Raw genomic sequence first — 212,471 nt, forward strand, 5'->3', positions numbered from 1 at the left:
TTGGTAGGTCGGACTGTCCTTCCTTGACGTACGTTGAGCTCAGCTTGAGAAAAGGCTTTTCTCCCATTCTCGCACGCTCTTCTTCGCTCCGCTGCGGCACGATCATCGAGGCGTGCTTCTTTTTCATTTGACTCAGCAACCTGCACGAGAGTTGTGCAGTTGCATCGGCTCCCAGGGTCCAGCTCGCGTCGACGTACCCGAATGCGAACACAGAGTTGGGAAGACCTTCGAGCATCGCCCCGTTCCACAGGAAATGATCCTGGATCCGGAACTCTTCGCCGTCCACCACAAGCTGAACACCGCCACCAACGCGCAGCTTGAGCCCAGTAGCAGTCACGATTATGTCTGGGACCAACTCCTGTCCAGATTGCAGTCGAATCGTGTTCGGCGTAACCGTGTCGATTAACCCCGTCTGTACACTGGCCTTGCCGTTTCTGATGCATTCGTAAAAGTCTCCATCCGGACATATACACATCCTCTGCGCCCATGGGTCATACCTTGGGGTGAAGTCCGGATCCAAGGCCATGTCGGGAGGGAGTTGGCTCTTGGTTGCCCACCTGAACAACCATCGGGCCATCTTGGGAAACGATTGGCAGAATGATACCAGCAAGAAGGATGTCATCATCCATTTATATCGGATCAATTTCACGGCCAGTGTTTTCGGACAGACGAATCTAATTGCTTTCTCGGTGACATCCTCGCTTGGCACCGTCATAATGTAGCTGGGCGAGCGCTGTAGCATTATCACATGGGATGCTGTGCTGGCGATCGATGGGAGTAACGTGATGGCCGTCGCCCCGGAGCCAATGATGACCACTTCCTTGTCCGCGTAAGCTAGATCTGCAGGCCAGAATTGAGGGTGAACGACCAAGCCCTGGAAATTTTGCATGCCGGGAATCTCGGCCTTCAGACCTTGTTGGTAGTCGTAGTATCCTGTCCCGAACAGAAGGAATCGCGTCCGCAGGACCTTCGTACTGTCTCCGTTTCCGTCCGCGGTGACATTGAGGGTCCATGTCTTGTCTGTGGTCGACCACTGAGCTCGATTCACGTGGTGGTTGAATTTCATCTTTCGGTCGATGCCCTCGTGGGCCGCGCATTCTTTCAGGTATTCAACAATCTTTGACCCGCGAGCGATGGCTGTCTTCTCCTGCCATGGACGCCATGGGAAACCAAAGGTGAAAAGGTCCGAGTCGGATCGAATACCTTTGCCACATGAACATTCACACTTTGACTGTCTGGAAACGCAGTCTCACCTGGATACTGGAAGAGGCTCCAAGTTCCTCCAATTTCATGCCGCGCTTCGAGAATGCAATAAGTCAGGTCAGGGTTCTTCTCCTGCAATCTGTACGCAAAAGCGATGCCAGAGATGCCAGCACCGACGATGACTACGTCGTAGTCAACCTGCTGGAATTCGAGGCTGGTTACCATGATTAGAGATTGAAAATCAGAAAAGTTGAACGGTGTACCACAGTACCACTCGTCCAGCCTGGTTCAAGAAATATAGAGTCAACTTTCTGCCAACGCGTGCCATCACAAAACTGCTCCTGCTCAGCCGGACTCGATTTAGATGTCGGTCGTTGTGACGGACTATCCAACACACCAAAACTTTGGCAAGGGGCGGTTTTTGTGGGACCATTTGTGCGGTGCCGCGGATCGGGTCTCTTAACACATCAGTTCCGCCAAACACTTTCTTTGTATTTTCAACAGCACGCGGCACCGCTGCGAGGTCCCGCGGGCATGGTGTTTACAATCCACTTTAGGCCTCGGTCATTTCAGAGTGTTACGACGATGATCATGAGTTAAGTCAATAGATATATGCTGGTAAATGCCATGCAGATGTAGAGCGACTTACGACCAAGACTCAAGTCTGCTTTTCTTGACATATATCTTTTCCTGCCCAATTAATCGTCTTTGAAGAGCCCAAAATCCTACCAAGATGGCTATATTCACTCAAGGGCTTAAGGACGTGGTGTTCATCGGCGCTGCTGGAGAAATGTGCCGAGTCGCCATAGAGTTGTTTGCCAAAGCCAGCACCGCGCGCCTTATCCTCGCCGACATTAACGAGGATCTTCTGCAGAAGGTAGTGGCTAAACTACCGGCTGGCCGTGCTACCACGCGCAAGCTTGACCTCTTTGACTCTGCAGCTCTGCGCAAAACAATCCAAGGTGCGGGATTGGTGGTACTAGGGGCAGGACCTTATTCTCGAACGTCGGCGCCTGTCCTTGAGGCCTGCCTTGAGGCAAAAGTCCCGTATCTAGATTACGACGACGACGTGGAGAGTACGCAAGCGGCCCTTGGATTGAACGAGAGGGCCCAGAAATTGGGCGTGCCATGCTTTATAGGCTGTGGTGCGTCGCCAGGCATGTCCAATGTTATGGTAATGGACGCAGTGAAGGACCTTGATACTGTCGACACCATCGAGATATGTTGGTGGGTGGGTGACGAACGAGGCGGCGGGACCGGCAAGGCGGTTCTCGAGCATTTTCTACACATTGCGTCCGGACCCTGCTTAACATGGGTGGACGGAAAACCGAAGCTCAACGAAAGTTTTGTGGAAACTGCGTACGCCCCAGCCATTCCTGGCCATGGCGAAATCCTGCTTCACGAGACCGCGCACCCGGAGCCAGTTACTCTTCCGAGGCTCTTTCCAAACGCTACTCGAATTCGCTGCCTGGGCGGTGTCGACCCAATCCCGGTGAACGGCATTGCACGCGGCATTGGGAATGCCGTTCGCACAGGGGCCTTGCCAATGGCGGCTGCCGTTGATTTTCTGTTTGATCTCATGAACAAACCTCCTTCGACGGAAGGCTGGGGAGATGCAATTGCTGCCCTCAAGCAAGAATTCAGAGGAGGGGATATTTCGGTGAACGAATTGCTCCAGCTGGCGTCTCACACCGCCAGCTCTCTCGGTCCTTTGCGTTACGGGATCTCGGGCATGATTGATCAAGTCCGAAAAGGCGAAATCACGACATTCCAGTTGCTCAAATTCCTCATTGATTCAGCCCGCGGCAAGACCGAGCCACTGCGCTCCGGTCTATTGGTACGTGCCGTCGGAACTCGCCATGGAGGGCCAGCTGTGGCTACTAGACGCATTCCCACGACGGGCAAAGACTCCTTCCTGGGAAAGAGCATGGGTGCGGTGACTGGCGCATCAACGGCAGCTTTCATGTGCATGGCATTGGAAGAGGCGGGACAGAGACAGGCCGGCGGCGTCCTCAGTCCGGAAGACTGGGCCGACCCACAGACCTTCTACAAGACGCTGGAGCACCTCGGCTGTCCAAAGCACGATATTGTCGAGTCCCTCTAGAGCGAGGCCGGGCATCTGAAGATGTAAGCAAAAGAAGCGGGGATGTAAATACTGCATGGCAACTGGTACGGTCATAAGGCAAAACGCCAAAAGTATCCTCGATAGTTTCGCTGAGAAGCTGCTTTAAGCTTAAAAGCTTCAGAGTTTTCGAGAAGCTTAAAAGGACCCGCTGCCGCAGGTGCAGAACAGGCCTTTCAGATATCTATTCTCGGTCGGTAGGGCTCGGCGTCAGTGTTGTCAGAATTCTACACTCTGCGTAACCCATTTGTCTTAGAGAATGTTAGCCCGGTACGCCCACTGGCGATGCCTTTTCAAGGATAAGATGGCCGACACCAGTGCCGCCATGGGTCAGGACTTGACTTTGACCTTCTCCAGCAGTTTCCAGGACCACCACGAGCTGGCTCGATGAGGCCAGAGAACTTCGACGTGATCTTCACCAACAGTCCCAATTTCCGCATTGACCCCTCCTGAGCTTCTGTCCTTCCACACTGCGTCCCAAGACAACGACTGACGGCCAGATTCCACGCTCTGCAAGGATCAGCTGCTAACAACTTCCTTGGAAAATATGCATACACTGCGGACATGCAGTGTCTAAGGACCCATGAAATGGCCATTGCTTTGTAGGTGTAATGGGTAGTGCGGTTCCCGGATGTGCGCATAGGGAGGATAGGCCTGCACCTGTTCATTATTCTTTTTCTTCTTCATGGATATCGTGTATAGCCCAATCAAGATCGGTGGAATCCCCACAGCTAACGCAATGATGATGCCGATGCGCGTGCCCAGATCAAGGCTGCTCCACCCGCTCTTTTGTGAACTTGTAGTTGATGAGTCTGTGTTTCCGCCTGTGCTCGTCGACCCGCTGCTCGCAGAGGGCGGTGCAGAGGATGTCGTTGCTCCACTGGTAGCCACCGCGCCTACCGCAACCGACGTTGTCGATGTTGGCGAGCTCGGCTCTACCTCCGACGTATCGGTGTCGCAGGTGAGCATTATTGCGGCTATGGCGCCTTGGAACGCGGCATAGCAGTAATTGTTGTTGTTTGCGCCGCGGTAGACCCCGGCAGATACATCTCTGCACCCCAAGTCGGTAAATGCCCAAATCCTAACGTTGCCGCTGGTGCACGGAACCGGATTGAGGATAACCGATTCCAAACCCGTGGTATCTGCGCAGACGTTAAGCCCGAGGGTGATATTTGGATTGGAGGCGCTAGGCGTTGAACAGGCGTGGTCGGTGTAGAGGAGAAGGTCAATATCGGCGCCGGCGCCAGTATCGCGTGCCACTGGGTTGTAAGTGTGCCCGAACGCCACCCTTGCACTGTAGAATACAGTCCACAAGATGAAGCATACGGACATGACGAGCATGGAACAGAATGATCAGAGGGTGTGGACTGTATCGGGCAGAACTCGAGGACGGTTTGAGGGTATAAATGAGCAGGGGATATAGGGGTTCGTGGCTTGCACTTCCTTCCTACCTTGGGCGGCTAAAATGGACAGCAACATGCATAAGGCAGCATCCTAGTCTGCCTTGCTGTTCATGTCATCCCCCACGCTGCTTGCAAACCACAGAAAGGTCCCAGGGTGATCCGGCCGAGTGGAATGAGCTTTAAGATCTGAGATGAAGACAGGGGGAATGTTGACATGTTCTCACCGAGAAGCTTGTCTCAGTACGCGAGAAAGGGGACAGCGAGGACAACTCAGCTTGCTAACCTCAATATAGCGCCGACTTTGGGCTCTCGCAAGGACCTAATGCAACAACCATCGGCTCCTGCGACGCCGGTCTAAGTAAGATAGTGCGGTGAGGCTTTGCAAGTTGAACTCCCTGGCCCAATTGTAAGCCAACTGGGTTGTCCAAATGGGAAAAGGCTGTCCAAGTAGCCTCAAGTATTGAAATGACGTCTTTGGAAAAGGGGGGAAGCAAATGACGCTCGACTGTTGTCAGACAAGCAGCTAAGACACTGTGTTTGACATTGTCGGAGAGAAATGGCATTGTCCGACGACACGGCATTAACTTGCTCGTTCGTCATGGATGTTTCCACGCGCCAGCCACACAGGGGCAGAGATAGGTGACCAAGAGGCGAATCAACGTTTCGGCTGATAGCATGGATGAAATCAAGCTGAGGGGTACATGAATATGGTTGCAAACGTAGGCAAGCACTGACTCGAAATGCCAGCTTTATTTGGTCTCTTCGATCGTGCAAAAAGCACAGGCACGGTAGGTGCAGGAGCAGCGACGGACAGAGAAACATTGGCCCACGAGTTGATTCAAGACGATCGAATGTCTCCAGGTGCGGCCAAGCTGGGGCATGGTTATTAGCAGTGTCAAGCTGGGAGATAAGCACCTCTTATCGGACGGTTCCCAGGCAGGCTGGAGAATGCTAGTGACGCCACCAGGGCTCACTACCAGATCTTAGCAACAAATGATCCTTACGCGGCGGCCGCCACACGGGGTGGACTAGGAGATGCTCACGTTTGAAATGCAAACGGACTTTAGACGCGTCAAAGGCTTCCAGAACATTCAGGAGTGAGCTCCAGCGCGAGCAGAGCTTAGTCGGAATGGGATAGCTTCTTCGCTTAATATCAGCCTAAGAGAAATTTGGATAGCCCGCGACGAAGACATAGGTGACGACGGATCATCTTTCGTTGAATCTATATGCCCGCCTGGAATTTTACATTTCCATTCCCGAGACCATGTAGTGTTCCTGGAGGAGACTTAAGGTTCACGAAGCAAGATAGATGAATATCCGCATTTAGGTATTCACTGTTCTTTGCGATTCGTCTTAGTGCCCCTGTTACTTTCCGTTCTTGTTGCTGAATACGTACCAAGTATAGCTTTATGGATAGCCAGATAGATAGATGAGGGGGAACTTGGACTGTGAGGAATTTTTTCTTCACCAGAAAGTTCCGGTGAGCTCTTCCGGACTCAGCTCGAACGGAGCATTGCTGAGCCAGGAGAAATCAATCGAGTCGTCGAACATAAGTTCTGGAAGCGTGGCAGACTCTGCTTCTTCTGCTCGCACTTGCACTCCACCTAAGGAGACGTCGAGCTGGAAGTCAGATACATCACAACTGTCACCACTACAATTCCTGCCGCCGTTGCCAGGAGCCCTGCTCGGGACTTGTTGTTGCTGCAACGACCGCAGATCCACTATCGAAGGTAGCGTAGAGCAAGAAAGTCGAAGGAGGTGCGACTCCTCCTGAGTGTTCCCCTGTGCCGCATCATCATCATCATCAGCAGCAGCAGCAGCAGCCGTTGGTATAGTGCTTTGCTGTGTCGGCATCCAATGCTTCGGTGCGAAGTTTCTAGCAGCCAGCTCCAGGAGCTTGACGCATTTCAGGGCCGTGCGTCTTATAGTCTGGTAGTGCCTCAGGACTTTGAGACATTTGGTCCAGGACGGCTTGAGTTCCAGGTTTGGCCGCAAGTGACGGTGGATGAGCAGGGTCATGCCACAGTTGTACAGATCTGTACATGATATATCCCGGTTAGCATCTTGGGCTTGGTAGTGGGTCGGGTTTGGTCAGAAATGACCATCTTGGATGACAAAGGGGACGAGTAATCACTCACAAAATATGGTATACCACGACTCAGGCATCGTGTCGTTGTGGGCTTGATACGCCAGGTCGAGAAGGTCGATCAGTTCCACGGTCGCATTGATGCACATCTCCGAGGTCTTGTCCAGAAATGTGCGACGTAGGGCCAGGTCGACAGTTCTCCCCGGTCTTTGCTCTGTTGCGCCTGTTGCGTTGCTGGTGTGCGCCTCTGACTTCTGGAGCAAGGATGGTCTGCTTGCCAAAATATACGCATACAGGTTTCTGTATTCGTTAGCACAGCTAGACACACGAGAAACATCAACAACCAGAATGGGGCTATATCTTACTGGCAACGGAGGACAACAGATTGTCTACTGACATCACTGAATGTTTCGGGAGTCGCCCGAAGTATAGCCAGTTCGGGCAGACGTAAAGATTCCGGAAGCTCGGTTTCCCAAGACACGAGGGCAGCCTCCACGCCGACAAAGTCATCTATCTCCTTGCAGTATCTATAACAGTGAGGATTAAATCCTTGCTTCGATGTTCGAGACCAGGGAGGGCTGCCGTCCATGGTGGCATCCGTGTCGTCGTCGTAAAACTTGGTCAATAGATCGGCGATGTGCTCTTGTAACTTGATAGAGTGGCAGAGAAAAGTAATAGCGTTCTGATCGCTATAGGTCAGGCATTCACGTCTGACCGCAGGCTCAAAATGGATCAGCCACTGCACTGTCCTTGAGGTGGTCATCGGCGGCCGGCCATACATAGTGGCAGATTTTCTGGATCGCTATCAGTCAGCGCTTGACACAGCAACAGAGCTACCAGCTGCCTCACCTATCCATCATTACACAACCGGCCCAAGTACGCCAATGGAGGCAGAATGTCTCTACATGACGCTTTTGCTGCCAAGACGGTGATTTTCGGTCGCAGTGCAGACCGAGTGCTTGTGACATCCTGACTGCTATTGATGTGATATTCCAGCAAGCCCCGGTCAGTTCACTCGAGCTCTGTATATAAACAGCAGAATAGAGAAGAGCCTGTATGAAGATCAGACGTGGGCGGTTGAAAATGTTAAAGTCGAGCTCCAGAAGCATCTTCCATCGCTTCCAAAACAGTGCTCCCCTCTGGATCTGCCTTTCGCGGGTGTCAGATTCTTCGCAGTGACTGCAAACTGCAAATATCGCATTGAGAAGGATGTGAAACCGTCTCGATTCGGGAATGTCGTCTATAGCGGGTTCCGACTCTGAATCAGATATGGTGAGATATGAGTGGGCAGGTCGCATGTTGGACGCCCAGAGATCTTCGTATGCAGCTTTGAAAGCATTTTGATCGAGAAAGGGGTAAAGAGGGTAGACTCGACTCCAAAATATTACCATAAGGCCATCCGCCTCCTTCTTGGGCGGAAGGACGTAGTCGTCAAATATCGCAATGCGGCGTCTTGTCCTGTTCTTGTGAGCCAAAAAAGTGGTCTGTGAAACACTGGTCGACATACTGGTTTGTAGTATGACTCTCGGCTAAGATATCGTTAGTCGTCAGGAAACTCCGATTTGATTCCTGCAGAATACGTTGAACTTGGTGGACAAAGTTATATGTGCTGGACTGGCCGAAATATATTTTCTCCTCGTCCTCTCGAGTCGAGTACACGGACCCGTCGTTTGCGACAGTTCCCATGCCGTCGACCTGAAAGTTCTGACGTCCCTGGCTTGGTCAATCTTGTCAACATGTATTGTTTCTTCTCGACAGAACATACCTGGTCTTCGGCAGAATCGAATAGAGCTTGCATTTGCTTCGGCCTAGAGACTTCATCTCCGGCCATTCTGAGTTCCACAGACTCTGGCGTTGCTGGTTCCAGCCCCCGACATAGTCCAGTTAGACTTGTCCCATGCGAGGTATTCTCAGGCGACGATGATGGAGTTCGCAATCGCACAGCCGAAAATTCCGTTGCAGGCAAAGGCGTTTGATTTGACAACGTCGCACAACTTCGCTCTTGTTCAAGCTCGGCAATACGTTTTTCTAAAAGCGCGATTTTTCTTTGTATGGCATAGGGTCAATTCACAGCCTCACATTGAAGGAGATATTTTCACCTCGACGCTCGACTCTTACGCGGCTCCAAGACGCAATCTGCTGAAGCACCTTTCTTTGCACACGTCCCACAGATTGGCCGTACCCCGTCGCATCTTCGTTTGCTAATGCGACAGTTCTCGCAGGACTTCTGTCCCTTTTTCCTAACAGGAGGAGGCTGTGACACCCAATGATGAGCGCCTTCAATATTTGCCATTGCCTTCGTTGTGCTTCTCCCGCTGTAGATAAGGATGACGAGGGAGATTGACATCTGATGCATTCGGGAGAAGGATCGAATTAGGCGAATGCCTATGTTCCGGTGGTGGGGGTTTCCCGTCCTTTCTTTTTTTACCCCAGAATCTCCTGGATCCGGGACCGAGCCCGCCTCCCCCAGGTGCTCAGACATTGGGGATCTCTCGACATTGCCGAATCGCAGCAGCGTCGTTGTTACAGATGAACTCCACCCCCCAAGTGCGGTGGAGACGTTGTTTGAGGAGCATTACCAATGGTCGAAACAGATTTTGCGGCAATAAAAGGCCGCAAACTGCCAACAAAAACACCGCTTCGTCTTTCTGCTCTACCTGGCATCGGATCGGGCCCTTAGACGGACGAGTGCTGAAAGGTTTCACTCAGCGAGAAATCTTAACCTTAGTAATACCTACCTGGCGATGGTTTGAGCATCACGTACACAATAACGGCTGTTTGCGAGCAAACGTAGATTTCCCAATTGCTATGTCTTTCGACGACACCAATGCAGGAAGTTTATGAGCCTCGCGAGCTCCGGAAAATAAATAGATGATATTGTGTGGCGGAACATTGTTGACGAACGCCTTTTGTGCCTTCAATACCCCTTCATACGCCTGATGTCTCGATATCAGCCGTTCGCCCTGTGCTATGTCGTGGATGACAACGTTCGCATATCGTGAATGATGCTGGCACCCTCCTTCAGGTCTGAAAAGGTACTCTGCCAGTAGCTGGAAGACTTCCAGCCACTGGTCTTACTCTATGGCCAAGTGATTTTATCTCTAGGTCTTCGTTCGAGGAGAGATAGAGACACAAGATAAATGGGATCTGGGTCAACACAGCACTCACAGATCAAGTGCTATGTATGGCATCCCATCTTCTGGGGATGGTGGGTATATTTGAGCGAAGTCGTGTTTAAGATTTACCATTTCTCCGTTGATCCACGACATAATTGAGATGAGAGACAAAGGGCAAACAGGAAATGGCTTGCGGTGTTATAGTGCCGCAGTGATGAGCAGACTAGGCCTCGTTAAGTCAATAGTAGCGCACTCAGAATACCGCATCTGCCAGTCTGGAGTACCTATATCATCTGTACAGCATGTTCAAGAACGTATCGATATATCCGCAATCGAGACTACGAAGTGTGTCGGCAATTCTAGAACAAACGGATTGTCGTGCGGACAAAACGGACAGTGATAAGATGGCGGAACTCAATTCACCGCATCCGCACCATATATTCAATAACTCTGGACAATATCTATATCAAGAATCCTTCTTCCGCAGGTGGCATGGTTCAGTAACCATTATTATATTCTCTCCATTGATGTGATGCGAGGATCGACAGTCTCAACAGTATCATCTCAGTCATGTCTGCAAACCCTACCCTTGTCTCTGAAATTACTGAGAACCAACAACCACCGGCCCACGGCATTCTAGAAACGGCTCGGATTGGTGCCGAGACCGTCAACGGTATCGGTCCTGAGACCGCCTACAGTTCCAATGGTATACAATCCCATGACCCGCAGGAGTTTCCAGACACACCGATCGAGAACTTCAGACCCTTGCGAGTCATCGTGATTGGCGCCGGCTTCAGTGGGATTTACATGGGCATCAGGATCCCAGAATGGCTACGCAACATCGACTTGACAATCTACGAGAAAAATCCTGCCGTTGGCGGGACGTGGTACGAAAACAGATATCCCGGTTGCGCTTGCGACATTCCCGCGCACTCGTACACTTATACATTCGAACCAAACCCTACCTGGAGCACCTTCTATGCAGGTGGACCCGAGATTCAAAAATACTTGGAGAGAACATGTGAGAAGTATGGTGCCAGGAGATTCATCAAATGCGAACACAAGGTTTTCGGGTGCCATTGGGACAAAGACGCCAGTAAATGGTGTGTAATGTCGATCGTTGAATGGATTGAAAATGTTCTGACGAGAGTGCTAGGAAATTGCAAATTGAAGTGACTTCCACCGGGCAGAAGTTCGAGGACAAAGCGGACGTGGTCATTAGCGCCCGAGGGGCATTCAATGAATATGTTTGGCCCGAGATTACGGGACTCGAGTCTTTCCGAGGCAAGATTGTGCATTCAGCAGCTTGGGATACAAAGTGAGTGAGGTCGCGGAGCACTTGACGCTTGCCACGTTGACGGGGCTAACTTGAAGTATAGATACGACTACACAAACAAGCATATTGGAGTGATCGGAAATGGCAGCAGTGCTATTCAGATCGTGCCAGCCCTTCAGAAGCTTGACAATGTCCGCATCAGCAACTTTGCGAAGGGTAGGACATGGGTCTCACCCTCCTTTGGTGATACTGCGACGACGAAGCTAGGGCTCAAGCAACTGGACTGTAATCATCTCATCCTAGAGCCTCTTTAATCTTTTGCTGATGAAGTCAGTCAAACCGGAGGACCAAGAAGCGTTCATCAATGATCCTGAATCGTTTCAAAAATTCCGGCATGTCATCGAGACTGAAGCAAACGCTGTGCACGGAATCACACAGAAAGGGTCCCCGCTGGCTCTTGGTGCCCAACAAGCGTGTGAGAAGCTCATGCGTGATCGCCTCATACAGAGGCCCGACATAGCGGAGGCTCTCATACCAAGCTTCGCACCTGGCTGTCGTCGTCTGACACCAGGACCAGGATATCTGGAGGCTCTGACTGAGGACAATGTCGACTTTATCAAAACACCAATCGCAGAGATCAATCCACAAGGCATAAAACTTTCCAACGGTCGGCAAGTCGATCTAGAGGTCCTCGTTTGTGCTACGGGATTCCGTGCCATGGCCGCTCCTCCGTTCCCAGTTGTCGGCACACATACCGACCTCGCATCGCGATTCAAGCCATATCCAGAAGCCTACATGTCGACGGCCATCGATGGGTTCCCCAACCTCTTCCTTATGCTTGGGCCAAACTCCGGTGTCGGCAGTGGAAGTCTGACGAAGATGATTGAAGCAACTGGCGATTATATTGTCAAATGCATACGGAAACTCCAGAGAGACAACATAAGTGCAATGAGCGTTAAACCCGGGCGAATACAAGACTGGTCAGCATTCATTGAAGCATATTTCCCGAAGACGGTGTTCATGGATGACTGTAAGAGCTGGTACCGAAGCGACATGGGCACCGGAAACCGAGTTATCGGACTCTGGCCAGGGAGCACGCTACATGCCGTCGAAGCCCTTCGCAGTCCACGATGGGAAGACTACGACTACGTGTACGACGGCGACAAGGAAGGCAAGCCAGTTAATCGGTTGAATTGGCTCGGAAACGGTTGGAGCGTTATGCAAACCGATGACAATTGTGATCCAGGGTATTATGTCCGACGGGAGTATATCGATCAACCCAGTCACCCACGGCCGGAAGAGACACCAAAGTGGAAGCTGCTGCCGTTCGCATACTAAATAGAATGCAGCCTCTCGTAAGATGCCGCTATGAGAGACCCTTTCTAATGTCATTGCTGGGCGTGCGACTGTCAATCATTACTCATCAATTTGAGGAAAAGTACAGCTAAAGATGGAGAATACAACGATGTCCACGGTTTAGACAATCTGAAAAGGAAGAATCAATTGAAAAAGACTGACATTGGCACCTGTGTACAGGTCTCCCGTCCATTGAAGCCGATATTTGTTCTACCTTTCAGCAAAATCTTTTCCCCAGTCCTCTGACTAGCTTAGAGCTGTCGCTCTGTTTGTCTATCCATGGATACTCGATAACCAGTGCCTTACATTGGCTCATTCACGTCCATGATCTAAACACCGATATCTCATACTCTCTTCGCGGCCTGAAGATTGGGGCTTGACTTCAGGCCGCCCCACTTATACCATAACCCAGCCTTGTCCTTATTCACTGTTGCACGGGATGGTACAAACGTCAAGAACATATCCACCTTACCAGTACGATAGCTAAGTCTTTTGTATTGGCTCAGGAGTCAGTGATAGTTTCCGCCAAGCTGATCAGTGACCGGAGCCGCGGATCCGAGAAGTGGCGGATTCCAAGAGAGCAGGGTCCAAGTCCATGTGGTCTCTCCCGTTCCCCACGTCCAGTGTCCCCCAAGATTGATGCTCACATGCTCTCTCAATCCTGCTAGGTCTCAAATTTCCTCCTACACACTCCAAAAGTTGTCAGGTCCCTGGGGCTATGGGCAAGAATTATGTACACCTGAAATCGTGCCCCTTGCTCTTGCCAGCCGACAGAAGACAAGACCGGCTCTGCCTTTTCTCCACCTGAAGATCCATCGCCAATGATCTAGACACCCAGCACAGCAAGATAGCCATATTCACTTCCTATTGTTCACTTCATCGATCATCAGGTCAATCTGCCCTTCTATATTCTCTCCCAGCACGGCGACAATGACTTTCACCACTTCCCACGACTTCCCGTCCTTTGACGCATTTGCTGCACTCGAGAGTGGCTGGCAAGTTTTGCCCTCAGCCTCAGGCAACCAGTTTGCGATCGATCTGCCTCAGCTTTCAAGCGAAATAGAGGATAATGACCTGGGCAGTGTGGACTCCTCCACGGTCGATGCATTCTGGGACCCCAGTATCTTCATGGTTACTCCAGCAGATCAAGCGCCCTCAGACAATGATCCGTATCACTGGCGGCCCATCTCCACTACATTCCAACACCATCTGCCCGCCGACCTCGTGGGTGATCGGGACAGCAGCCAACTTCCCACGCTCGGCATCAACACGGACACCACCTCGTATCGCAACAGCTCTGGTGACGAAGTTGACCTAGTCAGTCCCACTCCTTCAGATTGGGGCAAGCATGCTCCGACTCAAGAACCTCCGACTCCGAAGATTACGAAGCAAGCTCCGCGCCGGCAGAACCATTCCTGCGACCAATGTCGCTCTTCCAAGCGAGCCTGCGACTTGTCGAAAGACATATCCGTGCAAGGGCAGAAGCCGTCAAAAGCGTGCTCGCTGTGCAGAATCCGTGGTATGAAATGCACCGCCACATGGCTTGCAAACAAACAGTCTGAGCAGCGTGGGAAAAAGCGCCCGAGACTTACACCTCCTCCTCTTAGGGAAGAAACTCCTTCAAACCTCATCCCCTATACAGAGGACGAGCATTCGTGGCTCAAAGATTTTGTGTCACCACCTACTCCAGAATCGAATCTTGCAAGGCAAATGATGGCTCAAGAAACATGCTCTCAGCACTTCAACCTATACGTTGACATTTTCGACATCCCTATCTCCCATTGCATGACACACGAGAGTATGCCTCCGGGATATTCTTTAGGTGTGGCTGCCTTGTCGCCAATGAGCGACAGCTCCGGCTTATCCAACTATTTGACCCAGGCCAATTCGTGGATCAAAAGCTGCTGGGACAGAAGCCTCGAACTATGGGGATCGAAGGTAGCTGCACCGCAAATTTTCCACACTGTGAGTGTCTTGGATGCTCTCTTTCAACGGAATCGTTCGCACCCATACCGCATTTCTATGACATCTCGAGACGCGGCGATCACAGAGACGTACAAGTGGGCTGCAATAGCTCTTGCGGCGCAGTTCGCCACTGCGAGTGTCGTGCAGAAGGACTCGAGCAAGTCTGACTTTTCCGGCAACCTTCAATATAGCCACGATGTTGCATCGGCTGCGTGGGAAGCCGCAAAGCAGAAGGTTTTTGGAAATATTGCGGCCACCACCTCGTTTCGTGTGGCATTGTCATTGCTTCTTTTCGGCCTGATACCCCGTCCTGGCTCCACAGACCATTATGAGGAGCTCGAGGAAGATGCCGAGTATGCTCTATGCGAAGGCATCCGTCGCCTACAGACTCTCTGCGCTCAAGCCCGTGCGCGTCTTTCAATAGATACACAGGTTTCTCCTACTCAGTCCGTCGCCGATGCACGCAGAGCTCCAGCAAGCATATTCAATTTCCCGCATTTTTCGCAAAAGGATAGGAAATATATCCTGGAGCTAATCGGAGCTGTGGAGTGGATGGCTAATCTAATTAATGCTGTGACAATTGGTGCATCTCGTGGAAGGACAGGGGCAATCGGGCCCGAAATGTCCCACTTGGGGACGTTGCGATCACGCGAACATACGACCGCTTCAAAACCAGGAGACGACACTTTGTGGCTCTTACCACTGCACGGGCATAGTATGTGGCCCTCCGGTCTGAAAGCGACCGAACCAGAGGTGGTCGCGTTTACAACACTCTGGCACAATGGAGCATCTGATGAGACGATTCTCCGGGAGTTAAGGCAGTCCGCATACACGGCAGTCGTCATGTGGCGGTCCGTCGCTGGATTGACCATGGCAATCGAACGTATTCCAGCGACCAAACCCAACTACGACGATATCTTTCACCATTACAGGACCACGCTGTCTCTTATTAGCGTGTGGCGGTCAACCTTTGGAATCTTGGACAGTTCCATAAGAGGACTCCTTGAACAAGCCCCTTGCGAGCTGTGGCGTACTGTAGCATTTACCTCCAACGACACCGATCTCGCCATTCTAGTGTTCTGTGATCTTGCGCAGAGACTCGAGATCCAGCTGACCCAGGAACAGGAACAGTTCACGCCAGAAATGGAGCGCCTCCACAGTGCTCTGCGGTCAACGAGTGCACTGCGTAAATGGCAGCGCCTGATTAGCGCTGAGCAAGTGTCCATGATCGCTTCGACGTGTAAAAACACGTCCCGGCCCGGCTTTCAAGGCGGCAGCGGCTTGAAGAGCCAGATCCAAGATATCGCGGCACATCCGGTGAGTCTCGTGGCTTCACCACGGCAAAACCCCACTATTGCTAATCTCATCTGTACAGAATCCGTTCATGATGGTTCAGCTCCATACGCTTGCAGCCAAGGCCTTGACCGGGGAAGTACATAGCTCAATCAGCCAGCTAGAGGGCAAGCGGGTTTCGGAGCTGACCTCCAACATTACTATATGCCGGCAGGCGTTGGAAGAGTTCCGAAAGACCTTGGTCACCTTCCCAGATGCCGCAAGCTTCGAAGAACTAGTAGCTCTGTAGAAAAGCCGGAGCTTTACTCCATTAAGATCTAAAATGCTCTTACTCCTGAAGGCCTGGGTCTTCGTAGCAGCCCATTCCACGTCACTGGACGGAGTACGTGCAGAGATTTCGTCGCTGCTCAGCAGAATGAGCACTTCCTCACGCCTTTGCATGGCATTTTCCGATATTATCATGACGGAGGCGCGGTTCCGCGGCAGTCTTTAACTTCCATTCCGCCCACAACAGGGGGTAGCAGTCGCTTTCACCTCTCCCCATCACATCGTACAAGCTTCAGACTGCAGTCCAACCCGGCAAGTGTGCATCACTGCTCTGTCAGAGGTATTGGCCAAATTCTCACCTTGGCTACCGAATATAACGAGCGGAAATGCCCGTAGACGGCAGAAAGATCTCTGCAAGCCAAACTCCATTCTATCCATCACTGCGCCGGGTTAGTTCTCGAAACCAAAATCAGTATGATTGACAAGCCGAATACAAAGGACTTCTTCGACGTGGTGGTCGTCGGGGCCGGCATGGCCGGTGTCGTGGCTACCCGGGACCTGGCCTCACAGGGATATTCTGTCGCCCTCCTTGAGGCTCGCAGTAGAGTGGGTGGACGCACCTTCGTGGAGAAGGCCTTCGGCGGCACGGTTGATCTGGAACTGGGCGGCGCCTACGTGCACTGGACACAGCCGCATGTGTGGCACGAGCTGTCGCGACACAAAATCCCGTTGCTGCCACCGTTGGAATCCAACAAATGCTACTGGCTAGCGGATGACACAGTGCATTCCGGAACGACAGCAGAGTACGAGGCCGCAGTTGGCCCGCTGCTGGAACGATTCTTTGCAGACGCCCGCTCTCGCTTTCCGTCACCGTTCGACGTGACATTGATGGACAACAACGACATTGAGAAACAGTCACTCCAAGACCGCATCGATTCACTCAAGCTCACCCCTTACGAGCGAGACTTGCTCGATGGGACACTGTCGGGTGTCGTCCATTCATACGAGGAACAGGGGCTGGCCCAGCTTCTTCAAGCAGTGGCCACATATTTTGGCAATTTCGGCGCTTTTCTCGAGACGGCCGGCACCTGGTCAATCCAGGGCGGCACTAAATGTCTCATCGACGCCATTTTGGCGCAGTCACCTGCTGACGTGCGGCTGTCGACGGTCGTGGACTCAATCACAGACGAGGGCACCCGGGTCACAGTGATGAGCACTTCTGGCGAGGTGATCCACGCACGTTCAGTCATTGTGGCATTGCCGCTCAACACCCTTGGCGATGTGAAGATCACGCCCGACGTTCCATCTCCCGTGCGAACCATGATCGACCAGAAGAACCCGGTCATGGCAACCAAGATCTGGGCCCGGGTCAAGGGCGAGATCGAGCCGTTCAGCATGTGCGCCCCGGTCGGCAAACATCCGATCAACGCGGCGAGGACCGAGAGCCGTCACGCCGGCGACACATTGATCTTTGCTATGGTATCGGACGCCGCTGCGATCCGAGCGGACGATCGCAATGCGGTCCAGGCGGCTTTGCAAAAGTTCGTGCCGGACATCCAGGTGATCGCCACCGCCGGCCATAACTGGGCAGAAGACAAGTTCTCGAAAGGAGGCTGGATGATGCATAGGCCTGGAAACCTCACTGGCGCTGCGCCGCAAATGAGACAGCTGCACGGGCGCCTTCGTTTTGCTGGCAGTGATATCGCCACCATGGAACCTGGGTCAATCGAAGGGGCCATGGAGAGTGGCGCGGCTGCGGCCCGTGATATCGTTACCCTCTTGGGGATAAATAAGTGCTAAATACTATCCGAGAGGGTCTGAGCTTGCTTCTCCTAGAGTAAAGTACTAGTTAGGACTCTAGAAGAGAGTCCGTTGTTTCTTGCTTCAGCTATATTTACCCTACTACTATAGTACTAAGTAAAGTATTGCGGGTTCGCTCGTGGAGACCTGACGTGTTGTAAAGCGGCTCGTAATACGCCATTTGTATAGAAGGTCGGACACGAATGGCTCCGACCTCGGCACCTTCTACCAGCAAGGCCTTATCAACTCCAGATTGGCGGGTATTCTTGGCACCCCAGGTCCCAGAAAGCTCCCCTCGCTTGTCAGCGTGACCATGGAGTGATCTTTCTTCCAAGCCACATCAATGGTCTTCGAGTGACAGTGCGAGGTTGCGCAACAAGCGTGGGTATCCAGCCGTGTCTCCCCACCTCGCCAGCTTTCTGCAATCTCGAGGCCGGGATGACTAGAGCAAGCTCGTCGAGGACGTTTACAGCGTGCTGGACATGCCGCCGACGAAACATTGCTTGTGACGCGGCCCTCCCGTCTTGTTCGCAGTGCAGGCGCTCGAACATCACCTGCGAAGGCTACCACTTTAATCTCGTCTGGGTCAATTCCAAGACAGGGAGCTATGCTCCACAACAACGGCGCACCTTTCCCTGCCATTTGACGTGGCGAGGCTATCCGACGTGGACGTTGGAGGAGGTTGATCATCTAATACGTGACTGCGAACACAGCCAATACAGACAATGTCGATGCAGACTGCACCAAGGCCGAAACCCTTTTACCGTCTTCCCTCGAGTTGAGGACAAAGCCAAGCCTGTCAACGCCGATGATGCGAACATGGGCGAAGAATTTCTTCCGTCGCCACGGGCTGTCCACTTGAACGATGCGGACTTCCGATTCCTCACTTTCGGGCCATTACAGGGACACAAGAGCACGCCCAGCGTCCAAAGCACTGGCACTTCTACTTCACAGGCTTCCAACCCTGAAGAATGGAGCCTGGACACTCTCGTGGGGGCCGAGAGCGATACGCTCGTCAGTGAAGAACAGGACCTCGTTCAACAGGAACCCAGGGATCCTCTGCGTCGATCTACAAAGAAGACACCAATATCACTAATCTCGCAGCCAACCCAACCTTGGAACGTGGATGCGAGTTACAACGAAAATAGATTGTTCCACCACTTCTTGTCCTATCTCGCAAAGCGCATGATTCCCCTGGATGACGATTTCAATCCATGGAAAACCGTCTACCCATCCCTCGCCATGCAGACCACACGTTCCACGGGAGCACAAGCTCTATATCATGCACTGCTAGCCCAATCTGCGTACCATCTAGCTAACCTAAAAGGCGCGGAACGCGGGTTGCAGGAGAGAGCCAGTGCGGTTCGCCACTGTGGGATCGCGCTGTACCAGCTCAGTAAGAGCCTGGTCGCGCCATCAAGGGAATACACCACCGTGTTGGCGGCTCTCTATACCGTCATTTTAGCTGAGCATGTCTTCCAAGGCGCGGCTTCGGGGTGGCAAATCCACATCCGCGGTGCCCAGGCGTTCGTCAGTCAATACTTGGACAAGCAGCCGTGGAGGCAATCTCCAGAGGCCTATATCGTCACACAGAATTTCGCCCTATCCGTACTCATCTCCAGTACTGTCAACAACAACTATTTAGGTCCGGCAACGGCTGACGGTGTCAGTGAGCTCGATGGTTTATTGCGTGATCTGATGACGAAACACGTCTTCGGGTACACGATGGGCGGCACTTCCCATATCCTGAGAGCGATACATCAAACACTACTCCTTGAAGCCCGAATAAATCGGAGAGGTGGTGCTCACGGGCGGCTAGAGCTTGATGCAGACACAATTGCTCAGGTTAGCGAGATCCTCCAACTATCGCATGTTCCCTTGGCAGACAAAGTCGAGGCATATATATGCCACCACGGACTGAGCGGCGTCACTGTCCAACCGCGATTGCGCACATTGACTAGGCTTCACCTGCGACTTTTCAACACCGCAGTGACGATCTACCTGTTTTGCACCGTCCTTCGGTGCACGCCCTCGTCGGTAGCGCACGACGTATTACAGGTCCTCAAGGACGCCACGGCTTTCATCGCCATGCACCACGGCACGGTGTCAGTCTGGCCAGTGTTCGTTGCAGCCACAGAGGCGTATACACTAGAGGCTCAAGCCCTAGCCATGCAATGCCTCGAGACTCTCAGAGCCCACGGCGCTAAAAACCGCCGCGATATGCAACGTGTCGTTCACCAGGTATGGTCGGACCGCGAAAGATTGGCATGCGAGCGACAGTGCGACCCTGGCGATGTTCTGGTCGATTGGCGTCAGGTCATGAAAGGACTGAACATGAATATCTTACTTTTGTGACCGAGATACCGTGGTGAACATGAGGGGTGTTCTGTTCCTCGTTAAGTCTCTGCTCGATTCCGGCATGCCCTGTTCATATCTTGCGTTGTAAGATAGGGGCTTATGCATTCGGTCAGAATGGTTGTGTGTTTGGTCAACGAAGTCAAAACTTCGACGGTATCCCCCCAGCCTCAATCGGGCGAGGGCAGCCCTTTTCAAAAGTACGATCCACGGTAGTGCTGCCGACCAGAAACAGTGTGGGTACAGCATCTCGGGCATTGTAGGAGCATGTTAAAGTACATGCTCCTTTCGTCTCTGTGATTCACGAGACATTGAGGCCATGCGCGTGCCCAATGCTAGACACGACGTCGACGCGCCAGCCGGTCTTCCCCAGCAATCAACAAACCTGTCCTGCGGCCGACAAACGGACTAGGGTACATGACGGGCCTCTAGTAACCCAGCAGGGGCCTCAGCAGCGGGAATCTGATGCTCGAGCCGCCTTATACTTTATGATCACAGCCACCTAGGTTATGGATACGAGCCTCGAGGGTGGCCAACTTGACCGAAGATTCCGTGTAGTGTGGGGCATCTGAGATGAGGTCCAATGCTTCCTGTTAGCGAAAAACTAGTGCCAGGCTTGCGGGTGTTTTCTTCCTGAGATGCCTTTTTGGATGTTCGGAATGAAACAATTGTGGTCATCAGACTATTTCTGACCCACTGCTTAAGGGCTTTCGCCGGCTATCAATCGGCAACCAAGCCCCTTCTTACTCACCAACCCACGGCGTGTGCAGCAAGAGATGTAGGTCCATCTGTGGCTGGACCTGTGTTCTCTTCACCATGATATAACTTCAGTCTGCGTTCCTCGCCCAGAACTTGTCATTGGTAAACTTCAATTGAGCCCTGAAACACTGTCGAAAGTTCGTTCAGCATCATGCCGTACTCATTGAAACAGAGAAAGGTTTTGGTAACGGGCGGCTCGAGGCAAGTACGAATGTGGCTATTGATACATCTGCTGCATTTCCCGCACGGAAATCTTGCCTGAAAGTATAGGGTGCATCGTACTGATCGTTGCGGACATGTAGGGGCTTAGGATCTGTGATCTGCGAGAAATTCGCCGCTCAGGGTGCCGATGTAGCGGTCAATTATGTGAACAACAAGGAGCGCGCCGACCAAGTTGCCGAAAAGTGTTCACGCCAGTTTGGAGTTCATGCCATTACTGTTCAAGCTGTGCGTGGGTCGGAACAGCGACGACCAGTTGTTGGGCCCACTCTCGTGACAGACCAGACTGATGCTCCTTTTCCAGGATATTGGAATTACGGAGGACATTGCGCGGCTGGTGGCAGAGACCGTCAGGCTCCTCGGTGGACTCGATATCATCATCAATAACGCCGGGTGGACTCGTTTCTCGACATTTGGAGACCTCTATGCTCTCAGTCATGATGAATGGAACAAGGTCCGTCCGCACCCGTGCCATTCTATGCAAGAAAGAGCCGATTGAAGCTATCAAGAAGACAACGGAAGGTGATTTAAAATTAAAGACGGAAGACCGGAGCCTGGCAGTGATGGCTGGAAGGATGTATCGATTTCGCTGACCACCCTTTTGTACAGTGTTGGGCTGTCAATGTCATGTCTCAACTGTCGCTGATGCAACATGCCGCACCAATCTTTAACAATAACCCCGATGGCGGTGTCTTCATCATTACATCCTCCATCTCAGTGAGTCTTTCCTGAACGCGTGGCTCCCTTTCTACACGGTCTTGATCTGAGACCTAGTAATACAAGGGCAGAAAAGATCCCAGACCATGCCGATCATGATTTTGACTTTCACTCTCATTCAACAGGCCACAACCGTCCACGGCAGCAGCATGGGCTACTGCGTCACCAAAGCTGCAGGCTTGCGACTGATGAAGTGTCTGGCTTCTACACAAGGCCCGAAGATCAGAGTCAACGCGGTTCTACCGGGGCTTCTGCTGACAGAATGGGTAAGCAAAAGATATTCCAATCCCAAGAGCTCTGTGCAGTACCTGCCATAATTCTGGACTCGGCTGATCAGTTCTTACAATCTCGTTACACACAGGGCATGCAATTTCCAGAGGCGGCGCGAGAAGTTGGCATTGCGAGAGCCGTACTCAAACAAGAGGTCCGTCTCTCCGTCCCGTATACAGACATACTTCCTCATCCCCATTGCTCTGCGATCTGAACCAACGACGGTCTTATCTTGACAGACAAAACTCGACGACTGTGCCGATGCTTTTGTTGCGATCGCCGCAAATACTTCCATGACTGGACAGCAAATTGTCGTTGGTAGGTCTGCAACACGATCCCGGGCTTCCCTGCGTTCGACCTCAAGGGCGGCCGCAAATTGCTTTTATTTCAGTGCTTACGTTCCTTCAAGACTCTGGTATAGCCATTTGATGGAATGGAAATGAGGCAGGTTTCGGACAGGTCTGCCTGCTGGGCACCAGGTGCTGATCGATGGAACTCTTTCTGTACTGTATACAAGGAACCAAAAAATCTTCGTATACGATAAGGCAGTAAATAACACTACTACAACAAACCCCCTTTCCCCGGCAAGCACACTCCTCGTTGTTAAGCATATGCTCCCTTCATGGCAGGGCAGAATATCTGGCATGAATGGCATTCTAATGGGTCGGAATGCGCAAAGAGCACTCAGATCGCGGTCGACGTCGGCTTCAAGTCTAGGGCAGAGACGCTGTAGGGGCAACTGTATCTTATTGAATGGATCTTGTACCTCCTTCTAGGCGAAAATTGCCTCGTACTTGTCGATGAAAGACTCGATCGCCTTCAACAGGGGCTCAAAATGCTGGTCGGTGATCTCGATCGTCAAAGCCAAGAAGCCCCGAGCGGCAATGTAAATCCCTTGCTCCAGCAAATGATGATACAAGAGTGCTTGCCACTGCTCTCTCTCCGGACCCACAATGACCACGACAAAGAGACTCCCCAGTCCTCTTGCTATCAGCCTGAGCCCCTTATGGTCTGGCTTGGTCGTTCCGGGCAATCGCCTCTCGATCAGCCGAGAGATTTCCTGTCTCAGCCGGTCACCTCTTGCGTTGAGGTTGTTTAAAGACACGGCGTCCATCATGGTACAGCCCGCCACACCCGCTGCCATGGTGATGACGTTGTTGTTGAACGTGCCTGAGTGATGAAGTTTGTTCTGTCGAGGATCGAACAACTGCATGATTTCGCGGCGGCCCCCGAAGGCTCCAAAGCTCATCCCTCCGCCGAGCCATTTCCCAATGGTAGTCATGTCAGGCTTGATACCCAGGCTAACCTGGAGCCCTCCGTAGTGCAAGCGCGAAGTCATGACTTCATCGAAGATGAGCACCGCTTTCTGTTTGTCGGCCAGGTCTCGAAGATACTGTAGGAATCGCCGCGTGCCGGGAAGACAGCCGCCCGAGACTTGCATCGGCTCCACTATGATTGCCGCCAACGAGTCCTTGGGTAGATTCGACACCATTGCCTCGGTCTCCGCGATGTCATTGTAAGGGGCAATGACAAAATCTTTGTGGGAGTTCAGGCTATACTTGGGCTCACGCTCAAAGAACATCAACGTACTGCCATGGTATCCATTGAAGAACGCGAGGATCTGGAAGGACAGAGGACGTCAGTGCAGGCCAAATACGATACGTGGTGAATCACCGTGACCATGGAGAAGCGTAACTGACTTTGTCTTTACGAGTGAAATTGACAGCCGCCCCTAGAGCCATCAGGTTGGCTTCGGTCCCCGAGTTGCAGAACCGGATGGAATCCATGCTGTATTTGAACATTTCCACCAAGATCTTTGCCAATTGGGTTTCGTATTCGTTCTTGCCTCCGAAGCTCCAGCCTTTGTCCAGGGCGTCGGTGATGGCTCGTCTGATTACTGGAGAGCTGTGTCCGTATATCCCGGCCGAAAACTCGCCCAGGAAGTCGATGTACTCGTGGTCGTCAACATCGACGAGGTTCGCACCCTTTCCTCGCGCAATGGTGATCGGGAAAGGGTGGACGTGCAGCACTGAACGGGTGTTGGCCCCCGGCATGTCGTTTACGCCGGACTGGAACAACTCGAAAGACTTCGCATTGTTCATCACATAGCGATCATAGGACTCTTCAAGAAGTGCTTTCAGTGTGGGAGACCCCACTCCATTGACAGCGGGGATGAGCTCGGACTCAACCATATTGAGCCGAGTAGCGGGAAGTTGTTAGGAGGAACGCGGGCAGAGAGGTATGAACCTCCAATACGAACGATATAGACTTGAGTTTGCCCTCAGCAGGAGACCTTTAAAGCCTCGATTTATATCCATGCGGCTTTTTGGGTAGTATAGAGACTTTGAGGATGAAAGATATCGTGTGTATCCACCGCAGGCCCTTGTAACGTTCTGTCAGTGTCCACCTTCCTATCCGAGAAGCACGACACTTTGAGAAGAAATCGCGCAGATCCATGAGCTGAGCCAACTTACAGTCTAGCCCTGCTCCCTTGTGGCGGCACCAGTCGTCTGAGTGGATAGGTCATGGCTGTGCGTTCGATGACCCTCGAGAGTAGTCGAGTTGCGCACAACCCAGCAGGGGAAGGTCTTAGGATGGCTTAGAGTTTCGCCGTGGATTGCCCACTTTGGTCTGATATCCAATCACTGGTGTAAAGGGGCCCACCAGTGGATTAATTGCTAGCCAAGGCTGGAGGAATATTCTCCGGCCCGCTTTTGTCTTCGCTACTGGCGTCTTGGCTCATTTCACACGAGGGCATGGAGATCCACAGCCGCAGCGACTGTACATAGTAGAGCAGCCTTACACTTCCAGTTGAATGTGGTTGGTGAGGCATGGCGACCGAGGATCTCGTCGTGGATTGCCTTCCCAGACACCCGACGGTCGCTCTGTTGTCATTGTTGGCAGCAGGATGAAAATCAATACGAGAAGACGTCGGCATTGGCCCCCTTCTTACAAGCAAGATAACCAATTCCCAGCCGTTGCCTCTCCATCCGGGGGTCGACTGATCTGTGGAGACCTGCCATGGAGGTGAAAGCGCGCTCTCTTGAGGTAGGTGAATATGAGGTATAAATCACCCTTCTTGCCGATGTCCAGAAGTCTCTTATCATCAGTCTTGGTTCTTTTCTTCACGGGTTCTTTGCATAAATTTGCCAAAGATGGCTTCCCAGCCGAAGACAACGGAGAAGGCGCCGGAGGAGGTGTCTTCCACCAATGTATCAAGCAGCATGCCTATAGAAATCGAGGACGCCACGCCAACATCGCCGAATGGACTTCGTCGCAGGCTTCAGGGACGTCATATGCAGATGTTAGCCATAGGTATGCTCTTTCTCGTAACAGCGAGAGGCCTCTGTTAACAAGGTTCAACCTCAAGGGGGATCAATTGGAGCCGGTTTCTTTGTTGGTTCCGGAGGTGCACTGTTTCTTGGGGGTCCCGCATCACTGCTCCTTGGCTTCGGCATCACAGGGCTCTTGGTGCTTTGTACCATTCTGGCCCTAGGCGAGCTAACGGTCATGTATCCTGTGAACGGAGCCTTTTACATCTATATGATTCGCTTCATCGACCCGGCTTGGTAAGCGTATGCTCGCAGCTCGTGGTGCGTTGTAACTGACGAAAGTCATGTTCCAGGGGTTTCACAATAGGCTGGCAATGTTAGTACCCTCTCACGCTGGCCTGGCCACGTTACGCCAGACTGACAACAACCAGATGCCATAGGATGGCTAATCACTCTCCCCTTTGAGATCATCTCCGCCGGCATAACCATCAACTACTGGCACGAGTATAATGTTGGAATATGGGTGGCAGTCTTCCTCACCGTGATTGCTATCGTGCAGTTCTTCGGCGTAAGAGGTTACGGCGAAGGTGCGTGGCCTCTTCCAACAGCATTATCGGTAAGCTGACATCCGAACAGTTGAGTTCGTCCTTGGGGTTATCAAACTTATTGCCGTGGCTGGGTTCATCATCTTGTAAGTGTCTTGAGAAAGATTGAGTGAGCCTCCTGAATCCCTAATTAGCCAATAGCGGGATCATCGTAGATTGTGGAGGAGTACCCACCGATGATCGTGGGTATATTGGCTTCCGTTACTGGAGTGGGAAGGATGGCAACTCTGCTTTTCGAAACGGTAAGCTCGAGCCCTGGTTCTCGCGCACGGCATTCGGGCACTGATCACGCCACAGGATTTGCTGGGTTTGCCTCGGTTTTTGTCCTGGCGGCATTTGCTTATGGAGGATCTGAGCTAGTCGGGCTGGCCGCTGCGGAGGCTGAAGACCCTCGCAAGTCCTTGCCCAAGGCCACCAAACAAGTGCTCTTGCGCATTGCGGGCGTCTACGTTTTGTCTTCGCTCATAATCGGCATCATTGTCCCTAATAACTCTCCAGACCTGCTGGGTGCCACAGGAGCAAACACCAAGGCTTCTCCATTTGTCCTGGCAATACAGTATGCTGGAGTCAAGGGGCTACCTTCGGTCTTCAACGCAGTCATCACAATTTCCACCTTCTCTGTGGCCAACAGTTGTACCTATGGCGCAACTCGCACTTTGCAGGCTCTTGCTCAGCATGGCATGGCGCCAAGAGTTCTCGCCTACATTGATGGTAAAGGGCGTCCAGTAGGGCCGGTGATTGTCCAGTTGTTGGTGGGACTGTTGGCTTTCATCAGCCTGTCTGCCGAGGCCGACACGGTATTCACCTGGCTCTTTTCAATCTCCGGACTGGGCTTGTTGTTCCTCTGGGCGTCAATATGTCTCTGCCACATACGTTTCCGACAAGCGTGGAAGGCTGCTAACCGGTCCATCGATGACCTTCCCTTCAAGTCGCCAATGGGGGTATATGGGTCATACTTCGCCATCATCCTCTCGGTCATAATTTTGATCATTAGTTTCTACGTGGCCCTCTGCCCGTATGGAGGACCGCCAAACGTGACCAATTTCTTTCAAAATTACCTCTCAGCTCCCATCATCCTAACTATTTTCGCGTTGAGGAAAGTGTGGACGCGAGACTGGACGTTGGGCATCAAGCTCAAGGACATCGACTTGGATGCTTGACAGAAGAGGCGATGGCGGCTTCTACCGTCAGAGACAAGGAAACGAGAAAAGGAGCTTTGGTCGGCGAGTGATCAAAGCAATCTTCTGGAAAACGCTCGAGATGGACGATGCGGAGAATATCAGAAGATGAAGTTGGATCACAGCCTTTAGGACGCTGATCGACCCTCTAGGCCGGGTTGAGCGACAGCAATAGGTTGATATCATGTCTCCACTTGTTGTTCGAGCTCTAGGAACTGCAAGGGATCGAAAATATATTTGAGATTCAGCAAAGCCGGTTCAAGGCGAGGACAAGAGGTCAACGATTCGAAATAACACGGGAACTCGACTGCACGCGACGTGGCGCTCGAGCTCATAGTCTGGTATGAAATGCCAACAGACTGGTTAGCCTACGCTTCAACTTCTTTAGCGTTTTCACAGACATATTTATACCCCTCTGGCCAAACTTTCGGCGGCCAAGTATCTTTCTTGGAGATGACGGCGCTGTCTGTGCCTGAAGCCAAACGCTGTACAACAGCGCACGTGGCCACCTACAACGGAGATGGCTTGAAAGGAAGCCAGCCGGGCATGCGATCATGCCGGAGGCCACGGAAGCGGTGGTTAATATGACCGCCAGCATGTGGAATAACCCTCTTATGTCTCATATCTTTTGTGCTTCCCGTGTCGGGACGACGGCGGTGATTGTCCCTCTGGTGGTTCTACGACTTGGTCTCATGTGGCGTGAGGTGGTCGCATTCTAGGCATCTGACTGTGAAGAACGGACGACAAGCGTGAGTCGGGTTTGCATACCTCCCGAATTAGCTTCCATAAGGACTTCGAAGGTGTCAAGACTATCAAGTTACCGGGCAAAGGCCCATGCATGAACAAGAACAGGGTCTTCTAGACGCGGCTTTTGGTGGAAGGCGACAGCCACCGCTTTGAGTCGACATGGGGCTATGCTGAAATAGGTGACTCGAGCGAGCATGACGGCTTTTCTTGTTACGGATCAAGCTGATGCATTATTCTGCCGAGGCTGTTGTCGTCGTGGACTACTTGATCTGGACCTTGCAGGAAAGTAGTCTATCCAGGCCATGCCCAACGAGATCTCGTGCCTCTTCTGACCATCCTATATTGGATACAGTGTGTTGTCGGGAAATGTGGAGAATTAGTCAAGGCAGATCTTTTCTACGCAGCCAATCTATATATATTGCGACGCTCATCAAGCAAGCCTGTGACTGTCTTGTCAAGTCTTGCCCATGATCCCTTGTCAAAATGTCGCCGTATCTGTATCTACTTACACTGCTATCCGTCTACTTCTCCATCGCCAGAGTTAACGCCAAAGCTTGTCCACCATGGGTGACCCCTTACCTCACAAACGTCATGGCGAGACATCCTGAATTTCCAGGCATCCAGTTAGCTCTGTCTTCTCAACGCTGTGGGTACGATTGCAAAACGAGCGTGAATTCCAACCTCAGCCACTTCGCTGACGAGCCGCCTTACCTGGAAGACACCCCCTGGCGCATTGCAAGCATCACGAAGACTTTCACGGCTTCGGCAACCTTGCGGCTTGTCGAGCAAAACAAACTAAACCTTCACGCTCCAGTTGTCAATTTCCTGCCGGCATGGGCCGTCAATTATCTTGAACAAGAACAAGGAGTTTCAAACGCCAGCCAGATTACCAGTTGGATGCTCTTACACCACATCAGCGGACTGGGGGACCACGCCACAGATCCAAGGTGGCTGCAAGAAGTGACGGCGAATCCAGAATATCGATGGACCCAGCAGACTATCCTGGCATGGGCCGCAGCCAATGTGACAGGTGTTGGGTACCCAGGCGAACGCTATTACTATTCCGACACGGGATTTACCTACCTTGGCCTGGTCGTCGAAAATCTGACAGATCTGGGCCTTGCAGAGGCGGTCCGCACGCTGCTCAGACTCGACACCCTCGACATGCCATCTACGTACTGGGAAATTCTCGAGCCGACACCCAAAAACGTCCTCGCGCGGGCGGGCCAGTATCTCGACGGCGCGGATGCGACCCACGCCGATGCGAGCTTTGACTTGTACGGTGCAGGTGGACTGGTAAGCAACAGCGGTGACCTCAACAATTTCACCAGGGCGCTTCATACGGGACGAGTGCTGAACAACGCATCGTTGCAGCTGATGTTTACGACAGAGAAGACCGGTTATTCTGGGTGTGGCATATTTAACGACACCTTTGCTGGGCAACAGGCATGGGGTCATCGTGGCTTCTGGGCCTCTTGGACTTATTACGTCCCTGCTCTAGATCTATATATCTCTGGGACTGATGGCGTAGGCGCTGATCAGTTGGACATGAACGCACTTGTGGAAAGTGTTATCCACCATGGCTGTCGCCCGGTCAAGATTGAAGATGCGGCAGGGATAGCTGGGGTAGTCTAATGGATATGATGCGGAAGCACGCAAACGAGGGAGAGGCATTGATGGATTACTTCACTGCAAGATTAAAAACTGATTAAAACAACCCAAGAGTCCGCCTCGTCCCTCCATCTGCCCATAGGTCGCAGAGGGAAAGGCATCCTTCCCTGGACCCATGCGTCGGTCCCATCAATTGCTTGGATACTTCCCCGATGCTTCACCCAGCTGTTTGGGCTTGTGGAATCTCGGCTGCCTACAAGCAACGAGGGTTACAGCGGTACATCCTCGCCACAATGCACGCACAAGAGCAGCTGGCTACGTGATGGCTGAACTTGATCAGTGGTTTCGGACCCACGGTTCGCGGATTGGGGCTAGGAACACGCAACAGAGCTCCCACCTACGCTAGACCCTTATTGCTTCCCATAGTATGGACAGCAAGCCACGAAAGACCGAAAACTAGAATTATGGACGGTACAGAGGCCGCCCAGTACACCCAGAACCTTGATTCGCCGGCCAAGTAGTCACCGCTCATGCTCAGTAGCGCGGCGACGAGCGACATCGGCAAGAATGTCATGCCCAGAACCGTCAGGACTCTGACGCTCCGTGCCTCATCAAGCGACTGCCGATTTCCCACGATTCCAGCCAGACTGGTGAAGGAGTTCTGCAAGCCCTCCGCATGCTGCTTGAGTCGTTCCAGCTCGGTTTCGATATGCAGGAAATCTGAGGCAGTGTCCTTCCAAGAGCTTGGTGCGCTTGGTTGACTCGTGTGACATCTGACCCGCTCTGAACCTCGAGGCAGCTGTAGCGCTGTAATCAGGAGCCCTACGTTGTGACGATGATCCATGAGTCGGCGGTGGTAGGCTTGTAAGTCACTCCATGCGCGCTCCACCCGACCCACATCGAAGGCCCCCAGACTGTGCTTGCGCGTCAACGTCCAGCTGAGATGATTAAGGACGAAACGGTAGTAGCTCAGTAGGAGCAGATACTCCGAGGCGACGATCTTCTGTGCAAACAAGGTTACTGATCCCGGGTTCGGCGTGAGTTCCAGGTGGTTGCTGTGAGTCCGGTAGTAGAAGCACAGATCGTCAAACATGGACGTCCGAGGGGGAGCAAGGGCCTTCCGAGCGTCCTCCAACGAATCGTACTGGATGAAGTCCGCGTAGCCGCCCTGGAAGGGTTCGGGACCGGATTCTTGCTTGGCGATCGCGTTATCGGCTTTGGAGCCATACATGGCGTACCGCAAAGGCTCGTCAACAAGAAGCATTGCTGCACTAGTGAGCTCAAAAAGCCCCAAACCTACAGATCGCGGCTTACCGTCCCATCCACCATGCGCCGTTCTCTTCCCCCAGAATGACATCTTGCACTGTAGTGTCCCTACTCCATCCATGCTGTCATCGACACGCGCTGTGGCGATGTGGCGCTCACTTCCCTTCGCCCTCATGGTAAATCGCTTCCAAGCCTCGTCTTCTTTCACTGGTTCAGTATTCATATGCAGCATCTGAACATAGTCCAGCGCAAAGGTCCTGTCCGCGTCGGCGAGGCTGGGCAACGGCAGCGTGTTACCGGCCCTTTTATGCGGTCTTTCCCACAGCGCCACCCTCGCGTGCCGATGGAAGACCTGAGGGTCGACCTGGAGCCGCAGGCCCACCGCGGCCCGTGTTTCATCATCGAACTCCTCCAGAATGAATAGTCTCCGCCTCGGTGTACTGCTTGTAGCTGCTATTTTGGCGGGCATGTCGTATTGCTTCCGGAATCCCTCTGCACCATATACTGTCGACAATTCCACCTGAGTGCTAGAGTGAAACTCTACACACGCAATCCTGACGCTCCGCGATGCTGGCCGCGGATACCAGCGCTTGTAGTCTTCATAGCGAAGATTGGGATACTTGTCGGTCAACTCTTTGTGCCATTCGCGGTATAGCTCGACGTCACGTTGCGCGGAAGGTGTTGTCATTGCTTGAAAGGTCCTTTATGCAAGTGCAACTGTTTTCGAAGGACATGGTCCTCATGGATAAAGTCGAGGATTGATCGAAAGGTTGAGGTTCGAGATGATAGCCGCGACAAAGATGGGATGTTCCAGGCAGTAGTAGAAGATCTGCCAATCAGATCAGGCGCTAAATTGGAATTTGGGCTACTCGGCAGACATGCTAGATTGGGACAAGCAATATTAAATAATTCTCACATCGAACTTGGTCGTCGACATTTATTTACATCATCAAAGACATGTTCCATGTATCACTCATTCCGGAGTAAAATGTCATTCGGCAGGTCTCACCTCTTGATGCAGTCAGCGACACGCCATATGGCCTGGAGGGAGCGAGTTAGACATGGATCTCGACGACAGCCAGGATGACGCCGGCGACGCCACGGTCATCACAAAGCTCAATAGCCCTCCCCTAGGAGCCAACGACGCGGATATATATGACCCTGAAAATTCACACGCTGTGCCATTCTCAACAGCCGCAGATGCTCTTGAGCCGACTGTGTTCCACCATCGAAAATGGGATCGTCTACGCAAACGCTACCGGGACCAATATCTCGAAATATTCAAGGAGACATTCGAGACCGAGGATAGAGACAACCTCGGCGACGACTTACCTCCAACTCAGCTCGGGGCCGTTCTTTGGCGATCCGAAGAAAAATCCAGGCTGTATGACGCGCTGGGTCGCAAAGGACGACATGAATTGAAAGCCCTTTCGATATTGGTTGGCACAAAGTCTGAGGTCGAGATCAAAGCGTACCTGGACAACCTGCGAGGACAGGAGGCGGACCGTCAACGGTTCGAAGCACAGCCGAAGAACATCTCCCACGCCGACATCCCTGCTGCTATTGAGATTGGCCGTGAATGTGAAGATGTCCTTGACACGGCTGCAGCCGCCTTGTCAGCGTTTCAGGAACAATACGACGCTACTGTTGGTCAAACCGGCAATAACTTATGGTTCATCGATCATGACGTGGCCGCTGAGCTGGATCAGAAGGGCGACGAATTGGAACCATCTGGAAACACTCGTGACCCAGATTCTGAAGATGCACGCGCGCCAATTTCTGAAAGAGCAGTCCAGGCTTTCCATCTCTCAACATTTCTCGTGCTGAGCGAGCGCTTCTTCATGAACAGACTTGCTGATAGCCCGGAGTTCTGGCAAAATATAGCAGAGGAGAGTCAACGCCCAGCGCTGACCTTGGACTGTATAACTCTATTCTACGACTTGATCGTCAACTTTGCACGTCGGTTGATCCAATCGTCTCTTTTCATTGCCAAGTCTCGCGTTCGTGCTGCGGCGACCAAAGACTACCAACCCGGAGGACTTGTCAGATCTGAAGACGTAGTTGCGGCTCTAGATGTGTTGGGCGTCAAAAAGGACTCGGAGTCGTTCTGGATTGGGCTGGCGAGGAGAAATGGTCTAAGAGTTGTGGACGACGCACATCGAAGAGGCGTGGATGGGAAGGCCGTTATGTCGTTCGAGAAAGTGGAAGAAACATTGTCAAGTCGTCCCAGAACCAGGTCAGGTTCGAGTACATCGGCGGCATCAACAAGAAGCCATCCACCCTCGGAGGAAACCTCGGGTATGGGCGATCTTGCGGACGACAATGAAGACAGCCCTGGTTCTGATGACGATGAGCAGTCTTCGGCAGGCACTAGCTACTCCGACGCGGAAAGCGAGGGGCCAGAAGCAAACAATCCTGGCGTGGAAAATTATGATTCATCATCTGATGAGCCTTCGGCTTCGCGGATATCAAGGGAAAAGCGGACACAGTTTCTCGAGGAAGAACAAGACCTCTACCTGACGAGAATGGACCGAGAAGCCCGAAGGAGGGAAGAATCCCGGTTGTTGGCTCTGCTCGGTCTTCAAGATACTCAAGATGAGAAGAATATAAAGGAAGAAGCAATCGAGGACCTGGGACTTCGACCACGAGTGCTGAGGAAATCTGTTGAAGATTGTATGGGATGGTCTGTCCAGTACGAGGCTGAGTGGGAGAGCAATGGGAGAATGCTGCCTTCCGAGAGCCCGTCGCTGGCGGAGCCTGCGCCAAAGAGGAGAAGACTGGAGCCGGAAGGTGATAGTGGCTGACGCAAGGCTCATGCATCTCTCCTACGCATCAAGAGTCGCACATGGGACGGAGATTTGTTGTTCGCGGGTTGAAGGCAAATGGGCAGAGGGCGCCGCGGATGATCTCAGTGGCTGGAGGATTAGGGGAAGCTAGTGAAGCTTAAGTTTTTAGCGGCCGATCGTTCGAGCTTCCGACTCGGGAAATTCACCGCCTCGGCCTGTAAACAACTTGGAGCTTCCCATTGAATACTCTACTGGTTCCTTCCATTCCACGTATTGCTCGCAAACATCTATCGCGCCTCATGCCGATGAAGGAGGGCTTTTGAGAGAATCCTATGCTCCCTTTGTCCTGACCAACACGCGTTTTTCTCGACCAAAAGAACGCGATTGACGCGTCGGTCAGGAACGCGAAGTGCACGGAGTATCGGTCTAAACGGCAGCTTCAGCATCTGGACTACATATTTCACGACAGGCGATTGAGGGCTGCTTCTTGGCCTATGCTTTGCTATACTCAAGCCAACCTCTCTCGATTTCAACCCTGACGAGAGGTATTCCAGTTCAAAACTAGGCCAGAGATATTGAAACCACGACTCCGTGCAACAAAAACAACAACAACATGGGCCTTCGAGAAGTGACCGGCGAGGACGAGCGAGCACTGCAAGAAATTGCAGACTGTCTGGCGAACTCGCACAAGGTCTTGCTTGTGACTGGCGCAGGCATCAGTACCAGCTGTGGCATTCCTGTGCGTGTCACGGCTACCATGGTTGGCTTGATATTAACTGTGCAAAGGACTTCCGCTCCAAAGATGGACTGTACAACATGATTCCCGGGCAGACCATGCTCCCGACACCGCCGCCATCAGAGCCTTCCACGCCTACGCATGCGCGGTTCAAAGACCTGGCTGTCGACGAGGAGCCTTGTTCGTCCCAATCGAGAAGCCGAAGAGTATCGTCGAGTCCTTCGTCGCGCCTGCGCGGCCAGGACTTGTTTGACTCGCGAGTGTTTCAACATGCCGAATCCACCACCATCTTTTACCAATTTATCGCTTCTCTTCGGCAGAAAATCCGCGACGAGGTGCGGTCCACGAGCTCCGTGCACAAATTCGTCAGGGTGCTTCGCGACGGCGGTCGGTTGATGAGATGCTATACTCAGAATATAGACGGTCTTGAGCTAAGAGAAGGACTTGTGACGGATCTGGCGCGCGGCAAGGGAAACAAACGCCGGTTCATGAAGAAGCACTACGAGGCTCCCCGTCCAACACATACACCGGGAACGGACTTTGATGGAGGATGCGAAGTCGTGCAACTACATGGTGATTTAGAGAAGCTCCGCTGCACCATGTGTTCTACGCAGTATCCCTGGACCGATGAGCAGACCGAGGTCTATCTTGAGGGAGCTGCGGCGGACTGCCCCAAGTGCCGCGACAAGAGTGACGAAAGACAAGCGAGTGGGAAACGCGGTCTTGCAGTAGGCGCGCTCCGCCCGAACATCGTCCTCTATGGAGAAGACCACCCTTCGAACACGTTGCTCACGCCGCTGATCCCCTTTGACGCCAGCTGTCAACCAGACGTGTTGATCATCATGGGAACGTCGCTGAAGGTTTTCGGGCTCCAGAAGATTGTACGAGAATTCGCAAAAGCCGTCCATTCACACAAGAATGGCAAAGGAAGAGTGATCTTTGTCAATCGTACTCGTCCAGCAGAGAGTGTGTGGGACGGCATCATCGACGACTTTGTGGCCATGGACTGCGATGACTGGGTAGACGACCTGAAGAGACGCCGGCACGATCTATGGCTCCGGCAAGGAGAGATTGATATGACGGTGACGAAGTCGCAGCAGCCGAAAAGAAAACGAAAGTCAATGGAAGAATGTCCGGGGAAGGAGAACAGACCCGAGAAGAAAGCTAGGGTAATCGTGGAAATCCGTCGTCCTGCGAAGCCGAGACAGGTCTCATCCAGCACCCCGAAGAAGGACAGATCCGTTACAAAGATGGCCAGGCATCCTTCCGACTATCCGGCGCGAGGAATACTGTCCCCTCTAGCACAGGCGAAAAGACCACAGATTTCGCCTTTCACGAGTCCGATTCGAATGGAGGACGAGGCTGGCCTCTTGAGTCCCATTAAGCGAGGAACACCTAGCCGCCCGCCATTTTCTCCCTTCACACCCCGGCTTCGTCCTACAAGCGCAAGACGGTCCGATGACCACATGAATGTCCCAGAACATCGGCAAGGCACGCCGATGCGACCTGCGTTCTCACCATTGACGCCAGGTGTCCGCTCTGGGAGCAAGTTGAGGTCAGAGGTGTTTATAGATGACTACTTGGACAACCAAGCCTTACCCAGCAGTCCTCCCGTCGAAGACTTTGAGATAGAGTCGCTGTTGGAAGAGGCTACGTCGATGGTGGAGGAATCACGCAAGGCTAGTGCATCTGCAGCGAAATCGAGGGAGACCACCTTTATGGCACAGATCTGGGAGCGAGTGAGAGATGGAGGCTTCTTCTCTTACGGGCGGGATCCAGACTCGATTCGAAAGCCGGCCGCAGACGACGGTGCCGAGGTTGAGACACCATCGAGAGGTCCACGAGGCCGGAAAGTCGACGTTTTTGCCGCCTGATTTGGTGTTGCTCAAGGAATAGATTCATCAACATTGGGCCATGGATGGACACCCGTGTTGATTCGATACGAGGCTACGACTGTACGACTTTGGGCAGAGCAATACAAGTAGTAAGGGAAGGGGGCTTCTCACAGCAGATGACAATATTTTGGAGTTTTGGCGTTTGGAATCTGGCGCCCAAGCACAGCGGGACTCGTGTGGGAAAATGCGGTGCCGCAGATGCCCATCGATGCACAATTTGGCGTCAACCAGCCAAACAACCTGACCATGTAGCAGCGTCATTTCTAGGCGTTGCTTTTTCTTTCTCTTTCTCACTTTTGGCTTTTTCCGCACCAAGAACCATCTCGCCCGAGTGTTTCCGGCCGAGGCAAACTTCTTGTCCCATCATGCTCTGCCCTTCAACCCATCGCTTGATCATTTCTGACCAATATTTTAAGCGCACATGACAAATGTACCGCGGTATAGCAGCCGCCTCGTCTTTCGTCTGACCCGTGCGCCCGGCGAGGGTCTCTGGGTCTCGACTCCAGCCCCCCCCCCCCCCCCACAACCCCCCCCCCCCCCCCCCCCCCCCCCCAAGTATATCATTCCGACACTTTCCACTCCCTCCCTCCCCCCCTCTTTTTTTCCTCCTCGATGCTGCCTCCGTGAACAGACCGCAATCTTCCAAGAAGGATCCCCGGTTGCTTTTTATTCTAACTATCTACAGGACGTCGGCCTGCCAATCCGACACAGTGTACGGAGTATTTTGACTGTGTCTTGAAAATCGTCGCGGAACTATTTTTTTGCGGGGTTCGGTCTACAAAGCTTTTTTTTTTCTGGTTGCTTGGAGACACAAAAAAGAAAACGTTCAGCGGTTCGGAAGTCAGCGTTTTGAGAGGTTGCGAGGAGTCTTGTTTTGGGGAGACACACGAGGAGTCCATCTCCTTCACGACTACGTCTGATTTTAATCGCTTGGGATACTGACCACAGTCCCAAGCACTAGTTGCTGGCTGTTGTTCGCTCCGGAAGAGTCGGAGGACGTGGCAAGGACAGAGTCTTTGCCGGGGTAGACACACGGGGAAGAAGGGCACAAACTGCTTACGCGGCATAAGCTCACTACCGCACCCTCTTACCAAAGTCCATCAGACATGCAGCCCCCCAGCAACATGGCCAAGGGGTTCGACACCATCGAATCCACCATCGAAGCCTTCCGCAACGGCGAGTTCATCGTGGTGCTCGACTCTCAAGACCGTGAGAATGAAGGTGACCTGATCATCGCCGCCGAGGACGTCACCACCGAGAAGATGGCCTTCATGGTTCGCTACACCAGTGGACTCATCTGTGCCCCCATCACCTCCCAACTCGCTGCTGGATTGGCCCTCCCGCAGATGGTGGTGGACAATGAAGATCCCAACCGCACGGCCTATACCATCTCGATTGACTCGAATGACGAGAGCGTCAGCACCGGCATCTCGGCCCATGATCGCGCCTTGACCTGCCGCACCCTCGCCAGCAAGAAAGCCACCGTCGACAGCTTCCGCCGACCTGGCCACGTCTTCCCACTCCGTGCTAGGGACGGAGGTGTGTTGGAGCGAACGGGCCACACCGAAGCAGCGGTCGAATTCTGTCGCCTGGCGGGCAAGGCCAAAGTCGGGGTCATCTGCGAGATGGTTGACGACGGAGAGCCGGTCCTCGGACAGACGGCCATGCGCGAACCCGGCATGATGAGGCGCGATGCTTGTCTGGAGTTTGGCCGCAAGTGGGGACTCAAGGTTTGTACGATCGAAGACCTGGTCGACTATGTGCAGAAGGAGAAGATGGTGAGGAATGGCCATGGGCACGTCACGAACGGGGTTAATGGGTACCATTGACGAGGGTCGAATGATGAGTCGAGCGGATTGCTAGACATGACTGAAGATTGCGTACAATGCAGTGAAGTTACTGAATGATGAAATGAAACTTGAATGTCCTGGTAGTGTGTTGTTCCCCCTTGCCATGATATTCCATCGCGAAGCCTTGTGCGCAGTCTGGCGCCATGAGGCCGAAGGGCGCCCACCAGGCTGCGGATGACGTCAAGCTGCCTGCGGCCTGCGGCATGCGAACTGCAAACTGCGCTGCCACGCATCCCCAGCAATTGGCGTCTCGACTGTTTCTCACCTCAGCACTTACTTTCTCGCAGCCTCCACCGACCACGAGTAATATCAGTTCAACTCGGGCTTCCCCATGTTTCTGCTCTGCTTTGGCGTTGGTACTGGTGTCCATCTGCTTCCTCGTCCAATGCTTCTCAGAATGAACGCACCTCCGCACTGTGATGGAGGCGACTGTCACAGTTTGCAAGCCACCATTTTGTGCAGTGAATCAAAACTGTCCAAGAATCAATCTCGCTCAAATCTTCCGCAACAGGGCTAGAACCACCCTGACTTACGTCTCCCATCCCCCTCGGCAAGGCGCAGGCCAAGGAGGAGGGGGTATTGTGTCGGATTTTGCCAAATTTGGTGTTGCTTCTCCCGGGGTCAATCCCGTGTTCAGCAATCCACGTCGCCCCCCCGTGCCGACAAGAAAATCAGCGAGACCCGGATCCTGGCTAACGCTCCAAGACAGCAGGGGTGGCCTCTTTTCAGAAAAGCAGAATCAACCTCTTCGGGCCACCCATTTCTCCTCCCGGTCAACTGAGTCCTCGACGGACGCACTCAACGAGGCCCTGGCGGCGTTCCTTTGAGCAGCCACTATCGCTTCGCCCCCCGTCTCAGCCTCACGCTAAACCGGACATGATGCAGGGCCCAAATAATACGCGAGCCGCGAGATCTGCTTAGGATAGGGATCCAAACGGCCTTTTCCTCGCTCTCCGTACTTCGTGCCTCTCTCCTTCATCTCTGCCTCGCTCTTGCTTTTGTTGGTTTGCTCTTTTCGTGGCTTTGACTGAAGCTCGGCTGAGTCTCACGTGGGAGAGTCGGACGCATCTTTCTGAGGCTTGTCTGGCCGTGGTACCTGTCACTTGCGACCAAATAAGGAGCCTGGTGTGCCGCACGTCTCTCCCTCTACTATTCCCCTCTCTTTCGCTATTCTCTCGTTTGACTACCTACCCATACAGACGCACATACACTGACGGAGTTTGGATTACGTTTCCTTGCCTCCTGCGGCGCTTTTGCTCTTCTACTTTGGTTACGTTGTCTTGGCTGTTTGCATTGCCTCTCCGCGCTGCCTGCATTTTACCAGACATAACGCCAACCTCGACTTTGGTTCCAGCTCTTCGATCCACACTCCATCAAGCGTTCCATATACTTTTTGATTCAGCATAGGCAAAATTCAGACCACGACACTTCTAAAATACAAAAGCTCGCGTCGGAGAACCGGAAGCAGAGGATCATTCCCTGACTAAAGTTATTACCCATCTCAATGGCTCCGGCCTCATCACGTCTCTTCCCTCGACAGGGCTTCGGTGACAATGACGGTCCAGGCGACTTTGGCGACCACAGGGGTCCTGGCGATGGCAAGGGAGTGTCGACCTGGGCAATCCTTGGTATAGTGATTGCCATTGCCGTTATTGGGCTCATTGTTGGCTTCGTGATCTTCCGACGCATTCGACGCCGCCGCAGCAGGACGGCGATTCCTGCAATTAACCTCCACCCCCCAACATCGAACAAACCTCCATCAACTACCCCATCAGCGGGCGACCCCTCGAAATACGGCGCCAGTAGCAATGGAGGGTACACGGCGACGGCCGACCAGAACCAGTCCCTGCTGAACAACGCAGAGGCACCCGCCATCGTCACGTGGGATCCCAGGGCATCCGAGCACGGCGGCGTCGGGTCCACGCAGGACGGGTTCGGATATGACAACAACCTCAACCTCCTCCAGCGGCCAGCCAGCGTGGCCAGCTTCTCCGCCCCGCCTCCCCGGTACGAGGAAGCTACCAGCGGCACCGGCACTGCTGCTGGGCCCCGACCACAAGGCGAGGCTGCGAGCTACTTCAACACCGCGGTGCCGATGGGCCAGGAGCGCGGACGTAGCCTCACCCGCGAAGGCGAGGGATCGAGGCCGCGCGCCCTGAGCGTCGACCAGAGGAGCATCAACGGGGACCGGAGGCGGAGCATGTCGCGGTTCAGAGAGGAGGGCATGTTCGACGTCAACGTCGAAGCGAAAAGCTGATCATGCCTACATTTCTTTTATTATTTGGTTATTGGGTTCGATTCCCTTTTTTAAACACCCCGTTCGTTGCAGCATGGCTGGATGAGCCATATGCACATGCATGCAGGCACGTTTTGTACGGAGTTCCGGGGAAAACATCGCGGGATATGATACCTTGATGTACATGGTTTTATGGATATACAATACTCATGTGGCTTGAATGGTACAAATTCTGATTTCGGAAGAGCTTTCTGGCTTGTGCTCTACAAGCAACAATAAAACGGCCGGTGATATATCTGGGGTATCATTTTTTCTCGATTTTTGCCCTTTTTGCACCTATTTCCACTCCCATTCCAACCAACCCCCTCGATCCCATTTCTGAGGCGCCTACCTGGACGCCGTTCCTTTTGTAATACAGAAACCTTCGGCCCGAGAGTATGAAATTTGATCAGCTCCAGATCGGCCATGGGCTTAAAGGTGCACATTGCCTGGAAAAACACCACCCGCATGCATGATGCTGCATCGGACAACAAGCGCGAGCATGCTGACGCCCTACTTCTTGATCTCTGGCTTCTTCTCGGAGTAATCCCTAAATAAACCCTGCATGTGCACGTTTGTGATTTTCTGCCCTCTGCGCACTTTCCGCTTCTCCTTCTTGGGTTTCGCCGTCAGGTCCGTCCGAGCCGGTTCACCCGTGGACTTGTGATTCATCTTCCGAAGCTCTTTGATGGTGTCCTCGACGCTCGGCAACGGGATCTGGTTCCAGAGGTCCTTGAACTCTTGGTCGAGCGGCGCGTGGAGGGTGGGGTCATCGATCCAGACCATCCGCGGGTGGTGGTCCTTCTTGTTGCGGGTCACCAGCAAGCGGTGCTCGGCCTCGAGTTTGTCGATGGCGTCCGCGACATCGGCCCAGCCGTCCTTCAACTTCGACACCTGGATCCCCATCGCAGTCTCTTGCTTCTGGAGGAACTGGAGCAGGGAGTCGGCGTCGGTGATGTTGTGCTCCGGTTTGAACAGGAAACTGTCCGTTTCCTTGTCATATGTGACTTTGGAATTGGCGTTGAGAACGGCCAGGAAATGCTGGACCGTGGTCTCGTCGCGTCTCTGGACCGGTAGGACGAAGGTGATCAGGTCGGAGGCAGAGATGCGCTCGGGGAACTTTTCCCGTAACCGTCCCACGGCGTAGACGGCGTTGGTGCGGACATCTATCCCTGCCGGATCGGTCACGGGCGGCGCGTAGAAAGATGACATATTCGGCTGGTGAGTCTGTTCAAAGCGCGAATGTTCTCTTTGTTTGCGGTTCCCCCTGGTTGCGGCGGAGCGAGAGGGTGGCGGGTGAGGATGGAAGGGGAGGCCTAGTCAAAGGTTCCGCTTCCGTTTGCGGCGGAGAGTCTATCTCATTTCGAAGTAGCGAGCAAGTGACAGCGAGCGAGTGTCTGTCGAGGGAATCTGAGCATATGAATGAGAGATGAAGTGAAGAAGACTTGACTAACAATCTGAGGTCGAGTTGTCTGTGTGGCGGCTGAGGTATGTGAGGTACTTAGGCATAGATAATCGGCGGGGGCAAGTAAAGCGAAGTCTAGTACTCCGTACATAGTAGTGAGCCTGGAGCCCCAGTCACTACCGCAACAGGCGTGAACAGCGCCAAAAAGTTAAGGTTGGACTTACATAATTAGGCTCCTACACCCTAAGCGAATGCCCCAAGGTCACGTTCTTTCAGTTGCCCGCGCTGCCCGCTTCTGTCTGTTTAGAGATCCATTCTCGAACATCTCCAATTCCATCCTGTCTTCAACATTCCACCTCTCACCCATTCACCACGTTCGCTCTCTCGCTCCTTCTTATCGTCGCTCGCGCAAGCAGCTTCTTGCGCCATGGTGAGACGGGTTGAGGTAACTTTCATTTCACCTTGACGTTGCGCTTGTGGTGGGCGCCTTCTTGACTTGAAAGCCACTATCCCTCGTCCACCCGCGAAGACTCAATCACAATTCTACAGCCCCCTTCACAATGGCCGCCGAAGTGGATGTTCGCGCCATCTCGGCCTTCTCCTCCCTGCCTGAGAGTTCCGTCACTTCCCTCATCAGTGAGCCGACGCCCGAGCTCGTCACTGCCCTTCTGCGCGCCATCGAAGCCAAAGTGAAAGAGTTTGAGCAGAACAAGTCCCAAAAGGTCAAACTCGAAATCGAGCTCGAAACGGTTGTACGGACCAGTGAATCCAAAGCAAAAGTTCTACAAAACTCGCGCGACAAGGCCCTCGCAGAGTCAAGTAAACTTCGCGTCGAGTTGCAAACATCAGGTACGAAATTACTCTCGCCGCTTCCCTTAAACCTAGCTGACTTGTATATCACAGAAAATGCACGATCAAAGTTGGAGACTGAGCTCGAGCAGTACCGCTCTGCCACGGCAAATGAGAATTCGGAACTCAATACTCTCAAGTCTCGGATTTCTTCCCTCGAAGCCTCCAATCGAGATACCTTGGCTCTCCTTGAATCAAAGAATGCCGCGTACGATAGTCTATCCCAAGATCTCTCGGCTCAGCACCAGAAAGCTGCAGAACTTCGAAAACAAGTCAACACTCTGGAGCAGTCAGTGCAGTCTGCAAATGCTACCGTTGCGAGTGCAAGATTCAAGGAGCAATCACTTCAGCAAGAAGTAGAAATGCTGAAGAAAAACAATGAGTGGCTAGAGACAGAGAGGAAGATCAAGGCTGACGAACACACCAATTTCCGAAAGGAAAAGAACGCGCGGATCTCGGAGCTTTCGAGGTTGAACGAGCAATACATCTCTGAAGCTGAGACTCTGAGACGGTCTGAAACTTCTCTCAAACAACGCTTAGAGGAGCAGACGGCCAGATTTGAAGAGACGCTGGAGGAGATGCAGAAGGTGCGGGAAGAAAAGATATCGGCTGAGGACGCATTCAGAGTGGAACTCGAGAGCGTGAACCGTCTGGCCGAGCTGCAAGCGGCGTCTGCTGAGACAGCTAAACAGCGCGTTCAGGAATTATCCGCTGCTCTGGAGGAAGCTCGTGAGGAGGCGGCAGAAGAGATTGGCACCATTCGTGCCGAGATCGAAACCGAACATAATGACCGGGTCGCCGCTGAGCAACGTGTGGCCGAACTCGAGGAGTCTCTGCAGCAGATGTCAAGTGAGCTGGAACAGGCACGGGTAAGACAGAGCACGCCTCAACGCACAACCAACGGTTCGGGCATTACGACACCGCTTCGACCTGGAACCCCTAGTGGCATTTTCTCTCCGGCATCCGTATCTAGAGGGAAGTCTCAAATGACCATGACTCAACTTTTTTCGGAATACAAGAAGCTCGAAGGAGAACTGGCCAGTGAGAAGCGTGTTAGGGAGCAATTGCAAGAGAACCTTGACGCCATGGTTGACGAACTGGAAAACAACAGGCCCGAGATTGAGGAACTGCGTGCCGACCACGCCCGACTGCAGAGCGAAGTCGTCGAGATGTCTGCGATCGTCGACAAGACGAATGCCGACCGGGACGCCACAGTGAAAGAGCTCAGAAACTGTCGAGGCCAGCTTGAGAGCAAGTCACGCGAGGTCGAGGTTCTGGCTCAACAGCTTCGAGACAAGGGCTCTGAGATCCGGTACCTTCTGGTCGAGCAATATGTTCGCGAGCGAGGCGAGACCCTCACCCGCGAAGATTTTGAGGAACTGGAGAGGCAGAGTGAAGCAGCAATGTCACAGGACATGGCAAATCTCTCCGAAAACCAACAACTAATCAATCAGCGGCTCATTGTCTTCAGAAACATCACCGAACTACAACAACAGAACGAAAATCAGCTGAAGACGATTCGAAATCTCGTTAGTGAACTAGAGAGCAACGAAGCGAACGACCGGGAGCAACAGAATCATGCGCTTAGCCGCGAACTAGAGCAAGCTCGGGCACAAATTGCCTCGTACCAGGATGAGCTGAGGACGATGGTTGCTCAGACCAAGAGCTTCGTCAAAGAAAGAGACATGTTCCGAAACATGCTCACCAGACGCGGTCATTTACCTAGCCAAGTCCAACCGAACGACTTCTCTCGGTCGTTACCAGTCCCCAGTGGAGAGTCACCTGCAGGGTCTGTAACCGGTGGCGATTCGGACTACGCCAAGCTCTTAAAAGATCTTCAGCAACATTTCGACTCGTATCGACAAGAAGCGACCACTGATCACACAGCTCTCAAGAACCAGGTTGCCGAGCTGAGCAAGAAAAATTCGCAGTTGCAGGCTGAAATTAGTCGGACTGTGGGGCAATTGACGGCTGCTAATCAACGATACGAAATGTTACAGGCCAACTATAACTCCCTGAAGCACGAAAATGGGGAGATCCAGAAGAGATCGTGGGCCGCTATGGAGAATGCGACAAAGAACGAGCTCAAGACGCAGCAAGTGGCCGAGGACCTCGTGGAAGCCCGAAATCTTTTGGACAGTCTACGCCGTGATTCCGCAAATCTCAAGGCCGAGAAAGATTTGTGGAAGAGCGTGGAACGGAGACTAATCGAGGACAACGAGTCTTTGCGCAGTGACCGAAGTCGACTAGACCAGCTCAACGCGAGCCTCCAAACAATCATCAACGAGCGGGAGCAGACAGATTCCGAAACCCGACGTCGCCTTCAATCTCAAGTGGAGTCATTGGAGTCTGAGCTCCAATCGACCAAGAGAAAGCTCAATGACGAAATCGAAGAGAGTAAGAAGGCTACGCTACGTCGAGAATATGAGCATGAGCAGGCCCAGAAGCGAATAGACGATCTCGTTACCAGCCTGGGCACGACGAAAGAGGAACTGGCTTCGGCGAAGACGGCTAAGGACCATCTGCAAGCCAGGGTTGATGAGCTCACGGTGGAACTTCGATCTGCAGAAGAACGTTTGGAAGTGCTGAGCAAACCTGCAGAACCTACAACTGAGTCAAGCGTTCCCGAGGATACTGCTTTGAGCAAAGAACAAGAGCTGGCGGTGGAAATTTCAGAACTCAAACGTGATCTCGAGCTCAAGACGGCGGAACTTGAACGCGCCAACGAACAGGTGGAAGTTTACAAGAACATTAGCCAGTCAAGCGAAGAACGCCTTCAAGAACTCACTGAGACCAACGACCAGTATCGCGAAGAAACAGAGGCAGCTCTTGCTGAGAAAGATGCAAAGATCAAGGATCTCGAGCAACGCATCGAAGATATTTCCGCTGAACTCAATACCACCAATCAAGAACTGTCACGGCTGCGAGACGATCAGGCCGAGTTTAGTCGGAAACTCGATGAACAGAAGGCAGGTTTCGAGTCCGATATTGAGCGGCTGAAGGAAGAGGCAGAGAAGAGTGCTGAGCAAGCTCAATTCAATCTAGAGGCCTCCAAAATCCAAGCTCAAATTGCCACAGAAGCTCAACAAAACTATGAGACCGAGCTATTGAAGCATGCTGAAGCAGCCAAGACATTGCACACAGTTAGAGACGAAGCCAATCAAATCAAACTAGAATTGGTTGACTTGCGAACACAAGCTGAGACGTCCAAGGCAGATCTTGAGAAGAAACAGGCCAGTTGGGACGAGATGAAGGAAAGATATGAGAGAGAGCTTGCAGACCTCAAGAAACGACGTGAGGAGCTTGCGCAACAGAACAACCTGTTGCATGGCCAACTTGAAAGTGTCACGCAGCAGATTACGGCGCTGAAACGCGATCGCGCAGCCCTAACGGAAGGCGTAAATGGGGAAGCGCCTGCTCAACCTTCTGCGGAGTTCGACAAGCTGCAAGAGGTCATTACTTACCTCCGTCGGGAAAAGGACATCGTCGATGTTCAATACCAACTTTCAATCCAAGAGGCGAAGAGGCTGCGACAGCAGCTTGAGTTTACCCAGTCGCAACTAGACGAGACGCGATTGAAGCTCGACCAGCAGCGCCGTTCCGAGGCGGACTCGGAGCGCAACGCCCTTAGCCACAACAAGCTCATGGACACTCTGAATGAGCTGAACCTATTCCGCGAAAGCAGTGTTACCCTTCGAGCTGAAGCAAAACAAGCCACTCAAGCTTTAGCCGAGAAGACCCGGCGTGTGGAGGAGTTGGAAGGCGAAGTACAATCGTTACATGCCCGTGTTGCGGAACTAGAGAACCTGTTAGAATTGAAAGAGGGCGAGTTGAAACTGAGCCAAGAAGACCGAGATCATTGGCAACAACGCACCCAAAACATTCTCTCGAAGTATGACCGAGTGGACCCTGCAGAGATGGAAGCCCTCAAAGAGAAAATGACCACTCTTGAGCAAGAGCGTGATGAAGTCCGTGTGGAGCTTGACAAGGCTGTTGCCGAGCGGGACGAGGCTCGTACAGCTCTTCAAGCACAGATCGAGAGCACACAGGCAGCAGTCGACTCTGCTAAAGGCGAGTTGAAGACGAGGCTGGAGACGCAGTTCAAGGGGGTCATCAAAGAGAAAAACAACACTCTGCGCGAGAGGAAAGTCGAGTTCGATGCACTGGCGACGGAACGAGATGCTTTACACAAAGAACTTGATTCATTGAAGGAACAGCTGGCCGCAGCCGAAGCACATCCTGCTCCGGCACCATCGATTCAAGTCAATGGCGAACACCCAGCAACTGCGGACGTTTCAACCGCTAGCGGTGCGGCTAACGCCGACATTGACGAGCTGGCAGCCAAAGTGAAGGAATTAGAAGAGACACTGGCAGAAAAGAATAAGGAGCTCGACGAACTGAACTCCACGCAGGAAGAGAGGTTCAAGTCAAGAGTGGCTGCCAATGAGGCCATCCTCAACAAGCGGCTGGCTGAGTTTAAGCAACAAGCCCAGCAAGCGAAAGTAGCTGCCCTTGAAGAGTTAACGACCAAGCTCAATGCTCAGCATCAGCAAGAAATGGAGGCTCTCAGAGCTCAGTCAGTGCCTATTGCAAGCGAGCTGCAGAAGCCTGCTGAAGAAACAGCTGGCGCCGCTGTTCCCGTCATCAATGGCGAGATTCCTGACGAGGTATTGCTGTCTCTGCCCGAAGAGAAAGCAAGGTTCCTCGTGAACAAAAACGAAATTGTGCGACGGATCGTCCGAGCCAACATCAGCAAGGGATTAGAGAAGGAGAAAGAGAATATCCGGAAAGAAATGGCGGAATCGAAAGGCTCTCAGAACGAAGATGCCTCTATGGGACTGCCTGAGCAACTGGAGGAGCGGCTTCAGTCCGAGAAAGAAGCCATCATCAAACAGAAGGAAGCGGAGTTCGAGACCGAGAAAGAAGCTTTGATCAAACAGTACGAAGAGAAGCTCGCTCGGGAAAAGCAAGACATGGCCAACAAGCACGAAGAGGAGCTCAAGACCCAGAAACTCCAATTCGACGAAGAGTCGGCTCGGAAAATCGAGGAGCAAGTCAGGAATGCCGAGCAGCTGGCGGAGAAGCGAGGCACTGTCAAACTTAACATGTCTCAGAACAGAGCAGCTCTGGCAACTGCGAAACTGGACGTGGTGAAGAAAGCAGCAGAGGAGACGCCTGACAAGGCAGTTGGAGAAGTATGGCAGATTGCCAAAGACGCAAAACCCGCTGCTGCAGGGGCTGCAGTGGCACCAAAGCCGGCAGCTCCTCCCGCTGCTACTACTCCTGCACCAGCCACGGCGAAGCCAACCGTCTCTGTCAAAGCCGACGAGGCTACTCAGCCTCAAATTGCGGCGCCCGACCAAGCGGCGGCTGCCGAACCTCCTTCGCAGCAGCCTAAACAAAATTCATTCCAGCAGCCTGCCTCTCAACCCGCTCAACCCGCTCAACCTCCTCAGACCCCCCAGCCTGCTCGGCCTGAAACTGCAAAGCAGCCTCAGCCCGGCGCGGCCTTGATGCAGCAACTCCAGTCCGGAATTCCCCGCGGTGGGTCGAATCGAGGTCGGGGAAGCGGTATCCCCAGAGGTCGCGGAGCACCCAGAGGCGGTCGCGGTGGCAACCCAAGTGTACACACTGGCGTTGGCCAACAGGCAGGCAGGGGTGGAGGTGCCAATAGTCCGAGCCGGGGTGCGTTGAATCCTCAAGCCGCACAATTTACTCCTGGTGGTGGAAACAAGAGAGCTCGGGAGGACGGTGAGGTTGCAGATGGCGGCGGGCAAGGGAAGAGAATCCGCGGCGAAGGGGCTGCGGCGCAATAGGCTGTCTGGACAGTCAACTTCTCCGCAAGGGGAATTCAAGGATATAGGGATGAAGGTCTATTGCATGTTAATGGTAACGGCAATCGCGGGATGGTTCTCTGACATCTGATTAAAACAAATGGGCGTGAGCTGAAGAGAATTTCGGCTCGTTGAATGGAAATGCATGGGGGAAAGAGTGTCTACTATGTTCTGTACAACAAAATCAATGAGGTCGCTTTCGAGCAGAGCCCTTATTCCACGCCGCCTTCTTGTGCCAGAGCCCCATGGATCAGTGTCGAATCCCCATCTCTTGCGTTCTTGTTCTGGTGATCTTGTTCATTAGTGCATGATTCGTGAATTCGTGAATTCATGGACCCGTCCTTCAAAAAGTGTTAGCATGGGGGACCACATTCCCACAGTCCACATGTCCCACCACCACCACCACTACTACTAGTTACCACCACCACCACCACCGACCTTGAATGACACTGCGCCCTAGATGACAATTGAGCGTTTCTGGCCAAGTCAATAATCTAGGGTAAAACAGGCTCAGGCCGATTCAGCCAGCTAAGATACCCTTCCCATTCTGCGCAACTATCTATCTTGGGAAGTCCCCCATCTTTCTTCCTTTTCGCTTTGTCTCTTTGTTCTTCGTCCTGAGCTCTCTCAGGCCGTGTGACCTCGAAGCGTTTCTTGTCAAGGTAACAAGCAGGATAGTATTCTCCTCTGGGATTCCACGTCGACACTATGAAAGGGAAATTGACTGGCAATTGGACGCCGGGAGTGCGTTCATGATAGACTCCTGGCATTTCGGCTTGCGCATGGAACGATCTGACTTGAATCCTGATGGGTCGAGTTACATCAGGTTCAACCGTGGGGTAGTCGTACGTCGTCACTTCCGGTCCCTTCGGTGTCGCAATCGCCATGTTTTCCAGGAAAGCAAGGCGTACCAAGTCCAGAGTCTCCTTGAATAAGTCTATGTGATTTTTATTCTCTGGCGACAGACCCTCCTCGAGGCTTCGTAGTCGATCCTCGCGAAGATTTCTTGCTTTTTTGTCCACTTCATCCATCCCGTCGAAGTGATCGCGCGTCGCCGAGACGTAGATACGTCGACTTCTTGTATTGGGAGAGCTGTTGGAAAGGGAGGTCATGATGCATGTCGGGAGACCAGGCCAAAACGATATTGCCGTCGTTTGGTGCTCGCCTTGCTCTTTCTTTGTGGGTCTGATGTTTTTCTCAAATTCCAGACCCGACAAGAAACTCTTAAACCCACTCAGTGGGCCCCATTCCTTTTCTTGATCGGAAGTCCCTACTTCTTCCCGCTCTATAGCTTGGTACAGGAGCAGCACAAGCGGATTCATGATATTCATTATGTCCCGATCGTCCTCAGTCTCTTCGTCGTTGGGGTGGTTTTCGATATTAAGCTCCTCTAAATCGGTCAATATTCCCTCGACGGTTTCCTGATCTTCACGGCATCGCGTTGGGCTTCTAAGTCCGAGGATTCCTTTGCTTGCGGCATATTGGCGCAATTCTGGGAGGTACTCATCAAATACCAAGGAAAACAGTCTTTCTCTAACTGCACTTTGGACTCCTAGCTCGGTAGCTTTGGAAAGGATTTTCTGGTAGTTAGAAATGACGATAAACACGTTCTCTGCTGCAGACACATAAGGTTGCGCTCGAGACTTTTCTTGAGCAGCCATGTTAGAGGTATAGAATTAACTGACACTAGGTCAACTCTATTCCCGATTAACTTTGAGGTTGTTCTGAGGCTGAGAGAAATTGTGGGGCAATCTTGTCTTACGCGTGCTATCAAGTATCCAATCAGCGGGTAGGAGTGATTACCTATATGTACTCCATGTGATATAGACTATCATATTATGCAACGGAGTTCTGCTTGTTGTATCAATACCTGAGGCTGTGAAGGTTCCTACAACTTGGCCCCAGGGTTCCCAGTCTTGGAAGGCCCAAGTTCCGGGCTCGCTCTCGGTTATTGTTGCTAGGAGTGGCCCTGCTGCTGCCTGGAGGAAGGTACCGTCCGACCCTAATTAGTGGGCCGCCGCTTCGCTTTCTCTGATTTGGGAACATGTCATGTGAATTGCGCCAGATGTCCCTTGCGTCCGTGATACGAGACGATTAGCTGGGGTCGATACCTCATCTCGCTTAAGATCAAGGTTCTGTTGAATGTTGACTCTGTACGGAGTACCGCGCTGGGCCTACACTGGCGAGCCTGACCACTACTGTAGGTAAGCTATTTATCATAGCGTGTTCGCACACCCACAAGCCTTCGCCAATCGAGCTTAGCGAGTTTGTTCGCGTTGTCTCCAGGATCGATTTCAGCTCCATTCCAGCTCAGCCAAACCTGGGATTTCAAAAACGCATTACGTCTAGCCAACCGCTTTGATGCCTCTCAGTGGGCCACGCTCAAGGCTACGAGTTGCTATTACGGGCGGGAAGATAACGTCTCCTGACTTGATGCAGAATGTGCTGCTCTCACTCGGTGTGTATATCGTGCACAAGCCTCCGCAGAGGCCGGCATCTTCCATACCTCTCCCTGGCCATCACTGCTCTGTATTTTCTAATCTTTGGAAATCTGCCCCTCTTTCTCGTTCAGTCACTCACCCAAGTCACTCCTTATGCAACAGCAATGCACTCGTACTCTCCACTGGTTTACTGGATCGCATTTCTTTTACTATTTGCCGACTACAGTTCGGCCAACCAGGTAGACGAAGGTCAATGCTCAATCGTCACCAAAACAATTACCGGACAATGGACTTGGGTACCGCAGGAGTCTATATCGCCTGAGAGCATGAAAGGCCAGATCTGGGAAGGTCATGCGGCGGTTAATTCAACTTCTAATGCCAACTCATTCTCGCCTCCATCTAAGGGCAGCTCGATATCTGCGCAGACAAAGGGTCAAACAAGGCAAGGTTGGCAACATCAAACAGGCCATGCGGTCGCTACCTCCGTAATAGCCCCTTCCGACACGACAGAGACCGAAACAGGTCCACACGTCGTTTGGGACGACTGGTCTACGCCGGCTCATCCTGCCTCAACCAACATTGAATCTTGGAAGCACTGGTCCTCTCCTGCTGATGAAGCATACAGTACAAGCACACAAACAAAGGACGATTGGAGCAGCGTTGTCAAGAGCACGGAATCTACAGGCAAACTTTCCACCCGTGTTCATCCCGGTCCACACAGCAGCCATGAAAATAACAGGAGCACGAGATCCGTCGCACATTCTTCGCTTACAGACTCGAAGCCCTGGACAAGCCACTCGGCTATATCTCGTTCTACAAAGACGTCTACCTCGTCTTCTCGAATTAGAAGCACAAATTCAGAATCGACAAGTAGTCCTACCCACTCAACCCACTCAGCCTACACAAGCACCAGCTTACCTCACCTGAGAAGTTCGACCAGCTTGTCTACAACTACAAGCACTACAACCAATAGTACACCAGCTACTACGTCGACTACTAGCACCACCTCAGGCTCGTCTACAAGTACAAGTACTACAACCAGTAGTACGTCAGCAGCCACCACAACCTCGACAACAACCTCTACAACGACATCGACAACGACACCGACGACAACCTCTACAACGACATCAACAACGACGAGCACCCAAAAGACAACCTCCACATCGACCACGACCAGCACGCCATCGTCAACCTCCACATCGACAACCACAACTGCAACAACTACTACCACGACCACCACGACCACAACCACAACTTCTTCATCAGCGCCTGTATGCACACCCCTACTTGCTTCTTGTTCATCATCTATCGACACATGCTGTACCGGCAGCTGTGCTTTCTCGCCCGTTTTCGGGGAAACTCTCTGCTGCGTCCCGGACGGTGGACCGTGCAGCTTGAGCGATCCAGAGAATTGTTGTAATGGAGCCTGCGAATCCATTGCTGGTAACAGCGGTGTATGTATTTCTTAGTGACTGGGAAGATGGACGGCGTGGGAAGTGTTGGGATCTATCGCTGAAGTGTTCGAGAAGGGGTGGGTTGACGGTGTACAATCTGCACCAGCTCTACTACCTCTTGTCGTGCGGGATCGGTATCAGAGCGTTTCTAGCCATCCATGACGGCCCCCAGAGCACCTCTCCGGGCTGGACGTAGAGCGTCCTCTAGATATAGGGACGATCAAGCTAACTGACCAGTACGCAGCGGCAGGAGAAGTCTCAATCGTCTGTATGCCATGTCAGGCAGAATCGCGACTCTCACGGTCTTCTGGATGGTTCTCCAGCGTATAACCTTGGCAAGAAGATACTGGATTACTACTAAGAAATTAGAATCCGTCAATGTGTTGTTGCTGTCCATGACCGTGGCGTTGGGTGGCAGACCTGGATATCGCCCACATCGACGTCTCCATATGGGATCGCCCGTGCCAATGTGCCGAGGTCGCAGACGAAGATGCTGGAGAGAACCTGACCGCTATTGACGACTGGGAAGAGCTGCTCGACTCATCAGAGAATGTTGGAGTGATGAGGGCCAGGGGCAGTTGGGAGGCTCGATTGGCAGCTGCGCTGATCCGCAGGCAGCTCGACCCGGAGCCATGCACATGGCTGATACCAGACGGGGGATCTTTCTGTCGGCGTTGCTTGGCTTTTGCTGTCAGCAGATTCACCTCTGGAATCGGCATTATCATCGACTGAGAATGCTTGGGCCGCCGATGATGTAGCTCGATGAAGTCTCATCTGCGGCAGCGCTGGGAAGAGCCAAAGCTGAAGGTCTGTCTATAAAAGAATGGCACACGTCCTAAAGAACTATCTGCAATCTCTAGCAAACATTACCCTCGTAGATAGTCCTTTGAAGTATTGATATCCTTCCTGATAGTAGGGGTCTAAAAGCGGGACTAAGTACCGGTGATCAAAAGAATAAGGAGAGCGAGTAACGCCGTTGCCTACACAGGCTGAGCTATTAGTGTTGTCGCTGGATACCAAATCGTCTAAATTCGCCATTGGGGTTTTCGGTCGCGAGTATTCTACCAGAATTTATCCATGCTCTTCGAGTAGCGATCGGGTTCAAATCATCTGCGGCGCGTTCGAAACCCCCAAGGCCTGTCAAACTTCCATCAATACGAGTCCTCTGAGGAATCTGTTGAGCGTCTCGTCCAATTAAACTCTAAAGGAGACGGACTCAAGACGATCGCGGGCGTCATGCATGTGAGAGAGGGCGGGGAAGAAACAGAAAAAAGAAAACTGGGTGCTGACAGCAGCACGTTGACGTTGGAGACGCATCCTTACAACTCATGTCTGCTTTCTCTTCAATCCATACCTCCTCTTTGATCAACATCAGTCCCCAGTGACCCCACGAACAATCATGCCCATCCCCACCGAACTGGTCGGCAGTCTCCCTCGACCGACGTACCTGCAAAAGGCCTTTGCAGACTACGACGCCGGCAAGATCTCGCGCGACGAGCTCGTCCAGGCCCAGGACCGCGCCGTCGAGGACTCGTTGAAAAACCTCGCGGGCACGGGCGAGCCGTTGATCACGGACGGCGAACAACGCGCGAGTTCGTTCGCCACGTATCCCATCACCGACACGCTGGGAGGCACGGGTCTGTCGGAGAATCTCGCCGCGGACGGCCAGTACTTTGCCATCTTCGACGATGGGCACCACAGGCAACTGCCCCGCCTCGTGAAGGGTCCGTTCAAGTACAAGACCTACGCCTACGACAACCTAAAGAGGTCGATGCCGCTGGCGGGCGGGCACCCGATGAAACAGGCCGTCATCGCCCCGTCCATGATGTACCTGCTGTACCCGCTCAACGGCTCCGTCGAGGGATACTCGAAGGAGGAATTTGAAAGGGACGTCGTGGACGAGTGCGAGAAGGACATCCGCGGCTGTTTCGCCGCCGGGGCCAAGCGCGTGTCCATTGACTTCACCGAGGGGCGGCTTGCCGCGAAGAACGACAAGCGGAATCCATGGACTGGGGCGCACTTGTTGCAGAAGTTCATTGACCTGAACAACCAGGTCCTCGGTAAGTGATCCCCAGACGCTCAGGTGACAAGACGCCCCTTTGGGAGGACGGCCCTACCCTCGCGTGAGCGCATTGTGTTATTAACAAGTATTTCCCCTCCCCTCTTGCGACGATATACAGACCGATTCACACCGGAAGAACGCAAGGACATCGGCATCCACACCTGCCCCGGCGGGGACTGCGACTCGGTGCACTCGGCCGACGTCGACTACCACGAGCTGCTGCCGTCGCTGTTCCAGATGAACGCGGGCTACTTCCTGATCCAGCTGGCGTCGGAGAAGAACCGCACCCGCGTGTACGAGGAGATCGGGCGCACGATCCGCAGGGACGCCAAGGGCGTCAAGCAGGTCGCGTTCGTCGGCGTCGTCAACCCGCTCAACCCGGCGGTCGAGACGGCCGAGCAGGTCCGCGACGCCCTCGTCGAGGCCGCCCGCTACATCCCCGCGGACCAGCTGGGCGCCACGGACGACTGCGGCTTCAGCCCCTTCAGCATCGACGTCAAGCCCAAGCACAAGAACAACCCGGACTTTGCGCGCGAGGTCGCCTTCCAGAAGATCGCCAACCGCGTCAAGGGGGCGCAGATGGCGAGCGAGCGGCTGGGGTTGTGAGGGCGTGGGTAGAAAGACGAGGGCGGTGTTGGGTTGGGAGCTGCAGACCAACACCTTACTCACTCGCTTGATTGCTTGCTTGCTCGCTCTTTTTTGACAACGAGTCTTGATGCGGCGGTATGGGCTCATTCCAGTAATAATAACAAGGACGGAAGTGTATATAGGTAGCCACGGGCAGCCAAAAGTTCATTGCACCTTTCAACAAGGTGTTCTCTTGTCAACCCTGTACATTGCTCAGGGTGGCTCAGTCAATTTTTTCCATGATCAAGCTGTTGGACGTGGAAAAAGTACTTCAACCAGCCGACTGTGTGGGTGTTGTGAAGCGATCTGATATGTTGATGTTCTCGTATGTCTATGCTTGAGACACGGAGGCACGTTGCGCCGGGCGGCGTCTGGCAGCGCAGCCTTGCACCCCCAAATTCCCCGCCGTCGCTACGTATGGGTTGCCGCCTCCTTGCCCTCCTCCGTGCGACTTTCGCCTGCTGTGTTACCTAGTTTGTACCTTTCCTCCTCGATCACTTTTACACCCACTTCGCTCACCTCTCGACAGCCTTGGATCGAAATTCCTCATTAATACACCCGCGCTTTCCTGTCCCTCTCCAATCGCCAGGCCCTCCGCAGTCTTGCGAATTACCGTCCCTCGTGTCTCGCGGATTCCTCTCCACGAAACCATGGACAAACCCCCTTCCTCATCCTCTCCCTCGTCCTCAAACAAGAAACCGTCGTCACGCGGGACGGCCAACTACGTCTCCTCCTCCGGGCACATCTTAGAGACGTAAGTACTATACTATTCTCCGCCCCTCCCTCTCCCTCCTTCTCTCTCTCCCCCTATCGCTCTAAACTAATCACTGCAACCCCATGGCCGGCTCCTAGACCACCCCTCTCGGCCCGCATCTCCCGCATCTCCGACGACGTGTACAACTTCCTGGGCCTGTACTTTGTGTCCCTGTTCTCGCTGGACCCGTACACCGCGGCGCAGAACAGCCAGTTCAACACCCGCGGCCGGCCCAACGCGTACCAAGAGCGGCCGCGCTGGGGGGGAGGGACTAATCGTCTCGGCGGCGGTGGTGCTACCGGTGGTGGTGGTAGTACTTGGGGAAGAGGCGGTGGTGGTGGTGGAGGGAGTGGGAGTGGGAGCGGGAGTGGAGGCGGGTCAAGAAGGATGGGAGGGATTGACGACGTGCGCGCCCCGGAGTGTGGAAGCTGTGGATGAAGCTGGTGTCGAGAGCGTGTATACCCCGTCTGGGAATCTCGGAAAGAGAGAGGGAGAAAGGGAAGACCGAGACGGAAAACCACCACTTACAAACGAGAGAGGTTCATAACCTCTCCGCTTTCCGGGGCTTGGGGCTGGCATTCGTGAAAGCTATGGCGGGGGGGTTAATGCGCAGATGGGGTTTGATTTCTTGGGGATGGCGTCTCGACCAGAGACGAGGCTACAAAGAGACAAAAAAGGACGAGGCATATTCATGGGTGCGTTGCAGACGCGGAGCTCCCCACGGGGCTTGATGGTTCACTACCTATGCAGCAATGCGCACAGGGCAAGCCATTTCAACAAGCTGGGAGGTGGGAATCGAGAGGCTTGTACCATTGTTCCTGCGCGGCGGCATCGCACAGCATCTTGAGAAATGGGGCTGCAGAACCACCACATACATATTTTGGGCCTTTCGCACGTCAGAGCGAATACCACATGGCCCAAAATACCAGAAACACGAGGATGTACAAAGTAGAGCCGTACCGCACAAGGCAGGTTTCAACCTCCTGGAGATGGAACGATGCTAAGGGGTAGCGACAAACAATTTCCATTTGCCTTTCCTCGTTCTGCTGCCGAGACACACTCGATCAAGAGGGTTTTGGTTGACAAAGACCTCGATATGTCGGCATCTTGATATCATGCTTATACAATCCGAGGAACCATATCCAACCAGCCGTGCAATCAAATCTTCCCAACCTGTACACCCTTCACATCTATGTCCCCAGCTAGATCCGCATTCGCCGTCTCCCCTCTGCCGGCCCTTCTCTTTTTAAGAACATTCTCGATAAACGCTTCTCCCGCTTTATAACTGCTCCTCACCAACGGCCCACTCGCCACATATAAAAATCCCATCTCCAGCGCCCTAACGCGCCACTGCTCAAAGACGTCCGGCGTAACGTACTCGTGCACAGGCATGTGTCTCTTTGTAGGGCGCATGTACTGTCCAAAGGTGACAACATCAACATCAACAGCGCGCAGCTCTTTCAACGCATCCCAAAGTTGGTCCTCCGTCTCCCCAAGGCCCAGCATTATGGATGTCTTTGTGATCAGACCAGGTTGCGCGGCTTTGGCGGCTTTCAACACGCTGAGGGATTGCCGGAAAGTGGCGCGGCGGTCGCGGACCTGCGGCGTCAATGCCTCCACAGTCTCGACGTTATGCGCATATACGTCCAGACCCGATGTTGCGACAAGTTTGACCATCTCCAAGTCCCCTGCGTAGTCGCCAGTAAGACACTCGACCAAGATAGTGGGCGCTTTGGATTTGATCTTGCGAACCGTCTCCGCGAAGTGGTGGGCTCCACCGTCCGCGAGATCGTCTCGGTCAACACTGGTCAGGACAACGTAGCCCAGACCCCATCGCGAAAGAGCTTCGGCTGTATGTTCCGGTTCGTGCGGATCCAACGGAGGAGGGGCCTTTGAGGTCTTGACACTGCAGAAGCGACAGCCTCTCGTACACGTATCGCCCATCAACATGATCGTCGCCGTGGCCGCAGACTTGCTGCTTCCTCCCCAGCAGTCTGAGATGTTGGGGCATCGAGCCTCCTCGCACACAGTGTGTAGATTCAAGCCGCGCAAGTCGTTCTTAATCTTCTTGTAGGAGGAGCTGTCGGGAATCGGCGTTTTCAGCCATGACGGTAGGCGGGTGATTTGTTTCTGCTTGCCCTTAGGCCCGACGAGGGCAGTTTTTAATGCATATGCTTCCGAAGGTTCTAGCGGTGGTTCTTTTCCTGATACGAAATCTGAGAATGAAGGGCCTGCATTGAGCTTGTCGGCAAAGGTAGTCGCACGCACTCGTGGTTTGCTGGTGGGAAGGTCATCAGTCGTGGTGGCGAACGTCCGTGACGTGGTCGATGCCGACGTCGAGGCGGAAGGAAGAAAGACTTTGAACGGAGATGACCATGGGTGGCCGTTCAGGCAACGGTAACGAGGGACTGCAGCGGCCATGGTAGGGAGCTGCGCTGATGATGAGAATGATGTTCGTTGAGATGTGGCGGGAAAAAGGGCGTTGACATATGGTCATCGATTGAATGGCTGGACAGGCACTTGCTGCTTTTACAGCCCTATTTCTTGTGGCGGCAACAAAGCCGACACGGCCAGGCTTGCGATTTTGTGTTTACATAGGGAAAATACACCATCTTGAACCATTCCATCTAACCACCACCACAACCGTCCTCAACCCATCCTCGGGTTTCCTCCTCCCACTCATACCGGACATATTGAAACTCATACTAGGACCGCCAATCCCCACGTCATACAAGGAAGAATACTGGACCTCACCCCACCCGCAGGCTGATCGCTGATTTCGAGTTGCAGGGTGCGTATCGTTACTACGCCCGAGGGGGCCAGTACCTTCCTTGGGCCTTCTCACGACTTGACGACCTCCTGTTCGCCTGTCATGAACATGATGCTCGCCTTGATCAAGACACACAACACATCGAGCTCATGCTGGTCCCTTGGAGCGTACACGATGAGGAAGGTGTCTCCAATGCCCCACATATTCTTCAGGCCACCAAACCACCACGGCTGAGTCCTAGCAGATCGATGTCGTTGAGCCCAACCTCTTTCGATGAGGATTTTAGCGTCTGCTGGCGAGAAGTAAAGGTGTAGTGAAGTGTCTCCGTGGATATGCCCCATTTCACCGTTGGCGATGGTTGCAATTTCCGGAAGGTTGTCTGGTTTGGCAAGTATGCCTGGATGCACGAAGAGAGCAGAGTGATGTTTCTCGACGACGGAGAGCCTTTGCTGCAGTAAGTTGGGGTTGTTGTGGACAAAAGACGAGAACAAGGCAAGTACGCGCTGTCCCAAGGTCAGTTTCGAAGCCACCACAGCTGAATAACGTCCTGGTGTTCCGGAGCCACGCGATGCCTGATGCTCACTCACCGAGTTCATTTCTTGCCCTGGACATTGACTAAACTGTCTTTGAGGAGCGATGCCCAGTATGACTGGCCGTTCACCCCTTCGATCTGGTAATGCCATGATGTCCTTGTGAGCCCCATGATCTGGATAGTCTCCAGTCCATATGGTATCCCGAACGGCGAGGGTGAAAGGTCTGACCAGAATGTGGACTTTGAACCAGCCGAAGATGTCATGAGAGGGTCCCCCGACTCCCAACGATTTGAAGAAGCGGTAGTCTTGTATGCACCACCAGAGGAAGCTGGTCAAAGAAAAAAAGACCGCGACGTAAGAGAGGACTGGAGTCACCCTCTGGAGGGCAAGAGCAGTGGGAGGATGCGGTTCGGTGACGTTGGGAAGGCTATAAACATCCATGGTTGGGGATTCAGGGAAGCAGGTAGGGTTGGGAGGAAAAAGAGAGAGCAGATAAAGGTACTCGACTAGCAGATTTTATATGCGAGAAGTGAGATGGAGCGGGCGGTGTGATTATGGTCGACTTGAGGGCCAGTTGAACGCCGACGGGCTCAGATTTCCAGGCTGCGTTGTTGAAATGCATGTGAGGTCTCGAAAAGAGGAGAAAGTAGCACACTGCATTCGGGAACATAGCACGTATCGGAAGACCTACCGCCAAACTAAGAAGCCAACGGACGGTCAGTCTCACACAAAGTAGCAGGAGGGAAGAAAGGGCGGTCCATTGGGAGGAGAGCAAGAGGAATGACGAGGCAACATGATCAGATGTAGCAGGACCTGAGTGTGGACCCTCATTTGTCTCGCCGGAGGATTGACTGATGCCCAGTGACGCAGGGCAGCCTCAGAATATGCGTGAGGTCACTTGGACACTCGCGATTTCTCGTATCGTCCTCATTCGAGACGTGCAGCTATCCATCAGCCCGCGTCTTAGTTCGACTTCTCCGCAACGCGTGGAGTGAGTTCCTGGCCTGGCTTCCTCGAGGAATAGCCTATAACTGACGGGCGATAGCCGACGGTATTTTGGCAGGGCATCGGGGCCTGGGAATCGTGGAGGAGGTGCTTATATTCCCCTTCAGAAAAAACCCAACAGGTTCAGGGTTTTCCCTTGTTTACTGGGACGAGCGGGCAGGGGACGTGGGGGAAACTCAGCTCGAGCGTGGTGGGAGCGTGGGTGGTGCAGAGACGCAGGCTTGGAGACGTTTAGTTTTCTGCACCATTTTCCGGAAAAACCGGGACTTGCCTCGCCAGGCACCATGCATCCACCCAGAAGAACCCAGGCACGGCGGGAGATGCTGGGCTCAGGCAAGGACTCTCCTGCAGCTAAAAAGTCACGCGGGATTTTGTCCAGAGGCACCAAACGAGGGCATGCCATGACATCAACCGGGGATGGTTGGCGGCATGGACCTCCTCTTCTCGCTGCATAATCCTCCGAGTCTGTTGTGGTTTTTCTCCGCCTATCAGCTCGACGACGGGTTGTGCTAGAGAGGGACCTGCGTGATTTCGAGTGGGCTGCGTCCCAGACGACGGGAGGGAGGTTCAAGGCACCAAAAGCCTGCTGTGAAACCTTGGTGAGGTGTTCTTGCCACCACGAGCAACCCGAGATGGATGCTCACGCGACGTGCAAAAGCCCAGTGGTGGTGTTACTACCAAGAGGTCAAAATCAGATTGCCATGAGGAAGAGTTGCCTGCCTGTGTGGCCCCACAGTGAACGCTCGCCTGGGAGGTGAGCAACCGGCCTGGGAAGGGAAACCAACGATCAGAGTCTGGGGTAAAGTGGCCGAAAGCGAAGCCAGGCACAGAAATAGGCTGTGGCGCTCGTTTACTGGGACGGACGAGTCGAAGAGTAGGGAAAAGTCCCTCATGACCGAATTAGATGGAGGCGTTTGATGCCATGGTGGTGTCGAAGCGTGGCATTGATGAGGCTGAAAGATAATTGACAGTACTCGGCGAAGCCATCCCCAGAAATATGTGGCGCAGTCTGGCGAGCAAAGGGTACCGTAGTAATAGCAAAGTAGAAGTCATCCACCATGAGCTACAACATCATGTTTATTTGTAAGGTCATTCTGTCTGCTCTTGAACGCAGCGGTATCCTGTCCTTTGAATAATATCAGCCATCTCCAGCATGGCGTGGTGGCGGCCACCTCATCGGTACTGAGTACTCTAACTATCTCAGCGAAAACGTGCATTCTATCTCAGACTGTGGAATTTATTTCTTCAGTCGACTGGTCGGCACTGTTTGTGTACAGAGCACGAGGTATTCAATCCGTGATGCGCTCTTTTCGACCGAGACATTGGATGAAAGTCTAGGCTGCTGAAAAACAGCGATCATCTCATTCACATGTCGCATCGTATCGGCAAAACCGTTTTTCCGCTCCCGCGTGGTTGTGGCAGCAGAAAATCATCCCACCTGCGCTCCCCCTCTCTCCTTTCTCTACTGCTTGAAATCCCTGTTCAGCCCGAATCTTTCCCAGGCCTGGAATAAATCGTTGGATCTCCGAAGAAAGTCCCCCCCTGAGGAGCCCCCAAGGACTCAAAAGAACTGTCCAAAGTCCCTTGGAACCCTGAAAGATATATTTCACGCACCACAACACCAACCAACACGCCCACTATCTGCGTCATCCACCTCGATTTCTTCATCTCTATTGCCCGCTGAAGCCGGGCCTAAACCAGACTAACGGGCTCGCACCGACCAAACTGCGCCTTTTCAACGAAGCCAATTCTTCCCTGCCCCAGGCGACCACCAATCCGACCACTGCGGCGACTGCCTTGTCATCTGGTGTGCTCTCCAACACCAGTGTTTTCGCCTTCATTATTCCATCCCCTGCCTTGCCGATCCACACTATTACATACACTCCGTGCTCCTCGGTGACGACGTCGAAGATCTACCCTCGCGCTTCCCACGCACAGAAACACCAGCCCTTTCCCCCCTTTCACCATCCAAATAACCAGTGAATCAATCCATCGGAAAAATTCACACTCTTCATCCACCTCTCGGTCCATCCAAGTCTTTCACCGTGGCGTCCTCAAGTCTTCAGACTTGGTCTTCTGATCTTCAGCGAAATCTCTACAGCCTTGCCCAACCAGTCCTCCGACATTTACCTGCTGACTTCCACAACAATCTCAACCTTCTTCTGACAGAGTACTCCACCGCCTCCTACACCACCCTTGCCGCCCTCCTCCTCTCCCTCATCTACCTCCTCGCCCGCTATCTCATGAGTAGCTACGGTAGCTACGTCGCCTACGGTGGTCGTAGCGGGGGTTCGCCGTACACGAGCGCCATCGGCGATCCCTATACTCGCAACCTGTCTAATCACTTCGAGTACATTGATGCCGATCATGGCATGCTTCAAGAGCCGCATCGTCACTCCGTGTCCAGATTGCATGAAAATGTCCCGATAGAAGATCCCGATGCACCAGATGTCATCCTGGTGCGATACATGGCCTCGCTGTTTCCCGTCGAGTTCCCTCCATATTCCATCAGCGAAGAGACCGCCTATGTCGGTCAACTGAGAGAAGCCGTCGCCCGATACCTGCAGACGGATCCCAGAAGAGTCAGGCTGGTGTACAAGAAGCGCGACCTCAAGCACGATGGCTATCCCCTGCGGAAATATAACATGAAGCAAAACAGCGAGGTGGCAGCGATCAAAACCGAGGCTATACTGGACTACAGTGACCGAGATAGTCATTCCTCAGGCGGCGAGGACGTTCCTGAGCAAAACCCTCGACGCCGGCCACGCGCTGTGTCCTCAGTCCGACATCGTAGCGACGAAAATCTGCCACAGCAGAGACCCTCGGCGTCCTCCAACTTCCTCCACCCCAATGGCCATCTTTCTTCTGGGACAGCATCGGAACGACAGTCACGCACTAGCTTGCGCCCGGAGCCTGATGAGCGCCCCCTACGACGAGAGCCGTCTCGCACCAGAGGAACTTCACCCCACCCGTCCACGAGTTCGACACCCATTCCAACATCACTGCCGGCAGCAGATCCGAACACCCCATTGGGGAAGTTACAAGCTCTTTCAGATAAATACCACGAGCAATGGCTTCCCCTCTGCCGCAAGTTTATCTCTAATCCTCCTTCGTCGGCTCAGGACCGTGAGAAAGAACACCGAAAGTTGAGTGAGAGTGTCATGACCCATATCATCCTTAAAGCGGACGCAATTGACGTGGATTCCACCGAAGCACGCGGTTTCCGGAAAGGCCTATTGAACGAAGTCCAGGAGACGATGAAGAAGATAGATGCTGTGGCAAAAGGATGAACATCGTTTGTTTGGTTAAGTTTGCATCGCTCAGGCGCAGGAAATGCTAGTGTGTTACCGGTTGGATGGTTGTCTTTCGCTGATACTTTCTGCATGAATGAGCATCAAGTGTTTCATTGGACGAGTGGATTGGCTGTCGAAGACGACTTTTGCATGGGATGTGCGGCCAGGAGCAACGAAGTGAATGATAGAGACTGTTTACCGGCCAACCACGGAGCATTGCATGGAGGACAGCATTACAAAGCACATAAGATGCGTGGACATCCGAGCGAGTAACATTGGCACATAATAATTGGACTCATCGATCACCTCCCGAGCTGTTCTGAACGTATGTGCAAAATCCCAGGCTGCCGGCTGCGCCGGTGTCAAGGGGGGCTAACGATGCATGTCCTGTGCGTCTTCCCGCATCCTCCTCGAGATTGATATGATGATTTCTTTTTCTCTATCGTGACGGCGGAGGAACCGCTGGTGAGTCTCGTATAGGGACCGAATATGCAGGAAACACGCGGACTAGTTCAATTGCAAACATGAGGCGATGCACATAGGCGCAGATGTCCATAGAGTGCCGATAACCTTGACCATGTTGATTGCATGTGCTTGGTTAGCGATACGTCGTGGCCACGGCCTGTCGCAAGGCTGCACCGCGCAAGGCTGCGGGCCGATCGCGTCATAACTTCCCACATTTCAATGATCCAGCTCCTCCACTCGCGTGTCCTCCTTTCCGATCCGTCCGATACAGAGCCATGCTGCCATTAAGGAGTCTCTAATAGTTACGTCTCCAAATTACTTATCGACGCCCATTCCGCCGCCGCTGGAAGGGTCGGCCCCGAGACGCGTCTCGACGCGCCAGTCTCGCATCCCACTTCGCCGATCCCAATATCAAAGGAAACCTCCACACGCGTGCTCGGTCTCCATCCAGTCGCCGGCCAAGAAACAACGCGGGCAGCCTCACTGCCGCTCAACCTTTGGTGAGGCTGAAAGTGCCGCCTTGGCCTTGGTGCGTGTCGGCAACGAACATGCAGATCCAAGGCCCGTGAGGGCAAGAAATAAATTATTGATTGCCATGATTGAAATTGGGCTTCCTTGCACAAGGCGACAAGTCACGATCCCGGGGAATAAATCAAGCTAAAATGGGCCAATATAGCTAAATCTCTCACGCTCATGGAGGATTTATCGACGAGGATGCAATTCTGAGGACCAAACAATCTATTCGCGTCGCTTCGATTCGTGTGGAAAGATGATTGCCCTCGCCTGTGTGCGCGTGTGAGAGAGTGGTATATCAAGACTGCAGGCCTCCAGGATGCTCATCTTCATTCCCTCAATCACATTGTCACAGTGTCGTGGTCAAAGAGCTTTCATTCCTTTCATTGATCTCCAGACTCTTGAATAAGTCGGCTTTGTGCTTTGTTCAGCCTCTTCAAAGGTCTGCTCCAACACACTACTACCGTCCAGGCTTCTTGTTCTACCCAAGAACAACTCAGGCATCATCAGCTCGCAGTCTCTCACTGAAAGAAGCTTAAACTTCGTCCAACATCGATCAGCATGCGCTTCACAATCCTCACACTCTTGACCATTGCGGCCTCCGCTCTTGGCCAGGAAGGCGGACCAAGATTCCCCATGAACCGCACCCACGGCGTCAACCACGGCGCCAACCACGAGGGACATGGAAACCACCCTCGCGGTGAAGGGCAGCGCACCTGGGGCTATGCTCCCTCCGGCCACCCCCACGGCCCACCAGCCTTCGTCAAAGGCATGCCCGTGGGCAAGGGCTGTTTGAACAGTACCAGCGTCGACTACCTGGTCAAGGGATACACCTACCTCCTCCAGTATCCCGGCGGAGCAGACTTCAACGAGACAGCCGACGACATCCTCTCCGACAAGTTCGCCGTGTGGAGCGACTCGATCAACACCCTTGGGAACCGCACTGTAAGTTCAACCACTCCGCTCTCTTACCTCTTTCCCGTTCTCTTAAGAGTTCATTCTCCTAACCCAAACCCGCTGAATAGCTCGGAACACCCGCGTACCCCTCCCTGCAGGCCTTCATCGCCTCCCAGGCGGTGACCCCGCCGCTGCCGACGGTCGGGACCCTCTCGACGTCGTACACATGCGACCAGATCTTCTGGCGCTGGAACGCGACCGGGATCGGCAAGGACGCCATGCGCGTCCAGGGCATGATCCTCTTCGACGTGGACGTCGCCGCCGTCCAGATCGACACCGTCTACTCCGAGTTCAACACCGCCGCTTTCTGGGTCGACCTCGGCAACCCGGAGTGTCAGGCCAGCAAGTAAACAGGCCGCGGGAGAAGTGCTTGGAGGGGAGAGAGGGACTGTGAATCGTGTGAGTGCGCGCGTGTGTCGTGGAGTGCGACAACGCTCGAAGGAGCAATGCTTTGAAACGCGGCGACCCTTGGTTCACCATCATGACGCTGAAGAAATGACGATATGGGAGATCGACTATATCATTCGGGGGATGTCCACTTGTGTCGAGACAGCGACGAACCGGTGGGATTAGCCGTTCAGGGGCAGCAACGAGATCAAAGCATGGTTTTTGCCTTGATCAGGGAATCACACGAGGGAAGGAAAGCTCTGGCCGTCACGCGTGGCCGGGACGCCGTTGGGAAGGGCCGCCCAGGGGCTTGACGCAAAATATGGGTCTTCTCTCTCTCGCAAACTCGACAAAAAAGAGGCATACGAACGGTGTTTTTGGTCCAGAGGTCGTCCTTGCCTGCAATGGACCGGTTTTGAAGTGTTGGAAGCTCCTGGTAGCACACCCCGAAGACAACTTCAAGGGTTTCCTCCAGGCCGCGTGACCGGTGATCCCCCTTTATTCGCGCGGACAAGACGGGAAAATGTGATAGACATGACACAGAGGGGGAGGTGATGAAAGATAATATCCATTCCCTCCTCAGGCCATGTTTTCGATCCATCCACCCATCTATTCAGATAGACAAGCAAAAGAAGACCGAATAAATCATTTGCATTAGCGACAGGTTTCAAGGTTGCGAACTGGGTGACGCGTTGGAGAGGGATGGGACCATAAGTACATCGTTGCGCACTGCTCGTGCTGCTTGGTATATAGACATGGGTAAGGACAAGGGTAATGTGCAGGCCGGAAGATCGCGCATAAGACGCAATTAAGATGGGAAGAATCTACTACTCCCTACACTGTACAGCAACGAGACATGCATACCTTGAACACAGACTCGACGTACGTTGTATCCCCTCACGCCGCCAGGCTACCATACTCATTCAACAGGACGACGCTTGGAAACAACCATATGCGATCCACCTGTCCCGGGTATCTCGCATTCCACACCGCATTTTCATCCAACTGCTTTCATTCGTTTCCTCGTTCTTTGCTATATCCTCATCTTGCTAAGCCGTAACTGCTAGGTCGCGGAATCACATCTCTGATAATACTCTCGCTAGGAAGTCTCGTCTGATGACGGCGCCGAACCTGCAATGATAAGACAGAAAGAGACAGATCAGCATTGAGGACGACCATGGCATGATACGAAAACGGATCCTCGTCACAGATGGAGGGAGGAGTGATTGGCTCGCTGGGCGGGTAGGTTGAATGCGTCGAGGCAATGTTGGGGATCGCGGGAAGGGAGAAAGAGACACACCACTGTCGCAAGAGAAAAGGACTGATTGGGGAAAACACAGAATTAGACTTGTCTTTCCCTTCTTTACTTACCCGTAACATTTAACGTGTGTGACCAACTTCTCAGCCATTTGGTTCAAGCCTTGCACTTTCATCGACGGATAAGCCGCCGACTGCCGGACACAATGCCATACTTGGACCGGCGTCAATTCCGAGGCCTGGTCGATGGGCAAGTCGTCGGAGATGGCCAGGAGGCGTTCAAGGGTTGCTTTTGGGGCCGGCCAGGACAGGGAGGGGGAAGAGGAACTAGGAGACGCTATTGCTGGTGATGAGAGTGGTGAGGCGTATGTGTTTGCCTTTGCGTATGAGGTCGAGGTAGGCGGTGATAGCAAGGAGGATGACGACGGGGAAGAGGATGAAGGAGACGGATAGCAGCATAGAAGTGCCGCCGAGGCCGTGTGGACGTGGCCATGGGGAGAGCTGCTCGAGCTGGAAGGGTTGTTTTCGTCTTCCTCGTTTTGGTGCAGGTGGGGGAGACACGGAGATTCGAGCCTGTTCATGTTCTCAGTGTGTCATCCGACGGCTAGGGGTTGAGATAGCACTTGGTGGGAAGCATGGGGAGGATGTGGAAGATGGGATGGACCTGACACTGCTACATACTTGAGCACAAACTCCATCGCAACAACCACGGTGTCGAGCTGGGCCACGAGAATTGTCATCGCGCTTATATCTTTGCCTAGAGAGGCTGGGGTTGGCGCATTCCTGCCGACGCTGGGTGGCAGAAAGCCATAGTCTTGCCTTTGCTGGACGTGCATCTGAACTGGCTGGCCATTCCTCGTTTCGATCCAGACAAGAGTGCTGCTATAGGAGCTGCTGCCGACGGATGCACCAGGTCCACCCTCAGTAAAACCATTGGGCGGCGAGAGGTAAGCCGGCCTCACTGCGCCAGCTATCCCAGATGCGAGATTGGGTTCATCTGAGCTATGCATATAGCCGGTCCTGTTCGAATAGGCGTAGTCCCAAGGAGTCGAAGGAGTTGACTTGCGCAGCTCGGCCTCGCACTGGGCAAGCTTGCTTTTCGTTGCAGCCAGATCTAGCTCAAGCCGGTCGACTTCGCTCTGTAGCCTTGCTTCAGTGACTTGAAGACGCCTGACGGATTTCTCCAAGACGCGAAGGTATTGGTCTCGTCTTTCGCGGAAGGTCCTGACGAGTACTCGCGCAGACCGAGTCAGTCAGTCCAATCGTGTGTACCGCGAAGATGTCAAGATCGCCGCTGTCTGATTCGCGTGGTGTAAGATTACTTACTTTTGGGCCTTGCGCAATTGCTCGCGCCTGTTCGCGACCTTGTCTAGATAGAATTCTGCGTAAGAACTAGGTTTTCCCGGAAAGTGTTCTCTGGAAGATATGCAGGTACGTACCCTCCACAGATCGAAAGAAGGGCCGGAAGATGTCCGACATTGTCGCGTCTCAGAGCGAATACAAATGTCGTGGTCGCTGATAGAGGAGGAGCTGGAGGAGCATGATAACGAGGACACAGGCAAAGACCTGCAGTCGTAGAAGTCGATGAAGCAATGCAACAGCATCCCAGACAAGGAACATGCGAGTTGGAGGCGGCTGTCTGCCGTTTCGCTTGCGTCTCGGCCCCGCAACCACAAGCCTCTCCAACGTCTCCGGCCCCTGGATTCGATGCCTCGCAAGTGGAGCGTCGTTGGAAAGGTGGCGAGGCAGCCCCTGATGGATAATCATTTTCTTCCTGTTTGAGATTAGCCAGGCGACTGCGTAGCCGAAGCCACGCACGGGCTTGATCCGATCAGGAAATAAAATATTGGGTAATCCCGACCAAGGACAAGGAAGAGTTCAAAAGCCGTTATAACAACGGACACCGCTTTCCAGCCCGTTGAGATTGCACAGGAGCACAGGTGCCGAAGTCAGTGTCTCCGAGAGGCTTCAAGGAGTGTTCCGATGGAGACCTCAGCCATATCCCGCGGTATAAAACCTGCAGTAGGTACGCATGGAAGAGAAGGATCATTCAACTTCCCGCAAGAACAACACTGCCCATCTGAACCCACTGCATCATTCCCTTGCGACAAGTTGCAGCAGCAAACATGCTGAACAAGCTCCTTCAATCCTCGCTGCTTTTGGCGGCATCCATTGGCTCCATCCAAGCCGCGCCATCACCGCACTTGGGCAAGTGGGGGAAAGGACTCGCTCAAGCCAAAGGAGCTCGAGCGATATATTTCATAACCAATGACGCCAGTAACTCTGTTGCAGCGGTTCCCGTTGCCTCGAATGGCATGTTATCTGAAGGTACCCTGACTCCAACCGGAGGCGATGGTGGGAATAGCATCAGCGGAACCACGAACGAGCCTGCAGCTCCTGACGCTTTGATCTCGCAGTCTGCTTTGACAATCGCTGGGAATGTAAGAAAGCCTTTGCAGTGTTGGAAATCGTGATATATGGAAACGTTGCTGACGTTCGACCAGAATATCTTCGCTGTCAACGCCGGGAGCAATACCTTGTCAATGCTGTCCATTGACCCTCAGGACCCAACGAAGCTCACCATGATTGGTGCTCCTGTCAGTCTCCCAGGTCAATTCCCCAACACGGTCGCCGCGTCAGCCAGCAACCGACTTGTTTGTGTCGGTACCACCGGAGTCACCAATGGCGTCTCCTGCTCGTCTTTCTCCAAGAAAGGTCTCAGCGCGATGGACAGTCTGCGCTCATTTGACCTTGTTCAGACAACTCCTCCGGTTGGCCCGACAAACACGGTCTCACAACTGTTTTTCTCCGAAGACGAGTCTCGCCTGTTCGCGACGGTCAAGGGCAATCCTGCAGTCAATAACACGGGGTTCTTCTCGGTATTCTCCGTCGAGGGAGGCAGCTGGCATTCGAAAGCAAGTCTTTCGACGATGGACACCCGCAGCTCCCCGGCAGGAACGGCCGTGCTTTTCGGCTCGCAAAACATCGCTGGAACATCCAACGTCTTTGTAACCGATGCATCCTTTGGAGGTGCTGTGGTGTCGGTGGACCCAACCAGCGGCACGGCGTCGACGGTGGCAAAGCAGGTGATCGCGGGTCAAAGTGCCACCTGCTGGGCGACCATCTCTCCCGTGACTGGGACTGCATTCGTCGCGGATGTGGGCGTGAATCGTCTTGTGGAAATGAGCTTGACAGACGCCAGCATTGTTTCAATTCTGGACCTCTCGGCGAATGGAGACCCTGGACTCATCGACTTGAAAGCCGCAGGCAACTTCATCTATGCTCTGTCTCCGGGCAATGGGACTACGCCTGCAGCTGTGACTGTGGTGGATGTCTCTGGAGGGCCGGGGTCGGCGAAGCAGGCTCAACATTTCCAGTTGGCCGCAATGGGTGTCGACAAGAACGCGCAGGGCATGGCAGTTTTTTGAGTTGGACTACCTCTAGACAGTTGAGAGAACCCCAGAGGTTCCTGATGGATCGTTGGTGATATCTTGTGGCCAGAATCTCATTTTGCTGTGGACTGCTGCAGGCATCGAATGGTTGGATTGCGCGGTCTAGTATGTAGGTTTCCCGTCATGATGCCAGGTGCATCACTGTGGATTTTTGGAAGGCTCCAAGTTAGTGTGGAGCAATTCCGTCCTCCTCTTCTTGCTGCTGTTCCTGACTTGGTCGAAGAGACCTCGGAGGATCTTGTATGATTAGGGCGAAGTTCGGATCCGAAGTGGTGGGAGCTGGTGTGAGCAGCAAGCCTGCCTGGGCCTCAGAACACCTCTCATGTAGATGGAGAATCGGATCCTAACCCACTGTAACATTCGACCCCAGACTTTCTCTTCGCTTCAGGGCCGATACATCCCCGCAACAACGTGGGCACTGATGAACCTCCAGAAGTTGCCATGAGACGGCGTCGCTGGCCTCGGGCCTTGGACAAACGGACCAGGAGCAATTTGTGGGGTTAGTGAGTGACTCGTATATCCCCGCATTCCCGGATTTGTGGGAAGAGGAGGGCGCGGGTGGATAAGGGACGACGTTCTCTCCAGTTGTGGGAAGATAAGATGCTGCACTCGAGGTCTGGGCCCAGGATGCCACGGGAAGTTTACCTGTGGCGGTCTGTTAGTGAGATGGCACAAGACTGTAACCTAGGTAGGTAGTCGGAGGGATTGCCGCCGCCCCCTCTCCTCCGGGGCCTGTAGTGCTGATATTCCGTGACTGTGTCCATTTCAGCCTCCTGTTTCGACTGGTATTGCAATATATTGCAGCTTTGACAGCCTGCCACCTGCCAACACATCACGGTGATACCTTTTGCCAGGAGGTAGCAGATAAGAAGGGCGCAGGCGAGGCATGGCCGGTGGCAGCGAGCAGGTCTGCCAAGTCGGGTGAAGCGCAGTCTCGCATCTGCCCTCGACGTCCCACAAAACACCCAAGCAACTCTGTACCACTTCCCACCACAAGTCCACTCCTCCAGTCCTGCAAATGTCCACTTTCATCCCTGCTCCCCGCACACAGAACGGATATCCCGAGCCTATCAGACGCGATCGTCATGGCCTGCATTGGGCACGCGGTAATGTCGGTCTAGTCATCGCCTTGCAACTACAAAGTCGCTACTTGTCCCTTCCTGTCGGGTGACATGATCGTTGTGACCTACACCATCTACCGGGTCCCTGGGAGAGTGCATCATCGACTTTTACACAGAAATGACTTCGCACGCGGTTGCCGAGGGCGGCGTCGGCAAGGCTGCTCAGCCTAATGGAGCCGAGCTGGTTTCGGTCGAGGAGAAGAGGGAGCTCTCGAACGAGAAGCAGATTGAGGATGTGGACTCGAATGATCAGAACCTCCACTATGATGAAGTGGACGAAGAGCCAGAGCTTCATGCACGTACTTATGTTGCCCTCTTTTCCATGTTCCTCTTGAACATGGTTCAAGTGGTGGCTCTGCAGGGGCCTCCGGCGGTGGTAAGTGTTTCGTCCATGATCGGGCATGTCGTGAAATGGTGCTAATCGCCTCGATAACAGCTCGACTTTATTGGCGATAGTCTCAACAACTCGAAAACCCAGACTTGGGTCCCCAATTCTCTTTCGCTTGTACAGGCAGTCCTGGGGCCTGTCATTTCTCTCACCTCGGACACCTTTCAAGCTCGAAAGAGCATCCTCGTGGGCTCGTCCCTAATCTCTCTCATTGGGGCTGCGATTGCTCCGGGCTCGGGCAACATCTACAGACTGATCGTGGCCCAAACATTGATCGGCTTCGGCTTTGCGGCAGTCCCGTTGGCATATTGCGTTCCTAGCGAGATCTTGCCGCGGAAATGGAGGCCGAGTAAGTGAAATGTCCACCCCTGAGAGAGTTGACTGACGAATGTTTGTAGTGGCACAAGCATGCATGAACGTTGCCGCGGCACTGGGTGCTATTCTCGGCCCCATGTCTATTGGTTCCCTGACGAAGCGCAATCCAGTGGACGGGTGGCGCAAGTTCTACGTACGTTACAAGGCTCTACTATATCCTCATCCTCTGAATGAATGCTTACCGGTCGTAGTGGATTCAAGTCGGACTCTGGGGAGCGACGGCTGCGGGCATCTTTGTCGGGTATAGACCACCAAAGAGACATACCAGGCTCGACCACCTCTCTTTCTGGCAGAAGCTAGGCCACATCGACATTCCCGGCTGCTGCCTCCTTACTGTCGGCTTGTCTCTGTTCCTGACTGGCCTCAACCTCGGAGGCAATTTGTACGCTTGGACCAACTCGCGGACACTTGCGACTCTCGTGGTGGGAATTGTCGTCCTCATCGCTTTCGGCATCTACGAGTGGAAGGGCACCAAGACCGGCATCATGAATCACACCCTGTTCCGTGGTGGTCGAGCGGCAGGTCGTACCTTTGCTATCTGCGTGGGCCTGATCTTCATCGAGGGCATCATGCTGTTCTCATACATTGTCTTCTACCCTGTTTTGTGAGTCTCACTCCCAGCAACCCGGCAACGTCAGGCACTAACAAGCTTTCAGAACATCCTCTCTCTTCGAAACGGATCCATTGCTACTCGTATCTCGAGAAATGCCCTTTTGGGTGGCCGGCGGTATCTCCACGGTGATCTGGGGTTATGCCAGTACACGGTTCCGCACCATCCGTGAACCGCTCTTCCTGGGTTACTTGATCTTCACTGGGGCAATTATCGGATGGACCACGATTCAACCCAAGGACAGCACCACCGCTGTGGTGATGAGTGGTCTCGCGGGATTCGGGTTTGGGGCACCGCTGATCCTGATTATTGCCGGCGTCCAGCTCTCGACGCCACACAGCCTGATTGCGACGGCCACTGCCGTGACGACGTCGTCTCGAGCAGTGGCAGCCACGGTCTTCACGGCCATATACGCCGCAGCGTTGAACACCCGGCTCACCACCAACATCCCCAACGGCGTCGGAGGGGCGGTCGCGAAAGCCGGCCTCCCCGCGAGCTCCATTCCGAGTTTCGTCCAGGCACTTGCGGCGGGCCAGACGGACGCTCTGAGCAGCATCCCAGGGGTGACTCCGGCCATCATCGCCGCCGGCGTTGCGGCGCTGAAGCAAGCCTTCGCGGACTCGATCCGGGTGGTGTACATCATCGCCGCGCCGTTTGGAGCGCTGGCGTGCATTGCGTGCCTGTTTCTGGGCGATTTGCGCAAGACGATGAACTACGTGGTGGATGCGCCGGTGGAGGATCTGCACGCGAAGAAGCACCATCACCACGACCAGCGTCGGGAGAGCGAGCACGCGGCCTGAGGTGGTTTGCTGTCATTGAAGCCGGAGCTGGGACTCAGAGACGGGCCAGAGACGGGCCAACAATATAGAAAGCAATGCTTGGGTAGGACAAGGATGATGTCCTCCTGGGCCTTTCACCGAGATATTCTCAGATATGCGGATCGTGCACATATACGCAGGGCTGTAGAGCGAGACAACCACTTTGATCACCGTATTTGGTCTTGCCTTCACAAGCCGGAACCGGCCTTTTTAATTTGTTTCTACTTTTCATATTCCCCTTTAAATGATGCATCCATCCATCCATAATAATCTCAAGTGAGGATGAGAACTAGAACGCGAATGAGAATCAGCATTCAGCTCTGGGAGGGCCGTCTCGCCCACATCGCCCTTCACCGCTGCGCCCAGCCCTTGAGCACCCCGTTCCTCGCAATCCGTATCCTCCCGGCCCTTTTATATATATTCTTCCAGTCCTGATGTCGATCTCGATCTCGACCCCGGTCTCGATCTTCTGCTGCTGCTGCTGCTGCTCCTCCCCCTATTCCCACCGCAGCCGTGCCAGCAGCACCCCCGGCGGCAACAACCACCACCGACGACCCGCGCCGCGAACTCCGTCTGGAGGTGCGGTGGCCCGCGCAGGTCAGGAAGCCCTTGCACTCGGCCCAGCTGGTGGTGGTGTAGATGACAAAGTTGCCGAAGCCGTGCAGCGGGATGCACGCGGCCGAGGTCAGGTACAGACCGTAGATCTGGTGGGTCGGGGAGATGAAGTTGTTGTACACCCGGTTGACGCTGATGGGGACCTGTATTTCCATCGCGCGGATGGATTTGGTTAGTAAAGATTTCATGAATCGGAATTTCTTTAGCGGTGGGAGTAATCGTTCTTGTTGGGAGAAAACGAAAAAAAAGGGAAGGGGGGGGGGGGGGGGATGGGAAGGACTCGTGGGTTCGTTCGGCCCCTTTTATTTTCTTTCCTTTTCTTCTTTGTGTTCCAACTCAAGGGCGTAAAGGGAGACAGATTTAAAAACGACATGCACCCACCCAGGTAATAAACAGCACGATCGTGCACAGGAATGCAAACTTGGCGTATTTCCAGTGGATCCGGTCGAAGCGCGACGACGCCTTGCGCGGCGGGAAAGGGTCCGCCGGGGCCCCGCGCAGCATCGTCTGGTCGGAGCCCGAGCGGTCCAGGGTGACGGTGGGCGAGCCCGGGGTCGCGAAGATGGACGACTCGTGCGAGTGCGACGACGGGCGCGCGGACTGGGACTCCAGGTCCAGCACTTCGCGCGAGTAGATGGGCGCGAGCGGCTCGAAGCCCTTGAACTCGGGCGACGACGGCTCCGGCTCTGGACCTGGCCCTGGGGAGCTGGTGTTGTTGTTGTTGCAGTACGCATTAGATCTATCTGACTCTCTCGTCGTGGTGGGGGTAGCGGCAGACATAAAGGCGCGGGCGAAGGACGAAAAGCGGCGGTCTCGTTGAGGCGGGTTGCCCTCCGGCACGGGGTCGTCGTCCCTGTGCAGAGCACATTCGGCTTTGGCGGATTTGACCTTGCGCCGGACCAGGAGGATCTGCTTGCCGCTCAGGGCGAAGAGGAATATGGCGACCAGGATGAAGCACCTGTTCGGAGTGGTCAGTCTGTCCACATCGCCGGTGGTCATCTCCAAACTCACCAAATCGGCACGTAAAAGGCCACCAGCCGCAGGATCTGCGATTCTTTGGCGATCCAGCACCACATGGTCGCCGGCCCGTAGACGGTCTTGCCATCGGGCTTCCAGCACAAAAACACCAAGGCCGGGATGAACGGGAGAACAAAGGCCGACACTATCGCATACACGTCGACCCGTTTGAGCTCCGTCGCATTTCGTTTGGTGCGGACGGTCAGAAGGACATTGAACGCCATAATCATAACCTGGATCAACGCCGTTAGATGGGGTTTGTCGGGCGACGTGGGATGAGCGTACAAGTAACGGATCCGTCATCACAAACCAATTGATGAAGAACGCCTGGGTTTGACACCACGCCGACTCCCGGCCCGCGTTGATGGGATGAATCCCCCAGCTATACGCCGAACATGCAAAGACATTGGCGACGGCGATGGAAAAGGCAAGACGGTTCACGGGCTTCCGCAGCGGCGGGTAGCTGAGGAAGCTGATGATGGTAAAGGACGAGCCAGAGATGGACAGACATGAGGAGACCCGGGCAGCAATGTCAATGGCTCGTAGCTGGTGGGCGGAGAAGGTCTGGTTGTATTCGGACATGGTCTTTTCGACATGGTCGACTCACGCGGCTTAAGCCATCGAGGTGTTCGCTCGTCGGGAGCAGTCAGCGAAGCGCGAGATCAACAGGCATTGGTCTGCCGTTCGCGCCTTGGGCGCCCCAGGGCGCTGTTTGTGGTGGACTCGGCAGCTTTGGGTGCTGGGTTGCGTGCTCTCAGGGCGTCATATAACCAGTTGAAGCCGCTGGGCGAAGAATCAGGGTTACCACGAGACTGTAAAGAGAAACAGCATGACTTTCGGTGATCGAGGTCGGTTCAGCTGATGGGGTGCCGAGGGGGAATACGAGGAGGGAGACCATTCGTACCGGGGGGGCCGGAGGAAGAGAGCCAGCTGCAGGGACTGACAATGCCGGCGGTGCTGGTGTCTGCGGCGTCTGCGGTGTCTGTACTCGGTAGTGTCTGTCGTGTCTGCTGCGTGTTGACACATGCCCCCCACAGCTCCCATTCGCAGCCAGAGGGAGGGAGAAGTCGGTAGCGATCGCTCAGAAGGATTCAACGGGCGGGGGAGTGACGGCGTTGACCGGGCGTGGCTGGGCCAGTGCAAGCCATCAGCATGATTGCGGCAGGAATCCGCGACAGCGCCATGCCCGTCTTGGGGTCTGTTCGCATGGTGAGCAGAAAGGCTTGATTAAATAATCGCATCAATCAGATGGTTCGGGTCACCGGCAAGAAAAGAAGGGCGAACGAGATTGGGACACCGACCAAGATGCCAGAGGAATGAATGAATGGCCCGGCCAGGCCCTGTCAAGTGGATGGCGGCATGGATTCAAGCCAGAAAGCTGGGGGATGTGACATGGCTGATGCTCCTAGTTGGTGGCCCCCTCCACCTCCTCCTCCCCCTCCGCCACCACCTCCTTGATCTCATCTCCCGTAGTGGGCCTATATAATTAAATGGGGTAATGAGACGCAGGGCCCGCAAGGCTGAAGCTCTCCAGCTGGAGAGTGGGTGACATGCACGAATACTCGATTATAGCAGAACTTGCCCCAGAGTCATAACAGAATCTCTCGCCCAGGTAAGCGCTTACTGAGGTATCCAGGCGGACTACTACTTTGGGCACCACGGCGTGAATAGCAACACATTTACTCGGCAGTCATCCAACAATCGCGACGTAGCACACAACAAGCTGAAAACAACGACGACTCGGTCAGCGGTGCGGGTTTGATGGATGTCTCGAGCCAAACAAGGCCCGAGCAAAATGGCCCCTTTTCTTGGAAGATGCGGTGAGTACATTCGTGGCGAGATACTCTCTCTTATAGCCTCGCGTCTGTCTCTATCAAGTTGGTCTGCCCTTTGTGAATCGAAAACTTCAAGCAATTCGGCTCCAATATCTTTCGGGACTTCACCATGACCCAGGACCATCCCCGTTCCCTCCTCCCACCCATCGACGACCGAATCGTTTCGCCCCGCGATGAAGTAACAGCACTGCTGAAGCAGGATCAATATGACCCCGAGAATGAAGACCTCCGACACATGGTCCAGCAACTGTCGAATTCGGACAGCGATCTCGCCCAGCGCGTGGAGGAGGTCATCGTAGGAACGTCCGCGAAGCGAGAGTACGACCGCGACGTTGAGCCGGATGCCGATGGCGCCGTCGAGATTCTGCCCGACGTGCTGGATTCCGCTGCGCTGGAGGACATTCTCAAGAGCGTGAAGAACCTTCTAACCTTTTCGTGAGCACATCCCGAGCAGCCCCCAGACGCTGTCAAATACCTGCAGCACTGACGCACTTGGGAGTGCAGGTGGTGTGTGAACATGCCGATTCCACCGAATATCCTCGCCCATCTCAGAGAATCACGACGCGACGTCCATCTGCGCGTCCTCAAACGGCAAATGTCTGACGACGCAGCCAATCTCCCCGAGCTCGACTGGGAGTTCTTCACCGCGTTCCCGCTCTCTCAAACCCACATCGACCGGAACGACTTTGGCAGCATCGTCTACGCGTCCAGCGCGAACACGACATCTCTCCGCCTACACCTCCTCGTGCCATATTACCCGGCCAGTGAGGGGCCCGCTGAGGAGGAGTGGATGCGCCGCAAGACGGCCGTTGCGACATCCACGATCGAGTCCCTCCCGAGCCTCGCGTCGATCTACGCCACCGACTACCAGGGACAACTCCCGCTGCTCATCCCGGCCATAGTCCAGCACCACGCATCGACATTGCAGGTACTCAAACTTCACAGTCTCCCCGTCTTCCCGTACAAGCGACCGAACGGGCTGCTGTGTCCGACCGCCGATCAGATCCACCTCCTGGCAACTCGGTTGAGAGCGCTCACGCACGTGGAAATGGACTTTTCCCCCTTCGATCCGACCGAGGGCGGCGATCAGATGATCACACCCTTCGAGTCGCCCTCCCCGACGACCGCGGCGCTGTCGACGCTGGTACACTCTCTCCCAGCGCTCCGGACCGTGAGGCTCTGGATCGAGGTCCCCACCGCCAAATCGTTCTTTCAAGACGAATATACCTCCATGGGGAGCGATCCACCGCCGCTGAAGGAGGACAGACTGTGCCAGGCAGTGGCGAACCTGTATGCACTGCTGATGGAGCGCGGGGAAGGGCAAAGGGAGTCGAGGAAGCTGGAATGCTTGGAGGTGGCCTTCACAAGGCTGGATACGTGGGACCGTCAGGGGGCTTATCCGAGATTCTTGACCGTCAGATTGATTCCCTCACACTCCCCCACGGATATTCCGGAGGGAGGCGGTGACGCGAACAAGGGTTGGCTGGGGGGGTTCACCATGGAGGTGGGCGAATGGCAGGACGATTACGCAGAGCAAGACATCGAAGGCTTCATCGGTCACGCCGTCGGATTCATCCATTAGCATGTAAGGCAGTGATCGTAGTCAATCGAGGAAAAGAGTGTGTTAGATAGGCATATACAGAATCCGTCCTGCGCTACAGCATTTGCGCTCCGGTCGCCTCGAGTCTCGTCTCTTGCAGGTCACTCTACCTTGAATGCCGGCTTTCATGGTGCCAAGTTTGCAAGCATATGGAATGGGATTGGTCCCGAGGCAACTCCCCAAAGCATTACATCCTTCTCGTACTATGTTCTTCGTAGACTCAAGGCGGAGAACTGCTGTAGTTTGTGTGCCAAAGGCAGTGGAGTTGTAGGTAGTTCACGACAGCTATGTCGCAGAGATGACAGAAGTATGGGCCGTGCAGAGTCCACCAGACGCATACCCCTGATAACGAGAGCCCATCTCCTTCCTTTGCGGGAATCTGTACCCAACCCATGGTCAAGCAACTGGTGAAAAGGAATGTCGTTTTGCCAAGGTTGTCGATCCCGGCAAAGAGATAAGAGTTGCTGTGGAACTATGGACTACCCCAGCGACTGTGGGTGGTGCCTCTCCGCATCTTCCACATGGATCGTCCCAGACACGGTAGTGGATATCTTGCAGCACCTCTTCGGACATTCTCCAAACGTCATGGAAAAGGATCATGGCGGACATCTCCAGGCACGGGGCAGATATGGGCGTTATCGGTCCTGCACCCGCTCACGTTGGAAGGCTTTCTCTAAGGCGCGAACCAGTCTTATTGTGCGTTGCTTGTGTAGACTTTGAGTGATTTGCGAGTTGTTGTCGACGACGGGAAATATCTGCGAGATCAATCGACACAATGTCCGAGGACACTTCCAAGCCCAAGAGACGGATCCTCGTGTCATATGGCGTTGACATAGACGCAATAGCAGGGTGGTTGGGCTCATACAAGGGTGAAGATTCGACCAGTGACATTTCTCGAGGTATGTTGAGATCAACCAATTTTGGCTGACATGACACGGAAGCCACTCTCAACGGATGATACGAGAGACAGTCTATAGCAGAGAGCTGACAGAAATACCTTCATGTTCTGTCTGAGTAGGTTACTTCGCCGGCACAGAAGGTGTGAGAAGGTTATTGAAGCTGTTCGACAAATACAACATCAAGGCGTCTTGGTTCATCCCGGGCCATAGTTTAGAGTAAGTGTCTGTATGGACTTAGCACCGACTGAAAACCGGGAGAGATGGTCCTTGGACTTCTTTGCGAGCTGACTTTGGCGCGTCAACAGAACCTTCCCCGAAGAATGTGCTATGATCCGGGACGCTGGGCATGAGATAGGTTTGCATGGATACAGCCATGAGAACCCCGTCGACATGACATTCGAACAACAACGCGACGTCCTGGACTATACGTACCGGATGCTCACAGACTTCTGTCATGGAAAGACGCCCCGAGGAATAGTGGCTCCGTGGTGGGAGGTCAGCAGAGAAGCAACAGAATTGTTGCTTCATTATGGCATTGAGTATGACCACAGCATGAGCCACCACGACTGTCAGGCATACTATCTCCGGACAGGAGACAACTGGACAAAGATCGATTACAGCAAAACAGCTGCAGAGTGGATGAAGCCTTTCACCAAGGGCCAGGAAACTGGGCTGGTGGAAATTCCAGCAAACTGGTATCTGGATGATCTGCCGCCGATGATGTTCATGGTAAGTGGCGGCCGACCTCAACTGCTTGATGGAGCCGATGGAAGAAGTTCCTTGCCATATTCACTTCCGGAAAGCTGACAAACGTGGGCAGAAAAAAGTGCCAAATAGTCATGGATGGGTAAATCCAAGAGACGTTGAAGATTTGTGGCGGGTAAGTAGGAACCGTCCTCCCATCGAGATCCTGATTCTGAGTGTTTCCAGGACCATTTCGACTATTTTTACAGGGAGGAGAAAGAGGGGTTTTACTTTCCCATGACAATCCATCCAGATGTATCGGGCAGGCCGCACGTCTTGCTCATGCATGAAAGGCTGATCGAGCACATTAACAAACACGAAGGCGTCGAATGGGTAACAATGGCGGAAATGGTTGACGACTTCAAAAGCAGACACCAGCCAGTCGAAGGAGCCATGATGCCAGCACCACGGGGAGAGATTCTGTCAAAGGGCCAGAACTAGGAGAGACAGCGTTATGGCCTTTTGTTCATAAACTTCAGGGCACCCCCCAGTTTGGCAACCTTGATCACGTCACGTAAGGTGAGACTAATGCGTGTCTGCCGCCGAGCTTGTCCCGTCTCATAGGGTCGTTGGTCACCGAGGAGATCCCAGTTGACGATTTGTTTGCCGTCCAGATTCTCGTCCGTCTGGATCTCTGAAATGCCGTGTAGTGTGTTCACGTACATTTCGCCCGTGGTCACCAATAGACTCCGAGGCTCTTGCAAGATTCGCCAGGTAGGCTTCGCTTCTCGTTCGCCGGCTTCGTTCTTTTTGTAGATCTCGAGGACAGTGTGACTGCCCAAGCTCACTGTCGCCGTGATTGGGTCGTACGCAGGACCATCTTCGTGAGGCATGATTCCTTCTCCGGGCTTGTATTCATTGATCAGGACGTGATTCGGAGCCTTGTGCGTGGAATTCTCAAAATATTTGCCTTGTTCGAGCCGGGCGACAATCGTATCGAGGTAGGCCGGCAGGGGGCAAGCAAGGAGAGTGTCACGAGCAGGACCGGTCAGGGTTGAGGGCAGAGACAATAGCCGCCGGTGAGTGAGAACAGTCCACCGGGACTCGGGCAGTTTGTGGATGTCGTTGAGGATCTGCTGCTCCTCGGAGGGAGTAATGAAACTGGGGACGTAGTAGCATGAAGGTGGTAACCCTTCGATTGGATCCATGGCGGGAGACGACGCACTGTACTTACAGTTAAGGACACTGTGGACCAAGAAGATGTACATGGGACGTGTAGGAAGGCATGTTGTGGTGGCATTGAAGTCCTGAAAGTGGAAGAAGCACTTCAAGTTTTTGGATTTCTCCAACATCGCAAGCCCAAACCCGATTCGGTTGATGTGAAGAATGCAGCGCCTGGATGCTGTGCCACATCATAACCCAGCAAATGGAGTAACTGTGCAGAAGATAATGAAGAGATGGAGTTCTACTGGTCCAAAGGATAGTAACTTGCGTTCCCTCCGGATGGTTGGATCAATCCCTCTTCAAGACGTCATGACTCCAAGACACCGAGTTGGCCTCGTCCGGTCTTCTCGACTCCTATCAGTTTGTCTCTCAATAACCTGCCTTTGACATGGCCAGCTATGACCTGCGAACCTGTTTCACTCTACCGCCAAACTCTAGCAAAGCGCCAACGTCAATATGACTACGCAATAGCGACAGACGAATACACCCCATTTCTCTATCCATGGGATTCGCTCCCAGCCTTATATCTTCTCCTTGCTATTGCAATCACCCCCAAAATCCCTCCAAGGCCGGCCAGAGCTGCCCGATATATCGCATTCGTTTCGGTTCTCTGCCATGGAGTCTATGTGGTACGCCATCGCCGGACACTCTGGCTCGCGGCTGGCTATGGTATCGGGTTAATGATCGCTTGGGGCGTCATCATGTCTGGAGCTCTTCTCCTGTGCAACGACGTGCGACGAGATTTCCGAAGACTTGAAAAGAGAGCAGTCAAAACAGAGAGTGCAGATTCCGACCCGGCCAAGCTCACAGCGACGTCTTCGCAGCCCGACCCAACCCAAGATGTTGGTATGACGAAGCGGAGGATGCCCAGCTCGTATCCCTTTTCCGGTACGAAGCAATCCTTCCCTCGCTCCAAGAAGCCTCAACCTCCCTCGCAGCCATACAAGCTGGTATGGGAGGGATATCCTTACAATTCGGGCTGGTACCATGTCCTTGACTGGACACTCGACCTGATGACGAGTTTTCGAGCCGTGGGTTGGGAACATCGAATCTCAACAGTAGGGCGGATTGACCCATCGGCACAGCGCGACACACCCGAAAAGGTTTCCGCCACTGGAGGTAGCAGTGATGAAAGCCAGGCATCATCGACTATTTCGCAATATTCGCGGTCTCCTCAATTGAGAGCATTACGAGGGTTTATCACCAACTATCTCCTCCTCGATTTCCTGAAGACGGTCATGGTCACAGATCCGTACTTTCTGGGCATAGCACCATTGGAATCACGCACACCCTGGCGTTGGCTTGCCCGCCTCGATGATGCTGTTCCGATTGCAACACGCTTTTTTCGGCTTGGGATTACGATGTTTGGAGTCGTATCTGCATTGTCGTTAATCTTCAGCCTTAGTCCATTGTTCTTCGCCACCATCCTTCCTGCGCTTGTCGATGTCACAAAGATTACGAAGGCGCCTCTTTTGGAACTGTGGATGTATCCGGTCTATTGGCAGCCATTATCGACCTCGGTCATGTCCTCCGGCCTGGCAGGGTTATGGGGAAAATGCTGGCACCAGATGTTTCGGTTTGGCATCTCAGAACCGTCCAGAGTCTTGATTGAGAGATTGAACCTCGATGCTCGTGTCGACGTTGCGCGAGTCGTCCGGCTTCTGGTCGCTTTCACTCTGTCGGGATCAATCCACGCGAGTGCTAGCTACACAACATTCTCGCTAAACGGCTCTCATCCGTTCTCCGGCCCCTTGTTGTTCTTCTTCCTACAAGGTATCGGTATTCTCCTACAGTCTTTCATAGTCAAGCTCTTACACAGAAACGCTCCGTGGGTCAAAGATCTCCCGTCGGCTGTAGGTCAGACCGTGAACGTGCTCTTTGTGGTCTCGTATCTTTACTTCACAGGGCCGTTATTGGCGAACGACTTTGCAAACTCTGGAGTTTGGCTGTTTGAGCCAGTTCCAATCAGTCTCTTCCGTGGAATAGGGTTGGGACCAGGCGGAAAGGATGAAGGGTGGTGGGTGTGGAATCAGGAAGGCTCGCGATCGATGGGATGGTGGATGGGTGACAGATGGTGGGAGAGAGCGTTGGCGATATATTAGTCCTTTTGGGCAGACGTGCAAGAGAATCCAAGACACTCGAGTGATTGTAATATCGACGTTTTGAAGTCCGCAAGATATTTGGTAAGGAGAGCAAGTAACCGCAGGTGAGGGGGTAGTGGTTGCGGGTGGTCCCCACGTCACTTGATATAGATGTGCCACCGCTACTAATAATAATAGCGATGCAGCTAAATATGTACCTAGCGGATGCTAGTTGGGGCGCCCGCTGCATGATGTCACATGGCTGGAGGGTGCCACGGGCGCCCGAGGCTGCGAGATTGAACCCATCGAATCGAATTTGGGGGCGCCAAACGGGGGCGCCCATCGAGCACCCATCAGCCATCACCCATGCCCAAGGCCAGCTTCGGGTTCCTGGCATTTCGCCATCTCCCATCCTCTTGCATCTACCCACGCCGCCCGCTCCCACCTCCCACCTCCCTCCTAGCCTTTCCCTTGTCACCTGCGTCGTGCCCTTGTACCCTGCTCACTATTCTGCATCTGTTTGTTGCATCAATACGCTGTGCCTTGTATGCTGAATCGAAGCATCCACGACAGAGGACAAGAGGACATCAACAGTGGCATCGACCACCGTACTCTGACTCTCGAATCAGCTTCGCTGTGGCCCAGCGCGGACCTTTTGCACTGTCTTCCCACACAGTCACGCTAGTCAACGTAAACTTCCCGGTGGGCAGCACACACTTGTCAGTCTCGGCAAGCCGTCGCTCCACCAGCTGCGTCTGTGCGGTTCAGTAGGTCCAAAGAGCCCTGCCTCTGCCTCAGAACCCCGGGCCCAGGCGCAGGCTTTGCTCCCTCACGGACTTTCCATCTCTCTCGTCACAAAATTATCGCGACAAGGCCATCCAACTCGTTGGATGCACGTCATTCCCTACGCATTCCATCTCACCTTCCTCAACATCACCTCTTCTCGGCTCACCGCAATAGACGCCGTTTATCCATCCCATCGATCCGATCTCTGAGCGCGGCCTGGAGCTTTGCGCGCTTGTCTCTTCCTATCGGCCGCAACCTTGCCTCGACCGCAGATCCACCCCGCGCCACCTGTTCTGTATCACCTGCACCCGAAACTCCCTCAACTCTGCGCATCTCGCCACCCTGCAAACAGAAACTCGGCAGTTCATAACAGGTCGCTGCCTGCTGATGTTCATTCGTTGTTCTCTCTCCTTCAGTCATGGCAATGCAGGCGCCGCTTGCCAACGACAAGAAGAGAGTAAAAGTTTATGAGCTGCGCGACAATGACTGGTTTGACAGAGGGACTGGATTTTGCACCGGCCAAGTCATCAATGTATGCCCCCCTGGAGCCTCTGTTCCCTCGTAGATTTCGGGGACGCATCGTCGGCGACCAAAACAAAGGACGCGCGCTAATATCTGGGGTCCGCAGGATGAACCGCGCATCTACGTCGAGTCCGAAGACCAGCCCGATCGCATGCTATTAGAAACTCGCATTGTCAAAGATGATGGATATCAGAAGCAGCAAGGTACATAATTCGGAAACAAGATTGAGGATTTGGGGCCAACTGACGCGCTTCTAGACACACTCATTGTGTGGACCGAAACCAATGGCACTGACATGGCCCTCAGTTTCCAGGAGGCCGAGGGTTGTGCAGTGATATGGTACGCGTACCGCTCATTTGGATTGCGCGATGGTCTAACGGTGCTCCAGGGATTTCGTTCACCAAGTCCAGCAGCAATTGTTATCCCTTCCTGGTAAGCGTCCATGCGACTGCGCAAAATCAGTATGCTGAGTTGATATGCAGATGATGGCCTCTCGGACGATGCCCTCGAAAACATCTCAAGCTCCTTCACCCTCAATCCCCCCGAGTTGAATAATCTGGACGAGATCGAACAAAGTATACGACATGCCAGCATAACCCAGGGTGGGCGCGAAGCTCTAGCCAAGTTCTTGATCCGCGAAGAATATCTACTCAAATTAATACCACTGGTTGAAATGGCAGAGGACCTCGAGAGTCTACCGGATCTACACCGGCTGTGTAATATTATGAAGGCCCTGATTCTGATGAACGATAACACCATCATTGAGCACTTGGTCACGGACGACATCATCATCGGCGTCGTTGGAGCACTCGAGTATGATCCAGATTTCCCCACACACAAAGCCAACCATAGACAATATCTTTCGGACGAGTCGAGGTATAAAGAGGTAGTGGAGATCAAAGACCAGAACATCAAGCGAAAAATCCGACAAACATGGCGGCTGCAGTACCTAAAGGACGTGGTCCTGGCGCGCATCCTGGATGATCCCACCTTTGGCGTGTTGAATTCCCTCATATTCTTCAATCAGGTCGACATCGTACAACATCTTCAAGGCAACACAGCCTTCCTGAAGGAGCTTTTCGCCATCTTCAGCAATGACAACACAGATATCAAGCGGAAGGAACAGGCGGTGCACTTCCTGCAGCAATGCGCTGCGATTGCGAAGACGCTCCAGATGCAGTCGAGAGCAAACCTCCTGAACAACTTCATCGCACACGGTCTCTTTTCGGTCATTACTTTTGCGGTAAAGCATCCAGAACCCTCAATGAGGACGACTGGCATTGACATCCTTGTGGCACTTCTCGACCATGACCCCAACATGATGCGAGGTTATATGCTCAAGGCTGTATCCGAAAGGAAGATTCCGCTGACGGATACCCTGATCGACTTGCTGCACGCCGAGACCGACTTGGGCGTGAAGAACCAGCTGGCAGACGCGATCAAAATCTTACTGGATCCGCAACCCCCTTCCAATGACCCCATGGGCAACCGGCAAAATTCCGAATTCATGACGAAACTCTCAAGACCACAGATGACGCCAACTCAGCAAGCAAACGAGCAATTTGCGCAGGACAACTTTGACCGATCGTGTCGAAAATTGTTTCAACCACTCAAGGACCTCGAATCTAGGGAATCGATGCAGAACTTCAGTTATCAAGAGGTTTCGTTGTTTTCATATTTGGTCGAGATATTGACCTTCTTTGTCCGCCAACACTCCATGAGAAGTCGGCCTTTTGTCCTATCTGAGAATCTAGCGCCACGAGTAGCTCAGCTGCTGCAGGTTCCCCAGAAACCGCTGAAACTGACTGCTTTGAAATTTTTCAGGACAGCTGTCTCGTTACAAGATCAATTCTATGCCGCGCAGGTCATCAAAAGCGGAGCCTTCGACGCCATTCTTGGAATTGTCATTGACACGATGCCACGCGATAATCTCCTCAATTCAGCATGTCTGGAATTGTTCGAATTTATCCGAAAGGAGACGATAAAGCCGATCGTTATCCACCTTGGGGAGCATTACCGGCAAAAGATCCAGGACATTACCTACGTCGACACATTCGAGAATCTTCTCATGAGGTACGAGCAGTTGACGACCGACCATCCGGAGCCAGAACACACCTTGTTCAGCCAGGATGATGCCACGCCTCCTATGAGTCGGACACATATCAATGGTCGGTGGCAGGGCCTGACCGAAATGGATGCCAGCGAAGAGGACTATTTCAACGCCTCCGATGACGAAGAGGATGAGATAGAGGATGAGTCCGAACGTGACAATATCAAGGATGTGTCTGAAAGGGTGAACCAGTGGCACCGCAGGAGGATAAAGGCTGAGATGATGAACGGGAGCGCCAGTCCAATCAGCAAACCGCTGGTAGATTATCCTGATGATGACGAGGATGAGACGATGGACACCAAAGCCGATGCAACACCCAATACCCCTCTAACTCCAGACAGCAACAAGGATGTTTCTTCCCCCGAACCAAGAGCAACACCCGAAAAGAAGTTGCAGCCATCCCCGGAGATCAAGTCACTCGCCGAAAGTGAATTGCAGCAACCGCCTGAAAGGATGACGGAAAAACGACGACGGCAAGAAGATGATGACGAGGATGAGCTTGGCAAGCTTTCTGGCGGTCCCAAACGCAGAAACTCAGCGTCTAGCACTTCGAGCCTTTCGTCCCAAGGTGCCTTACGTCGGAAAAAGGGCTTTCTGCGATCGAAGCAGGCAGGCGGTGAAAACCCACCTATGTCGACAAGCAACACCGAGACCGAGAATCACATCGAAGGCCGAAAACCTCGAAAAATCGCCATCAGTCTCTCCAATGTGACGAACAAATCTGACGACACGCCTCCGACGACAACGGAAGTCAAGCTGCAGAATAAGCAGCAGTCGGTGGCGACCAAGGAGTAGGAAATGGATAGAGTTTTGCCGTTATCTGCGAGCACCTTGCTTCTCTTTTCGCGATGGTGTTTGATGGAGTCGACGAACCACTATTGTACACTATGACCAATATCTTGGAGGTTACGAGGTAGAAGGGAAGATCCGGTTGATCCAGACCAATAGAGGGACGATGGCAGAGTCGAGATTCGACGTGGATGTCTCCGGGTCTGCACGAATGCATGACGAAGTTGCGCAGCAGGCCGCAGTTCCAGGAGCACCAAACGGCAATCAATAGCAGGACGTTGGATGCCCTGTAGTCTGCCGGCCGGGGGACTGGGGGCTTTATCGCGGTGAGCGGCAAGGAGATGGGAGGCAAGGGAGATGAAGTCGCAAGACAGGAAGATGCGACACGAGAAGCGCTTCTCAACTTGTGAAGAGTAGTGCAAAACCCGCTCGGGGGAGAAGTGCCTCGTCCACTCCGACCGGGCTCTCTACTCTCCATTGCAGTAGTCCACTATGGGCGGCCTTGTGCAAATGCAAAAGATGAATCTTATGGTACGAGTTTGTATCGCTGCTGTCGTGCTGTCGTGCTGTCGTGCTCGTCCCTCCCTCGACTTGTTGTCTGCCTTGTATCTTCCGCCTGATGGAGGATTACAGCCTTGGTTCCCAAACACACCAAACACACCCAGAGACATTTGGCGTGTTTGGCGTGATTGTCACATTTGCCCGCGCCGTATCCTCGTATTCTGTATCATCCCACTTCAATCGACAAATGGTGGACATGTACTTCGTACCAATCATGTCTCATTTTGTTCCCCTCTGTCGTTAGGGAACCTCGTCTACAACGCGTGTTTTCAAGGGATCCTTGCCTAAAGCAAGCCGCCCGGCTGAACATTGAAGTCTGGGATCTGCGACACGTGGCTGGCTTTCCCGTTTGGTTCTCAGCTGGAACGTCTGTCTATCACCCCGTGATTCGACCCAGTACGTTCGCGAAACGTCATCCATCTTTGGACACAATGATTAACGAAGGGGCAGCTGATTAGATTCTTCTTTTCCCCTTCTTTTCCCACCATCATCCCGAGACCGAGTTTCCAGACGACGGAGAACTCCCGTCCAGCCCTTGAAGGAAAGCCTTGTCGAGCTCATTTCCGTCACAATTCTCTGTTGATAGATTGCCTGTCCATTGCTTGTGTCATATCTCGCCAATTACTGTCACCGGCGGCATGGCGGGCGAAACAATATCACCATATAGCTTTGACCATGTGATTCTACTGCTTGATACGCCGGACTTCGAGAACCCGCCGTCGTGGTTGAGTGAGAATTTTACCATCATTGAGGGTGGGACACACGCCGGTATGTTATCGACCAGAAGATGGCGAGTCTGATAACTACAGACTGGTGACTCCTTCAACCTGAGTTTCGTGTCTCGTTTTCATCGCTTTGTTTTTTACGAGCTCAATCGCATCTAACACCCCTCACGTCAAGGTGGCTCCTCCCGGAACAAACTCATCATCTTCCCTGATGGCACTTACATCGAGCTAATAAACTGGATCACCGAACCCAAAGAGTTCTTCGACTGGGCGTCCAAAGCACCAGGACTGATTGATTTCGCCCTTACAACCCCCTCCTCTGCACACGACACCTTTGATGAAGTTACGCGGCGCCTAGAGTCGAAACCGCCGCCTCCTTCTCAATCTCAGTCCTCACCGACAGAGGAGCTCTCAGGATCCAGTGCGACCGCCGGTGACGGTGGGCTGGGGGTACGTTTTAGACCTCCGCTCGCCGGCGGGCGCAAGCGAAGAGACGGCCAGGACGTCCAGTGGCACGTCACGAAACCGCTCCTGGACGATTCCGCGGAGAACGTGCCCCGACCGCTGGAAAAGTACTTTCCGACAGGACGGCTCGACACGCCGTTCTTCTGCCACGACGTGACGGCTCGGACCCTGAGGGTGCCGTACACCGAGAAAGACATCTCCGAGACGCATCCCTGCGGGGCGCGGGGGATTCTGTCGGTCGAGGTCCTCGTTCCCGAGGAGAAGATTGACAGCTACATACGCCTGTACGCCTCCGTCCTGGGCATGAAGCCGAAAGTCCAGGGCGGGTACCGGTACAGTCCGACCACGAGCGTGAGCTTCTTGCTCAGCACACCCAACCCGGACGAGGAGGCCATGAGGCGCTTGAGAGGCAGGGTCGGCGTGGTGATCCGGGCGCCGAGGGACCAAGAGGACGAAGCGTGGTTGAAGGAGAGGGGCGTGGGGATCAGAGAAGTGAGGCTGTTCGCCGAGGCAAAGGGCGAGGACGAGGTCGACGAGATGGCGTTGGACAGCGAGGGGATCGGCGCGAGTCTGGTGCTGGTGAAAGAGCCCGCGGGACTTTGGGAGGGCGGTAGCTAGTCGGGCAGCTTAGCACGGGAAGGTGAAGAACCGTGTACGTGTTTTGTTTGGGCGCCGTTAGTGTCGACCCTCGTGGGTTGGATCGGGCGAGCAAGCAAGCAAGCAAGCCGCTGCACGTCCTTGCTCAGACACGCTACAGGGAGGGAGGCTGGCTGCCGCCCAGCAATAGAATCAAGAAGACAGAGGCGATACATGTCTACTTTGATGGAGCCATCCGATTCATTACACCTCTTCGCTCTCGTCTAATCTCGACTTTTTTATGGACCTTGGTCTATCCACCCTGTCATCTACAGTTTACTGGCCCCCTTGCCCCTGGCGTCCAGGCTGCCCGGGTGGGTGCCGACCCTCAGCCGGGCGCCGCCGTCGAGGGAGATGTCCTCGCCGTTGACGTAGCTGCCGGCGCGGCTGCACAGGTAGACGACCAGGCCGGCGATGTCGTCGGGGCGGCCCAGGCGGCCCATGGGGTTCTGCAGGCCCACGACGTCCTCGCCGCCCAGGTAGTCGATCTGCGGGTTGGCCAGGCGGCTGGGGAAGAAGCCCGGGGCGATGATGTTGGTGGTGATGTTCCGGGGCACCAGCTCCAGCGCCAGGTTGCGCCCCAGGTGGTGCGCCGCCGCCTTGGACACCGAGTACATGATTGCCCCGCGGTCGCCCACGTGCGGCACGATGATGCCCCCGACCGACGACGTGATCAGGATCCGCGACGGGTCCGCGGGCGTCGCGGCGCTGGCGAGCAATGGGACCATTCTGGACGGGACATCCCCCACAAGGTCAGCAATTCCCCATCCTCATCATTCATCCTCGTCAAGGTCAAGAAGGTGCCGCCGCCAAAAAGGGGCGCCAAAAATCAACAGAGTGGGTTTAGGAGGTTTCGAGTTGCGTGAGACACAGAGAAAGGGAGGGAGTAGACCATGGGATTGTGGGGGAGGAGGGAGAGAGCACATACAATCTGCACAGATTAAACACGCCCCTCACGTTCAGCTCCAGCGTCTTGATGCTCTTCCAGTCCTCGAAGCTCTCAAAGGGCCCGCCCCAGCTCGCCGCCGCATTGGCCACGAGAATGTCCAGCCCCCGGCCGGGCCTCTCGTCCTTCTCGATCTCGGCCTGCACGTCCCGCACAAACTGCTCGATCTGGTCCGTGTGGCCCACGTTGGCCGGGATGCTCACGGCCTTGCCGCGGATGTTGGGCAGCGCGTTGAGCTGGCCCACCGCCTGCGCGAGGTTGTCGGCGTTGCGCGCCGTGATGATCACCTTGGAGCAGCCGGCCTGCAGGAAGGCGGTCGCGCAGTAGAGCCCGATGCCGCGGGAGCCTGTTTTTTGTCGAGGACAACGTGTCGTGTCAGCCGTGGGGATCAAAGAGGTTTCCCTTCTAGGTACCACTTTGGTTTCCTTTTGGGGGGTCTCTGGAGTAGGCTTTGGGGGAGAGGGATGCCAGAAAAGAAGGGGGTAAGAGGAGACGGATTGATGGACATCATTTCATCTGACCGAGCAGATCAAGTGCCACGGAGACTGTAGAAAGGGGAGCATATCGCAAAGGCGAATCAAAGAAGAGTTCAATCAACGTACCACCAGTAACGACGGCGATTTTTCCATCCAGCCTGAACAGGCTTTCAAAGTCCTTGATCGCCGCCATTGCAAAGCAACGCTTTTCCCTCTTCCCTTTACCTCTGACGAACGAAATAAAAAGAAGGGTGTTATCACGAGAATCCCACGGCCTGGATCCCTTTCTTTCCCCCCTGCTCGAATCAAGCGCTCAGTCCCCTTTCCAAGGGGTGACAGAGAGAGATAAAGGATGAGAAAGCAAAGTGACCAACGAAGTGTGCGTGACTGGAAATGTATCGCGTGGGACCTTGTCGCTTTCGTGGGTGGAAAGGTCAGGGACTTGTGCTTCGTCTGGCCCCTTCTGTTAGAGCTCGTGTTCTGGGTGTCGAAATTGGCTGAGATGCCTCCCTCAGTAGTCCTTCACTGTCCGATATCGTGCCTGCTTCACAAAGAGGGTCTTTGTCGTCCTTTCTGGTTTTCTCGGGCGGTGTATTAGGATGTCGTCTCGAAAGGAACCTCTGGATTGTTATCTTGATTGACTGGATGGAGTGTGGACTGGCGTGAATAACGCTGTCCACTCAAGACTTGAAGAGTACCGAGGATATCCCCATCAACGTGAAGCTCAATGACTTACCAGCCCCGTGTCCAATGCCATCGACATGACACGAAGCACGCTGACTCGGGGCAAGATGGGGAAGTTGACGAGGCTGAGCGATGGCCCGAAACCAACCTCGGCCATTGACTGGCCAATCAGACGGACTGGAGCTGTTCCTCAAGGCTGCGAAGCCGTCATATGGCTATGATTCTATTGTACTTTATACCGGCTGTTTCCTATTCTAACAGTCTGTATACTCTGCTTCAAGCCTAATGCAACAAATCCTGCCCTCAAGCGATACTAGAATGATTATATTCCAGCAAAACAACCCATCAGTCACCTCGCGCGAACTCAGAATAATTGATCCAAGCTTGCTCTCTGGGCAAGGTCCTTGCTAAATCTGCGAGGCATAGCTGGGAATGCTGGTCCGTCAACCGATGCTCGAGCACGGTCATGCCTATCTGTGCTCGATCTGCGTCGAGGTTTGCTGATGCTGGGTCGATATCTCGGTCCCTCGGGGTTCGTCTTCGACCTCGATCTAGCGACAGCTAATCCGTTGGATGACAGCATTGGCTTTTGAAATGCCATGCCATCCCCCCTCTTCCTGACTCCGGGACTGAGATTTCCAAAATCGCCTTGCTTCGGGCCAGCATTTGGATCTGCCACAACGTTGGTGTAACAGGGCTGATTCTTCGATGTGCGTAGGTCCTCGCCTCGCTTGTTGTCCCCGCTCGGTCTCTTTTGTGCCCACTGGCTCCGTTGTTGCCGGTTCTGGAGCTCTCTTTGCCGATTGATCATGTTTCTCTCGTGCTCACTCAACATGACCTTCCGAGGTGGCGAATCAGGCGGTATCTCGAACTCGGATTCGGAGAATCCCAACCCAGATGTCGAAACCTGAAGTCGAGGCAAGCGGGGACCCACTGGCTTTGGAGGAGAACAGTTCTCGGATGTGATTTGGCAGTGGTAACAGCTCGGATGCCTCTGGAGATGGTGGTGTGATGATGACGCCATGCTTGGGCGCCCGGGAGCGACATTCTCGTCTGTCGTCGTACCGGAGAGACCTCCTCTGCAGTGGCTGTGGGTATGCGCTAATCGTCGAGGAGACTTGTCAACGTCATTGGCTAAGCTGTCCAAGTCTTCCTGTGGCACCGGTCTCTCTTGTCTCACACGCTCGGCTGACTGTCGAACTGGAGCCGTAAAGGCTTGCCCTTGATGATGAGCTGCAAGGCTAGGGCCAGGAGGCGGTGCTGGCACTGTTTTAGACCTCTTGGCTTCGATCGAAGCGGCGACCTGTGCGAGCGAATTTGGTAAGATATCCAATGAGTTGATCGGTATGATTGTTACGGGAAGCTGGACCGCCACTGTCTTGAACATCTTTACCGTTACAACGACGTTGACAAAGTAACGAACTTCAAAATACCTCCCAGTGCTGATGGTAACATGTCCTCGTGGTGCTTCCAGTTCAATTGTGCGGACATCCGATGAATGAGACGGCACTCCCTTCCAAGTATTTGATTTCTTGAGCGTAGTTCCGCTCACCACCTCGGCGTCTGTCCGTTTCGGGAGACGAAGGTAGTTTGCGCTCTTCTCTGCAGTGCCAGCTGGAGCGTGCGTATACCAGAGCGTCGTCTTCTCCAATTGAGCCTCGATTTTCTTCACCGTTTTTGAAGTATTGTTGGCAACGTGGACGTCGATAAAGATCAAGGCGCCGTTGACCCATGTCTGGCGGTGGAGACCAGCAGTCAGCTTCACAGTTTGGATATCAGGCTCTCTTGCCAGGTACAGCGTATCCGTGGCCAGGAGAGGACTCGCCAGACTGGCCAACGCCTTCTCTGGATCGTGAACAGTGAGCATCTGAACATTCTATGTCTGTCTGATCACAGTTCTTTTGTCCCCGGTCTTGACCACAATTGATGGACATAGCAGGTACCGAATCGAAGCTTGTCTGGAAGAGTAGGGAGGAGGACCGAGCTTCAGCGGGAGGTTAACGCAGAATGGGACGACCGACGTAGCAGACTTCATTTCCCACCACAGATCTGCACCAGGCTCAGGGCTCTGCGACGTGACCAGGGAAGGCGGAGGGGGATTCTCTTTATCAAACAACTCTGTCGCAAGCGACAGAAACACCCATCGTCGGCCATCGTTAATTTCTTCCACGCCAATGACATCAATGCAAGCTTTGGAAATGTAGATTGGCTTCGTCTTCGGCTTTCTTGCTACTCCGCCATCCACTTGAATGGTGAGTTGTCCTTCTACTGTACCGCCGCCCACAAAGAGTGGCGAGGGGAGGCTGACCGACAGCTCTACTCGAGGGTGACGACTGCTGCCATGGTCGAGGACTTCGTGAGGAGGCGAGGTGCGGATGAAGGTGCGTGCAAGGGTAGGGCGGAGGACCTCAGATGATTGAGCCGCACGACCAATTGATCGCCGAACGGGAGACTCGGCTCGACCTTTGTCGCGGACCAGGGAGTCCGTTCCGTCCAGTTCTGCGATTCTCCATGTGGGCAATTCGCGCATCGAGGCCTGAATAGGACCACCGAGGCTCCGAGACAGAATGCTGGCCGACGATGTGCGCTCAGGGACGGCTCTATGGGGCAGGCTGACTGCGCTTGCGGCGCGACTTCCCAGACCCGTTGCATAATTCTTGGTGCCGCCGGAACGAAAGGCTGTCGGTGTCAGATACTCGGACGAGGTGGTATGTGAGAGCGCATCGGTTTGAGGGGCAGGGGTTGTGGGTCTGTCGACGCAACCGTCATTCCACTCGTGCACAGAATAGCCATGTGTCGCCGTCTTTGAGGACCCGGAAACTTCTCGTATGTCTGAAAGCTGATGGACTCGATGTCGGGCTAGAGCAGATATGGGGCGGGTGAATGCCTCCATTGAAGCGAGCGGGAACCGGGCAAGCTTTCCATCATCCGTGGACATTCGCTTAGGCAGATGGAACCGTTTCGAGGGATCTGAGTCTTTGTGAGCGACGTCTGCCAGAGACGCTAGGCAAGAAGATTGGCCTCAACTCACCTTTGGCCGTCCAATGCTCCATCAGGGTCAGTTGATCCGGTCATTTGCTAGGCATACGACACTAGGGGGTTGTCCAGTAGCAGTCTCACGGCACAAACAAAGAAATGAGTGTTGAGCTACAAGATTCTTCTTCCCGCTGGTCAAGGTGTGACAAAGGTGCGAGACCTCACCGGAGAGGGAATTGTGAGAGAACAGGCACCCACCATTTGCGCTTGCATCCTCTAGACAACGACAACGAATTGCGCCTGCCTGCGCCTGCCTGCGCCGGAATGCAAGCAAGAGGCCATTTCTAGTTCCGGTCGCGAAGCTGCTTCCCAATTCGACCCATTGTCCATTCAGCGACACTCACCGATTACTATGCATTGGACTCTCTCATCTTCACTCACGCCCACACACAGGCATTCGAACCCCGCAGATTCAACAACAACCTCTTGCCCCTTGAGACTAACTAAGTAGGTCCTCTGGAGGAAGCAGCGGACAAAGCGGCACACTTGAGCTTGCCGGAAGCTCGGGTTGACGATCTAAATCGGCTGGAACATGGATAGTGCAGGTGATCCATTGCTGGCACTGCTTAACCTTGGTTTACTCGGCTTCTTTTCCCTCAAGTCATGTGCGCCGTTGGCGGTGAATTGGCGCAGTATACTGGGATGGACGGATGTCGGACCGACGACCCCTGGGCACAGCAGATTTGTCGAGACCCAAGAAAGGGTCCCAAAGTGATGCTGGTTGAGGTTTGAGCTGAGGCAATCATGGCTGCTTCTTCCCTCACCCTCATCTTCCGACAATACGGGCGTTCACACCAAGGGATCTGCCCCCTCGACTTGATGCAGCCTAGGTCCACGGAGAAAGACGACGCTGGAAGAGCGGGGGAGCCCAGCTAGGGCAGGTTCCCAGGCGACCCAGGGACCCAGGGACCCCCGGATGGCGTAGGGTTGGGTTCACTAGGCTAGCCTGGCCCTCCAGCAGCGCTGCTGTTGGTTGAATTAGGCTCATCTGACGCAGCCCGGCGCTCGCCTGACGTTGGATCAGCCTTGTTTCACTTTTCCTGTTTGGCCGCTAGTGACGCCCGCTAAGCCTCTTCCAGGCACAGTTTGCGGAAGCCTCTTCTGCCATTGGCTCCCGCACATGGAAACCACGGCGTGAAAATTTTTTCCCACGTGGCGCGTGGCCGGCTTCCCTCCAATCCCGCCCCTTGGTTCATCTCGTCCTTTCCAGCTTCCTCCGCGGTTTCGACAATGAAAACTTTTCATGCTCTCGTGGAAGCCCCCCTCGAGCAGAAAGTATGGCCTAATGCTCGATGTGCTGCCCTCCCCCCTTGTGTGGTCGGCCTCTGACAGGACCTATAGCGCTGGAATATTTTCCGTGCCATCCACCTGCCCAGACTGACCGCCTCATTCGAGAAGTGGATGGCGCAACGATCGTCTGGTTCTCCTCACCTTCTAGTTCCAACCAACTTGCCTGTTTGAGCAGCCTCTCTGCCATCTCGGATGTGGTCCCCCCCCCCCCCAGATTTTTTTTTCTTTTCCTCCCAAGCCCGAAGCTCATATCACATCCTGAATTAGTCGAGCTGGGGTTTCCAAGGGCGCGCGACCCACGGCAAAACAGGGTCGGAGCCACCACTCTTGGATCGTTCTTGCATCAGTTTTCATAAGCCTTGCTTTTGCCTCCCACACCATCCCGTGCTCCTCCTCTTCCCGTAAAAAATCTGTTAGCTCATTTGATTACCTCACCCCCGTTCCATCTCCGGGCTGTTCATTGCACCTTCATCCCTTATCTCTGTTTCCTGTTGTCAACTATCTCTCTGTTTTACGTGTTGGATATCAGCTCACCTCACGCGGCGCGCGCGCGTATCGTTGTTTTACCCCTGGTCGCGTATCTCGACAATCGAACCCTTATCGGCGCTTATGCCAGGAACATTGCATTAGACTCGGTTGCGTGGAGAAGGAATGGGCTCTGTCGCCAACACCGACGTCACGCTACCCGACGCTGTGGTGCCAAAACGGGAGTCGAGTGGTGAACGATATTCTTCCTCGTCAGCCTCGACCCCGGAGGCGGCAGACGACGCAGGAGGCGACGAAGGCCACAGCTCCAAGGAGCCAGCGCCTGCGCCGAAGCGTAAAGGAGGTAGAAAGCCGGTAAGTCCTCTTGAGAAGCATTATCGGAGTGGACTGGACCGTGGGACTCACCCCGGCGCACAGATTTATGCGACCTCAGAGGAACGCAAACAGCGTAACCGTCAGGCTCAGGCGGCTTTTCGCGAACGACGGACCGAGTACATCAAACAACTCGAGTCAACCATTCAGCACCATGAGGAGACGCTCCAGAATCTCCAGCAGAGTCACCGTGCTGCGGCCGACGAGTGTCTAATGCTTCGGTACAAAAACTCGCTCCTAGAACGGATTCTGCTTGAAAAAGGTACATCTCCTGCTCTGCCCTGTTGCGACGAAATCCCAATCCTGAACTCTTTCCTGCCAGGCATCGACGTCCAAGCCGAACTCGCGCTCAAAGGGAGTCCCACCCTTCGACCACATCGCGCGCCTCCCATCACTGGGCAGGCTTCGCCAATGCAAAAGGCCATGCTCAGCAGACAGCAAGCAAGGCCTCGAACCACGATGGCACCCCCAACTCAGACTGTAAATCCTCCTTCCCATGTTGGAGGCACGCGAAATTTCGCAGGCTCACCCACAGCACAGCCCACTCCTCCTTCACAGCACTCCTCACCTTCCACAGCAAGATCGCCTGGTTTTGCTTTGCAAGGTGGGATGACTTCACCCGCGATGGACATGGCAACTCAGACACCTCAACAGCAGCTGCAGGCCCGAACCTTACCTCCACCGCATCGCAGCTCGTTTCTTGCGCAGTCTAGGCACCAAGGACATCCTATGTCCGGACCGAGCACATCGCAAGCTTATCCTCCACGAACCCAACAAGAGAGCTACTATCCAGCCTCTTTCCAGAAACATTACACTCAACTCGGCAAGCTGACCCGTTCCATTGTCCCCCTTCTTCCGCTTGTGGAGCTTTGTTCGTCCTAGACTGATTCCGTGAGTACAGAGCAGGAGTACGATGCGCAAGCCAGTATCATGGACGATCTGGACGGCGACGACGTCGATACCGATAGCTTCATCCCCAACTTTCGTCTTCCTCCCACCACGACGACAGCAGGCATGTCCATGGGCATGCAGGCATCGCCTCCAACGACCACTAGTGCGGCTAGTGACGGCGGCGGGGGAGGCGGAGGCGGCGGCATTGTCATCGATCCATACGATCCCATGCTGGATGCCGACCCTTTCGGTCTGACTGCCAGCATGCATTTTCCCAACCCTTATCCCTATCCGCCTACACACGCCAGAAGGTGAAAATGTGGGCCTTTTGTCACGAAAAAAACCTTTCCTCATTGCTATCTCAGCATGAGTATCATCATTCATGAGTATTCACAAAATGGGCATTTAGCGACGGTGCATTTGCTTGCCAGCTGGGGGGCATGAGGCTGAAGGTGACGGGTTTTCTGCGTGTATGCACGCACCATTTTGTTTCCAAGCGACACGCAAGTTTTATGACCGCGGGAGATTTTACTGCTTCCCTGTAGATACCTATTGCACGAACCCCTGAAAACGTTTATAATGCCTTCTTTACCGCCTTGCTTCTCGTAATTACCCCATGGGCAGCCTGCAGCATGATTGGCACCTCCCCAAAGCAAGCACCGTGCCCTAGCCCTAAGAAATGCCAAGATCTGTCCAAATATGGTTAGCGTGATAAATGGTCCTGTTGCGAAATCTGCGCATGATGATTTCGCTTTGCGTCCGAGGTCCTGGCTTGAATTTCATCACCGCTCAATCCGACTCAACTTCATCTCGACTCGACAAGGTCCTACTACGTGGTAGTCGAGGACGTTGTCTTGGTCGGGCGTCTCACCCTCTTTCACCCCAAGTTGGAGTTTCATTAACAGGAAGCCTTCACGGAAGGCGCTCGAGAGGAAACGTCATGGCGGACGTCAAGAGCAAGGTGAGCATCAGCTGAAAATGAACCTCCAACTATCCCATTTCCCATCACTATGGCTGTTCAATCACTGACCACAATGTCTATAGAACCTCTACGAGCTGTTGGGTATGACCGTCCACCTGCGCCATTGGATTCACCGCGACTGATTTTGATGATTCAGGAAATACGTCAGACCAGGATTCTGACCGCGAGCCTGATCCACCTACAAAGGCCATTGACAAGCCAGTCGCTCGTCATGGTAAACGCGATGCGCCCAAAGAGGCACCTGCTACGACCGAACGTGCGAACGTAGCTCCTCGCGGTCGAGGTGGTCATCGTGGAGGCGGCTTCAATGACAATGAAGCAGGTATACACACCTGGACTCTTAAAAGAAAATCTGCCTGTCGCTGACTGTCTATCAAGCTTTCCGCAACAGAGCCACAGGCAGGAACTACAACCGTGACCAACCCACCGAGGGTGGTGGCGAGGATGGCTATGGCAACCGCCCTGGCCGCGATCGAGGCCCTGGCGCGCAACGTTATGGTCGCGGTCCTCGTGGACCTCGTCGAGGTGGTGATCGCCACAGCCGCACTGGGATAGCGTGAGTGAACTTGAGCTACCCCATCTTTTCTCGCGCTGACCAGACTAGCAACCACCCAAAGCAAGAGGGACATGGATGGGGTGAAAACACTGGCGACGGCGAATGGGCTGACGAAAAGGCGGGAGAAGCCTTGGCAAAAGAAGACGAAAAGGTTGCCAATTGGGATGCTGGCGGCCAGAACCCAGCGTGGAATGAAAATGCCGAACCGGCCACTATTCCTGAGGGCGGTGAGGCTGTCCAAGACGCCAATGCGGCGGAGCCCGAGGCGGAAGAGCCTCAGGATCACCACAAGTCGTACGCCGACTACTTGGCTGAGCAAGCTGCCAAGAGACTGGAAGGACTCGGTCTGAAGGAGGCTCGTGCACCTAACGAAGGCTCCAAGGAGAACAAAAAATGGACCGGCGCGAAAGAGCTCACTAAGGTCGAGGATGAGGACTACTTCAAAGGCGAAGAGAAGGGCAAGCGTGAACGTGAGCGGGCGCAGAAGAAAGAGTTCCTCGACATTGACTACAGCTTCAAGGAGCAGCCACGTGAGTCCCGTGGTCGCGGCGGCCGTGGCGCTGGGCGAGGACGAGGAGGAGACCGTGGAGAGTTCCGCGGCGGACGTGGACGTGGACGTGGCGATCGTGGAGAGCATCGTGGGGAGCATCGTGGAGAGTATCGTGGCCGTGGTCGTGGTGGCCGCGGCGATGCTCCCCCGGTGGCTGTCGACGACGAATCTGCTTTCCCCAGCTTGGGAAAGTAGAGCCGGTCGTCGCCGTCGTCCAACCTCCGGAGCAACCAGCCTGCAAGGCCACCGCCTACCATTCTCTTCGACCTGAAAAACTCACCCACCGACCTTTGTACTATGTGAAAGGCCACACTCGTTGACTCGATCGCGTCAAAACTACTGTACTGGCGACTTCGGAGGCAGAGAGCAAAGCATTTGCAAGGAGAAAGATCGGGTATTGTTTTGACCAAATGGCAATGATTCCACCCCAAAAAGAGCACTTGAGCAGCAGACGGATCAATGGAGAAGGAGGGATTTTGTTCTGCCATCTCGAGCAATTCCATCTGGCTAGCTTGGAATTCGTGTAAGATAGGAATTATCCTTCCTTGTTGCTCCAAATGCCGTTGCATTCAGAATGGGATTTCACTTGATCCTTTCTCGTGGTCGTGTCGTGATCGAAGTAAATGATCGTGCCATCACCGTCCGTCTCTTGAGCTTGTAGAGAGGGCTGTATATCTCCCGACAGTTTGCTGACCGCCCAACTGCCGGAGGGCGGCAGAGGGCAGCAGTACGTATGAATGTCTGCAATGTCTTTTGATCTCGTCTCACAAGTAACCCGGTTTACGTGGTAATCTTTTGCGATGTACGAGTCCCATGTATCTCTGGTGTCCCGATCATCCCCCTCTTCATCAACGGCGATCCGACGATCAAAAATATCCCCGGTTCCAGGTCATCTCGGCTCCATGTCGGCAGTTGACAATTTCGGCATCAGAAAGATAGATTTGAGGCAGGCCGTCTGTCAGCGTGGTCCAGAGGGAGAGTTGCGTAGCTGGAATGGCGCAACAAGAACGGAGATGCAGTCGGCAGTTGCACCTCCAAATCATCTGCCGAACGTCGCCTGCGGCAGCGCAGCCACCCAGATCCATCAACTCCCCCCCAAATTCAAGGCTCCGTGTCGACTCTCCTGCGCTGCTTACCACGGTCTGAAGATGCTAGCCACTACAAGCCCTCGAGAAAGTCCATTTTCCTCTTTCCACCCGCCGAATCTCAGACTCTGGCACCCACGCCGACACCCCACATCCATTGCCGCCCTGAGCCGGACTGTCCACTTGGACCCCAGACTTGCCTTTCTCGCTCGCCACAGCCTCCCCTTTACTGGCTTTTGATGTCCTGAAGGTCTTCCCTTGGAGCATGTGCCGGGGACCTCATGGCTGCTTCTGGGCAGGGCTGGTCGACGGAGCCTGACTAGGTCATGACCACTGGCGGGCTGTCGATTCGCTGGCCTTGCGTCTTCAAGGTGCTACCTATGCTTGATGTAGGGTCCGCTCCACGGCCCCCTCGTGCAAAAGAGAACTGCCGAAGCTCAATTAGCCACTTGACTCTTTCCAGCATCAGCCATGGCTGTTAAAGATCGGATGGATCTTGGTTCTCAGCGTGACGGAACCATGTCTCGGTCTCGGGGATGCCGCCTGACGTCCATGGTGTTGACAGAACCTACATGATTTCGCTAAATCGCCTCGACTTATCCTATTTCCCACCGATCAAGGTAGAAAACCATCATTGCGAGCCCTCCTTGCCTGTTCAGCCGCATCTTTACCCTTTACCCAGCTAGACTACGTGACCATGATCGAGTCAATCGTCCCGGCCATTGTCAACAACTGGCCCATAGCGGTGGCCGTTGTTGTTGTGGGCTATCTACTGAGCAACTATTTCAACCATGGCCTCAACAAGTATCCCGGGCCAGTGCTGGCGAGGTTTACGGATTGGTGGAGGTTCTTCGACGTGTATGGCCGACGACCAGACATCACACACCTCAAACTGCATCGCCAGCATGGAGATGTTGTCAGACTCGGACCGAACACCCTTTCGTTTGCAAATCCCAAGGCGTTGAAGACCATCTATGGTCTGAATAAGGGGTTCGTCAAGGTATGGCTCCTTCAAGATCTGGATCGGCAACATACTGAACAGTTTCCTCCAGTCTGGATTCTACCCGGTCCAAATGGGCGTCAGCAAGGGCAAGCGACTGCCTTCGCTTTTCTCCACCATAGACGAGTCTTATCATGCAAACCTTCGCAGATCTGTGAACAATGCGTTCTCCATGAGCCAGCTGGTCCAGTACGAGCCTGGCGTCACTGAATGTATCGAGGTCTTTCTGGACCAGACGGAGAGAATCTATGCACGGACAGGCAAGGTCTGCGATTTTGCAGAGTGGCTTCAATATTTTGCGTTTGACGTAAGTTCTTGTGATTGATGTCGATGGCTGGGTCTAACTGTCTTCTAGGTCATTGGGTACATCACATACAGCAAGCGCCATGGGTTCATGGAGAGAAATGAGGATGTAGACGGCATGATTGCATACCTCGGGCGGCTATTTTCCTATGTGGCACCGGTGAGTGTCCGGCGTCCAAAATGCTGCAGCGTCGAAGCTAATCCACCAGCAGATTGGACAAATGCCATGGCTAGACCTTCTCTTTCTGAAAAATCCACTGGTTCTCTTACTTGATCGACTTGGAGTCAAGCTCTTTGCATTTCCGGTTGCCACCTTTGCTGTGCAGCGAATGCAGGAGAGGCTCGCCGAAATGGAGGCGCAGGGCATCGAGAAGGGAACGGAGAAGCCAGATCTTCTGTCCATGTTCCTCAAGGCGCAAAGAGACCGCCCGGAGTTCATGACCGACCAGAGGGTTCTCACCATGGCAGTGTCGATGGCGTTCGCTGGGTCCGAGACTACGGCCATCAGTCTGGCGGCGGCGTTTTACTATCTCCTCCGCAACCCTCGGTGTTATGAGAAACTGATGCAGGAATTGAACGAGGCTGTCGAGGAAGGGAGAATTGCGGATACACCTTCAGGAACGATCACGTGGGCCGAATCCCAACAACTCCCTTACCTCGACGCATGCATCAAGGAAGCATTCAGAATGCACCCCGCGGCAGGATTGCCTCTAGAAAGAGTCACGCCGCCACAGGGGATCGAAATTGATGGCCACTTTGTCCCTGGGGGTACGATTGTCGGTTGCAATGCGTGGGTCATCCACAAGCGCGAAGATGTCTTCGGCTCCCAGATCGACAGCTATATCCCCGAGAGGTGGCTGGATGTTGGGAAGGAGCAGCTGAAGGAGATGAACGGCACTCTGTTCCAGTTTGGCGCTGGTTCACGGACCTGTATTGGAAAGAACATCAGTTTGCTGGAGATGTACAAGCTGGTCCCTGCTGTCCTGCGTCGTTTCGAGGTGAGCAGCTGACCGAGTTTGGCTCGACACAATTTCTCGCGCGCGAGGCTGACGTAATTTCGGCTCTAGGTACGTTTCGATGATCCCAACCGAGACTGGAAACTGCACAACGGTGAGTCTTCTCAAGATTGAACCTTGCCTTACTGGTGCTGACTTGAGAATAGCTTGGTTTGTGAAAGAGCACGACTTCTACTGCCGCTTCAAGCCACGAAAGATGGGATAAACAATATACTCACACAGCTTCCGGCACTCCGCTCCCTGCGAGAACGAGAGCGATTTGGCGTCATTTCCGAGATATTGTCGCAAGAACAGGTGTTCCATGCCAATAGCTCACGATCAAACGAAGTCAACATGATGTGGTTTCCAAGTGTGTCGTCGAGACTAATCAGTCAAGAGGAGTTTGTTTGATGTCTTTGGATTGGAGTTTTGTACATGCGTAGCCGTCCCACAAAATCGAGACAGTCCCATTATCACCGACCTATTCTCGAGCTCCTTTCGCCTGTCCCTGTCGCAAAGACCTTATATTCCGCATCGTCTCCACTGGCTGACCAAGACAAAACGTCCTTCTGCACCGAGAATTGGTCAGACGAATCTGTAATGCCCACTATCTGTCCATGCAGCGGTCGTCCACGTGACGCCCGAATCTCTCGCCCGATAGACTCCGAAGCGGCTTGCTTCTACCATTACTCGCTGCAATGTATCGACCAAAGTCTGATGCGATGCATACCCGCCGCCCATGGTGAGTGCGTGTGCGTGCGTGTGTGTCTGGGGATTTGTGATCCTTGCATAACCGAGACCCAGTCCGTGGCCCATGGGTCGGCGATATCTACGAGAATCGGTCGTGGTTGGGCCTGATCGACATGATTGCCAGAGGGGCAGAGAGATAGTTAGAATACCTATCGATCGAATCGAGTCGAGCCGAGGTGTGTGTGTGAGAGGATTATCAGCCGCGAGTGTCTTTTGCCCCCTCCCCCGCCGAAAGCATAGCTCGAAGGGGGGGGCTGTGAGGATCCTGGCTGAGTGGGAATGGATTGTAGGATGGATGGCTGAGCTGGCTACGGGTTCCTTTCTCGAGGGTTCTAGATACGCGCTGGACTTCCGGATGTATGCATGCATAGGGTATCTGTACTCATGCATGCATGTATGTATGTAGGTACGGAGGCATGTAGGCATGTATGTATGGTAGTTATCTCACGGAGTTAAGTTGCCCTTGCATCACTCTCCCTCCCTCCCTCGCCTACCCTAGGCATACACCGGTAGATAGGTAGATGGGTAGGTAGGATGGAGACCGGTTGACTGACTCATGGAAGAGAAATCTTCCACTCAGGCTGGGCAAAGGGCCATCTTCGCCCGCAGAAGAACGGGCGTGTGTGCAGACGATACGAGGTACCTATCTACCCAAGGTGCCTTTCCACGAGGCGTCCCTCAAGGCGGGCAGCGCCCGTATACGAGGTCTCTACGAGGCCCATTCATACCTGTCTAGATTAGGTACTGGGGTACCTAGCTATGTAGAAGGGTTCCGCGCCAGCCTGCGAAAACCCCACCATTGAGGAGCCTTTGTTCTCTGTCGGCCGAGTCTTCGGTGCCCACTACACACTGCACACTGCCCACCCTTACGTCGCGTCGTGGTATGGCCCTTGCATTAGTAACGGGCTCGGCCAGCCAAGTAGCTACAAGCACACCGCACATCGGAAAAGTATTGGACAGGGAGCTGGGGCGCCGAAACAGAGTGCACCCTTTTTTGGTGAGCTAGCTCTTGGGTACCTTCGACCAGGTTCTCTCATGCGGGACTGCTTCTGAGGACAGGTCTGTCCCAAACGCAGACGCGGGGCCCGCCCCAAAAGGCACAAGGATCATATTACGCCCTGGATGGATAGACAGGATGGCCGGGCCGAGCGTTTGTGTTGGTTTGATTGTTAATTCAATTCGTCTCTTGTTGGGGCCTCCGGCTCGTGTTGCGTGATCTTGCCATCTGCTGTTTCGTTCGCCGGTCCAGACGGGTAAGGCTCTGTAGAGATAAAAGGGCCTCGGGACCTGCCTCCCACCTGGCAAAGTTGTTCTTCTTCCAATCCCACAGCTTGTTTCGTGACTTTTGCCTCGTCGAACGTCAAGTGTCTCACCGTTTGCACTTACATAGAGCACCTACCTGTCGCTCATCAACCGTCGACACATTCCCATCAAACTCAACGCCATTCGCAACTATGGGCAAATCTGACACCTTCCTGGACCTCGTCAAGGGCCGCCGCTCCATCTACGCTCTCTCTCAAGAGTCCACCATCCCGGACTCCAAGGTCGAAGAGATTGTCAAGTTCGCCGTGACATGGGCGCCCTCGACATACAACGTGCAGTCGGCCCGCGCCGTGGTCCTGTTCAAGGAGAACCACGCCAAACTCTGGGACATTGTCAAGAAGCACATGGACCAGGTGCCGCTGGACGAGGGCATGCGGGGGTACATGGACGGCCGGATTGCTGGGTGGAAGGGCAGTTATGGGACGGTGCTGTGGTTTGAGGACCAGACGGCCTTGGACGGATTGGGGGAGAAGAACCCGATGGTCAAGCCCATGTTGACTGAATGTGAGAGCCCGCGTGGACTGTCAGGAGGAGCTGGTGCGGTTGAAGTTGTGTACTGACGAAGTGATGCCTTTCACAGGGTCCGATCATTCCACCGGTATGCATCAGTTCATCGGTAAGTCAGACCTGGATCCTCGCATCCATCGTCCATCGTGGCTACGGCAACGTCCTGACCTCTCCTCTCTTCTTGCAGTCTGGACCGCCCTCGAAGCTGAGGGCCTGGGTGCCAACCTCCAACACTTCAACTTCCACCCCGGCATCACGGCGGACATCAAGTCAACATTTGATATCCCCGAGGCGTGGAAACTCAAGGCTCAATTGGTGTTCGGCAAGCCCACCGGCGGACCGCAGGACAAGACGTTCGAGCCGATCGAGAAGAGAGTCGTGGTGAAGTCGTAAGGTGGTGCCAGGTGCCAGGTGCCAGGTGCCGGGGGAAGCTCCAATGCCCGCTGTGGCTTTGATAGATGTCTCGCATTTTACCAGCGCGTTGCTAGTCAGGTTCCTCTCGTTGCCAAGAGCTTGAAGGGGGTTTTGCAAATCGGCATCCACAGATCATACCACCGCCAGGGCTGCGTTGTATGATATAGAGTGGCAGTGATTGTCAATGGCAGCCCCCTGAATGGCGCAAGATGGCAGCGTTATTTCCCTGTGCCCGCCAAGCGCCCAAGGCGGCATAGTGGCGTCTTTTCTTAGCCAACGGGCTCACTCCACCAACGTCTGTCGTTGAACATCCAATCTTCATCTTCGTCTTCATCATCTTCAATCCTCCAACCCCTTATTCCTGATTCATCGCTCTCTTCCCACCCCATCAACACCGCTCGTTAAACCGCATCATCCCGTTTCTTGATTTCTCCCTCATCGCCCCTAGGCGTTTATTTTCTTTGCCCTCCCGACGCCTCCAGCGATACCGTACACGAAGGGAAAAGGTGGACAACTGTTGCTAATACCCAACTGTCTTGCCTGACCGGAGAACTCGGGAGGTATTCTGACAAGCGGGTCACCCGAAGAGGCCCCTATTCACACAAACTTCCACTTGGACGCGAGCAGGGGTTCTGAACTCACGTTCACCTTGGCGTTCTCACTGTATTCGATTATCTTGTATAACTTGGATCACCGAGTTTATCATCTTTTCTCTCGTGACATAGCAACTTGGAAGTCGCGTCCAAATCGTCAAGATGCGCGGCTCTTTTCTGTCGCTGCCGGCCACGCTGGCCATCTTACTCCTCAGCACGCTCACCATTGCTTACCGACCCCTCCAATTCGTCAAGCACACGGGCCAGTCAGGCCGCGCTGATCAGGCTTTCAGTATGGTCAACTACTTCAACGAGACGACGCAACAGTCCGACCTCTATGTCCATATGTGGATGTTCCGGTACAAGTCCTCCAACAAGGGTTGGGCCTCCTTGGGGCTGGGTCCGCGGATGAAAGGCGCCCTGATGTTCATCATCTACGGTGATCCCAACTCTGAGGATAAAGGCATGACCTTGACGGTGAGGACCGTGGACGGCCATCACCCTCCCCGACCTACGGATGAGATGAAGGAGTTTTACAGCGGCGATGTTCCCGAGGTGGAAGTGGTGACGGCTCATTTCGAGGACTACACCGGCGACTGGTACTCGGAGCAAATGCAAGCAAAGCCCTCGCATCTGGGCATAGCCGATTTCATCGTCCGCGGATACGACAGATGGGGCGCCGCCGAACTTGGGGTCAGTAACGAAACCACGAAACAAGCCATGATCTGGAGTTCCAATTTTCGACAAGACTTTGAAGGCGACTTCTCCGTTGATAGAGCCATCGACATGCACCAGTTTGGTCTGGGGTTCGGGTTTTTGTGGGTGGATCTTCTGAATGCGAGGAGCGACGTCGCATTTTTTGGCGCCATCAATGAATTGAACGATCATACTGGCATCAGTGAGACGGCAGAGCCCAAGCCGCCGACGGAGGACGAGTTGAAGAAAGGGGATGAGATCATCGCGGCACAGATTGGCGGTGGCAGCACAAGTGAGGTTGACAATGGAACTGGTGAGGGCGACTCGAAAGAGGCGGTACCAGAAGACTCTGGGGATAAAGCAGCAGACGAGTCGACTCCTCCTGCCACAGATGCGACTCCCGATTCCGATACTACTACACCTGGAGCGGACGACGGCAGTAAGGTCGAGGAGCCTGTCAAGTCGGTCAAGCAGTGGAACATCAGGTCAATGATGTGGTATGTATATCGCCGCCCGTACATCCCCGCTCTCCCATGGATGTTCTATACCCATATTCCACTCCCCCTTTCGAGCACCACTAATCATCTACTTTACAATCACAGGCACCTCCACGGCTTCTTCATGACCATCCCTTTCGTCGTCGGCTACCCCTTGGCGGTCTACCTCCTCCGCTCTCCGCGCACGAGCGCGGCAGGGACGGCGTTCAACTACCACTGGACGGTCAACTCTCTGTCGTCCATCTCCGTCTCCATCGGCGCGCTGATCGGCTTCGTGAACTCCCGCTCCATCTCCATCACTCACCAGTACATCGGCATTCTCATTGTCTGCGCCCTGACTGTCCAGCTCGTTCTGGGCTGGCGACACCACGTCGTGTTCGTCGCGACCGGCGGCCGCAAGACCTGGATGAGCACCGTCCATGTCATCTTGGGCCGCGTCGTCTTCCCTGTGGGCATTATCAACGTCGTCTCAGGCCTCATGCTGCGACACTACGGCTGGCCAGTCATCTCGCTCTGCATTGCACTGGCCGTGGTTGAGGTGGTTGTCTTGACCCTCGTGGTGGGCCAGGCGAGGAAGAGGAGGCCCGGCGCTATGCAAAAGGGCCCCACGGCACCGACGGCCGACGAGGCAGAGGAGTACTTCCAACTCGGCGGCGACGATGACGACGAATTCAGCGACGACGACGACGACGAGACCGGCAGGTTGAACGCCGAGGAGAGGGTCAAGAAGGAAGCGGAGCGCGATGAGCAAAGGAAGAAGTTGGCCAAGTTGGATCGTGTGTAGATGGTCCATGGACGAGGGTACACGACATACGGAGGAAAAATTCATTTTGGGATGTAATTTCTTAACAAATACAAGGGCTAGATTAGGTGGTTTACTGAGAGAGAGAGTGTGTGTGTGAGGAAAGGGACCGGACGTTGTCAAGAGGGCCTGGGGGTTCGTTCTACATTTGAGCACTATTCTGGAAAAGGACACAGTGGATAAATGAAGGTGATGTTCATCAATGAATGGTATTTCGAGACATCCTTGATTCTCCCTCCGCATGCATCTGGTCATGACCCCAGGCTCTACCATATGATCCTCATGGCCATGGCATTGTCTATACGTTATTGTTCAATGCACTACCACACCACACCACTCCACTCCAGAGTCCTTTTGTACTGGGCACTGTCGTATGTGGTATATGGCATGCGGTATTGTCCATATATGGGTGCATATATCTTGTACCTAGGTATCGACCGGAAAACGATATGGCGAGTACCTAGGTACTCCGTATACCGCGGGAAGTTGCTGCTTGGGCACTCGGAATGATCGGAAAGGCTTCAGGGCTGTCTGAGCATGTTCTCGGCGTGCATGGCTAGTTTACAAAGGTGCCCTCACATCACGGTTGATCGCCTAGCTGTGTTATTGCGAAGAGGCAGTTGTTCCCATTACGAAGACGAGGCTGCGAATGTGGGAAATGCGGCCAACGTCCAGACGAGACAAGAATGCTTCTCGAACAAAGTTGTTGAACCGTTCTGTCGTCGTCGACGCGCTACGCCCGAATCCAACCCCACAAATTGCATAGCAGAAACAGAGTGCCCGCTCATTTCTCTCGAGATAGACACCGGTCGTTTCCTTCGTTTCAGACGTGAATCTATGTGCATTCGTGGCATCTTTCGTCATAGGCCACCCACGATCTCCCTCCACTGCGGTATGAAATCGCCCACAAAGTACGTGCCCCATAAAGTCCCAGCGGCGATGAAGAGCCCGCTCAGCTTCTCCGTCCACGTATGAAACCAAATAGCCGTCATCATGAGCATCCAAAAATCAAGCACAACCACAGCATATAGAAAGTATCTCGACCATATCCGCACCATCGCCACGGATTCCGACTCCCAGCCCCCGACTGCCTTGCGCTCTTCCTCGGTCATATCGTGGGCCACCGCCGCGGCGGCTCGAGGCGAAACGGACGGATGCGCAGATTCCCGGTCGGCGATGTAGATTTCGTAGAGAAGGAAGGCCGAGGAGAGAGCGAGCATGAATACATGGCCTGAGATGTCGTGTCCGCCGCGCCATTCTCCGCCAGCAGCTTTACATGCGGGGCCCGATGCGATCGTGGTCATGTCCATCGCTTCTTTCAGCCCGGTGGTGTTTATCAATTGAGGCTCACAGTGACCGCCGGTGATGGTGAAACTTCGATCGACAAGCGCGGGACCAAAGCACCACTGTGTGGTCAGAAACCATGAAATGGTAACTAGGCCATAGCGTAAAGTCGATTGTACGTAATGTTTGAGCGCACTGGCTGGGGGTGGTCGAGTGGTGATTTGAAGAAGTACGAAGGCCAGAGTTGTCCAAAACCAGCCAAACTTCACAAAGTATACATTGATTATGTTGCGCTTTCCGGCAAAATAGTTTGTCGAATGAAAGTGCGGGACGTTTAGGTCGGAGGTGATCCCTGGAGCGAGTGATTCGGCGGGTGGAGGACTGGCGACTGGGGAGAGGAAGGCGAAAAGCGATCCCAGAGCGAGGACGACGGGGTAGACGAGGAGGAGGTAGGCCGACGGTCTGTGCCGCGTAGAAGTCATTGAGCTAGAGGTAGCTGGCTGCGTGCGTTCTTGTTGCTTTTCCTGAGTTGCAGTTATTCGGCCGTTGCGTTGCACCGCAGGCATGGTAGAAGGGAAGAGAGAGGACTGCAGGGCGGAGGACAGCAGAATGTCAGCTAGGGCTCAACATGACCTTTTTCAAACAATTCCAGGAGTGAAGAGAGGTGTCCACAAGATGAGTACGGTGGCAGTCAAGGCGAGACAAGAGGCAGAGGCAGAGGCGATGACGGGTGCAGAAGGAAAAGAATGAAGGCCCGAAGCTGTTTGGGCCAAATGACGTCAATCTCTTCGAAACGCCGCCCAGGTGTTTTGTTTGTCCAGGATAAAGTCAGCCTTGACCTTTACAGAGTACACTTTCTACACTTTAAAACGCATTGCGGCCGTGTCCTTGTTTCCTTCTCCCCTTTTTCGGACTATTGCTGCGTTTACCACGGTTTCCCTATATGTCTCTCAGCCGTTCCATGCTCGCCGGATTCTCTCCCACTTGCCACACCCTCGATGTCGGCCCCACGTAACTGAGTTGGAACTGCGATCCAGGTTGAATGGGAAGAAGAGGAGTTGTGGTCATACACTGCGGAGTTGAGATCATCTGGCGAGAGACACAGGGAGACGTGGAAGTGAATCAAAGATAGCCTGGACTGCGGCAAAAGACGCTTCTTGCATCACCATGTCCTTGGGCTTGAGGACAATGTCGGCTCCATGATGGAGATATACATTCAAAATGGCAGCAAGAAGATGTGCAGGTGTTCGGCGTCGATTGCTACCAAAGCATATCCATGGCTCTGACTTCGCACTCGGCCTTCTTTCTGCCTCATTTCCTTTGGATACATGCCGTTGAGACAACAGATCTGCGAGTTCTCGCCCTCAAGCGGTTCCCTCTAGGCGCGCCACTTGGACTGTGGCGCAAGGCATTGACGAGGCTGATTGGATTCTCCGTACTGAGTAGGCCGTTCGTGACTCTTGCATTTCGACCCGGCCGCGTCTCTCGCCACTCCTTGTTAAGATATGGCGGTAGATGCTGTTAGTATTTTGTATGCCTTGTGTGCCTTACTTCCTACTCGGCTCCACAGAGCGACATGGTCTCTCTCGCATGCCCAATCAGCGACTTCAAGATCCATGTCTGGTGCTGTGCTGCCTGCGCCCGCTCATCCATCGGGATAGCGCTCGTACCCTGGAGATTAATCTGCAGTTGACTGGTTCGGGTCTCACGCACAGCCGGTGACAGACCTGTATGCCCTTGTATGCCATGCAGGAGGTCTGCCATCTATGACAGGACCGAGCAGATTGTTTAGATCGCAGGGTCTGAATCCACCATCGAAGAAAACCATGTCCAACGGACTCGGTAGTCGCAGGTCTACAGCAGGCAGAAAGTGAATACGTCTGATTGAATTTTCAGCTTACCAGTGTTGTGTCGCCTTACAAATCTGCTGGACGGCTTCACCGCATGGTCGCCTTGGTTTCGTATTCACTTTGTGAGACACTGACTTTGCATATCAGCTGCTAGAGACCACCAGGGCCATCGACCGTATCTCTGCGACAAACGACTTCACACCTCCGGTTCGAAAATGGACCTCCAACGAGCAAGGAAGGCTGTTGTGTCGGGTAGCAGCAGCCTTGTCGACCTCCCCGAATACATCATCACTTCGTTTGTCCCTGGAGCACGGCCGTTGCTAGACAAACATCCATCCTTCTTCCGCTTCTTCGGTGTCCTCCTGGCCCTGTACTACTTTGGCCCCGTCGCTCGGTTGAAATCACTATGGTCTCAATTCTCGTCCGTCATCGTCGCCACCATCAATATCTCGTCTGAAGAAGACCTTTTCGGCTACCTGACTGCCTACCTGTCAGAGCGCAAAACCCTCCGCGCAGACCAGGTCTTGAATGCCGTGTCCAACAACTCGCAGGACAACGGCCGGCGAAGAAATCGCCGTCATGAGCCAGACGTCGAGGAGACCAGGCGGGCTAATGAAACCCCCAAAATCAAGTACGAGCAAGGCCAGGGCTTGCAATTGTTCGTCCACAAGGGCAAGCTCTTCTTCTGTAGTCGCAAATACGGCGAGGGCCACACTTACTACGGAAATCGTTACAAGAGAATGGAAATCATCTCTCTATCGTGCCTGGGTCGCTCAACGCAACCTATCAAGGACCTGATTGAACATGTCTACTACTTGAACAAGGCCAAAGAACGCTCATTGACTATTATTCGACGGCCCTACAGAGGGGGCCAGACATGGAGCCGAGTCACCTCAAAACCCCGGAGAGCACTCGACACGGTGATACTGGAAGCGGAGCAAAAGGAACAGGTTATCGAAGACGTGGCCGAGTACATGGACGAAGCAACCATGAATTTCTATGCCAATCACGGTATCCCTTACCGACGTGGGTATCTTTTCCACGGCCCGCCCGGAGTCGGCAAGACATCATTCGCACTTGCGCTGGCTTCCAACTTCAATCTCGACGTATATAACCTTTCGTTGCTCGACAACGACCTGACAGACTCGGATCTTATTTCGCTTCTCAATCAGCTCCCAGGCCGGTCGTTATTGTTGTTGGAAGACATTGACACCGCAGGTCTGAACAGAAAAGGAGGGAAGTCCACCACGTCATCGCGAAGTTGGAATAGTCGGCGTGTGAGGCTACCTCCTCGTGACCCTGACGATTATGATGTCGACAACGACGAAGAAGGCGGCTCTGCCTCGCGGGTCACGCTGAGTGGGTTGCTCAATGCCATCGATGGTGTGGCCGCGCCGGAGGGCCACGTTTTGATCATGTAAGTCTATCCCATACCACTTCTAGTATTGAAGCAGTAAGAAACAACTTTGCTAACCGTGCTGATAAAGGACGACCAACAAACCGAACGAACTCGACGACGCGCTCGTGCGGGCAGGCCGGATCAGCGTGAGGGTGGGATTCAGGAATGCCAGCAAAAGGCAGGCAGAGGAGATATTCTTGAGGATGTACTTGGATTTGCCGACCGGCTCAAGCTTGAGAGGGATCGAGGAGGCAGCAGCAGCAGCAGCAGCAGCAGCCACCAACACGGCCACTGCTCCCGCGCCTTCGTCTGACAGCGATACGGAAAAGAGGAACCTCGAACTGCCCGATGACATGGAAACTGCGCGCCTCCGTGGTTTGGCGCAGAAATTTGCCTCGCTCATCCCCGAAGGCGACTTCTCGCCCGCAGACCTCCAAGACTACCTTCTCATCCACAAGAAGGACCCGGAGGAAGCGCTGGACGAGCTGCCCCAGTGGATGGAAAAGATCTACGAGGAGAGGAAGAGGAAGGAGGAGGAGAAGGAGGAGGAAAGAGAAGGGAAGAGGGAGAAGAACCGGGAGGAAAGAAGGCGGTTTAGGGAGGAGGTCAAGAGGGCCGTGAAGGGCGTGGAGGGCGATGAAGATGAGGATGAGGATCGGGATGACGCTGACGACAAGAGCAAAAGGAAGAACGGGGAAGAGGACAGCAAGGAAAAGGAAATGGGAGAGGAAAGAGATGGATCTACGGGTGGTGATGGTGGCCATGAGAACGCCGAGGACAAGGACGTTGACACTGGCGCCGACGCTGACAGCGACAAATCTGGCCAGAAGAGCGGCACCGCCCAGGAGGAAAACCGCAACAATGCTTAGACCGCAGAGAAGAACGACATACACACATAAACCGCGCCCCAAAGCCCTACATGATTAGCTCTTTATTACTCAACCAGCATGCCTGCTAGACCTGATCCATTGGCCCCCCTCGCCCTTTCTGTCTCGCGTTATATTGAATTCGATTTGATCGCCAAGTGCATGGCAGAGCCTCGCCATTCTCAGCGCTAGAATCGAAGCGATGGAAGGAATTTGAGGAAAAGGGCGAGTGCTCAAATATACACTCAGTGGCACTCGCACCGGCACCGGCATCTTGAGTTCCAGGAATGTTGGATTTTGGTTAGAGTCTCGCCGGGAGGCCTGCATACATCACAATAGAGGAATAATCGAAGGGCGACGAAGTCGTGGAGTTTGCTTGGAACCTCGGATAGAGAGTACTGCATATTTTTGCAACGTCTGCCTGATGTCAGACGATGTAGAACTGATTCCTTGGTCTCAGGCCCATCATTCACTACAGACTGGACGAGTCGACTCATCTAGCCACCTATCTTCCAACCGCTTCTTGTCCCTGAGAATCCCCCAGAAGCTCCATTTCCGCTGTCGTCCGCACAGGTGAAACTGCATCTCGCTCAGCCTATGACATTAGTACACAAATGGGATCATTCTCCATCTCTTGATGATCTCCCACGCCCTGTCAGGGAATTTTGCCCGAAGCCATTTCTTCGTCCCGTCAGCCGTCACACCGAGGTTCACCGTAACGAAGACCAGCGCGCAGAAGAGTGTCCAGTTTACCGACAGTATTGCTGGTTTCTGATTGTCATCACGACGCTGATGGTGATCTTGTCGGGGAGGCGCGTCTAGGAAGGAGAGGCTCAGGTAAATGAGACATTCGGCCGTATAGTGTGGTGCGACCACCCATCGGAACGCATATTTTTCGGGTAAGGTGTATTTCTTCAGGTTCGACAGGTACCGGTGATAGAGATTCTGCCGGTCACTGGCCCAGAAGAAGAGGAACGTCCAGGCCAGAGTCTTGGCCGTCCATAGAATACTCCCTTGATTCCTGTCTGGGCTGGTCGTCTGAGCTTGACTGTGGTTGACGTCGAGATGCTCAACCCAGATGGCCATGTTTGTGACCATGTAAAATGCCATGCCAATGGCATAGTGGCCAATCCACATTCGCGAGTTACTCTGTTGAGCAAGCACGAGACATTCAACCAGCCGCCGACAACCTTGAAGCAGCATCAACATCGAACAAAAAAGAGGGATGTCCATGGCCTGGCCCTCGATCGTCCCTGCATAGTGATGGAAAGTGAATAGACAAGCCAATGAGCATGTAACGGACAGTACGTAGAAGTGAGTGAACCATGCATGAGGAACCGTGAGAGTGGCAACGCAGTCCAGAAAGTGGCCGCCTATCGAAGGCTCGTCCTGCTTTGTGGATTTGTTTCTCTCTTTACTGCGGGCGTGGTCTCCCGCACGCGCTCCGTACGCGAGGAATCGGCCTCCGAGGGCAGGAATTAGGCGAACGGCGAGGATTGCCAGACTGCTGAGGAGGTAGAAGGCTTTGATCGCCCGAATGGCCAGAGGGAGCATCAGGGTCTCTCGACCGTCCGTGTCTGGCTACGGACTGGCGGAATTTGTGTTGCAGAGCTCGGACTTCATGCAGGAGAATTCAAAAGTACGCCAATGTTGGCTTTGGCATCTTGCTCTTGCGCTTGCTGACTTTTTGCAGATCAGAAACGCGGTCGCACACGGCGCAGAACAGGCGATTCTGGGAGCACCGGCCCGCTCGGGGAAGTCAAAGCAAACAATACGAGAGACAGCAGATGGCGGATACAGGGGAGGGCTGGCGTGACTCGCAGTCGTAGTGGATGGTCCTCCAAGAGACGAAATCTGGTTCGAGAAGAGATGGAAATTGGGCTCCTGATCAAAGATCCGTTGGGCGCCGGAAGGTTCTGCCATGGGCCCCTCCGACTGGCTGTGATTAAGCTTGGGGGGCCTGTGATAAGTGCCTTGTTTCTAGTAGGGAGGCGAGCCGTAGGCGGCAGGTAAGAGGCCTGGAACTATGAGTGGGGGGAGCCACCAATGCCAATTTGAGCCCCCCGGGCCTCTGGGGCAACTTCGTCTCACGTGAACAAGATCTGCAAGCCAACAAGACTTGGAGTCGAAATCGAGTTTCGTCTCTCCCGTCTCTTGGGCTTGTGTTTCTGTGCTTCACAATGTGGTGAACCCATCAAAACGCCCACCCAGACAAGACCCTTCATCTCCCTGCGCCGGGTCAGAACTCCTTCCATAACGTCAACCTTCATCCACAGCTTTGAGACGCTATCGCCCGCCCGGGAGACCACATCTGTTGACCTTCACCGCCGCAGCCCGTCAACACCTGCTGCCCCAGCCTCCCACTCTATCCGCAACGCCCAATCTTCCGTCCAAAACGGCAAACGACACCTTCCATGGTAATAATGAAGAGGAGGCGACCATCGTTATGACTGATGCGGTCGGCTCCAAGGAGTCTCAAGATGCCACAGCCCGAAAGGCCACCGACCAGGCGACCACTGGCGGACCGACCAGTGCACCTGCCACAGTTTCAAAGCCCAAAGAAATGACCTCAAATCCCACGCCTGCTAGACGCAGCATTGACCAAGTCATGGCTGATGCAGTTGCTGAAGCGGATGCGGATGCCGATTCAGAGGCAGAGACACTGATTCAGTCACCAGAGAAGCAGAGGACCACCACCGATAACACATCTGTAAAAGAACCGGCAAGTGTTACCAAGGCCAAAGACGGAGGATCGGCTGCTGGAGCCACTGCGACCGAAAATGACAACAATTCCAGAAAGCGCAAGCGTAGCATCGATGATGCGCAGGACGATCCCGCCTTTTCCACCTCCAGCCGTCGTAGCTCACCTTTATCATCACCTCGAATACTGCCGCAATCCCCAGATAGCGATTCAGACATATCAGTCGATATTGCATCCCAAATGCCAAAGCCGGTGCGGCGGAAACGAGAAGACGATGTCACCGGATTGCGTGCTGCCGAAGAGAAGCAAGTCAAGAATCCAAGTCGCAAGCGTCGTCCAAGCGATATCCTGCCTCCGATAAGCAAACATCGCACAAAGAACAGTAGTGGCGGAGTGGATCCGACCTCGTCAGAGCGCCGCGAAACCAGATCAGCTACTTACCCTCGCCATTCCTCGCAAGACCGCTCTCCCTCGCCAAGGCCACAAAGACGGGAGCACAGGCGTGGAATCTCGACCCAATTCACGCTTGGCGATGTTGAGAGGAAAAAGCGCGGTCGACCTCCATCAATTCACACTAGACGAAGTGGTTCGGCAGACAACACTCGTGACCGATCGGTCTCGTCGGATGTGTCAGACTCCCCCAGACAGCCACGGCCTGCCCTGCTACACAAATTCTCGTCTGCAGAGCATGATACCATGTCACCGATCAAACCTCCTGGCCCTCGCAAGTGGCGCGACAAGAATGGTAGAACCTTCCTGTCTCGGGCCTGTAGCAACAATGACCTGGCGGCGGCGAAAGTCAAATTCTCCGAAAGACCTGAAGACCTGAACCTCCCAGACAACGCAGGAAACACTCCCCTTCAAATCGCTGCGCTCCAGGGCTACGTCGATATCGTGAAATTCTTGTTGGAGAACGGATGTGAAGTGGATACTCGGAATATCGATAAAGATACGGCTCTTATTGATGCGGTTGAGAATGGTCATGTTGAAGTCGTCAGACTCCTCCTCGAGTACGGAGCAAATCCACGAGTGGGCAACGCTAAGGGCGATGAGCCATACGAACTTGTTCCTCAAGATGACGAAAACTATGAACAGATCCGACGACTACTGGCTGACGCGAAAGACAAACCCAGCAATAGGCGAGTGTCTTCTGAACACAACGAAATGGCTCGAGACGGAAATTCATCCCGAGCGGCTTCTGCTGCTAGTCCCCGCGATTCACCACCCTTGACGGGTCCCAGGAGTCCGCCACCTGCTTACGGGAGGCGAAGAACCGGTCGTAGTGAATCAACTCGAAACGATCTTCTCTGGCAAGCTAACACTCAGGACAATCTGAAAAAGTTGGCCGGAAAAGGTGATGTCCAAGGTGTGGCAAATATCCTCAACGTTTTGCAAAAGGCGGAAACGGAGTCCTTGATTGCAGCCGCCAAAGCAGGTCATGAGGAGGTGTTGCAGCTGATTCTGGCGATGGGCGACCCCGAACCTGACCCTGACCCGATCCGCACTATCAGACCTGGCTACAATACTCCCATGCTTGCAGCTATTGGAAGGGGGCATCCGGAAGTTGTCGAACTTCTCGTCGAGCAGCTCGGTTTCAATCCTACGAGGAGGATTCTTAAGGGGAAGACTTACTTTGAGGTCGCTGCCGAGCGGAAAGGTGAACGATGGGAGCAGGAGTACGAGATTTTGAAGTCCGCCTACGACAAATTCATGGCCAAGCACCGAAGATTCAGCTCTCCGCGAATTACTAGAGATGTGGACAAGGGAAAACTTCGTGTCAGTCGCCGTTCTCAATCTCCGGCCTCCAACAAATTGCAAATTTCTTCGAATCCGATCTTGACGCAGAAACAGTTAGGAGGCAAGTCACCATATTTGACAGAGAAAGAAAAGAATCGCGACCTTGGTTCTGTGGATGGGCAAGACAGGCACAAACACCATGTTTCCAGACGAGATGTCGCAGGTTCACCTGTCGCAGTCTCTTCTGATCAGGATTCGACCACAATCGTTGGTCGCAAGGGTCACATCAAACGACGGAGTCAGAGCGACCTGCCACCACCACCCAATCTGGACTCTGAGGTCACGCATCGAAGAAGACGTCTCGTTACCGGCAAAGAGCATCGCAGCCGCAAGAGCAATTTAGATCTGTCATCAGATGAAGAGATGACAGTGGCGGTGAAGACGGAGAGCAGACCGAGTACGGTGCTCAAACGAACTCGAGAAAACGTTTCGCCAGGGCCAGCAGTGACACAGGAGGGTGACAATGGTCGCGGCACAGCTAAGAAGCGGAGGACCGTCATCGAAAGCAGTCCGGAAGAAACCCGCCCTGGCCCAAAGAACCAATACCGTGACTCGTTATCTCCAACGCTTAACCGCAAATTGGAAGAAGAAGCTGGTTCGGGGCGTGAGAAATTGAAACCTCAGCCGGCTGTACAGGAAGGATCGAAGGGATTCATGGATATTGACGAGTTCGGACTAGATGAAATGGGCGACACTATTGAAGTTGAAAGTGGGCCAAGCGTCTACGCTGATGCATGGCTTCGAGGCACGGTGACAGCCGAATCCATCAAACGCGAGCCGGTCGAAAGGGGTCTTTCCGAGACCGATCTTCAGCTTCAAAGAGAAGAAAATGCTCGTCAAGCCGAGGAAGCCAAGCGACTTGAGGAGAGTAAACAACTTGAAGAATCCAGGCGACTCGAGGAGGCCAAACGACTTGAAGAGACCCGACGTATTGAAGAGGCTAAACGTCTTGAAGAAACCCTACGGCTTGAAGAGGCAAGGCGACAGGAAGAAATGAGACGGTTGGAAGAGGCAAGACGAGCTGAGGAATCCCGACGACTTGAAGAGGCCAGACGACGTGAGGAGCTCCGACGACTCGAAGAGTACCGACGACTTGAAGAGGAACGACGACTGGAAGAGGAACGAAAACTCGAAGAAGCAAGACGACTCGAAGAGGCTAGGCGGATCGAGCAAGAAAGAATTGCAGCTGAGAAGGCAGCGGAAGAGCGAAGACTTGCGGAAGAGGCCGAACAACGTAGAAAGGCAGAAGAGGAAGCTGCTCTTAGGCGGAAGGAAGAGGAGGAGCGGAGAGAGCGCATTAGGCGTGAGCTCGAAGAAAGACAACGCAGACAGGAAGAGCAGCTCAGAGAGCAGCAACGTCGAGAACGACTCGAGGCCGAGCAGCGCCGCCGGGAGGCGTTGCCGGCATTACTCAAGCACTGCGCCCTGCTCATCGACAATGGCGATCCTAAGGCCAGAAGCGAACCCTGGTTGAAGCTTTTCTTGCCATTGTACGCCGTCAAATCCGCCCAGCTCGACCCCAATACTCCGGATGCAAATCAAAACGACCTCTGGGTTCCGAACTTTCAAGTTGCTGGACTTCTTGCGACCAAGGATTTGAACCTACGCAGTTATACTTCGTTGGAGAGACGTCCTGTCACACCACACGAACGACAACGTCTTTGGCAAGTATCGAGGAATAACCTGTCGTACGAGTTCCAAACCAATCAGTACAATACGACGATCAAGATGGCGATACAGCGCGAGCGAGAGGAGCGACCAAAGTTCTTTGCAATGGAAGAACTTTTCTGGGTCAAGGTATGTGGTCTATTCGTGCTAGGAGGTCAATGATGGTGGAAGTTAACCTGAACGCAGCTCTCTGGCTTTGAAGATCAGATCTTCCGACATCCGCACCTGGCGAACCTGAAGATCAGCAAACAACCCATCTCACTTAGGGTCCTTTCCTTGCAGCAGTATAACGCAGATGATTCGTCACCGCAAAGCCCTGCTGCGCTCCCCGACTTTGGTAGTAATATGAAATCAAGCCAACTGACGAACGGCACAGCTTCCCATGCGTCGCCAATTGTCAATGGCAACGGAACCGGGCACACTCGTTGAGAGGGTTTAATGACTGATGACCGTGAGAACAACGACCTTGCTTGGCCACTTGCAGATTTGTTTCAAGGACCGGACTCTGATGTTCATGGTCTCGATCGGCTTTTGGGTGCAGATTGAGCCATCCATTCGTTGACAGGAAGAACGATATGAAGGCATGATGAATCTACCGTGTATGGGGTCTGTACTGTAGATAGCAATCATTGAACTGTGTCCAGGAACACAATACAATGTGCATGACGGGAGAGTTTGTCCTCCAAATGAATGCCGCACATCATACCCATGGACCCCCAGGCAATTTCCTGCTAGTGCTCTCCGTTTACGAGGATCTCTGCACCCCCCCTCCCTTGGCGGTTTCATGCACCTAGTCTCCTAGTGATACCACCTGTGCCACACCTCAGAATGACAGGCACGTGACGACGTTGTAGTCTTGGCAAAGTCTTGGGAGACACGCACCGTAATTTCGCCCATTTTCGAAAAAGTTCCGATCTTTCCTTTTGCATGATACCATTCATTCCTTTCGCGAGTTGACTCTTTGAGGATCATCCGACAAATTGTTGATAGACAAGTTACTTGCACACAAGTCACGAATCGCCAATATGGTATGTCTCGCCCTCCCGCCAAACACTTTTTCTCAAATGTTATGCGAGCCGAAAGTCTTGGATGGTCCCCCCCCCCATATCCCGTTGTGCCCGAGTGACCACTGGGGTGTTTTTTGGGAGGATAGATATGTTTCTTTCATGGAGGATAGTTGGAACATGGAGAGGCACAGCACGACGACGTGACGGAGGATTTTCTTTTATTGTTGCTTTGCCCGCATGATTTTGCCTGTGAGAAGCCAAGAAAATACTGACGGATGATTTTGTCCCTGCGCAGTCGGAAGGAGAAGAGCCCACTTCCCCCGTCGAAGAAGTCGCCGCGGCCGATGAGGTCGAAGTCTCTGGCGATGCCGGCGCCTCCGGTTCCATGTCCGTCCTTGACGCTCTGAAAGGTGTGTTGCGCGTATTTCTTTTTGGGAGAGGAACATCAACATCAGACAACGCAAGAGGCGGAAACGAAAACCCCGGTGGCTCTCCAACGAGAACAAGGGTAGAAAAAGAGATGGCTGGAACAAAAGAATCTCAAAATGTCATATCGAGTGAGGGCTAACCACGGTTTTTTTGCAACAACATTCAGGCGTTCTCAAACTCGCCCTCATCCACGACGGCCTCGCCCGCGGCCTGCGCGAAGCCTCCAAGGCCCTCGACCGCCGCCAGGCACACATGTGCGTCCTCAACGAGGCCTGCGAGGAGGAAGCCTACAAGAAGCTCGTCGTCGCCCTGTGCTCGGAGCACAAGATCCCGCTGATCAAGGTCCCCGACGGCAAAATGCTCGGCGAGTGGGCGGGCCTGTGCGTCCTGGATCGCGAGGGCAACGCCCGCAAGGTGGTCAACTGCAGCTGCGTCGTGGTTAGGGACTGGGGCGAGGAGAGCCAGGAGCGCAACGTCTTGTTGAACTACTTCCAGACCGAGCAGTAGACGAGCACGGAGAGACTGCTGTCACCGCTACCGCCACCGCTGCTGCTGCTGCTGCTTGTCTACTCTTTCTATCAATTTTTACCTTGCCGCTCGCTGGGATAGGGTTGGTGGGAGGCGGACATGGACATGGACATGGCCGGGGAGACGGAGACGGAGACGGAGACGCAGGCGGAGGAGACTATGCGGTGGCTGTGTGCGCTGCGTACGGGACGAGATGGCTGGTCGGAAGAATTCAAATACCCTCACACTACCTTTGCTCTACTTTTCTCTACTGTACCTTGCTATGCTCTGCTATGCTCCGCTTTGCTTCGCATGGCAAGGCATGGCATGGCATGGCACAACGCGCAAGGAAGGGACGGAATCCTGGAAAGAGCAAACCCCAAAAGAAAAGAACAAAGTCACACGGGCAAATGGAAAAAACAACTACCCAACAAAACCAAACACACAAACCTTCAAAGGATCTTTTTCTCCCTTCTTGAGGGGAAGAAAGAAAACTCTTCCCCCCCCCCCCCAATCTTGACAACTTCACCCAACGAATCAGGTATATTTCTTCTCTTGCCCATTCCTTTACCTGTCCCTGCTTCGCCCAGCCCAATTACCACGGACTTGGATTTTCGGGGGGGTAAATCTCGCATTGTGTCTCTTCACATGGCTTGATGGTCCATGTATCATTCTGGGATTCTAACGTCATATCTGGCCGAAGGATGGCCCTCCGATGTCTGGATTTCTGACCGTCTCATCTGTGGTCGTGAAATGCATTCTGTGATCGTAGTGGCTAGCTGCAAAAAACATTGCAGAAATGAGCGTCTATTGTGGTGTTGGCCGTGATCTCGTAACTCGTCTCAGTGTCAAGGGCGGTTGAGCACCCCCCCATTGATGTAATGATAGACTAGAGTTGGTCTGACCAGAAGTCGATTCCCTAGCAGTCGCTGAGACCGGGTCTGTCCGTCGAAAAGCTGGCTGATCATCTACCTCCCTGCCACTTTTCCACCTCTTCGACCTCGCTTAGACCACACCCATACTCTCCGTACCTTCGCCGCCCCTGGTGCCAGCAGTATTCTCCTGCATCAGCCGAATCTTCCTCTTCGCACTCCCAAATCCGTCGATTCCTTTCTCTTGGTTCTCGCCCAGCCACGCCTTCGCCGCCTCTCCCATCACACCCTTTCCGAAATAATACACAAAGTGGCCAATCATAATAAGTGTGAATGCAATAGGGTACATCCAATGCACGTGTAAATGGAACACCTGCAACCCGATAATGACACCCCAAAAGTTTCCTGTCAAGAGAGAAATGTTTTGGAACGCTGCGCTGGCGAAGCGATACAGGATTGGAACGAGGGTGTAGAAAATGAACAGAATAAGGGTGTAGCCTGTCAAATAGCCACCGACTTTGCCGTTCCAAGTCGCGGTGTGGAAGGAGTGGCGGTCAAAGATACCGGCTTGTGCGCCATTGATGATGGTGGCCCAGAAGCCAAGTTGACCGATGACTTCATAGAGGGGTCGGCCGGAGACAAACCATTCCTCATAGACGTTGTCCAGGCCGTAGAAGGTCGCACCCAACAAGGCGAACAGGTCGCCTTTGAGTTGGTTGCCGGAAGAGACGTCCCCACCATTGGAGCCAGTGATGTGGTCGGAGGCTAGCAAAAGCCCCATTCCACCGATGCAGACGAAGATACCGAGGACTTGAGCCCAGTGGTAACGCACGCGGAGGAAGACGAAGGAGATGATGACCACGACGACAATGGCCCAAAAGTTGATGAGTTGGGCCGAGAGTATGGTGGTGTAACGGTAGGCGAGGACAGTGAAGTAGTTGCCCTCGACATCGAAGAAAGCAAGAATGATATCTGTAGTCGATTGTTAGTTTTGGAGCGTTCTGATGTGACAAATGGTGGCGAATCATTACATTTCCAACCATCCTTGATGACCACCCGCAACCACTTCTTAAAGCCATACTTGTAGAGAGTGTAGCCCGTGTAGACGAAATTAAGCAATACGTAATTGAACAGGGTCTGGAAGGCGGGGATGCTGTTCCCCTCGGCCGCCAACAAGCTTGTCAAAGTGTTTGTGCCGGTGATGCAGATAGCCAGTACCTGGCCCAGACATAGAATGAACCAAAAATCCTTGGTCTTGAAGAATGCCAACTTGGAGCGCCATGACTGCTTGTTAGGTCCGCCTGTTTCTTCACCGAGGGCAATGGGGCCGCGTTCGGGGCTCGCTTCGACGATCTCGGGGTGTCCATGCTCGACAGGGGAATGAGAGCTGGAGGAACCGGTGCCATAGTCACGGCCAAGGTCGACGCTCGTGGCACGGATGACTTTAATGTCCTTGGAGTCGCTCATTGTGGGTAGCTCTCGGTGGCAATCAGGAATCGTCAAAGGATCACGATTGGAGGAAATGGTCAGGTTGGAGCTTTATGTCGAGAAGCGAGCGCAAAACTCCCGAAGTCGCTCACTGTGGAAGATAGGTTTGAGGATGCCTGGGAAGGGCGATGGGAAAGAGGGGAAGAGAGCAGAGAAGAAAAAGCAGGGAAGGACATTTTGTAGGGTCTTTTTCGCATGTTGCATCTGGTGATCGGTGGTGACCGAAATGATGTGCGTTGGGTTGGTGAGTAGCGGGAGCAGCACCAGATCGGGTCACTCGACTGGTCCAGAGCGTGGTAGAGGGGACCGCAAGCGCACAGAAAGACTGCAGAAAGAGTGGGGGGTGAGGTGGTGTCTGCCAGTGGAATTTTTTTCTTTAGTCTTTGGTGTTTGGTAAAGAGGCCAAAGAGGTCAATGAATCCGCTTATCTGGCGGCCACCACCCACGTGATGCGGGAGGTTGGGAGAAAGGATTTTCCGAGCTCCAAGAGACTAGTGCCGACACGTGACTGAGTGGCACCTGCTGACATAAACCATTCACGTCGGCGGTGTTGGAAGTGCACAACTTGTATAGATCCCTGGGTATAGATAGCTAGGAAGTATGCACTACACAAGACGGGGTCCGGAGCAGACAAGCCCCAACAAAACCAGCACTTGGATAGTCCCTGTCTATATACTCCCCTCACTCCCTCCTGATCCGCGGACTCGGACCAGAACGGCGCCACCATCAGCTCAGGGGGCGGCTTGGGCAAAATCTAACACGGCCCCGCCCCACCTTGACCACAAATGGCTCGCTGGGACAATTTCCCTGGATACTGTCTGAGACTATCTTATACCAACCAGGTAGCATTGGCAACATTGGCAGTATTGGCGGTTTCGGCAAGAGGCGGCTAGCAGGGAATCAAGGCGGAGGCTAATGCAGGGATGGTCCAGAGGCATCTCTCGATATGCTGCGGTTCAGCCTCATCAGGCTGGTGCGAGGCGCCATTCAGCACGCGAGCAAATAGTAAGCCGAGCACCAGGGGCCATCCGAAGGCGTCCAAGAGCGTCCAAGAAACCTTTATGGTCGTAGACTGATCCCATCAGACCGTCCAAGCCCAATGTCGTGATTTCAAGCGTCGATTGCACGCACCAGGTTATCCCACCGTCTGTCCTCTCCACGCTCGTTGACTGCTGGTGACTCTCTTTTTTTCCTTGTTGTCTCCCACGAACTCTCCTTTGATCGCTCATTCTTGTTAAGAGACTAATTCCAGGGCACGGCGGATCTTTTTTTGCAAGGGGCGCGGGCGCGCCTTTATCCTCTCCTTTGACGCCACCACCCTGTTCACTTCATTTCATTCCATCCAATACCAAGTCTTCAAGACACTCGGCTCTCAGACACGCCATCACCTTCCCAAGAGAGGCCCAGCGAGGTCGCTAATCATGATAGCAAGATGACCGAACACGAGCTCCAAACCCTCCGAGAGCCTCTCATCAAGGACGAGGGAGATCTCTTTCTGGACACCGATGCTCCTTCCAGCCATAGCTTTGAACCAGAATCACTTCAACAAATCCCCAAACGCATTATCTCTACAGCCCTTGCGCACGCCCGACCGGCCACTGTCTACAAACTGAGCAAAAGATTTGCCTACTGCTTCGCTCCTCAGATTGCGCGGTCGCGATACTGGAACGATCATGCTTCCAAGCCGAAGCAATTTCCTACCAGCTACCTCAATGGCCTCCGAGGCATCACCTCCATCAAGGTCTTTACCTTTCACTTCATCATGGCATTCAGCGATATTGGCTTTCAGCCCTGGGGCACCAACGATCGCCATCGCTATCTTCTCGAGCTCCCCATAATCCGATATTTCTATTCCGGCTTCACGGCTCACGTCTTCTTCGGCATCGCAGGATACCTGACCTCTCTACGACTGTTCCAGCTCCTTGACAAACGCGACCAAACCTCGCAGTCCAAGGTCCTGCTGAACGTGTCGGGGGCTCTGTTCCGTCGAGCATTCAGACTCTATCTCCCTGTCCTCATCGTCACTCTCATCACGGCTCACTACATCCATTTCGGCTTCTACGAAGGAAATCGAGTCTACATCACCGATCACGAAAAGCTCTTCCCGGGCGACTGGAATGAACCCAAGCCTGAAATGTTTCCGACCTACTATCGGCAGCTGAGCTACTGGGCGCGGGAAATGTTCGACTTGACAAACATCTTCGCCCCCGGCTCTGTTTATCCCTATCACGATCAGCATTTGTGGTCCATTCTGGCCGAGTTGAAGGGTTCGATTTTCCTCTACATGATCTTGATGGGCACTGCGCAGTGCCAGAAATACGTTCGATTGGCAGGCTTGTGTATCATGACGGTCATGTTCTTTCTGTGGAACCACTGGGAGATCTGGGTCTACATCATCGGCGCCGTGGTGGCACAGATCGACCTCCTTCTCACCGAACACGAGCAGGAAAAGAAACTCACACTGGTCCCAAACCGCCTGCCTCCGTCGCCGCCGCACTCGCCCAAACCAGACTACAAGCCGCCGCCCTCCTGGTCCGATTACGTGTCGACGCCGCCCAAGGGATGGCTGTACGGCCTCCGTGTCCTCGGGTTCCTGCTGGCCTTCTATTTCCTGTCCTACCCCATTGACGGCTCGAGAGATTACGCCCCGGGATACATGACACTGAACAAGCTGATTCCCGAATGGATGGACCGCAAGGACAAGTTCTACCCGAACCTCGGGACGGGCCTCCTGTTGTTCCTGCTCGCCCGCGCCGACCCCGACACCTCGATCTGGCGACGCCTGCTCAACAGCAGCCTGGCGCAGTACCTGGGCAAAATCAGCTTCGGGCTCTATTTGGTCCACGGCCCAATCCTCCACGCCGTCGGATACATGATCCCCCACCGGATCTGGTGGTCCATGGGCGTGCAGGGCCTCGACACGACGGATGCTGTGTGGACGGCGGTCATAATCACGGGCTGGACCATCAGCCTGGCGCTGTCCCTGTGGGCGGCCGACGTGTGGACGAGGGAGGTGGAAAGCAGATGTGTCAAGGCCGTCAAGAAATTGGAGGAAGTGTGCTTTGCCGCCAAAGCCTGAAACCCAAGAGAAAAGAAAAGAAAAGAAATTGTGCGTAGATCAATGCAAAATCCCCGTGGTTTTGGGCTGCGATACTACTGCTTGCATACTATGTATTTTGCTCCTGGCGTCGTATTCAGCGTTTCAGCGAGCACGGCATATTGGCGTTTTGCATTCATGGATGGAACGGTACGGTACGGTTCATGCTCCAAGACTGGCCTAAGATACCCCCATTAATCAAGCCGAGATTGCCCGCTTCAATGACAGTCTGCATCGCCCATGGCCGTAGGACGCTCGTGAGTGACACATGCGTTGATCACGTCGATGTGACCAGCGCCGCCCGTGTGATTGTTCGCGTCTACAACCCCCGTCTTTGTTTGAATCGCCCGTCATCCCCATCGCCACAAGTCACGATCCCCAACAGCGTCCGCCACAAATCCAACCTTTCCGACGATCCGTTATTCCGTCGCCGCCGCCTGTCGTTGTTTCTCTTCATATGCCACGATGTCCGCGACGGTCTCGCGGGCCGAGACCCTGGCCGACTTCCACTGCTGTCCGCCGAACGCCTGTTCGAATTTCGATATGTCCGTCTTGACCATGTTTGCTCCACCATTGACATCTTCTTCAGGAGCGGGAACCCGATCCCTCAGCTGGGGAAAATCCTCTCGCACCGCGCGCGCAATCTCGTCGGTCACCATCAGCTCGGGCGAGTGGAACATGTACCGTTCGTTGCCGGGGACGGTGGGCGAAAGGGCCTGGACGTGCACGCGGGCGACGTCCTCGACGTCCCTAGAAGACGGAGGAGCAAAAGGTCAGCAGAGTGTTTCCTGAACGGTGGGGGTGGACGTTCGTGATTCAGGAGAGTGTTGGGGGAATGTGAATGTTCAGTGGCTGGTGAGGTTGGACGTGGGTGCATCAAGGGAGTGTTTGAAAAATGGTTCAGTCGCTGGTGAGCCTGAAGAACCGTCAATCAGTAGAGTGTTTGGGGGTTGTTGGGTCGCCCGGTGAGCTTGGACGCTCATGAATCAGAAGAGTGTTTGGTGAGTTCTGGATCTTTGCGGTTCGGCGGAGCTTTTCGTAGATATTTGGTCGCCCTAGTGAGCTGGACGGTCGTGATTCAGTAGCGTGTTGGAAGATGTTCAGTCGCTGGTGAGTTGGAGGACGCCCGTGATTCAGGAGAGTGTTAGAAGGATATATAGTCGCTGGTCAGGCTGGACACTCGTGATTTGGCAGAGTGTGAAATGTTCAGCCGCTTGTGAGGTTCGAGGACGCTGGTAATTCAGCAATGGACTTGGAAGAGTTTTGGGTTGGGATCCCATTTGGAAGGTCAACGTTGTCCTGCCAGACCAGGGCTCTTTTGAAAGAACTCCAACCCGGCTCATCAGACCAGAAGAGTCAAAGTGCCAGAGTGAATCGAAGTATTTGCTTGGTTTGGCAGATGCCGCGACACCGCACAGAAAGAAAGGCCAAACACCTACATGAAGTACGGGTACAAGAACCCAGGCTTGTCGCAGTCGAACAGTCCCTTGTATAGGCCCGGCTGCCCACCAAGGCGTCCCTTGTCCGGTTTGAAATCGGCCTGCGGACTCTTGCCTGTGATCGACGGTGCCAGCAAGACGACCAGGTCAAACGGCCGCGGCGTCTCCTTCATGAACTCCCAGGCCTTCTTCTCCGCCGAGACCTTGGAGTAGCAATACGCATTCAAGGGATTCAGCTCCGCTTCTTCGAGGGTGATGGGATTCCAGCTCTCGTCCGATACAGTCTTGTCAGAGTACAGATCCTCAATACGCATCGTCGCCACCATGCTCCCTGTCACGACCACCCTCCTCACCCGGCCCGCTGACTTCTGGGCTGCGCTCAGGACATTGTGCACAATGGCCCAGCTGGGCTTGATGGTCGTCTCCATGAGATTATCGAACGTCAGCGGGGTGGCTATGTGGATGATCGCGTCGGCTTTGCTGGCTGGCTCGTCAAAGGCGTGGGGGGCGGTCATGTCTGGGATCTCCACAAAGGATAGACGGCCTTCTGAGACCTGGGAGGCGTATCTGGACCGCAAGGATGCTTCAGATCGCGCGAGAGACCGGAGCACGACAATCACGTCGATGTTGGGATCTGCAGCGAGGAGGGCCAGAGTCGAAGCACCCAGTGCTCCGCTGGCTCCAGTGAGAAGAATGGTTGTTTTGGACATGGCGGGATGTGATCTTCTAGGTCGACGACAAGCCTGTCACGACGATGGACCACCTTTGCAGAGACGGCATATCGACTTCTTGATATCTTTTATCCCATCTTTTATCCCACCTCGACAAACACCGGGCCCCACCTCTCATTCAGCACCACCCACGGAGTAAGTGCACAGCATCCAGACGTGAAGCCCTAGTGTACGAGCTGACGAAACTATTGGCTGTCATTTTCGCGTTCTGAGGAATGGCATGAAGGGTTGCGCTCGAAGGGCCTTGCGGATCCAGCGAGAATGTGGAGGGAGAAAACGGCCAGATCTACAGGCACACATACAAGGACGTATCCAAAGGGCTGGACCTGAGCTCCTACTAAACGACAGTCCTCGTTTACTAAGCAACACCCTTGCGGAAGCTCCCTTTCGTTGGCCGTGCTTCTGCAGGGATGTGGCTCGTGTTGCGTGACGGGTGCCGGCATCTTGTCGGGGACATGTATGGGCGCCGTCAGCCCGCGGCGATCAGGAGCTCGTTTGCGCGACTTTCTCTGGGCAGGCACTGTTTGGTCTTACCATCTTACCAGAAATCTGGAACCGAAGAGCATTCGGGAGAGTCCGAACTCGCCGGGGCTCTAGGAGCACAGCAATGCCGTCCGAGATATTGTTGGAAGCTACACCCAGTCTTGTGCCGCCTAACCATCTGTATTCTTATGGCATATGCCCCTGGATGAGCTGAGCACAACCGGACCGACTATTGTGTGCACAAGGGAAGCTTACTGCTTGCATCCTGCCGGGTGTTCCGGAGAACGTCGAAATACTAAATCTCGGCTGCCCTGAACAAACCACACCCAGCTTTGATCCCGTACTTTTGTACAATTGCACTTTAAAAGCAAAGTCAAGAAATCTACGAGCAAGGAAAGGCCTAGTGATAATTCAAAAAGCGATCCGCCCCTGAGCAAGAAAAAGAGCCCAACCCGACATGCTCGCGCAGAACCAGCCTCGGACACACCACCCCCATCTGGCTCTGTCCAGGAGGGAACAACCCCAGAAGCAGGTCCCGCAGGAAAACTGTGTTTACATGGCGATTGCCTTGATAGGCGGTGTGATCCTGATCACGAAACCCGCCCTGGTTGTCCTTGCCCTCCTCCTCGTCGGCTACGGTCGATTGTACCACTTCGAGCAGCCGCACGAACAGTCTCGGCGGCCATTGTGGTCTCGGGAGCATCATAATCGCTCGGAACACTCTCTGCTGCACTTTGGACCGAGCCCAGAGAGGCACGACGAGCAAAGGACCCGAGCAAGTTTGCATGACTTGGCCAAAGGGTTGAACCTCCCGAAAGTGAGGATCGAAGGGGACGGGAAAGTCCATCTTCATTGAGACACGCCCAGCATGCTAACCGACAATGCGAGGTATGCCGGCCGGTGTCTGCTCAGCTCTAAATGAACTAGACATGCGACTTGTTTCGGCGAGCAGATTTCTATGCGATTGGCGGCCCAAGATACGTGCTCACCATGGCAGAGCATGGCCAATCACCGGCAATCAAAACCTGCTCACCGGTGAAGAGCACCATGCCTCTTGCATTGGGAAATGGTACCTGTTCTCGTGCGGATGTCTCTCTTAAGACCACCGGGACAGATGCTCGACTGGTTCTCAACCCAATTCTCTTGAGAGTTTGCATTGATATTTTACATCCGGAGCAAAAAGTTACTTCAGACGGCGTGCAAATGTCTTCAATGTCCATGTCAATGCCTACCTCGACCTTGATCGCCATGTCCATGACCTCTACCATGTCGATGGCTACGGCATCCGCTTCCCCGTCCAGCGGAATGAGCATGGGAGGCAGCTCTTGCAAGATCTCCATGACCTGGAACTGGTACACCGTCGGAGCCTGTGAGTTAAGCATGACTTCCCTTCAACCCGGGCTGGGCTGACTATCTGGTTCTGCCCTGACCAGGCTTCATCTCCAAATCATGGCAGGTCACCTCAGGTGGCATCTTCGCGCTCTCCTGCATCGGCGTCATTTTGCTCGTCATCTCGCTCGAATTCCTTCGCCGGGTCCAGCGCGAGTACGACGGCTGGATCCGCCGCACAGATCAGAAGACGTCGGCCATAGCCACCGCGACTCGACACTCCGAGAACGGGGCTTCTGCCTCGTACGAGCAGGTTCCGGATTCTTCGAGGAAAACAACGACGATGACCGGTGCATCACTCCCGGAACGACCTCTTCTTCGGCGCCGACCAGTTGACCGGATGACCCTCCTCCAGCGCCAGTTCGTGCGTTCTCTTATCCACATGGTGCAGTTCGGTGTGGCATACTTTGTCATGCTGCTGGCCATGTACTACAACGGTTTACCTCCCTTTAATCCTCCTCTCCCCTCTACCTGCACCGCACCATGTTCTGCAACTCTTAAGCGTTCCCAAGCAAACTCCTGACAGAGACTGACGTCCTGTCCGCTTGCAGGATACATCATCATCTGCATCATCATCGGTGCCTTCCTCGGCTGCTTCATCTTCAGCTGGGACCAGCTCTTGACCGAACCGAAGTCAGTACCACTTCTGTACTTCCCCTCCATGTCCTCGCCCGTTGTCTTCTCAATACTCAATTCCCTTAGCACGCCCCAGAGACTGACCTGATCACCGATCGAGATAGGGAAAAGCCCGAAGCGGCCGACATCACCGGGTGCTGCGGCTAGTGTGGATGGATCTGTGGCTCCGTGGTTCTGCAGAGACACGGTTGACGATGAAGGGGCTCAGACGAATGAAACCACTTTATGAGCCTGCCCTGGCTTGGCTGGAGGTGCCATATTCGTGTTTTCGTACCTCGTACTGATCCTAGAAAGCGCCGGGGGTTTTCACAAATGGGACATTGAGGATTATCATACTCATGGCCATGGCCATAGGCGAAAGGGCTTCAAATATCCCGATTTTCCCTATAACGACGACTTCTGGAAAAGAAAAATATTATCGCTGTTACTGCTCCTCCTGCTGCTCCTCCCCATTCTTCAAGGACTTCTGGAGGATAGCTACAGAAAGGCCACCGAGTGCGAATATAGAGTACATGGCCAGAACAGCCATGTGGACTTGCTGCAGGACGCCGCGGTAGCTCCAGGCGTAGCCGAGCACGGCGGCCCGCATGACCAGCCGAGTTGAGTTTGCCGCGACGTCTGAAGAGATATTGTAGATGGATTCCCCCCAGCCAAGGCCGCGCTTGGGCAGCATGTCCTCGCTCCATAGACCTGCTTCCCAGTCGCTGTCGTCCGAAGACAGGCCCTTGAGCCGGCCGACGAGACTGCTGTTGTACGTGCTGCGGGCGATCCCGTTAGCCACCGCCGCGGCGAGGATGCCTTCCACGATGAAGGGGTAGTTGTACGACGCGGAGGGCGGGGACGACGCGGCGTCCCACACGCCAGCTGCGGCTGCGGTGATGGAGAACGCCGTCGCGTTCTGTCCGGGCAGCTCGGGGAAGAGGAGCTGCGCCCAGTCCGCGCTGATCGTGGTTCTGGGCCAGAGCGGGTTGTTGGTGCCCACGGCGTGGAAGTCGGGCGGGCAGCCCGTGACGACTTTGGGGTTGTCGCGTGTTCCCGAGGCGGTGGTGTTGGCGGACCGGCCGTCGACAGTGCATGTATACACTCCCGAATCGCCCGCGCTGGTCAGCGGGAATGTGGCGACGGCGCCAACGCTGCTGTTGGCGGGGATTTGACATGTCGATCCGTCGACCCAGGTGAGTGCGGGCTGGTTGGTGGATGTCATTAGACTCTTGATCTGCTCGATGAACGAGGAGTTGTGGCAGGTGATGCGTGTCGCAGGATCGACAAAGCAGCCAGAGGCATCACCGACACAGTCAGGCGCCTTTAGAACGGGGAACTGGATCTCCAAGTCGTTGAGAGCGTCGACGTCCACGAGCTGTTCAGTGCATCGAGCTTGGACGACGGGCTGTGGTGCCGTCGAGGTGTATCTTGCATCTCGTCGGAACTTGAACTTCTGGCGACCCCGGCTGTTTGCTGCCGCGAACGCCCACAATCTTCCCGTCTCGGAAACCCCGTCTGCAGTAATGGATTGTTGGGTGGTGGCGCTCGAGTACGCATTTTGCCATATGCTTCGTGTGTCAGCGTTCTCGGTCGAACGATGTCTTACGGCCATTGACCGGGCTGAGAGGGGACTGCTTAGGGCGATGGACTCCGGCATGGATCCCATGGGTCTCAAATCAGGCCAGTATGCATGATACTGTCGTTGGATAAGTTGCCAGTCACCATATGGACACGCTAGATCGCCTGTGTCGGTTTTGCAATGAGCCAAAGACGAGTCGAACTCCATCTTGCCGGGTTGGAGACGATCGAAGGCTGCGTCTGTCCAGAAATCAGTCCCTCCAGCAGGCCAGTAGCCGAGACGTGGCTGCATCAGGCTGGCCGTGGAAGGGCCAACGGATACAGCTAACAAGGTGCAGCTGATGAGCAAGGTGACCAACACCCAGTTCTTGTGTGCCCGTTTCCACATAGCCTTGATCGTACTTCGAAGTCCAGGAGAGCATTTGAGGCTGGATTTTCCAGTTTCGGGGTCAGTGGACAAGATTCTCTGGGGAAGGTGACCATCACCAACCAACTCCGCCCGTAGGTAGGTAAAGAAGACGGCCACCAACGACGCGATCATCAGAAACTCATGGACCTTGGCGGCAAACTGCAGAGCTCCAAGCTTCTCATCATCATGTCCCGATGGGCCGGAGAGTTCGCCGCCAACATAGTATTCGCCCAGGTTCAAGGCTACAAGAGCCAAAGCAGCCGAGGCCGGGACCAGGTACACAGCATATCGAAGCATTGCGAGGGGCCGCCCCTTGTGGATTGTGATGCTGGAGTATCTGGTGAGAGCATGTCCCGGCGAGGGCAAGGAGGCTGTTAACAAGGCTCGCTCTGAAAGACTGATAAAGAGATTCAGTTGTCTCCCACATTGTCTGTGGTCCGCCGGCAATGCTGCCCATTGTTTGATCCATCATTCTAAAGCTGGCCGAACACGGAAGCTCCATTCTTTGACAAGAGGTAACGGGTCATAGATTGGACCGTGGGTGATAGTGCCGACACAATAGCACAACACAATGGCTGTGTGCTTGGAGTGATCGAGAGGAGGAAGTCGCCTAGGCAAAGTGCGCTTTTGCAAAGGCGAAATACCAGCATTCGCATACCTTAGAATACCGACGCAGTCACCTTCATGGCATAGTCTTATACAGCATCAGTATGTTAGGGGAGGTTGTGTTCTTGAAGTCCTGTGACCCTTTCGGTGGGTGGTTAAGAAGGGGGATGCAAGGGGAGCTGTCACCTAGATTGAGCCTGCGCCGCAGACGGAAATACACAGCAGTTTGACGACACGTCTTCCACCCTGCAATGCAATGGCATTCGTGTATTCTCAACCACCACGAGGGCAACTCTCAATGATGTCGTCAGTTCCTTTCTTTGAGGACCGACCACCTCACCGAAGCTTTTGATATGTGAGACTGGCCCCCCCAAACACGCCCCGGCAAACCTAGTCAGCCAGCCACAGGAAGCGTTAGATGCTTCTCCACGGCCAATCTCTCCTGCCCTCGTACCGAAAAGACCCTGCTAGGCTCCTCACCCACGCTTCCGCGAGTCGACCGGTGTCCCTTAAGCGAAAACCCCATGACTATGCCTCCTCGGCAGCTGCGAAAGCTGACTGTTCGAACTGCTCTCCTTTCCGCTATCCTCATCACAACGTTCTTCGACGTGGTCGGCCATCACCGATGGATCATAAACCAGGCAGCACGAAAGCCTCGTTCCGATGTTGGAGCCCAGAGGATATTTATTGCAAGCACGCATTGGAACAATGAGGCCATTCTGCGGGACCATTGGAACGCCGCCGTTCTTGCGCTGTGCCGCCACTTCGGGACCGAGAATGTTTACATATCCATATACGAAAGCGGCAGCTGGGACGACTCGAAAGGCGCCTTGCGCGAGCTGAACCACAGCCTCCAAGAGCTTGGGGTCAATCGGACAATTGTGCTCGACCCGACCACACACCAAGATGCCATCTCTCAAACGCCAGGATCCACTGGCTGGGTTGACACGCCTCGAAATGCCCGCGAGCTCAGGAGAATTCCTTACCTTTCCTACCTGCGAAATTTATCTTTATCGCCGCTAGAGAGATTAAGAGCGTCCGGTGTCCTGTTCGACAAGGTTTTGTTCCTCAACGACGTGGTGTTCACAGTCGCTGATGTTGTAACCCTCTTGAATACGAACAGCGGTGACTATGCTGCAGCGTGCTCTCTGGACTTTTCGAAGCCGCCCAGCTACTACGATACGTTTGCCTTGAGAGACGCCGAGGGCCATGGGACAGTGATGCAAACATGGCCGTACTTTCGCTCGGCGAGATCAAGGGGTGCGCTGAAAAGAAATCAACCAGTCCCGGTCAAGAGCTGCTGGAATGGAATGGTCTTCATGGACGCAACGCCCTTCTACAATATCAATGCGACTTCTCTGGGTAGGCTTCGTTTCCGAGGCATTGACGACTCCCTGGCCCAAGCCCATCTTGAAGCGTCCGAGTGTTGCCTTATTCACATGGACAATCCCCTCTCTCGTACCAGCGGTGTCTGGCTGAATCCAGATGTCCTTGTAGGCTACAATAAGCTCGCGTATGATACCGTCCACTCCCGCGAACATCGAATGTCGTTGCTAGGGTATCTACGAGCATCGTGGGAAAATCGAATACGACGCTGGCTCACGACAGACTGGTTCAAGAAGATGGCGGTCTATTTGCGTCTACGGCAGTGGGAAAAGGAAGACTCGGCCCACCTGGAGTCTGGCGTCGATTGTCTCATCAACGAAATGCAAGTGCTGATATCGAATGGCTGGAAACATCTATGAGCGCATATCATTCCAGAATCGGCCTTGAGAAAGCCTCCCATCCCGCCCTGTCGCTAGACCTCGTCCTACGAATACCTTTCCAAGTCCTCGTCTAGTCGAAAAGCAAGCTTGTACCACCGGACCGCCTCGTCCCTGTTTCCGGCATCTTCAAGTCGCTGGGCGAGATCCAGCGCCTTCAACGCCCGTTCTTTGGCGGCGAACTTATGAGGAGGATACATTTCGTCAAAGGTAAACGGCCGTGCGCGCTGGAACATCATATCTGTCCTTAGCAGGTACTTCACGCCCGATCGAAGTACCTTGCCGTCGTGGTAGATGTCGTCGCGGAAGATCGCTGCAGAGCCCTCGACAGGCTGGTTTTGGGAAAGCACACTGCTCGTCGAGTTGTCGGCCTGAGGATCACAGGAGCTGCTGGTGCCCGGCGGATATGTCGTTAGGTCGAGGAGGAAGCGTGTTGCTCCGCCGTGCTCTGCTGGAACAGTGTTCAGATAAATGTTGACTGTCATGAAGGACTGGGTATCGACTGTTGCGAGACGGCGACCGTCGACATGGGTACTGAATCCGTCACCTGCAAGGTTGGCTCCTTGTTAGATAAGATGCGTCTTTTCCTCGGTTTCTTTCCAACTCTCGAACATTGCATGCGACCGCAGAACGAAGATACCGGAATGTCAAGGGGATGACTTACCAGCCCTATATTTACAAAGCCTGAAACAGGGATTCAATCCCATGGCAGACCAGACCTGGCCGTCCTCGTCAACCACTTCCGTGCCCTGGTAGATCCTCGAAAGCCGCGACCAGAGCAATTCGGCGAGGTCGTCGTCTTCGATTATCTTGCGCAAGCGGGACGTGTACGTGCCGCTGATGGCGTGCATGTCCGCTTCGTGGTCGTGTGTTGTGATAAGGTCGGTGCATTCGGCGGGCGTGAGAAGCGACGAGACAATGTCTACAGACCGACTTGGGGCGGGATTCTTGGAAGAAGGGGAAATGGGGATGGGACGCCTGGTCAATACCACGGACGAGGCTGGTTCAGCCATAGTCCATACTCAGTCCTACTGTAGGCAATCAATCTGCCAATGTTCGGCTGATGGTCAGAGGGTATTTAGTAGCGAGCAGATGTCGAGGATGCATTCATATAGAACCGAAACCTGGGGCACGAGTCTTCTGGCAGCCACTTCGATTGTGCACCAGTACTTTTGGCCGCAGCAAGACATGAGTCACGCTCTGATTCATCGTCGCTGGCTGGCGCGAGGCTGAGCCGCTTGTGTGTGGAGGCTGTGCAAAGCAACACGACGACGGTCTGAAGTATCCTCGAGTCCGGCGTGAGCGAGATGTTTCTGCGGCCTTTTTCTGAGAGAGAGAGAGAGAGATGACTTCTTCTTCGACGTTGTCTTCTTGCTCTGCGTCTATCTTTTGTGATCAACTTGTGTGTGGATCGCCCCGTCGACTCACTGAGGGTATGGGAAGACGTGTATAGTTTCAGTGGCACATACTATCCAGGGTTCCATCAATCAAACCGTGCTGCTCTCACAGACTTTTCTTCAATGTGGTTCCCCATTCTAGATCTTGCAGGCAAACTTTGCAGCTCTGGGAGAGAAACACGAAGCCTGACCAGGAATGGGCGCATATCGAATGGTGAACGAAGTTGATGAAATGACCGTGATGTAGCCTTGTGTGGCACTGCTGTAAGGCTGCAACTTGGTCGGGTAAGCTTCCTCTTGGTGGGTTGCGCGCGAGGCTATCAGGTTGGAGTGTCTCTCGTACCTAAGGGTGGCACCTGGCACCCATAAAATCACAGCAATCTCGGCCGCACCAAAAGTTTGTCTTATCGTTGGCGGCATTGCTCACTTTTTGTTCCACCCAAGCACCCATCCGGTGCAGGCCGAGATATATAAAGCATAACCCACCAAAAATACTGCTAGGATCCTACAGTCGATGTTAACTGTATCAAGGCATCGATGATCAAAGTCAAACCAACATCACATCATCTGGACTTGATTCCTTCACACCTCATTGTATGCCGATCAAGTCAATCATCGACTAAAAGCGCTCAATCAAGATTCGAATCCTGAGGCGGAAATAATCAACGCTGCCATCAGAGGATGCACCGCCAGATGTTGCCGGAGTCAATACCTGGATCCATGACGTCCAGCCGTGCGGAGGAAAAGTTGGATGTACGAAGACGGGTGTGGAAGACGTTGCGCACAGTCGCCCGGCCAGACTCGCGTTTCCATTTCGACTTCACCAGCTTTATTACGGACTTCGAGGGGTCAGATCGGGCGACGGCGAGGTTGGTCGAGTTGTCATCCTACAAAAACTCGACCGTCGTTTTCATCACTCCCGACAACTGTTTAGAAGAGCTACGATTACGTGCATTGCGGGATGGAAAAACCGTGTTGATGACGACGTACGGCATTCGTCGAGGGTTTTGGGAATTGGATCCCGTCAAAATCGAAGAGAGCCAGTACGCCAACGCGGCAATGTTGGACGGGATGGAACGACTGGGCACTCCCTTGAGTCTCGCCGACATTCTAGCCAAACGCTGGCACATCCCGTTCATGGTGACCGGCACCGGAGCCATCAACACTCGAGGAGTCCGGTTCGGCAAAGGCCACGGATTCTTCGACCTCGAATGGGCCATCCTGTACACCCTGGGAGTCGTCGACCAGACGACCGTCGCCGCGGCCATCGTCCACGACTGCCAGGTGCTCGAGGAAGAGTTGCATCCTGAGGAATTCGACACCCTTTGTGAGGTTGTCGTCACCCCCACCCGGGTCCTGCATGTCCCTGACGTGCAAAAGCCGACCTGCGGCGTGCTGTGGCCGCTCCTCCAGCCCAACATGTTGGAACGCATTCCCCCGCTGCAGGAACTCAAGGCGATGAGCTTGCAAAAATTGTAGCTGGGAGAACGTACGGACTACTTGCCGGATAACGGGGAGCCGATGGGGACATTCTCGGTACCCAAAAGATACACCAGAAAATCTCAGGACAAATGATTCTAATTCCTCCTATCTGTTCACCAAACTTCCCACGAGGAACCGACGTAGCTCGACGATTGTAATGTGCATGTGTCATTCCAGATGCACGTTTGATCGTTGGTCATGAGTGTATGTGTACGCATGAGGTGTCCGGTGCCCTTTCCTTCGAGTGGCCCTTCTTCCCACCTTCTCTCTCCCTCTTGAGCGGGAAATCTCAGCCGCATTGCCACAATTATCGTACATCCCCCCCGCCGGCGCCCGACAGTGGACAATCATCCCTATGTTTCTGCCGGTTGGGGCCAGTTGATGAACTGGTCCGACTGCCAACTATATCTACACGGAGTAAATCTCGACGCGGAGGAGTTTCCCGACCGACCCGCGCGAAAGTTCTACGATTCGTCCCCAAAATCAATCATCTTGGTGTTTCTGTGCCTCAGGGTGGGTGAGGACCGCGGTCCCTTCAGGCGGGTGAGCTCTTGGACTGTCCCGCACCGATAACGGGAGCGGAGGAATTCTTTGGGCTCGCCCGCCCCGCGTCTGGGGGACAGGTACCGACACACTTCATGACCGTGCAATACGGGAAACGTCGTATCACAAACCGTCTTTTCATCTGTCCCCCTGTCGTGCTCGGCAGCCCGGACGGGAAAGATGGTCGACTCACCCGCACGATAGGGTGGGCAGTGGTGGACGAAAAAAAGGCGCAAGCCACGCATGCGACGTGGAGACGCTTTGATTGGAATCTGAATCGCCTGGACAGACGCGGCTTGCCCTGTAACGGTCACCGCACCGGGTCGGCCGTGGTAAAGACGTCGCTGAACCAAGACTCAAAGTCCTCGTCGGCAGACATCGACTGGTTGTGTGCACCGGCTGCTGTGGCAGAGCCGTCGTGTGGTTCATAGACTTGCCCCTCGTAGACGAACGGTGTGGCCAGCTCGGCTGCACCCAAGAAAACCCAGTCGGCACTGAACCGCTTCACAATGTCATGGAAATCAATCGTCTTCGGGCATGGGCCTATCGATTGCCCGGGAGCTTCTATTTCCGTCATGGCTCCGTCGACTTCTGCGAGGATGGCGCCGACCAAGAATATCCCCCGTCTGGCCAGGACGTCGTGCTTGCGGCCTTCGAGACGACTCGTGGCCGTCTGGACCAAGCCGCGAAACATTTCGTGCCGGTCTTTGGAATGTGTGGCCGCGCCCATGGCGATTTCAAAACAGAGGATGACGGCGGCCGTGATGCAGAATGCGGTGTGAGTCCACAGACACAATTCTCCCGACGAGGCAATGTTCTCGTGTTCTCGAAGAATCGTCACGGCCGCAAATACACACGTCTTCCTTGTGCGAGCATAAGCGTCCGAGAGAAACGACCGAAAGATGAATGGCCTGTGAATCATGATGATCTAGCTCAAGTCAGTCACGAACAGTTTCACATGCGCCCAGAGTCGGTACCTTTTCCGCCGCCGTGATGGCAAGACTGCGACGGGCAATCCCCAACCAGCCCACCAGTGCCTCCTTTTGGGCGTCATGGCGAAGGAGGAAGTCGGGGATTGTCTGCACAACGTCGCGCATCTTTTGATCCATGCGCAAAACGTGTTGGTACTGTTCTGCCAGGGGCTTTCGGGCGTTCAACGGTCCCAATCCGTCGACAAAGTCGGGCATCAATTTGGCAATCGTGGCCAACACGCGGGTATATGTACTGATGGTGGGGACCGAGTCTGGTCTGGCCACGAGGTCATGGTCATGGGCATTGCTGGCCAGACTGGTAGAGTATTGAGCAGGATTGATGGCGTAGGAATCGGTAAAGGGGATCGCAAAGTAGTCTTGGATGATCATCTGGCACCAGACCCTTCTGCCCACTTCCTTTTCGACCGTTTCGTGCCAGGCCTCTTCGGGGGTCAAATGGGGGGACACGCCGTCTTGAATCTTGTGCACCCCCAGACACTCTGCGATCCTGATGGCGGCGCTGAAGAGGGTGGCGTTGAGCTGGCTCAATCCAAAATTGTGCGCCACCTCGGTCGAAATGACAATGGCCTGGACGGCGTAGAAGGATATGTTTTGGAGAAAGTGGCTCGTGTAGAGCACCTCGACCATGGTCTTGAACAGCTGCTGCGCCGTTTCTATGCCGGACTCGAGATCGAATTCTTCGAGAAATTGTGCACTATTTTGGACGCAAAACAAGGTCGTGCTCAGTACAGCGTAATACAAGGCAATCCACTGGGGATGGTCGCATTTCCCCGTCTGCCAAAACGCCTGGCACTGTCTCCAAAAGGTCGGAGAGTGGATGCAGTTGTGGTGCCAGGTGATACGGGTGAGATGAAAGGATACCAATCTCTCCGCGTCGGCACAGTCTGGAAGGGTGGCCACGGCCGCCATCTGGGAGGCGGCAAAGTCAAACGACTGGCTGTTCATTGGGGACATTGCTATCCAATGCTGGCGATACAGACAGGCACAGTGTCGATGCGGATAGCAGTTGCCATTGCTGCGACCCCAAGCTAGATGCTCGACCGCCGTCACGATGGCTGAATCTTGTCCTTCGACCAAGGCCATCGAATCACTATCCAGGTGGCCATGCCCCGACTCGAGTCGGATCTTTTCAAGGCTTGCGTTGACATTCAAATTCGACCCCAATTTAAGTGACTCGATGTGATCCGTGAGTCTTCGGACAATGCTATCGATCTCGGTCGGCTGAGCTCGTTCCAAGTCCTCCCTGATCGACGTCAAGAATTGGATCTCCAGGCCGTGCTGACCCAGCCGGCGACGGATGTGGACAATCTCACGGCTGCAATTGAGTCCTAGCCGCTCGCACCGTGAACAGGGTATGGTTTTGTCACATTTTCGTTTTCGCCTGGTACATTCTGGGTCTGTATCAACGACGTGCACCTTCACTATGACGAGCAAAACTCACCCCAACAAGCCAAAGGTTGGCGCTGTGAAACACGGACTTGCGTCGACATGAAGTCGATCCCAGGGGGTGCCTGACTTCACGGCATCGAGGTGGCTTCGCAGGATGAATTTACGCCGCCATTGGCGGATTAGACAGGAGGCGCAGAATTGGGAGAAGGTGAACTTCTTGCAAGGTCGGGCTTTAGGAAATATACTCCTTCTAGTCCAGTACGTTCCCGCACTCTACCTTGGGTGTGCCGATTCGTTCCCAGACACCCCACCACTGACACGTCCCTCGGAATAGAGCCTCTCGCGCTAGGACACCTTCGACACTTGTCAAGGGTCCGAGTTTCGTTAGTAGCGTCTGGACGAAGCCGGCCTAGACGCAGATAACGACTAAACTAAAGAGATACCGAAGAGAAGGGTATCCCAAGAGGCTGCGTCCAACGTGAGCACTACAAGTATATATACAGTTTCGACTCAACAATCCAGAACATGCTCTGAACTTTCCTCCACGGTATGGCCTTCTGGAGTTACTTTGCAAGTCTCGACATGGCCCTGATCTTGGGACCAAAAAAGTAGAGCACATAGACCAGGACCACCAATCCGACCGAGATGAACCCCAACACTGCCATTGCCCGTTTGGCGCTCATATTCTCAAACATGATGATTCCTGGGAAAAATCAATCTCGGGTTCTTGCCCGTCGCCTGGAGAAAACTCACCAATATGTGTACACGCTCCCGCGATGGCGAAAGATGGTATGCAAAATGCAGCAATGGCCGAAGCAGCAAAGTTGGAGTAGCTGTCCGCAATATAATTGAGCATGCTCAACCAGAGAAGAGGGTCGCAAAATCCCAATACAGTGCCAGCAATAATGGGCGACCAGTAGTTGGTGTTGCCGTCGCAGGTGAAGGCAAACCATAGTAGGGACACTGGGAATAGCCAGACAGTGACGAGCGAAGTCAGGAATCGAGCTTCTGGGCGAGCGTGTCCGTGCTTGATTCGATCTTTGGTAAACAATCGAGTCTGGACTGGTAAGAATAGAAACACGATAAAGGCACCCACGACGAAATTGAGATACGTCAAGTCGGCTCCCATGTAACTGGCGCGAGTTAGTATGCGATCACGCAAGACGAGAGGAATTTCGTCTCCTCGACACCACTTACGAGAGACCATTATTGACCACGAACACATTCCACACGCCATCGAGGTAGAGATATAGCAGACCATAGGCGAATCCGTTGAACACGCCCAAAAAAAGCACAATGGGTTCGGTGGCCAGGATACGCAGGGCCATTGTCACCACAAATACCGTCTCGCGGAGAACGTCGAAGCGTTGGTGAGCAACCACATTCTCCTCGGGGTCCGGGTTCTGTTGACGCCTGGCAGCATTCCTGATCACCACCCGGGGCAGCGTTTCGGGGATGAAGCACATGCCGATGGCAAAGGCACCGCCAATGATCACACTAAAAACGTCAGTGCCGGGGTCGCGTGGCGTTCGAGGGGGGGAGGCTGCACGTACTTGATCCAGAATATCCAAGGCCGCCCCATGTTGATGTTTTCCACGATCAACTCGCCCACCGGAGATCCAATGCCCGGGCCGACGTTGGCACTCATGACGAACAGGGCCATGGGCTGGCCTGCGCCATCCAGAGATCCGTACAGGTCCGCCACCGTCCCAGCCACGTTGGTGAGCGCCGTGCTCCCGGCCGCCCCGGCCAAAAATTGAAAGATGATGAGCATTGGCAGATTGAGTGCCAGGGCGGTGCCGATGTTGAGCAGGGCAAACAGTGCCATCGACCCGACGTACACCCATTTTCGCCCTTCAAGGTCACTCAAAGGCCCGAGAAACACGGGTCCGACCGCAGTCCCCAAGATAAACATGCTCTGGCCCAGAGTGACGGTCTGTTCGGTGCCGCCATAGCGCTCTTGGATCAATCCCTTCGCCGACGCGTAAGTCGTCGATGACATGGTGACAAACACTTGGAGCAGGCAGTAGACAGTGACAATCGTCCACTTTTTCCAAGCCGACCAGTGAATCGGATGGTCGACGTGACTGGCCTTGATGTGTTGCAATGCCACCGTCGGGTCTCTTTCAACACAGTCAGTCCCTGGAACTCCCAGCTCCGTGGACGAAGCATTGGCCGCGCGAGGAGCCTTTTCATCTTGCTCGAGGAACCCCGTCATTTCGAAGAAATCACAAGGCTGTGAAAAACTTTTGACGGTCGAATGGATCGAGGACGAGGCGGAGATCACAATTGAGATAGTTCGGACAAAACTGTTAGCAACGACGGTTTATATAAGTTGTATGACTTGTGCCAGAAGGGTAAACCCACGGCTTTGGCGTCACCAAACCTTCATCACAGCCTCCAGATATGGTTCTGGCACTTTGGTCTTGGCCATGAAGCTGAGTGATAAGGGCCACCTCGAGGATAAGGGGGCCTTATCATGACTTCGAAGCCGTGAGCGTATTCACGGACGCCAGATGAACGTTGATAGAGACGTCCTCACTGATATCAGCCAGAAAGGGAAGCCCTGAGACGCTGTGACTGAAATGACAATACGTCTCGTACGAGACGATACGGTATTTCTTTTGCTTGACACCGGCCTTGCGTAAAGCTTCCGACCACGGCTGAGCTTCAAGTTCATCTTTTTCAGAGATATGAAGGAACCAAAGTCAAGCCCACGGGGAGACCACCGATCCCAGGCCCTTGAGCGTCCGGAGGACACCGTGACGGACGAGAAGGAAGATAAGGCCGCATTTCTTGACCACAGCCGACCACACGGTAGCGGATCTGATAAGACACAAAATTTCGAAGAAAAGGTGTTGCAGGAACCACACATTCATTGCTTCTTTATACATCATCGCTCGCTTGATCTCGTGATGCCTCCCTGAGTGGCCCATCCTCACCGTACAACCAGAAACATCTTTTCACATCGACTCCGAGACTCGCCAATCCAGGATGAATAGTCACCCACAGGCAAACGACGTTTTGTCGGGAGTCTCTGGGCCAACTTTGGCGTTGAGATGGCCTGCCGTTGGCGCTATCGGACTCACTCTGGCAGTCCTCCTTTTCATCGTAAGCGACACACAGCCACACTTGCTCATTATCCACACTTACGGAATGACTGAAGTGGGCGGCGTATCAAACGAATTATCCTAGCATCGCCAACCTCCCCGAAGCCCCGGGATCCTTTCCCTTTGTCGGCCACTTGCCATGTTTGGGTGGTCGATTGGGGGTGAACGACGCCGACGTCTTTTCGAGATGGAGTCGACAGCTGGCGTCGGGAATCTATCAGATCAAACTTGGGTATCAACGGACCGTCATCGTCAGTTCTTGGGCCGTCATGGAGGAGCTCTTCGTTTCCAAGAACAGTTCCATGTTGGACCGCGTGCACCAACATGGGTTTTCGGACTACATTGGCCTCGACATATCCGGGTCTTCCTTGACTCCGGATGTGAAGAAGTGCAGAGCCGCTGCGGTTGTACGTGACGAATTTTTCTTCGACCTGACCAAGCCCGTCCTGACGTTTGATAGAGAGCTCTTGGAAAATCAATGTGGCATGGATATTACAAACTGATTGAGCCCGACTCGGTCAAGTTCATCACCAAGATTTACGAGAGTGGGAGGAACGGACAAGTTCCCCTCGAGACATATCCGTGGCTACGTCAGGTTCGTCGCCACAAAAGCATCTGCCGTCGAACGCTAACCGGCGTAGATTATGTTCAATTTGGCCCTGCACATGACATACGGGATTCGAGTCGGAGATTTTGATGAAGAACTGTCCACTCGACTATTGAACAGTCTGAATGTCATTACAGAATGTCGTGGTTCGACTGCCGAATATCGTCACTACGTGCCACTCCTTCGAGCGTGGCCGTCCTCGAAATCCAAGCTTATTGCCGCCGCCGAAGAACGGGATAGATGTGCCAAGGTCTTGCACGAGCAATACAAGCGCAGAGCGGAAGAAGGAAAGGCTCCCGACTGTCTGGTGTCGTCGCTGAGTGCCGAGCGATTGACGCCGGAGGAGTTGTTCGGCACCTGTATGTCTATACTCCAGGCCGCACCGGACACGGTCTCTTCGAGCACTTATCAGTGCATGGCATGGCTGTGTAGCGCGCAAGGACAGGTGTTCCAGGAAGAGTGTCTGGAAAACATTCTGGAGGTTTACGGCGACCGAGATCTGGCCTGGGACATGGCCTTTCGTGAAGAAAAGGTTCCCCTGCTGGTTTCGCTGTACAAGGAGACGCTGCGCTTCTATGCCACGTCCGCCTTCAACATGCGCCGCACGTCAAAAGAAGTGACTGTCGGAGACGCCACGCTCCCCAAAGGCATGGGCGTGACGATGAATATTCGAGGGGTCAACCACGACCCCGAACATTACGGCCCGGATGCCCTGATGTTCAACCCCCGAAGATTTCTCAAGGACACGTCGTCGTATCTCCCACACCTCACCTTTGGTACAGGATCGCGCATCTGCCCTGCTTACATGATCGCCAACCGAATCATCTACGCCATGCTCCTTCGACTCATCTTGGCTTTCAGACTCAAACAGGTCCCAGGAACAAGGCTCCCGTCAATTGGCAGAGTCGATTTCTCCGACGCCATGGGGCTGATTGCCGTGCCCCGAGCGTACGATTGCGCATTCACCGCTAGAGATGACGCGTGGCTGAAGAACAAATTGGTAGGATGAGACCGGAAAAGTGACATATGTCTACGAGTGCTCTCTCCCTCACACCAACACTGTACATTTACTTCTCAACGTCCAATGTATAGAAGGCGGATCTAGATTTGAAATGACCGAGTCGACGTTCTGTCGGAAGAAATGTGTGTACCACAGGCCCTCCTCCGGGATGCGATGTTTGTGGATCGTTTTGTGGTGCGGATGGGTTCGACGAAAAGTCACGATTGACCCGACAAAAGCCGTGGTCGAGCAGCTGAAAACCTGTGGCTGATGTGGGATGGTCGTCAAGTCTTTGTGCAGGACACAGCGGGACACTCCTATGGTCAATTGTTTGTTCCGTGGGCCATATACCACCATCCTCGGCGGCGAATCCTGACCTTTCCAGATGTCCATTTCGGTTTCCGGACCTGACACACATCGCCTGAGCCATGACTGAGCCATTCTGTCCTATCCAGAGAGCTCCTCGATGTAAGTCCTCATTCATGGGTCTCAGATATATAGTACGGTCAGTTTGAAGTAAGGCCTGGCGACTGCGCTGCTCCAGGTAGATGTACTGTTGAATAGTAGGTCCGATTAGTCTTCTCTCTATAGGGGTAAACTCTATCGTTCAACCCGTGGAGGAGCCTCTCGGTCCTGTAGTCGCGGCGGACAGTAGGCAATAACTAACATTTATGGCTGTGGAATCAGTTGTTCCGTCATATGCAATGGTCGCTTCGGCAAGTTTCCTTCCAGCCACAGTGAAATACCAGCAGGATTACTTAGTGGCTTGGACATGCTTGGCCCGTCTTATGCGGCCTATACTAGTATACACTAAGGGAATCCAATTGCTAGTTCGACCAATGGAATCCCAGAGCAAAAGCCGACAGATATTCTGGCATCCGTTGAATCATAAGGTATGAGCTACACACCTGAAGAATCCGTGCGGCTCAGAGCGCAGTAGAGGAAAGGTCAACAAAGATGATGGTCACTGACGAATCGTCCATAATTTCGAGGAAGTCTTTGCGGAGCATTTAGAGCCTCGAAAGCTAGTCTCTCCAGCTATCAAGTACATGCGAGGACTCTTGGCTCTAATGACGAATTAAAGCCAATGAGTTGTATCATTCGTCTTCATCAACCTCTTGCGCTTGCCAGCAAGCCCCTAGAATAGCCAAAAGATAAGAGATTTCGTACCTTTCGTACATAAAACGTATACTCTACGGCCGGAAAATCTTTCCCCGAGATGAAATTCGAAGCATACGAAGAGCCTCGGTTTCCCACGGCAACTTAACATGTTGAACACACCCAGGATTTGGAAACTGAGGTCTCAACAGGTTGCTTGATGCCGATGGCCTCGGAATTTAATCTGTGGGATGTCAACCCGATATAGAATCGACCTATAAAGTCGACGTTGTTGCTACATCTTGAATGCTCATTTCTTCAAACAGCCATACAAATCATCTCTGCACTACTTCCCAGATTTGTCGTCGTTATTTCGCACATCGTCGCAATGCCTCGACCAGCAGCTCCCGTCTACGTTCTCGGTGTGGGAATGACGAAATTTCTCAAACCGAGGGGAAAGGTTGAATGTAAGTCATGCATCCAACCTGATCGACTCTTATACTAACTTCGGAGACACCGAGAGTAAATCTCCCCATCAATGAGGTCCGATAGTGCCAGGAAGATACGAATTTATCTGTCTATCCTGGCGACATGTCTTTAGTGCTAATAACAAATCAGTTGCTTTCGAAGCCGGTATCAAGGCCATGCTTGACGCTCGCATCAACTATGATGATGTTGATCAGGGCATCGGCTGCTATGTCTACGGCGACTCTACGACTGCTCAGCGGGTTTTCTATCAATTCGGCATGACTTCAATTCCTATATATAATGTCAACAGTAACTGCTCCACCGGAAGTAGTGGCTTGAACATGGCAAGGCAGACGGTTGCGTACGGCGCCGCAGACTGTGTACTTGTCGTCGGTTTCGAAAAGATGTTTCCCGGCAGTCTGAAAGGATTCTGGAATGACCGTGAGTCTCCTATGGCGACAACTGCCCTGATGCTGCAGGACACCGCAGGATTTACAAACTCCCCTATGGCTGCTCAACTCTTCGGCAATGCTGCCCGAGAATATATCAAGAAGTACGGCGCTACGGACGAGGACTTCGCTGAAATCGCCCGCATCAATCATGAACACAGCAAGCGAAATCCCTACGCACAATTTCAAGAAGAATACACCTTGGAGGAGATTCAACAGGCACCGATGATCCATGCGCCGATGACAAAACTACAATGCTGCCCGACCTCTGATGGTGCGGCGGCCGTTGTCCTCGTTTCCCAGGCGTTCCTAGACAAGAGACCACACCTAAGATCTCAAGCAGTTCAGATTATTGGTCAGCACCTCGCCACAGACTCTCCAGATCTCTTCAGTCGATCTGCAATCGATCTTTGTGGCTATCATATGACTGAGATTGCCGCGAAGGAAGCCTTCAAACAGGCTGGGATCACTCCTGACGACGTGAGCGTGGTTGAATTGCATGATTGCTTCAGCGCCAACGAGATGATCTTGCTTAATTCTATTGGATTGGCACCTGTGGGAAAAGCACACGAACTCGTTCGTAAAGGTGGGATTACCTATGGTGGTAAATACGTGATTAATCCCTCTGGGGGTTTGATCTCGAAAGGCCATCCTCTCGGTACGTCGAAAACCCACAAGCATCCGGTCTACGTATACTGATAGGTATTGTTAGGAGCAACTGGCCTTGCTCAATGCGCCGAGCTCGTGTGGCACCTTCGAGGCTGGGCCAACAACCGGCTAGTCAAGGACAAAGACACCCGATACGCGCTCCAACAAAACCTTGGCCTGGGTGGTGCTTCTATTGTCACAATCTACAAACGCGCTGATGGCAAAAAAGCCACACCTGTCTCAGACGAGGAAGTTGGCAAAATCACTGGGCTCGGATACAACCCGGCCACTCAAGCGAAAGGCTTTACCAGTGAGGATGTTGCACGCACAGTGTCCAGAAAGCATTTCTCCAAATTCGCCCTTCAGGATGTTCAGGACAAGGTCCAGGCAAGATTCTAGATCAAGAAGCTGAATGTGAGAATTTCTGGTGTGATCAGCGAGAGGGGGCAGGGGGCTTCTGGCCTGAGAACGGAGCAATGCTTGTGTCGTGAAATCTGAAGCAAGAATGAGAGGGCCGAGGCATCGATGGGATAGTAGCCGAAGTAGCCATGGAGTGAGCTCTTTCAGTTCCATCATGTCAAAATATGCCTTGGACACCGCACGTCAATAAATCTCGCCTTTTATGGATGGCAACTATACGTCTCCTCCGATTCGTAAGTTGACTGCCTCGGTAAGTCGGAGCTCCGGTGAGAAAATCGAACAGTGACCTTGGTTCACCAGGGCCCTCGCCGTATAGCTTTGTCCTTCAGCCTCGTCATTTTAACAGTCATTCATTTAACAAGGAGCCGACGCATTCGCTCGATCTTCAAAATGAGATTGACTCATCACAAGACCTGCGACGACAATGGCTACTACTCTTCCCAAGAGCAATGGAATCGAGAATGATGAAGCACAAACTTCGGAGGCCAGCAACCCGCGAAATGTACGGATCAAGGTTCAGATACAGAATTTGGGGATCGCTGGCTTCATCTCGTCCTCCACAGGGGTAGCCAACTTTTTGAACATCCCCTACGCGCGCATTCCAGCACGTTTCCGTCAGGCGAAACTCATAGATCCTCGCGAGGAGATTGGGATCATTGACGCCACAAAATATGGCCCTTGTTGCCCGCAGCCATTGGATGCACTGCACTTCAAGACCAGCCATCTTTACAATGAAATGATCAATATTGGGCATTCTGCAGAATTTTCATGCCTAAATCTCAACATTTATGCTCCACCAGATGCTATATCGTCTGACAAGAAGCTACCGGTTCTGGTCTGGATTCATGGTGGCGGCTGGACATACGGTGACGGTGGCTGCGAATACGGTGAGTAACAGATATCGAGCCTTCTTAAGACCTTTTCTTAATCCTCCATAGACGGAAATTATATTGTCCAACATTCTATTACCATTGGAAAGCCTGTCATCTTCGTCACTTTCAATTATCGCTTGGGTTACTATGGTTTTCTGTCTTCGAAGGAGATCAAAGATGAGGCTTGTCGACATGGAGATGCCGGATTTGCAAATCTCGGTTTCCACGACCAACGACTTGCGCTGCAATGGGTGAGTACTGCGGTCATGCCCTTTGTTTTCTTGCTGGTGACCTTGCCAACACATCCCACAGGTGCAGAAGAATATCTGCCTTTTTGGAGGAGACGGGTCGGCAATCACAGCATCCGGCGAGTCAGCCGGAGCGTTCGCCTTGTTGGCTCATCTCCGTTCCAACTTTCCAGCCTTTCAACGAGCCTTCATCTTGTCTGCTCCCCTGAGGCAACTTGTCGGAGAGTCTGTTGCTCAAGCCAACTTTGACCAGCTTGTCTCCAAGACAGGATTAGCTGTCGACGCCCCAGCAAGTGTCAAGCTGGATGCAATCAGAAGCTTGACCGCAACTGAGATGGCAAATGAGCTCAAAGGTGAGTATGCTTCGCCGATATGGGATCCTGAATGGTTTCCCGACCAAAGTGCACAATCTATCTTGGCAGATGCCGCACCGCTTCCACCCTGGATCAAAGGGGTCGTCATCGGCTACGCGAAAGAGGAGACTGCCCTATTCTGTTCGCACTTGAACAACTTATCGTGTGCCGAGCGTCTCGAAATCTTGAAGAAGTCGTTTGGCCCAGGTGAACTCTTGGACGGGATTATGGCGGCCTACGGGATCACAGATGGCGACAGTAGTGACGCGACGATGGAAAAAACATTGGATGCCATCCTCCAAACGTCAAGCTATGGCGTGTTTGGCTTCGTAGCCTCCCAACTCTCAAACCACACCGAGATCCCTGTCTCGCTATATACGTTCGAGCAAACAGATACATTCGAGGAAAGCGGATTTCTCAAAGGCCGATCCTACCATTCACTTGGAAATCCTATGCTCTTCCGCCTTCCCACCGTCAATGGACCTGAAGACAGAACTGACATGAAGCGGACATCAAACGCCCTGTGCGAAGCCGCCATCACCCTCACGTACGGAGAGCAGCCGTGGGAGCCATTCGCACAAAATCAGAACCTTATGGTTTTTGACGGTGAGAAAACAGGTCTTGTGCCCTTCGTGGACAAAAAGCTGCCGTGGATGGATTTGGTCTTGCCGAACCTGCAGAAATTTATGGAAGGGTGTGCGGATCTAGTCCTTCGTGGCTTGACAGCATCACAAGCTCCGAGTATTTGATTAAGCTAGCCGCGGTCGACAGGAGGCGAAATGACCATCCAGCAAAAATGAATGAATCACCGTCCTTATCCATCAGATGGGCTACGACGGCTTTCCAAATTGTGGCCCCTTTGCCGGTTTTGTGATGCTCTTGTCTCTCCTCAGCAGTAACTCTTTGTATTACTATGTCATAACGATATTTTGTCAGGCCCAACACGCTTTTCTTTGTTTCAAGGAAATCCAGCAGATCATAGCCAGTGGGAACTTAGGAGAACACCATGGGTGCACTGACTCCAACGGCCCAGCCACCAATCAGAATACTTCAGCGGTAATAAGCCACGAACTCAAATCTCCATGAGGCTGGCCTCTAGCCTTGCGGCACGAGAATGCCGTCTCCACTTCCAATCAGGGAAACCTCAGGCTGCCTCCTCTATGGTCTCGACGGTTGATTTGCTTTCCTTTTCTTGCAATCTCTCAATCTCTGCTTGCATAGAATGGCCCTGTACTGTCCTAGTAATTACGTAGGACTTGAATTTCCAGGCTGGAGTTCCCTGTTCTAGCGTTAGCAAGATGAAGACTCGTATAGAATTAAGACGTCCATTCATAAACATTTCATCAATCTCCTCCAGCGTGCGATCTTTCGTCTCGGGTATGAAGAAGATGGACCAAAGCAGCACCACAACCTGAGTCCCTCCAAAAATGAACCCGACCTTGGCGCCCATGTTTGCGTAGACGGGGCTTAGAAGGTATGGGATTCCGCAGATAATCAAGGTGTCGCAGAGCCAGCCAGCACATGTGGCAAGACCGATGGTTTTGGATCGCAATTTGTTGGAGGGGATTTCGCCCAGTAACACTTGGGAGACCGCTCCCCATGTGGCTCCATAGGTGAAGATAAATATCGAGACGAAAGCACAAAGGCACTTAGATGCAGCAGTACTTCCAGGTAGAGCGACCGCCACAATAGCAAAAATGAACATACAAGTACCCTGAGATGCTGCCCCGACAATCAAGATGGGCCGGCGCCCGAACCAACGGACGAGGAAAAAGGCTGAGATGGATCCAGCAATTCCACAAACCCCGGTGATGACGGTGATTAGAAATGCATGCGTCACCCCAGAGAGCTGGAAAAAGAACGTTCCGTACCTGTGATGTTGAGTCAGCCTCGTCAGAATCATTCACCATGGATGGGCTGACGCTGCAACGAAAGCAATTCCAGAGAACTCTTGGCACACGGTCGACACGACAGTCAGTGTCGTTCTTCGCAGGTCTGTTCCTCGGAAGCAGTCTGCCCAAGTACTCGCACCTTCCAGCTCTCTTTCGATTTCTACCATGGCTATGATGTCCGCCACTTCAGCCCGGATCTCTTCCTCAGGATATGTTGGACCTCTAATACGACGCATGGATTCCAAGGCTTTCTCTGGCAGACCTCGAGCAGCGTACCAACCTGCACCAGTTTAGCTCAGCTCGGAAGAAAGGCGGGATGGTTGAACCTACGAGGCGTCTCAGGCAAGAAATAGAGCCCAACCAACAGGAGCAATGAAGGAATAAATTCGGTCATGAGGGGTGCTCGGTAAGCCCACCGAGTCTTCAAGTTATGTGAGCCCTCATTGACGCATTGGCCAACGAACTGAGACACATTGACAATACCCTGATAGAGTACTATAATCATCCCTCGCAGGCTGGCTGGAGTAGTCTCTGCCCAGTATGGGATGACAAAGTTGGCCGCAAAGCCAACTGCGAGGCCTCCAATGATTCTGCCAGCCAGAAGGCCTGCCCAAGTAGTGGTGGCGATCTGGACAATTCCAGTAAGGAAAGAAAAGATCGTAACAAAGAAGAGGCCACGATGGCGGCCGAAGCGTGTTCCAATATATCCAGAGATGGCGGCAGTAACTGCAGCTGCACCCAGTGTAGAACCATTCAGGGTAGTCTGCTGCGCCGCGGATAAGACACGTCTCCCGGTGATGGGATCGTACTCTTCACCATAGACTTCGTTGAATCTTGAAAAACATCACGTTAGCGGACGAGGACGAAGGGATTGCAGGGGCTGTGAACGTGCGTACACTGGCATTGCCAGAAAGCCTGACGTCTCGCCCGAGCCCAGGCCAAAGCCCATAGCAGCCAGGCCCACGATAAGACAGTAACCAATAACGCGCTTGTTGCTCCGTGTATATTCTCCTTGGGTCGCCATGGCGATGAGAAACACTCGAAAACTCCAATGTTGCCTTTGAGACTGGAACAACAGCTGCCGTCTGAGAGACAAAGTAATCGAGATTCGGTTAATTTCATCATGTTATACCTCGGCGTGCTCGACAAGAAGATGTTCAATTTACTGAAGCGTCGGTGTTCAATTTACTGAAACGTCGGTGTTCAATTTACTGAAGTGTCGTCTCCCGGCAACTATCCTTCGGCACCTCGGCCTTGTAGACATCACATCTCATTTTCAATCCTCTCTGCCATCATGAAAAGACCATCCTACTTCAAGTGGCTAAGTAATTACTCCGAATGTTCTCTTTCACTTCGTGAACCAGGAAAAATATGTCGCAAACTTTGAGGTTTGACGGCAAGACTGTCGTCGTCACCGGAGCTGGAGCTGGTATTGGTAAAGCGTACGCACAGTTCTTCGCCTCCAGGGGCGCAAACGTCGTGGTCAATGATCTGGGCGGTTCTATCCATGGCGAGGGTGCCGGTACAAAGGTTCTGATACTTTGCGTACTATATGAAGAGAAGATGCTGATCTGCATTCAAAGGCTGCTGATATTGTGGTGGCAGAGATCGAAGCTGCCGGCGGAAGAGCTGTCGCAAACTACGACAGCGTTGTCAACGGTGACAAGATTATCCAGACGGCAATCAATTCCTTTGGTCGCATCGATGTTCTGATTAACAACGCTGGCATCCTCCGCGATATCAGCTTCAAGAACATGACGGACACCGACTGGGATCTCATTACCGATGTCCATATAACTGGTCCTTACAAAACTACGAGGGCAGCATGGCCTTATTTCAGGAAACAAAAATTTGGCCGTGTGATCAATACTTCGTCTTCTGCAGGCTTGTTCGGCAACTTCGGCCAATGCAACTATTCAGCTGCGAAACTGTCCCAAGTGGCCTTTACGGAGACACTGGCAAAGGAAGGAGCAAAATACAATATACTCAGCAACGTTATCGCTCCAATGGCTGCAAGCCGGTTGACTGCGACTGTGCTCCCTCCTGAAATTCTGGCACAAATGAAGCCCGAGTGGATTGTCCCTCTGGTTGCAGTTCTAGCGCACCCCTCCAACCAAGAGAATGGTTCCATTTTCGAAGTCGGCAGTGGACGCATCACAAAGCTGCGGTGGGAACGCTCAGACGGGTTGCTCCTTAAGCCCGATCATACCTATACCCCTGGTGCTATTCTGAAAGGGTGGTCAAAGATCAATGACTTTTCGACGGCCGAACATCCCAACGGACCTACGGATATGGTGAAAAGGCTGAAACAGTCTCTCAAGATCAACAGAAATGAACTCGGTCCAGACGTTCGATTTGATGACAAGGTTGTTCTCGTTACTGGTGGAGGAGCTGGGTGAGTAGATTAAGTCAGAAACCTCGATTCATTTGCTAATCCTCGAGTACAGTCTCGGTCGTGCATATGCTTTGGCGTTTGCGGGGCTTGGTGCAAAGGTTGTTGTAAATGATCTCGTCAATCCATATGCTGTCGTGAATGAGATCAAAGCCTTGAGGAACGGAAGTCAGGCCGTGGCCAACAATGCTTCGGTTGAAGATGGCGATGCTGTTGTCAGAACAGCAATCGACACCTGGGGGAGAATCGACATCCTCATCAACAATGCAGGAATTCTCAGAGACAAGGCCTTCGCAAATATGACCGATGACCTCTGGCATCCCATCCTCAATGTGCACCTCCGGGGTACGTACAAAGTGACAAAGGCAGCTTACCCCTATATGGTCAAGCAGAAATATGGCCGAATCGTCAATACGACGAGTACAACTGGTATTTATGGCAATTTTGGCCAGTCAAACTATGCAGCAGCGGTAAGTGCTTACTCTCGTCCTCGATTGCTCTTCCTTTCTGATATAAAGTAGAAAGGAGGGATTCTTGGATTCTCTCAAGCTTTGGCGTTGGAGGGCAAAAAGTACAACATTATCGTCAATACTATTGCGCCAAATGCCGGGACTCAACTTACCCGAACAGTCATGCCAGAGGAACTTGTTCAAGCATTCAAACCCGAATATGTAGCCCCTTTGGTACTTCTCCTCAGCTCCGACAAAGTACCGTCTCCAGCAACGGGTCTACTCTTCGAAGTTGGAAGTGGCTGGCAAGCCCGGACAAGATGGCAGCGAACTGGCGGCCACCAATTTCCAGTCGAAGTCGAGCTCACTCCGGAAGCTGTTCTTGAGCAATGGGCCAAAATCCTTGATTTCGACGACGGGCGTGCCGACTATCCTACAAGCATTGCAGAGGCCGGGAATCCCGCCAACATTCAAAAGCCCCCGGCTAAGGGCAAGAAACATTATCTAGCAGTCATTGAGGCGGCGAAGAAGAGCAAATCTTTCGGCACTCCGTACAGCTGGACCGATAGAGATATCATTCTCTATGCCCTTTCTCTTGGTGCGAACAGGACACAACTTCCATTGGTGTACGAGAACCACCCTAACTTTCAAGTTTTGCCTACTTTTGGGGTTATTCCCTTCTATGGCGCGAAATCCGAGCACACCCTCGACCAACTTGTTCCAAACTTCAGTACAAAGATGATTCTCCATGGCGAACAATATCTGGAGATCCGAAAATTTCCTATTCCCACGGCTGCACAGGTGGCATCTTATCCGCAGCTATTGGAGGTGGTTGACAAAGGCACTGCTGCCGTTATCATTCAAGGGTATTCGACAAGAGATATCAAAACTGACGAGGAATTGTTCTACAACCAATTCACACTATTTGTTCGCGGTTCTGGTGGATTTGGCGGCGTCAGGAACGATATCGATCGAGGCTCTGCCAGTATTGTCTACAAACCCCCAAACCGCGCCCCTGACGCAGTTGTCGAAGAAAAGACGTCCGAAGATCAAGCCGCCATATATCGCCTTATGGGTGATCGTCTCCCGTTGCACATCGACCCTGATTATGCCAGGGCGGGTGGCTTCAAACTCCCAATTCTACACGGCCTCTGCACTTTTGGCTTCGCTGGTAAGCACATTCTGCTGACCTACGGTGAATTCAAAAATATCAAAGTCCGGTTTGCTGGCGCCGTGGACCCTGGACAGACTCTCATTACAGAGATGTGGAAGGACGGAAACAACAAAGTAATCTTCCAGACCAAAATCAAAGAAACCGGAAAGCTGGCGCTTGCAAACTGTGGAGCTGAGCTACGAGGGACACCTAAGATGAAACTATAGTGTCGTACCATATGTCTCCGTTTGGAGGCGTTTGAATAGGATATATCTTTTCTTATATCAGAAGTGCCATCACTCCCTAGAGAAGAATAGATTGCAATGATTTGGAGAGAAGTCTGAGTGACTGCGATATCCATTGACTATCCTAGCTCAGAGAATCTTGAGCAGAGAGCCCGAAAATGCAAGTTAGCCTTGCTGAATCCTCGAGGGAGATTTTGTTGCGAGACTGCTACGAGACGCCAACACTGGTATCATTCAGTGTACAATCATACAACCCCGTGCGATTCCAAGAAACTCGAAAGACCGGGGACTTACTACCATGCCTCGGTCGCTCTCCATTTCTGAGGACATGGGCAGCAGCCGAACGGAACCAGTATAGGCTATGTAACTGATTCTCCTTTGGGGCGGGTTGTTGATTTCCAGGCCTCGGCTGCACGTCTGGAGATAATGGCTGAGGCAGTCTTCCATGCTGATCTACTCCTTCATGCCTCTCCACCTCCTGAGTGTCCGCCGTTCACAAGACCTGTCCAGTTGCCAAGAGCAAAATGGCCGCCGGTAAGCCGTCCAGCCATCCCAGAAAGCATGGCTAACAACCTTCTCACACAGCCCTCACGTTCATCTCATCCATCTCACCGGCTAAAGCTCTCGCTGTTCCAGCAGTACTGTCAGGGTTGGCTTATCTCAATGCTCGATGGAGACTTCCCGTTGATGTGCACATGTTTCGAAGCGTATTCCAGGCTCAGGCTGCCTTCAACAAACGTGAGAAAGCCGTTCGAATCAATTCATTCTACGTGCTTGAAGAACACGCCCACAATTCAAGAATCAAAGATCAACCGTTTATTATATACCAAGGACGGCAATGGACTTTCAAAGAGACTTACGACATAGTCCTTCGATACGCCGGGTGCCTCCATTTACGGCACTCCATTCAGCCGGGCGAGATTGTCGCTTTGGACATGATCAATTCTCCTCACCTTTTGTTCCTGACTCTAGCAGTCTGGTCCGTAGGTGCATTACCAGCTTTCGTCAACTACAATCTGAGTGGAGATGCCTTCATTCATAGCGTTCGCGTCTCGACAGCGCGGTTATTGATCATTGACCCTGAAGTCGCGGCCAGAGTCCTGAACGAAGAGCTGACATCAACACTCGATGCAGCTAATTTTCGCGGCGACAATGTCTCTCCGCTGACAACTGTCATCCTTACAGAGAGCTTGCAATCTTCCTTGGAATCAGAATGCAGCCAAGTCTTCCGCGCTCCTGACTGTGCCCGTTCAGGCTCAACTGCTCGCTCGCCAAGCGTCCTCATCTTCACGTCTGGGACAACCGGTCTGCCCAAAGCGGCCATCGTCCCCTGGGAACGTGTAGTTGTCGGGGCGAGAATCATAACACACTTGATAGATCTTCAATCGGTGTCGTCCAAGAAACCCGACCGCTTTTATGTCTCGATGCCCCTCTATCACGGCACGGCTTTTCTGCTCGGCTTCTGTTGCTGCCTTGAACAGGCTTCTACACTTGTCCTAAGCCGCAAATTCTCCGTCTCCAAGTTCTGGGACGAACTCACGGCCGCCAATGCGACGGTTTTCTCCTATGTGGGCGAAACACTGCGGTACCTAGTTGCTGCTCCTCCGCAGCCCGACGACCGCACAAAGCATCGGGTTCGACTTGTGATCGGCAACGGATTGCGCCCGGACGTGTGGGAACGTTTCAAAGACCGATTCGGCATTGAAACAATCACAGAGTTTTACGGCGCGACGGAATCGGTTGGTGCGAGTTTGAATCTGAGCCGGAATTCATTCTCGTCGGGCGCGATCGGCCAAGTCGGACTCCTAGGAGATTTGTTTTCTTCCAAAACACAAGCGATAGCCGAGATCGATTGGGAAACAGAAGAGCCCCGAAGAGATCCCAAAACAGGCTTTTGTGTCAAGGTACCAAGGGGTCAGCCAGGAGAGCTGCTTTATGCCGTCAACGCGAAGGATATTCGGTCCAAATACTCGGGATATTTCGGCAACAAGAAGGCATCCAACTCGAAAATTTGGAGGGACGTATTCCAAAAGGGCGATGCGTGGTTCAGGTCCGGCGATGTTATCAAGTTTGACAGAGAGGGCCGGATGTGGTTCTCTGACCGAATTGGCGACACCTTTCGGTGGCGCAGTGAAAATGTCTCGACCAACGAAGTTGCAGAAGTGCTGGGTCGTCACCCTGCGATTATCGAAGCCAACGTCTACGGCGTTGAGATACCAAATCACGACGGCCGCGCTGGGTGTGCCGCAGTCTTGCTCAAGGACGTGACGAGTCCGGATGTACCAGTATCCGAGAGCGTTCTGGAGAGCATAGCCGACGTCGCTCGGTCGGGGCTGCCGAAGTATGCGGTGCCCGTGTTCCTGAGGATTGTGGTGGAAATTACGTCGACAGGGAACAATAAACAGCAGAAACACATATTGAGGAGCGAGGGTGTGGAACCAAGCAAAGTTAGCCGTGGTGATAGAATATTCTACTTGCCGTCTGGAAGCGACCGGTTCGAGCCTTTTGGTGGCAGAGAATGGAACGAGCTTCTCGGCGGTAGGGTAAAGTTGTGAATGGTTTGTTGGAGAAACGTATGCTTGAAACAAAGATAGGAAACGATCCAGAAATCATTGCTTTTATGAGATGAAACATTGGTATAGCTGGCATTGTCTGCTATGACGGGTGTTGCGTTGCTCCGGATGCCCAAGTGCTCAAACTTCAGAGATTGTGTCATTCATCCGATCATATCAAGGTCCTGCAGGTAGTCTACATTGACCAGCGCTGCGAACGAGTGGTCATAGTCCATGTCAAAGACTGGTAGAATGTCTCCAAAACCGCTCCCATCGACCGGATCCGTATGGTCGAACGAAGGAAGTTCCTGATCTATGTGATTTGCATTCCTCCCATTCTTGGGTAGCTCCTGGTTGGTGTGAGAAGATTCAAGGAGATTGTGGCGTGGTGAAGCTTCGTCAGGTCCAGCGCCAAAAGAATCGAAGGCGAGATCAAGCTGAGAGCTTCCTGCGCTGTAGTGAGCGCCTCGATATTCGACTCCCCAAAACTTCAACTCTTGGTTGAATAATACTGTAATGTTCGCCGTCTTGGCGATATATGAGATGAAATCGCCCCCAGCGTCGCCTCCTGGGAATGATTCTCGAGATGTTTCGAGGACCTTGATACAGAAAAAGAGAGATTCCAATATCTCAGCTGGCACCTCACCAGTCTTGTAGTTCTCGAGGCGCTTCGTATGAATAATAAACGTGGTAATTTGAAAAGGAACTCCGGCGGTAGCTGGAAGATATCGGTCGAGACGTGATGTGTGCATCTCTCTATCGATTCGTGACACTTCGACAGCTGCTTGCTCAACCCTTTTGAGAGACAGCGCTTTGTTCGTGTTCCGGAGTTGAGGTCGGTGGAGTGCCGAGACCACTGACCAGAAAGTGATGTGCAGAGACGCTGCATTGGTCCTGAGACAGGGACTGTGACCATCCCGGCCATCGTGCACTCGATAGACACATGAAGACGGAAGATTTCTGTACCAAGTCTGCAATTCTTCATCGCAATTCTGCACTAGTTGCTCGCTCGGGGAGAAGTCCTTCAAGAACATCATGGTCGCCGTGAACCCATTGTCCCCCGCAGTTGTCGAGGTTGAGGTCTCGCTGGGGAAAACGGAAAAGTGTAAGTCGAGCACCTCTGTGCTCAGCTTGCATAATTCGGTCTTCCTGATACACATCTGTGCCAGAGCAATCTGGTCATCCACGGTTGGGAGCGTTCCACCTGACAGATCAGACAGATCGATGATATCGAAATCTTCGAGTGTAAGTTGAGGTGTGTTAAACTCAGCCTCTCTGATCCGCAGCGGTCGACCCATTGCGATCGCAAGCATATGATCTCGAATGTAGCAAGACCACCATATTCGTTTGCGAATCTTGGATTCCTGGGACTTGATTTTGTATTCGGCCTTCCTGTGCATGCCGAGTATTTGCCCGAGAGTAATGGCAATGCCCATCCAGTACCATGCCCCTCTGTTATCACCAGGATACTCACTCCAGTATGCCATCAACAGCACAGCTTGGATGGTAGCGAGCTTTTCTGATTCAACGTCATGATCATAAAGTAGCTGTTGCAGTTTTAGGGAGGTGTGTTGCACAATCCCGCCAGATGATAGTACTTACTCGAGTCCTTTCATAAAAGGTTTTTCGACAGGATCGTCGTGAACTGAAGCCCGCTCTCTGGATCTCGGCTATATCAACAAAAGGAACGGACGCGAAAATCATAGCTTGCAATGGTAAGATGCCGATACTCGCATTGTCGCCACTTAAAACCCCACGAATGGTAGAAAGGTCGATAGTGGGCATATATGGATGAACAAATTGAATATGGGCTTCAATGAGAGCTTGTAGAAAACTCGTTGGTGGTAGATCCAGGGCACCTTTTAGGCGGAGGTAACTGATATCGTCCGGGGTGAGGCTTTGAGGAAGCGGTTTGACAAAATCTGGAAGACCATCGTGGTTGACCCGTGGGGATGGCGCCGTGGCAGAGGCCTGTGAACGATCAGTCAGACTCTGAGGAGTCAGAGCAGCATCCATCCGGTATTGCATTCCATTCGTGTCGACTAGAGACGCATAAGTTAGTTCCTGGTGCAGAAACTGGGTGTCGAGTTGAGTGACAGGGAGTTTTGGAGTCGTAGCTGCTTTCAGAAAATTGTTAACGTTCACAGAAGGAGATTCAATAGAAGGCAGGATATGCATACGTTGAACGCGGGACTGGAAAAGCAACTCCAGGTCCACTCTATCATCGAGCCACCCCAGTGTATGTGTAGCGGAGACCTGACCTCGACACGACGGTATAGTTGCTTTGGGGTCGTCGCCATCTGCAACGGGAATTGCAGCATGTGGAATCGTGTCTTTATTTGTTGCAAAATCCGCTGTGCTTGTCTTCAAGCGTGAACGAGGCTTCCTGCCGCGCTTACTCCTCGTGCTCTGACAATCGATCCCGTCAGTAAGACAGTTGCTACACGGCGAGCCATGTTCCTCGAAGTTACAGCGGATCTTGCGTGACCGACAGCTCAAGCACGCTCTCGTTGCTCTTTTTATGGAGGTGCCGCGAGGAGTAGGGATGGCCATAACGCAGGCAGTTCAATTGTTGTATTTGCAACAGCTCAAAACGAAATCTTTGATGATGATTAGTGTCGTTATATTAGTCGACTGGGTCGAAAGTGAACAACGAGGGCGAAAAGAGATTCAAATCCGCAGGTCTTCCCAGCGGAATCCCACTAGGCTAGTTGCAGCATCTCCGTATGGGCTCTCCCCACAAAGCTTTAGAAGCCCCAGACTGTCCCCAGGGTCTCTCGGTAGCGGGGGGATTGTCTTGAAGCTGTCCACCAGCGAGAGATTCTCGCATCAAGGTCTGGGGCCTCGGTAACTTTGTGTGCCGAACCGTTTGAGTATGACGCGCATCACAACGTTGGTGTTTTTCTACTAGTACAGCTCGGGACTAGGTAAACATCAAGACAGGCAAGATGGGGTAGGGCGCGCTTCCCCATACGCAACGTGTCTCTCGCGACGCTCCGTTACGTGCCAGATCAATGGTAAGGAACAAAGCACAGTTCGGGGTATATATAATATATTTATATATGCGTAAGCTAATGCAATTGCCCCATTTTTTTTGCCTTTGCAATGCTTGTCCGCGGCCACGCTGCCTGTGAACTGAAAAAACCCAGGTCTAGAGATGAGCCTCAACCGCAACAGAACCGGCCGCCGCCACGGTTGCCACGCTCCGGTATGGCTCTGCAAAAAGGACGGTGGCAATGGCCCGTTCCAAGATCGAAAGCGCCTTGGCAATCTCCTCTGCAGAAACGGTCAGAGGCGGCGCGACTCGAAAGATCCCGGACGCTCGGGGAAGGGAGACGATCTGACACGACAGCCCTAGCTTCAGGGCTTCGGTGGAGATGGCCAGGCCCAGTTCGCTGCTCTGGGCCTTGGTGATGGGGTCGGCGATGATCTCGATGCCTTGCAACAGCCCGCGGCCGCGCAACTCGCCGATACACCAGTACTGGCTCTTGAGCCGGAGCAGGCCTTCGCGCAGCTGATGACCCCGATCCCGGGCCGCTTGGACCAGGCCGTCGCGCTGCACGATGTCGAGCACCTTGCACCCCACGGCCGCGGGCAACGGGTCGTTCTGGTGCGTCGTCACCCAGAGGAACCCGTTGGCCACGGCCCTCTCCGCGATCTCCGCGGTCGTGCTGACGGCCGACAATGCCAGGCCGCATCCCAGAGACTTGGACAGGGCGAGGATGTCGGGGACCAGTCCTTCGTCCCGCTGGAACGCGAACATGTCGCCGGTGCGGCCGAGACCGGTCTGGGCCTCGTCCGCGATGAACAGCATGCCTCGCTTCCAGCACTCCGTGGCCAAGCGCTTGAGGTACCCCTTTGGCGGTTCGATGATGCCGCCGGCCGAGAGGATCGGCTCCGCCACAAAGGCCGCGAGCGAACCCACGGACTGCGCGTCGATCATGGTCCAGCCATAGTCCATCTCGGTCTCCCAGTCATAGCTGCCGTCGAGGTTCCTGAACGGCGACGAGGCGCCGTGGGGGGCCGGGAAGCCCAACTGGCCCGGAATGACGGGACTGCCGTGCTTGCGGCCCATGCAGTACGTGGCCGAGGCCGCGCCTTGGGTGCTCCCGTGGTAGCTGGCCGAGAACGCGACGATTTCGAACTTGCCCGTGGCGCGCTTGGCGATGTTGATGGCGGCCTCGACCGACTCCGACCCCGTGGAGAGGAAGTAGGACTTTTCGAGCGGCGCGGGGAGAATCTGGGCGAACTTGGTGGCCAGGTCGACCACGGGCGGAGAGAGGATCGTGCTGTTCAGGTGGTCGAGTTCCCCCACGTATTTCTTCACCACCTCGACGATTTCGGGGTGCGAATGGCCCAGACTCGCGCTCATTTGACCAGAGGTGAAGTCGATGATCTCCCTGCCGTTCGCGTCGTAGATGTAGGTTCCCTTGGCTTTCGTAATGATGACTGGCGTGTAAGGTGCGCCGGTATTCATCAGATATTTGTCCGCCCGGGACCAGAAAGTTTGGGGGTCGTAGGCTGCCATCTTGGCTTTCTCGTTTTTTATCCCCTCCAAAATAAAAAAACCAAATAACTTCCAACCTGGTGCAGAAAAGAGCAGACTGACCCTGAAGTGAATGGGGAAAAGCTGCTTTTTTTGGTCGGCGTCGAGAGCGATTACATAGTCTTTTTTGTACTCGTCCTTGACCAGTTTGCCGCGGGAAACGCCCAGTGCAGACGGGGCCGCGATTGGCTGCGGGAAACATATCAGACCCACTGATACCCGTTTGGGCAACAGGGTTTATCTAATCGAAAAAGGCTGCGGATCTTATCACACTGCGCAGAGATAGATCGGGAAAGATATCGACGGCGCCAATATTCTCGAACGATACCACCGAGTCTCCAAGATGGTCGTGGCATGACCGTGAAGCAGATAAGACGATCTAGCCCTGCGCAAACATGCTGCTGTACATGTTATATCTAGCCCTTCCTCATGTAGCTCTGCAAAGCATGATTTGATTCTTTCTTCTGGTCACTTTGGTTGTTCAAGGCATATCCACCACACTCGTTGTATCGACAGGATCTTTCAAAATGTCCGCCGAAAAGGGGCCTGATATTGTCGTCACAAACGACAAGCATATGCCTGAAGATAGTCCAAGCCTCGAGCTCGGGAAAACAGAGTCTCTACCTCCCACCAAGGGACTCGGCGAGGCAATTGATGTGTATGGAAATGCTGCAACGGCTCAAGACCTGGGCTACGTCCAAAGAGGGTACGTTATGATGTCTGCCCCATGATAATCCGCACGATTGCTGAGAAGAGCATGACACACAGTCTCAAGTCCCGCCATATCCAGTTCATTGCGCTGGGAGGATCAATCGGGACCGGTTTGTTCTACGGTATAGGGGGCGCTTTTGCGAAATCCGGCCCCCTCTCGGTGCTCCTCGGTTTCTCTATCACCGGACTGGCTATCTTTTCCATGATGATGTGCTTGGGCGAAATGACAACGTGGCTACCTCTTCCCGGGGCCATTCCCCAGTACTGTACCCGCTATGTCGACCCTGCAATGGGCTTTGCGGTGGGCTGGAACAATTTCTATCTCTCCGTGTGTGCCATTTGCGCCGAGATGGTGGCCGCCTCGGTGTTCATCCAGTACTGGAACGACGACATTAACACGGCGGCCTGGATCAGCATCCTCATCGTGGTGGTCGTCGCATTGAACATCTTTGCAGTTGCTATCTATGGCGAGGCCGAGTTTATCTTTGCCAGCATCAAAATCATTGCGATCCTGGGCCTCTTGCTCATGGCCTTCATTGTGGATCTTGGTGGCAGCCCGACCGGTGATCGTCTGGGTTTCCGATATTGGTACAATCCCGGCCCGGCAATGAAGGAGGTCGTCATGACGGGCAACGCTGGCCGCTTCTTGGGCCTGTGGTCCACCCTGGTGTACGCCGCCTTCTCTTTCGGCGGGGTGGAAATGGTGGCGTTGGCTGCAGGCGAGGCCGCGGACCCTCGAAGGAACGTGCCCAAGGCCGTCAAGCGCGTCTTTTGGCGAATCGTCATCTTCTACGTTTTCGGATCCCTCGCCATCGGCGTGCTAGTTGATTCCAACGATGAGCAGCTGGGCAGCGTCTCGCCGTGGGTTCTCGCTGCTCAGAACGCGCACATTCGCGTGCTTCCTCACATCATCAACGCGGTCATCCTGAGCTCGGCATCCTCGTCCGCCAACACCTTCGTCTTCGTGGGCTCGCGATACCTCTTTGGCCTTGCCTTAACCAGGCAAGCCCCTCGCATCTTCCTCAAATGCACGTCGCGTGGGGTTCCTATCTACGCTATTGGGTTCACCGCCATGTTCAGCGCGTTCGCCTATATGTCCACAACCACCGAAGGAAACAAAGTGTTCAACTGGTTCCTCAGCCTCGGGACGGTTGCCGCGCTCTTGACTTGGTGCAGCGTCTGCGTTGCTTACCTGCGCTTCAAAAGGGCGTTGGAGGCTCAAGGCGTGGATCGCAATGACCTCCCTTTCAAGACTCCGTTTCAGCCCTACATTGCGTACTTCGCTTTGGCCTTTTTCTCCCTGATCATCTTCTTCAACGGTTGGGAAATTTTCGTCCACGGTAACTGGTCCACCCAGTCATTCATCACCGCTTACATTGGACTTCCTATCTTCTTCTCCATGTATTTGTTCTGGAAATTCTTCAAGAAGACCTCCCTCATCAAACCAGCAGAGGCTGACCTCTGGACGGGCAAGGCGGCTCTGGACGCCCAGGTATGGCCCCAACCTATCCCGAGAAACTTTTTGGAGAAGATGTGGTTCTGGATTGTTTGATAATGGAATGTGGAGTTGGGCTTGATGTCTTCACGCGCCCCGTAGCCTCGATTTATATGTCTACCTCTGCATGGTACGTCGAAGCGCTATTGTACTGTGTGTCACTCTGTTGTATCTAGAAAACAGTTTCCCGTAAACTCCGAAAACAAACCGTTGAGTGAAGCGACATCCATGTCCATTGGCATAGGCTCTTGGAATTCCATAGCGTCCGAGTTTGACTCTTCGCATGCGGTCTCGATCTTCTCAACCAAGTCGCTGCAATTGGAAAGACAATTGTCTGCCAGATCCCAAGCATGTTTGCGGCGAAGGGATCGGAGAGCATCAATCATAGCCCTTGCAAGCTGTAGTGAAGGGTTTCGCACCAATCCCCTGGAGGTGAGTGCACTTCTCACCAAGAAGGTGGTTGCCGACGTCAAGGTATAAGCGTTGAGGGGAATCCAGAAATCATGGCAATGAGTGCCATCCAGCTCTCGGACGAACTCTACAATCTCCTCGGCAACCCTCCGAGCTTGGAGATAGTACAGGGAGTCGACATCATCGATCTGGAGGGAAGCTCTCTCCAAGTCCAGTTGGCTTCGCCGAACGACCAGTTTGACGGACAAGTAAGCCAGTCGAAGATTTGCCGCTCCAGGCCCGACAAGGCCAGTTCCCCGAATGATGAGCCGGCGAAGGGTGGGATTCAATGAGTCCTCCCACTGGGTCAGCAGGCTTTCGAGGCTAAATGGAGATGCCTCTGGCTTCTTGGAAAAGTCATTCCCTAATTCATAGACCAGCTCCAAGCAATGGCCTAGTACATCAGTCAAGGTCGTGAAAGCAACAAAGCAAGAAGCCGCAGATATCTGTTCAGGGGAGGCGCCAGGATTGTAGAGGTCTTCTGCAGCCGGGGCTGGCACGTCGTGTTGGGTGAGATGGATGAGAGGTGGGGTGCCATATGCCAGGCTGCACCTACGCCCAGTTTTAGTGTCTTTGAACCAAAAGAACAGTGAGAGAGAGAGAGAAAATGGATGTCTTACCAACGATCGTACACAAGCAGTATCCTCCATATTCTGATTCGAAACTTCTTCTCGGTAGGTGACAGATTCCAGGCCGAAGGGTCCCGATTCAACCCAAAGGCATTTGCTAGTGCAACCGCCATGCCCAGCTGGGCGCCATTCCCTAACATGTGGCTGCTTGGTCGGCCAGAAAGGTTCAAGATGATGGAGATTATCGTCGAAATCCCCGGCGTGCATTTGAATTCGGCAACCAGGGCGTCCTCGGCCTGAACCCAGATGGAGTAGTGATCAGGACAACGAACATGCCTCAGTTTTGGAGAGTGGTTCCAGTATATCAAGGTATTCCCGTACAGATTGGCGAGCAGACCCGGAGAAATCTTTTCCTTTTGGGTAGCAAGGAGTCGTCGAAACAGCAATTCATCGAAGAGAGGGAAAGACACGTTGATCTTTTCAAAGTAGCTACATCATCTCCATAAGCGGAGGTCAGAAAGCTCGATTTCACCGAACACTTACAGATTTATCAGGTCGCCCTGATAAGGAGCGACGGATTTCTCGATATTTGCACATCGTTGAGCTGCCACCGCTCGACTTTCTGCCTCCCTGGATCCGCGTTTTGGAATGGTGTTGAAAACTATAGGTCGCGAAGGCCCATTTGTGTTATAGGAGTTAGGATGGAATCGGATTGTCCGTCCGCTCTGGCCATATGGAGTATTGGAAAGGTACTCTTGGAAGACTTTGTCGTCATCAGCGATTGCAGGACTCACAACATGAGAGCTGCCTTCCCCAGATTTGGCAATCGAGTCTATCACCGCTGAGACCAAGTCGTCTTGATGACCAGAGGATGGGCCTGGAAGCTCGTGGTGGTCTGAAAATTCTTCGGTCATCATCGGCGCATCCGGCTCGCTTCGGGCAGTGTTGTGTGACGAGAACGCACGCTGAGATGGAGATGGAGCCGGCGAAGGTGACGGGAGATACTGCGTCCGAGATGCAGTACGTGGGGATGAGATTGCTGGGTTTCCTTTGGAGGACATTCTCGAATAGCCCGATGTTCTTCGTGACCGCTTGGTTGAGGGTGGGAAGACGCAGTCAGTGCCATTTGCTTGACACATGAAGCATGAGGGGGATGCATCTATCGTTTTGCATCGTGATTTTCTTGCGCGACAAGGAAGGCAGGCCGGGAGCAGATGAGACCTGTACGGCCGCCCTTCAGCTTTGGCATGGCCTTGACTAGTATGTGGTTCGGAATCCATGACGCAAATCTGGTCACATTCGGTCGCGCCGTCGAGACAGTTAATAGAATCTGAGAACTCTGCCTTATCTAGCTATCACTTATCAACTTTGCCATAACATACTCGTAGTGAGTCAAGGAGAATTAGCAACTTTGCCGAGTAGCCCCCGCCCATTGGTCAGACAGGGGGTGGAGGATAGAGCAGCGTCACCGCGACCGGGATCGGGGTTAGATGCGAGTACTTTAAGTGGATTACGTCCATTTCTTCCTTACACTCATGCTGCGCTCGACTAATGGTCAATCTATATTAGAACCGTTTCTCCCTCTATCCTCGTGCAAAGTCCTCTACCTAACCCTGCCCCTCGTCACGGGAATGGATCATACTCTCCAATCCCCAAACAGACTCCATCCACCTCATTACCATCGATATGCTGTGCCACTATACCGTCGGCGCCGATGCGGAGGAGATCACCACCATTTGGCGCGCTGGCATTCATGGGCATCCATCCCATTTTCTGCGGACCGTGCCAGGGATCCTCGGCGAAGGCGAGGACATGGTCCTGCAAGCTCTTGCTGACGGCGGCTTCGAAGTCCGTGGAGGGCGCCACGCCGTCGAGGCAGTGGTACGTGCCGAAGGCGATGGAGATGTCGCTGGCATGGTACGCGCCGAGCCATTTGTAGTAGTTCAGGTTGGGGAATGTGCCGGCGTATTGGATGCGGTAAGTGGGCAGGCCGACGTCGCTGCGGTAGTTGGTCATATTCAAGCTCGGGCAGACCAAACCCTCGATGGTGCCTTCGGTGACGGGCGGCTGCCAGGGCCCCTCGGTCAGGTTCGCCACTGGCCAGGGGACAAGGGAAGACATCTCATTGGCCGTCATCGAGAGAATGGCCGGACGACGCGCGAACCTGCCCGCCGCCGCGCGGGCCTTGTAGTTGGAGAAAATGACCTTTTCGTCGATGACCATGTTGAATCTCATCGGGGGGGACGTGCCCGCGTCCGCGTACTGGCCGATGAAGTTGATGATCTGCGCGAACGGCACTTGGCGCATACAGTCGAGCTCGGCCGCACCGCCGTCGTCCAGGCCCGGGAAGTCGCATCCAAATTGGCTGGCCACGAAGGTGAAGTTGGAATACGTCGGGTCCTGGCGGTTGACGCCGTTGTAGATCAGCCCGGACTGGAACCAGAAGCCCTGCGCGATCGGGTCGTCGGGCCACGCGTAGGAATGGATGTCAGCGGCAATGGATCCCGCTGACTGGCCCCAAAATGTGATCCGGTCTGGGTCACCACCAAAGGCCGCGATGTTGTCGCGAACCCATTCGAGAGCAGCACGCTGATCCAGCATGGCCAGGTTCTGCTCGCTACCCGCCAAGCCGCGCGCCCGCGGGAAGCCGAGGATGTCCATCCGGTGGTTGATGGTGACGACGATGTGCGACTGCGTTCGCTCGACCCACGAGTCCGGGATCTGCCAGGGGATGTCGACGCCGCCGAGGATGAAGCCGCCTCCGGTAATGAAGAAGAGCACCGGCAGCCCCTTGCTAGGGGGTGGCGGCAGGTTCGTCGGCGTCCAGATCGCCAGGTACAGGCAGTCCTCGGAGGTGGCCTCCCCCACGAGGCCGGACGAGTCGTTCTGGTTGCCGTTGTAGATCAGATTGCCTTTGGACAAAGGCAGGTCAAAGAGCGAAATGACCGACGTCACGAACTGCCCGCACGAGGGCGGGTACCGGGTGGCATAATGATGCTTGCCAGGAGACGGCGAGAGCTTCTGCGGTGGCGTCCAGCGGCGCTCCAGCACAGGCGGTTCCGCGAACGGAATGGCGCGGTACTGGCGTGTATGAGGATACTTAGGGTCGATGAGGCCCGTGTAGGAGCCTTGGGGAAGTTGCACCGTCAGATTGGCCGGCCTTGAGTCGGGAATGGCGGCGGCGTTGGCCAGCGCGAGGAGCGATAGAATGGCAAGCTTCATGATTACACGCGGGTAGCTTGCACGAGTCGAAGCTTTGGCAGTCACACCTCAACAGGTATCGAAACGTTCTGATGTTCGATCTATGGCATCAGTAGGACTTCCGTGTCTTTATATAGACCCGAGCCGCTGTCGATCGCCCTCTCCGGTGGACATTCACTCGGGTGATTCTTGACCGGATATCATTCTGGCTATCAAAGTTTCAACCGTATTTAAATCCGCTGTCGAGAGATAGTTTTCAAGACTATGGGCTCTAGAGACCACACCATCGGCATATTCTTGAGAGATTGTCCTGATCAAGGGATGAGACGCTTCTTAGTGTTCGCGGCGGAAGACGAACGCCTGGTTGATCGAACAATTTTCCTCGGGCAATTCAAGTATCTGGTTCCTTTCGGGATTTTGCTTGCCGAGGAATGCGGTCGAATGTCTTTTATTGGATGGCTTCCTGTACTCCAGTACAGCTAGAGTGAGATCTATGCTCAGCTAGGTCAAGGAAGTAATCCTGGCGCGGCAGCATAGTTTCTCTGAACCTTTGGTATCGAGGCAAGCCGGGAGCTGGAGCGTCTATACAATCGGAAAGGGCCCAATCGCAATGTAGTCCACCTGGCCCACAACGATTGACCGGGCTTTAACAATCCAGAGAATTTCTCGGGGATAGATATGACATTCCAGATAGGTCAACCTACCAATCACTTCTACAGATATTATCAGTAGAGTTCCCCGCGGACAACTTTGTTGACTTTTCGATTGTCGGGATATCAAGTCTCCGATTGTGCATAATGTACAGCCGAGATAGGTTCCTGGAGAGCGGGGTAGGGCTAGCACTAGCAGGTCGGGTACCAGGCACAGACAAATATCATATCCGTCTTCACTATCCCTCAAGATATGATGCCTGAGCTGGGGGGTGAACTGGGTGAACTGGGCGAACTGCGGGTGAAGAGAGGGTGAATAACGCCTGCACAAAGGCGGCGAGGCAGACTAACCGAAACGGGTAGTATTCAGGAGGACCTTGACCCTCGGTCATTACAGGCCTCGAAGCATGACAAATGCTAAGTACGGAGTACTCCCATGCGAGTACTGTATGCTGGGAGATACCTACGTCTACTGGCAGGCTGGGCATCCATTCCTGACAAAAGTCATTGAAAGTCGAAAAAGGTGTTGTCTCTCTCGCCGCTAATTTAAGTCCCTGACTGGCGCTACGCGCGGTAGAGCAGGGTCGGGATAAAGGGTGAGTATAAAGATGACCGAGCTGAGTGCGAAGGGTGAGAAGGGGTGTGAGTCGTTGTTATAAAGGCGACACGCCCGGGGTGAGTCGCACGTGAGCTCCGAGTACGTTTTCCATATCACGTGTCTGTCTTGTGTCCGCAAAGGCGTTGAGGGTGTGCCTTCGCCGAGGAGCCTTTGTGTCTTCTTCGGCGTTGCTCTACCAATACCACCCGTAACGCTCTGCATTGTTTGTATTCAATGGCTAATTGTGTAAGATCAGGAGACTCATGCAGCAATTCTGTCGACCGCTAATGCCCGTGTCAGGTGTAAGAATTGTCACTATCTCGCTGTGAACATGGATGGATTCATTGCCTCGGCAGTTGGCGCCGCATTGCCGGAGTCGGCGTTTCCTCTTCGTTGTTCGGCTCGGCGCTTTGCGAAGGTTTAATAACCTTGGGAGAGGACGATAGTCAGAGAAGGTATACAACACGTCGAACGTCGTGTGCCTCTCTCGTAAAGATCCCTCAAGATTTCTAGAGAAGAAGACCGGCAAACAACATGGCAGCCACCGCTACCCCCAGCACCTCCCCGCTGGCCAACTTCATCTGGGGAGAGCAACGCCTCCAGCGCCGCTGCGAGATCCTGGCCGCCGTCGCCCAGAACCCGGTCTTCACCCAGCCGCCGAACCCACATGCACTGTCGCGGAAGGATCTGTGGGCGCTGCGGCTCAAGCAGGGTGTGGAGCTGCTCGAGCTGAAGTTCAAGCTCGGCTGGTCGAACCAGCAGTTTGTCGATGCGACCAAGATCACGGCCGATCAGCTCACCATGGGGGTGAATTATCGAAGTAAGTCACGACTATCGGAATTCAATCGAGTGGTCCTTGGGGGCAGAAAGAGAGAGAGGGCGCGCCAGGAGATGAAGAATGGTTACTGATAGGTCCCCAAAACGGCAGTATTCATCAGAAACCTCGAGGCCCAGATGAGCCCCGAGCAAAAAGCATATTGGCTCCCCAAGGCAGAGCGCTTCGAGATCAGCGGCTGCTACGCCCAGACGGAGCTGGGCCACGGGAGCAACGTCCGCGGCATCGAGACGACGGCGACATTCGACCCGACGACGGACGAGATCGTCGTCCACTCGCCCACGCTGTCGAGCCACAAGTACTGGATCGGGTCGCTGGGCGTTGTGGCCACGCACGCCCTGGTCATCGCCAGGCTGCTCGTCCGCGGCCGCGACCTGGGCAACCACGTCTTCCTCGTGCAGGTGCGCGACCTCAACACCCACGCCCTTATGCCCAACGTGCGCATCTACGAGCAGGGCGAGAAGGGCATGGGCACCTTCGCCTCGATGGACAACGGCGTCATGGCCTTCTCCCACTGCCGCATCCCCCGCGCCAACATGCTGGCGGGTATGGTCTCCTTGGACGCCGACGGCACGTACCACGCCGCCAAAAACTCAAAGCACGCCTACACCTCGATGGTCATCATCCGCGGCCTCATGTCCGAGGAGTTGGGCATCGAGGTCGCCAAGGCCGTCGTCATCGCCTTGAAGTACGCCCAGTTCCGCAGGCAGTTCAACCCGAAGGACGGCGTGGAGAGGAAGGTGATTGAGTATGCCAGCGTGCAGAGCCGGCTGTTTCCTGCCTTGGGACGGGTGAGCGGGAGATGTTTACTTATTGCCTGTATATCCTTGCTATTCGCCATGTGCTAACCCATGCGTTCAGGCAGTGGCCATGATGCTCCTCGGCCGGGAAATGAGGGCCCGCATCGACAACATCGTCAACGAGAGCCTTGAAGACCTGCACCTGCAGACGGTCGGCGCGAAGATCTGGGCTAGCGAACACGGCGTGCGGGACGTCGAAGTCGCCCGTCTCAGCTGCGGCGGGCACGGTAAGTCAGATTCATAACGCTGCTGAAAACTCAAAGAGAGATCTGAATGCTGAGAGCCGGTATTGTTAGGAAACATGGCCAGCACGGGACTCGGGTCCCTCTACGCCCAGCTTTCCCCGTCAAGGACATATGAAGGAGAGACATACGTCCTGTCCCAGCAGATCGGCAACGCCGTCGTGAAGCACTGGAAGAAGTACGTCATATCCCACCCCACCCCCCATGCCCTGAACCCGTTTCCTTTTTTGTCTCCCTTGCGAAGCTGACTTGTGTTTGTTTCCTCCAGCAAATCCGAACAATCGATCAGCGCGCTCTCGTACCTCGCACGTCTGAGAGACAACGGTCGCATGTCACAGGGCGTGCAGGTCAGCAGCAGCAGCCGCGCGGACGAGTGGTTCAACTCTGAGGTCCAGGGAGACTTCCTCGAGCACCGCGCTGCCGTCCTCGCCCGACGCCATATCACCGACGTCGCTGCCGGCAAGGACACCAGCTACGACGTATTCGAGCTGACCATGGCCCACGCCGATCTCACTTATTTCCGCGGACTGCAGGCTCAGGTGAAGCAGACTGCCCAGAACGACCGGGAGACCATGCAGACATTGGCGAACGTGGTAAGCTGTGCTTCGCCCCTCCCCTCTCTCCGAAGACGCACACAAAGATACGCAGTCTATATGTTGCCATCCATTCCATGGGCACCTCAAGTGCGAAATCGGGCTAGGTGGCTGGCTGGCTGACCATGACCTCTCTCTTCTGTGTCTAGTTCGCCCTCAACGCCATGATCGAAGGCCTCGCCGCCTTCGCGGGCGAAAGTTACCTCTCGGCCGCGCACGTCTCGGGCCTGCGCGCCGCGTACCAGGACGCCATCGCCGCGTTCGCCACCGCCCACGCCGACGCTGTGGTCGCCGCCTTCGGCTTCACCGAGTACGAGCTCAACAGCGTCTTTGCGCGCGCCGACCAGACCCCCTACGAGGGCCTGCTGGACGTGGCCAAGCAGAGTGAGTTGACGGATAATGTTTTCATTCGGCCCACGCTGCTGAAGGCGCGGAGTCTGTGGAAGAAGTACGAGCGCGCCAAGATTTAGAATACTTGCATTCGTAATGGTATCGGCATTGGCATTGGTCATGGCATTTGGATTGGCATGTATGGGGAATACGGGGTAGACCAAAACATCGATGTGAGATTCTCATTTCGAGGAATTACGGGGTCTTAGAGCGTAGGTGTATATCAGCACAGATTCACCAGCCTGCTTCTCGTCTCTTTCGCCATCCAACGGCCACTAGCCAGCACAGGGTCGACATACGCATGGCCTACGAGTCTGTAGATGTCTTCGCCCTGTTCCTCAGACAGCTCCACCGACTTGCGAAGGATGGCTTGGAGCGTACACCCTTCCAGATGCCAGACCGTGTCGTCGGGCTGTGCGTCGCGGTGCGCCCATCCGAGAAGGGCTTGATCCTGGATGAACATGAGGCGCAGGTGCTCGTCGAGGATGGACGAGATGGACTCGAGCATGGAGTAGAGGGGATGCTCGCCTCTCCGGCTGATGGTGTTGTCCTCGCTCAAGCTGAAGAAGTCGCGCCACTCGGGCAAGACCTTGGACGCGGGACTCAGGCCGCCGCCTCGGCGCGGAATGAAGGTGTATGCGTCCGAGCTCGGCGCCACTTTCACCTCGAATCTCCCCAGGAGGTCCTTGTGGCGCTCCAACCACCCTTTCACCCTAAGGTAGCCTCTGTGCTGAAAGACGTGGTCGGGCATCGAGAAGAGAAGCGAGAAGAACGCCGAGGACGGTTGAAGGCCAAAAGACTGGTTGTGGCAGATCAGCAGCAGCCGACGGAACGCTTTCCCAATGTCAGGATCCGTGATATCGGAGGTAGAAAAGCGGCTGGAAAATCTAGAAGCTGGACGGTCTCCCACCAAAGTGCCCAAAGCTGAGATGCGGCCAATATACTGACCTTTCAGGGTGAGTTTGCCGCCGTTGATGTGGAACGTGTCCGGGATGACTTCGTTCATATTTGGCGACTCTTGGCCAAAGGCCCTCCTCCTCTCCCATCCCAGATTGACATCTCGGCCGCATATGTAGGGAATCAGGTTTCGGTCGAATTGGTGCGGTCGAAAGTGGAAGTAGTCAGGACACCATGACGGCAGCTCTGTCTGTCGGTGGTCCACACTCCTGAGGAACACGATGTCTGCGGAGCTGTACCAATTGATGTGATTGGATGTCATCTCCAAGCAAAGCTCCTTCTCCGACACCGCTTGTGAGTAATTGGGCTCTTGAACGAAATCAGCCCAATCTGACGCAAGGCCAAGGAGCCCATAGACTTTGTCTCTCAAGACGCTCGTCTCGGACATGCTCGTCATTGCGAGAATGTCCATCAGCCGTGGCTTTTGCTGCTCTCGGCAGGCAGCCCGAACAGATATAACTTTCTGAGCAAGCCCAGGAGATTTCTCGTCTTCGCCGGTGGAACGACTTCTCTCCCGCAATAGTATTTCCAGTGATCGCAAGTCGAAAATGTAGGAGCCCCAGAAGATCTTTGCTCGTTTTGCTGCTGCAACCTCTTGGATAATCCATACTCGATGCCAATATCTCTGTAACAACAGTCGTTCAAGGGCTTCCAAGTTGGAACCGAGATTGCTATTCTGATGCTGTTTATTGACCGGTTTTTCCAGATCAGCTGTCGCCCTCAGGAGTTCTCGCATTTCTTCCTCCGGTCCGGTATCAGAACCAAGCCAAACGACGACTAATTTTGCCATCCTGTAGATCGCGAACATTCTGACTATTTCCCGACTTTTCTCAATTGTGTCTCGTTGATTGATGCAGATGGCATCAACCCAGACGGTGGAGATTTTGTTTTCCTTCAGCTTGCGAAGCGCCTCTGCAAGGTTTTGGGAGACTTCGTACCTTTGGTTGCTCACTAGTATGCTTACTCTCCCATGAGCAGCATCCTGCCCCCAAGAGTACGACAAAGCCACATAGTCAGGTCTTTGGCTCAGTTTCGCGTGATAGAGCTCAAACTGAAGAGGCCCGCTGTCAGAGCCTCCGTCATCCGCGAACTTGAGCAACCGTATCTGACCTTCAGCTAGAGGCTTGTAAGGCAGCACTGCACCAGGCGTTTGTAGAAGCGTGGTAGAATGTTGTCTCGATTGGTTGTGGACCGTTGGGTTTCCGGGTTTCGTTGGCAACTTCGAAGGACCAAGCGAGTTCATGATGTTTGAACGGTGCATGAATAACAAGGAGCCGCCTGACACAAAAGCGAGAAGAAACAAGGAGCTCAAGAAAGTAACTCGACAATTCTGGAGTAAGAGGATGCTCGAAAGGATGACCGCTAGAAACAGTGCGATCCTTTCGCCTCTGCGGATGGATTTCCGAGATCCATGTGTCCACAATAAGAAGCATTGTGTGATTACCAAGGCTACCGAACTACCGGCAACCAGAGATTGAGGAATCATCCCATCCCGTTTGCGTGGACAGTGGCCTCGAATGGGGCGGGAATGTTACAGTAGTCAATCGGACGCCACCCAGGTCTCCCCAAGTCAGATTGGCCCGCCAAGCTTCCATTGATGGCTGCTTAGATAGAAGGCCTTGCAAGGAAGTTTTGAGGAAGACAAAGTTCAGGTAGCCGTATCTGTCATTCCCTAGAGTGTCGTGAATGGTGGTGGTTGATGGTGAGAAAAAAAAAGGAAGTGATATGAAAGTGTGACGGACAAATTCAAGTGGCAGCATTAGGAGAATAATTGCTCCGCCGTAAAATTGATACGGTGGAGTAGATCACCTGCGAAACCCTTGCTGCAGCTCTGCGTGGCCAAAGTCAGTGCATCTTCGGCCTGGATCAGCATCCTGACCAGATCGTCGGTCGTCCATCAAGATATCAAAAACGTGCCTGCTGCTCACTTCCAGAAGCAGAAAGTGTTTCCCGAGCCATGATGCTCTATCCACTATTAGGAACGCAAAGGTGTCCGACACTCTTAGATTCCGTCGTCCGCGAACACTCGGTTAAAGCGCGACAGCGGATGGAACCAATCTCTGCTTAACAACATCACACGTGATGGGGCAATCCGGCTTCCTACCGACCTACCTAGTGCCTTACGTTACAAAGCTTTCGAAAGAAGATTCTATGCATCGGCAATGTGGGATGAAGGAGCAGGGTAGGCTGCTGATCTGCAGCTACAAAACCCAGACCGTGGAACGTTCACTGACCAAAGAGCGGTACCATCTCAAGCTTGTAACCCTCAGAATTTCAGGTCAAAAGTACCACTAATCTCAGCTATGGTGTCTATGAAGGGAACGGCTCTGTCTCTGGCATCTGGCGCTTGCCTGGTAGCCACAGTCCTGGCGGCCAACCTGACCGTCTATCAATCCAATGTCTCTTTCGTCCCAGTCCCGCTGCCTGTACCAGGTGCCGCTGCAAACTTCGAGGCCATTATCGAGCAATTTACCACTCTAGGCCGCACCACTGTTTGGCGCTCGGTTAAAAACATCACCTTCCAAGGTGATACTGGCGAGCCTGAGGGCATGGTGGTCATCAATGAGGAGAGATTCATCACTGCCCGTGGAGACTGGACCGTCCCTACCACTTCGTACAACGGCACCATCATAAACGGAACAGATCGCGCCGCGGGAGCCGGATATGGGCACCTTGAGGTCTACGATGGGGAGGGCAAACGAGTGGTCGACGCGACCCTGACGCCTCCGGGGGATATTGAATACCACATTGGCGGTCTTGACTACGATGGCCAATACATCTGGGCCACTCTCGCCCAATACCGACCCAACACCACTGCTACAATCGTCGCCGTCAATCCCCTCACGCTGGAATACCAATCATTGATCCACTACGCCGACCACCTGGGAGGCATCGTGCACGACACCAAACTCCAAAGACTCAACACGTTAAACTGGGGCTCACGGAACGCCTCGATCTGGAACCTCAACGCGACCTCCAACAATCCGTACCCGGCGTTCTCGCAGCCGTCGTCCGTCGCCCGCAACCCGTCGTTCTACGTCGACTACCAAGACTGCAAGTTCCTGGGCCACTCCAAACACTACGACTTCCGCGCCGTCATGATCTGCTCGGGCGTCGCCACCCTGGCCGGCAACATCACGATCGGGGGCCTCGCGCTCGTCGACTTCGAAACCATGATTCCGCTCTACGAGGTGCCGCTGACCATGACGTCTGTCCGGGGGACGCCCCTCACGCAGAACCCGTTTGACGTGGCGTACGTGAATGAGACGCTCAGGGTGTACTTTTTGCCCGACCAGCACAACTCGACGCTGTACATCTACGAGCCACTGAGGAACAGCCCGTACGAGTACTGAGGGGACTCCGCGTAGTGGATGGACATGTGGAATAACCGTATCTGGGGTGTGATGACGACCACAACGACAATGACGATGGACGATCAGCGACGAGGAAGTAGAGTAATGGAGGAATCTGAAGCGCGTGGCGGCCGAGGATTGAATATATCGAACGTGCCCAAAGTACGAGGTACATAGGTAGATGCAGTTACAGCTTCAATTATCCAGACGGAGTACATAGCTTTTATCCCAGTCAAGCTGCACATACATTACATGTACATAGATCATGCATGCTGGACAAAACTTGACATCTTAGACTGAACCCCCTCTAGAATAGGGCGGGTGACATAGATACATAAGTTGCTGATGCAACATGGACTGGCAATAACGTCTTAATCGTACTGAAATATCTCGAGCCTATGCACATACTAGTTGACTTCTTGAAGAACACATATCTGGTGGGTATCACATCAAAAACACAATCTTGAGACGCCCAATGCGAGCTTGATAATTCGGGCCCGCCGTGACAATGGTGCCTGGCACCACAAAATGTCCAACCAATCACGCTAAACTCCTCGCTAGAAAACAAGAGATATTCAAACATTGTTGCCAGAGATCGGGGACGATCAGAATCAGCCATAAGATTGTTGATTGTCAGAATCACATGTTTTCCGTAAATCTCCCGGCACTTCGTCCGCTGCTCCTGCTCACTCGGCTTCCGTCCTGGCTAGCCAGGCTGCGGCCGACTCCGTCTCGCAGCATCGGAGGCAGCGGAGGAGCATCTTCAGCCATGCTTGGGGGCTGCTGGATTGGTAACCGGATAGAGCTGGCAGCGGGGCTGAGTGTCACTGGGGTTCGAGCGGGACTCGGTCGCATGATTGCAAACCCTTCAGGCCGGCTGGGCGTATTCAGAGATATCTGGCTGCTGTTAAGTACTGATGGCGCACGTGGCGTCTCTGCAAAGTCCCTGGCACTTGAGGCGGTTCCAGCAGGTGTCGACGAGTCTCCCGTCTTAGCAGGCGTGGTGATAGTCGTTGGTGATGAAGGTACCTGTGGTGGCGTTGGTGTCCCTTTCCCCCCGTAGAAGCCACGGTTGTCTTGATAGAATGAAGCCCCGGAGAGGCCTCTTTCTGGGATCCGTGGCATGTCTGAGGGTCCCACACCAGCGTCCTTTTCAAAAGCACCAAAGTTTCCTCCATATGGGTCACCGCCGCTGCTCAGCACAGGGGCGATCTTCCGGCCCGCAATACGCTGAAACCCCCGCTCCGATTCTGGTACGCTGCTGTCCGTGGTCCCCGTGGCGGTGGTGCCGAGAGTCTGACTGCTGCGAGGTCGGAGACGTTTCAGGCCGTGAGCCACAGCTGCTGTGAGAGGCGTCGTCGAGGATCGCTGAGACATGGGGTATGCCTCGCCGCCACCGCCGCCACCGCCCGTTAGCTCGCGAGCGGCAATTTGTTCGGGAAGCTGACCTCGTGCCTTTAGTCGACGGCGATACCAGCGCAGTAGAAAAAGCATGATGACCAGCGTCAGAGCAATACCAGCCACACCTCCAACAACCCCTCCCACCACTTGCTGTTGCGTTGGCGTCAGACTGCTACCTCCGCCTCCGCCACTACCCGACCCAGCACTCGAGGTAGCTGCTGAGTCGGTTGTTGCTGTCGGAGAGCCAGCAGCACCGCCGCCCGAGCCATTAGTGAAGGAAAGAGAGGAAGTGACAAGGGACTCAGAAGGATCGGATGAAGTAAGGCTGTCAGACGATGGTGTAGGTGTTGAGGTGAGGTCGCCAAAGACAAAGGTCACCGTAGTGCTGCTGCTGCTGATCCCAGTAGTTCCTACATTCGTCCTGCTTGTGGGGTTTACATCGAAACGCGAGTCCGTGGCGATAAGGGTTCCATTGATCACCGACAGTTCGAAGGTTGAAGTGGCTGTAACCGTGACCGTCCGTTCTCCGGTACTCGTCGTGTCAGAAGATATAGTGCCGTTTGCTGGGTTAGACGGACTCGAAATGCTTGTGGATGAGGTAATTGTTGATGTATCCCCCGATGTTATTGGAGGAGTTGTGATCGTTTGCTGTGATGAATCTGTAGCGCTCCCCTTGACGCTGGTACTGTTTGAGATTCCAGGTATAGTCAAAGAAACCGCGGTAGTTAGCGTACCGACCTCTGATAGTGAAACAACTGTACCCGTCGTGGCTACAGTTACTTCGGTGATTTTCGAGGTACTTGTGCCGTCGTTCACATTGACTTGTACAACGCTTGCGGTAACAGTGGCATCAGGAGCTCTGGGGAGCAAATAGATTCCAGCATTTCTGCGAGGTAGCATAGGTCGCGGGGCGTGCTCATAGCTGCCGAACACATTTTGTCTTTGAAAATCCGACAAGCTGATGGTTCGAGTGGGCTGAACCTTGAGGTCTGTATCATCGCCTTGCATGCCTAGTTCGGAGGTAAAGAGCCCTTCTGTCATTCTTGAGCCTGTATCCCGCGGATTTCGTACGTCTGGATTTGTAATCTTCAATCGCTTCGCAGGCCTCTCCATCATGGGTATGTTTACAGCAGATGCATGAAATGCATTAAGTGGGATTCCGGCTCAAGGAGGCCCGAGGAAAGTGGTCGTTGAGAGGCACACCTGCGGTTCCCTTTCAGTCCTGAGGATTGTAGATTGCGAATAGCGATGGTATCGACGCCTGTAGTGAGGACGTCTTCAGCGAGTGCGAACGAGGTCGCGTTTAGGAGGCGTGTTGAATTCGTAGTCTGAGATGTCCAAACGAATGAATGTAATGAGCGGCAGCTGGCAAAGAGCGCAGCGAGAGCGAGAGATAGCAGACTCAGGGTATCTGTCGAAAGCGGGAGGTGTCAGAGAATGTGAGACATGGGGATGGGGAGGCGGAGAGGGTCATGCACCTCAACAAGCTATTCCATGTCGAAGACGGTATCCGGCCGATATATCCTCACAATGACGCTCCCGGTAGATTCTTTGGGAGCATATGCGATTGAGAAGAAGCCGCCGTAACGTGGTCCGAATCGATATTGAATGAATTGTCCTTGGTTGCGTTGCGAATGGGGTGGAAGCGAGAGCAGCTCCTTTTTTCTGTGACCTGACCCTAGCTCGAGGGAGCAAACACGCACGAATTATAGTATGGTCAACGACGACTCAATAAGGGGTTGTTGATGAGCGAATGTGAGGACAGACAAACAAGACGACAGTATAATAACGAGCGAGCGATCTACTGGGCAGAGGAGAAAGAGAGTGTGTGATGCTGGGACGGTGGTGAAGCAAGGGAGAAAGGCGAGGGCAGGGGGGAACAAGCACGAGAGTGAGCTGGTGAGCTGAAGCGCAGTGTGGCAGCGAAAAGCCATGCAAGTCTCAAAAAGGTCGACGAAGTGCTCCGTAGGGTCGACGCCCCAAAGTCCGTAGTGGAGACCTTAATTGGGCCTGGATATGTGTTCCAGGCGCCTCAGCACAGCTCCCAGCCGCTCGCTGGGCTGGTATGCCTTGAAGGCCCAGTAGCCTCCCTAGCTGGGGGGGCTTAGCTGGGCTCTTAGCAAATGCCGGGGTGGGCTTAAGCGCATCGGTTCCTGCGTCTGGCGTAAACCTTAGCACTGGGGCTCTTCTAGTGGGTGCCTAGTGCCCGCCCCGGAGATGAGGAGTCCGAGCTACGGCAAATCATCAACCCACTCGTTGAAATTTGGTCATCAAAATTCCCCATCCACCACCATCCACCAGCAATCTTCTCCAGAGCAATGATATCGTCCACACGACCTCCGATCTTGCAGGGCCCTTTGTCCGAACGACGAGATCCTGTCGAATCATGCCTCTGCTCAGCTTCTGCCATCCTTGAGCTGCCCCGGCCGCCAGCTTTCATCCCAGCCTGCTCAGATTGCCCGGATGTGTTCTCTTACGAGTCCGAGTGGATGGTGACCTAGGTCCAGAGCCTCATCTCCAGTTCCCCATGTGCTTTTGATTTGCTAGTGGTATTTCTGGCCAGGATGGACCTGGTCGCCTGCTGGGCTTAATTGCGGCTACCGTTGCGCTACGCAAGGCCAGAAGATCACCCAACTTCGGGCGCATCCCGTCAACATGCTCGTTACGAATGGGGAGACTGGACACCAGCCACCTGAAACGGCATACGATTACGAGACTGTCTTTGATGGGCTCATTCTTCAGACGGGTAACTTAAGAGGCTGGAGGAATGGGCATAAACAGACACTGGTGACAGCACAAAGCTTCCTACATGCGCTAGACCTGCGACTCTGCGGTGCTGACGGGGAAACCAGCACCGACACCTCTTGCGAGAGGAACATGCTGGATCGCTAATGTCTTTGCAAAGCTTGAAGAAGAATAGATAGTCCGAAATGTCTTTCCGGAGACTCACCGCCTGAGGCACCAATTATAGTCACAATGTATCGTGACCTCAAGCCCATGGTATGATGCCCATGTTTCTCCGGATTGCTTCTGGCTAACCACAAAAGTCGGTCGATAGAGAGCCGTCTGCATATGTGATTCGAGTGCTGCAACAGCCACGGGGTATTCAACAATACCTGGGTCAATCTAACTTCTTCGCCGCCACTTCCGCTGCTGCTTGCTCCGCGTGGAGCTTGGCTATCAATTTCTCCATGCGAACATCGGTAATCCTCAGAGTGGCTGCTGGCTGGTGAATCACTCAGAGAGCGGAACCCCTCATCAAGCCACTTACATGGTGAGGGCGGACTTTGATTTCAGAAAGCTCTCGACGCCGAAGAGTCCGTGCTGTTGTCTGATTCAAGGTCTTTCGTCGAGTTCTGGCCATCCTCACCGTTATGCCATCACTTACCTTCTCGTCCAGTCTCGACCAAAGAGTCGGTGACCAGACCACCTCCCCTAATATCATAGGACAGATCTTATCTCCCTGATGCAGGATACTCCGAACACCCCGACTGGATTGCTGCCGACCCTCTCAGTTCAAGACTGATATCCGGTTCAAGATACCGGTCAAGCGCTCTTTGTCACCGGCGAACTGAAGGTCTCCTGTACCATCTCGGATGTGGAGACCACAAATACTGGCCCAAAGCCCTCCTCTGTCAAGACTTTCGTCCCAGCCCTCGCAACTCGGAGGAAAGGAGGTTCCATCAAGCAACTTTTGTCGCCGGATCGGCAATCCCCCTCACAAGCTCGGCTTCCTCGTGCACGGGTGTGCCGTCGAGGGTCGCTGGAATTGCGTGAGGCCCGGCGGCATTACTAGGATCTGGCGGGTGGCCTAGGATCTGAGGTATTGCTCGTATCCTTTCAGCGGACTCCGTACAGTCCAATGAACTGGTGTACAGTAGTGTCGTGCACGTAGGCAATCCGGATACTGAGACAATGCCTTGCCCACAGTGGGCCAGGATACGATGAATTGTTCTGCCCGCCATTGGACTTCTCGGTCCCCCTGCTGCCGTAACAAACAGGCTGAACAGGCTCACCAGGCGTGTTGCCCAAGCAGCATCTTCAGCCTATCACGGGATTCTTCTCTGGTAAGTCGTTTGAGTTGTTTTCTGGATGACTGCGGAGGGCCGAACATATACAGACGCCACGAGGTCGAGTGTTGTCCGTCCGCTTCATGTTGCTTGTGTAAGATAACATAAGGACCAGAATGCGATATGTTGCTCACCGGAAGATAACAACGGCGTTACTAATATAACTCTTGTCCTCATTGCCAATCAGCGCCACCGGATTTGGGTGATACATACAACCAGGACCTACAGTGTAAATCATGCGTTCGTCGAGCACTTCGATCAGCTTATGCAGACTCATTGTTCTCCGCAGTTCAGGCCCCGAAGCTGTTCTCCTCTTCCCTTGAGGCCATCAACAAAGGAAAGTTCGACCAGCGGCGCTCGTATGAGTGAGTCCCAAAAGCGTTTTACTCTTCAATTGGTTGGGAGAAAGGCCGTCGGGTCAGTCTAAGACAGAGAGGCAATGCCTCTATGCCGGTACTCGATGGCCACGTCTACGCCATATTGCATACGTGAGCTGCAGCAAATTTTCTTATTCGACACGAATATGCTGGTTGTTGGAGAAAAGGTTGTTACGGGGACAAATCCTTATTCCTCGATCCGCAGTATCATATACCCTAGCGCCGAACATCGAGGCAACAGAAGGAGAAGCCTGCCCCTGCTAACATCGCGTGGGGAGACAAGAGTGCCAACAAACTGCCGGGCTTCGAGCTCTGGAAGCACATACGAATGGGGGAAACTCGATCTTCTACACTCAACGCTGTGAACCTCGGGTCGATTCGCTCCGTGCGGGGATGTCGAATCCTGCTGGCGGACGGCACTCATTTAAATTGGCATTTGCTCCTGGCGATTTCGATGGCGATATACTGTTTCTATACGGGACGGTGACAGCGAGGCACGGCCAGAGGGCTACGTGACACAGTGTGAGACCATGGCAGCAGCAGCCGGGGACCTATTCTCCACCATCAACCGAGCCAAGCTGGGCAAAATCGAGGCAGAGATAAATGGAGACGCTGAATTCAAGGCGTCGGCAGCCAACGTGGACAATGTCCAATTTGCAATCTGTGCTGCAGACTCTAGCGACAAGCTGCTCTTCAGCATCAAGCAGGGCAAGGTGACAGTCGAAGATGGCTCAGCTGCTGGCGGGAGGCCACAATTCAACCTCAACGCGCAATCAGAACACTGGCAGCAAGTCTTCGCAGCCGTACCCAAGCGGCCGTTTCAATCCTACTGGGGAATGCTCCGGCTGCTGGGCCAGAGCTCTGGTGTGGAGGTCACCGGCGACAAGGAAACCTTCACCAAACATGCCCGGCTGTGGAGGCTCGTGATAGACCGGATTCGAGACGCACTGCACCCTCCGCCCGCGGCATTAACAGTGGCGGAGTATACCCCGGACGATGAGCGCGACGACGACTCCATCGTGGGCCACTACACCTGGCTCACCCTGGCGCCGGTGGGGAAGTGCAAGATCTTCTACGAGACCTCCGGGCAAGGCGAACAAGACGTCCTCTTCCTCCACACCGCCGGGGCCGACTCGCGGCAGTATCACTCGCTGATGCTCAACAGGGCGCTCCAGAGCCGATGTACCATGTACGCCTTCGACCTGCCGGGCCACGGCCGCTCGTTCCCCGGGACGCACCAATACCCCCAGTCGTACGCGAACAGCGAGGACTTCTACATCGCGGCCATCCACCAGATGATCGCGAAGCTCAAGCTGAAACACGTCATCGTCTCCGGCGCCAGCATGGGCGGCCAGGTGTGCCTGGCGGTGGCGCTGCGAGCGCGCGAGATGGGCGTGCGCGGCGTGATCCCCTGCGAAGCATGCGACTATCTGCCCGCGCAGCAGGCGGCGGCCATCTACTCGCTGCAGGGCGACGAGGCGGTGCTCAACGCCGAGCGCGTGTGCGGCATGATCTCGCCCACCTCGCCGGCCCTCTACAAGCGGCTGAACTGGTGGCTGTACTCGGCCCAGGCCTCGCAGATCTTCCCGGGCGACCTGAAGTTCTACTTCGAGGGCTGGGACGGCCGCGACCGCATGGCCCACATCGACACCGCCCTCTGCCCCGTGTACATGCTCACGGGCGAGTACGACTACAGCTGCTCGCCCGAGACGAGCCGGCGCACGGCCGACAAGATCCAGGGCGCCGTGTTCGAGGAGATGAAGGGCCTGGGCCATTTCCCCTTCAGCGAAGACCCCGAGCGGTTCCTGCCCTACTTCCTCAGGGCGCTGGATCATATACAGGCGGTGCAGTAATGACGGCTGTGTGAGGTACTGGGAACGCTGTTTGCCTGGTAATAGATACTGGATAAGCACCAGGCTGGATCCAATCTTGAGCATATAATATATACCGAGTACATGTCATGTCATCCAAGCCCCTTACGCATATACTCCATAAAATAGCAGGCCTCGTGCCCTTTGCCCTCCAAATATAAATACACCGTCACACGGAATCAAAAGCCCCCAATGGAAATCCTCCTGGCAGAAAAAAGCAAATGCTTGTCGTCCTGTACTCGCTTTACATGGTGAGGGTTCTGTTCTCAGTCTGTCGCCCATGTCTCTGTGCAATGATTCCGTGATAGGATAGATACACTATCACGACGGCGGGATCGCCGCCTGAGCGGCCCTCAATCCACCCACGACCGTGAAACTTAGGATCGGTGAGATGAGGTAGGAAATCTACTCGCGTCCCCAGTCACAGTCAGTTTATACCGTTTGAACTCCCCCACAAGTAGGGGCAGGCGGCTTGTATCATGCGAAATAAGGCGAACAGGAGACTCGGGCAATGCACGGGGTCGGGTCGGGACTCACCGTCAACAGCTTCGCGATGTTGCGCTCGTCTTCCTCCTCCGCGTCGCTGACCTGGATGAGCGTGATCAATTTCATTGCCGGCGGGCCGGTTGGCTATAGGGGTGTGAAATAGAAGTGGCGGTTAGTTCATGGCCATCATACCAACCAAAGAACATAATTAATGTGCGCTAAGGGTAGACGAGTGAAAGAGAAGGGTCAAGGTTCCACACACTCACCATCAACATCATGGCAAACCACAGCATCGGATCTGGTCCCAGCACGGTCGACCTGGACGCGAGCAAGAAGATAAAGTAGATGGAGGCCGCGGGCCACAGCACAAACCGCGTGACCATGATGAACGTCACGGTCAGCCAGGGCATGTGCTGCGTCTTCTGGCCCTCGGCCGCGGCTTTGCGGGCCTCTTGCATGGCGGTGTAGAGGCTCACGCCGGCGACGACGACGGGTAAGGGCACGAACAGGCCGCCAATGTTCTTCAGCGAGGCGGTTAGCCACGCGGTGAAGATGCCGCCCTCGTAGGTGTCGTTGAAGAAGGCGCGGTGCAGCACCGGGATCAGGCCGATGACGACGCCCACGATCGCGCCCAGGAGGGGCGCGTTGAAGAAGTCCGACACGAACAGCAGCCACCACTGCGCGCGCGGGCCGAGCTTGTACCATTGCCTCTTGGGCACGATGGACGCGCGCCGGTGCAGGGGCACGGCGAGCGACGGGCGCCGCGAAGGTTGAGATTGGGAGGACGGGCGGCCACCACCACCACCACCGCCTCCGCCGCTGGCCCCGACGAATGACGACCGGCGCGTCGACGGGAAGAACGAGTTCTCCGTGTAGCTGGCGAAGGAGATGGTCGACTGGCGCTGCGGGAAGGTGTACGTGTCGGGACTCTGCAGCAGGCCCGTCTCCTCGTTGGCCAAGGCCTCGTCTGGTTCGCGGTACGTGCGCTCGACGGCGTCAAAGGGCTCGTCATCGTCGTCATCGTGGCCGCCCGGTCCGTCGTCCTTGGACTCCTCCTCCTCGGGGGCATGTTCGGTGTCGATCAGTCTCGGCCCGACCGCAAAGGTCAGACAGCTGCTGACTGTGGCAAAGACCAGGAAGTAGCTCTTGGCGCGCTCGACGGCGGCGTCGGTCGTCTCGTCCGTCACGATCAGCGCACGCAGGATGCCCGTCTCGTCCAGCGCCTCGATCAGCAGGAGTGGGTACGACGTCGTGTTGTTGAACATCAGCGCCACGGTGGTCCAGTCGGGCATGCCGAGCCACAGGTGCGCGACGATGCCGATCAGGAAGGAGATCAGGTGGCAGACGATGGCCCAGATGAAGACGATGAGGTAGCGCCTCGCCGAGCCCGCGTGCAGCTCGGAGCCAATCTTGACCACCAGCAGGGCAGGGAGGAACATGCGCACGCAGATCTTGGAGATGGCCTTGGTGTTGGCCGAGTTGAGCAGCTTGAGATGGGCGGCGACCCCTCCGTAGAAGATGACCAGCAGCACGGAGAGGGAGGCCTGGATGGCGGCCAGGAAGGAGTTGAGGAGGCCTGTCGGCGCCATTGTGGACGTATGTATGTGCACGAGGAGCAGGGGGTCAAGAGTCAAGAGCTGGATTGAATGCGCTGGCTCTTGTATACTCGGTGCTACTTGGACTGCGGTGCGGTGCGAGACAGTCAAAAGTGGAGAGGTAGAAGCGCCGCCGAAGCTCTGAGTCCTAATTCCTCGCCGACATCATCGGCTCCCGAAGCTTGACTTGACATGCACAGCAACTGCTCAGCAATTACGAGATACCAGCACCTAATAAAAAAGCAACGATGCCACTAGACTCGATCCGATGCTGGATGTGCGGCTGGTGAGCTGAGCGGCGCTTCAGGCGTCGAGCACGTCATCCTATTAATTAGCCAGACTCCCGCGTTCGCTTGAACCTTTGGTGCTTGGACCTCAGCCTTTCCTTTGTATCAAGAGAGAAAATCAAATTCATATAGGCTGAACGTGCATATGCTTCCCTTTGCAGACCAAACCCAATCCAAATTCCTGGCCTGGTTCATCTGTTCCGTCGTAACCTATAGCCAAACTCCATTCACCGGAACTCGACTGCCGGAAACCATTTCTTGACCCCGACTGGCTCTTTACAGTCCTCCTCCCCGCAGCCACAAGGCTGGGGTTGCGCCACCGTGGTGCCCTCTGGTAGCATCTTGATGGTCTGGTAGGGTTGAGAGCCAGGGTCGTAGTACAGCCCGTCAATCTCCCCCGTCAGACGGTTGAGGGCAATATAGTAAAAGCCCGCAATGGTCAGTCCCCACGATGTAGATCCACTGCCGATTCCACCAGGTCCACGCCCGGCCGATCGCCCGGTCGTTGAGGGAGCCGTGGTGAAGATGGTCCTCGTAGAGCTTGCATTTGTAGCGCCCCCTGGAGGTGTCACAAAACATCTTTCCTTCCAGCGCATGAGAATCCACTCCTTCCCCAGCTTTTCTTCAATCCACTTGGCACTCCCCAGGCTGCGAGCCATGATCTCGTCGTCCTCCGCTTCCTTGTCTTCGGGAGACTTGGAAACGTTGTTGGGCGAGTCGTCGACGGTAGTATCGTCCGTCGAAGGCGAGGGTGCGTCTGAGGGACCGGGCGCATCCTTGTGCTCGCCTTCCCCACCAGCCGCTTTCCGGAACGCGTCCCAAAGGGCGCTGCTTTGTTGATACTCGCTTCTTTGCTTCCCCCGCAGATGGCGGATTCGGTCAATCTCTTTTCTGAAAGGCCCCAGACGTTCCCAGTACCGCGCATCCACATCAAGGCCACCTACTTCGTAGTCACGGCCCAATTTCTCCGTCTCCAAAGGCTGCCTTCGGAAATCGATAATCTCTCCCACGAAGAAACTGGACATGCTGGTTGTTGTGCCAATAGTTGCGCCTGGCTGTGGGACACCAGATTGGTGCCAAGAAGAGAGCTTTTCAGGCATCTGGCTGGCGGACATTGTCCCAGTCACCGTCATGGCTTCCCAGTCGACGGAATGAATGGTCACCTTCACCGGCCAGTGATCTGGCTCCGTAGATTGAGAAGGGGACTGCGTAGGATGGGAAGACAGCGACGTGGTCGAACGTTGAGGTGAACCCCATCGGCCATTGCTGTCCTGCAGAATCAGGTCGGAGAGGTAACTCTCTGCAGTCTGCAGAGCCTGAGTGTTAGACTCCGCAACCTCGTTGTTGAAGGTATGGCCGCGAGACATTTCCCTCTGTCGAGCTATGGTTCTGCGGATCAGCTGGCGCTGCCTTTCGCGCCGAAGATTTGCAGCCGAGACAGGAGCGCTGCGGACCGGTTCGCGGTCAGTAGACTGCAGGCCATGCCAAACCATTCCGACTTGTAACCAAGAACTGTACTGCGGGACAGGAAGACTGTTAATGTGCATGGGAAGGTCACTGGGGGTATTGGAGTCGTCCGACGCATACAAGGAGTCGAGCCCGAGTTCTCTGGCTGCCTCGAGACCACCTTCTATGCCAGTATGCCTCAACTGGGAGAGATAGCGAATCAGCTTCCTCACCCGCTTGAATGCATCGGATCGTTTCGGACTGATTGACGCCCCAGATCGAGGTCCAGTAGGCTCCCGGCTGTTTTGCGAAGGCTCTCTTCGATTGCCCGGAAAATAGCCCGAGAGCGGAGGTAATGTGACAGTCAACTCATCATCTACGTCTTCTCCCCAGAGGGCTCGAAGGGCACTAGCTGTGGGCACCGCTCCCATGTCGGAGCTCCTGGGAAGCCTTTGGGTACCACGACTTGGTCCCTGGTGCACCAGAACATCGTCGTGGAGGTGCAGAGAGTAGCCCCTTGTACCAGCGCTGGAGCTACGAGCCGTCGCCATCCTCAGAGGTTCCATATCTGCATCGCTATCGTCGGAGGAGTGGGGTAACGGTGGCATGGCGCCCGAGAGAATTAGACGGTCCCGGGCAGATATAAAAACATCCATGATGGGATCGGAAGTCGAGACAACACTTGGGCGGTTGTTATCTCGTTCCACGCCTGCCACTTCATCCCTTTGAGTCGGTATCGTAGCCGGCACCTGACTCTCAGTAGCCCACTCTTGAAATTCTGCTCCTGTGAGATCGACCAGGACAGGGCCAGCTCGTTGTGTGACAAAACCGTCGGCCTCGTTTGCCTGAACAGGTGGGCGATCTGCCCATTGGTCGTTCTGTGAATTTGGATCGGTCGAGTTGAGATTCAAGGTGGATGCAAGGTCCGGCACAGGAGTGGCAATGGCTTCTTCGAGTTGTCGCAAGTAGGGATTGGGAGGAGGAGTCGAGGGGCGAGTGTCCTGCGTGGAAAGACGGTAAGTCCAAGGACACGCCCCAAGGAACGCAGCCGATTCACAACAAGAAAAGCAGCGGCAACAGCAATAACAAACGTGCTCTGACTGTAGCACTCCCTCAGGACCAAGCATTCGCTTCGAACACTCGATTTCCCGTGTAGACATGAGTAGATACAGCGGACAAATACTTACAGAGGGCGAGTTTGCAGGCGGCATCAGGCTGGGTTGGGAGAAACCAAATCGCAGTCAAGGCAAGGTTGAGCGCAACTCATCAGCCGGACGGGTCGCAATTGGTGTCCAGCAGGGGCCCGTCACAGAGGATTCGAGGAGAAGACCGGAAGAAGTGATGGATTCATGGATCCCTAGGTGCAGAAGATGGAAGAGGCTGAGGCGCAATTAATGAAAGATTGAAGCAAGGCATCTGTCACAAGCAAGCGCTGTCCCCCAGATTTATCCCTTGTCTCCATTCCTCCCTTCTGCCTCACTTCGAACTCGAGATTGCCGAGTGACGTTGCTGCCCGCCTTTGCCCCCCCGGCAACTAGCCACCTAATTAGTTCATCTGACTATTGCTACTTCAAGCCGTTCCCTTTCTCATCATCACCTTTTCCACGGATCTGGACTCCTAGGCTTGATCCGCTAGCGGGGGGCGTTCTTGAGATGGGTGAGGCCCATTATGTGTCCTCCAACACCCCCGACCCAACGATCGCAGCCCAGCCTTCCAAGAGCTGAGCAGCCCTGGTTTCTAAGATGCGCTTCGCCAGACAAGGGCACATCTCGGGAGCAAGCTACTACGGGCGCAGCTGGTAAAGAGATCGCAGCGACACCTCGCCCAAGCACCATCGCCTTGGGGAATTCACGAATAACTGGTGTCCTTCCTACGGCTCTCTAGTCCAATGCCGTGTGGGCGGACTCAATGCCACCAAAGGTAGGATACAGCTAAGGATTTACTCGGCTGACAAGTGGAGGATCGACCAAGACGTTGAGCTGAGCAAGATACACGACACATCTCCTATGGCGCCAACGTTACCTTGATGTCCAAGTGAGCTTCTTCTTCTTCTGCCAAGTTTGCAGATTTGATATCGCCATCACATGAGCCACCGATACCATACAACACCGGATCAAGTCTTCAACCCCGAATGATCTATAATATTGAGCGGTTCTATCCTACGCGAACGACCAGGTCTTCTGGAAGGAGGAGGTATACAAGACCTGCGGTCGCTGCTTTTATGAAATGAAGCTACAAAGACCACTAGTGACCCTTTGCTCGTTGTGTTCATCCCATTGCGAAGACGAAGTCACCATATTTGATAACAAGTCGGGCCAACTGACATGGCATCAGCTGCCCGAGGTCATTACCATGAGTGCTTTGCCCCCAATTCACCTTTCCGATACGGCGGCTGGAGTCGCACAACCAATTTTGCTTCTTTATCACTGCTGAACAGCATTCACTCAATCCTTAGGAGTGAACCTTTTACTACTTCAGGTTGCAGTCAAAACTCACAAGTCTTTCTGCGATTATGCCAATGACATTGGAACACAAATAAGACTGGCCAAATGCTAACCGGTATATTGTGGTGGTCTTCCTGTGATAACCATATAAATGACATATCTCACACGTTTATGAACAGGTAAGTTCGACAGTGCGCATCACCCTACGGACAACGCATTGTGGCGCGATCTGTGGAAGGTGTGAATGGTTCGTATCACAAAGTCAGGACCGCACCATTTACATACATATTGTATTCCAGGGCAAAGGGCTGTGCTATCCTCTGAGTTTCCGGATAAATCCCAGAAATTCCCCAATGCACTCGTCAGCTTTGTCCACATATATCTCGTGTCCCGCCCCTTCAATGACGACTAACTTGCTACCTTGGATCTGCTGCTGGATTGCTTTCTGCTCATCCAATCTCGTCGCGGCACTGTTTGCAGGCGCCAGAATGAGGACAGGGACCTGGATCTGAGAGAGAAACGGTCGCGCATCAAGCTTGCTGAGGAACTCCGCATAACTGGCCAGTCCTTCGCCGGAGTTCAGAGAAATCTGTTCGAGCCACCAACGATGATATCCCGGATCAGGATGGGCCATGGTGCCCGGCCGAGATTTCAGTCTGGTCGCCCACTCTCGAGAACCTAGTTTCCGACACGCGATGGGGAAGCTTTCTTCCCCGAACGCAAGAAAGTCCTGGGTAGGCCCAGGGAGGTAAGCGGGAGAAGAGCAGATCGTCAGACTATACAGCCGCTCTGGATGCCTGGCCGCGAGAATCTCCCCTAACATGCCGCTCGTACTCTCGCCGAAGAAATGAACCTTTTCAATCCCGAGCTGGTCGAGCGTGTCGATAATATCACCGAGAATCGCGTCGAGGGTGTACGCGTCCGGTCTCTTCGAGATGGACGGAGCACTCGAGTACCCGTGTCCGCGCAAGTCTCGACGGATCACGTTGTAATGCCGTGAGAGAGCAGGAACCCAGTGGTAGAAGAACGCTGCATGGCGAGCAAAGCCGCCTTGAAGCAGGATCGTTTGGCGATCTGGATTCCAGGGATCGGTGAAGTCGTCGGCGATGTAGTGTGTTGTCTCGCCCGAAGGATGGACGATGAATTGACTGTTTTTGGGCATTGTTCACAACGCAACGGGCGAGGATGGTAACAACACGGTGCACATTCAGGTTCAACATTGTCCCTTTAAACAGGTACGATTCGCCTCTCAGGCGAGGAGGATGGAGTAGCTCGAGGAGATCAATGTGGGGGATCATGTGGAGAGAACAAGCCGCCACAGTAGGTAACGATAAATGCAGCTTTCCTCCACCTAATACACATCAAGGGAACTGCTTGTGTTTACAATGTTGTCTCCATCCAAGGTTTCAGACGAAACGGGCTGGTCCTTGACTTGGGCTCACCTCATCACTCAGAACGATTTTCGGATCGACAATTTTAACATTCACCCGATCAAGTGATTGGACTTTCCCTCAAAATGTAGACTCCTGCATCCGTCTCATATCTCCAACTGCGCATTGAGTGCCTGTCATCGAACCGAAGAAGGTTCGCCAGCTTTTCTCATTGTCTTCCATGTACCGAGCACATGTCCACCTGTTGGCCAAGCATATGCGGGAGCTGAGATTCCCAAACCTCATGTAGGGATGAGCCAACCCCGGTCAGGTTGCTAATGACGTTGCGGGAAGCCTGAGATCGGTCGAGCTCTTCTCAGACTCAGCATTGGACAGAGTTGAGGTGCACGGCAGGACGAGAGAAGAAGCGTAGGGCTGAGTAAGTGAGCGACAATCTTTGTTGGCGTTGGTCTAGCAGACGCTCTGCATCCTCCAGCGGACCGTAGAACTCTGATTGGCAATGTGGGATAGCATCAGATCTTCACTGATGCACACCACCACGTGTAGATGGTGAAAGGAGAGTGACAGATCTGTTGGTTGAGAAGTGAACTAACAGCGATTTTCCCACAAAGAGTGAGTGTTTGCAGGCTGTAGTGGTGAGCGCTGATTGGCTACAAAGCGCGTCCATCGCGTCCCTGCAACTGCGAGCACGTCCACAAGCCAACCCGGTGCAGCCCTTCTGGGCAATTCCACCATCTCAGCCTTCTCGCGTCACTTTGAATACTCATTGACTAAAGGAGTCAAGTTCTCGCTGGACGGTCCAAGAACAATGCCTTATGAACAGATTTGACTCCCCTGTCCCCTCCTTCCCATCAGCGACCAGCAGAGTTGGCCCTGAAAGCGACTTGACGGCCACCCCACAGAAGCCCAACAAGGCAAAGCTACGCTTGTTCTCTCACCCTGGCCCATCAGTCATCAGCCTCCCATGCCTTTCGCGCTCTCAGAACTTCTCAACCCCGAACCTGCGACCGACACAAATTCTGCAGATGTTGCTGGCTCCCACGCAGAGTCGCATGGGTGAGATCGATTTATTCCAACTGCTCTCTTGAGTCCTTTTGACTAATTTCTCCTCCAGGATGGATACCGCACCGCCGACTTCAGCGTTCTTTGCGCCTGAACTTTTCCAGCCCAGCGATGATGCGCCGCACCCTATAGACACCCTGCCCCCAAGCGCGCAAAATAATGACATTCCGATGGATGATGTCTCCCTCTTTAAAGAGAGCGAACATTTGGTCGGTCTTGATGGGTCAAATGATGAAGATCACATCAAGCAGGAAGCAATGGATATAGGCTATCCTCCCTTGGATGACGAGCCAGACGTTGTGGTCGATTCCTCCCTCATGGATGTGATAGAAGAGAATCTCTACGCTGAAGATGCTCCGGCGAGAGAGACACCAGAGAAGACCCCGAAGCAACGAAAACATCCTGGCAAGTCAAGGAAGGCCGACCCGGACGCCGCGCCTCGATCCTCGATCCACTCCTCCAAGAATGAAGGTCAGCACACGGATCGCAGATATTTGTGTTACTTGTGCAGCAAACTGTTCACCAGACGTCGCTCCGTCAGAGATCACATTTCGAAAATACATAACACAAAAACTTGGGAACCTTTGCGCAGTCTGGAAATCATCGTCGAACCTTTGACCGGAGAGCCTCTTGAACCTCTCGAGGATATCATCGCCAGAGGGCCACCTCCTCCTCCTCCGAAGCTAAGTAGGGCGGAAAGGGCGCAGAGGGCAGCGAAACGGGAAGAAGAGGAGGAAGAGGATGGTGAGGAGCAACAATCAGGGCATATTGGCGAAGAAGAAGAGATTCAAGAAGACACTTTGTTCGGTGTGCATCCTATCCTTGATTCGTCGCCTCTACCGACAAGTACCGTTGCGGCTTTAAAGAGGGTACCATCCATCGCAGGGTCAAGAGCATCCTCCACAGAACCGTTTGCCACTCCAGCACCTCTCGCAGGCACAAAAAGACCGGCCCCTGATGATTCTGCGAAACTCCTTCCCGCCGCTGCCAGGAAGAAAGGCGCGGCCAAGGTTAAGAGCACATCGAACAAGAAGGCGAGATTGGGCGAGTACGAACAAAGTCCCCCGGCGGCAAGGTCGAACTTCCGCTCTCCCAGCGCTACACCCAGCACACACCAGCTGAAACTGGGGCCGTCGAAACTGAAAACGCATACTTCGGCTGCCAGTGTGAAATCATCGCCCACACCAGCTTCTTCTCGCGCAGCATCCCGAGAGATTGGTTCTCCGTCGCCTTCGATTGCGGATACGTCATCGAGCTCCAACGACGACGGCGAGGTCTTCTGTATATGCCGGAAAGGAGATAATCATACATGGATGATTGCTTGTGACGGTGGCTGTGACGAGTGGTTCCATGGCAATTGTGTGAACATCAAAGAACGAGACGGCGAGTTGATCGACAAGTACATTTGCCCGTCTTGTACAAAACCCGGCTTGCAGACCACGTGGAAACGAATGTGCCGGCGCAAGGATTGCAGGAAACCTGCCCGTGTTACGCAGATCCCTCCTAGCAAATACTGCTCCGATGCGTGTGGGCGAATGTGCATGGTGGAACTGGTGCAGAGAGGCGATCCTCAGACTCAGACCAGTAAGGATGGACAGTATGTCATTGAAGGACCGCCTCGCAAGAAGCACCGGAAGAAGCAGAAGAAAAAAGAGAAACCTGCGAAGCAGCTCCTCAACCTTGTCAATGGTGTGGATCCCGACAGTCGCCTCGCCACGCCAGCATACAGTGACGAGGAAAAGACCGAATATGAGACCGACAGCAGTCTTGATGATGATATGCTTCCGAACCGAGGCTTCGCATTGCGAGCGGGCGAAATCAAAGCCCTTATCGAGAAGTGCAAGGACATAGAGCAGCTTAAATCACTGGGAAGAAAACCGGAAACCCCGCCTCGCGAGATGGACATGGCCGAGGCGGACTCGCAGCCAACAGCACTACCGGATTTGGAATATGATGACCTGGAAACGACCAAAATGGCGAATATCACGGAGGAGAAGCAACGATTAAAGGTGCGGTATGACATGCATGCCGCGCGAGAAAAATTTTTGGAACTGGTCAAAACTCGATCGTCGAGTATAATCGAGGAAGTCCGAAAGACACACCCGAAAATGAAAGATCTCTGTGGATTTGATCCCCGGATGGCGTGGTCTGACGAAGAGTTTTGGAGATGGTATAATCACAATGGCGGGCGGGCAATTGTCGATGCAGGAGCGGACGCGAGGATTGGACCGCCTGAGGAGATACCTCATGTTGAGGGGAACGCGAAACTTCCTAATGGCGTCGCTCGGCACTCCCAAAGTCCGGTTGAGGACGAGGAAGAAGAGGAAAGTGACAACATGCCCAAGAAGGGCGGCGTCTGTATCAAGAACCGATGTCCACGACATCGCAATTGGGCAAAGGGGGCGCTTGCAGATGTGCGATTTGAGCAAGATCTTGCCAGAAAAGCTATCCAGAAGCGTGAGGTAGAGGAAGGGGAAATCAGAGACAGGGCTGTTGTCAGAGCGTGGGAGAAGAGAGGATGAGGCCATGGTGGTTAGTGCTCACGGGCAGGCTCGAGGACACGGCATGGTCATATTCCCGACCACGGAGGAGGCGTACTCCCTCGGTCTATATCCGCTCCAAAGAGAGCGGCCAACATGAGCAGGGATGGCATGAGAGGACACGAACTTCATTGGAATCTGTACATTGGTAGGATCAATATTAGGGCTCTCGAGAAGCCTGTTTTGCAACAGGGAACTGGTCACTGAACTCACTTGATATCCGCGAGATTGATCCTTGAAGCTTGGAATACTTCATTCTCAACGTAGCCATCAATACACAGGCGGTGAGGATATCACGAAACGCACCTGAGAAGTGACAGATACGAGAGGAGAGTCTAGTTAGATGCAAGCAGAGATGATACAACGTCTCTGATGAGGATGCTCTAGATAAGGGGGCGTGAAAGGTGCGCGAAGGCTAGTGAGGCTGCTTTTCTAACCTCGACTTTGACTGAGCCTATGTGATGCTTCAAAGTCCTCCCCAAGCAACGTTCGAAGTTGGATATCGATCCTTCGCTCCTTCGCATCCATCAACCCTTTTCTCTCGAACCCAGCTTCCTGCAGATCTCTCAACTTCTTGCACCTGCTCATGGATTGGATGTGTTCTTAGCTGTCAAAGCTGCAAGGAGTCTTGGTGTGTTTCAGATCATGGCTTTTGAAAGCTGTCAACCCTTTGAAAACCAAGCGACTTGGTCAATCTTCTGGGGAGATACAGCAATGGGTAAGACAACCAAGGGGTTTCCAGCATGTGCAGATGATTATCGCCATATACACGTGTGGAGAATGCGACCATATCTCGCATCCTTCGAATGGAATGCGGGAGCATGACCACCCCAAGGGCATAACACATTCAGAGTCTCCCAAATACGCTGCTCTCCCTCAATCCGCCTTCTACGTCTTCGTCGCCAGTACATCGCAATAGCAGCGTTTGAGGATGCCGGCCAGATCATGTACAAGTTCCTGTTGTGCACAGTACTTGCTGGTATTCTCGGGAAGTGGCTGTACGATACACATCGGCGACGTCAGGTGCGTGAACCCTGGTTCAAGCAGCGGCCTATATTTACGGTGCGCAGGGAGAAGCGGCATTCGCCAAATTACACGGCTGTCTGCCACCTCAGAGCGAATTCAAGCACCGCTGGCCCTGGGCCCTTGATCTGATCAAGAAGCATGTTGAGACGGTCCTGACTGACCATGCATTGATGCTACAAGTGGAGTTCACCGAGAGCATGGGCATGACTTTTGCGGCGTATATGTTCGGACGTGTTGGGTACTTCACCTCGGACCCTCGCAACATCAAAGCCATCACAGAGACTCATTTCCAAGGTCGGTTCAACCCTGCCGATTTCAATCCCGTGTGACTGACAGCAGCCTCAGACATGGGATTGGGAGTGCGACGACCTGCCTGCTACCCGTTCTTTGGCGAGGGTATCTTCACCCAAGACGGTCCGGCCTGGAAGCATTCGCGAGAAATGCTCCGACGTCAGTTTGTACGAATCCAGGCTCGAGACTTGGAGACTTTCACAGATCAGGTCGAAGTTCTGATCTCAACTTTCCGAGACTCGAAGGGCGTGCTGGACCTTCAGCCGGCGTTCTTTCGGTTCACGCTCGCGACCACGACCGCGCTACTCTTTGGCGAATCTATCGAGACACTGTCAGAAGCAGAGCAGGACGAGTTTGCCGAACATTTCGACTGCGCGACTTGGGTTACCGCCGTACGACTGCCCTTGGCACATCTGAGCTTCCTGTACAACACTCCGAGCTATCGGAAGTCGTGCAGGATCGTTAAGCGCTACGCGGACCACTTCATCGAGAGAGCATTCCAGTACGCGCGTGAGCACGGTCAAGAAAAGGCTACCGAAAAATATCCCTTCATTTTTGATCTTTACACAGAGTACCAAGATCGATCGTTGGTGCGGGACCAGCTCGTCAACGTGTTGCTGGCTGGACGAGACACCACAGCGTGCACCATGTCTTGGGCAGTGTTCCATCTTGTTCGTCATCCGGAGATGATGCAGCGGCTGCGTGAAGAGATCGATGAGGTCACCGGCTCCGAGACGGTGATTAGGAGATCGCACACGAAGAACATGCCTTATCTAAATGCCGTGCTGAACGAAAGTGAGTTCTCTTCTACCTTTCTGAAGCTCCCTTCATCAAGAAGAGCGCACAACAGCTGACCAAAATGCTGCATGCAGCCCTACGGCTCTATCCACAGGTCCCGATGAACACCAGGTCCACAGTCCGGACGACATTCCTCCCCAAAGGCGGTGGCCCGGACGGGGAGTCACCAGTGCTCGTCCCCAAGAACGCCGGCATCACCTTTAGCCCGTACCACATGCATCGGCGCAAGGAGCTCTTCGGTGAGGACGCCCACGACTACCGACCAGAACGGTGGCTGGACGGCAAGCTTTCCAACATTGGCTGCGCCTACATCCCGTTCCTCCACGGGTTCAGGACGTGCTTGGGCAAGGACTTTGCGCTGTCGGAAGCAAGCTACGCCCTCGTCCGGCTCCTCCAGGCGTATCCGGCCCTGCGGCTTGCGCCTGGGACGGAAGTCGTGCCGACCGGGGAGGAGAAGCAGATGCTGACGCTGGTGGTGTCGAGCTTGGAGGGATGTAAGGTCGTGCTTGACTAGAGACTGACTTTTTCGAGATGCATTGTTTCTCAGAGAGGTGAGGGCGATGAAAAGTTCCTTTGTAGGGGGGAGTTATATACTCGGTAGTGGCATCTTGCCGATGTTGACTCGAGGTACTAAGTCGCGGCAGATTCAATGGTCCCAAAGCATCAAACTAATAGAGCGGCGTAGTGGAGAAATAGTCTTGCAAATCCCTCTTCTCATTCGCGTTCGGCCCCGGTAGCCGCGCATTTTATGGGGCATCGGGCTCCTCGGCCGATGGACACGGCCGATGGATACTACGTTGGTAAAACGCCTTGTGGCAAACACGCTATCTAGGCTCAAATGTCCCTCGTCGTCGCGGTCCCGGAACGCTGGAGCACGGCCGGGAGCTGTTTCGCGCGTCTTTGACCGTCTGAGCGACGCCGTGCTCGCGGACATTCTCGAGGCACAGACTCGCAGGGCCTGCAATTACCCGCGATACCAGACATTGATCAAGCATAGCAGGCGAGTTCTAGCCACATGGTAGTCGACAGCGCCCTGCAAGACTGCAGGTGCTTTGATGACTTGCAAAGTTGCAAAGTTGATGTACCGACCAATATGGTGGAGATGCCACTGCCCGGCTTTATCAATACTGGTTCTTCGGTATGCAGGATCCCTGTAGCACCCCAGACGTCTAGAAATCGGGCAACTCCATTTCTGTGCTTCTTCGGGGCGACAGATCGACGTTTGAGAACCTAACGCGACTTCTTGCTTCAATGATCTTCGGCCAGCATATGTGAACCTGTTGGATGTACTTGGTGGGCCGCCGCCGTGGCCTCAAATCCAGCCTCGTTGGAGGAAGCGAGTTGGAATCTCGGCGTGTCTGCTTCGGAGGAACTCTGCGACGCCCTTTCCGAGACCGTCGATACGGTCTGAAGACGCGATGCCGCCGTTGAGGTTGTCGAGGACTCGGCTGTTATCGGCTCAGTCAGCATTACACACCCTGAGGGCAGTTTTCGGCAAGGAAACAAAAAGGGAAACGGATTCACGATTACTGACAAATGCACTGCATTGATCCCGGGAAACTCCACTCGCTCCACCCTCCGATCGGGGTCTCCCTTCTGCCAGTCGTCGCCGAACAGTTCCTTCAAGCGCGGGACGGTCAAGTAGGTCCGCAGCCAGGGGTACTCGTCGCGGTGGCGGACGAAGAACCCAATGTTGGAATTGTCCGCCTTGTCGCCGGATCGCGCGTGGACAATGCTTCCCAGGGGCGCCGTTTCAGTAGGGCCGAGGGATTTCAAGTCGATAGGAGCCTCCGTCTCCGAAGAAGGGCGCTGCACCGGGTACTCGGCCGTCGTTTGTGGCGGATCAACCTTGACGGTCTGGCCGGTGCTGAGGACCACGCGGTGATCAACCATCGACAGCGGCATCAGGGCCGGGAAGATCTCCATGAACGGCTTGGGGTCCATGGTCCGGAAGTCCAGGTTCATGTGGTAGCCGGGATAGCTCTGCATGCGCAGGGCGTAGATGGGGGTCTTGAACGCGGACGCCTCGATGTCGGCCCTGTTCCTGGCCTGGGCGAAGACACGCAGCTGGACGGTGCCGGCCTGTTGCGACCGCGGACTGTCGACCTGGGATCCGTACTGCTCCACGCTGAATCGGCTGAATTTGTTCCCCTGCAAGATGTGCTCCAGCTGTCGGCGCATCATGGCAGCCTTGGCTTCCACGTCCAGTCCGTTGATGTAGAAGGTTGCTTCGGCCTGGTACCCGCCTGGCGCGGCGACCATGACTTTTGTCGTTGGAGGCGGCGGCAGGCCTTTGACCCCGTGGACCATGACCCGATCTCTTTGGCTTGCATCTTGGGCCTCCTCCACCTGGACCTGCGACAGATCCGCCACGACGTCCGGGTTGAGGTAGAGATGTCCTTGTAGCTCGTACAGCAACTGCGCCTTGACCGTCTCGGGGGTCACGCGACCTCCTCCTTGAGCGGACTTGGTGATGATGCATCCGCCGGCGGAGTCGATCTCGGCAATGGGAAAGGCCAGATCGACCAGGTCTGGCAAAAACCCCTTGAAGCCCGAGAAATTGGCCCCCACAACGTAAGGCCCACACTCGATCAGGTGCGCCGCGAGCAGCGAGCCGGCCAGTTCGGTGTACTGGTCCTCGCGCCAGCCAAAATACCACGCCGCCGCCCCCATGACGGGCGACGCATCGGTACAGCGCCCGCAGATGACGATGCTGGCACCGGCTTCCAGGGCCTTAGCGATGCCACGACAGCCGATGTACGCATTGGCGCAGATGGGGTCCAGGTGCCATTCGTCGAGCGTCCGCTCTGGGTGATCGAGGTGCGGGAATCTCGAAGCACGCCTCTTGTCGGGATCTGTGACCAGCTCCGAGACGTCGTCTCCCAGCACGGCGGCGACCACCGTGTCCTTGTACCCGCGTGCCACGCAAAGCGCCTGGACCTTGCGGAAGAGACTCATAGTGTTCAAGGCGCCTGCGTTGGTGGCCACCTTGATATCCTGCTCCATGATCTGGTCCAGGCACTCCTCCAGCTGCAGGTAGAAGCCGTCCTCGTAGCCCAGGTCCGGGTCGACGTCTCGCTTGGTGATGGCGTTCCACGCAATGTTCATCTCGGACAGCCAGTCGCCCGTGATGACATGGACGTCGCCGGACTCGACCATGCGTTTCATGGCGTGCGGATGGTCCCCCGTGGCGCCTGAGACGTTGCCAATCCGGATCGGTGGTTTGGTTAGCATCTTGGATGTAGCAGTTCGACGTTATTTTTCCTGGATTTTCCTGGACGTGTGCACTGCTTACCGTCCCCAACAGTGATCTTAAATAACAGTCCGTCTATGCAAAGGAATAAATGATGAGAAAAAGAATGATTGAGGATTCTTCCAGCCACTGAGCTGCTCTCCCTCTTAAGGAGTACCGGACAACCAGCCAAGCTCACGATAAATAGCAGGTGTATAAGAAAGAAAGAGCTTGTGAGGCTGTCTTCAAGGCGAATATCCAGTCGCGGACTTTTTGGGACTAAGTACCCTTTACCGACGCCTCCCGAGTCGTCTGACCGTACTCACCCTATACATTCCGCTGCTTATTCGCTTTCCACAGTCTCTGAGCGGGCTCAAAGGTCGAATAGAGCGGGTGAAAGTGCGAGGAGAGATTATCCACATGGTCTGAGTTTTCGGAGTGGGTGGCCGAAGGGCGACGGAGTCGAGGCCGAAACAGACAGCGGCAACCAACACGCAGGAGGGAAGAAACTCTCCCAGAGCAGTGGGCTACAAGTAGGAAGCGAGACGGGAGCTAACAATGAGCAGAGCGGTGAGCGGTCGGTGATGAGGGAATGATAGGCAGAAATGGCTCTAGATTTGCGCACTATAGTACTTCCTTTGTGGATAGATCGATTCACATTTCCAAGGACAAAGCAACAACAACAACATCATGCCGCCGCCACGCCGACCACTGCGCCGTTCGTCGCCTGGATGCCCGCGTCGTCTGCGTCCTTGAGCGAGACGCGGCTGACGCCCTCGGAACCCACCGTCTCAGTCTTCAACGGGTGTAGTTGGGGCTGCTCGACCATGAAGCCGCTGAAGAACTTGTCCATGCTCTCGTAGTCGTCCATGTCGCCGACCCAGCTGACGTACTGGTCGGGCCGCAGGATGACGGCGCAGCCGCGGGCGCGGTCGACGCCGTAGTGGGTGTAGGCGTCGCCGTAGCCCTCGTGGTAGCTGACGTCGTCGACGTGGATCTTCCAGTAGTCCCAGCCGTCGCGCGCGTCCCAGGGCCGGAACGCCTCGGGGAAGTCGAAAATGGTCACGTCCTGCCGCTTGGACGCGTGCACCGAGAGCACCTCGATCACCGCGTCGTACCGGCGCTGCGGCGGCGTGAAGCGCTTCAGGAACGACGTCGCCCCCCCCAGCTTCTCGCCCAGCCGGTCCAGCCGGGCCTTTTGGGATGGGTTGCCCACGATATCCCCCGCGAACACCACCAGGCGCCACGCGCCGTTGCTCTTCAGCAGCTCCTGGAAGTGCCATGGGCGCGCGTCGGCCTGGTTGAGCACCTTGAACGACGGCATGCGCATGCCGACCTTGACCTCCGAGGCCCGGTCCTGGGTGCTGATGACGCGCAGCTTCTCCTCGCCCAGCACCTCGGTGCCGTCGCCCTGTGCGGTGCTGTCGCCGGACTTGGCCACGATGACGCTCGCGCCGTAGTCGACGGCCACGCCGCTGGCGAACAGGTTGCCCTTTTCGAACGCGTTCTTGAACTCCTCCATCGAGATGCCTTCCTCGTCCAGCACGTCCTTGGCCGGCCGCCCCGAGAAGAGCCGCGAGAACCGGTGGTCGAAGTCGATCAGGTCCTGCGCTATCCTGCGCCGCTCGGATTGGTATGTCTTGAGGATGGACCGGTTGCTGGTGCCCTTGACGACGCTGGCGACTTTCCATCCGAGGTTGAAAGCTGGAGCCACCGATTAGTTCTATCATTCCCGATGCCAGAACATGGTTGTACTCACCATCTTGCATACTAACGTTCATGCCTTGGCCGGCCTGTTGGTGATGTTAGCTAGAGGCTCCCTGGGTTGACGAGTTGGGAGCAGATGTACCTTTGGACTGTGAGTGTGAACGGCGTCGCCTGCCAGAAAGACCCTCTCCTTCAGACTGAAGCTATCACCCACACGTTGCCCAATCTGGTAGGCTGTCCACCAGTCGCAGTAGCGATAGTCGATCTTGTAAGGCTTCATGATCCTCTGTGCACTGGCCAGAATCGTGTCTGGGTTGATCTTGCTCCGATCCGCCCTCTTGCCGCCTCCAGCGTTCTCCATCGTCGTCAGTTGGATGTATAGTCTGACCAGCTTGTTCTCTCGCGGGATCACCATCACACTGCCACTGCTCTCGCTGTGAATGGCACACCTCATCCGGATATCGGGGAAGTCGGTGATGGGGATGATGTCGAGCACGCCCCAGATATAATCGGTGCTTTCCCCTTGGAGTTTGAAGCCGAGCTGGTCTCTGACCCAGCTGTGGGCGCCGTCTGCGCCAAGCATGTATTTTGCTTTGACCGTCTCCTCTCGTCCTTCCTTCTCTCGCAACGCTTTCGACTTCTCCAGCAATTCTTTAGTGTCGTCCGGCGAGAGGTTGCTGCGGAAGAGTCCGTCCTGTAACCCGGAACCGTTCAGGCTGGTCGCAGCCTGTTTGGGGGTTGCTTCATGCTCACTCAGATGTCGAAGCTTCACGGTGATAGGGTAAGCGTCGTTGTCTTCAGCAAGGCTTTCATCAAACTCAAAGGACGCGGGCATGACGCCGTGCTCGACTTTGATGCCCTCCTCCCACCCCGGTACATCCTTGAGTGTTCTCTTGCTGTGTTCGGAAATGGAGTCGAGAAAGAATCGTTCAATGCGTCCCTGATGTAGGACCACCTGCTGAAAGCGCGAGATGTTTGGGATGGTGTCCGGGATACGGTCGGAGCGGTGGATGATTCCCGTCTTCGGATCTGGATTCCAGAGGCAGATTTCGAGCATGTGGTTTGACTCTATCCAGGCGCGGTGTGCGAAATCGAAGCTGTCAAAGATCTCCAGCGTCCGGCATTGGAGTCCGTCCGCTTGGCCGTTGAAGATCTGGCTTCGTCAGCTTCTCCGAGAACAGACAGAGGCTTATGCTTGTATGTTGAATTGATCAACCACTCGACGGGAAATCTCACCTTGGTCCCTCGTTTGTCCACTATTCTCGTCCGAATCCCACACCGACTCATCCAATTCGCCATCATCAGGCCTGCCGGCCCTGCACCGATGATGAGGACATCGACCTCGGATTGCGGGCCGGGCGCTCTTGGTCCCTGTGCCATGGTGGTGGATGGAGGTTCGCTCAAGGTTCAAAGACGGCACAATGAACGATCAGTTATAACCATGAATGGTTTATCTATCAGTCAGGAGAGTATGGCCTGTAAGCAGGATCTTAGAAATTGCACGCATCAGCAAGGTCGCATGCATATATACCTTCCACAACGGGCACGTAGTGTATCCGTCACTGATCCTCCATGCAATTCACATGTGGATCTCACTGTCCAATGAGAGCGACTTGTGGGGTAATGGCCTTTCGGCTGCGGCACCGGATCAGGGCGAGCCTCGAGCAGCAAATCCGGGGCAGGACGAGCTGCGGGATGAGATAGACACCTTGGTCCCGTCTGTGAGTGGATGATCTCTATCCTTTGCGTTTCGAAGGCGGGCCATGCTTGGGGGGACCATTTGATTGTGTGGTCGGGAACTGTGCAGCAGGAAGCAGGAATCGAATTTCGTGGAGATTCCCCCGCTGCAGTTTGTCCGATCTCTTTGGCACTGCAAACCGGGACATTTGCTCGCTCACATCCGCATCCATGGTGGGTTGCGTTCACGCTCTGGCTTCAAGGATATCGGAAAGCGTACCGGGGGGGTTCCCAGATAGCCTCGTCTGATGTTGCTGTTTCTGGGCGCGGCGTTCGTTGAGCGGGCAATGCTGGATGCAAAGTCATTAGGATGGTCAGACAAAGTACCCCGTAGTCAGCTGAAGCTGATTCGGCTACCTACTAGATCCCGAGGTGACGTTTCGTCGATACCTACCTAGGTACATAGTTAGGCATTTCGTTCATCTCACTAATCTTTGTACTAAGGGTATCTATCTACCCTTTCTCATGTCGTTACCTGTGTTGATAAAGCGACGGCAATATGTGACCCTCATTCGGCCACTTTAGGGCCCGTGTACGGAGTACATTCTGTTTCAGACTGTGTCATCTATCGCTCAGCTCGGGCATGCCGCCGGACAAGGTTAAAGACACTAGCCTGGATTTGTTCTCGCTAAGCGCCCTGCAGAAGAGCAAGCAAAGATTGGTGGAGGATTGCCAGCGCAACTTACGCGCCGTGAGGCTGAGGGACAATGTTGCCTGCGCTGGGATCCTCCTTGCGCACTTCCGTCAATGCCCAAGCGATCGTTGAACGCAAAGTCTCTTCAGATTCTCGTCCTGACTGAACCGAACTCCATCCCGTCTGCTTAACTCCGTATCTCGACATGAATCCCGAGGAGCGTCCCCCTCGTCCCCGGAGCCGTGACGACTTCGAAATCGCCATTATCTGCGCCTTACCCTTGGAGCGCAACGCCGTGGAGGTACTGTTGGAAAAAGAATACGAGACCGGTGGCTTTTCCTACGGCAAAGCGGCGGAAGATTTGAATGCCTACACCACGGGGCGACTGGGTAATCAACATGTGGTTCTGGCTTATATGCCAAGTATGGGCATGATTAACTCGGCTGCAGTGGCTGCCAATCTTCGCTCCAGCTTTCGAGGAATCAGACTGGCCATGATTGTTGGTGTTTGTGGCGGCGTTCCGACGACTCCTGAGGGCGCCGAGATCCTGCTAGGCGATATCATTGTGAGCATGTCGGTGATTCAGATTGACTTTGGCCGGCAATACCCGAACATGTATATCAGAAAGAGAGAGCTTGAGGACACTCTTGGGCGAGCGGCCCCAGAAGTTCGAGCGTATATTGGGAAGATTTCAGGCTATCTAGTCCAGAAGAGGCTCCGAAACAAGATTACCACCTTCTCCGCCCATATTGGCACAACGGAAGGATTTTCAGGATCCGTCTATCCTGGACCAGAGAATGACAAACTGTATCCTGCTGACTACCGACACAAGCATCGAACACAACCCTGCGGCACTTGCGAAGCCTGCAACGGATCCAATGACGATGTTTGCGAGACAGCCTTGCAGAGCGATTGTGAGACTCTAGGTTGTGGCAACGACATCATTGACGGGGGCACTTGTGTTCAACGAGCATTGGGTAGCTCTCAAGGAGGTGCCGGAAGACCAGCCATCCGCTTTGGTCGAATAGCGTGCAGCAACACCGTTATGAAGAGTGGTGTACACCGAGATCGTGTTGCGGCTGAGGAGAAGGTCATTGGGTTTGAGATGGAAAGCGCAGGCGCCTGGGAATATCTCCCTACAATTGTAATCAAGAGCGTGTGCGACTATTCAGACAGCCACAAAAATAAGCAGTGGCAAGCATACGCAGCTGCGACGGCGGCTGCTTGCACCAAGGCGATGCTGGAAGAGTGGAGAAACATAGATAGGCCAGCCCGAGATGCAGTCGAACAGGGACGCCCAGGTGAGTGCAGCAGGGGGATGCCGATCCCTCCAGGAATCGATTTAATCACAAATCCTGTACATTGGACCGTTACTCGCTCTCCCAACACATTGTTTGTGGGGCGAAATGATCTGCTCGACGAGTTGGGTACCATCGTTCGTGAGGCTGTCAAGAATCCTGTACCGCAGACTCAATGCAGGATTGTCATTTCAGGCATAGGTGGTCAGGGTAAGAGCGAGCTCTGCTTGCAGCTCGCTCACCGAGCCCGCACTCTGTAAGTCTATATCCCACGTGCCGTGTCCTCATTTCCGACTAACTACTTCAATACCTACGTCCAGATTCTGGGGCGTCTTTTGGGTCGACGTCAGCACCAGACCCTTGGCAGAGAACGGGTTCTTAGACATCGCGAACCGGCTGAAAGTACCGGCAAAAACATGGGAAGACGGGCGACAAGGGCTAACCAATGTTCAACAACCATGGATACTGGTGCTGGACAACGCTGACGACCCCAAAGTTGACTATCAAGACTACTTCCCACCTGGCCCGTCGGGCGTCGTGGTGCTGACGTCGCGCAACCACGAGTGCCAGCAGTACGCCACGGCCCGGTACATCGATCTAGAAGGTCTCACTCTAGCTGATTCGCGAGAGCTCCTGCTGAAAGCAGCATGCGTCGAAGAAAATAAACGCCCAACTGTGAAGAATGATGCAGACAAAGTGGCCGAGCTGCTTCACTCTCACGCTCTGGCACTGATTCAGGCCGGAGCATATGTGGCACGCGGCCACTGCACCTTAGCAAAGTACCCCGAAGTATACAGACGTCAAAGAAAACGACTTCTCACTTTCCGGCCCAACCAAGCTCAATCACGGTATCGTGACGTCTACGCAACGTTCGAGGCCTCGGTTGAAATCCTTGACGCGACATCGACGGAATCAACCCGTGATGCGCTCGAACTATTGCCGATGCTGGCGGTATGCGGACCAAATCAGATCCCCCTTAAGTTGTTTGACATCGGGTGGAAATGTGCACACACTTTATTAACCTCTGACTACTTCTCAGACGACCACAACGAGCGCAGAGACCTGACAAACTGGCACATGTTTCGCCTTCCGTCCGTGATTCAAGCCAATGCAGAAGAGTGGGATTCCTTTCGGCTCACGGAGGCCTTGCAGATGCTCAAAGCATTCGCCCTCATCTCCGTGGAGGAGGCCCGCGAAGGTGATAGGACCGTTTCAATGCACCCACTCGTTCATGCTTGGGCACGGGATCGCCAAGATGATTTCGACCGGCACGAATCCTGGCTTAAAATGTGTTGTCTTATAGCGGTAGCTTGGGATGACAGAGATTTCTGGAGCATGCGCGCACGGCAGCTGCAGCCTCATATCCATGCGGTTACATCGTGGGACATGCAGTCGATGTTTGGTCGGGATCCAGCAACATTGATTGTGGCGGTGTTTTCGAGGTGCGGGTGGATATTACAGATGTTCAGGGACGATAATCATCTCTCTTTAATACTAGAGAGGTTGTTCAGTCACTTGAATTTGGATCAATTAAAGGTGAGTGAAAGGTGGGTGAAATTGTACCAGCTAAAGGGATTGAACTTGGAGGATGCTGGCAGGACCAAGGAAGCAATAGGGATTCTAACGCAGGTGGTCGGGATCGATAAATGTACGCTCAAGGAGGAAGACCGAGATCGACTAACCTCAATGCATAAGCTAGCGAGAGTATATGAAGCGAACGGACAGATCAACGACGCATTAGCGTTACTACAACAGGTGGTCGAGATCCAGAAGCGTATATTCGCGGAGGAACACCCAGACCGACTAGACTCACTACATGAGCTAGCGATAGTATATGAAGCGAACGGACAGATTAACGACGCATTGGCGTTATTAGAACAGGTGGTCGAGATCAGGAAGCGCATACTCGCGGAGGAACACCCAGATCGACTGGCCTCGATACATGCGCTAGCGACAGTATATGAAGCGAACGGACAGATCGACGAGGCATTAGCGTTACTACAACAGGTAGTCGACATTGAGAAGCGCACACTTGGGGAGGAACACCCAGATCGACTGGCCTCAAT

At 53.9% G+C, this 212,471-nt stretch overlaps 58 protein-coding genes across 62 annotated transcripts; 33 read left to right on the forward strand and 25 right to left on the reverse strand.

The window, feature by feature from the left end:
* Positions 1–18,325: 18,325 nt before the first annotated feature.
* PV07_10674 (uncharacterized protein) lies at positions 18,326–20,242 on the forward strand (the record flags this gene model as incomplete). The annotated part of the gene is made up of 1 exon (XM_016398023.1): positions 18,326–20,242. The coding sequence occupies one exon, from the start codon at positions 18,326–18,328 to the stop codon at positions 20,240–20,242; it is 1,917 nt and encodes a 638-aa protein (XP_016245214.1).
* A 2,737-nt stretch (positions 20,243–22,979) lies between these two features.
* PV07_10675 (uncharacterized protein) lies at positions 22,980–24,451 on the reverse strand (the record flags this gene model as incomplete). The annotated part of the gene is made up of 2 exons (XM_016398024.1): positions 23,908–24,451; positions 22,980–23,828 (listed from the first exon to the last, which is right to left on the reverse strand). Exons 1-2 carry the CDS (start codon positions 24,397–24,399, stop codon positions 22,980–22,982), a joined length of 1,341 nt encoding a protein of 446 aa, XP_016245215.1. The 5' UTR covers positions 24,400–24,451.
* A 5,373-nt stretch (positions 24,452–29,824) lies between these two features.
* On the reverse strand, positions 29,825–30,851 carry PV07_10676 (uncharacterized protein; the record flags this gene model as incomplete). Its single annotated transcript, XM_016398025.1, has 1 exon — positions 29,825–30,851. The coding sequence occupies one exon, from the start codon at positions 30,849–30,851 to the stop codon at positions 30,018–30,020; it is 834 nt and encodes a 277-aa protein (XP_016245216.1). The 3' UTR covers positions 29,825–30,017.
* A 991-nt stretch (positions 30,852–31,842) lies between these two features.
* Positions 31,843–33,909, forward strand: PV07_10677 (uncharacterized protein). The gene has a single exon (XM_016398026.1). The coding sequence runs from the start codon at positions 31,948–31,950 to the stop codon at positions 33,688–33,690; it is 1,743 nt and encodes a 580-aa protein (XP_016245217.1). The 5' UTR covers positions 31,843–31,947; the 3' UTR covers positions 33,691–33,909.
* Positions 33,910–33,942: 33 nt separating this feature from the next.
* Positions 33,943–36,531, forward strand: PV07_10678 (uncharacterized protein). Its single transcript, XM_016398027.1, has 2 exons — positions 33,943–34,411; positions 34,459–36,531. Exons 1-2 carry the CDS (start codon positions 34,286–34,288, stop codon positions 36,280–36,282), a joined length of 1,950 nt encoding a protein of 649 aa, XP_016245218.1. The 5' UTR covers positions 33,943–34,285; the 3' UTR covers positions 36,283–36,531.
* Positions 36,532–36,906: 375 nt separating this feature from the next.
* PV07_10679 (3,4-dihydroxy-2-butanone-4-phosphate synthase) lies at positions 36,907–38,237 on the forward strand. Its single transcript, XM_016398028.1, has one exon. The coding sequence runs from the start codon at positions 37,410–37,412 to the stop codon at positions 38,130–38,132; it is 723 nt and encodes a 240-aa protein (XP_016245219.1). The 5' UTR covers positions 36,907–37,409; the 3' UTR covers positions 38,133–38,237.
* An 828-nt stretch (positions 38,238–39,065) lies between these two features.
* Positions 39,066–40,635, forward strand: PV07_10680 (uncharacterized protein). Its single transcript, XM_016398029.1, has one exon. The coding sequence runs from the start codon at positions 39,658–39,660 to the stop codon at positions 40,408–40,410; it is 753 nt and encodes a 250-aa protein (XP_016245220.1). The 5' UTR covers positions 39,066–39,657; the 3' UTR covers positions 40,411–40,635.
* PV07_10681 (uncharacterized protein) lies at positions 40,534–41,923 on the reverse strand. The gene has a single exon (XM_016398030.1). It carries the CDS (start codon positions 41,638–41,640, stop codon positions 40,942–40,944), a length of 699 nt encoding a protein of 232 aa, XP_016245221.1. The 5' UTR covers positions 41,641–41,923; the 3' UTR covers positions 40,534–40,941.
* A 226-nt stretch (positions 41,924–42,149) lies between these two features.
* On the forward strand, positions 42,150–48,762 carry PV07_10682 (uncharacterized protein). The gene is made up of 2 exons (XM_016398031.1): positions 42,150–42,682; positions 42,737–48,762. Exons 1-2 carry the CDS (start codon positions 42,394–42,396, stop codon positions 48,496–48,498), a joined length of 6,051 nt encoding a protein of 2,016 aa, XP_016245222.1. The 5' UTR covers positions 42,150–42,393; the 3' UTR covers positions 48,499–48,762.
* Positions 48,763–48,952: 190 nt separating this feature from the next.
* On the reverse strand, positions 48,953–50,177 carry PV07_10683 (uncharacterized protein; the record flags this gene model as incomplete). The annotated part of the gene is made up of 1 exon (XM_016398032.1): positions 48,953–50,177. One exon carries the CDS (start codon positions 50,175–50,177, stop codon positions 49,011–49,013), a length of 1,167 nt encoding a protein of 388 aa, XP_016245223.1. The 3' UTR covers positions 48,953–49,010.
* Positions 50,178–53,723: 3,546 nt separating this feature from the next.
* PV07_10684 (uncharacterized protein) lies at positions 53,724–55,338 on the forward strand. Its single transcript, XM_016398033.1, has 2 exons — positions 53,724–54,471; positions 54,592–55,338. The coding sequence occupies exons 1-2, from the start codon at positions 53,811–53,813 to the stop codon at positions 55,077–55,079; spliced, it is 1,149 nt and encodes a 382-aa protein (XP_016245224.1). The 5' UTR covers positions 53,724–53,810; the 3' UTR covers positions 55,080–55,338.
* Positions 55,339–55,565: 227 nt separating this feature from the next.
* On the forward strand, positions 55,566–56,901 carry PV07_10685 (uncharacterized protein). The gene is made up of 2 exons (XM_016398034.1): positions 55,566–55,854; positions 55,953–56,901. The coding sequence occupies exons 1-2, from the start codon at positions 55,751–55,753 to the stop codon at positions 56,290–56,292; spliced, it is 444 nt and encodes a 147-aa protein (XP_016245225.1). The 5' UTR covers positions 55,566–55,750; the 3' UTR covers positions 56,293–56,901.
* PV07_10686 (lipoyl synthase, mitochondrial) lies at positions 56,799–58,313 on the reverse strand. Its single transcript, XM_016398035.1, has one exon. It carries the CDS (start codon positions 58,273–58,275, stop codon positions 57,013–57,015), a length of 1,263 nt encoding a protein of 420 aa, XP_016245226.1. The 5' UTR covers positions 58,276–58,313; the 3' UTR covers positions 56,799–57,012.
* A 22-nt stretch (positions 58,314–58,335) lies between these two features.
* Positions 58,336–61,332, reverse strand: PV07_10687 (uncharacterized protein). Its single transcript, XM_016398036.1, has 3 exons — positions 60,434–61,332; positions 59,212–60,382; positions 58,336–59,127 (listed from the first exon to the last, which is right to left on the reverse strand). Exons 2-3 carry the CDS (start codon positions 59,596–59,598, stop codon positions 58,696–58,698), a joined length of 819 nt encoding a protein of 272 aa, XP_016245227.1. The 5' UTR covers positions 59,599–60,382; positions 60,434–61,332; the 3' UTR covers positions 58,336–58,695.
* PV07_10688 (uncharacterized protein) lies at positions 61,302–64,019 on the forward strand. Its single transcript, XM_016398037.1, has one exon. It carries the CDS (start codon positions 62,406–62,408, stop codon positions 63,450–63,452), a length of 1,047 nt encoding a protein of 348 aa, XP_016245228.1. The 5' UTR covers positions 61,302–62,405; the 3' UTR covers positions 63,453–64,019.
* A 296-nt stretch (positions 64,020–64,315) lies between these two features.
* PV07_10689 (uncharacterized protein) lies at positions 64,316–66,530 on the forward strand. Its single transcript, XM_016398038.1, has 2 exons — positions 64,316–65,378; positions 65,459–66,530. The coding sequence occupies exons 1-2, from the start codon at positions 64,995–64,997 to the stop codon at positions 65,738–65,740; spliced, it is 666 nt and encodes a 221-aa protein (XP_016245229.1). The 5' UTR covers positions 64,316–64,994; the 3' UTR covers positions 65,741–66,530.
* Positions 66,531–66,611: 81 nt separating this feature from the next.
* On the reverse strand, positions 66,612–68,697 carry PV07_10690 (uncharacterized protein). The gene is made up of 5 exons (XM_016398039.1): positions 68,474–68,697; positions 68,361–68,403; positions 67,716–68,258; positions 67,149–67,607; positions 66,612–66,908 (listed from the first exon to the last, which is right to left on the reverse strand). Exons 1-5 carry the CDS (start codon positions 68,511–68,513, stop codon positions 66,854–66,856), a joined length of 1,140 nt encoding a protein of 379 aa, XP_016245230.1. The 5' UTR covers positions 68,514–68,697; the 3' UTR covers positions 66,612–66,853.
* Positions 68,698–71,506: 2,809 nt separating this feature from the next.
* Positions 71,507–73,780, forward strand: PV07_10691 (uncharacterized protein; the record flags this gene model as incomplete). The annotated part of the gene is made up of 5 exons (XM_016398040.1): positions 71,507–71,983; positions 72,044–72,344; positions 72,394–72,503; positions 72,562–72,974; positions 73,027–73,780. Exons 1-5 carry the CDS (start codon positions 71,726–71,728, stop codon positions 73,778–73,780), a joined length of 1,836 nt encoding a protein of 611 aa, XP_016245231.1. The 5' UTR covers positions 71,507–71,725.
* A 199-nt stretch (positions 73,781–73,979) lies between these two features.
* On the reverse strand, positions 73,980–76,635 carry PV07_10692 (uncharacterized protein). The gene is made up of 4 exons (XM_016398041.1): positions 75,716–76,635; positions 75,425–75,663; positions 74,795–75,371; positions 73,980–74,556 (listed from the first exon to the last, which is right to left on the reverse strand). Exons 1-4 carry the CDS (start codon positions 76,010–76,012, stop codon positions 74,149–74,151), a joined length of 1,521 nt encoding a protein of 506 aa, XP_016245232.1. The 5' UTR covers positions 76,013–76,635; the 3' UTR covers positions 73,980–74,148.
* A 679-nt stretch (positions 76,636–77,314) lies between these two features.
* On the forward strand, positions 77,315–79,029 carry PV07_10693 (uncharacterized protein). The gene is made up of 2 exons (XM_016398042.1): positions 77,315–77,700; positions 77,770–79,029. Exons 1-2 carry the CDS (start codon positions 77,375–77,377, stop codon positions 78,845–78,847), a joined length of 1,404 nt encoding a protein of 467 aa, XP_016245233.1. The 5' UTR covers positions 77,315–77,374; the 3' UTR covers positions 78,848–79,029.
* Positions 78,887–81,746, reverse strand: PV07_10694 (uncharacterized protein). The gene has a single exon (XM_016398043.1). The coding sequence runs from the start codon at positions 81,714–81,716 to the stop codon at positions 80,961–80,963; it is 756 nt and encodes a 251-aa protein (XP_016245234.1). The 5' UTR covers positions 81,717–81,746; the 3' UTR covers positions 78,887–80,960.
* PV07_10695 (uncharacterized protein) lies at positions 79,641–80,949 on the forward strand (the record flags this gene model as incomplete). The annotated part of the gene is made up of 5 exons (XM_016398044.1): positions 79,641–79,764; positions 79,881–79,980; positions 80,070–80,493; positions 80,585–80,644; positions 80,695–80,949. The coding sequence occupies 5 exons, from the start codon at positions 79,641–79,643 to the stop codon at positions 80,947–80,949; spliced, it is 963 nt and encodes a 320-aa protein (XP_016245235.1).
* Positions 81,747–81,827: 81 nt separating the features above from the next.
* Positions 81,828–83,774, forward strand: PV07_10696 (uncharacterized protein; the record flags this gene model as incomplete). The annotated part of the gene is made up of 1 exon (XM_016398045.1): positions 81,828–83,774. The coding sequence occupies exon 1, from the start codon at positions 82,071–82,073 to the stop codon at positions 83,772–83,774; it is 1,704 nt and encodes a 567-aa protein (XP_016245236.1). The 5' UTR covers positions 81,828–82,070.
* Positions 83,775–84,191: 417 nt separating this feature from the next.
* PV07_10697 (uncharacterized protein) lies at positions 84,192–88,489 on the forward strand. The gene is made up of 5 exons (XM_016398046.1): positions 84,192–85,071; positions 85,168–85,264; positions 85,319–85,400; positions 85,450–85,493; positions 85,544–88,489. Exons 1-5 carry the CDS (start codon positions 84,958–84,960, stop codon positions 87,964–87,966), a joined length of 2,760 nt encoding a protein of 919 aa, XP_016245237.1. The 5' UTR covers positions 84,192–84,957; the 3' UTR covers positions 87,967–88,489.
* Positions 88,490–88,737: 248 nt separating this feature from the next.
* On the forward strand, positions 88,738–90,554 carry PV07_10698 (uncharacterized protein). Its single transcript, XM_016398047.1, has 3 exons — positions 88,738–88,917; positions 88,972–89,289; positions 89,422–90,554. The coding sequence occupies exons 2-3, from the start codon at positions 89,160–89,162 to the stop codon at positions 90,327–90,329; spliced, it is 1,038 nt and encodes a 345-aa protein (XP_016245238.1). The 5' UTR covers positions 88,738–88,917; positions 88,972–89,159; the 3' UTR covers positions 90,330–90,554.
* PV07_10699 (uncharacterized protein) lies at positions 90,545–92,525 on the reverse strand. Its single transcript, XM_016398048.1, has 3 exons — positions 91,896–92,525; positions 91,276–91,639; positions 90,545–91,076 (listed from the first exon to the last, which is right to left on the reverse strand). The coding sequence occupies exons 1-3, from the start codon at positions 91,960–91,962 to the stop codon at positions 90,617–90,619; spliced, it is 891 nt and encodes a 296-aa protein (XP_016245239.1). The 5' UTR covers positions 91,963–92,525; the 3' UTR covers positions 90,545–90,616.
* Positions 92,526–92,637: 112 nt separating this feature from the next.
* Positions 92,638–95,892, reverse strand: PV07_10700 (uncharacterized protein). The gene is made up of 2 exons (XM_016398049.1): positions 95,485–95,892; positions 92,638–95,423 (listed from the first exon to the last, which is right to left on the reverse strand). Exon 2 carries the CDS (start codon positions 94,318–94,320, stop codon positions 92,818–92,820), a length of 1,503 nt encoding a protein of 500 aa, XP_016245240.1. The 5' UTR covers positions 94,321–95,423; positions 95,485–95,892; the 3' UTR covers positions 92,638–92,817.
* Positions 95,893–96,992: 1,100 nt separating this feature from the next.
* On the forward strand, positions 96,993–99,112 carry PV07_10701. 4 transcript variants are annotated; one of them, XM_016398051.1, is made up of 5 exons: positions 96,993–97,619; positions 97,683–97,899; positions 97,960–98,117; positions 98,178–98,460; positions 98,539–99,112. In XM_016398051.1, exons 1-5 carry the CDS (start codon positions 97,431–97,433, stop codon positions 98,841–98,843), a joined length of 1,152 nt encoding a protein of 383 aa, XP_016245242.1. In that variant the 5' UTR covers positions 96,993–97,430; the 3' UTR covers positions 98,844–99,112. The 4 variants fall into 4 exon arrangements, with proteins under 4 accessions (XP_016245242.1, XP_016245241.1, XP_016245244.1 ...); XM_016398050.1 differs by having other exon boundaries at positions 97,960–98,460; XM_016398053.1 differs by having other exon boundaries at positions 98,178–99,112.
* A 182-nt stretch (positions 99,113–99,294) lies between these two features.
* Positions 99,295–101,211, forward strand: PV07_10702 (uncharacterized protein). Its single transcript, XM_016398054.1, has 5 exons — positions 99,295–99,489; positions 99,573–99,591; positions 99,647–99,832; positions 99,889–100,066; positions 100,115–101,211. Exons 1-5 carry the CDS (start codon positions 99,469–99,471, stop codon positions 100,809–100,811), a joined length of 1,101 nt encoding a protein of 366 aa, XP_016245245.1. The 5' UTR covers positions 99,295–99,468; the 3' UTR covers positions 100,812–101,211.
* A 488-nt stretch (positions 101,212–101,699) lies between these two features.
* PV07_10703 (uncharacterized protein) lies at positions 101,700–104,502 on the forward strand. Its single transcript, XM_016398055.1, has 6 exons — positions 101,700–102,701; positions 102,754–103,008; positions 103,057–103,164; positions 103,217–104,002; positions 104,072–104,114; positions 104,167–104,502. Exons 1-6 carry the CDS (start codon positions 102,399–102,401, stop codon positions 104,223–104,225), a joined length of 1,554 nt encoding a protein of 517 aa, XP_016245246.1. The 5' UTR covers positions 101,700–102,398; the 3' UTR covers positions 104,226–104,502.
* A 1,701-nt stretch (positions 104,503–106,203) lies between these two features.
* On the forward strand, positions 106,204–106,972 carry PV07_10704 (uncharacterized protein; the record flags this gene model as incomplete). Its single annotated transcript, XM_016398056.1, has 3 exons — positions 106,204–106,576; positions 106,653–106,688; positions 106,767–106,972. 3 exons carry the CDS (start codon positions 106,204–106,206, stop codon positions 106,970–106,972), a joined length of 615 nt encoding a protein of 204 aa, XP_016245247.1.
* A 776-nt stretch (positions 106,973–107,748) lies between these two features.
* Positions 107,749–109,563, forward strand: PV07_10705 (uncharacterized protein; the record flags this gene model as incomplete). The annotated part of the gene is made up of 2 exons (XM_016398057.1): positions 107,749–108,779; positions 108,885–109,563. 2 exons carry the CDS (start codon positions 107,749–107,751, stop codon positions 109,561–109,563), a joined length of 1,710 nt encoding a protein of 569 aa, XP_016245248.1.
* A 531-nt stretch (positions 109,564–110,094) lies between these two features.
* On the reverse strand, positions 110,095–111,617 carry PV07_10706 (uncharacterized protein). Its single transcript, XM_016398058.1, has one exon. The coding sequence runs from the start codon at positions 111,429–111,431 to the stop codon at positions 110,442–110,444; it is 990 nt and encodes a 329-aa protein (XP_016245249.1). The 5' UTR covers positions 111,432–111,617; the 3' UTR covers positions 110,095–110,441.
* Positions 111,618–112,370: 753 nt separating this feature from the next.
* Positions 112,371–115,139, forward strand: PV07_10707 (uncharacterized protein). The gene is made up of 2 exons (XM_016398059.1): positions 112,371–114,132; positions 114,203–115,139. Exons 1-2 carry the CDS (start codon positions 112,931–112,933, stop codon positions 114,981–114,983), a joined length of 1,983 nt encoding a protein of 660 aa, XP_016245250.1. The 5' UTR covers positions 112,371–112,930; the 3' UTR covers positions 114,984–115,139.
* PV07_10708 (uncharacterized protein) lies at positions 115,023–116,819 on the reverse strand. Its single transcript, XM_016398060.1, has one exon. It carries the CDS (start codon positions 116,532–116,534, stop codon positions 115,584–115,586), a length of 951 nt encoding a protein of 316 aa, XP_016245251.1. The 5' UTR covers positions 116,535–116,819; the 3' UTR covers positions 115,023–115,583.
* A 320-nt stretch (positions 116,820–117,139) lies between these two features.
* Positions 117,140–121,865, forward strand: PV07_10709 (uncharacterized protein). The gene is made up of 2 exons (XM_016398061.1): positions 117,140–121,275; positions 121,333–121,865. The coding sequence occupies exons 1-2, from the start codon at positions 117,427–117,429 to the stop codon at positions 121,573–121,575; spliced, it is 4,092 nt and encodes a 1,363-aa protein (XP_016245252.1). The 5' UTR covers positions 117,140–117,426; the 3' UTR covers positions 121,576–121,865.
* Positions 121,866–122,061: 196 nt separating this feature from the next.
* PV07_10710 (40S ribosomal protein S12) lies at positions 122,062–123,596 on the forward strand. Its single transcript, XM_016398062.1, has 3 exons — positions 122,062–122,174; positions 122,449–122,563; positions 122,749–123,596. The coding sequence occupies exons 1-3, from the start codon at positions 122,172–122,174 to the stop codon at positions 123,087–123,089; spliced, it is 459 nt and encodes a 152-aa protein (XP_016245253.1). The 5' UTR covers positions 122,062–122,171; the 3' UTR covers positions 123,090–123,596.
* Positions 123,586–126,070, reverse strand: PV07_10711 (uncharacterized protein). The gene is made up of 2 exons (XM_016398063.1): positions 124,993–126,070; positions 123,586–124,933 (listed from the first exon to the last, which is right to left on the reverse strand). Exons 1-2 carry the CDS (start codon positions 125,426–125,428, stop codon positions 124,095–124,097), a joined length of 1,275 nt encoding a protein of 424 aa, XP_016245254.1. The 5' UTR covers positions 125,429–126,070; the 3' UTR covers positions 123,586–124,094.
* Positions 126,071–126,553: 483 nt separating this feature from the next.
* Positions 126,554–130,279, forward strand: PV07_10712 (uncharacterized protein). The gene has a single exon (XM_016398064.1). The coding sequence runs from the start codon at positions 126,882–126,884 to the stop codon at positions 128,526–128,528; it is 1,647 nt and encodes a 548-aa protein (XP_016245255.1). The 5' UTR covers positions 126,554–126,881; the 3' UTR covers positions 128,529–130,279.
* PV07_10713 (uncharacterized protein) lies at positions 128,966–129,226 on the reverse strand (the record flags this gene model as incomplete). The annotated part of the gene is made up of 1 exon (XM_016398065.1): positions 128,966–129,226. One exon carries the CDS (start codon positions 129,224–129,226, stop codon positions 128,966–128,968), a length of 261 nt encoding a protein of 86 aa, XP_016245256.1.
* On the reverse strand, positions 129,982–130,695 carry PV07_10714 (uncharacterized protein; the record flags this gene model as incomplete). Its single annotated transcript, XM_016398066.1, has 1 exon — positions 129,982–130,695. One exon carries the CDS (start codon positions 130,693–130,695, stop codon positions 129,982–129,984), a length of 714 nt encoding a protein of 237 aa, XP_016245257.1.
* Positions 130,696–131,223: 528 nt separating this feature from the next.
* Positions 131,224–133,371, forward strand: PV07_10715 (uncharacterized protein; the record flags this gene model as incomplete). Its single annotated transcript, XM_016398067.1, has 4 exons — positions 131,224–132,568; positions 132,633–133,025; positions 133,140–133,221; positions 133,329–133,371. The coding sequence occupies exons 1-4, from the start codon at positions 132,190–132,192 to the stop codon at positions 133,369–133,371; spliced, it is 897 nt and encodes a 298-aa protein (XP_016245258.1). The 5' UTR covers positions 131,224–132,189.
* Positions 133,372–136,329: 2,958 nt separating this feature from the next.
* On the forward strand, positions 136,330–137,548 carry PV07_10716 (uncharacterized protein; the record flags this gene model as incomplete). Its single annotated transcript, XM_016398068.1, has 1 exon — positions 136,330–137,548. One exon carries the CDS (start codon positions 136,330–136,332, stop codon positions 137,542–137,544), a length of 1,215 nt encoding a protein of 404 aa, XP_016245259.1. The 3' UTR covers positions 137,545–137,548.
* PV07_10717 (uncharacterized protein) lies at positions 137,398–138,699 on the reverse strand. The gene is made up of 2 exons (XM_016398069.1): positions 138,227–138,699; positions 137,398–138,109 (listed from the first exon to the last, which is right to left on the reverse strand). Exons 1-2 carry the CDS (start codon positions 138,573–138,575, stop codon positions 137,610–137,612), a joined length of 849 nt encoding a protein of 282 aa, XP_016245260.1. The 5' UTR covers positions 138,576–138,699; the 3' UTR covers positions 137,398–137,609.
* Positions 138,700–139,373: 674 nt separating this feature from the next.
* Positions 139,374–140,582, forward strand: PV07_10718 (uncharacterized protein). Its single transcript, XM_016398070.1, has one exon. It carries the CDS (start codon positions 139,641–139,643, stop codon positions 140,436–140,438), a length of 798 nt encoding a protein of 265 aa, XP_016245261.1. The 5' UTR covers positions 139,374–139,640; the 3' UTR covers positions 140,439–140,582.
* A 636-nt stretch (positions 140,583–141,218) lies between these two features.
* On the reverse strand, positions 141,219–143,550 carry PV07_10719 (uncharacterized protein). The gene is made up of 3 exons (XM_016398071.1): positions 143,418–143,550; positions 141,962–143,367; positions 141,219–141,912 (listed from the first exon to the last, which is right to left on the reverse strand). The coding sequence occupies exons 1-3, from the start codon at positions 143,464–143,466 to the stop codon at positions 141,295–141,297; spliced, it is 2,073 nt and encodes a 690-aa protein (XP_016245262.1). The 5' UTR covers positions 143,467–143,550; the 3' UTR covers positions 141,219–141,294.
* A 378-nt stretch (positions 143,551–143,928) lies between these two features.
* Positions 143,929–145,583, reverse strand: PV07_10720 (uncharacterized protein; the record flags this gene model as incomplete). Its single annotated transcript, XM_016398072.1, has 4 exons — positions 143,929–144,068; positions 144,119–144,498; positions 144,563–144,862; positions 144,919–145,583. 4 exons carry the CDS (start codon positions 145,581–145,583, stop codon positions 143,929–143,931), a joined length of 1,485 nt encoding a protein of 494 aa, XP_016245263.1.
* A 28,165-nt stretch (positions 145,584–173,748) lies between these two features.
* On the forward strand, positions 173,749–176,676 carry PV07_10721 (uncharacterized protein). Its single transcript, XM_016398073.1, has 7 exons — positions 173,749–173,787; positions 173,842–174,361; positions 174,470–175,167; positions 175,238–175,403; positions 175,473–175,596; positions 175,687–176,011; positions 176,161–176,676. Exons 2-7 carry the CDS (start codon positions 174,076–174,078, stop codon positions 176,479–176,481), a joined length of 1,920 nt encoding a protein of 639 aa, XP_016245264.1. The 5' UTR covers positions 173,749–173,787; positions 173,842–174,075; the 3' UTR covers positions 176,482–176,676.
* Positions 176,518–179,051, reverse strand: PV07_10722. Of its 2 annotated transcripts, XM_016398075.1 has the most exons (2): positions 177,350–179,051; positions 176,518–177,235 (listed from the first exon to the last, which is right to left on the reverse strand). In XM_016398075.1, the coding sequence occupies exons 1-2, from the start codon at positions 178,842–178,844 to the stop codon at positions 176,625–176,627; spliced, it is 2,106 nt and encodes a 701-aa protein (XP_016245266.1). In that variant the 5' UTR covers positions 178,845–179,051; the 3' UTR covers positions 176,518–176,624. The 2 variants fall into 2 exon arrangements, with proteins under 2 accessions (XP_016245266.1, XP_016245265.1); XM_016398074.1 differs by having other exon boundaries at positions 176,518–179,051.
* A 173-nt stretch (positions 179,052–179,224) lies between these two features.
* PV07_10723 (uncharacterized protein) lies at positions 179,225–181,005 on the forward strand. The gene has a single exon (XM_016398076.1). The coding sequence runs from the start codon at positions 179,662–179,664 to the stop codon at positions 180,709–180,711; it is 1,050 nt and encodes a 349-aa protein (XP_016245267.1). The 5' UTR covers positions 179,225–179,661; the 3' UTR covers positions 180,712–181,005.
* On the reverse strand, positions 180,967–184,010 carry PV07_10724 (uncharacterized protein). Its single transcript, XM_016398077.1, has 2 exons — positions 183,591–184,010; positions 180,967–183,523 (listed from the first exon to the last, which is right to left on the reverse strand). Exon 2 carries the CDS (start codon positions 183,226–183,228, stop codon positions 181,351–181,353), a length of 1,878 nt encoding a protein of 625 aa, XP_016245268.1. The 5' UTR covers positions 183,229–183,523; positions 183,591–184,010; the 3' UTR covers positions 180,967–181,350.
* Positions 184,011–188,446: 4,436 nt separating this feature from the next.
* Positions 188,447–190,711, reverse strand: PV07_10725 (uncharacterized protein). The gene is made up of 3 exons (XM_016398078.1): positions 189,183–190,711; positions 188,968–189,060; positions 188,447–188,835 (listed from the first exon to the last, which is right to left on the reverse strand). Exons 1-3 carry the CDS (start codon positions 190,503–190,505, stop codon positions 188,752–188,754), a joined length of 1,500 nt encoding a protein of 499 aa, XP_016245269.1. The 5' UTR covers positions 190,506–190,711; the 3' UTR covers positions 188,447–188,751.
* PV07_10726 (uncharacterized protein) lies at positions 190,689–193,707 on the reverse strand. Its single transcript, XM_016398079.1, has 2 exons — positions 193,432–193,707; positions 190,689–193,245 (listed from the first exon to the last, which is right to left on the reverse strand). Exons 1-2 carry the CDS (start codon positions 193,453–193,455, stop codon positions 191,026–191,028), a joined length of 2,244 nt encoding a protein of 747 aa, XP_016245270.1. The 5' UTR covers positions 193,456–193,707; the 3' UTR covers positions 190,689–191,025.
* A 1,253-nt stretch (positions 193,708–194,960) lies between these two features.
* Positions 194,961–195,851, reverse strand: PV07_10727 (uncharacterized protein; the record flags this gene model as incomplete). Its single annotated transcript, XM_016398080.1, has 1 exon — positions 194,961–195,851. The coding sequence occupies one exon, from the start codon at positions 195,849–195,851 to the stop codon at positions 195,003–195,005; it is 849 nt and encodes a 282-aa protein (XP_016245271.1). The 3' UTR covers positions 194,961–195,002.
* A 958-nt stretch (positions 195,852–196,809) lies between these two features.
* PV07_10728 (uncharacterized protein) lies at positions 196,810–199,943 on the forward strand. The gene is made up of 2 exons (XM_016398081.1): positions 196,810–197,136; positions 197,195–199,943. Exons 1-2 carry the CDS (start codon positions 197,045–197,047, stop codon positions 199,662–199,664), a joined length of 2,562 nt encoding a protein of 853 aa, XP_016245272.1. The 5' UTR covers positions 196,810–197,044; the 3' UTR covers positions 199,665–199,943.
* Positions 199,944–200,627: 684 nt separating this feature from the next.
* On the forward strand, positions 200,628–202,311 carry PV07_10729 (uncharacterized protein; the record flags this gene model as incomplete). The annotated part of the gene is made up of 4 exons (XM_016398082.1): positions 200,628–200,705; positions 200,753–201,002; positions 201,048–201,794; positions 201,872–202,311. 4 exons carry the CDS (start codon positions 200,628–200,630, stop codon positions 202,309–202,311), a joined length of 1,515 nt encoding a protein of 504 aa, XP_016245273.1.
* A 281-nt stretch (positions 202,312–202,592) lies between these two features.
* PV07_10730 (uncharacterized protein) lies at positions 202,593–205,031 on the reverse strand (the record flags this gene model as incomplete). The annotated part of the gene is made up of 2 exons (XM_016398083.1): positions 202,593–203,245; positions 203,332–205,031. 2 exons carry the CDS (start codon positions 205,029–205,031, stop codon positions 203,110–203,112), a joined length of 1,836 nt encoding a protein of 611 aa, XP_016245274.1. The 3' UTR covers positions 202,593–203,109.
* A 4,281-nt stretch (positions 205,032–209,312) lies between these two features.
* PV07_10731 (uncharacterized protein) lies at positions 209,313–211,471 on the forward strand (the record flags this gene model as incomplete). Its single annotated transcript, XM_016398084.1, has 3 exons — positions 209,313–210,661; positions 210,726–211,356; positions 211,445–211,471. The coding sequence occupies 3 exons, from the start codon at positions 209,313–209,315 to the stop codon at positions 211,469–211,471; spliced, it is 2,007 nt and encodes a 668-aa protein (XP_016245275.1).
* Positions 211,472–212,471: the final 1,000 nt, after the last annotated feature.

Source organism: Cladophialophora immunda (assembly GCF_000835495.1).
Source record: "Cladophialophora immunda strain CBS 83496 unplaced genomic scaffold supercont1.6, whole genome shotgun sequence".
Classification (NCBI taxonomy): domain Eukaryota; kingdom Fungi; phylum Ascomycota; class Eurotiomycetes; order Chaetothyriales; family Herpotrichiellaceae; genus Cladophialophora; species Cladophialophora immunda.

What these genes read in the sequence shown, in the direction of transcription:
- PV07_10722 (XM_016398074.1), bottom strand. Translation starts at nt 178,844, where the DNA reads ATGATTCCTCAATCTCTGGTTGCCGGTAGTTCGGTAGCCTTGGTAATC.
- PV07_10692 (XM_016398041.1), bottom strand. Translation starts at nt 76,012, where the DNA reads ATGTCCGAATACAACCAGACCTTCTCCGCCCACCAGCTACGAGCCATT. An exon ending in TGATGACGGATCCGTTACTT is followed by an intron (nt 75,664 to 75,715) that starts GTACGCTCATCC and finishes GCGTTGATCCAG; the next exon opens with GTTATGATTATGGCGTTCAA. An exon ending in GCCTTTTACGTGCCGATTTG is followed by an intron (nt 75,372 to 75,424) that starts GTGAGTTTGGAG and finishes CACTCCGAACAG; the next exon opens with GTGCTTCATCCTGGTCGCCA.
- PV07_10724 (XM_016398077.1), bottom strand. Translation starts at nt 183,228, where the DNA reads ATGATGGAGAGGCCTGCGAAGCGATTGAAGATTACAAATCCAGACGTA.
- PV07_10693 (XM_016398042.1), top strand. Translation starts at nt 77,375, where the DNA reads ATGACCCAGGACCATCCCCGTTCCCTCCTCCCACCCATCGACGACCGA. An exon ending in AAGAACCTTCTAACCTTTTC is followed by an intron (nt 77,701 to 77,769) that starts GTGAGCACATCC and finishes TTGGGAGTGCAG; the next exon opens with GTGGTGTGTGAACATGCCGA.
- PV07_10698 (XM_016398047.1), top strand. Translation starts at nt 89,160, where the DNA reads ATGGCGGGCGAAACAATATCACCATATAGCTTTGACCATGTGATTCTA. An exon ending in TGAGGGTGGGACACACGCCG is followed by an intron (nt 89,290 to 89,421) that starts GTATGTTATCGA and finishes CCTCACGTCAAG; the next exon opens with GTGGCTCCTCCCGGAACAAA.
- PV07_10699 (XM_016398048.1), bottom strand. Translation starts at nt 91,962, where the DNA reads ATGGCGGCGATCAAGGACTTTGAAAGCCTGTTCAGGCTGGATGGAAAA. An exon ending in AATCGCCGTCGTTACTGGTG is followed by an intron (nt 91,640 to 91,895) that starts GTACGTTGATTG and finishes GACAAAAAACAG; the next exon opens with GCTCCCGCGGCATCGGGCTC. An exon ending in GTGTTTAATCTGTGCAGATT is followed by an intron (nt 91,077 to 91,275) that starts GTATGTGCTCTC and finishes TGTCCCGTCCAG; the next exon opens with AATGGTCCCATTGCTCGCCA.
- PV07_10701 (XM_016398050.1), top strand. Translation starts at nt 97,431, where the DNA reads ATGGGCTCTGTCGCCAACACCGACGTCACGCTACCCGACGCTGTGGTG. An exon ending in GTAAAGGAGGTAGAAAGCCG is followed by an intron (nt 97,620 to 97,682) that starts GTAAGTCCTCTT and finishes CCCGGCGCACAG; the next exon opens with ATTTATGCGACCTCAGAGGA. An exon ending in ACGGATTCTGCTTGAAAAAG is followed by an intron (nt 97,900 to 97,959) that starts GTACATCTCCTG and finishes CTTTCCTGCCAG; the next exon opens with GCATCGACGTCCAAGCCGAA.
- PV07_10689 (XM_016398038.1), top strand. Translation starts at nt 64,995, where the DNA reads ATGCGCTTCACAATCCTCACACTCTTGACCATTGCGGCCTCCGCTCTT. An exon ending in ACACCCTTGGGAACCGCACT is followed by an intron (nt 65,379 to 65,458) that starts GTAAGTTCAACC and finishes CCCGCTGAATAG; the next exon opens with CTCGGAACACCCGCGTACCC.
- PV07_10723 (XM_016398076.1), top strand. Translation starts at nt 179,662, where the DNA reads ATGGTGTCTATGAAGGGAACGGCTCTGTCTCTGGCATCTGGCGCTTGC.
- PV07_10710 (XM_016398062.1), top strand. An exon ending in CGTCCTTGACGCTCTGAAAG is followed by an intron (nt 122,564 to 122,748) that starts GTGTGTTGCGCG and finishes AACAACATTCAG; the next exon opens with GCGTTCTCAAACTCGCCCTC.
- PV07_10685 (XM_016398034.1), top strand. Translation starts at nt 55,751, where the DNA reads ATGGACAAACCCCCTTCCTCATCCTCTCCCTCGTCCTCAAACAAGAAA. An exon ending in TCCGGGCACATCTTAGAGAC is followed by an intron (nt 55,855 to 55,952) that starts GTAAGTACTATA and finishes GCCGGCTCCTAG; the next exon opens with ACCACCCCTCTCGGCCCGCA.
- PV07_10725 (XM_016398078.1), bottom strand. Translation starts at nt 190,505, where the DNA reads ATGGCGCCGACAGGCCTCCTCAACTCCTTCCTGGCCGCCATCCAGGCC. An exon ending in GGTTTGCCATGATGTTGATG is followed by an intron (nt 189,061 to 189,182) that starts GTGAGTGTGTGG and finishes ACACCCCTATAG; the next exon opens with CCAACCGGCCCGCCGGCAAT. An exon ending in ACATCGCGAAGCTGTTGACG is followed by an intron (nt 188,836 to 188,967) that starts GTGAGTCCCGAC and finishes GGACGCGAGTAG; the next exon opens with ATTTCCTACCTCATCTCACC.
- PV07_10721 (XM_016398073.1), top strand. Translation starts at nt 174,076, where the DNA reads ATGGCAGCCACCGCTACCCCCAGCACCTCCCCGCTGGCCAACTTCATC. An exon ending in CATGGGGGTGAATTATCGAA is followed by an intron (nt 174,362 to 174,469) that starts GTAAGTCACGAC and finishes CCAAAACGGCAG; the next exon opens with TATTCATCAGAAACCTCGAG. An exon ending in TCTCAGCTGCGGCGGGCACG is followed by an intron (nt 175,404 to 175,472) that starts GTAAGTCAGATT and finishes CGGTATTGTTAG; the next exon opens with GAAACATGGCCAGCACGGGA.
- PV07_10679 (XM_016398028.1), top strand. Translation starts at nt 37,410, where the DNA reads ATGCAGCCCCCCAGCAACATGGCCAAGGGGTTCGACACCATCGAATCC.
- PV07_10719 (XM_016398071.1), bottom strand. Translation starts at nt 143,466, where the DNA reads ATGTCGACGCAAGTCCGTGTTTCACAGCGCCAACCTTTGGCTTGTTGG. An exon ending in CCAACCTTTGGCTTGTTGGG is followed by an intron (nt 143,368 to 143,417) that starts GTGAGTTTTGCT and finishes ATACAGACCCAG; the next exon opens with AATGTACCAGGCGAAAACGA. An exon ending in CCATCACGGCGGCGGAAAAG is followed by an intron (nt 141,913 to 141,961) that starts GTACCGACTCTG and finishes GACTTGAGCTAG; the next exon opens with ATCATCATGATTCACAGGCC.
- PV07_10682 (XM_016398031.1), top strand. Translation starts at nt 42,394, where the DNA reads ATGGCCGCCGAAGTGGATGTTCGCGCCATCTCGGCCTTCTCCTCCCTG. An exon ending in CGTCGAGTTGCAAACATCAG is followed by an intron (nt 42,683 to 42,736) that starts GTACGAAATTAC and finishes TGTATATCACAG; the next exon opens with AAAATGCACGATCAAAGTTG.
- PV07_10702 (XM_016398054.1), top strand. Translation starts at nt 99,469, where the DNA reads ATGGCGGACGTCAAGAGCAAG. An exon ending in CTTCAATGACAATGAAGCAG is followed by an intron (nt 99,833 to 99,888) that starts GTATACACACCT and finishes CTGTCTATCAAG; the next exon opens with CTTTCCGCAACAGAGCCACA. An exon ending in CACAGCCGCACTGGGATAGC is followed by an intron (nt 100,067 to 100,114) that starts GTGAGTGAACTT and finishes TGACCAGACTAG; the next exon opens with CAACCACCCAAAGCAAGAGG.
- PV07_10707 (XM_016398059.1), top strand. Translation starts at nt 112,931, where the DNA reads ATGGACCTCCAACGAGCAAGGAAGGCTGTTGTGTCGGGTAGCAGCAGC. An exon ending in GAGGGCCACGTTTTGATCAT is followed by an intron (nt 114,133 to 114,202) that starts GTAAGTCTATCC and finishes GTGCTGATAAAG; the next exon opens with GACGACCAACAAACCGAACG.
- PV07_10712 (XM_016398064.1), top strand. Translation starts at nt 126,882, where the DNA reads ATGACCGAACACGAGCTCCAAACCCTCCGAGAGCCTCTCATCAAGGAC.
- PV07_10680 (XM_016398029.1), top strand. Translation starts at nt 39,658, where the DNA reads ATGGCTCCGGCCTCATCACGTCTCTTCCCTCGACAGGGCTTCGGTGAC.
- PV07_10690 (XM_016398039.1), bottom strand. Translation starts at nt 68,513, where the DNA reads ATGTCGGACATCTTCCGGCCCTTCTTTCGATCTGTGGAGG. An exon ending in CTTCTTTCGATCTGTGGAGG is followed by an intron (nt 68,404 to 68,473) that starts GTACGTACCTGC and finishes AATTCTATCTAG; the next exon opens with ACAAGGTCGCGAACAGGCGC. An exon ending in ACACACGTTAAATGTTACGG is followed by an intron (nt 66,909 to 67,148) that starts GTAAGTAAAGAA and finishes TTATCATTGCAG; the next exon opens with GTTCGGCGCCGTCATCAGAC.
- PV07_10687 (XM_016398036.1), bottom strand. Translation starts at nt 59,598, where the DNA reads ATGGATGTTTATAGCCTTCCCAACGTCACCGAACCGCATCCTCCCACT. An exon ending in CAGGGCAAGAAATGAACTCG is followed by an intron (nt 59,128 to 59,211) that starts GTGAGTGAGCAT and finishes ACCTTGGGACAG; the next exon opens with CGCGTACTTGCCTTGTTCTC.
- PV07_10697 (XM_016398046.1), top strand. Translation starts at nt 84,958, where the DNA reads ATGGCAATGCAGGCGCCGCTTGCCAACGACAAGAAGAGAGTAAAAGTT. An exon ending in TGGATATCAGAAGCAGCAAG is followed by an intron (nt 85,265 to 85,318) that starts GTACATAATTCG and finishes ACGCGCTTCTAG; the next exon opens with ACACACTCATTGTGTGGACC. An exon ending in GAGGGTTGTGCAGTGATATG is followed by an intron (nt 85,401 to 85,449) that starts GTACGCGTACCG and finishes ACGGTGCTCCAG; the next exon opens with GGATTTCGTTCACCAAGTCC.
- PV07_10708 (XM_016398060.1), bottom strand. Translation starts at nt 116,534, where the DNA reads ATGCTCCCTCTGGCCATTCGGGCGATCAAAGCCTTCTACCTCCTCAGC.
- PV07_10684 (XM_016398033.1), top strand. Translation starts at nt 53,811, where the DNA reads ATGCCCATCCCCACCGAACTGGTCGGCAGTCTCCCTCGACCGACGTAC. An exon ending in CCTGAACAACCAGGTCCTCG is followed by an intron (nt 54,472 to 54,591) that starts GTAAGTGATCCC and finishes GACGATATACAG; the next exon opens with ACCGATTCACACCGGAAGAA.
- PV07_10717 (XM_016398069.1), bottom strand. Translation starts at nt 138,575, where the DNA reads ATGGCTGAACCAGCCTCGTCCGTGGTATTGACCAGGCGTCCCATCCCC. An exon ending in GCTTTGTAAATATAGGGCTG is followed by an intron (nt 138,110 to 138,226) that starts GTAAGTCATCCC and finishes CCAACCTTGCAG; the next exon opens with GTGACGGATTCAGTACCCAT.
- PV07_10718 (XM_016398070.1), top strand. Translation starts at nt 139,641, where the DNA reads ATGCACCGCCAGATGTTGCCGGAGTCAATACCTGGATCCATGACGTCC.
- PV07_10728 (XM_016398081.1), top strand. Translation starts at nt 197,045, where the DNA reads ATGCCTTTCGCGCTCTCAGAACTTCTCAACCCCGAACCTGCGACCGAC. An exon ending in TCCCACGCAGAGTCGCATGG is followed by an intron (nt 197,137 to 197,194) that starts GTGAGATCGATT and finishes TTTCTCCTCCAG; the next exon opens with GATGGATACCGCACCGCCGA.
- PV07_10706 (XM_016398058.1), bottom strand. Translation starts at nt 111,431, where the DNA reads ATGCCTGCGGTGCAACGCAACGGCCGAATAACTGCAACTCAGGAAAAG.
- PV07_10711 (XM_016398063.1), bottom strand. Translation starts at nt 125,428, where the DNA reads ATGAGCGACTCCAAGGACATTAAAGTCATCCGTGCCACGAGCGTCGAC. An exon ending in CATCAAGGATGGTTGGAAAT is followed by an intron (nt 124,934 to 124,992) that starts GTAATGATTCGC and finishes AATCGACTACAG; the next exon opens with ATATCATTCTTGCTTTCTTC.
- PV07_10709 (XM_016398061.1), top strand. Translation starts at nt 117,427, where the DNA reads ATGACTGATGCGGTCGGCTCCAAGGAGTCTCAAGATGCCACAGCCCGA. An exon ending in AAGAACTTTTCTGGGTCAAG is followed by an intron (nt 121,276 to 121,332) that starts GTATGTGGTCTA and finishes ACCTGAACGCAG; the next exon opens with CTCTCTGGCTTTGAAGATCA.
- PV07_10686 (XM_016398035.1), bottom strand. Translation starts at nt 58,275, where the DNA reads ATGGCCGCTGCAGTCCCTCGTTACCGTTGCCTGAACGGCCACCCATGG.
- PV07_10694 (XM_016398043.1), bottom strand. Translation starts at nt 81,716, where the DNA reads ATGTACATCTTCTTGGTCCACAGTGTCCTTAACTGTAAGTACAGTGCG.
- PV07_10726 (XM_016398079.1), bottom strand. Translation starts at nt 193,455, where the DNA reads ATGCCGCCTGCAAACTCGCCCTCT. An exon ending in CGCCTGCAAACTCGCCCTCT is followed by an intron (nt 193,246 to 193,431) that starts GTAAGTATTTGT and finishes CTTTCCACGCAG; the next exon opens with GACACTCGCCCCTCGACTCC.
- PV07_10688 (XM_016398037.1), top strand. Translation starts at nt 62,406, where the DNA reads ATGAGTAGCTACGGTAGCTACGTCGCCTACGGTGGTCGTAGCGGGGGT.
- PV07_10678 (XM_016398027.1), top strand. Translation starts at nt 34,286, where the DNA reads ATGGGCCTTCGAGAAGTGACCGGCGAGGACGAGCGAGCACTGCAAGAA. An exon ending in GTACCAGCTGTGGCATTCCT is followed by an intron (nt 34,412 to 34,458) that starts GTGCGTGTCACG and finishes AACTGTGCAAAG; the next exon opens with GACTTCCGCTCCAAAGATGG.
- PV07_10703 (XM_016398055.1), top strand. Translation starts at nt 102,399, where the DNA reads ATGATCGAGTCAATCGTCCCGGCCATTGTCAACAACTGGCCCATAGCG. An exon ending in CTGTCCTGCGTCGTTTCGAG is followed by an intron (nt 104,003 to 104,071) that starts GTGAGCAGCTGA and finishes TTTCGGCTCTAG; the next exon opens with GTACGTTTCGATGATCCCAA. An exon ending in AGACTGGAAACTGCACAACG is followed by an intron (nt 104,115 to 104,166) that starts GTGAGTCTTCTC and finishes ACTTGAGAATAG; the next exon opens with CTTGGTTTGTGAAAGAGCAC.
- PV07_10681 (XM_016398030.1), bottom strand. Translation starts at nt 41,640, where the DNA reads ATGTCATCTTTCTACGCGCCGCCCGTGACCGATCCGGCAGGGATAGAT.
- PV07_10677 (XM_016398026.1), top strand. Translation starts at nt 31,948, where the DNA reads ATGGATCTCGACGACAGCCAGGATGACGCCGGCGACGCCACGGTCATC.
- PV07_10700 (XM_016398049.1), bottom strand. Translation starts at nt 94,320, where the DNA reads ATGCTCACTGTTCACGATCCAGAGAAGGCGTTGGCCAGTCTGGCGAGT.